The 288,358-nt window shown below is 39.5% G+C and overlaps 2 protein-coding genes across 13 annotated transcripts in view; one reads left to right on the forward strand and one right to left on the reverse strand.

Annotated features, from left to right (window-relative positions):
• The first annotated feature begins 11,360 nt into the window (after positions 1-11,360).
• Positions 11,361-170,166, forward strand: NTNG1 (netrin G1). 12 transcript variants are annotated; one of them, XM_063344175.1, is made up of 10 exons: positions 11,557-12,676; positions 17,658-18,366; positions 78,311-78,951; positions 108,571-108,743; positions 119,232-119,258; positions 129,315-129,380; positions 131,304-131,363; positions 136,518-136,685; positions 142,224-142,361; positions 168,577-170,166. In XM_063344175.1, exons 2-10 carry the CDS (start codon positions 18,121-18,123, stop codon positions 168,801-168,803), a joined length of 1,746 nt encoding a protein of 581 aa, XP_063200245.1. In that variant the 5' UTR covers positions 11,557-12,676; positions 17,658-18,120; the 3' UTR covers positions 168,804-170,166. The 12 variants fall into 12 exon arrangements, with proteins under 12 accessions (XP_063200234.1, XP_063200245.1, XP_063200241.1 ...); XM_063344166.1 differs by lacking the exon at positions 136,518-136,685 and having other exon boundaries at positions 11,559-12,676; positions 168,577-170,165; XM_063344164.1 differs by lacking the exons at positions 11,557-12,676; positions 129,315-129,380; positions 131,304-131,363 and adding an exon at positions 11,361-11,497 and having other exon boundaries at positions 168,577-170,164.
• A 28,810-nt stretch (positions 170,167-198,976) lies between these two features.
• The window catches only part of VAV3 (vav guanine nucleotide exchange factor 3), a 171,638-nt gene continuing 82,256 nt past the window's right edge, over positions 198,977-288,358 (reverse strand). The window contains exons 12-27 of the mRNA XM_063344034.1: positions 287,817-287,903; positions 287,319-287,404; positions 286,818-286,950; positions 286,372-286,481; positions 269,240-269,341; positions 266,573-266,673; positions 257,326-257,348; positions 254,296-254,341; positions 230,777-230,913; positions 225,394-225,459; positions 219,768-219,802; positions 218,213-218,329; positions 217,418-217,505; positions 214,639-214,768; positions 203,750-203,901; positions 198,977-202,001 (exon numbers count right to left, since the gene is read on the reverse strand). Coding sequence (XP_063200104.1) covers positions 201,960-202,001; positions 203,750-203,901; positions 214,639-214,768; positions 217,418-217,505; positions 218,213-218,329; positions 219,768-219,802; positions 225,394-225,459; positions 230,777-230,913; positions 254,296-254,341; positions 257,326-257,348; positions 266,573-266,673; positions 269,240-269,341; positions 286,372-286,481; positions 286,818-286,950; positions 287,319-287,404; positions 287,817-287,903 — 1,455 coding nt within the window. The 3' untranslated portion in view covers positions 198,977-201,959. The remainder of the gene's footprint in view (positions 202,002-203,749; positions 203,902-214,638; positions 214,769-217,417; positions 217,506-218,212; positions 218,330-219,767; positions 219,803-225,393; positions 225,460-230,776; positions 230,914-254,295; positions 254,342-257,325; positions 257,349-266,572; positions 266,674-269,239; positions 269,342-286,371; positions 286,482-286,817; positions 286,951-287,318; positions 287,405-287,816; positions 287,904-288,358) is intronic.

Below are 288,358 nucleotides of genomic sequence, written 5' to 3' on the forward strand. Positions count from 1 at the left end.
TCTCAGGATCACAGCCATCAAGGAAGAAAAAGAACTCCTCAGCAAACTTTCCAATTTATATTCAATATGACGTTCATGGTATGAAATAATCCTGTTGGCCATCTGGGGTCAAGTGCCCAGATCTCGCTCCTCCTCATCCCTGCACCTGGCAAGGCTTGAAAACACCGAGACCTTGAAAGCTGCATTGCATAGCTCGCCATGAAGTAAATACTTTCACAAATTCAGACACTAGAGTCTTCTAAAAGTGCAGTTTTCCCAAGCATTAGAAGAGACTTTACTGAAAAATAAAATTACTGAAAGACAAATTAGCCCTGTGTTGCTCAAACCAGGACATTGGTATAATTTCACCTGGGGGAAACATTTTCCCTCCTGCTCTTTTTTATTTTTAGATGGAAGCCCTACCAATGTGTGGAAAGCAGAGCTCCTCAAGGTATCTGAGCAACTGCAGTGTCTCAGGTAAGCAGTGTACAGGCAGAAGGGCCAGGGGCCTAGTCGGGTAACCTAGCATACTTGTAATACAAGAGAATACAATAATAATGATGTATATGAGAATAAATTTGTAAATATTACTGATCAAAGTTCAGATCAATAGATATTTTACATATCAGAGTAAACATAAAAACTTCAGTGTCAGCTTAAGCTTTTAATAATTCAATTCATTTGTTGATGCATTTGTCTTTTCTGTAATCTGATCTATTGGTCTGGTTCTCCAACATAAAAACCATTATTGCAGCAAATGTCGCCATTTTAATTTGTAACCAGTGTCCTAGACGCATCCCATAAAATATTATTTTAATCCCTTAAAAGGAGAAGAGGAATTTTTCATTAATTAATTGGATGGTCTTGGATATTAAATATAGTAATAAATGTCTTGCAATGCAGGTGAAATTTAAAATATAAATAAATGTTGTTGACTATTGGAATGTGAAAATTCTGATATTTATGTTTAGTTAGTACACAAGTCTGCTAGAGAAAGAAAACAACTCAAGTCATCTTGGCCCTGAAAACCTCCCTCCACTACGGCAAGGCTGAAGGAACCGCATGTCTGTATGAAGGAGAGGAAATAAAACCAGCACCTCTCCCAAAAGCGGTTTGTCAGAGCCGTCCCCAGGCTGCAAAGATGGTGCCCAGGGGATCGCTCACCTAGAGCCTACTCATAAGCCTTAAGGCTCCCAGTTGGGTCCTCTCTGTAATTAATCCTCCCTAATTTAGTTCTCTTACATGGCAGGAATCCTTGCCTATCTCATCCCCTCGCACTATGGAGTCAAGGTAACTCGCTTAGACCAAATGTCTACTTTTCTGTGCCTGAAGTGCCATGGATGCCATTTCTACTCTGTTCTCCACCACTTGGACCTTTTTTGGCAGGAAGTCCAGCTGTATGCCAGAAAGACTTCTGTAAAGGCATCTTTAAAAAAAAACAACAACCAAACTAAAGCATTCACATCATGCAGGGCATCAGAAGGCTGGAGCACCTCTCCCATGAAGAGAGGCTGAGAGAGCTGGGGTTCAGCCTCCAGAAGAGAAGGCTCTGAGGAGACCTTGTAGTGGCCTTCCATTACCTGAAGGGGACCTACAGGAAGGACGGGGAGGGGCTGTTTGCAAGGGCACGTAGCAATAGGACAAGGGGCAATGGTTTTAAACTAGAGCAGGGTAGGGTTAGATGAGACATTAGGATGAAGTTCTTTACAATGAGGGTGGTGAGACACTGGAACAGGTTGCCCGGAGAGGTGATGGAGGCCCCATCCCTGGAGACATTCAAGGCCAGGCTGGATGAGGCTCTGAGCAACCTGATCCCATTGAAGATGTCCCTGCTTACTGCAGGGGGGTTGGACTAGATGGCCTTTAAAGGTCCCTTCCAACCCAACACATTCTATGATTCTATGCAAAACATTGCAAGTACACAGCGAGCAGCACGATCTGAATTCACATTAGCACTTCAAATATTCAGATAAAACAACAACAAAAATAATTCCAGATAAAGCAAGAAGTCCTGTTAACTCCAGCAACTGTTTAAAATTTTCCTCACAAACTTGCTTTTTGCTCACAGTGGAGGCACGCGCAAGGATTACTCATAGATGTATAACACACCAAAACTTCTGAGGTTGAAGTAGTCACTTTTGGATTAACAGACCAGGGCTTGCCTGACCGCTGGGCTTTACGCTAATCTTTATCATGTGTCTAAAAAGCTGATCGGCAGCACACTGCCCAAAGGGTCAGCGGGAGTCACTCTACTCAGAAGCGCTCCTGGAGACCTCAGACAGGTTTCTCCATCTCTCTTCAGCCCTGGGGACCCCACGGCAGGCCAGCTGGGTGGCCAGAGGCTACGGCAGGCGGCAAGGATGTGGAGGAGACAGTAAGGCCGAACGCGCGCACCCTTGCATTTATGAGCTGAGTCAAGACTTTAGCGCTCTCATACTTCTAGTATTAGAGTAATTATTTTCTCTGTGAAAAGGAACAATGCTGCAAAATTAGTATTGTCGGGAGCTATTTGGATATACATGGAGAGACCTTTCTCTGCTATAAAACCACAGTGAAGATCTTTATTTACAGGGTATTTGGTTAATCATCTAACAGGACTGATTCATCCGTTTTTCACAGCCATGACAAATCCTTCAAATTCAGAACGATTTATAGCTTTGTTTTTACAAGTAAATAGATGACTATTGTTTGCATTAACTTAAACTATACTATAGTTTCCTATGAAAAGTCAAGATATTACTTTTTTTGGGGAAAAAAAAAATTATTAAAGTAATTTTTAAATGTGCACAGAGGCATAGGACATTTAAAGTGAGACTAAGTAGTAGAGCACCTTTTAATTTATTCCCTCCCAAACACCATAGTAAGAAAGATAGTATGTTGAAAGAGTCTGTACAAGTTTACAGCTAAATTTTCAGACATGAGTTAAAAAATAAAATTGCCAATGAAAGTTCTTTCGAATATCCTGTTATATTGAATATAAATATGAGTTTATCAGACATACAAATCATTATTCCCTACTAAAAAAGCTGAAGGAAACTTTGGAAATAAATGAACTAATCTCATCTACCAATATCTGTAGAAAAGCATACCTCCAGTGTTTTAAACTGCAAAAATATCTATATTATTGTTTATGTATTTCTGATATGAATCGTAATTCAATCCGCTAAAAATCTGTTTTGGTGATCCTACCCTATAACCTAATAAAGTAATTGAGCTGACCATACTCTTAGCAAGAGATTCAGCTTTTCAATAAATGAAATGTCCTTTCCTAAAATCCATTACAAGTGAGCTGTTAATTTGTAGCTGCAGAATTCCGCTGACGATGACGGAATGCTCTTGAAGTTACTGTTTTGCAGTAATACAGCAATGCAACCAATTTCATAGCAAATCCAGTCAAACAATTAACGTTTACATCATTTTAAACTTGAAAACATAATTAGTGATCTTTCTAGTTACCTAAAACAGTTGGTTAGTGCTGCCCTTCACTGGTTTGTAATGGTATACCACAAATCAAAACTAATGGTTACCTGACAAAGTGTGGCTCAGCCATATGAAAACCGACTGAGTTTTCCCTGCTTCCCTCTCCGGGAGTTCCACACCCCTATCAAATGAACACCCAAAAATGCCTCTTCATAATCCAGGTTTTCAAGTATTAAATGCTTTTATTCACTTATTTCTCCTTTTCATTGGGAAGGATAAGATAATTTCAAAAACTATCTTCTGCCCATTGTTCTTGTGTTTTTATCCCATGTCAGAGCACTACTGTAATTCACTTCTGAATGTTAAAATATGCTTTTCCCCCATGAAAGAAATTCATCAGCAATAGAACAATGAAAATAATCCCTGGAGTGTTTCTATTCAATATTAAAATATTGGGCTGATTAAAATTGGTACTGAGTAATGTCCGTATTTGTGTAGGAACGCATGTGGGATTGGGTAAATAACTGGTAGTTCTCAATGCATGCCTTTTGCCCTGCTGAGGGAACAGAATACAGCTGGTTCTTTAGCACAGCAAATGTAATCATCCTTGTACCCCAACATTAAGCCCCATTTAGGAACCGAATTCAGGGTGGCTGGTTGTCCCAGCTAGCTACCACATATATACTATGAGAGCTGCATGTCTTTAAAGAGCTATTTTTGACAAGGAAAGATGTTTAGTATAGTATTAACAGCTAGAAGATGTCTGGCGACAGATGATTAATTACTGTTAATTACTGTAGGTATTATATATAGCAAGTCCAACCTTAGATGCATAACTCAGATGAGAGCAGCATTAGGTTCTATACACAAACGTAAGAAGCAGTCCCTGACTCCAAGAGTTGACAAGTCTATCTGCTAAAAAAAGACAAGCACATGAAATATTTTCAAAATATAGAATTAAAAGATGGAACCTCCATTTCAAAAACAGGTTCAATGTTTTTGGACAAATAATCTATTCCTTTTTATAATACATTATGCTTACTGTTATGTTTGAAAAATGGCTGAAGCTTGCATTGGTGCTGGCCATTTCTGTAGAACATTTCATTCTTAAAAGCCTTTTTGCAAATGCAAAAAAAAAAGCCCTTTGCTATGCACATTTTTGATCAATTGTATTGACAGCTGTACCCTACTGTTACCCATGTGGGTGAGCAGGCTCCCCCAGGACTCGGCTCAGTTACAGAGACATGAGCCTCTGTGAAGCTCTACGAGCCTGTGGGTTTCCAGCAGAAAGGGCACCCAAGCAGAAGGTGAACTGAGCAGAGAGGAATTCAGAAAATGGGGACTTTTGAAAATTTTCCTCCAAAGCACCTTGGTAAATACCATTCAGGGAGTTCGTCACTATAGAAATGGCTGACTGAGCCCAGCCCAGTTACTCTGAACCCATCCTTATTATGGCACCCTATTTTCATTTGATTAATAAGTGCTGGCCCACAAGTAGCAATTGGACCTTTATGATCTTTGTCTTCTACAGAATGCATAATGATAGCAGGAAAATGCTTCAGATAAATCTCTTTCAGCTCCTCTCATATTTCATGCCAGAATATTAAGGTTTACCTTTTCTGCAAGGTTTGACCAATTTCTGAGGACCCTCAGGTCACCCACACTGCTAACCACAGCCAATGAACTGAATAGTTAAACCATCAGCAAAGATGAGAATTATCTAAATTTTTCATCAGTTGGTTGGAATAGTATAAATAAAAGCAGAACAAATATAGAAACTATGAAGTCTTTACAAAACAGACTCATAAAACATCTCATGTTTTGTTACTTTCCCCAAAAGCCAGCCCAGACTCCTCTGGAAAGACAGCTCTTTCCAGTTCAGTTTAGCGACCCACAGTTACATGTGGTTTCACTGAGGATGAGACAAACTACATTCCACCTTGTACCAGAAATCAGCGTTAAAATATGATCCCGTTTGTTCCGCGGGGTTGACGAGCACAGCTACAGCTCTCAGCCCGGTGGCTGGTGCCGAAGGCAGTGAGGACGAGCAGTCATGCCATAACCGAGAGCAGCCGCGCTGCCGGCCACCAGCTGGGACAGCCATTAAGAGCAACACAACCCAAAGGCTTTGTCAGGAGGTTTCTCAGCTACTGCTGGTTTCTAGGAAATGATGAAACCTAAAAATACCGGGCTCTGAAGGGAGGAATCAATAGGTGAGAGAAGAGTGTACCTACATCTGCTACCCTGCACCACTCCGGTATCTTGTTCTGCACCATGCGGAGTCATTCCCTGCCCAACCACAGGAGCCAGTTTGACCCCCAAGGAGGTCATTTCCTTCTTTCCACTGCAGAGACGAGGCCTGATGCTCTCATATCTCATGTTCCCTTCCCTCTCTTGCTGGGATTTTCCACATTCCTGTCTATCTTTTTGCTTCGGATACAGCTGCAAAGATTTTGATATTAGCCACTTCCCCTTTTTTTGTAATTACCAACTGTTTTTCTTCTGAGAAAAAAAATGTGTGAAGTATTTGTTATTTTCAAAGGAAAAATTTAGTTTAATGACATATCCGTTCACAAAACAAATCACCAGTGATTGAAAATAGAATGTGTGCTACCACTTTGTGAAAGTCATTTACAGCACAGAAAGACCACTTTGGCAGACACATTTATGTCTATACAAGATTAGATTCTGCATTTATTATGGGCATGTGGCATATTATTAATTATTAACACCAAAAATAAATGTTTATGTTTGCAGAAAAACAAGCTGCTAAATTCTGAAAAAATATTGTCAAGGATTTACACATTGTGTCATGTGTGTTATGTAAATGGAAACAGCAGAGATTCAGTATTTATTATTAGAACAAAACATTTTTCATCCTGCGAGCAGAAATCCAGGCTGTAATTTATGTGCATCTCTGAATCAACAAGTCCGATACTTAAGAATAAGCCTTTGTATAGCAAATAGCTGACTTTGCCTTCTCACCAAGGGCGCACCTCATGGAACTCCTTTGCCCACATTCCCTGGGGAACTGCATGGGAATTACAAAAATGCTTCTCCCAGGAGACCTGAAATGGTTCATTTTCTGCCCAAGACCCGAGGAATGAGTAATGGGGTTCCACGCCCTGCCAGCGGGAAACAATCCCAGTCCAATGAAAAACCCTGCTGATGAGGTAGTCTCTCTCCCGGATTTCATACATTCACAATTTCAAGATTTCAGACCAAGATGTCCTGCCCAGAGAAGCTCTCAGCCCTGAAACATGATTGGGAAAGATCTCCTTACCCTCTAAGGAGAAAAAGTCATTATCAAGCCATACGGAAACGGAGGCAGGAGTAGGATGTCAGACTCGCGTATCTCTTTATGTGGTGCGCATCAGTGCAACACCATACTCCCAGCTGGCCGCCCGGATTACCTTACTCGGGGGCTGGAGGGCTTTTGAGAGGACTGTGTGCCTCCACCGGCCTTTTCCATTAAAACTCCCCAGCGCTGCTAGCCGTGTCCGCTCTGGGAAGAGCACTATGATGGAAGCTCTGGTCTAGACAAGGCACTTGTAGCTGCCAGCATTTTTCTGTTCTGCCATCCATCCCGCTCAGAGAAAACCTCTTGCAAACTGTACTGTGATAGAGGTTTCAGAGCAAGGGGTGACATTTTTTTTTTCAGCAGCCTCCCTGTCCCCTGCCCTTGAGCTGTGCTGAAGCTCAGGCAGTGGCAGAACACTGCTAGGAATGTCTGCGGTTTTGCCGCTCCGCTGAACAGAGTCAGGATTTGTCCCCCTGCCTGCACCCATGCAGAAGCCTTTTGATTTTGTCATTTATCTCAATACAGTTTTCCAATCATTCTGCTGGAAATGACGCTGCTGGAGGCACTAAAGGTGCGAGCCCAGACCAACATTCAAATCCTCGCCAACCAATTGACTTTACAGGAGGTTAAACTACTGTGGGCAAAGCAGCAATAAAGTGGACAGACGAGCTCTGCCTCTGGGAGAGTTCGCCGTTTCTTGGCTATTTCTACCCCTGTCTCAGCTCAGCTGAGGTAAGCAGGGGCAAGCTAGCACTCCTCCTGCTCTCGCCTCCCGCACCTTTTGCCTGCTGCTTGGCAAAACCTCCTTCAGCTGCCGGCAGAAGAGGTCAGGAGGGTGTACGCAGCGTGCCAGGGGAGCAGGGCAGCACATGGAGCAGGCAGCCTCTCCGCGGCGCAGAGACGCACCGTGGCACCGAGCCGCTCTCTGCACAGCGGGACCTTCCCCGACGCCGCTCAGCCCCCAGTGGCTGCGGCCGCTGCCTGCTCCCCGCTGCCCTGCCACCATCGGCCGCTTCGGTTTGAGGTCAGGCCTCGGCTGCTGCGTCACGTCACATCTGCATATTTCACTTCAGGCCTCAGATACCCATACGCTGCGTTTCAGGCAGGGAAGCTCCCCATGTCGCTGGACACATTTCCAGGGACACCCGGCGCTTCAGGCAACGGCAACACGGCGGTCCTCTGCTGTGGGGACATGCATTAATAAAATAATTCTGCTGTATCATTAGAGGTCAACTCGGACTAGAGCAGGTAATAAAAGATTCATAACAGCACATGAGGGGATGCACTAAATATCCAAACTGCAGCTGGAAATCATGCAGAGCTCGATTAGGTTTAGGACTTGGTTAAAAACTCGCAGTTCAGCTGGTGTTGCACAGAAAAGTTTGCACTACCATTCTGTGCCAGCAATTTATGCTGCTTCCAGGAGAAATTATGCCTCGTAGCAAGGAGTATCCTAACAGGCATGGGTGCTCCCATGCTCAGGCCAGTCATCAAAAATTAATCCCTTTCCCTGATTCCGTTAGGGGCCAATACCAGCTATTACTGAGAAGACATAAGAAATACTGCTGGAAGCACTTTCAACATAACAGGTTCCCAGTGTTGTGACTTTCCATCCTTTGGTATTTAACAACTGGCTAAATCTTCATTTCAGCCAATTTCTAACACAGTAAGGCAGGTAGAGGGACCTTCAGTAGTCTGCATGCTTTTAAATATTCCATTCAAACTTTGGTTAATCTTATTTTCTGTCTAAATATCAAATCTGCTTTAGTAATCCTGCTAAAGTCCAGTCTCAAGGTGCTGTGGCAGCGAGTTCCCCAGTCCATTTACATGTGAACAATTGTTTCTCACTACTAAAGGGGCTATTAGAAATTCAATACAGGCATTTGCACAATATTTTCCGTTTGATTACAAAGGCATCGTCCTTTCCCCATTTGACTCCAGCTTATGACTCTAACAAGGAAAAAAACAACACAGGCAAGTCTCCTCTAGCTGCCGAATTCCATCTGCTTTTTCATCCTTGCAACAGCCTTGTGACAAAGAATTTAAATCGGATCCCTTTTTTCTGATGAGCTTAAAATTTGGCTGTGAAGTTTGGCCACATTCTCAGACTGAATTTGATTTTTGGCCATCATTTTTACCAGTACAGCACATCTAATCTCACACTTGGTGACACTGCACTCAAACCAGCTGCTCCAGCTTTGATACAGAGGAGGCTAATATCATTAGCAGAAGAACTTAATGAGGTTTGACATATCAAATGACTTGGTCCTGCCTTTAATCTTTGTGGCCAGCCAGTCCCACCAGCCAAGCGATGGTCGTAGCAGACAGGCCAAAGGCTCTGCATGGAGGATGGAAAACTTCCAACGCGTCCCCGTGGGTGAGGTTTAGGGCAGGCTACCTGAGCAGCACAAGGAGCAGAGCAGGCGCGTGCAGCACGCTCGGCTCGGCTCTCCACCAACCACACCACTGGTATTATCATAACGTGAAGAGCTGTGCTCTCTGCACACAGAAAGAAGTCTTCCTCTCCCAACTCAAGTTTGAAGCAAGAGAGCCCTCCTCGAGCCTTCCCAAAACAGTCACCTTCCAGCATCTGCAAACAGCTGTCCCGGACTGGCCCACAGCCAGCCAAAGCCACCATGCCTGGAGCACCTCCGAGGCAGAGGTCCCCAAGAGCTGTCATGGGCAGCGGGGCTGGTCCATCCGCACGTGCCACTGCAGGGACTTGGCTCAGTGCATACAGGGTTTTGCACTTCACTGTAAAGCTGGCCATCTGTCTTGTAACTCTGGAAACAACCCATTTCTTCCAGCTGCAGTGAAACTCTGCCCCTCTCCTTTACAAAAGGCCCTATGGAGCCTCGATGCCTGACACACTTCCAGTTCAAGTGGAAAGAGAAAATTACTCATTTTCATCTTATATCCTTTTGCACCATCTCAGGGACAATCTCCCTGCACCAGGAGGCTGCAAACAGAGCAAGAACTGCTTTGGGGGCTGAAAAACCCCGAAGCTTAATTTTCCCACTCCTTTGATCATTCCTGGCTTTCCCACACAAATGGCTTTTCCATGTATGTGGTACCTGCACTAACAGCCACAGAGATGCCAGGGAAGGAATGGAAAGAGCGAAGTTACACCACTACCCACACAGGGAATTTTGTTTCCCCATGGAAAGGAAAGGAGGAACTAGAAGGCATCTTTTTTACTTTGCTGGTTTAGCTGGCCGTAAGGGAAAGAAGTATAATGTCCTTCTTAATGGCTCCTGCCAGTTATTCACACAACCTACAAAGTTCCATGGCCCAAATGGAGAACAAGTCTCTTACTCTACCAGAAATCCATTGCCTCACTTCATCTGGTTACATCCTTCATCTGGTTACGTCCTGGCATTGCAAAATGCCAAATCTTGTCAACCGAATACGACGACACTGCTGCCTACATAAACACATTTAACACCTCTTAACATGCAAAACACACAAACAAACGACAAACACAGCTCCTCAGTGTTCTCAATGCAGCCAGTGTCTGACTGCCCGGAGCTGGCACCTGGAGTCGGTCAAACTCAGTGATCGGGTAGTTGCCAGGAGTAAGGGCAACTACGGGACTCACTCATCATTATTAGTTTTAGATACTGTTTTAAAGCCTGCAGAATTCTGAAGGGGAGAACCGTGTTCATCTCTCATTGAAACGACAGGAGCGGAGCGGGTGCGGGAGGGGACCGGGCAGGCAGGGCAGAACGCGGGGCCGGAGCTGTCGCATCTTTCCAGAGCTCAGAAGGACGGGTGCGAGGAGGGCGGTCACAGCCGCACCACAAGAGAACAAATATCGCTTTCTCTGCGCTTCGGCGGCACTTCGGTGCTGCGGGCGGCGGAAGGACCGGCGCTTTCCAGGCACGTCCAGCCCTGCGGAGGGACCCTCCAGCGAGGCGGGCGGGACACTGCCCCGTCCCCGCGGCCCGAGCGCCGCTGCGGCGGGGCGCTGGGCTCAGCCCGCGGGGGCTCGCACGGCAGAAGCCCTTTCGGCGATGCCCGTGTGCGCGTTACCGGGCTGACGCCGAAATAAGCAAGGAAAAATAAAGCCGCTCCAGCTGGGAGCGAGCACCCGCAGCCCCGCCACTGCCGGGTCCCCCCCTCCGTGGGGCAGGCGGTGCCGGCCGTGCCTCCCCCCGCCAGCTCCGGTCCGCTCGGCGGGGGCGGCGGGGCGGGGAGCGCGGCGGCGGGGGGGCGGGCGCGGCGGCGGCGCTAGGGCCGCGCGCGGCGCGGGCCCGGAGGTGGGGTAGCTGCCGCCGCCCCGCTCGCCGGCAGTCGCGGGGAGGTCGCTCCGAAGTGAGGAGCCGCCGCCGCCACCCGAAGTTTGGCAGCGCCGCCCGAAGACCTCCGCGCCTGCGGCCGCGCTCCGCCCGCCCCGCGCCTCATGCCGCCGCCCCGCATGGGGACGCCCCCGCCCTGAGCGGCGGTGGCGGGCGGGGAGCCCCGGCGGGCAGCACCCGCCTCCGCGGCGATGATCTGCGCGCCCGCGCACCGCCCGCCGCCCCGCCGAGCGCCGGAGGAGAGCGGCCGCCCGCCCGCCCGCCCCGCCGCCGCGCACTGCCCGCCGCCCGCGCACCGCCAAACTTCGACGCCGACAAGTGCCTAGGGCCGGCGGCGGCCCCCGCCGAGCCCCCCGCGCCCCGCCGGCAACTTTCCCGGGGGGAAGCACCCCCCGCCCGCCCCGCGGCCCCTCATGCCGCCGCCGAGGGAGCCCCAGCGCGTCCCGGCGCCGCGCCGGCTCCGCGCCGCCCCGCGGTGAGGCGAGGGCGAGCCCGAGCGGTGAGTACCGCCCGCCCGCAACCCCGCGCACCCCGGGGCGGGAGGGGGCGGGGGCTGGGCTGCGCGGCGGGGGTCTGTGCTGTGCAGGTGTGTGTGCGGTGTCCCCCCGCCGTGCCTCCCCCCAGCCCCCGGGGAGGCTCGGGCCGCGCACCCAGGGCGGATCTGCGCGGGCCGCGCGCCCCCTGCCGCCCGCGCGGAGCGGAGCGCGGCCGGGGCCGGACCAGGGCGGGGCGGTACCTGCGCGGCGCTGCCTCCTCCGCGGAACTCCCTCCTCCGCGGAACTCCGGCCGGCCCCGCCGGGCGCCTCGCCGGGCTTTGAAGGGGCGCGTCCGCGGGGCGCGGGCGAAGGGAGAAGCCCTGAGGGGAAGCCCCGAGGGAGGGGCCCGCGCCCGACCCTCCCGCCCCTCAGCGCGGATCTTCCCGCGCGGGGGAAGGGGTGGAGGGGCGGGAAGATCCAAAGTCCCGTTTGACAGAAGGCGGGGGCGGAGGGACAGAGGGCCCCGGCCGAGGAGCAGCGGCCAGGTCGCTGGTACCCAACCTGGAAACACTTCCCTCCCTCGCGTCGGAAATTGCAGGCGGCTTTTCTGAGCGTTCCCGCACACACGCTAAAGCCCTAAAGAACCCCCCACCCCCCCCAGGGCGGTGAGCGGCGCGGATCGGCTCAGCTCGGTAAAACAGATGCTTTTGTACTCGCAAAGTTGGTGCATGTGCATTTTCGGCCTCTGCTGAATATACTTTTATCGTTCTGCAATCAACTTTTCGATATTCCGGATCTGATGTGCCGCGAGCCAGCCGTACTTCTGCGGGGATGTTGGCGGAGACAGTGAGTGAAACAAACGGTGGAGATGCTTTTAAAGAGGGAATAAATCACTGTCTTGCCTAAGGACAATGCGGTTGAGGATGAGACGCTGTGGCCTGGGCAGCCAGTCGAAGGGAAGACAAACACAGTAGAACTTTCCCCGACTTGTTTTTTGGTGTGTGGGGGGGCTGTTTTGGTTTGTTTTTTTAATCTGGAAAAAAAAAATAAAGGCTGATTTCTGGCATATTTTTGGAGTTTTAAAGGATGTTTACCAGAGCGTTTCCGGCAGCTAGCAGCAATATTCTCACGGAGTCCTGGACTTTGCCACCAACCCTCAACCCTGTGAGAGTGATAAGAAGCGGCACCAACTTTATAGCTACGTATGTAAAATCTGGCAATAGCATGGAACAAATTCAGGATTCATTAGGCTTTCATTTTCATTCAGTTTTGAGGCTAAGAACTTGCAGTTAGAAAGTCAAGAGCTCACACCACGACTTAAACGCTTGGTAGCCCTGTACCCCGGATACGCTGCCCGAGGAGCATGCCTTATTGAGGCTTATAACCTTATTGAGGGTGAAAAATAACGACCAAAAAAACTGCAACCGCCCCAAATACTGACTTAAATTGAGAGGAAAAACTTACAGAACAGATTAATGCTAGGCACAGAGATATTTAAGGCAGTAAGCCACAATTATAAAGATTCTAGAGGAAAAACTTAAAGCTGCTACGTACAAAGCTTCTAAAATTTAAATAGCTGAAGTGCTTTTACTGCATATGCTGACAGCTGATGATACCCGGCAAGCAATGGCAGCAGTAGTGTGAGGTGTCACTCAGCAAAGAATGATGTGGGAAAACCAGAAATATTATAGTGCCAAATCTCAGTTTTTTCGTAGCAGAATGCTGTATTTTATTTTCCTCAGCCAATAGGTATTGACATTTTAAATTCCTCCTGAGGCAAAGAAATCTTTTTCTGCTAAACAGTTAAATAAGCTGGATAAAAATAGAACCTAAACTTTGTTTGGAACAGCATTTGAGTCCAAAGGCACCACAGCAATTGTTTGGAATATACAGTATTTCATGCAAGTATGATAGAAAGTGTGTATTAAATCGTTCAATACAGGGTTCCTTCTTGTTTGCATAGATGAATAATTTTGCATTTATAAAAGAGGTTGGGTTGGGATTTTTTATAAATATCGGAGCTTTATATGTACCAGGTTCTCAAGTTGTCTGGATGTAGCAAGGAATAAAACACTTGGGTTCTATTAAATGTAAGTTGCAGGTGCGAGGCTTAGTTCTGTTTTGTAATACACATTATTTCATAGGTTCTAAACCGTCTGTAAATAATTAATAACTGGAGTGGACACAAGGATCTTTTCACCTGGGCTTGATTAGATACATTCATCTGCTGCAGCTGTTAGGGATACAAACTTAAAACACGTTTCCTTTGGAAAAAGCTGTTGTTTAAGTGCCATGCTGGGAGGAGAGCCCAGCGCTCCTTCCCTCGCTCCGTGATTTTAGCCGGTTCTCCTCAGGCTGACGAGCATTATAATAGCCGGGTTTGGCTCTCGTTCTTACTCGTGCTTGGTGGCAGCGTGCGCTTTATCGACTGCACGGTCTGTGTGAGAGGCGATCGCTCGTTATTCTATTACCTCGTTCGTGTACCTGCTGTTTGCCAAAGAGGGAGGCCAGTAGCCCACCCGTGTGGTTTGCACAGCCACTTCCAGGCAGGGAGCTGGTGTGGGGCGTCCAGCCGACGCCGTTTGTACGGGGGGAGTTATTGGGGAAGGGGGTGGATTTTCACGGTGATGGAAGGAGGCAGAGGAGGAGTGTTTGCTAACAACCCCCGAGGAGATCTGAAGTTCTTTCCCGGCATTGATTCTGCTGAGATGCATTTTAGCTGGTTTGCGAGGGGGGCGTCTGCTCCGGCTGCAGAATTGAGATGCCGTGTGAGGTGTGAGTTACCCACCTGGAAAGGGACGCCTGTGCTCAGAGACGCCTTCACAGACCGTTTGGGTCCGGGGGTCAGCTGCGTGCTGTTCTTCCCAAACGGCTGTAACATCCTCGCTGTGGCCTGAACGTCCAGCCCTTTGCAGGTGGAGCGGGGCTCTGGGGGAAGGCAGAAGCAGCAGAAGTGGCCTTCAGCCACTGCTGCCTCTCGGGTGCCTCCCAGTGTTTTCCATATTGCAGAGGTTGTGGCACATGGGAACGTTCAAGGCCCAAAACATCCCACAGTTCGGCGGTTCATACCGCCATTTGCCCCACAGAGGAGATCTCCAGGAGGCTTTGCATTCATTAGCTAATGTCCTTCCAGCAGCTCACCGTTCCCTCACCCCCGGTCAGGAAGGACGTCGCTCCCTTTTTGCCACCCCCAGCACCCAGGGCGTGCGACGGGCAGAGCACCGTGGGGTGCAGGGGATCGGGGCACCAGACATTAGTTATTCCTGATTTGTTTGATTGCTTTTCTGTAAGGTCAGATGGCACAGGCGTTACTGGGGACAAAACCCCGTTGCTTTACGTTGCCCTCAGCGAGAGGCTTAGCGCTACGCAGCTCGTACAACTGTAAACTTCAGAAATGTTATTCTAAACGGGTTTTTTACAGAATAATTCAACTAGGTATGTCCTTAGCAATAGAGCAGTGAAATGCAGAATGCATATCATGAGTGACTCTGCAGGAATAAATATAAGCAAGACAAATCGTATAAGCTCCATCAGAAAAACCCCAGCAGCGCTCAGCGCATGATCCTTAATGTGCTTTGGTCAATATCTTTCTCTGTATCAATGGAAGCTCATTAAAAGAAGATATTGCAGACTAACTGAGCCATGCCATATTAGTTCTTGCCAAAGCTTGACATTTTTAATACATTAATAATATGTCTGTAATGTAACGGAAAACTATTAATCAGAACTGGTTATATGCCAGAAATTTAAGCTATAATTGGCTGCTTCTTGTCAGGAATGTCTGTCGTACACTGCTACAGCTGCCTAATGCTCAGATGTCTTGCACTCCTCTGCACTTTTTCCTTGTCAGTGCACTAAATTCGATCAATGTTATAGTCTATAATTCTGTGTAACGACCATCATTATGACTCTGGCTTACTTTAATGAGAATTCGTTATATGGGAAGTATTTTAGCGCAGTGTGTTAAGGTAGTGGCTTGCTTCCCATTATTTTAGACCTATCCAGTTCTGTTTATTAGTTGATCTGAGTCTCAGCAGTTATGAAAGGTTACAGGTAACTGAAGAGCTAGCAAGGAAAATATTAAACAAATCTATTTTTGCCCTAATAGACAGGCTTGTAGTCTAAGGATAATTAAACTCAGTAACTTCTTATTTCTACACAGAAACATGGTATTCATCTACTGTTTATTCCAACTGTGACCAAGCCTTCTGGAATACAGTGCATGTTTTGATTTGTCCCAAATTTAAAATAATTTGGCTCCTTTTTTAGCAGAGCAGTTGTTTCCCTTTTGTATAATGACTGTTCTAAACTGTGGGGTTTGGGAAGTGTTTTTTTCCCCCCTGCAAAATAACAAAATACATTGAAAAGGACTAGAGGGAAAGAGAATGAGATGTCTTTAGAATGACATGAAAAGTGTTCTTTGAATTACTGAATTCCAGGATAATAAGTAAACATTCCCACTGAACACAAAAAAGGAAGTAAGGTCGCTACAAAAACAGTGGTACTACACAGTGTGCTTCTTAAAAAGATTTAATTTAAATTTGGTCTTAGATATTTCTGCTTTTGTGTCAAATTCAGATTTGAAGCTTAAATATATTTGAACTGGTTGAGAATTGTTATTGCATGAAAATTCAGATATTCTCTGCATATTCTGATAAAATATATGAGCGTTGTGTGGTAACACTTGATAAAATGAATATAATGGAAAATTGCATTTACGTCCATACGGCAATTATTGTAAATTACTTTGCTATGGAAACACAATTCAACCATCTGTTGGCATTTCATAGTGTCTGTAGTTTAGCTCAGTTTAAGATGAAGCATTATTTAAATATAGGGAGGCCATTTGCGAAGAGCTTTGAAGATAAGTTTTGGAAGTGCGTGTTACCACAGTGACATGCTGAGGAGCTCACCGGGTCACATACCACTTCCCGTGCTTTTGGGGTGTAGGAGGCTTAGTGACACTGGGCATAATTTAAAACTGGGAACATGCAGAGCAGGCTGCAGAAAGGGGTGACTTAACGGTTGTTTCTTAACATCTGTCTGATGGGTTTGCTTAGATTTTAGCATCCAGACGAAACGAGTGCAGAGGTGCTGCAGCAGCTGGCTGAAATCCTCCTCCTGCAGAGCGCCCAGCGCCCAGGCTCCCTGTCCGCAGCTGGCACAGGCTGATGCCAGGCACAGGCTGAGAGAAATCAGTTGGAGTTCCTAGCCCTGGTTTTCCTTGGCCATGTTTAGGGTACTTACTCTGTCTTTGTATTTTTCCCTCGTACGTAATTTGTATTTTTACCTGTGGTTTTTAGCAAATGTATATTTTAAGTCATTGTAACAACATCCTAGGATTTTATAGCTGTAATAATATGATTGTGATAGAAAGAGAGGGAATTTCTAGTTGCTTTCTCAAGAGAGGAAAGAGGATATATCTGCTATGAAATAAACACTGAGTAAGCAGGTACCCCCCCGCACACACACCCCCCCCCAAACCTTGGAAAAAAAGACTGCCGTAACAGAGGGGGAAAGCATCCTTATAGTAAGCTGCAAGTCAACCATTATCTTTATCGGTAGTTTATGATCAGTAAACCACAGTTCAAAGAAAGGAAAAAAAAAAAAGAGGAAAGCTCTTCCAATGCTAATGAAAAATTTCAAGGAAATGGAAGTGTGCTTGCAATACTTCTTACTCTTAAAAAAAAAAATAATCTGAGAAATGCCTGAGGCTTTTGGAGCTCACTGAGGTCCTCTTGCCACGAGACTATCAGCACCTGGTAGCCCTGATACCCATCCTCTGTGTTGCTGAAATAAAAGAGCCTTCCTGCTGCTGCCCCGCGGTGACGGGCTGCCTGCTCCCCTGCCTGCACGATCTGGGCAACGGTTGGGTTCGGTAGTTTGCTCTCTGGTTTTGCTAGGGTAAAAATACAGTTTTTGGAAGCAGAAACCTGTAACTCACCTGGAATGTTATAAATCTGTCTTTGTTAGCGAAAAGTTAAATCCTTCATGTCAAAATACTTTTCACTGTGAATGATTTTGGTAGTTTGTTCATTCTAGCACAGCACCCACAGTAAAGGTTATCCATATTATACCAATTTGCTTTATATTGCATCAAACCTCCAAAATGTCAACATATCATATATTTTTGTAATGCATTGATTCTTGGACAATAACTCTAACTCTTATTGTTTCTAAAAGGGTGCTGGTGCCAGAAGAAAAGGATGATTGATGGGAAACAGACACCAGCCTGTAGACACTCATCCTTTTGCTTCGGATACTGATTTATCAGTGCGTCTGGGCATCCTCTGTGAGCCCTGAAGACGGAGGATCACTCAGGGTTATCGACAGTGTAGCTGAAGACCTGCAACTTCACAAATTATTATCTGCTATTGGACATCTTTTACAAGAAGCCCTGACAGATAAGTTATAAGACAAAGGACAAGCGCTGCGTTGCTGTGAAAGGCTGTCATCGGGGTCTGGGTGGCTTCTACCAAAGTCTTCAACTTAGTGAAACAAACACCCTATCCTAATGCTTCACGTTTGAGTTGGAACCTATTTTATAAAATATATACATGTATATGTATGTATATGCATAATCTATAGACTGCACGTACGCCAGTACTGAGCATCCTTACAAAGGTGACATAACAAGGATTTAGAAATGTATTTGTCAAGATTCCTGTCACTTCATGCCCTCTGGGTTACCGTGTCCTCTGTGATGCAGCACTACCCTTCCGTGTGGGGACACTATGATGTGTGTAAGACTCAGATTTACACAGAAGAAGGAAAAGTATGGGATTACATGGCCTGCCAGCCGGAAGCCAGAGACATGATCAAATACGTAAAAGTGACTCTGGATCCCCCAGACATAACATGTGGAGATCCTCCTGAGACTTTCTGTGCAATGGTAAGGCAAGCTTTTAATTTTGCATAATTAGTGGGTATATTTGTGATAGACGGCTTCAAAATGGAAGCCCTAGAGCACAAGAAAATCTGCGTCATATTCCGAACGTGAAAGGTTCTGCTGAACAAAATGCTGAGCAGTACATTAAGCTGGGAAATGAGCTGTTCTGCTTATGGGGACCTAACTTGACTTTGTCTGAATTTGGTGTCTCTCTAGATCAGCTTTTAGCAACTTAAAAGCAAGCAGTGTAGAACTCCTAGTGCACTAACCTGTAACTGGGGCGCATTTACCCGGATCATGAAAGATGAGCGAATTGGTTCTGATTTGATCACCTGGAAAGTATCATAGTGTGGTATAATTTGGCGTCATTACCAAACGTGAGACCGTTGTTAGGAACTCAAAGTGCAGAAGCTTAGAAAGTGGTGGTGAGAGCTGGGCTGGTGGAGTTTCTCTGTCAAGCCCACGCAGCCACGGGCAGCGTTACTGGAGCCTCGCGGCCAGGAGGTGCATCCCAGCAGGTCCATGCCTGCCCGTATGAACAGTGCCGCAAGAAATGCCTTCAGGCAGGGGCCAGCTCTACCAGCTACTGACAGCTTGCTACTTCTACTCAAACTGTAGGCATTGAAACCAACTAAAAGAGAGGAAAAGTCAAGCTGCTTTATTTAGATGCTCCTAAAATTACAGGCTGGTTTTGGAAATGTTTGGCTTGGTAAATAATTGTACTGATATGAGAAACCAGGTAGACACTACGTATATCAAGCTTTTGCAGCTGTGCTGCTCCCAAGTGTTCGATAGATCGTGCTGTAAGAGGTCATTCGAGTTAAAGGAAATCTTCAACTCCTTACAAACATGGAGAATTCATTTTCTTTGCCACTGAGTATTTCTGCTAAAAATTGAGTGGAAAATACAGTACTCCTTGACTAGAAAATGTGAGTTTGAGATGCAAAACATTTGTACTTACATCTATTAACGAAGCACTGGAAAAGTACATCATGTTACCTACATAATTTAGATTTGAAAAAACAATGAGCGAGGTTATCATAACCAAGAAAAGTCTGCAAGATATTTATTTGCCTGTGTACGAATCATTGTTGCTGCGTGACAGCATCCCCACAGGAAGGAAATTTGCCTTTAAATGCCTTATGGTATCATTTTCAACCACTGCTGTTCTGTAAGGAGTTCAGGTCCAACCACACATACATTTAGGGCATTATGTGCACGCGTGCAGCTGCTTCCCGCGTACATTATGGTAATAGCCACGTGATAAATTGCAGAGCTACGTGAATAAATTACATTCACTGTAAACCTTTGGCTGCACCACTTGCTCTCTGCCCGCTAATCCATCTCTGCTGACATGGCTTTGACACTCTAAACCTCTGAGCAGCTTCAAGCAGCCACTGTTTAAAAAGAAGTAAAAGCAACATGCCCCACGGAATACGGTCTTTTTCTTTATTTTGAAGTGTATTTTCTGCCTCAGAATGGTAATAGCTGTGATTTAGCCCTCAATCAGTGACCTTTAGTAACTCATCATGTAGTGAATAAGAAAAGTTGTTTTTTTAATGCAAAAGAAACTGCCCAGCAAAACTTGTTTCTTCCTTTTAGTGCAGATAAACATTGCAGCAGCAGTTCCTGTCTTAAGTAATTTTTTAAGTTTCTGATTATCTTGGTTACTCTTCTAGTTAGAATAACGTTTTTAAACAACAACAACAAAAAAAAACACAACAGAAAAAAGACATCTTGATTAAATCGAATTTTTAAAAATGGAGCCAGAATTCCACCTGAAAATGTTTGACCCAGCAAGGTCCTTGATGCTGTGATGGGGGATGAAAGTTTGCTTGGGAACAACCTGAGGTAGCAGCTGCAGCTCACTTGCTGCTTAAGCCCTTGAGATGCAGAAGGCCGCCAGAATCCTGACATGAGAAGTGGAGAAAAAAGAAGAACTGGGGAGAGGAAGACAGAGCACGCGCAGTGAGGGTGCGCATTTGGTGATGTGAGTGTAGACTGACTGACTCCTACACAATAAACCGTTGTATTTGCTTTCAGTATACGTTTATATTGTACATATACACTATATTCAGCCAAGCAGTGGTGATGGCTTGACTTATTTGAAACATTAGGAAAATGACAGAAATATTTGCTGTTCCTGTGGTACTGCACAGCAGCAGAGCATTCTCATCCCTAAAAATGCTTCATGGCTACCTGTACTATAGCTACATATAGAAATTACGTATTTCCTTCAAAATGAGGTTTTACATATTTGTAGGGCTGAGCCTTTGGCATTTCCCAATGAGGAGATCTTTTATTTTTGCATTCATTTTTAGTTTTAGAAAATGAGTTAAGAAGCTAGCACTGACATACGTGGAGAAGGTGGGCAGTGGAAAAGAGTGCATTCCTGTTAGGCGTGTTCCTGCACTAAAAAATCCCGAATCTGAGATGACAGAGATCCAAAGGTTTCTTTTCAGCATGGTGAAGTGCCCAGCTGACTTAGACAAATGCTTGGGTTTATTGTTGCCAGTATTGGATATTTGCCTGCTAAACCTGCTGTGCCAATGTTTTGTTATTGAAATCAGGTTAAGGATGCCTTGGAGGAGATGAGGGTCCTTTCAGATATCTGAACAATAAGCGTGGGTACCAAAATGCAGAGCCTGCTTCTGCAGGATGAGGAGGAGGATGAAGCAGCCTCCTCTTCTGTTTCTGTATCAGTTCTCCAATCAGGCTTAGCGATTTTTTGTTCACCACAGACTATATGGACTAAGGTACTAGCTGTTGAGTCTGTGTCAGCTATCAGTGTAGCATAGATTATATCCTTGAAACAACCAGACTGAGAGGTTCATCCAAGTCCTGCTGGGAGATTATGGTAAACTCTACGGCAGTCTGCAATAACGCACAACGCAGTCGTGCATTGCAATGCATGCAAGCATACGCAGATGAGCAGTTCATGGTAAAATTTGCCTCTTAATTCCATGGGGAATACACAGAAACAAGTTAAGTGTTTTACGAGTCCATTATTCATTTTTACTCAGGGAGCTAGTTTAGTTGACAGACCGAATAACCAGATTTTGCAGATTTGTTGCAGAATGCAGCACTCCTCCAGCTGGTAGCTGAACCCAGCACGTGGCACCTCACTGCTTGCGAGTACCTTTGGGTCGTATCTCCAGCACAGCGTCCGTAGGTATTACAGGGAGCAACACAGCAGGAAAACTATCCCACAGTTGCATTTACGCAATCTGTTTGAGAATAACATTATAGTTTCTGGTGACATTCAGTGTTGAAAACTCTTGAGATTACTCTGAAACCTCAAACCCCTGGAGTCCTATGATTACGTGCGATTCTCAGCTTTCATTTAAAACATCATCGTTATTTTCTTAGTCCTTCTGTTTGCAGATAAAAGTTTGAAAATGAAACCAAGAAGCTCAAAAAGCAGAAGCCAAATAAGTAGTCCTCCAAATTATTATTTGTTTAAAATCTCATAGTTTTTAAAGACGCTCAGGATTTTTAGGGCGTGGGAGAGGATTTTGCTTGAGAGGAGAGGTGCATGAAAGAAACATATAAACAAATGAATGGCTTAGAGCAGTGAACGCTCATGGTGTCTGGCCATGGAGTTGTGTGTGTCTGCAGGGCAGAGGTGACAGCACCCTTCCCCAACAGGGAGCGCTCCTGCCTGTGGGATAACCAGTCCCCTGCGGAGGGGCTTGACTGGTCGCCTCTGGCTTCCCTGTCCGTTTTAAAGCAATCTGTAGCTGCTTAGAGTGAGACGCACATGCTGGCACACAATCCACGTCTGCTTTTTGTGGCATTCCTTCAAGGAAATTTGGCTGTCCTTTGTCAATCACAGCGTCTCAGAGTTGGTTGCAGTGTCTGAGCCAGCGTGACCATTCTTGTGGGTCTGTAATTCATGAACTTTGAGCAATTTGGCTTTGGTGAGAGTGCGTTGTCTGGCACCATATGCTTACGCTTGGTTGGCCTGGGAGGAGAGGGAAGGGGAAGGAGAAGAGAAAGAAGCTACTTCATGTTTTCAGAACTGCAGGATTCACTTTGCAGAGATACTGTAAGCTAATTTTTAACTACCTGGGGATGCTAGTTCTTGTGACCTGCTTTAAATCCCCAGCAGTGACTAACAGAAATCTTCTACTTCCCCTTTTTTAAGCACTTGTTACAATTTCACAAACTCTGTCCAGTTATAAGAGAGAAACAAATCTGACTTTTCACAACCGTCACCATCTTTTGACCCACAATAACACAGTGCGTAGGTGGCTTCCGATTTCTTTATTTCTGAAGCGTTTGCGGGCTGTGCCCCCACTATGGGCATAGTGGGCCCCTGTGGTGCTGCTCACGGGTCCCTTGGTCCCCCGAAGGGCTGGCCCCTCTGCTGGAGTCCAGCCTTTAGCATGGGGTTTGCATTCAAACCCTCACCAGCATCAGTGTGTAAATTCATCACGAACTTAACCAGGAGACTCCTAGTGGCTATTGCTGCAATTTGCAAACTAGAGACAAATTTATGTTGTTAACCTGTGTGCGCAGCTGAAATCGCCACATTAAAATACAATTTTCTGCTTATGTTTAGACCTAGCCATCATAACTAGCTATCATAACACTATCCAACATCCCAGTGGCTAAAAAGTGATGAAATTATCAGCAATTATCATTGCCTGCAGCTAATTTTCTTCGTAGGTTAAACGGAAACTTGAAAAGAAGCCTACAGACGGGAGTCCTCTGCATCTGTACAATTTATAGAGCAGAAATGCTGATGACAGTAGAAATTTGAGCCCTTGAGTGCTACTCTGTATTTCATAGCCAATCAAAACTAAATTAAGAAACAAAGATTATTAAAAAGTCTTCTGTGCATGTAATTTTGGCATAATATTATGAGGTGGATGTTAGATTTTTCCCTCTGAGACTTTCAGCATCATTAATATAGCATTCCTTTAATTACAAGTAGGTGCATATTCCTTAAAAAAGGGAAAATACTCTGTAGTGTAGTTAATGATACTATTATTATGTTTACTGAAATAATTAAATGAACAGATATTCTTCTGAGTAACGTATACATCAAAAAGTGAAATAAAAATGTGTTTTTTGGAAGCATTTTGGCATGCATACATGCATTCTGGGGTAAGATATTTTAAACCAGTGTTGAGCGATACCATTAAGAGATGCTGATAAGAAGAAAGCTTTTTTCTTTTATGGGCTGAATAAGGACATACAATCCTTCATTTTAATTCCAGGTGTACAATCTTACTAGGTGGCATGGAGTAGAATGGGAACAGGGAGTTAAAGATGGGGCTATTGTTACCGTCTCGTTTAATGTGGGTTTTCATAGTTGTATACTTTAAAAGTATGTACAGCTCAAAGTTATTGCAGACTTTATTTACAATACCTGCATTAATCTGTTTTGAATGCTTTTGAGCACATTAATCTAAGTGTCATTGTTGGAAATAACCTTATCCTTCAGGGAACGGAGTTTTTGTTTTGGCGTTTCCTCTTAAGTTACTTGATATTTCATTCCATTTCTAATACCACAAGACCTATACGATGAGCTACAGTCCCTGTCCCTTCTCCCCTCCCCTGTGTAGGGCAGGACACCTCCACCACCCCACTGATGTGGCTCTTCCCATAAAAGCACCACTTTGGTCCTCATGTTCCAGCCTCAGACCAGGGCAGCCAGCAGGACAAGAGGAAAGCGAGAACCACACAATGTGCCCTTTGCTCTTTCTGCGTCCCCCCCCAGCTCCCTCCCGCTGGTCAGCGTGGAGGCGACAGCCTACCTCTGCCTTTGGTAGCAGCCAGCCTGCAGGTGCTTCAAAGGTGCCTTGTTCCTCTGACCTCTTGGGAAAGGAGTTCTTGGTTTCATGAAAGAGAAAAAAATGGATATACTTAATGATAGCAGGAATAAAAAAACCCCAAGGTTTGGTAAAATCTCTTTTTTCTTCCAACTGGAAGCAATCTAAAAATTAATAATTTCTCATAAATCAAAACTGAGGACTGCCAGTAAAACAGATTTGCATTATATTCATTATCACACATCAGGAGTCCCCACATTAACAAAATTCTATTCAGTTGCCCCTTTTTTTTTTTTTTTTCTCCTCAGTTACACTTTGAGTACTGGAATGTTTTCAAACCTTAAACAAAGCAAAAACACGCCCACAAAGTACTTAAGTTGTTAAAAATATTTGAGGGTAAGGCAGGGTTCCTAAACAAAGTCAAGGGCTTCTACTTATTTTCAGTTGCAGAGTTTTAAGGCACATATCACTACTATGTGTAAAAGCGCATCCTTTTAACAAAATGTATATTTTATAAATACACTTCATAGAGGCTGCTTAACTGCTGCTTTTAACGCTGCCAAGTGCCATTTGGTACTTGCTCTCCTATTTTGTTTCTTCCCCTTAAGTTAGCTGGAAATATTAGACATTTGTTGCTAACGCAGTGATCAATTTATTGCAATAATAATTGATCTTAGAAAGCAAGGGATTGCTGGGGGCGATTGTGGCTCTGCGGATGAAGTTCATGCGAATACCTGAGCTGGTGTCCTCCCTCCTGCCCTCGGCACCCTGGGACCCCCGAAGCACCTTCCCCCACTGGCCAAGGCGGGCATCTGGTGGGAGCTGCCCAAATGCTCTGTGGGAACTTGGGCTTTTGGTCTTGATTGGGTGCGGAAACAGCAACAGAAAATTTATAAAGAAATAAACAGCTTCCACTGTGAAATGGATGCCCTGACATCCATGGGGAAATCTGAATGGCTAGCTGTCAGGGCGGCTGGACCAGAAATGTCCCCTCAGCAGCACCTTTAGTGCCATCTTCTGCAATAAAACAATGCTACTTTATAAATAAAATCTTTACTAGCAACATGTTGTAATGTGAACCCCTTCTGGGGAGGCAGAGGTGATGTCGAGCCTGTGGCTCGCTGCAGGGAGGCTCTCCTGACAAGATTTACTGGGGTACAGAGAGACAATGCAGTAAAGCAGCATCCTGAATGGCATGCCTCGCCCGGGCTGGGACAGCGCATCCCCCCGGCCCTCTGGGCTGGGAGTGACCCCACTCCTTCCCTGCTAGGAACCCTCAACTAAGATTTATTTTTTTTTTTTTCCTCAGGGTGGGTAAATCCACCTTCCAGCAGAGTGACCTTTCCTGTCCAGCCCTCCCTGGGGGAGCGGTGCCGCAGGATCGGCCCCTCACAGGGAGCAGCCGTTTGGCTTCCGCACGTTTCGGTCACAGGCGCGGTGCCCCGTGGCCCTGAGTGAGCTGTGGAGCGTGAGGCTTTCCAGGCTGCCCTCTCGTTTTGAGGACAGGGTACGAGGACTGTGATATTATATTTCCTCCCGCTGTGATGGACAAGTCTCACAGTGCGAATTTTGGATTTACTTGGCAGGACTGAGCAGAACTAGTTCTGTGCTGCTCGGGTTTGCCCAAATTATCTGGACAAACAAGTATTTCCTTCTTCATTTAGTACCTGTATGTCTCTAAACCCCAGAGTTTTGTGTTTCTTTCTTGCAAGGCTTGTACTTTGTAACAGCTAAGAATCACTGGAAACCAAATGCAGGTTCCTCAGGCACTTCCATATATTAAAATTTCCATTTGTAAGCGTCTTAGTTGAAACAAAGCCAAGTGAACTTGGCCAAGAGTTCTACAAGCCCTGGTACGTCAGGACAACCGTTCTGGTTAGCGGGCTCCCCTGGAGTCCTTTAAGAAGGCAGAAGTGGATAAGTTGACTCCCAAATAATGATTTTAACATGTAGACATTTACGTTACTTATAAAGCAACCAGTCCTATACATAGCCCAAATCGCCCCATGCAAACATTTAAGCCCACAGTATTCTGCCAGAGCATTCAAGAAAAAAAAAATATTAGAAAAAATGTAGAGACTGAGACGATAACCAGGCTCTCTCATCCCTTCTGCTCTGTGCTGTGGAGCAGAGGGAGAGAAAACCAGACAAGCACTAGCAGTCCCTGTTGACAAAGTATGGAAATTACCCATCTACTTACGCAAGGATGAAAACCTGTCACTTGTTTTTATCCACAGAGTTTAGAAAGGGCTGAATTTGTGGGAGGTGCTGAGTTTTAGTACGAGTACCACTGCTGCTTTTTTTTTTTCTTCTTTTTTTAAATAATACTGATACTGTTTTGCCAAAGCTGAAATTTCCAATAAATAAAAAACCCGCATACCTATTTAAGAGTAGCTAAAACCAGGTAAGAGATTGGTTAAATATTTCTTGACTTGTTTTCAAGGCCTGTAACTACTAGCTGGATCTGAGAAGTCAAAAATAATCCCAATACTATTAAGGTAATTGACTGACGAGATGCACATCCCTGTGTACGCTGGGGTGCCAATCTCACTAGCTGAAAAGTAGAAATTAGTTCTGTACCCGATTTACTTGTAGAGACAATGGCTGTTGAAACACGTTTTAGGTCTGGAAGTTTATGTTTTCACAGGTCACTTGCAGTGACACCATCTTGATCTACAAGTACAAATATAGCTAGGGACATGAAAATCCTTGGCATTGAGCTGGCTTGGCAACGTGCATAAGTGATTTCACGTAGCTTTGATGTTTGCTGTATCGTATTTTCTGTAAAATGGTTTTATTTCTTCTCTTCTAGTTCTTTAGGCAGATTGTTTATATGGCATTTAGGAATAAAAAAGGAGAGGAAAGAAAAGGGTGCAAATTAAAATTAATTATATTTATTACAAGCAAGAAATTGTGTTATACCAGAGATACTTTATGTCAGGCTTCAGCCCAGAGAGAATTTTTATAGCTAAGTAGTTGTAAAACCTTGAAAAGAGGACACCATTATGATGAGAGGAGCATTTTCTTACATGTACATACTGTGTCTTTCCAGCATCCTAGTGCATTTTAGATTTTTATCCGTGAAACTGTCAGGAGCCATCATTTTAACTCATCAATTTGATTTTTACCATCTACACCTGCTCGTAAGGCGCTTTCCTCCAGTGAAAACTAGAAACAGAGCTGCTTGTGAGTGACATTTACAAATGACTGGGGGGGAAAAGGTGGTTAAAAAAAAAAGAAGCAATAGCAAACAACTACACAAAAGCCCTCATCTTTTAAAAACAGTGTTCATACCTATAGAAAGAAGTGCAGAATATAGTTTTCTGCCTGCTAAAACAACTGTTTCTAGATGTGCTGTTTCCCCCATCTATTTTTATCGCAGCCATCCAGACTCTGACATGCCTCTTGGCTTCCTTGACCATATGGATCTGCCAAGCAGTAGGAATGCTGTAGGGATAGCCTGCAGAAATATCCTAGCAAGGTGCCTCACTTTGCAGGTTCACTCAGACTTACAGAAACATTAAGTAATAGGGTTAACGGGTTTAAGGGGTTCAAGCATTGTAGCTTTCCTCACTAAAATTTTGGGGTAAATTTTTGCCAACAGTTTGCACCTGGAGTCCCCTTTTTCCTGGAATAGAAGTGAGAGAAGCTTTTGAAAATAAAAGGTTAAGAACATACGAGCTTTTTGTTATCCAAAGCACTGGCTTTGATTTTTAAAAAAAGGTATTCTTCAATAACTAAAAATCAGGTAGAGGTGAATCATGATGTATATTTCATGCCTAAGAGTCAGTGTTTGACTTTCTCTAAACCGGACTTAAAGTGTGATCTTCCATTGAAATTAATGCGCCCTGCGTAAGTCAACAGAAGGACTTGTACTCACAGCAACGGGTTGTGCCCAAATACCGCTTCCTCAGAAGTACACGTTATCCTCTGTACTGTACCAGTTTGAAACTCTCAACTGGAAACTTTAAAACCATCTTAAATAAAAGCAAAATTAACAGTATGCCTTTATCTTTTCATCTTTTTCTTGTCAAAAGCAATTTCACTAAAGTTCATTTATTTCCAACCTTTTCCAGTTATGAAATCTTCCTTAGTCATTATAGTGGTGCTTGGTCTTGGATTACTTCACCCCTGTGAGCTTTAATGCAAGGCTGATTGTCTCTAGTGACAGGACAGAATTTGGTTAATAGGTTTAATTTTTTTTCTTGGGTACAGATTTGGCAATTTTGGGGCATGCAAGAATGCACCAAAAGCCTATTTTAGACCTTCTAGCTGGGAAGTGCCAGCTACAATACGTATAAAGAGTACATATCAGGGTTTGCATATTAAAATGTATTATTTTAGCTTTATGCATCTCATGGCTTATTTGTAAATAATTTAAAAGGACAGAAGAGTATTATTGAATAATCTTCCCATAGTTCTCCATAATAGCATGATCATCAGTTGCAGCGCTCACCATTAGCTAAGCATCATCATTTATGAACTTCAGGTTTTATAGGTTTAAAAGCAAGTCTCCAAACAAGAGGTCAACAATTCCCTTTTTTTGTTAATCAGAAAAGATGGGGTTTTCTGCACATCATTTTGTGAAATTTTAAGCCGTAATAGAGAGCATGCTGTTTTTAAATGTTAAACAATGGACAAATGGTTGATGTCTGAAATTCGCAAGGCTTTCGTTTCCCCTCCTACAAGTTGTTTCTGCCAGTCCCCAGCTGGCGTTAATTGGTGTGTGTGCATTGAATGGGATGGCACAACCACCATGGAGAAGGTGGCTCCTGTACATCTGCCACTTGTGGTGTCCCCGCACCCCTTCCCAGGGCCAGCCCCACTGAAAAGGAGGCCCTTCAAACTGGTGGAGAAAAGGAAGACAGAAGAGAGAAACAGAGAGTTGCTCCAAAGAACACAAGAGCCTGCCGTCCTCCTGGCTGCATCTCTGTCTCATTACACCTCAAGTGCTCCACGGCTTGAGAAGGAACGGTCTTTTTTAAAATGGTATAGACCCATACAGACCTCAGCTGTGGACCTTAAGAAGGGTACAGGTGAAATGTTTTCAAAATCCTTTTGAAGTCTTAAGGTTAAGAAGTTCAGCAGTAGGATGGGAGAAGCATGTGCTGAAACATGGATTGGCTTCTGAGGACCCTCTCATTGTGCTACTTTTCCCAGGTGCAGTCTCCAGGAGAGTAAATACCTTCTGGGAGTGCAGAGAAAGCAGGCACAGCCTTTTTACACATGGTGTTCGGCTCTCCCGATCAATAATAATCTGACTAAGAATTTGGCGTAAATGTCATTCTGGTGATTGTATCTCATCAAGGGCCTTGTACTGGTTAAGTGATGGCTTTGCAATGATAAAATTGCACGTAAGATCAGAAACAAAAATCAGAGAGCAGAAGGGCCCTGCTGAATTTAAAAGAAAACCTGAGGCTAAGATTGAGTTCCCATCCTCAAGGTCCTTGCACCTACACTAACGCAACTGTCAGCATCCTCCTCCTACCAGGCCAGTTACTTTTGATACCCCAAAAGATTTACAGGAGCTGACCAAGAAAAAATAATGCTTTTCACAAATTAATTACAGAGATGAATGGCACCTATGATGACCTGTTTTAACATGTATCTTTTTTTTTTTTTTTATTGACACCACCCTACATGAGCTTCTCTAAACTCCTGTCCCATAAGCCAGTCACAGTTGGGTGGTTTTGGCTGTCATCCTAGCCAATGTCCAAAGCCTCAGAAAGCAGATGTAAAGGCAATGCTGAGCAAGCCTTTGCTGTCACTTCCTTTACTCTGGATTAGTAATTGGTTTGTTTATAATTATGAGTAGTACAAAGCCTTGCAGGAAGAGCAGAACATGTTTACTTTTACAATGATGAAAAAAGTCATAAACTGTAACCACCTTTGGAATTCAGAAATGTCCCTCTTAACCAGGGATCATCAGATCCACAGTATTTTCCTGGGAAGTAGGTGTGAAGATGGGCGGTGCGGCTACAGCAAAGGGCTGCTGCTGAAGGACAGGGCGATAAACCTCCTCGCTTGAGCTAGTAACAGCAATCTACAAGGTAATGCTGGTCTTGGTGGCAGACCCTGCCCAGTGATCCTACACGCACCCAGGGTGTCCCAGGAGGTGTTGCAGTCCCTAAGCAACCCGTGCACATGGAGCAAAAACATGTGGCAACACTGCATCTCAGAAGACGACAGAGGTCCCTTGTATTTCTGTGCAGATCTTGGAATATTCCTGGATAATTTGTTTGTAGGAGAAATCAGCTTTTCTCCATGTAGGAAATGCTCGTGAGATTCCAACACTATTGTCACGCGGACTTTGTTAAAAGATGTTTTCTGTCTCATAAACGCATGAAGCAGAGAAACTTATAGTTGAGCCCATAATACTGCCGTATCTGACCATATGTATGTCTACTTCAGCCTTGCACTTCATAGATCTCCACATGCCAGGTAGTTGGGTTCAGTTATTGTTGGTTTTAATAGTTTATAGTTTTCTGACCTGGGGTTCTTAATGCTTTATGCAGAAAAGCAATACAGAAAGTAAACACATAAGACAAAAAATGCGTATGCTTCACAGGTAATTTACAGAGCCTTAAAGCTGAAGAGAAACAAGAGTCTGTTTTTACTGTATCTGTGGCTCAACATCTTATTCTGCAATCAGTGAACCTCAGGCACTGAGCAGGTCTGTAGCCATAGAAAAGGGCTGTTTTCCAATTTGGTTTGGTTTCTAGCTTTTCTCGGTTCAAGTCGGGTTCTAACTATTTTTCTTATAATTTTCTTTTTGTTAATTGTATGTGTAAAGGTCATGGAACTAAAGTTGTAAAAAAATCTAATTTTAACCTGCAGTTGATTTATGAAATGATACTCAATTCCTCGAGTTTGTGAAAGTAACATATACCACTAATAATCTCTTGGAACTGATTTAACACCATATTCTATTGCAGTGCTAGGAAGAAGCCAAGGACTTGTAACAATCCGTCATTCGCAGTGACATTTTTATTACTCTTTCAGAAATGCTGTGCTTTAATTGTCTCCCTGCTTCAAATCAACTGCTTCGTTGGCTTTAACAGTAGGTTTTTTAGCTCTATCGTTATCATTGCCCTTGCTATAGGAAACCTAAACTCTCTGTGTATTCCTGGCATGGTAACTGCTAACAGGAAGAGGAGCAGAGAGCCTATCCATGTCCCTCTAATTTAAGAGGGTGAAAATGCTATATTGATTGCAAGTCGCGTTTTATGGAGTTCATGCCAAATTCCTTATAGACCCGCATCCCAGGCAATTCCCCCTTAATTCACTAGGACTGAGATGAGAGAAAATCCATCCAAAATAATACATTTTTTTTTTCTCTGTTATGAAGTTTGCAACAAACTGTCCAATAGAGAAATGGCTTTGCTTTCAACTGTTAAAAAGAAACTGTAAGCTCTTAATTTAGTAGCAATGTCACTGGTGCTTTAGCATCTTCTGCAGCGTGCCTCCAACTGATGAACTGAAGCACAACTATAAATAGCAATGATGTCTTTGTCAGCTTGTGAGAAAAAGGGGTTGGGTTGGGGGTTTTTTACCCCCCCACATTTCCTGAAAGGACATGTAGTAAGACATCTCTAATCTCTTCTTTTGCTTAGTACATAGATTTGTCTGTTTGATGTGTTGCTGAATGAAAACACTGATTTGTTGCCTGCTGGTTCACAACGTAGCTCAGTGAACAGCAGGAACACAGCCCTGAGTTTGTGTCATGTATGATTGGCATCCTAAAGTTCTGTGATTGCATTGAGTTCTCAGCATTACAGGTCAGGATTTTGAGGTGCCTTTGCCTTTTGAAGTGAGCGGTGATTTCCCTCCACCCCAAAATGTGCTTGCCTGAACCACCGCCTGGCCAAATCGCACAGTCGGACCTCTAGTCCCTGCATATCCCCTGTGCATCCCAATGAGGAGGGATCCCCTCCCCACGCCAAATCCTTGGGAGATCCTTTTCACGGTTGGGCTGCTCCTTCACCGCTCTGTATCTGATAACTAAGAAGTTGTCTGAGGAGCAAACGGCTTGTTGGATTGTGTCTACCTGCTCTGTATTTTAAGAGAGTAGCTGTCAGAAAAGCTTTAAGTTTCACAAATCCCCGGTTTGGGGACCCGATGCAATGACAAAGAGGAGGGACTCGACGATGGCTCTGGCAGCGCGTCTGGTCCGCATGCTAAGAGGTTTTGATGGAGCAGATGGAATCTGTCCTGGATTCTGAATCACAAATGCATTCAGGCAGAATAAAGGTCGGGGTCGGGGCGGGGGGGTGGGTAAAGAGTTAATTTTCAGGGCTTGCATGCCTTCAGGTTTGTTTGCTTGAGAATATTTTTGAGGGTAATGTTAGATGCTAAGGGAAAGTTACAGCGAGGCTTGTGGATAATGGATAAAATGCAGTGTGCTCTGTGGCGCTGCGAGAAAAATGCTGATGCATTTAACTGATACCAGAGATAAAATAGCACCAAGTTAAAAAAAAAAACCAAACCACCAACCAAAAGAATTTGTAAAGTTTTTGAGATCCCACCTTGGCATCATTTTAGAGGATGTTTCTAACTAGTAGCCATACAAATAATTGCAGATTACAATGTCATACAACTCCATTAACTAGGTGAAGGAAAAATAGCAACATCTTCATTTTAATGAGATGTCTGCTCTCTCCTCCTCTGTACCGTGCATCTTAATGTACCTTGCTGTCTGCACTGACTTGGGGCTCCGAGGCTTTGTCATTTCTCGGCAATTCCATTCTCTAATTTCTTCTGACACATGGTGCTTAAATCCACAAGAAATGTGAGGTGAGGCAGAGAGGATTCCTGCAGACTGCCGTGCCGTAAGAGGAGCACTCATTTGCATTATTCATTAGATAAAGGCACTGATTTGCATCTCATTTTGGTCGTCTCCATTTCCAGGCAGAGGATGTAGAGAATTCACAGAATTGCTGAATTTTTATGGTATTAATAGTGTTCATTTGGGATTAAGTCTCCATTGTCTGCTGCCCTGTATTTTGTCCCACACTTATCTTAAATACCTACAGAAATTATATTCTTTTGTTGTTTTTATAATGAACTGTAGCTATTTGCTGCCTAGTAGAAGTGTGCTAATTTGTTTATCATTGCAATTTTAAAAGTAATTCTTATCAAAGCCAGAATTCTATACTTGGTCATTATTTGTAATTAGATTATGATCTTTTTCCCTGTTCTGAGGTTATGGTTCAAAAGCAAAAGCTTGTAAAGCAGCTGCGATGATTATGTGGGATCTGACGGTATCTACGAAATTTTTTTTATGCCGTTCAGTATTCTTAAGCAGTAAGCTTTTAAGAACTGTATGCCTTCTGTTAAGTAACATGTTAACACAGTAAACTTGAGAAATAGAATAGCCCTAAATAACTTTTGACACTCTTTTGTTCTTTTCTAAGCTTTTTGAACTAATTTGCATTACGCTTAGAGTTATTATTTGATTCAGAAATCTATACTGTAAAAAGAATGGGATATCACTGTTCTTTCCGCAGTGCATGGAGCGGATGCTTGGCTTTAATGTGGGGGGATTGTCACTATTGAGCTATTTCATCCTGTTATTAAACACACAAAACTGTCTGGTGAAATGAGGAATTCTAGAAGACATAAACAGGTATCATTAATTCATAGATGCTTTTTGAGAAAATATACATTATAAACACCTTAGAAATGCTGCTGAAACCCAGAGCTGTTTCCTGACCCATCATTTACCTCCTAGGACAGCACATGGCTAAAACAAATGGTGGCTTATTCTGCCTCTCAAAGCCCTCAGTTGAGCTTGGTGCTTCACTGCGCTGAACCTTGTGCAAAAATAAGGGAAGGCATTGTCTCCGTTTTAAATAGCTTACAGTATCATTGAAACACAAATGTAAAAAGTAATAAAAAACTGGGGATCTGAAGGCTAACTTTAGCAAGATGAGGTATGAGGCTGACGATTGTGCATTATTTCTATTTTATATTGTAATTACGGCATGGCTCTATGGCTGATGCTGTAGTTGCCTGATTTCTTGGGGGTGCCACACTAGACAAATCCATGTTAGGCTTGGATTAGAAGGTGGGAAAGGCAACAGCCCTGAAAAGCAGTTGGTCAGGACACTTCATCTGTAAGCGGCATTATGGCAGAAAATACAATGCAAAGGGCATATGAAAATGAAACCAGCTTGTACTAGGACTCTGCCTAATAATGCAACTTAATTATAATTGAGTTTGCCACAAGTTAGTGACACAGCTGAATCTAAACAAATCACCTAGGTAATGCGCTGATTGCACTAACAGCAGTTGTTGTCAGAGGCGGAAGATGCCATATGGCTCCTCTTCTCTACCCAGGTCAAAACGTTGTTAGGAAGAAGCTTAAATACTTCGACACAAATGAGGAATTAGTCGATCTGGCTTCCCTCCAGCCCACGGTGTGCATGCGCATCCCAGGGTCTGGCCATTCCCGGGCACAGTCAGGGGCTACCCAGATTTTTCCAGAACGTACCGAGTGCGGAATTGTCATTGTACTTGAGGACAAACAAAGGCAGCTGGCGCTCGGCCACATTGCTCAGACACATCTTAGCTCTCCAGGACGTGCCCGGATCATGCTCGGGCAGTTTGTGAAAGGAAAAGACACTGAATGCAAACTGGGGGGGAATGTAAGGGATGAATGAAGCAGGAGCCAGTCCCGCACAAGGCAGGGTCAGGTTCAGCCCTAGGGAGGGCCTTTCACATGGATGGGGACACGAGTCAAACTCTCTCTAATTGCAGTGAATTTGGTACAAGTCTTCTAAAGTTTGTACAGCCTTTTTATTTTCCTGTTTTGGGAATGGACAAAACTATGGTATAAGTTTTGCAGTGCCATGACCAAGATGTTACCTCTCACATTCCCTTACAATTTCAGAATCCCGTCCATTCACAGTAAATATCAGATGCCAAGAACAGTCTCTAACAAGATCGCAGCAGCTACTGCTCCTGTAAGAGCAGCAGAGCCTGGTAGTACCACTGCTTTTAAAAGGTCTTTTAGCATTTCTAGTCTAGACTGTGTGTGATGCTTTTCTAGTTTGCATCAGGCTGAAGCACAGCAGAAGTGGAGTTTATGCTATGTTAAATTGTTATTAACTACAAAATGTCATCCAAAGTACGGTGTTCTGCCAGTTTGAATTATATACTTTTGTTACGCTTTTTGCTTTGAAAAAATACACATTCAAAATTTTTAAGCGTGCCAAGTGGGCCAGATGCTGCCCCTCGGAAATAAAAATTGCCTCAACTGATTCTGTGATGATTTGGGTTGTAGAAGAGCCGTAAGATTTCTGCCAGACTTAAAATATCTTTCCTTGAACGCTGGTCCCGCTGTGCTGATCTTGCTGTCAGCAAGGGTTTGCAGATCCTCGGTTATGAAACACCTTGTCACCACTCACCCAGCAGCTTGCTCCCGCTCCACTGTGAAGTTTGTTAAGTACTTGGTTCAGATTTTGAACCTAACGAGTGGGTTTCCTAACGATTTTCTTAGGAGATGGGTTGCGGACAGTCCTTTGATACAACTCAGGGTAGCTATTCTGAAGCATGTTACAGAAGCAGTAGATAATCCAAAGGCTTCTGCACAATGGATTATCCTAAACAATATTTACCCTTAAAAACGTCCTTGTCTAGTGCAAAGTGAGGAGAGCAGCTGTTCAACATTTATTTTTATCTTCACTCCTCAACGGATATTAGACCTCTGCCTCTTTTGGGGCTTGCCACAGTATCCCTGACGAATTTGCTGCACAGCTCTGCCTCATTCATTACAAACCACCTATTGTGTCTGCCCCGGGCTTCTCTGCACCCTCAGCCGCACCTGGGAGACTTTGGAGCAAGTCCACTGGAGTCACTGTGGAAGTGCCTAGATCCTGGTTTGGATGCTCTGTGCTGCCTTGGCCATGCAAAGTAGCCAAAAAGCAGGCTTGAGGATAGAGCAGAGGATTTTTACTGGCACAGAAAAACTCCTCCAGTGGCAGAGGACCGGCAAAACCAGCTCAGTGCCATCTGCTCTTTGATCCTCTCCCTATTTCAGAAGCACATTCAGGAGACGAACCGTGCCAGCGGCTGGATGATGTGGAGCAGACCTGAGAAAAACCCTTCCAGACAGTCAGTGCAGCTGGGACTTGTGTAACCAACACGAGCTGGAGCAGCCTTTAGGATGCTCTGAATTATGCCTAGAGTTGTTCCAAGTCTTAATCAGGATGAAATGCTTTTTACGACTACTGTTCTCCCTCTTCATTTGTGATGAGCGTGAACTGGAAAACAATACATGTGAATTTGCTCCACACAGTGGGTAACAATTTCTACAATATATTCATAAATTAAAAATGTGAAGCTGTTTTGTATGAGCTTCAAGAATGACAACTGAAATAAAACCATCGGTCTAGTGGGTCATGCCAAGAGCAGATCTTAGGTGCTTCTTGGCACTGCAAGAACACAGTCGTTCGCTGCACAGATGACTCTACAGGATCCAGCCCTTCTAACACGCCTCACTAATTACAGAAAGCTGATCCTCATGTGTTCATCCCTCGTGTGAAATTCTGAAAGCTGAATCAAATAAAGTTCCAAATGTATTTTCAGTTTGTGTTGAGATATGCCACTATTTCAGCGAGTCCGAGAGAAAAGGAATATTGCTTTCCTTCAAACACTATGAACAACACCGCAAGGAGATTACATCTGTTTCAACAGGAAAATGCTATCTTTATGCCTTTTTGTAAAGCAGCCAATGGACAGGAAGTCTTTCAGAAAGTTTTGCAAATCCACATAATGTTCCCGGGTACTGGAGGATGCATTCGAATCGCAGATTTAACCGAGAGAAGAAAAGTGGGGGGATTCATGCAGCCAGATAGCTCACTGTGGACTGTGTATCTGAGAAGGATCAAAACCACAGTCTTACCACCTAAGAATAGCATTATCTTAAGTTTAAAATACTCCCTTCTGATGTTGCTTTTCAGTTCATAGCATGTAAATCAGTGCCGCTTCCTGCCCTTGCAGACCAGAGCATTCGTAGGTGTTTTGCTGTGGTAGATGTGGAGATCTGCAAGTGTGTGGAGTCAGTCCCTTCTCCAGAGCAATGACTCACGCGTAACTGGGGAGGCTGACAGAAATCCTATAGATGCACGGACTAATCTAAATTACAAGGGACAGAAATTAAGATGCACAGTGCAAAGTTGGAATTCTGCTCCTGAGAAACGCATATGTGCAGTCTCTGATGACTTTCATTGCACTTAATATTTGTGTAGTGGATTAAACGCATGATGGGGTACTCTCTAAAACCTGAAGACCTCTGACTCAAATAATGTGGTTTATACTGTGATCTTTCAGTTCATCTGAAGTGTCTGTGACAACCCCTGTAGTTTCAGGAACGTGCAGTGAACAGGAGCGAATGCCTGCACCCCGTCTCACACCAGTTCCCACAGTACCACATTGCCTCTAAACGCTTTAGTGTGCAAGCTCGTGATGAGCACTGTGATTAAGGATTCTCCCAGAGGAAAATCAGTGTAAGAAAACTGTGGGAAGCCATGATTCATATTTCCTTTACTGTCTCACTGTTCACTTTAGGTACTTTCAAAATAATTGAGTGTATTTTTTAGAGCTTTAGAGGCTACACTCAATATCTCAGCGCATGAGAGTTCCTGCTTTTGTATAGAATTCTCAAAATGCAGTCACTGTGGTAGCTTTCGAGGAATAGCTCATGTTTGCCATGCCAGCTAAATTTAAAAGATTACTGTTACAATGTGGGCATTCCAATAAGTTAAAAAAAAAAAAAGTTGATGGTGCTGTTACGACAGCTTAATATACTTCCTGAGTGTCTTCATGTTTCTTATCATTTCTCACACGTCTGCTTGTTCAGCTGAGCAGTCCACCCTTGTCAGATTCTCTTTGTCTAAAAATCTTTCCATGCCTCTTATCCTTTTTTTGTCACAAGGGAATCGGAGTTCTCTGAACATCAAAATAGCGCAATAATCACCAGCAGTAACAACGCCTAAGAAGTTGTAGGAGTCTGCAGGGGAAGTCAGGCAGAGGGTAATATTATACTCGGCATTGGCACTTAACCATACATCATTTCCATAAACTTAGTAAAGACGGGGGTTTAACTGGTTGATTCCCAAGTGAACAGTTTCTATAGCGCTGCTATAAAAATTATTTATACAACCGTATTATTTAGGAGCACTTGTATTTATGAGCCCTTCTTGTGCTAGCTTGGGGCCGTCCAAACAGCTGGATGATCCCTTACCCAAACGCAAGCTCTCACTTTAAGGAGACAACGGACAGGTATGGACAAGTTTCAGAGTACAAAGTAGTAAGGGGTCAACACAAGTCAGCGTGACAGACAGTAGTCACAATACAGCACACAATTAATATTTAGTATCGCATTTCCACTAGTCATCACTGCAAAAGAGAGGCTTCTAAGGATATCAACTTCAGGAGATTCATGGTCTCATTACACTGATGTTTAGGGAGGACTCCTCCCAAGTGCGAAAAGCAGCATGGGAGAACATACAAGGGTTCCTATGTAATAAATAAGTAAACTAAAAAAAAAACAAAAAAAAAAATCAGACAGCTAAGGAGTGAAGGCTCTTATCACCAGGCAGTGATAGGAGGGAAGAGTTGGCTTCCTGATACCAAACTGGAGATGAGCGGGGCGGGAATAGGCTGTGGCAGGTTTTGAAAGTGAGGGCAAACAGCTGATGGTTGACGAGATTGAGAAGGGGGAGCTGGTGCTGGAGTGCAATGGGAGCACACAGTGGCCGAAGCAATGAGCTAGAAAAATGATCTTTGCAGCAGCGTTCCAGATGCTTATCAACAGGGCAAGACTGCATTTGTCAAGGCCTGAAAAAAGGTTGTTGCTGTAATCAAGACATGGTATGGTGAAAGCCTGAATGAGAGTTTAACTGGGAAGATGGATAGGAAAGACCATATCATAGAGATACAATAGTGATGTAGCGTGAAAGCCATAAATCACCTGGCAGAGCCCCTGCACTCTCAGCAAGGTCAATTAGCCCATGATGAGCGCCGCACTGCCAAAGCTAGGCTGCTGCTGCTGCTACCCAAGCTATTGGGTTCGTAACTATTGCTGGAGCATCTAAACAACAGATTTATAACTAGCTCAGGTCTCTGCTCTGCGCAACTAAACACAGTGTAAACATATTTAGCCTAAGTGTGACTTCCCAAATTAATCCACCTGACAGGCAGGAAGTACAGCAGATCCTGCTGGCTTTAAGTCACTCTTTGCAGAATGTTGCCTGCAATCCCGGTGTTCCCCTCTTTGCTTACAGTCCTGCTTTTGGCTCACAGTTCTCAATTTCTGTCACTTACAGCCTCCTTCCTATTGCTGACCGACTGCCCTACAGCAACCCTTTTCCCTCACCCAGCGTCTTGCGTTTAAAACTGAGGGTCAAGTTCTACTTTGTCTTACACCTCGTTGGGGAACAGTGTTTCGTCATGATAGAAAATGGCTGGTCAGCGATGACACATAGTGGGAGGAGTCACATACTCAAAGGAATAGTCGCAGTTTTTGGATGCGTTGTTTTACTGTATTTCTGATAAGAAGCATATTGTGGTTTCTCTTGCCTCAGCGTGGCAGATTTTCCATGGCTTTATTCAAGGCAATTAAACATATGAGGGTTTTAGATGCCTGCTTTCCAAAGTATATACTAGTCATTCCAAGACGTGCCTGTCTTGGAGTCGTTTGGTGGTCCCAGGCTGCACTGCTACAGGTTCCTCATTTTCCACCGTAAGCCTAAACCATTCAGTATATTTATGATAAATAATTTTATATGCATGAGAATGTTTAAGAGCTTTCCAGTTATGCTAATTAATAAACACGGGGAATCTGGATAGGGAAAAACACGGAATCCAAAGAGTTCCTAAAAATGGTGACAAAAACCTTGCAAATACTTGCTGTGGTACTTTGCATCTGACTACCATCATTTTATTGATTTTTTTTTTCCTGAATGGCCAGGTTACAATATTATCTTTAAAAATATTTTATATACTTGGAATGACATTTTCAGTGTTGCTAATTCTGTGACTTCCAGATGTTAGGCCTTTGAAGCAAAAAATTAAAACAAGTGTAATGCGTTTGATTGCATAAAATAAGACCAATCTAAATGCCTGTATAAACTCGCTAAACATTAACAGTCAATGAGTTTATGAGAGACTAGAGCTACATTTACTGCGCAGTATCTGTCCACAGAATGAGAGATTTAATGACTGAGAACAAAGTAAAATTTAGTAGCTAGCTTCAAACCATTCCTCACCCACTCGGAAGGTTTGTGTTTTTATGGCTGGGGCCCATGGAAGATGTTCTGGTCAGCATCAGCCAAGCCAGAGGCCTGCACTGTATCCATCAGCAATGCTGTGGAACAGAGCTGGTGCCTGGGTGCTGGTCATACAGCAGCCCAAACTCCCAAGCTATGGAGCTTGAGGGTTGATAGAAGTGTGGATACCACGTTGCTGTGACTGTACTATAAATATTTATTTTGGACTCTGCTTCCCCCAATATTTATCCTGCTTCCTTCATTTCTCTCAATTTCATCCACAGGGATTTCAACCCCAAAAGCGTTTGCATTCTTTACAGGATACACAACAGCTTCACAGACTAATATAAGGAGTGAAAGAGATTTCAGCTGCAGAAGGGTTACACCTAGTGATTGACTATTGCAAGTGTTAGAGAACATTAGATTTCTATCTAAAATTTGTATTTAGAGTTTTATCTCCATTTTATCTGCTTTAGACCTGCACGAGCATGACCCTTCTCTAGAAGAATGTGGAAGAGGGAAGAGGTACCTTTTTCTTAAGCCTTGGCACAAACTCAGGCTGTGTTTGACAAGACAGCGTCCCCAAAGAATACAGGCAACCCTGTTTCCCTTCCTCCTCCAAAAAAAAAAAAAAAACACCACCAAAGAGGTGAGAAAGGCCTCTGCTCCCTTTGTTTTTCTGCAGAGCTGGCACTTTAGGATGCTGGACAATTAGTGGTGTGTTTATAAACGTCATTATAAAAAGTGTTGTTTTCAGCAGAATAAATTCAAGGGTCTCGCTCATCAATTTTAAGTGAGAGTTGCAGGACTGCAAGGTCAAAGGTATGAGCTTATGCTGTTGCTGCTTTGAATATGCCAAGAGAGGGATTTTCACCATAGCTGCAGTTTGCCCTGGGGAAAAGCCTGCTCCATTATCTTTTTAAATTAAAATGGACACTGAAAAACTGTGTTATAGGAATTAAGAGAAGGGAGTTTACACTGTGGCTTGATTTGGAATAATTATAATTGTAGGGAAGTATTTTTTCCAAGTACACTCTCTCTCCCTAATTAAACCCATGGAAATGCCTCATTTTCTGGTTATTGCCAAAGCATGTTTCGAACTCCGGTAGAAATGCTTGATTGTAATTTCATTAGAATTCCATTTCTCCAGGCTATACAGGTGCAATGAAAGAAGAGGTAAAATTAATTAAAACTGTGGACATGTTTATACCCGCCAGGTGTCATAAAAGGTAGTGTCTGAGACATTTTTCAAGTAATTAAGCAGACAGTTCTGCTTTTTCTGATGAGTTATTGCCCTTCCCTCTTTAATCTGTGTAAGAGATTTCATCACGGAGCTATTGTCAGGTGATGGGATTGCTCTTTATGATCAGCATCCCCCTCGCACCGCCACACGCTAATCGAAATCACATCATCGCTGCAAGGAGGCAGTGACATGCGGTCGGCACGTTTCCAAAGTCAGGCTTCCTATGCCAAGGTCTGTCCATAATTTAGTCTAAAAAGGGTATAATGCAATTTTCAGTTTAACCATACGTGGGTTAAATAGCTTGAGTGTTTATTCAAGGCATGGCACAGCTTCTGCACGTAAAGCTCAGTTCTCCTCAGCGAGAGAAGCATTTAATCAGATTCCTATGTGTTGGTGGTGTTTATGTTATGGGTTTTTTTTCATTCTGTTTCTATTTTGTCAAGAGTTTGTCTTCTGGACATGTTGAAATAATCACCAGTTTTCCTGAGGATGTGCAAATTGCCACGGTCGCATCCTCAGGCAATGTTGTACATAAGGCTGTAATGATGGCATTTTCTGAATTTTCAGTGCAAGCTAGAAGCCAGAATTTGGCACGTTTTGCTTCTCTGCATTGGCAGTGGATATAAATATGTCTCTTCGCTCTTCTCTTTGGGCTTCCAGTTCCAACCTCCACATATCTGCTGTGTATCCTACATATACAACCCTATGGCTACGGAAAGAACAGGCAGGCAGCTGTAGCATCCATGGGGCTTTCTGGGCTCGGACGCGACAGTGCACATCTTTGGTACTGAGGGCAGGGCCAACCTGCTTATATCAGCTCGTGAGGAGGTGACAATAAGCCTGTTGTGCTCCTGGGACAAAGCAGCGATGCCGTTGCCCCTCACACAGAGCTCATGGAAGAGAAGGGCTCCATCCCACATCCAAGAGAATGGGCAAGAGCCTGCATTGTATACAGTTGTTGTATGAAGTTGTACCTTTTCTGCATTTTAGTGCTTTATGTGTGTCTTGCAGTCCTGTATTACTGATGTGAATAGATAATCAAGTCCACCGTGCTTTTTTTAGTTAGGAAAAGTAATTAGTCATGTCTTACTTTATTTTCCCATTTCAGTTGTTTTGTATTTTGCAATCGCTATTGATTAAATACTTCCTAGCAGATAATTTTATGTTATTTTTTTAATATTGCAATAAAAAAAGTCAGTATAAAATAGATTGGTCTGTATTTGACAAAATGGAACATGCTAACTGTATTTGGTTGCAAATGCCCTTAGCAATGGACATACTTGCAGCAAAAATAATTCAGAATGTTTGTGTCAGAATGACAATATTCACTGCATGCTTCCATTTAGAGTTAGCGCCCTCCCTAAGCATATGTTTTTCTTGGTTTTTACTTAATGCTCCATCTTTATTAACTTTATATCATTTTAATGAGATTTCCTTTCATAATATTGTAATATTCTCCTACTTTCAAAGTTACCCCTTACAAGGTCATCTCTGATACATGACTAATGCATTTGACTAAAATGCACAAATAAAATATGATAGTCACATTAAAGCATATGGGACTGTGCTGAGAATAACAACTCAGTCCAAGCTTTTAAAAAAAAAAATCAGTAAAACCTTGGAGATGAAAGATAAAGTCATACACTTCTAGAACCAAATTCAGCTTGTGTGTACTTTGTACCTGCTGTTCTGGGGCTGAATTTGACCTTTTAAGAGTTGAAAAGGTTTTTTTTTTTTTGAAACAGAGCTGTTACCTTCTTTTTTCTTTTCAAGTTTTAAATAGCTGTTTTATACTCTTTCAGTACTAAATTCTGCCTCCTGCAACAACCAACATAAATCCAGAATCTGCCTTGACCTAAATGGTGCTCCCTTCCATTTCTACTTCACATTTGTCTTTTTTTTTTTTTTTGCAATGCCCAGGCATTCAGTTAAACATCATAGGAGTAAGATCCATCAGTAATACATTTTAAATATGTTACCTTTCTGTTTCACTGGTTAATCTCGTTTCATTATGTAAAAGAGCAAGTAGAGCGCTTTATTTACTGCATTTGTGGCAGTCACACTGTGCTGCTGTATTTCTCCACAAACAACACCAAGCTCTCATTTCTTCTTCCTGTAGGAGTCAGCCCAGATATCTAATCATTTCCATCACCTGATTTTGAGTCTTTTCTATTTCTGCTGTGTCCTATGGCAGGTGAAATAAGCAAAAGTATATTTTAAGAGAGGGTACAGCAATGATTTATGGAGTGGCATCTCAATATTTCCCGTGTTTCTAGCCTATTCTTTTTGCATCCTAATATTGTATCTTTTTTCCTCTGTTAAAGTTTCTTTTCCATATGCATCGTCCTGTCTCTGTGGTTCTTTTTTTAACTTGAAAGGGCCTTGGTTTACCACACTATTTCAAAAATGGTTTAGTAGGCACTGAACTCCTCAAAGCTTAAGCAGAGATACTTAGAAATTAGTTTTAAGTGAAATACAATATGGTCATTCTCAAATTTATCTATAAAGAAGATTTTCTGAGAAAGTTTTAGCAATTGATGTTTTACGTCGCTTACTGGAAGAGATGCATACCTTTAACATCTTGGAACACAGTTGGTGTGGCAACCAGGTGCTTTTAGAGCATCTAATGTCAAGTGCAGTCTCTTATTATTCTTCTAGGGAGTAGGGTAACTTTTGATTAATACAGAGTCCTTTATTACTTAAACTTATTTTTAAACATCTCATTACCAATTATTAAAACACACATTGTTAGAAGCTCTTTTTCTTCCACAGTACTTCTCAAATTTTAGATCAGAAGAAGAGAAATGCTGACTGCAAGTACTCTAGCTCTTTGGGCACGGTGCTGCTGCAGCTGCCCTGCACACCAGGCTTGCTCTTTGACTTGGTGTCTCACATTGCACCAGAGCCTTCCCTGGTGAGCTAAGGGGACACAGCACTCAACCTCACAATTCTTCAGCTTTGAGAGCTTGAGAACCAGCACTACTGCATAACTCAGCCATAGCAATTCCACCAAGGGCATCCCAAACAGACCCATAGTGTTAATACCAGCTCCAGCAACAACAGGGCATCAAACAAGCAACTTCTCCCCTACCAACTTACTCCTCTGGCCTCCCACATCACCACTTGCTGAGAGCACTTCTAGCAGGAACATACAACAACACACAGAGCAGAGGCTAGCATACAACACTTTCTACAGGTAGCTACAAGGCTAGAAATAAACATACTGGCTACTCATAAAACACCATCCGTAAATTAATGCTCACAAAATCCTAAGAAAGTAAAAAACTACCCAAGTCGTACTCAAGTCATTTGAAACTTACCCTGCTCAGAAGCAACCAGAAGCCATCACAGTCTTCCAATCCCTAAGCAACACCCACAGACCAGCCTTGACACGCTCACTTATGCTCTTGGTTAACAATCACCATCACTGACCTTAATTGGGTAAATTTGTGGAGAGTCTCAAACAGAAGAATCATCCACACCTGATTATCACCTCATTCCTGAAAGCTGGGTCCATAGTGAGAAGCTTGCCTCATGGTTCTCAAAAGAAGCAAACCTAAAAAATTGAGCTGAAAAAAGAAATGCATGTTACGATATTCACAATTTAGTTATTCAGAAACGGATCATTCCATCAGTATTGTGTTTTTATATGATGAAAAATATATTTGTGCACTGCATTTTTAGACTTACGTTTTTAGAAGTAACAGTCTAGTGTTGAGATTACATAGGATTTGAAGAATGCATCTTTTAAAAGGATAGTACTCCCTTAAAAACATGAAACTAGGGGCAGAATGGTAGCACCTGGGAAAGATGTAGGTGGATAAAACTTCAAGAAATAAATCAACCAGTGCAAATCCACTGTCGTCCTTGGATATCTGGAGTGGGATTTTTGATGCTCTCTCAGTAGAGGATACTTTAATTTTATTAAAAAAGTATGTATTTTTTAATGTCAAGAATCTGAACCCATAAATATATAGGTATCTTAGAATAACATACTGAAGCTTAACATTCAGACAAGCTAACTAAATCATGCTATTCGTACCTGTCCTCAGCCCACTCTTTCCCTAGCCCACATACATGTGTTTTTCTAGGTGTGGGATCGCTGAATTTTTATATAGCATGTAGGCAGTTATGTATGTAATTACCAGTGTGGCAGAAACAAGTTAATTCCGATTAACTGAAGTTTTCCACTGTAATTCACTCTAGTGAGAATAAAAGAAAACAGAAAATAATTGTAACCTGCCTATGGCTAAATGTGACAAAGCTGAGCTATGCCAGCAGGGACTGGAAAACAAGCAGGAGTCTGCATTTCTGTAGATGTCCTGTCTTCTCTTCTCTTGGGACCACAGGCCTCCTTTGTTGCTGATGAAGGTGAGATAGACTCCATCACTTCCAGGAATGGAGGCTGAAGCTAGACAAACATTACAATAAAGTGGAAGTTAATCTAGTGAAGCATCTGGAAGAGAGGTGGTAAACTGAGAGTGTTTGTTGCTGTTGTCCTTTCTACTGGCCACCATCTCTGGAGTTTTTCTGGTTCTCCACAACCTCTCTCTCTCCACACCCTGAGTGTCTTTAAAACCTCGATGTTTTCGCCACGTGGTTCAAGATAGTATGTCTCCTCCTCCCCATCCTCCCTGTGGTTATTGCCCATTTCTCCTCAGCAGGGGCCACAGAAGGGACTCCCCCGCTGCTTCAGCCTGAGGTCTCCTGGTTTAGCTTAAACGGCAGCCGCCAGGGCGGTCAACTAAGCTGATGAACTTTGCACTGAAGTGAGCAGCAGGTGCTGCCAGCTCTGCTGTGGGTCACTGACCTCCAGGGAAGGACGGGGAATTACACCCCTCCAGCCAGAGTCACTGGGGAGTAGATGTCAAAGCCCTTCATGAGCTGAAAGTGTCGTTGTGTCTGGCTCCAGCAGCATTTCATGTCTGTTGGTTTTGGATGGGTGCATTTAGCTAAACAAAGCTCCTTCTGTGGCTTTTTTTTTTTTGTCTGTTTGTTTGCTTGTTGTTTTGGCATTTATAGAAAGAGGAGTCAAATTCCTTCAGCATCAGGTCTCTGTATCCAGTACTAGTTATAAACAGACTAACCATCGAATAGTAAACTTGTGTTTTCTCATACCAAGTTCTCACCCTCACTCGTTGCTTCACCCCAGCCTTGTGGGAACATCCCAGCAGGACCTCTCAGATACGCCCACGTGGAGCCATGGGATCTTTTTGTTTCCTTTTCCTGGCTCCTTCAGCATCGGTGCTGATTTAAGTCCACCCGCAGCCTTAAATTGCCACAAGCCGTAGCCCTGCCTGTCCCACCCACGGCAGAATATAGTGTCTCACTAACTGCAGAAACAACTCCCCATCTTTCTTCTGGACATCTCGCTAACCACTGTCAAAATTGTTTTGTGGCCCAGTCTCCTGCCAAGTCTCTTTCACATGCGGGCAGTGACTTATCTTGTTTATTCTTCAGGAGGACCAAAGGCTATGCATAAGTCCTTGTTTTCTGCAGCACCGTAAGCTTCCAGGGGCAGCTTGGGATGCCCCTTCTGTGCACTTGCAACTTTGCTTTTTTTCCTGGATCGTCGGTATCAGCAGTAACGCTTGTGTGTGGCTGTGTACCCTCCACCACAGGTCATGTCAGGCGGGGTCTGAGATGCATGGTGCCTGTCGGAGAGCTTCCGAAGAACATGTTTCTATTGGCCCGGGAGCGCCGGCGCCCGGGCAATTTCCAGTGGTACAGCCAGCGCTGCAGCCATATCGTTCTGCGCTTTCAGTAAAGCACAAACTTGCGTTTTTAAGGAATACAGTAAAAAACGCTTACACATTAAGACAAAATTATCACGTTTTCTGTACCTGCTTGGTCTTGTCTTGCTTTTCCTCCAAAGATGGAGGTTTGTAATGGAGGCGGTAGCAGTCTGCGCTCCCGGGGAGGCCCCGTCTCACTCCCTTGGGGAGGCCGAGCTGGGATTGTGCCTGGCCTCTCTGTGCTGTTATTTATTTGAAATGAGCAACATAAGGATATGTTTCCTTCCTCATTTTCACTACTTTTACCTAAAACGGATCTTTGCAGTAAAAGATTCCTGGATTTTTTGAGGTACGGTGTAACTGATGCAGCTATTTTAGGTTTTCATTCTTAGCTGTTTCAGAAATTACTCTTTAGTCCGGGAGCTTCTGATGAAGTTCATTAGCTAACAGGCTAGAAATCTGACCTAAGGAACTTGTATATTCAATTTTATTAAAGCCATCAGCATTTGGGCAACTCAGGATTACTGTGATTGGCAGTTCAAAAATACAATGATCTTTTGTGTCTAGCGCATGTTATGCTGGAGAATATTTAAATCAATAATAATGCTATCAGAGCTGGAAATCAAATGCAAAATAATTCCCTGGGCTTCCCATGTATAATGACATTTGCTCTTTTGATGAATTGCTAATGTATTTTTGGACAGAAGGGCTGGCAGCCCAGCCAGCTCCGCTATATAAATGGCAAAGTGGGGAGAGCGGGATTGTATTTACCACTATTTACCGCTAACAAACCGTGCACCTTTCAACACATTATCTCTCTGCTGTGAATTATTCCAATTCTGAAAAACCAACATCTAAATGAACTTTGAGACTAGTCTTTTAAGAAATCACTGTTTTATTCAAGAAAATGTTAGCCTGCTTTGCTTGTTTTGAAGTGACAGTATCAAATTGAAACATAGTATTTTTTAAAAGACAAAAGTAGTTTCAGCTATGGAGTGTGCCTAATCCTCCCAGCAATTTCCATGACTCTAACTGTAAAGAGGTTTTTTTCTCTGTACTCATGTCCTTCATGTTCGTTTCTGCCGCCCTGCACGAGAGGAACAGCCTGACTAACGGGCGGGCAGACCTGCGCTGGCAGCAGTGAAATGAACTATATCCAAAGTGCTGCCCTATGTAGAGATGGTGAAGGGGGGAAAAAACAGAGAAAAAAAATCCTCTAATCTTTTCATTTTATACAGGGAGCAATGTGGGGTTTTTATCCTTAGCGGTAATTGGCTAAAACTGACTCAAATAACCAAGCACAGGTAAATCTGAGATGTGTATTACATTATTTGTTTAATTATCTAACCATAAGGACCAAAAAAAAAGTGCACTGAATTTGAGTTTTATTACCGCGAATTGTAAATTTTGTCAGTAATTAAAAAGAATACTAGTTCCAATATTTTTTTCTAAGCATACTGCTGTGCTGTCATTTCTTTTCATAGTGGATTCATAAAGATTTTAAAAGCATGAAGTATTTCTGATTCCCAAAGGACATCCCAAGATGACAGCTATAAGACAGTACAGAAAACTTTATATTAGTGTGGGCTCTAGTAACGTTTAGCAGATGCATCTTTTTATCTTGAAATTGGAAAATAATATTAATTCTTTATTATGTTAACCATCTTAATTAAAATAATCAAAGGCTCTACATTGTGTTTGATACATGTAGGCATATAGCTATATTTAGTAGGCGTGGTATGGAAAGATTTGAAACTTTACTAGCCCTTTTCCAAAATCAAATACTCTTCCCCATATTTACATATTGGTTCTCCTTGAGCTTTCCATTTACACTTACCTGTCTACCAGATATTACAGTAATATCACACTGCAGTTGCTTAGAGAAATTGAGAGAAAAAATTAAATACATGCATTTCAGAAACAGAAACATACTTTCTGGCTTTGTGCATTTTCTAATTAATATGCATATTTTCTAATTAATATGTTTTATTCCTTATGAATGATTGAATGTCTGTGACGAAAAAAAAAAAGAAAAAAACCCAAACAGAAACCTCAGCAGGTAGAATATAATGCTTACAGAGAGGAGTCAGCAGTTCACAAGATGATAGGTTCAGGTAATACCTTGCTTTTCATTAGTTAAGATTTCCTGAGACTTCTGATTTCAATCTCACGACTGAATTGCAGCATCATTAGGTGTCTGGAATTTTTTTTTTCCCCAGCTCTTGCTAGATTGCAAACTGCTTTCATCAAACTGCACAGTATTTCCCCATCTTCCCATTACAAGTGCCTTTGGTGGGTTTCTCATGGTTGTTTTACGGCTCTGTGTCTGCAGTGCTGAATGGATCTCTACGAGGTCTGACATAATAGCACTGCACTCTTAACAGATTTCCCAGCAGAAAATCAGAAATTGTCAATAAGAGTAGCCATGATTAGTTGTATGGAAATTGTATCCATTCGAGAAAAAAATGGTGATCTGGGCTACAGTGAAATGAAAGGCAAAGTTCCCGGGGGACTGGGGATCTCTTTTCGCATATGGTGAAACATTAAGTAGGATACTTGCAACTGCATTCATCTGTAGATTAAGATGGTAAGTCACACCAGGTGTGGGACAAAGGGCTTTAATCGGATCCTTTGATACATGATGCACCTATATCTTACTAAAACTTCTTTCCCAAATTATCTCAGCACCAAAAGGGTGATAGGAATAGGCCCTTTATGCTGCAAGGATAACAGGGATGTCAAACCTGGTGGTGGGGTTGCAGCTGCTTTGGTGGGTGAAGACGGGCTCTGGTGGTGTCTTCTCCTGAGCTCAGGAAAGAAAGACAGAGCAATGGTTTTGGAGTTGATGCTCCACCGAGATCCGTGTTTGCTACATCCCTCTTGTTGAGGTTTAGGCTGTTCCACCACTCAAATAACGTTTTCACTTTTGCTGTTGATGCTTTGTGCCTGTAATATTTAGGTATTTTACAAGCTTAACTCTTAAGGGTTTAGTGCAATTGTATGACTAATATCTGCAGTCCAAGACACTCTACGTTAATCCAGCTCTAGTCACCTTTGGTGTTTCTGTTAGCTGCCACCAAATTCCACAAACCATGCTTAAAAATCCTCAATTGCGTGATACGCACTTTCCAAAACATCTCTCAAAAGCTGTGTTAGACTGTCAGAGAGGAACAAGCAGCACAGAGTTTCTTCACAACGGGTGCAGGTTTTCTTCTTCACGACCCTCAGAGTCTCTAACCTGAGCAGCGAGCAGCAAAGCCGGGTGGCAGTGCCGCGGCGAGCCCGCCATGCCAGCCACCTGGCCAGCGGCACCCACAGCCAGTTTAGCTTCCACCCATTTCTTTTCCATGCAGGGGCCGTGGGGACACGTGGAAGTTAGGCGATTCCTTCTTTTGCTTACCTGCTTCCTCCGTTTCTCTGGAGCCCCGCATGCACAGCATTGGGCTCGTCGCTTATGTAAATCGCGGAGCTCAAAAATATCCCGAGTTGTGCATCCCCGTTAAAGACTGCAGAAGGCACTACTGCTGCTCTCCTACCACAGCACGGCAGCCAACTTCTTCCCTAACACAGCGAGCACAAATCTTATCCGGGTGATGGATTAAGTAAGAGAATTTTTCACTGACTAAGTTCTGTTTCCGTTCCCCGCATTGATTCATTGTTTCAAAGGACCCATTATCTCTCCCATTTTCTGTACCATTCCCCAAAAAGGTCATATTACTGTTTCTGGAACTATGTGAGGAAAAAAATAAAGCTGTGGTTCTTTTTTTTCAGATTTGAAAAAAAAAGAATATTTTCACAGCTGTTGGTGAGAAGGTTAAGAGTGTGCCAGCAACTCCAGTGATTAGCACAGGCTGCTTCTGTGCGCTGGTTTGTGGAGAGCTTGTACACCCTCCTGCACGTTTCTCCAGTTCTCGTTGCAGAGCCTGGCAGAATCCGTGAAAATTCTATCTGTGAGGAAAGCAGCTGGGTGTCAAAGCAGTTTTGCAGATAAGATTCAGCCTGTTTCACCGCTGGTGCTGATAGAGCTTTAGGTGGCTGGTAAATAATAGATATATTTGTACTGCATGTGTTAGCTGCTGTTACGCAATCTTCCTGGCTTTTGGCTTTTTGTAATGAATCGTTTATCAAAAACAACTTCTCTAACAGAAAAGCTTTGCTGGTCTCCATTCCAGGTGCCTAACCATTATGTGTGCTATTTGTTTAAAAGGATACCTACATACCTGAGGGTTTCAGATTACCAGCAGATCTGTGATAAACACTTGCATTCACATGTTCAGAGCATTAAGCCCACTTCGATATAGCTGTATCTCCGAACAGAGGTGCTTGCTAAGAAAGGGAGGGCGGCCCCGCTCCCTGCACCCCCCACCTCGTGCTCTGGTGCTGGTGCTGGGGACGGGCTCCTGCTGCCCTGCCAGCCTGCGCAAGTGCGCGTACTGCTCCCCAAGCCCCACCGAACCCACGGGTGACCACACCACAAGGGTTTTAACCTATTTCCAAGCAGTCACTTAAACCGCACAGGCAACACTTCTTTCTCAGCGCGTCTGATGTGGGTGCCTTTGCTGAACGTCTCTTCCCCGACCGTCAGTGTCATTCTCCATGGCAGGTTCTGTGTGAGATTTCGACATGAAACCAAACCCTGGTGTAAAGCGGGTGCTCTCCTGAGAGGGAGATGAAGAAGCTGCCAACTGTTCAGTGCCAACTGCTGTGGGCATCAAGCAGCTCGCTGTGTCTTCCCCAGAAACACAGGCACGCACTTAAAATATCCAACCACTCTCACTGGAGACAATATCAGTCATACGTTAGATATTCATCTTTCATGCCTGGCTATTACTAATTGATAGCTGAGGTCTTTAGCATGCATCGTATCTCATTGCACATCATAGCTGTAACTGAATTGAAAATACGAAGATTCCTTAGAGCTAAAGATTTCAATGAAGAGACTTTATAGATCTTAGTTTTACACGACCTTTTGTACAGTAATGACTGTTCTCCGGCTGTTGAGGTCCATGCTCTGCTCTGATCTGCACAAGTTAAATCCAGACTAACATCAGTGGCTGTAGCAGAATTAGTACAGGTTTGCGCTTGTTTTCTCTATCAACATCAGTATTTTTCAGAAACTGCTAATAGTCCCAGTGATCCAGGCCCCACCATGGTAAGCGTTACTGAAGCATTTAGACAAAATTTGAGCTTCAGGAAGGGCGGAGAGATGGGAGAGCAGGGGGTGGGAGCTTTGTGCTTCCTCTCCTTCCTTCTGCACGATGCACCTGGCCCAGGACTGTTACTGGAGCTCTGCCTTTATGCCAAGTCTAAGGAAAGCAAGCTGTTCTTCAGAGGGGAAGACTATTAGTTAGTGGGGTTTCTCACTGATTGCCCTTAATTAATAAACCATTTCTAAATGAGAAAGTTGCAGAAAGAAAAACTCTAGACTATTTGAATATCTCTTCCAGCTAAGCTGAGCTGCAGAGCAGACTGCATGCCCAAAGGAAGCTTGAAAGCTTTCTTCCAGATTTACTGCCTTCTTTCTTACCTTTCTCTCTAAAAACCCTGCAGAAAATTCACTTGAAATGTTGATCCATCTGAACTCTACGTTGACATCTGCATGAACTTCTTACCTGAAGTTTTGGGTCAGCTTCCTGCCTGCTGAATATACTTTAGCATTTTTAATCTTCTGTTTTTCTAGCCTTTTTGGTCTGCCAGATTTCAGCAGCTTTGCAATAGCACATGGGGCAAAAAAAAAAGAAAACACCAATTTTTTCTGTTATGAGATAAATCAAAGGAGAAGGAAAGGAAATGAGAAGAAAAAAAAAAGAGAAAAAGAAACTTGAGCAAAAGTGCAAGCGCTATTATTTTTAGAACTAGCAGCTGCTTCTGACGGTTCACCTAAGGTAGTTTTCTATTTCTCCTATTTCTCTGTAGGACTCGTATTCATTCCTCTCAAGACTTCTGTATTGATCCTCATTCTTTTCAGAGTTCCTGACCTTCCTCCTTTCCTGTCCCAGCCCAGCTGGTATGCTTTCATACTGCTTAGCTAGCTTCTCAGCCCTTGCATTTTGCATTTCAGCAGGGATACCCTTAACATACTTAATCTCCTCATTTATACCATAGCAACTGAACTGGTTAGAGATAGTCTGTAGACCTGTTTGGTTGGTGTTTTTTTTTTTAATAGAATATGTTATCTATCAAAATAAAAAGTCAGGTTGATTTTGCCACAACTATGAAAATCTCACAAACAAAAGTTGTGGTCTGTCGAGTGCTGCCATTCCTTGCTTCTGTATCCCAGTTGGATTTTTTCTTTTTTTTTCTTTTTTTATCTCTCCCCCCCCCAAAAAAAAAAAATCAAAGTGTTTTGTGTCAACATTTTTAACAACTTCTATGCTAGATACAGAAATTACTATTAGTGGAAATTTTCTTTCAAGTACAATTTCAAAAATTTCAGTTTGATGTCCAGCTCAGAGCTCAGACTTTGAAATCCCAAACTCCTTCACAAGCTACAATTCCTGTCCTCTTCACGGCACGGCTGGAAGCTGCCTGACCCCCCTTTCACAGTCTGTTCCCGTTCACTCTCTACGAGGGACGCTTCTGCACATCCTGTGCCTCGCTGTCCCTGTCACCATCTGAGAGCCCATCTGCCTGCCGTATGCCTCCGAGCGTGGAGGAGAAGATCCCGGAGGCTGTCTGAGGACAGTGCGGCTGCCGGCCTCCCTGGGGCAGTGGTACCTGGTACTAACTGATAAGAGCAGCCACAAAGAAATCCAAAGGCAATGGCCAGGCATTGTGAGACGGGGTGGACAGAGGGAAGGAGGCGGATGGCTTTCAAGGCATCGTATTTTCTGTGGAATGCAGGACAAAAAAAAAAAAAAGAAATGGAAATTGGAAGTTGCTGATTCCTCCTTTGGCAAATGGAAATGACAACAGGTGCTCTTTCAGTGGCTGAGAAACTAGGAAAATAATTTTTTTACTCTCACACTGTATATATGAAGAAGAAAATCATAGGTGTGTTTTGAAGCACGGTAGGGGAAGTGAAAACAAGAGCTGTCTGGAGACACTGCAGAGAAGAGCAGAATATAATTATTGAAGAGGAAAAGTCTTCAATAAAATGTATGTTATGTTTTATTAGTTGTGCTAGGATGTTTCTTGAACCACCGTTAGCACATTCCTGTTCTTGTATTCCACTCCTCCCTCTAGCCCTATTCATTTTAAGATATTTTTTTTTCCTTCTTTTTCCATTGCTCCTCATCCTCTTTCTTTGTGAGTAAGTGAGGTTATTATTAACAATCGATTTTCTTCTTGACATGGAACTGTTCAGCAGTTACCTGTCAGACTTCCCATCCTTTGGCCAGCCCTACCTTTTCATGTACCTGGTATAATGTGCATAATGCGTACTTAAATTTAAGTGATGGATCTAATGACTCACAAGACAATTTCAGTGTCATTTTAGAAAAATGTCATGACGAGCATTGCTTGACAGTCCCTAGGGAGCATCCACCCAATCTCAACTAGTTTGAGCTACCACCAGGGAAAAGACAAGGAATTCCTTTTTTTTTTCCCCATCATTTTGAAGTAACAGCCAAGCTAAATAAATTAACAGTATGAAGTAAATCCCATCCTTAAATATATCTGATGCTGAAAGTCAGTAAGAGTTGCCTGTGGTTGTTGAAGGAGGAGCTTATTTTCGGCCACATTTCTTTAGGCATTCCTAACATTAATTTTAGTAGTTAGGATTTGTAAAAAGAAAAGCTGTGTAAAAGAAAAGATTGTTAAATGTGTCTGGAAGATAGGTGCATTATTTTAATCCTTAGGGACAACACTTTTGCTCCTATTTAAAAACCCCTCTGCAGTGCCGCCATATAAACATGACTGTGCAGAGCTGCCTCCAGCCTCCCCGCTGGGGAATGAAACCTTCCTGCCTGCTTTTATTAACAATGTGAAGCGAATGAGACTTTCGAAATTCACTCACTTTGTAAAATTTTTAAGTGTTACTTACTATTTCAGAGAAGAGATGTATTCTCTCAAAAAAAATTGCATTACCTATCTTCAGCGGGACTGAGGAAAATGGCAGTAGGCTGATTTATACTGGATCAGCCTGTGGTTTTCAAAATGACATGTCTCCTAATTAATAAAGGAGAGCTAAGTTTACACTGCCTAAGTTGAACCTGAGCCCAAACACATCGCTTTCTCCGCCACTTTACATTCACAGACCGCGATCGCTTGTCTGAGGCTTTGTGGTTAGATGACTGGCTTCGATGGGTCTTTTGTGTTAGGTTTGGTGGCTTGGGTTTTGTTTTTTTTTTAGTTTCTGAGTGTATATACCCTTTTTGTTCTGCTTTGACATTGATATTGTACTTTGCCTTACTCTGAACACAGAGGAACGACCAACCAGATCTGCATAAAACATTTGTGTTGCCTTTCCTCCCAAAATCAGTATTCTTCAAAACAAACCAATGTGTTTGTGTTGTATATAACATCCTAACTGTGACAGCTAAAAATTGAGTACAGTAGGCACACCATTTGAAGCTGATTATATTAATTGCTATTCAGGTCATAGCTTAGATTAATTATTGTGTTTGTGTAGGGTGTTCGCTAAGAGGTTTCCTGATTGCTGTTCAGAAGATTGATTACTTGTTACGTTTACCTTGTGGTTTCTGTGGGGAAAACATCTTTTAGGCTTCAACATTTGCAAACATACTGAGGCCAGGCAGGGCCACAGAGAAGCGAGGATACCTCCACCTGCCACATGAAGAAGCCACGGCATACGTCTGCATTAATACCGAGCTAGGAAATAGAAGACGCATAAAACAGACATTTATTTTAAAGTGCCTGAGTCTAGAGATAGTAATGTAGCCTGAGGCACTGATGTACCTCTCGTAATTACAGTAAGGGAAAAGAAATAAGCATACAGAAAAATGCCGGTTGGCAGATTTATGTAGATGAGGCAATGATTTACAAAAGAGCCCACCTGAATCCTTGCCATAGCCTTCACATGATTTGCAAGAATCCAGATTTCCATGCCTTGAATCTCGTCATTTGACAACAGAGTGACCCAGGCTTTGCAGGCAAACACAATGAGTTCCTTGATGTTTCTCGTAGAAATTGATTGGTTCAAGGCAGAAGTGGGAACATGACGCTTCCTGTGGAAAAAAGCACACAAAATACCAGTTAATATCTGGAAGATTTTACAGGTATTTTTGGGCACATTAGCTTTCAAGGAATTCAAGAATGAAGTCAAGTATAATTCAGATTAGGGGACATCCTTGGATCTGGTGAAGAATGAAGGCAAATGTGAACCGTTAGATTTTCTTTTATCTCCTGTAGCACTCTTGAAATATGTTAATTAGCCAGATGGACTCTCAGTCCCTACTTTCTGACCTGTTCTTCATCTTTTTTGTCCAAACAATAAACACATGATCATAAACAGCTGTTTACAACACCAAAAGTATGAGGTACTGGAAAGACAACAAAAAAAGGTAAAACAAATCATAGCAATCATGGTTGCTCTAAATATTTTTTAAAGATTGCCTTACAATATAGTGCTTAAATAATAATAGGAATAAGATGTAAGACTACGTATAGTCTTAATGTATAAGACTAGGTATAAGACTACTTTGAAACAGACATGAGGTTTGTCTTCATTCATTCATATAATTCATTTTCCTTTCTTTACTTCTATTGGGAGGTTAATAAAGCAGAAAAAAAAAATGAAATGTTTACTTTAAAATTCAAAATAATCGCTAGAGCCTGATAAAACATCTTAGCAAGCATTCCAGCTGGCAGTATCACCAACAGGAACTTGGTTTCCTACAGGTTTTCCTAGTGGAGCCAGTAGCAACTCCGGTCAGAAAAGGTTTAGAGGTCATGAATATATGAGGATCCTTTTTATCACGTAGTCTGAGACAAACTATCAAGTAGAAGGTACCGGATGTGGTGATGATGGATATGACACAATAGCTCCAAACAGATAGTTAACATAAATTAGTTGTGACCTGCCACTAAATCTTCGCATCCAGCAAACAAAATTCTGTGCAGTGATATCTGTCTTAATGCAGTGATTTGTGCATGCCCACACACTGGTCCGTCCATTAAGTAAATTAGTATTAAACTACTGTGAGATCTTTCCCTCATTTGAAAAAAATATTTTAGAGGCACCAGGTAAACTTATTTGTCAAAGCCTGTGGGAGAGTTACCAGCTAGGGTTGCCTAATGCTGGAGAAATACAGTATCAGTGAACCGGACCACCAGTTTATTTTTCAGTGGAAATGTATAAATCTCCCTTAGTGAATTCGCTGTTTCTCACACTTTTCCTTCTCCATATTCTCATACATTTAGTTTTTAAAATGGCATGATAATTAAAACTACTTAACATTGCAAGCCATAAAAATAAATTACGGTCAAGTTCTGTTAAGAGCTTGCCTCTGGTTCACAAACATATACTCTTTATAAGAGCATCTTTAGACTTTTGGGGAGAAGGGAGAAAAAAGAGGATTTACAAAGCTGCGCTTCTGGCTGTTCTGCATGAGAAGTTCTTGTCCTGGTCTTTACCACTTGTTTTGTCATTTAGCATAATGTTCACTAAGATGGAGGAATGAGAGGAAATTAGGCGGTAGGGAAGGATGACCTAATGGTAATTCACGTTTTTGTAATCTAGCACTTTTCCATCCCATTTTCTTTACCCATCTTAAGACAGTGACCTTTTATTTTCTTACACTTTTCCTCTTGTGTGCGAAATTCCCCATTGTAGATCGGCTGCTGCCTTCAGACCGGACACTCAAATTCTTTGCCTCATACACAGCAAAATGAAGGTGTGATTTTATGTGCACGAATGTAGTTACGCTATTTGGATTGCGTTAGCACATATTAAAAAAAAAATAGTAAGACTGAGGAGACAAGGCCTCTGGGAACTGCAAGTAATGTGTGATCCTACACTCTCAGTGCTGATGTTACTAACACGGGATAGAGCGTCACTGGTATAGATGGGCATTTTTGTGTTGTAGTTATCCCCTGATTTTCCCATATCCACTGTGCTAGGATGAAGGATGGGTGAAATGCTGTGCATTTTATTGCTGATTATAATGTTTGCCCCGCTGAGGGCTTTATCCCCTGGAATAAAGAAATTGGGACCATGACTAAAATAGCGGCTGTGGGTGTGTTCTGTCAGGACTAAAGTAGTGGCCACGGGCGTGTTTTGTCAGGGTCAGAGTTATGAGAAGAGATTGGTACAAGTAGTTTTTGCTATAATACCATGTCCTAGGAAAAGGAAAGGAACTGTAGCCAATTATCTGAGAAAACAAGGAAGAGGGCTGAAAGGGAGAAGGGGGAAAAGGTACTTTTTAGCCAGAACCTTGCCTGGGAAGATGCCAGTCCCAGTGAATAAGTAATCTGCCTCTAGGTGGTTCGCTCATGCTGCCTGGTAAGTGGGACCTTCTGCATACTCATAGCAAATAAGTAGGACTGCATTAACAGCATACCTTCCCCATCGTCCGCTTTCAAAAGGAACCAGCAGGACTCCCAGTATCGCCTTACCATTTAGGAAAGAAAGACCTGTCTGTGGCTTCCTGCCTTTTATATCCGGAGAAATGACCTGAAATAATTGAGCATAAAGGAGGAGGAAAGCAGTAACAAAAAGAAGTTGTCTTTTTTAAACGTCAGTTGTTTTTTTGCCTTTTTCTTCTGATGACCTGAGGTCTTCGCACTCCTCCTTTCCTGTTTCATACCATTATCACCTCTCTATTTCAGTTTTATCCGGTGTTGCCGACAGTTATCACTAACTTGTTTCAAAATTTAGTTGTACTCTTTTTTTTCTTTTCTTTCCCCCACAGTGACTTTCTTTTCAGACTAGTTTCTCGGCCAGGCATCCCCCCCAAGGCCTACCTGGACAAGTGCAGGAGTAAGGACTGCCGAGCTTAGAGCTGGATTCCTGTAGGCAGGCACTCCCACCGTGCTCCAGTCACTCATCCCATTTATTTGGCATCACGTGTGGTTCACACAGTCAGGTCTCGGATATGGTTGCGGTGACTTCAGGGAGGCTACTCTGGGGAGTGAAGACTCTCAGCTGTGAATAAAGAATTCACATTTTATTCTCTGGCCAGAAGGTTTGCAGCAGCATGTGTCAGTCAATGCTTCCCGTGAAAAGTGTTCCCTGAGCACTGCTCCTCTGTCCCTGAAACTTTCCACTTCTGAAGCGGTTAACCATTCCACGGCACCTTGACAAGCAAAAAAATCCCAATAACGGTACCAGCATCAGTTATGATTGGTCAGAAAACCAAAACGTAATTTAGTTCACACATATTTGAGTATCAGAATCTTCAGCTTCTGAAGTCTTAATGCATTTTTCAGAGAAAATTGATTTTAATTAAAGACACTGCAAGAAAACCTAATACATGTTTGAGGATTTAATTTCCTAATGTTTTGGTCTACTGTAGCTTTAATGAAGCCGCAGAAATTATCCCTGCTTTGTCCTGATTTACACAGGTTTACCATAACATTTCATTAAAGATGAGAATGTAAGCAACATAGTCCAGATTTTAACTAGATTTTCACAGCACTAAAGAGTAAATGTATATTTTCCAGAGGTTTTATTCAGCCACTGTTGATACCATCCAGGAGGCGAAGGATGATCTCCCCTCAGCTCTGGAGTAGTTTAGGGATGTAGCACAGAATCTGCTTTGTATGTAACTTCTTCTGTATTATGTCGTGTAAGACTAGAAAAGACATGAGTTTCCTCTAAAACTGAAAAAGCAACTGTACTAAAAGACAGGAATTGTATTGTCCTTAAAAGTATGTGATTTGTCTTGGATCATTGCAAAAATTAAGTAAGCCTTCCCCAGCCCTTCTTACTCATCTGCTCTACTAAAGAGTCAAAACCAAAATTAAGTCCTCCATGCAGCCTTCTCACCATTGACTTGACTTACACTGCTGCTGCCCTTTAAAGAAGTATTTTAAGAATACAAAGCACGAAACCACTAAGGAGTCCGGGATGCTGCTTTTATGGGTGCATGGTATATTTTCTTACAAGATCCGTCTCACATTTAATTATTATTCTTGGTATTTCACCAGTTCAGAAAAGTTTCGTTTGCAAAGTCTAGCGTACACACGCATCATTACTGCCCGTTCTGCTAACGCCGTGCAGGCAGCCTGCTCTCAAAGCAGCAGTTCTATTTGCAGAACATTCTGTCTATTCGTAATTTAATTAAACTCACTTGGTGAATTATTTTAAATGTCATACTTCATAATTGGTGGGTTTTTAAAAAAATGCAGATATAATAAGGAATAATTAATTTTACATGAAGTTAAGTCCAGTAATAAAATAATTCCAAACAATAAAACACAGCGGGAGAGAAGTCCTCATCTGAGATGACTGGAGGGGTACATTGCTTATCGCAATAATGGCATTCTTTTAACCTTTACAATTACTCACCATTAAGAGATTGATTTTACTCACAGTATCACCCATTGAACACACTGTGACCCTTCATTATTTTCTTTCTACTATTTCTTGTGGGAGAATTTCATCTTACAGACTCTTGCTGCTGTTTATGTAATTCAGCGTCTTGGAGAAAATCTGCTTCAATTTAAATCTGTGCAAAGATTCCCACAAAGATTCTTTAGCGGGAGGCAAGAGAGACACATGAAGGACCTTTCTGTCCCAAATGTGAGAGTAATAGCACAAAATACATATAAGGCCTAACCTTGTTATTCCTTGCACTGCTTCCTGAAGCTTTCCTACTCCCAGTTTACTCAGGAGTGTAGGATGTGGGTGTTCCGCATCCCCTTCTCCAAGGTACATACAATCATAGAATGGTTCGGGTTGGAAGGGACTTTAAAGATCATCTAGTTCCAACCCCCCTGCCATGGGCAGGGACACACAGCAACAAGAGAACCGCCTGAGCTTTGCTAAGACCAGTGCGTGACAGCATGTTGTCATGATGGTGACAGAAGAGCAGCTGGCCATCAACAAAATAATAAAACTGACAATCAGCTGTATCAAAACGCTGTCAAGATGGGGAATGCCTCACGGCAGAGGTTGTCTTCGTCCCTGTTTGGGCAATGCCCCTCAGCAGGCTGCAGGCTCAGACCTCTCAGTGACACGCTACTGCAATACCAACGTGTAAACAAATAGGAGTAACTACTACATTCAACAGCCCAGCAGAAAGTTGTTTTTTTTTTTTCCTTTCTCTGTTTAGCTTAGACCATTGTATTAATCTTGTTAATGTAACTGAACTATAAACATTTGACACAGACCCAAGTTATTCAACAAGGTTGGGTCTTTTGGACCCCAAAGTAAGCTGAAAATGGGCTAGTGGTCTCCTCAGCTGCAAAGAGGAATGAATAGCAGGATGAGAAATACTGAGTTTAGAATCCGTCTTTAGCATATAATACGTTTTTTAATGGCAAACATGGGGTATCCAGTACAAAATCTGAATTTGAGCACCATTACTACATAACTTAACCTAAACTCTTCTGTAGGATGATGAGCTTCGTTATTGTAGAAAGGCTAATCAGGACCTCCACAAATCTGCCTTTTCAGTCGGTTTATCTCTTGTAGTTGCATCAGCCCATGCCTGACTTTGCCCTGCTAGCCCTGACTCAGCTGATAAAGCCGTGCATTTGTAGGTGAAAGTGAAAAAAACAAATCCCATTCATGATGGTGACCAACAAACATCAAGCATCTTAACTGAAGGTGCCCTGAAGGACTTATAGCCTGCGGCGTAATTTAATTAAGATATCAAAGTGATAGCAATTATATCATCTATGACAGCTGTCCTATTATAACACATTTCTTTAATTAACAAAAGGTGATACCTGAGAAGGCAAGCACCGCTATTAAACACGCTTGCCTTACTCTTGGAGAAACGCAATTACTCTTCAGATTTACTTGAGTCACGCATTTGTTTTACTGCCTTTTTATCTGCCTTCAGGTGGGGCTGTGGCCACTGCTCCCTGGTCCCATGGGCTCCCCACAGCCCCAGGGTGCCACAGGGACCTTGTCCTCAGCCCTGTCCCATCTCCAAGCTCCAGGAGCAGAGTGGTGACTTTCAGTTTTTCTTGCTCAAAAATAGCGCAAATCACTTTCCTCCACTGACATGGGGGGAGAGCAGCTGATGGCAAAGGAGGCCAGCTTCTGAGAAGCGTGATGTACGTGGAGCTAAAAGCTGCTGGGAAGTGACAGGATGATCTGGGACCTCATAAGTACTGGGATACCTCCTGGAGCTTTTATTCAATTGCTATTCAGGTTTTTATTCAGTAAGAACATCTGTTGGTTTCAGTGAATTCTTGCCTTGGAATTAAATTAATTGAATCTCAGGATAGGATGTGCCTCATTGAAAGGAACTTCAGAGAATTTAAATAAAACCATAAAGTCCTAATAAAATATTTTCTGTGGCATAAGGTTATTATATAACATAATAAATATTTAAATATCTCTTCATATATTCAACATGCAGTTTAAAATGTTTTTTTCTTACGTGTTTGCAGATACAAAAGAAAAAAAAATCAGAAGTTCCTATTTTCGAGCATCATGCCAAAATTTTGGTATCAGCCAGATTTCCAGTCATCCGCATGTATACAGGCAGTTTCTTCAGGTTTGGGGAGTACAGGACCCTACAAGAAACTGCTAAGGCAGAGTTAAAGGTGTTTGCAAACTTAAATGTTTATTATTTTAACACTAAGTTTCCAACTCTTACATCTGCAAAATAATTTTTACAAAATTAAGTCTAGAAAAGCAGTCTAAGAAATATTGGAGCTTTAGACAGGAACTTCACCAGGCATAATGTCAGATGGATGAAATGATTTTATAATCTAAAGCTAGTCAGTACTGTTTTCCAAAATACATACGGATATGTGTAGAGATATAGGTGGTGATAGTCACAAATGTTTGCTAGGAGATAACCAGATTTTATTTTTTTAAATAGCTTCTATGACAAAGACAAATACCTCTCAGCTTGCTCCTTGAATAGATTACACTAATAAATCATTTTAAATAACCTTAGTACATCACTATGAGTTACTAAAAATCAAAGATAACAGGTTTGCTTTCTTCTTACATACATTTTAATTGTTAGCCAACTTTTTGAATTGGTAAGTGCTCACGTAAGGTATTATTTATTTAAATAATGTATATAAATGCTATATAACAAAATTCACAAAAATAATCTCAAATCCATTTAGAATTAATCTCCGTTGACTTCAGATATCAGCTAAAATTTAGAGGTTTTTTTCCATTGATTTCACTGCAGCACTTACAGTACATGTCCAATCAAAAATGAGGAGAAAGGACATCTAAGGGCATACATCTTTTGAAGCTGATTTCTCTTTTCTTTTTTATTTTTGCATTAACATCTCACAGATGACCATGCTGAACAGGGTGATTTTGTATGCTGTCTAAAGACATTGTTAAAAGCTGAGCTATGCCACTTCTTATCCTTAAAAACACTTTATTAGGGCCTGAAAAAACTCTGATTATATACGCAAAGTGTTTTTATATAAAAAACATAAATGCCGTGTATCTTTAAAGAGAGAGGCATATGGCTTTGGTTTGTAGCACAGTGCAGCCCTAAATTCAGTGTGGGAGGAAAGAATACTTCACCTTCTCTGAGGGCCTTTATTTTTGCACCCTTACAAATAGTGACTCATTTTATAGACGGCTAGTTTTTCATTCTAATAAGTGCACTTCATATAGCTCCTTTAGTACAAACTGGGACCTAAAACGCCCTTTAAAGATAAATACTGAACAGCACTGTATTGTTTAAGTGACAGAGTGACTGTAGGAATATCTGTCACTAATGGAGGCACATCTATCACTGCGGCCAGGCAACTTCATGCCTCTCTGGCTTTGGGTGCTGCCTTATCCAGCCAAAAGAGCACCTTACATTGGAGACATGTCCAAGCATTAGGGAGCTGCTGTCGCGCCCCTCACCAAGGCATCTGCAGGAGATGGAGCTGGGCTGCCCCGGTACCTCCCCTGGGCATTCCTGACCTCTGGCAGCTGGTCCAAGGTTTTGACCTTTCCTATACTGCAGCAAGAAGCAAAGTCTGTTGGACAGTAGTCCTGCAGTCTATTGGCAAGTCGTTAAATAGCATTTTTACTCAAAAAATGCTGGGATAAGCAAATGTAATTTTTCAGATTTCAAATGGCAGCAGTTAATTGCATTACTTTATCCAAGGTGTTTCTCGTTATCACATCTTCTGTAAGACAAGCCTACGATGGGTAGAACCGATAGGGAACATAATATGCTGTAATTTATTTCTTCCCGGGGTGGTGCAGTGGAAAGGAGCGTACTTAGATCTTCTCTTATCAACTTACACTGTGATAGATTGAAATGTATTAGGATAAAAGGAATCCCTGTCGTTAAACTTTACCTTCAGGCATCCCAGCAGGCAATTGTAGAAAGTCTATGTTTTCCCCATTATAGAAAAATTGCATTCAGTCTCTCCTTGTGAGAAACCTTGCCACCTAATGCTTTCCAGAAGTCAAATATATTTTAGGGTGTATTAATTCTGTGATGTTCATCAGTTACAATTGCCTCATCCGGGCATATGCACCCAGGCTTAATCTAGGTAGAGAGTTAACAGCACAGGTAAAGGATTGGCAGCACAATGTTCATGTAGGCAAACAGCATCGAAAGCTAAGCACCACTACATGGCCCAGGCTGCCCTCTTCTTACTAACGGGGTTTCCTGAGCTAGCCCAATTAATGCGCCGACGACGACTCCTTGTTACAGTGGAGGCATGCAGAGGTTCGCATTGCAGCAGTCTTACCACAGCTCTGTGCTGAAAGCAGCCTCCGCATCTCCAGATTTGAATTAACTTTGCAATCAACTCGGTAAGCAAGTTTGGCTCAGCTCATGGATTTGCTTGCACGCTACACATCTAATGCATTAACTGAAAGTATCATTACGTGTTATCATAAGCCTTTCTTGCACTTAGAGATGCTCTTGTTTTATTTCACGTAGAAGAGTCATTCAGACTTGGGAGGTACTCCGTGTCATTTGGGACAGTAACTGAGGCCATGAAATATTTTTCAGGACTGATTTTTTCCTGGATTCCCATTACTCTGAGCCTCCCGCCTGAGGCGGCAGAGCCCAAGAGGCAGGGTCAGCTTTCATGCAGGCATTATGCCCCTGCCCTCTGCATGGGACAGAGGAGCAGCTGCTTTCCTTCCCCCTGCCCTGCCATCCAGCCGCCTGGGATTCTCCAAATTTCAACATGCTGTGATGAAATAAGTTTTGAAAATGGCAGGTTTTTAGGCGTCAGTGCAATCTCATATCAAACCTGAACCGTAAATTTGCAGATAACAGTCTTGGTACAAATTATTTAAGGAAATTATTGTATATTTTTCAAATAACTGTGCAGTTCTTTTTTTATTACGGGTATATGTAATAAAGGAAATGACATGACCATCTCCAGCACAGAACTGAGCAAATTACCAGTTTATCACAAAGTTTGCAACCCTTCCTCAAAAGATACTATATGGGGTTTTGATTGAATTACTTATATTGTTGCAGTATCCTAATGTGGATTTGATGAGTGTCTTCATTCTCTTTCAAAGCACCGTGCGCTATAATCTGAATGTGCAGAGACATCACACAATTCATTGTGAATACTAATAAGACATCCCTTCACTGTATAATAAAACTAAACATTTAAATTTGTTTCTATAACAATTCCACATTATGTGGGTATGCACCATGATTCATTAAAAATATTTATTTTGTCATCCTGACAAACACAAATGAAGGGAAAACAATGTAGCCCACCTTTTAAGAGAAATGAGGTAAAATTGGATTTCACTTACAATTGTCATTTTTGTTTATGTTCCTTTTCATTCTTCCTTTAAGTGGTTCACATACATGGAAGGGTCCTCTGAGCCTGGGAGTTCTGTAACAAAAAATGATCAAATACAACAGAAATGAGTGCAGATTCTGTGGCAATAGAAAGACAGATTTTTTTATATATTAAAAGCAGTGTTTCTGCATAATATCAGCAATTCTAATTGTGGTGTTTGACATTCAGTGTTAATCCACCAGCTCTAAAGCTTATTAAAAATGGCAGTAGACACATCAGTAATACAGGAGCAGGTCAGAAATTGTCAAAAACAATACTGACACTAAAAATCAGAAATAAAATTATCGTTATTGTAGAAATACAATTTTGCATGAAATCCACAGGGACTGAATCAATAACACCCTGGAGTGGGATGAACAGTGCCTACAGATGCAGAAGTCCCAGAAGCACAGCTCAGACATCCCCAACAAGAAAAGAATTTATTCCGTCTCTTTAGTCCCTTTTATTTGTTGTCTGGCTCTGCAGTTTCTTTTCTCTATGGCATTAGCCATAGAATTAATACAAAGACAAAAAAGAAATTCTATTTGAAAAAAAAAAAAAAAGAGGGCCTGTGGGGCAAAGGAGAAGGGTCTGTTCCTGGCTTAGCCACCACTTGTCTGAGCACTAATTACTTCACCTCTCTGTCTGATCTCCCCCGGCTGAACATACCTGCTTGTAAGTCATTTGGGGATTTACAGCTAAAAAGTAATATGCAAAACATCACATAAACACGCAATATTACATAAACGTGGATTGATAGTTTTCTTATAGCTCTAAGTGACACAGTTTTGCTATCCTTATTCATAGTGAGTACACTACATCCTATTAGAGATGCAGAGCCTATTGAAACTGGTGTGACAGTATGCGAAATAAGGGACTAATGCAGTTGGGAAAGACAACCTGCCTTGGTTTAGCAAAGCTGTCTAATTTCAATGATAACAAAGTAAAATATCATTCAGAGTTGCGGACTTAACTGTTTGTTGAATTGCACTCAGTGTTTGTCTTATTGTGACGATTAGTAAAACATCAACTTATTATTTTGGTAATGCTCTTATGAATATACACATTGCTTGGTGTAGCCTGTGCAGGTATTTGATTAGCCCGTCTCTTCTAAGAAGATTTTTCTTTTGGAAGAAATAAAGCGAAATTTGAGATACTTTTTTTTCTAACTAGGTTTTGTGTCACATTTGACAGAAGTTATTTACCTATTGCTACTACTTAGGAATGCTCTCCAGCGGTCTTAAGTCTCCCACAGAGGAAGCAGGAATCACCCCAGGAAAACTATTAGAGCCGACAGTGGTTTGTCACAGGCAACCATTAATGAATACCGTGGAGGATTTGGTATCCTTCTGCTCATTGTCTTGCCATAATTCATACTCGATATCCCACAGATTATGCAGAATGACTCTGTTGTAGCTGCACATTTAGGGAAGCAGATAGCATCTTTTAACTTGGTGGAAATTATAAGTGGGAAATAAATGATAAGATCTGTTTCCCGAGGGTGAAGACTTAAACAAGGACTCTGTCTTTAGAAAGCCAGTTAGGTTTGGGTTAGGGTTTGTTATTTCCCCTTTTAACTTCCTAATACAGGAGTTGCGTGTTTCAGTGCATGAAAATAGTTTTGTACAAACTGTGTGTCAATCAGAATAGCTTGATAGAGTGCGTTTTGGTATCTCAATCTTCATCATGACAGTTTGCCAGTATTCAGAGTAAAATGTAAAACCTACAATCACAATGAGATAACAAAATGTACTTCCCATCAAACTCAGCTGTACCTCCCAGCTGTAGTGTATTCTACAGTTCCAGTTTTAGGAAAGAATAACATTTTCAGATAAAGCAAAGAAAAAATCTGAAGTGCGCTCATACATATGTGTACATATAGAGAAAAAAGTACTGCCTGTAGAAAAAACTGAATTCTTCATACCTGAATTTAGATTGTAGATATTGCTGCAGAAATACCCTCTGTGCAGGCCCCAGTAGCATTTGCAAGTGCTGTGTGTACGTCTGTAGGAAAGGAAATAATTTGAATTTGTTGTCCTAAATCCTGCTGCCCTTTGTAAGAATAAAACCATAATGATGCCAGGGCGTAAGTGAAAGCCATTTTGTTGGGACAGAACTGGGTGTGCCCAAGTCCAATATACACTTACACCCCCAGAATAGTCTTTTATAGCCTAAATAACACTTAGCACATACAAGTAGCTATTTGTACATGTAAATGACCTTTTAACAGATAAGCAGGAGTATGACAGCACAGGCATAATTTAGCTGTTGGTCCACAATTTAGGGTGCACTTTCATATTGCCCTTAAGCCAGTCAATCTATCTGTGCCACTTCCCTTCCGTCCCCAGCCGTTGCTTCCCTTCTGGCAGTATCAGCACTCGACTGGCCAAGCAGTACATCAGATCACAGACTTCATTCAGTGGAAAACTAAAACTGCGAAGAAAAAAGTACTTGCTTTCCAGACCCACCAACCCCCTCTCATCCAGCTCACCACCCAGCAGCATAATTGTTAGGCACAAAGGTGGGGTCTTTTTAAATTTTTTTTCCCCAATTTTTTCAAGGCCCCCCTCCAAACCCAGAAGAGATGTTTGTGCTATTTTGAAGAGTAGCCTTATTCTAATTTTGTGTAAAATTAGCATTAGTGACTGGAAGCCCTTGGTCTGTTCTGCTGTGCCATGAGGAAGAGGTGGGGCTGCCGACAAGCCAGCAGCTGCAGGGCCCCGGCAGCGTGGGACCCCTCTGCGCACATCTGCAGCCTTACACCCACCCTTACAAATGGGGCCTTCTAACCACACATTGGAAAAACTACGTAATGCTGCTCTGCAACCATAATTTGAGCTTTTCTGCATCTGAAAATTGCCAGATTGTTAAACCCTAATTATCAAGCATACCACCTATCACATTGCTCAGTCAGCCGAGCCAGACAGGTAACTTGAGCTGTTGTGTGAACAACATGTATAAGTGTGGAAGCTGTTTTTATATACTCCTAGTGGGACACCAGCATTTCAGACTTCCACTACCTAGTTTGATCCTGCGCAGAAAACAATAATATGGAGGTTAAGCGCATGTCATTTTAAAAAGTTTTTTCTTCATGTTATTAGCTTTATAGTAACTGCCTGTACTAGTGTGGACTTTTCTTGTTACTCTATATTTAGATGCCTCGCGAATAGACAAAAAAGGCTTTATTGTTTAGGAATTATTTGTTGTTTCGCACTATACATTTTTGTATTTTGCTTATGTAAAATACTTTTCAAGTTTAAATCAAATACAGCAGTCTTCAGTTCCACTCTAAATAGTTGGACACTGTAGAGCAGCTGTGTGCTATTGAAAAGCTACGACAGTCTGCTTTGGTGGACAGTGCAGTAATTCTTGAAGCTATGTTAATGAGTTACATTGTGTTTTAGAAACCTTCCAGGTTGAACAATACCATGGGAAAGAGAAGAGAAGAAAAATAGGGGGGTTGTGCATGTTTCTCAATAAGTAAATAATACATGAAACATTATCATTAAACTATTTAATTGGCAATTTGATGATGGAAAGTTTTAGTCCAGATGTATTAAGGACAGAAGATTTTTAAGCTGCAGTGTAAGCCCATCCTACTATATCCAAAATGTTACCATAATAAGATATAACTACCCAGTAAGAGCTCAGTGAAAAACATTTTTCACTGCAACAGCCTTTAAGATATAAACACAAAAAGTCATGATAATTCTCTCCTTTAGCAGAGTTCAAGATCCGTCTAGTTTTCATTTAACTCTTTACGAAACTGTGTGTTCATTTTTCAATAACTTAAGAATTTTTAATTGTTCTTATACTGCTCGTTTCTGACCTCACGTGGGAGTTGGTGTGTGCACGGCTGTGACTGTTCCTTTAGGTCTGCACTGAATGGCCTACATGAAGAGCTGTCTGGGTAACTGAAGGTAGCACAGGATGGGGTTGCACTGAACACTATTGTGGCTCATCAGTTAAACACCACATCAGCAATCTCTTCTGCTCACTTCAGTTGATTTACACAGGAACCAAATTGAAATTCATGCCCTGTATCTGAAGGTATTCAACTGCCAGGACTTAACGTTATCAATACCTTGCATGAGCCTCCATAGATGTTGCTCAAGAGCTGTCCTCTAGGAGGACCAGGAAACCCTTACCACAGGAAGGGGGGCCACAGGGGCAGAAGATAGAGCCTCCTCGGGAACCAGTTTGAAAGCTCAGAGCAACCTTCTGCAGAAACCATGACCATCACATCCCACTGGCCTCCACCACTGTTACAAGGCACATTTCTTCAGTCTGTCTGTGTGAAATAGAAGCATAGGACTAGTTACACATACTTATTTATGCAAATATGTTATCTACTAGTAGAGAACTCATACACATCTCACCCACGGAGGAGAAGCGCCAGACAAGCACAGCTCATGGAGATCACCCAGTCCTGCATGGGAGGGTTTGGTGGTCCACCCTCCGCAGCACGGTGTAGGAGCCCATCCAGACTGCGATGTTCTGGTTTCCCCACACCATGAGTCTTCACAAAATTTTTCCCAACAAAATTTCCATGCTCCCATGATTTGATATCCCATTATATGATTTCATACTCAGCTAATACAAATCTGCTCTGCCATTGCCTAGGGCAAGCTGTGGAGCTTTGCATTTCCATTATGTCCATGTCCTCACTCATTGCCTATCCCTCAGCAAGGGCAGAGCCACCCAACACAGGTGGGAGCAGAAGACCACCCCAGCACCAGCTGTGCCCTCACCAATGACAATCGTCCCACACGGCCTCAGCACAGCCAGGAGACGCAGGTGGTCCTTCAACGGCCACAGTTGGGGATGGAACAGGGTCACCAGAGAAGCCCCACCAAAAGCAGCAGGAGTCAGGGCCCACCAAGGAGAAAAGACCAGGTGTAGGGCCCAGCCTGAGCTTAAATAGGGCCCAGGCCAGGGCCCAGGCCAGGGCCCAGGTGGGGCTGGTCAGGGTTGTTAAGGCTTCAGACCTTTTGCTATCTCACAGATTTCTTTTGTGGACCGAAAATCTGAACGCAGTAATTTATAACCACAACCAAAAAAAAGAAATAAGAAAAAAAATATTTTTTTTTTTTAGTGTTTCCAGCACCCCGATTCCATCTGTCGCCACCAAGGTGATTTGATTTCTCAGTTTTTTGATGCTCGTATTCCCTCCGTGATCACTGTGATAACTGAGACCGTCTGTCCATGATAACAGACCAGCCTGCCTTTGCGCTGGCTTTCCCTTGCCCAGGGATGACACCTTTCAATTGCAGTGTTTGAGACATCTCCTTTTTTTCTACCTCCACAGTGGCTCCCCTTCTTAATCCGCAGATAGTCCAAAATAGTCAGAAAGTGAGCAAGATGAAGTCTGTGTCAAAATGTAAGGCAGAGCCACCCAAGGTTGTTACTGACAGTAGAAGCTATTCCCAGTTGAGGAGACCCCCTGCATCTCCCACATGACTTCCTCGACGGAGCTCCTGCAGGACAGCTGGAAAAATGTCTTGGACGAAAATGCACTGATGTGAGCTGAGCACGATGCTGGAGACGGACACCCTCTGCTGCCTCACCCATGGAGCGCTCTCATGGATGGGCTGGCTTCCCCAGGACAAGTGCCAGTGCACTGAGAGAAAGGGATGCTGCGTCCCCCAGGATTGCCGTTTCTCAAACCCAAATATGCATCCGGTGTATAATGAAACCCTGGGTTTCTTGGAACATTTGCCGTATCGTTCAGTCAGAGCTCAGCACGATGGGCTCCCAGCGTTGTGCACCTCATGACATTGCAAAAGCTATAAATAGGAAAGTGATAATATTGCCAGATACCTGCTGGTACAAGAGGAAAACACCAATACTGAGCTGAGAAAACAAAACCGCACTTGGGTCAGTGCCAGTAGATCTGCCTTAAGGTACTGTAGATGCCAGAATGATGAAGTGGCCAAAATAACATCATCAAGGTTGCCAAGTCAAAGTAGCCTCAGAAGCGTAAAATTGCCAACTGGGAATAAATAGGCTTTTCCCCCCCAAAAAAGAGGGTAGGCGTATTTCAGAGGAAACAAAATTCCATTTGCCTCATAAAGTAAATTGAAAAGCATTTCCAAAAAGTAACTAAATAACTAAAAAGAGAGAGTGTTTTGCTAGGAATTAAGTGCCTTTGCCAAATGCACCAATGCGTGTGGTGATGCCAATATTAAAATATTTTCCTATGATACATTTCAGTTCATAGTATTGGAGACAGGCATGATCTAATAATCTGAGAGCTACTCTGAGTGCCAAGAATGCCTTCATGTGATCTACCAAAAGGCTTTGGAAGAACAAGTACAATATAATCAGAGATTACAGAGTTCATCATGCAAAAGCATTTCTCTCTCATTCTGCGTCTATATGTAAATTTGGGATAGGATCCTATACCTCATGGAGGTGTTGTCAGGAAGATTAATTAGCTGGGTCTGTGTTCCACGAGGCAAAGTGCCAGATCTTTAGAGGCTTAAATACCTTTTTAAAATCTGAATTTTAAGGACCTGCTTGCACCAAGTTTGTTGCAGGATCAGGGACATAATCTACAATGTCCTTTCAAGCTTAAAAGTGCACAAAGTTGTTAAGCATTATTATTTATTTTTGGCTGGTCAGATCCTCCCTGAATTAATCTTTTTAAGTTTCCCCAGGAGTTATTGATTTAAACATGCTTTTATTTTATTCTTGCTGGTTTTGGAGAATGTGTATCGTTCAGCCTGCAGCTCAGAGTTCAAAGTGCTTGTCTGGCCATGCAGGTGCCTCTCATTTGAGAGCTCTGTGAAAGACGGTCAAATCTTCCACCAAGATTTTAGCACTTTTTCTATCTTAACTTAAATCACTTTAACTTAAAATGCTGTCACTGCAGTGATGAAAGGCTATTGATGGTAAAATGTTCTTGTCTACAGCCACCCCTGTCTTCATCACAAGAATAATTCTGCAGACATTGACCGACATGCTCTCAAACCAGCTAATGGATGGAGTGAGTTTGATAACATCAATTACCAGGCGAGAGATTCTGTGACTTGACAATCCTCCACCACACCGACGGCTTCCCCTTAGTAGGACAATGCCTAATGAGTTGTATCTCCCAACTAATTGTTTCATAATCTGGCTCTGTTGTGGTAAACAAGTAATTCCTGGTTAGAAACCACATGCAAAATTTAAGCATTAGGGCAATTATTGCTATTAGCTATTACTGTCTAATTAGTCATCTACAATGTACAGCACAGTAACCGAGCAAACTACTTGTAATGATCTCTTGGAAAGGAAAACAGAAATACTCTATTATTTCCAAAAGTGTTGAATGCAGTAATTTCCTGCACAACCTCACTCCAGACGTGGGTCAGGCTGTATTTATTTCTTGTCTTGTGAATCTGAGCTGACTACCCTGAGGCAACGCTATAGAAATGGGTTGCTGTGACTTACTTCTTGAAAATTTATTTTGCTCCTTCTTAAAATCTTGGCCTGCTTGACCTCAGCAGCCTTCACCAGTTTGAAAATGCAAGTTATAATCCTCTGTAGGGATTTAGCCAGGTGTCTATTACAGCATGTAATCTGTGATACAGCTTCCAATATTCACGCTGCAGAAAGGTTAAGCCCCTCTGTCTTTGTTCCTGAGTAAAAAGAGTCCATGAGGTGTTAGTGTGGACAGGAAGCAGATTGAAAGAAGCAACATCTTCAATCAAGCCCTAAGCCTGTGCGGGTGCCACTGAGGAGGATCTGGATGCCACTGAGGAGCAGCGTCCTGATGAGAGACAGGGTGGCTTCGCCTGAGCGGCAGCGCTCGAACTTTAACCCTTGAACGGCACCATTGCTGGCTCCCCTGCTGACATTCAAAGGTCATACTACTGCTAGACCTCTGGTTTTAACCAAAATCCTCACTCTATGGTCACTGTCCCATCCGTCACTGAGTTGCTCCTGAAGATGTACGTGGTGAGACACGCTCCTGGCCAGCGGGAGCAAGGGCAGCCCCGGCGCCCTGTCCCAGGCAGGGACACTTGCAGAGCACCTCAGACACCACGATAAAAGTTCAGGCTGGCTGGCACAAACAGACATCACTGTGCGCTCAAACAAACTAAATCCAGCTAATTGAGGGGAAACCCTACTGGGACCAGTCAGCCCTAGCCAGCAGCTTCTCAGGTAACTCTGCTTTTTCCAGCTGGGGCTGAGCGTGATCAATCCGTGTGATACAGCCACCTGCCCTCACTGGGCCTGCAAAACGGGTACCTCTTCCTAAAGCCAAAACTTTTAGACTCTGCCAGTAGTTTTGGTAACATTTTGAATACTGAAATTTGAATTTTGAGCAGCCTAAAATGAAATAAATAGCAGCTTAATTTGCCTGCCTGCAAGGAGCTATTTAATATCAATTTCCAATTACTGTACAGGAAAACAGTGGGTTTCTTTTAGATGGTCATGGCGTTGGGAAAGCCTCAGCTACCTTTTACACTAATCGGTAGTAAAGTGTTTAGAAGTATTTAATAGTGTTTAATTATTTATAAATCTCCTAATGGCTTAAATATCATTTTGAAAAGTTACAAATATTTTCCGCCTTGTCCAGCTGAAGAGCTGCTGCTTGGAAGGCTTAAATGAAGATTTATTTACAGCTGCCTGCCGGTCACAAAATTACTTACAGCTGCTAATGCTCTGGTCCTTTAGCTGTCCCCAACATAGATTTGGCTTAGTTTTCACAAACTAGGGGAAGTTTCTCTTCGTTGTATTCATTTTACTGAGACAGAGGTCTTAAAGAGGGTTATCACAGAGATCAAGACATTAAAATATGTAACTAATACCAGTTGAATTAATTGTTTTCTTACTGACGTGTACAAAGAGACGTTCACGTAGGGTAAGACCCTTTTACACTGTTTTGGTAATCTAAGTCTGTCTTCACATGCAAATTACGTTTAAGATTAATTAGAAGCAGTTTAAAGCCAAATTGCTGGTAGAGAAAATGGGAATCTGACTCCAAGCCTCCGAAGGAATAATCACGTTAAATATTTCAAAATTACATCAGTGACTGCCATGTCAGTAGGCAGAGGGGAACTTACCTAAACTCATCATTTCTCTCCTTCCTCACTGTGTTAGAATTCAGGACATTTATTTTATCGGCTTATATCGGCTTAGATTTTTTTTCTCCTAATTTCCTCTCTAGAATACCGAACTCCATACAGGTTATTTTGGTATCGTCAAATCATTCGCCTCTTAAAAGAGAATTGTGCGCTATAAAATTAAAATAATAATTCAATTTATTGGGGAGAATATGCTTGAAGCTTTTTATTAGGATTCTCATTTGCAGCAATGTCCTCACCTGGGGTTTCAGGGGCAGGTTGTGCCACTGCCGTTACTGCTGGTGAGAGTTTCAGGCGCAGGACAGCACTGTGATTCTGACCCATTTCTCGCTATACCCTGCCATTAATTGGAATAACTTCATCTTCCCCAAAAAGCTTTGTTCCCACAGAGGTTAGACTATCATTCAGTAGCAAGCTAGGGCTGATTTTTAGCATTCGCTGCACCATTCTTTTAGGCACCTTATTGCTACCAGCTTTCATGGTCTTACTGCTAGTTCCCACTAGCTTGGTGTTTTGTTAGAGCCCCATCTCCCAGCGTTCTCTGATTGTACTGGCACCTCAGCTTTTGCTAAAAAGGAAAAGGTGAAAGAAAAAGGGAGCAAAAGAAAGCAGCTCTTATATAAAGAAAGAAACAATACGTCCCACGCAAGCTGGGTTACCCGCTGGAAGTCATAAAACATGCCTCCTCCAGCAGCCAGGGACTAGCGGATCAGAGCGGCTTTAGTTTTTAACATGAAGAATCGCAACAGAGCCAGTGGTTGCTTGTGGAGCAGGAAACCAAAGCCATCCCTCAGCAGCGCTTAATGCTCCTGTCTGGCTACCCAGGAGCATTTATTCGTTGTGTTTCGATACCCATGACCTCCCAGTGAAGTTGTTTTTACCAAAGCGGTGACAGAAGCATAGACATTATAGGTATGCAGGCAGCTTTGTGGTGACAGGTACAGAAGTGACCAGGTTTTTCTGGTAAACCTCGGAAAGCTGTGATTTATGCAACTCTGAGTATTTTCTGCAAAATTGATATTTACATCTAGTCAAAGGGTCTGGAATCTTACAGATTTCACAATATGTGTATTTTCCCTAAGGAAAAGAAAAGGCCTAAGTTAGCAAATCCTGGCAATTGTGACTGATTTATTAAATGGAGCTTAAATAATAAAAAATCTGGTGTTTTCTTTATTCTGCTTGAAACTTATTTTTGATTTTCACTGTTTTATTCAAAAGGAAGGCATGGAAATAGCAACCGTGAGCTTGAAATCAGAGCTGTAACAGGGACTTATTATAGACACGTTTTACAGAGTTTTTTTATTGCAGCTGCATACTTTGAAGCTGTCAGCGTAACAAGCAGCGGGCTGCTTTTCAAATAACCCTTTTTGTTGTCTTGTAGTTTTATTTCCTAGCTTCAAGTCCCAGTCAATCGTTGTCAGTTTTAGCATTCAGCCGTATTAATGGGAAGGAGAAATAAAATAGTATTTCCCTGCTCAGGTAAGAGGAAGTTGCCAGTGGGGAGGTCAGAGTGAGTGCAGAATTCCTTCTGCCTGTGTTTCCTGGGAGCGTGTCAAGGAGCAGAGCAGTGGCCGAGGTGGAAACTCACGTTTGAAACCCATTTCCCACACTGGATGGCATTGAACCGCTTCATTGCCCTGAGGCTTTGAGACAGTGAGAAGCATAACTGTAATTGTAAGAAAAGAAAAGGTTGATTATCATACCAGGGCTCGTTCTGTTTTCAGGGTGGGTGAGGGGAGCTCTGATTAATGACAATAACGGCTACACTTGCGCCCCTATCGAGCACTGCTAGGTCTAGGCTCATGCATCTTTTTCCCCAGCAGGGCTGACCATCAGTGAAAAGAGGAATGGGTTCTTCCACGCTCCGTGTGGAAGGTGGAGGGAAGGATACAGAGCAGCAGTTGCTCTCTGGAGCAAACGCAGAAGAACAAGTAGCAAAATATTAATGTACTGTTGAAAGCCAAAATTAGATAGACGTGATTCAGTGCAGCCTACGGGGTCTGATATCTTGGTAACTGCTGCAAGATATCCCCAATCTGCAGACAAAATAGCCTTTGTGAAGAAGCAGAAGATTGTAGCGTGCAAGTTAATGCATCAAAAGGCCAGGAAGAGAATAATTCACTTTCACCTTGCTACAGAGGACAAGCAGCAGTAAAAGCTGTGCACTACTGGCAAGCTTTTTTTGTTGCTGTTTTTAACTCAACCCCCAGTTCAGACCTCCAGCCACCTCGGCAGCGTTCCAGCTGGAGCTGCTGACATCTCCCACCTAATCAAGTGCTGGATTATCTTGCCCTGATAAATTGGAGCCGGTGCCTTGTGAAAAGTCTTTCCTGAAGTACTTCGCTAGCCGGTAATAAGATGGCAGACGTCTGGATCAAGCCCCAGAGCTGGCAGAGCACTGTTTTTCTAATGACTTTTGGTGGTGAGTGTAAATGTTTTAAGGCAAGCCGGTGCTAAGATGGGAGCACAGTTAAGCATGATAAATTTCATGCCAGAATGAAAGGAAACTTGAAGGTGTACTGGGTACTGGTTCGTACGGAGTATGTGTGGGCTGCACTGCTGACCTCAAAACACCTGCCCTAAACATTATTTCTTTCGTGAACGGAACTCTTGAGGAACATACTTGTTTTAAAAATAAATTCTCTTTGGCTGCTGCGTCTTTCTAGGAAGAATTGGAGTTGCTGAGCTATTAGGGACTTGCTTACTGTTCTTGGTCTTTTGTGACTCAATCGCTGGTCCAAGTCATTCAGGGTAAATAAACTCTTTCTCTAAAACATACTAAGAAAAATGTGTGTTACAGAAGCGAGGGTGCTGTATATGTGTGTGTTTGTACATTTATTTCGACAGGTAAAATAGCCAGGATAAATCTCATTAAGATAAAGGTATTCCTTGCAAGCATTTGTGTTTTCTTTCTTGGTTCCACTCCTGAAGAAAAAGCAGCAGTTCTCATGTGCCAGACAACAAACATCTTTATGTGTCATAATCACCTGTGCCGTGCCTCTTGTAATTCTGCTTTGCTCTTTTCCAGGGGAATCCCTACATGTGCAATAATGAGTGTGATGCGAGTACCCAAGAACTGGCTCATCCTCCAGAATTGATGTTTGATCTCGAAGGAAGACATCCCTCCACATTTTGGCAGTCCACGACTTGGAAGGATTATCCAAAGCCTCTTCATGTTAATATCACGCTCTCCTGGAACAAAACCATTGAGCTGACAGATAACATAGTTATCACTTTTGAATCTGGACGTCCAGACCAAATGATCCTGGAGAAATCGCTCGACTATGGACGAACATGGCAGCCCTACCAATACTATGCCACGGACTGCTTAGATGCTTTCCATATGGATCCAAAATCAGTGAGGGATTTATCGCAGCACACAGTCCTAGAAATCATTTGCACAGAGGAATACTCTACTGGGTACATGACGAATAGTAAAATAATCCACTTTGAAATCAAAGATAGATTTGCTTTTTTTGCTGGACCTCGGCTTCACAACATGGCTTCTCTTTATGGCCAGCTTGACACAACCAAGAAGTTAAGAGATTTCTTTACCATCACGGATCTGAGGATAAGGCTGCTTAGGCCAGCAACCGGAGAAATATATGTAGATGAGCAACACCTGGCACGCTACTTTTATGCAATTTCAGACATAAGGGTATACGGAAGGTAAGAAAATGTATATACCTTTAGAAACAGGCATGTATGTTCGGTTTTAGAGGTTATTCAAAACCGTTTGTGTCCCCAGATATGACGACATTTTCTGCTGGGTCACGTTCATTGGAAATCTGGCTCAGTTGAAATCTCTTTCAGGTCACACTAGAAGTTTCTGACTCAGCGGCACAAAGTTCTGGGTGTTCGCTGTCACTGGCCTGGGATCTTAAGCCCTAGATCTCATGAGCAGGATAATGTTGGCTCAGGAATTCACCCTGGCATTAAGGCATTTTCTGCTTTTTTACAGTTGGAGCCTCATCTGATGGCAGTTAACTAAAAAGAGGGATTCAGTTTTATCATTTGACTTTTTCAGGCCTTTAACGCAAGCTGTGATTGATGCAGCAGCCCTTGCGCAGACCCTTCCCACTAGGTCCAGCTATGAACTGCCTGTGAACAAGGAAGGCGGCGGAGATTAGAATCTATTCCTTGTACTTTAATTAGCTCTGAAATGCAGTGAAGCTGAAGTAAAATGGAGAAAAAAAAAAAACCAAACAGTGTTTTGGAGAGACTGATTTGAATATAACAAAGATGAATACTCAGCTGGGTTCCAGACAAATAGTCCCTCTGGGGCAAGCAGTGGCTGGTATCAGGTGCCATAGTCCCAAAAATAATAACTGTGCGATGACATTCCTATCGGGAAATTTTCTTCCCAACTCAAACTAGCAATTGACTGATGACCTCAGGCAGGAGGGTGATACTCCTTACATGTGTCTTGGATGCCAATTCATTCAGAAGAAATAAATGGGACTTTCTCTATTAGCAATTCACTCACCTTTGTAATGTACCTTTTCCTTCTCTTCTGTTTCTTCTGTAGAGAGTTCAAATCCTCCTTTTTTAAAGATTTTTTTTTTTTTTTTTTAAGGGAAGCTAAGTATCAAAACGAACAGAAAAGCTAATGTATCTTGGAAGGCCAGGGCATTTTTTGCAGACACAAGACTGAGTGAAAAAAAAACCAGACAGTGATCGTATAAAACAGTGGTGACTGCGTTTTTATTACTCCTGTAGCAAGTTTGCCATTTTCTACCTCTTTTATACAAGCCTTTCATGTTCATAAGCATTTCCATATTGCAAAAATTGATACATAAAGTCAATGTAGAATCAAATTACTGTGATGTAATCTATTGAAAAATATTCCTCTAACTTTATATTAAGGAAGAATTGATGCCACATACAGATTTGAATGTATAAGCGCTTTTGCAGTGCCGATACATTTTTATATGATCAAAATACATCTGTTAGGACTGTAGATTTAGCATGTAGTTACAGGACTGTAGATTTAGCACACAGTTACAATCTTCTGTGTCCACACCAAATACATAACGCATACATACACAGAATCACTAATTGAATGTGTGAAAGTGTAAGATAAATGTTGCTGTTTAAGAATTCTTATTGTAACTCTCATTAGTTACATTGTAAATTATTTTTCAGCAGTCTCTTGAGAGGGCTAAGTGGATCAGGGGCAGCTTAAGATACTGTTTGAAATAGTGTAGTAACATTAGCCTCAGTATACAAAAATAACACATATGTTGTACTTAACGTGTATCCTTTCTCCGTTGGACCTCCCATAGGTTAGCTCTACAGAGGATAATATCAAAGCTCAGGATTTGAAGGTCCTTACACTTTAAGGAAAAGCTGCTCCCCATCTGAAAACCCATTTGGAGCTTAGTCTGACTTCAGTTAAACTATCAGTACTTTATCAAAGAAAGCATCTGAAGGATTAAAAAAGAGTGCATTGCATGCAAATTAGAAACAGAAAGATTCTCAGCACATCTGGGGCACGACAATCTTGTGAAAAATTATCTATAAAAATGAAGCGTGACTGTACAGGGAATTTATCTGATGCTGATGCTTGTTGTCTAAATGCTGCAGTAATTGGACACATGCTTTAAAAGAAATATCTGATGTGTAATAGTATCTCACTGGATTAGATTCATGTGAATTCTTATCACTCTTTTGCTAATGAGAAGAACAGCTCTTTGGGGACTTGGTGGCCTTTCCTTCAATATGTACTGAGCTCCTTGTTAAAGAATTGATGGGCTTGCTTACTGCTAAGTAGCTGTGGGGCTGCAGTGTGCAGCCCCTGATTATTCAGTCGCACCAAAGGTAACTTGCAATAGGCCCACTGTCACCCGGTTTTAGGTAGTTTTGGTCTCCTACCAGAAACTTTACAGACCCCCCCCCGCAAAGACTCTCCAAATCAGCGTTTATGATGATGTGCCCTGGCATACCCGGAGTAAGGGTTACCAGGGGGGTTGTGCCACTCTTTATGATTCAACTGAGCATTCCAGCCCTTGCGGGTTAATTTAGGATGTTAACTGGAAATTACGTTACAATTTTATTTATTTTTTTTTTGCTACAGTGTTTCATATTCTGGGTTTTGGGACCTAGATATTTTTATACATTTAGTAAAGCTGGACTAGACTGTTCCATGAGGATGGGATACAAAAGGACTTTACGAAGGAGCTTGACATGTGGTGAATGAGTGATGCTAGCACACAGACCTTAAGGCTAGTCATTTTACTGAAAAAAAAAGTAACCTGTAGGTTAAATATAGTTAAAATCACCAAAGCTCATAATAGCTCATATTTCTAAAGACAGTATAAAATGTAATTTTTTTCACATCATATTTTAGGGATCTATGACAGTGAAAAGCATCTACCTTAAAGCTGCTATATTTAATATACAAGATGCTGGAGTGGTTAATACTTAACAAAAAATTATAGATAGGAGATTTGCCCACTTATTACAGGGTTTGTTGGGTCATTGCTTTGCATTGTGGTGTGAAATAAGCCCGATGTACATTGCATTAGAGGTGAAAGCCTGTGTACTCTCGATGAACGGCTTACCTCCTCTATTACCACCTGTTTATTCATCTTCAATTTACCACTTCCATTGTGTATGTCTTAAGATGATAAAAAAAAGGAAACATGGCTGTTAGCAATTTCAGAAGCCCCATTGTGCTCACATTATTCAAGAAACCTAATAGTCCACATGAACTAATTCTGACTTACTGATGGTCTGCTTCACTAAATCAGGGTGATTTTTTTCTAGTGAATAATGGACGATGTAGTGTGCCAGTACCTTAATTAAAGAGAGCCTCTCTTAGTCTTGATCTCATTTTAATTTACAGGGTAATACTACAATAATATCACTAATGGAAGGTACATTAAAGGGCATCAAGTAGCATTAACTGTATTAAATTATGGCACTTGTGTTAATTAACTGCTGAAGCAAGATGGTCCTAACGGCTAGAAAGGTCGACTAATGCATAAATAAAAGTCTTCTGGGATGGGAAGCTAAGAAAGAGCAGACATTTTTCCCCTCATCTGGCCTTGCTGCAGAGAATTGGAGGGTGTCCTGTGTGGTAACCTCAGGAAGGTTTGTTTCTCTCACTTCACTGCCTGCAGAGGTGGCCTGGGCTGTCTGCGAGCTCTGCCTGTCTGCCATTCCCTGTGAAGGACAGTCCTGGCAGTAAGCTCTGAGGCACAGCTCCCTTTTTTAACACTTTTTTTTTTTTTTTTTTTGTGGCAGTTCACTAAAATGCTGATAATAATTCCTTTGAAGTCGAGCAAAAGGTTCCTAGCAGATTTTGGCTCAGGCTGCTAAAGGTTTAGCTGCATTCATTCCAAAGTATTTTTTTGCTTTAACTGTTATATTGTCAGTGACGTGGACATTTATACACCGTAAATTAACTCTAATTCAGGATGCTAGTAAAAAAACATTGCCCCAGTGGGCGACAGAATGACTAGCTGGCTGAAACAAATGATCTTAATGCTTTTGGGTGATTAGGTTTTGATCTAAGAGCCACCAGTTTCCTTCTGACACCAGAATATCCAGCCTCTGTACAATGTTATTAAGCCCTTTGGAATTTATTTTTATGCTCTTCTCGCCTTGAAGCGTCTATATTTAAGCCGCAGGGTTTTCTGACCCTGTCTCAGCTACGGTTGCAGTTCTAACAGCAATAGGAACCTCAAACTCACAGTTCGCAAGTGAAAAGTATCCTCAGTTTTAACAGTTTCTTGCTCGCACATTAACTCTTCTAAATTTAAATCCAGCTCAGGGTCTGAATAAATTACTCTGAAGGAAAGCATATTTGCGATTAGGGGCTTGGGGCTTTTTTGTCTTTTCAGCGAGGCTGCCCCTCCTGCCAGCTGTGCCCCCGAACCCCCCAGGATGGCTGGGGTGGGTGTGGGGTAGGTGAGGACCCTTCCTCTTGAAAAAGAGCTGATCTGCCCCCCTGAGTCGGGAGTCTGCACTGCAGCCTCCCCCGGCAGGGTGGCTGGTCCCAGGTGCCATCCTCTGCCTTATTCTGCAGATCCATTCTATGGATGGATTAATTGGATTAAATCTGTTTGTTACCCTGGCATACATTTGACAACGCTGTAATGATATCCCTCTTTAATTTACCCAAAAGCAGAACTTTGCCCTAGGGAAGTGGTAATATATAGAAGTGCTTTAGTTTTATTTATAATAGAAAATGTTTTCATTAATGTTCAGCTCAGAACCAGACCATCAATATGAAGATATGTAGGCTTCAAGCTCTTAAGGAGACAACTGAATACCACTCTTGTTTCTAGTATTTATTTACCGTACTTGAATACTCTTTGTTTTATGAGAACACTTGCATAAGCAGCTTGTTCTCCTTTGAGATTTGCACTAGTATTCAGAGGGAGTCTAGCAGTTTCTCCAATTAAATTATGAACTCATTAGAGAACAGGAAAGAAAAAGAAATGTATGTATTTAAGAGCGTGTCAATTTATCTTTAATTCCCAAGTGCAATTAGCTTTTTTAATATATCTACTGTAGTACGTCACTAAGGAAAATAGTCCTTCATTTTCTGTAAACAAATCTAGGATCATCAGGAATTGAAATAATTAAACGGTCACTGTGTTTATTCACACATGAGCAGTCTCCAGTGTTTTACTCAGTGCAGGTGTCCTGGGTGGGTTTTACTCCTGCCCATGTTCAGCTAGTACTGGTTTCCACCCTCCATCCTGGTGACACAGGTCACAGCTCGTGGTGGTCTCAGTCTTGTGGTGACGGGAAGGGGAGCAGAGCATCAGAGTCTCTAATTCTGCTACACGCTTTTGAAACTAGTGGGTTTAAATCACCAGGTTTCACTCACCACCTTTGCTCATTAGCATTTGATCATCTTTTCTTGGCTCGTTTTGCAAGATGTCAAGTATTTTCCATACTGATCTCCCCCAGCCATCTTTCAAGGAAGCTCAGTGTTGTGCAGGATCAGGGTGTTTGAGGAGAGGCACCAAGTCTTTTTGTGGCATAATTCATTTTGCCATTGAACATTAAAGGAGTAGAGATGAAACTCCTGATGAAAGAAATGAGAATTTTTCTTTCAGTATTACTTTGTATGCTGAAAAGCTATCCAAAGAGCCGTTCTGAATAAATTCAGTGATTCCAATATCTTGCAGAAACTTTCTTTCCTTTAAGCTTTTCATTTCAAAAGAGTTCAATTTAATGCAAACACTGAAATAAGCTTAAGGATCTCCTGGATCACATGTACAAATGCTTCCTGGCACAGGGTTGTCCTTCAGGTTGAAGTTAAAGCTGGAGTGATACAACATATTATCATCTTAAAGTTTTAAAAATTCCAACTATTTCAGTAGTAACAGGAACTACCAACTTTTAGGGCTTTTTTTTTGTCTTTTGTTTTTTAATTTAACGTTATGATCCCTTCCATGGGTACCAGCGAGGTGAGATTGCCTGCTGTTAGTTTTGTCTGTCTCAGTACTTAATTACATATGCTTGGGAGCTGATTTTTTGTGGCTACTTCTCACCTGTGAAGTGCCTCAGAAGGTAGTAGTTGAACCCAGAATATCCACGTGCTTCTCTTGATACAGGTGATCTCTCTCTCTCTCTCTGTTAATCTTTTTTGTCAATTGTAATAAATGAGCCATCATTCAGCTGTGATGTAGGGAACTATTTGAAACTAAGAGAGGTAACTTCGCTGCCTTTCCAGTGCTGTAGTAAATGCTGTGTATCACTCCCTATATGATATGAGAAGTATTGAAACAAGAGACCAGATGTGATACTAGTTTTAGATGCCATCCTGTATATTGGGATTAACTTCAGTGAAGTTACCCATATTAAACCAATGAGTTTCCAATGCGTTCACGTAGGAGAAGTGAGGGAAAACAAGTGATGGAGAGGAAGGGAGGACAGAAGGAAGGAAAGAGAGAAAGGAGGGAGGACAGAAGTAAGGAGGGTGTCCCAGCTTCTGTTTAAAAGAAGTGAGAGGAAAACACACCTCTCCCTTTTCATCTTCTCTCATCTTCATTTAATAAGGCTGATGTAAAGCAGGACGGTTCTGCTAAGTCCAGTCACATGGAGACACCTATTCAGAAAACTGCAAAGTGAATTAGTAAAGGCCAAGGTCTAACAGTCTCATTACGTGGGGTCTGTGAGAACCCTTCCTCTCCTTCTCTCCTGAGTCCATCTCTGGCATTAATGGGTCTCAGCAGAACTACTGCACAAAGGGAATCATCATGGTTCTTACTCTGTCGCAGTGGGCTGTAGTGCAAATGAGCCGGCACCAAAGATCCTCAGTAAAACACAGGTAAAACATCTTGTTGACTGGGCTGAACAACAGTTTTCAACACTGCTGTAATTCTGTTTTCATAGAATACAGTCCTGTTCATGGAAAAGTAAGAGAAGAGCTACAGAAGAAAATGGCAATGCTGTGAATTTAGCAGGCACTAATACGGTCAGGGAAAAGGAGGTGAGGGGTTATGCTGCAGGTGCCATTCCCAAGAGAAAGTCTGGCTGCTGACACAATTCAGGAAGGCATAATGGTAGCAGCAGCCCTTTGCAGGACAATGGGCTGTGTCCTGGTTAGGTTCGTGGGACATGGGAGAAACGAAAGGACGCTGAATGGCAAGAGGCATTCTGACAACATTAGGAGGGAGCAGGAACTGGAGAACTTACTGGTATACTAACGCTCCTGTATGAGACGGCCTGGAATTGTTGCAGCACACCGAGTCCTTGGAGCCTTAGAGTCTGCCTGTGGACAGCATCTGGTTGCTTACACAACAGTTCATCCAGACTTCTAAGCCAGTTGCAATTAATAAAAAGGAATGATTGGTATGACTTTTATGCTGGAAATGCTGCTGTACTCCGGGGTAACATAGCTGTACTTCACTGATGATTATTTTGACATTTCAGGGGTGATGACCACTGTTTTAAAATAAGCCTAAAAACAAACAAAAACATTTCAGGATGAGGCTAATAATCCTTAGCTTTATACTGTGGGTTAAAGCCTTGAGACATATGGATAATGCAATACATAAGGTACATACGCATGCCCATATCGCAGTGCTGGAGGGCAGTTTTCTAAAGTTATGCTCTTTCTTTGAACACTTGAGTCTATCCTCTGACTTTGATGTTTGCACAAATGTCAATAGTTGTCTGCTTCTTCCTTGTAAACTCCCTGGAAGACCTTGTTATTCTTTTCATTTTCACCCTTAAATCCATTTGTGTCTTTATGGGAGCTATGCAGAGTCTCTTTCCTCTGTGCTGTGCCATATCCCCGCTTCCACCCTCTCTAGATGTGTGTTGGCCTGTAATGTGAGCCAGTACCTGATATATTAAGATTTATAAAGTACTTTGAAATACACTTAAGAAAGATTGGTAGAGAAGCACAATGGATTGTTATAATTTGTCCTCCCTGCACCATCACTCATAAACAGGCATGTAATGGGAGTACTGGTACAAATGTTAATGGTGGCAATGCTGTCCCGATGACAGAGGGACTCAGTGGGTCATGTTTAACTGCCGGCAGTATTCCTGTTACGCTGCACATTAAACCTATTAGCAACCAAAAAAATAAAATTTGATTACAATAAGGATACATACATTGAGATATGCGTCTTCACACTCAGCTAATTAGTTGCCATCGACTGTTTTCACTTTGCTCAGTGACATGTGGTATATAAATCATTTCAATATGTTAAATGCAAATGGTTGGTAATAGGGTAACCATCTGCTCGCTGTTGGAAAGTTAGCAGAGGAATATAGTAAGCTGTACTTCTAATAACGATGCTAAACTCACATCCCTGAAATACCAAATATCTAAAAACAGCTGCCTCCACTAATGCCAACATTACTAATACGTCTCTTACCCTTTTCATTTTCAGAAGTAAACCACATATTGTAAGAGGTAATTTTGTTCTTCCGCATGAACTTGACTTCAAGGCTAGCGTCTGTAACAGCAATGTGAACCACCGTGTCTCTAGCCTGATCTTTTTCTTAGATTGTGTTGAGTGCATTTGAACTGCCAATAAATAATCAGGCTGCCCACTCTTCTCGGGACATCTTTTTGTCCACAAATATAATTAAACTCTCTTCCTCCCCTAACCCCTGCTGCCAGGCCCTTTTTCAGGGATGACATTATTTTGTAAGTGATAGATAGTTGGCACATTGCTGTCTGGTAACGTATTACGCTGGAGACCGTCAAAGGGTGCCTTCCATCTAATAACCTCCCATGCCCTATGAGCGTTAAAGATCACCACTGCAAAGAGGGATCAATTATTTTGCCACAGACATGTATTATCAGGGGCTGTCACATACCTTCGTAATGAGCATTTCTGGGTACCCAAGTGACAAAGTAATGCATTGGAAAATTAGTAGTGGGACAAGAGTGAAGAACTGCCTGCCAAAGTTGAGGCTGTGCCTTCAAGCTAGAGCAGCTCCTTCTCTCCTTACCCATTCAGTCATCTGCTGGTCAGGGTCACTATCACAGCGCTGATGTGCTGGCTCCCCTGTCAGTAATATTGCCTATCAGAGAGATAAATACGTTCCCATACTGAATTCCCAAGACGTGGCTCTCAGCATTAAAGAAGCTGAGGAATTAATTTGGCTCTCAGTGTCTGAATGGAAAAGAAGTTTGCGATTTCATCGGTCAGATGCCGGTGTTGCTGTGGCTTTCTTCAGCCATGTTGGGAGGGAGGGGTTGGTGTTTGTTTGGGGGGTTACATCTGGCATGGCAGTGTCTGATTCAAGATTGTGTTTCCAGGGAAGCACCTGCAGGGGAGGAGGCTGCAGGAGAGCTCATTAGCCTGGCGGTTTCTCAGCCCCGGGATGAATTACAGAATAAGATGCTTGCTCTACAGGGTCTCAGAAACCTGCGGCTTTGTGTAGGTGAGCTGTCCTGCAAAGCCTTCCAAGTTTAAAAAAACATTACAGGGAGACGTTTTTGTGCTAACACATTTTCCTTTGTTGCCTTGCAAGAAAAGAAGTGCTGGCTGAAGGCTGCACACATTTGGTGACTCCATTTTGATTCACAGTGAACGCTTGCCTGTTTCAAAATGGGGTGTCTGCACTTTAAAGTTATCTGGAGCATTTATAGACAGAGCTGGTGTGATGAGCAGCACTTTATAATACCTCAAAGGCATGGTGCCAGAGCTGGGAATTCGATAAGCCGGGGTCCTGAATTGGATTCCAGCAATGGTCACAAGTTTTAGGAAGCTCTCATTTGAAATTGCAAGCAGGGGAAAAACAGGATTCTTTCTCTTTAATTGCATTAGTTTTATTGAACTGAAGCATTGCTGCAGTTCCCAGAACACTTTATATATATTTTAATGCAAGTTACCAGAGACAGAACGGTTGCAGGACCGTTTATTGTTTCTGACTTTTATATTTGGTAAAATTGATTTTACTCATTTTCTCATTTAACTCTCTCGTGCATTAAGAATCTTTAGACTTTGGGATGGTGTTTACTGAAGTCATTATAAACATAGTAATTTTTTGGTAATGCTTCTGCAGCGCTTTTGTTCAGACCTGTTCAGAAAAGCCAGGCCAAGCCACATGAATGTGAACTGGAGTCCAGGAACCTCCAGTAGCCTTTTGTGCAGGAAAGGGAACGTGAAATTAATTCCCTCAGTAGCTCATCCTTTAGTTTGTTTGATGTACGCTGCTGGAGCTCACTGCGACATGAATGTCCTGGTCATCAGATGTTTCCCATCTGTTGTTTTTGGGGAAGAGGGAGGGTCATTTGAGAGATTTGGGGTTTTTTAACCTTGCTTACCTTGGCTGTGTTTTTATAGCCTCACCACATTTTGATTTACTCTAGATCTTCTCATTGTAATTATTGAGCAGTGGGCCGCTTCTTCCCTTACTTAGAGCTAGGGGTGTTGATTTTGCCATGTAAGCACAACCAGGAAACAAAAACATTGACTTGAAAAAAAAAATTTGAAAAAATTACCATTCCTGCCCCCGAGTTGGAGCACAGCAGGTCCAGCGACCTTCTGCGCCACCGGGGGAGCAGAGCTGGCGGGAACAGGGTGCAGCAATGGCAATTGGGACAGGGGACAGAGCTGCACTGTGAGAAGGCATCTGTTTTGTCAGTGACCCACTTTGGGAAATCCTCCTTCCATCGTCCCAGCCCCTGCATACCTCCGGCTGCTCATTTCTCACTGTCTTCGCTTCTCTTTTTGGTGATCATCACTCCTTCCGTTGTATCGCATGGGGAGTTGCTGCCCGTGTGGCTCAAAGAAAGCATGGAAGCCTTCGGCCGGAACATCTCGATTTACAATGAAAAAGTAAACCTATTATACTTTGTCAATGCAGAAAATTGCTTATCATTTAACAAGCTTCATTAAAGATACTGTGCTTGTGGAACTGTGCCTCTCTTCCTTTGAATGCCCCTGAAATAATTCTTCCAGCAGGACGGCAGAACAGCAAGGAGCCAGTTACATTTTTAATCACTTGAGTCCCGTAGGAATTGCAGTCTGCCAGCAAGGGCAGCTCCTTCCCCTCTGTAACACAGGAGAAGAATTAAAAGATGGGAAGCTGTGTTTCCCGAATGGTGTGTTACAGTTATTAATGAGCTAAAGATCAAACAATCTGAGCGTCATTAACTGCTAATATTCTGCTAGTGAAAATGTTTAACCCAATCCACAAGCTAGATCTGGAAGAAAAAAACGGGGGGGTTTCATCCCCCTTTTCCATTTGTTTTTTTCCTTAATGGTTAATGGAGAGTGGAGAAACAGCTGGATGCAAGGAATAGGGAAAAGTAAAATAACATTTAATTTCTCCTCTACTGTACCTATCTTGAAAGAAAGTTTCAACAGTGTAGAATCCTTACACACCCAAACCAGTTTGCATCATTTTACCTTCTCATCAGGTTGATCAGTTAGTCACTGCAGAAGTAACCCTCAACGTGGGGATTCTTTCCGAGATTTGTCCTTTCAGGTGGATGACAGCAACAGCCTTAGTCCTGACATGTACATATATCCATGTTTTAGCCTTGATGTCTTAAAATATACATCTGGACTTTTGTTTTTTACAGATACAGAGTCACTATATTGAGAGATCAGATTCTGAAATCTCTCTTCATTCCAATGGCTGCTTTTGGAGACTAATGCAGACTTTGGATTTTGTGGTCTGTACATTTGTTTGTTTGTCTGTTAATGCTTCATAAAATATACATGCTTTAAATAGGAGAGATGCAAGAGAGCGATACCGCCAGAATGACAAAGGGTTCTGTGTCTTGATTCCGAAAGCCAGTGAAGTATATACTTTTACAATAGGTCGTTGGTTTCCTCACTGTACAGTCATACCCAGGTTACCCAGGTTTTGCCAGACAAGGGCACAATTAGCGTGTGGCTGACATTCAGCTTGCCCGTGAGTTGTGGAGGGGAGGTGCATATCCTCTAAAGGCTTCATACAGACAGCATCACGTTAGATTTTTAGAGGCATTTGGCATTTAAAATGAAACCACCTAAAGGTGGTTTAGTGCTGGCACTTGGAAAAAAATTGGGGATTTTGTAAATTTTGACTGTGTTTTATTGTACCAGGACTTTTGAAAAATCTCTTGCACGTACTATGACCACCAAAAAAAGGGCTTACTCCTAGAGAAAAGGTTCTGCAATTTAAAATGGGATGAGTGTAGGCTGTAACAGGAGAGGCCTTTTGGAGTGTTGTCCAAATATTGCTGCAATGCACACACCATTAATGGAACATAAAGTCCGGTCTCAATGCCCTGTATACAGGAGCTTCTCTCCCCTTAAGTCCTAACACGTAAAGTGTGTACTTTTCTTATATCCTCATATGAAACCAGATTTGAAAATTCAGCTGCTATAACTACATTAGGCAAACAGGACAGGGAAAGAATTGCCATGAGGCGTAGGGGAGACTTCATCCCAAGAGAGTGGCAGGCAGCAGCCCAGGACACTTGTCCTGCCTCCCAGCTGCAGGAGCGGGTGCCAGTAACACTGAGAGGGGGGCAGCTGTTTTGTCACGGGTGTTACTGGAGTTCGCAGCCTGCAGTACATCCATCTCAAGAGAAGCCTCTTACGGACCTTTTTTTTTTCCTTATTTTTTCAAGTTCTTTATCTTCAGAGGTATGTCAGCACCTGAAAACCCAGAGATTATAATGAAGGGGTAAAACTGAGATGAAACACAGGACTGATTTGCATAGGAAAAAAAAAAAGGAATAAAAATGTTGTATTTTGAAAGCTACATTCAACTTTTGTTACAAGAAGCTTGGACAGGTGCCAGCAGCTTGTTCCCTTTGTGATATGATTATATGGCCACTAAGTCATTTAGTTCAGTCAATTTGCTGTATATCATGATAAATCTGTATCTAGCAGAAAATCCACAAAGTTCTGCCCTTTTCCTCTCCTGAGGCTTTCTGCCCAATGTGAAAGCAGAGACCAGCTTTAACAAGATCTGGGGACACCTCTGAGTCCTTGTGTAATGCTCCCTTCCTGGCTTGCATAGGTCGACAGGAGGAGATGCTGAGCAGGCATGAGAATAGAAGAGGAAAGACAATGAGCAGTAATGGCGAGGTCAGAAGGTCATGACTGCTGTGGGCACCATCCTAAATCCCAGTGGAGCTGTCTCCGTCCTTCTTCTCTGCAGCTCTCCCGGTGTCCGAGAGAGAACAGCACTAAAACAAGACACAAACACTAACTCCTTCATCCCCAGAAGTATTACTTACAAAAATACTTCCTAATAAAGTGGCTGCTAACCTTTTCTTCTTGTTTTTTTATTTGCATAATTCAGGAGGCTTCTGATAATTAGGCCCAAGTTCATTAAGGATAAAGCTCTGTGTCATGCAAGAGGTCTTGTTAGATTCTCTTGGGGCACCTTGTCTCTTCCTACTCATCAGGTCTTCAGGAGAGATCCCTCCTTTTCAGTGGATGGCAACTCTGTCAGTGTGCAAACACACGAGATCCATGCCCTGAAGAATGCTTTAATTCAAGGGAGTGGTTGTTCACCATCTGACTGTCTATGCCCTGAACAGGATCCTGTCCAGCCTTGCTAGATCTCTTCCTTGTAATAAGCTGCTGCTTGAGAAATAGATGCCGCTAGACATCCCGGTATTAACGACCTCTTTTCTTTGTTATTCCAAATGTAGGGTCTTTCTTTACCTGCATCTGTTAGTTCTCTAGTATTGTTCATAGAGCTATGTATTATATTTATTTTTTATATATATATGCATACATTTTACTTCCAGATTAGCTCAAACATCAATTGAGAACAGAAACAGCCTGTACATTTTCCATTGGAGTTTGAGGCTGAGGAAGCCTGCTTGACATTTCAAGGAAAACTGAGAAGTTTGTATAGGATTTTAAAAGCTATATTATGCAAGATGGAATTGCAAAAGTTTGTTCTTCAGTATAAACATGTACTGATTGTTTTTGTCAGCAGTATTTCACAATTTGCTTTCCCCTATGACATCCTTACATTATTCATAACTTGCAATCTATTCCTTAAATTTTCCGTTATAAGAGTTTCCTGGTGGGGGTCACAGAATATGAAGGGAAGTATTGATTTGAAACATTTGAAATATAAATGAAGTTGTTTAGTTCTTCTGGTACATAGAATATTATAGTCACTGGATCAAATTTGACCTCCCAGCATGTCTGTTTTCATAGACAACAAAAACATGTTCCCGACCCCTCGGTGGACAGTGCAGCTCAGCTCTAGCCTCTGTCTGAGCATCCTTTGATTTACCCAGTACTTGTTAAAAACAAACATGAAAAATACATGTTTCAGTGCACTCAAAGGCCAAAAGCAATCACTATTTTATTCTAGCCTGACCCTAGGTCAGAATCTTAAGACTTTGCTTTGAAACTACCAGTCCATTGTCAGTTAAACTTACGGAACAATATCAAAGCAGTATCGTCAACCCCATTTCACAAAGACGTACACAAAGTCTCCTGTCCCATGTCACGAGAGTTTGGGGCTAGGGCAAGTACTAAACCCAGTGGCAGACCTGTTTCGGCACTGGGGGAAAACCAGTGAGTGTTGGTGGTACTGCGACGGGCAGGCGTACGTGCATGTCTATATGTGTCTCCTGCTCGCTGCTCCAAGGCCAATGCCAGAAGCCAGGTCTCCTCGCCCTTTCCCCATCGGAGGTCTAAGAGCTCCTTTCCCGCTGCATCTGACAAGTGAGTAGGACTGCCAAGCTCTGGTCACCCACCTCGGAGAGGACCGGGTCATCCATTAGGAGCCATACCCGCAGACCATCTATTAATTTACTACATTCAGATTTTTCTTCGGTAAAAGGCCAGTAAATTTGACCCGTGATATCATCTATATCTCAAGCTTTCTAATACTAAAGAGCATTTGTAATTTTCCCATCTTTGTGTAATTCCACTGACCTTAATAAAACATAAGGCAGAATCTAGTCAATATAATGGCTTCAAGATAACAATAAGTAGTATCTATAATTAAACAGTAGTTATATGGTATTTTTCAAAAAAGAAGACAAGCTTTCTCTATATGAAGTCACCAACTGAAATACAGGAGGTGAAAGAAAAATTGTTTTCCCAAGTTAAAAAGAAAAAATACAGTTAGAACTTTATTTCCTGAACCATTAAAAATTATCCCCAGCAAATGCTTCCATTGGGCTGTGTTATTATACCAGCAGGGCTAGCGATAAGATGACGCAATAGCCCTTTTTCAGTTTCTAAGTTAGCTGAAGGATGCTAAGTTGCTTTTGGCATACTTCAAACACTGTGCACAGACACAAACCACTCACTTTCCATCTAGTTTTCTTCAGGAGAAAGGATTAGTATTTTTGAAGTATAAATTATTCACAGAATAAACTTCTATCAGGGATGGCTGAAAGTGTCTTCAGAATTCAACCCACATTAATAAATACCTTTGACTAATATTTTTGAAAATTCAAAAAAGGCACTAGTTTTCCTTTGGAAATATTTTTGTTCAAAAAATTGTCAAAAATAATTTCTAAAAAGGGATTTAAAACCTGAAAATAAAACTACACATTTCATTTGACACAAAAGATTTTTCCCCCCAGTTTTTTTCAGTTCAGCCAGCGAACTGAAAAATCAATTATTCGCACGGCTCTACTGGCAAATAATTCTTATCAGAATAATTCCAGAGGGGATTATTCTGTGACAAGCAGCTTATATTGTATGGAATTTAAAAGTTAAAAAATTGAGGCTAGCATGATAAACAATGAGAAACGATCTGTTCAGTTTTCTCAGTTTTCTCTTTCAAATTATGACCTCCAATCGGGATGAAAAACTGAAAGAGAAAAAGGAAAAAAGAGAAACAAAAAAAGATCTATATATTTTAAAGTGGATTTGCAGTATCTGTTTTGATAAGAAGAAGCCAGTTCCCAATTATTTTAGACGGAGGCTTAGATGGAGGCCTAAGCATTTTGAAAATCAACCCTAATGAAACACAAGAAAACACCAGAACAAAACCACTTTGGAAATATTTAGTCAGCGTCATTCACTCTGAATGGCTCTTTATGCACCCTCAACTTTGATAGCTTATTCATTAATACTTTGGAGCACACTCCAGAAAAGAACATAGCTGCCTTTTACCTTATAATTATCCCTAAAGTTCAAGTTCAGCAAGATGATTTTTCAAAAAGAGACCAATTAACCTGCCCTCGTAGTAAGTACGTGCTTCTCCTCAGCCTTTATGAGAAGCACCAAACGGAGGTGCCGTCGGGACCCGGCAGAGAACGATGGCAACCCGCAACCTCCCAGTGCTTCTCTCTTTTCTGGTAACGACAGCAGCGCTGCAGAGGGAGAGACGTGATTCCAAGTCCTTAAAACTCAGGCAACACCTAGAAGTAATACCAGCGATACCCAGCAGAACGGCAACACCCTGGGAGGAACAGCAGGAAAAAGGTGCCCTTCAGAGTGGTTGCAGCGATGATTCTTGGGCAGCAGCTTCAGTGCAGACAAGGAGCAAGGTATAAACCTGGAAAGAGGAATATTAAGCTAGTTCTCAGAATCTAGTGTTAGTGTTTTGGGCTAGGCTGTGTATTCACAATTCAAAAATATTTTACATATTTATCATTTAAAAATAACTGCCAAGAGGACAGGCCAGTAAATCCTACGCCAAAGGTTTTCATGTCCGGATTCTCAACAGAGAGCAACCTGAATTACATTTCTGTTACGCCCTCGCTTATCCCAATGGTTTTCCTAAATGTCCAGTGAATGCCTAGGCATCTCATGGTGATATTGGTGTGTGAAATTAGAGTGTGCTTTTATCAACAGTTCTTTACCTTTTCCCCCCCACGTCTCCTATAAAAGGATAAGATAAAAGGAAATCTATTTTGAAGTACGTGTCTTTTTAAAGTACTTAAGACCTGGGCTTTTCAGGGACCATGAGGTTGTGTGTAACTGTATTAACAGAACTTAACTTCAAGAGAACTCAGCCTTTGTTCTATATGTGTGTTTTATTGCTGGTTGTGCATATTTGGTGGTACACCTAGAGCAAAAAGTATCCAAAATATGTAGCAAAAAACCCCAAGGATATGTTCGATATTCCTTTGCTCTTTGAAGAAAAGTCTGCCTTCTTTCTGGCGGTTTTCAAAGGGAGGTAAAAAGTGGGGTCTCCTGATCAACTTGCCCAAAGCTTTCCTGCTGTCTCCTACCATTGCTCCGACTCCACTTCCCTGGCATGTCCCGCATGGCTCCAGCCACTGTTTTGGAGGAGCCACCATGAGTTGGGTTGAACCAGCCACTCCGACAGGGTTAGAGAACCTCCGTAAATTATTCTGCTCTGCATTTGCTTTTCTCTGAATGATGACTCAATTTCTTCTTGGAAACAAACCTTTCCCTGGCGTCTGTGTTTGGAAGGGAGGTGGAAGTCTCCTCAAGGCTTTGTTTGATGTGTAAAATCCTCTCACCCACAGACATAAACTTAACAAGAGGGCTTAAAAGCAGAGCTGATCGAAGCAGATACCTACCGGAGGATGAGCAGGGGAGAAGGTTCCTCACTAAATCCTGATGCTCGGACTTGTTACTGACTGCAGGAGGAGCAGGACCGAGCTAGTCATTGCGTTAAAGCTATCAGAGGTCTCACTTTCTCAAGGGAAAGCTGGTGTCCAAGAGCAGAGGTGTGTGGGGTGGGCTGTTCTGTACCTCTCCTGTGCCTCTGTGGACGGCTCCTGCCCAAAGGGCTGCTGTGGTTGCACGGGGCCTGGTCCTCGCCAACTGCAAAGGGACGCCCAGTGAGGACAGCAGCGGTGGCATGCTCCTGCACTGACCTGGGGCTTACATCGACTGCTCCTCCCAGGAGTACTGCTCAGGGTAGCACAAGGCATGTTTTCTCTCCCTTGGAGGCAACCCATTATACCCAGCTCTTCGGTATACACCGTCCCTGCAGCAGGAACTACTAGGGGCACATTCGAGCCTTTAAATAAGTCCATAGGAGGTCTCTTAAACAGAAATGCTTTAAAATCTTTTGAAAAAGAGCAGCAGATGCACTGCTTCACAGAACTGGTTTCCCTGGTGTCGAATTCTGCGCGCACCACGGATTATTTTTATGCTGCTTTTCTCTATTATAGTCCTCAAAAAGTTACTGTAATCAGTATGAAATTAACCTTGCTTGTTTCTCACATTGCAGAAATGCTGCTCCCCTGACAATGGCTCATGAAAATACTTTAATCCCTACTGTGACACAATAGGTGCTACATCCTGAGTCTTTCTCTAAGCTTAAAGTAAAGATATTTCTTCTTCGGCCAGGTCTGTCCAACATTAATCGTGGACACAAATTTGTAACAGCTCACTTGGGCTATCTCCACATGCAAGAATAAAATTTTTCCCATTGCAGAGAGTTAAGTAACGTTTTTGAATGGTATTGTAAGCATGTCCACTTGGATGGTAATTTAATGACCACAATTTTAGACCTCCCACACAACAAATTGTTCCTTTTCAGTGTTGTGCTGGGAAAAAGAATTCAGGGTACCAGCTGGCAGCTGATACTGTGAAATACTACTTACAAATAAAGACAGGAAGTTTGGTGTAATCGCTAGCATCTCAGAGCAGCTTTCTCGGGATTGCTGCTGAGCAGATGTAAGACTGGTATTAATTAAATTAAACCCAGAAAAATCGGTCTCTCAATAAACTTAAAAGTGGTGATGCACATTAACACAATGCCAGGAATTTCAAACCTAATGTGCAGATTTGTATTGGGAGATAAGAGAAAAGAGAAGAAACGGTGACTCCTAAAGGCTTTTTAAATTTCCTTTTTAAATTTGTAAGTTATGAACCTTTGCAGTGATGTATTGCTGGCCCTCTCCTCTGAGCTTTGCATGTCACGTTCTTAACGATGTAGCAGGTTGTGGTACAGACTTTTACAATTGCTGTGATGTGGTGGTTAAGTTCTGCCTGGTGGTGTTATAGTGATTAAAATAGAAGGTGTGTCTGGGGTATCTGCTGATATGTATTGACTTGCTGATAATGACTTCTGCCCGAAGGATGGATAGCAAACTAAGGCTGGCTAAGCAGGATGTTGGGCAGCAGCAAAAAAAATATTTAAATTTTTTTTTGTTTTTACACATTTAAATTTAAAACAAATTTAAAATTTTGTTTAAAAACAAAAACTCTGCTTCCTTAACATCCTGATGTCAATGAGCAGTAGCCAGATCTCAGCCAGCATGCTCCTTAACTTTTTTGCACCATCAGACAGACAGTGACAGGGTACTGCCAAACAGATTGCGTTAGTCCAGCTGGTGGAGGGAGAACTGCATTCTTGTCCCAGCAGCCCTTCTCTCTCTGGCGTAGAACAGCCTAAGCAGCTGAGGAGATGTTTGGGGTTTTACCCTCTCCTGGTTTTCTTGATATTTAGAACAAACCAATTAAAACACATGTGATATGTCATGGCAGCTCAGAACACCTAAACTCTGTAGCAGCTCTGCAACAGATGTGCATCCCATCTCCCATCCCATCAACGTGTGCAAGAGACTGATCGTTGCGTGAAGTACAGCAAATTAGTAGGTGACACCAAGTGATTCCAGTGAGAAATAAGGGAAATTTCCGGTGGGAGAGAAGGGAAAAGAGGGACTAATTGTAACAATGACATACTTAGAGTTTACATCTGCTTTTTCTCCATTCTTCAGTGGTAGTCTGGGAACCTACCGAAATAATCACTAGTGTTAAATGATCAGTTGGTAGCACTGGAAAAAAAGGTCATTGTTCATCTTCACCTTAGCAAGAGATTTGGCTTCCTCTTTGGGAGAGACACGACTGCCATGGTCCCCAGTTTTGGCATCCTTCAAGTAGATAATAAAAGCTTCCTAAAGTTAAAGATTAGAGCAAAACAGACGCATGTGAACAAGGTAAAATACCAGCATCCTACCTTCTCAGCAGTCATGTCCCTAAAAGCACATCACGCCTGGGCTCCTTATCCTCCACTGATGCCCAATTTCCATCTCATGCTTGTTCAAGGTCTCGGGCCTGCCATTTAAAATGATAAAAAGATTATCTGCCATTATCTCAAAATACAGCCACCGAGCCTAGGATAATATGAATGAAAGCTGGAAATAAATTAGGCCACATTTCAGACAGTGTGAACTAACATAATTTCATTGATTCTAGTGGAGCCAGATGGATTTACATCAGCTAAGAATCTGGCAAACTGTGTTCACGGGTGAAATTATTTGCGGAACATGCTGCTGGCAAACTCTAGCAGATTTTATAGCCACTCTCTTTATTGACACATTTCCATGAAAACTAATATCTCTGAAGAAAAAGCAAAAATGAATATTTGAGAAGGGGATGGAAGTTAGTTCTCCACAGCAGCTAACAGCAGCTCTATTTTCAGACGTTTATTTCAGCTTTAACACTTAAAGAATGTGAAATAAAAATTAGAAAAAGCATTTGGCCATTGCACTTGGCTAGATGTATCTAAGTATTTCGTATTAAGAATAGGTATTTTTTAACGAGGTAAACTGAAATAACTCAGACTCAGAATTAGCCGTTCTGTTCTACTAGGTATAAGCATCGTTGGATTATTCTTGGACTTTGGACCTCAGAGACCGAAGTAAGTCTGAAAATTTTCAGATCTGTTGGTCTGCAACATTTTTTATCTAGCCAAGAAATCAGAACAGTTTCAAATGCTTAACTACTGAGGTTTTTGTAAGAGGTTTAATGGGTTACTGCCTCCTCCTTTCCATGTTGGAGTTCTGAGTGTTGCTGATCTAGCCTGTAAACATTTTGAGTTGCCTCTGTTTGTTTGGAAGGATGTCATCTAGTAAACTACTGCATTTTGGAAACATTTACAGTTTATTTGGCAAAGTAAGGTCGCTTGTGGCCCTCTGTCTGAAAGGGGGAAGGGAGCGGGGAAGCTCAAAGGAGCTGCCCAACTACCATTTGCCTTCAAAAGGAAGGCAGTGTGCATCTGTCAGATGATGTACTAATCAGGAACGGGTTGAGATAGAAATCGATCAGTAGCGATCCTGTAGTTCTTGTTCGTATTGACCAGCATTTAACTTGGCAGTAGTTCCATTTAAATAATCAGAATATACAGAAATGTTTACTAGCATGTGAAGGCAATAAATCTTATGTTAATTTAGCGCTTGTGTACTCTGGTTGGGCTGGCTTAGCGCAAACAACGCGCAATTCCATGCCCTGCATGCTTTCTGGCAGTCTTGGAAAGTCCTCACTCCTGTGGGAAAGGGAATTATGCTGCCCTTTTGGACTTTGTTTTCTTTTTTAATTTCAAGGTCTCCAGACTGCTTGGAAGTAGGCCACTGAGAAAGCAAAGCAAACATGCTCTCTGTGCCTGGGTTTTGCTGTTCCCCACTAGATATGCTATATTCAGCTGAGGGAGAGTAAGAAGCTATTTTCCCCAATTTTCCATACCGCCTGTGGGAATCTAATTCAATTTCCTCCCAAATTTAGCAGCGAAAACTAAACAGTAAAGAATAAGGTTGAAGAGGCTTCTGTAAATCTCTGGATTCTAAGGTACTAAGGTGCAGCAGGATTACTCAGCGCAGGTTAAACTTCTTTTCTAGCCACAAAGCTACTTACAGATTTAAGAAGCTTAAAAGCCTGATCCAACATTAGTCCTTGCTTTGCAAATGAAAGAATAGTATAACTACCTATACAAAGTTATATTTGTTATTATTGAATTTTTTTATCCTTCATTATTGATGTAGCCCCACTCCACAAAGGAATCTTTTTTTTTTTTTCAGTGGGAGATTATGATGTATTAGATAAATTCAGGGAAAGGGACAGGGAAAAGGGCTGGTGACCAAATGCATTTCCAGAAATAAGCAAATGAAAGAAAGCACTCACATTTCATTACTCTCACTACAGTGGCTACATTTCACCAGCAGACCACAGGGGTCTTATTCGTACCTTCCAGAAAAATATGTAGCGCCTTTTTTGGACCTGGATTCTGTACAGCAGCGTGGACCCGAGGTAGTCAAATGGCTCAAAAAATACTGAATAAAAACCACAGTTGACTTTTCTGCTTCATGTGAGCTGGAGCATTTGTTCAGCAGACCTACTTGCAGCCAGCAACCCATGCCATTTTCTGATTGCCAACTGTCCTTAGTTTTTCTGACTCTTTTAGCTCAGAACTTCCTCAGATGGGTAGTGCCTGCAGTGAGCACTGGTAGCCTAGATTGCAGTAATTATCTTGTTACCTCTTTTATGTGTGTGTTCTCACTGTCTGTTCCGTCCTCGCAGAAATAAATTGGCCAGCAATCATTTTATTTCTTCACAATAGTGTCCTTTATACTTGTTTTCATCCCCACAAAATCGGCTTCAATAGTGAAGCTGTGTAGACATCTATTAAGCTTTGGAAATTAGGCTAAGGACCAGCATACTTTGGTTTTTTGACATGACATGGAAAAGTCCTATGATATAATGAATAATAATATTCAGCAGACATGTGGTGTTTCTGGGGCTGGAGCCTCTGTGAAAAGATGTTCCACTTGTTAGAGAGATTTAAAGGAAAAACAGACTTACCTAAGTATTTTCATGATGTTTATCTTGTACACTCAATGGTACAAGAGTTTTGTCACTTACCTGTACAGACAGTTTCTCAAGTTATGATGAATTTGTCTCATGAAGTGCCAAAAAAAATTAAAAATAAAATAAAATATTAAGATGCAAAACCTGAGAAATTAATTATTCAAATGCAAAGCTGGTTTTATCCCAAAGATTTCATGGTATATTTTAAAGGTGCTTGTATTTTAACTTTCGCTTTCTCAACCTACATCTCTTCCTCCTTCATGGTTGAGATATCACTTTAAATGTATTTGCAACGTGGGATTTTCATCTTCGTCTACATTATATTAGAAAACTAAATCTCAGTGGTGAAGCTGCCTCAAGGTCATTAGAAAGCTTGAGAGGCATAATGTAGATGACAGCCTTAACATGTTTGATGTCATGCTAAACACAGCCAAGTCCTTTAGGACAACTGTAACAAGGTGCTGGAGGTAGTTGCTAGCACTGGGGAGCTGACTAAGGCTCCTAACATTGCTAACAGTGATTTAAAATGCCTAATTAAATCTGCGAGGATGGTATTTTACATTGTGTGTGCACCACGTTGTGTGGGCAGTAATGTGAAGCGCAAACACGCCAACTCCTCTGCAAGCTTGGGCTTTGCTTACCTGGGAGCAGAGTGCTGACACGTGGCATGTGAGAGCAAAGAGTCCATGCACAGGGCTTACGAGTTGGTTTTAAGTTGATTTTCTAAACTTTCACGATGACCTAGAATGATCCAAAGAGAGGAACATATGGCTAGTTGTTAAAAATATATCAAAGAGCTTCTCTTGCCTTTCTTTCTCATGAATGATCTCTTCAACAGAAACGATCCCCTCATGTAACCCCCAGTCTGTTGGTTGGCACTCACATGCAAGAGCACCAGCACGCTATTAGCAATTACCTTCCTGGTATTTACAGCATTTTAATGTCACTTGTCTGTATGTAAATCGAGTCTGAGAGGAACGCAGCCGGCTGGGGGCTCCTGCTCCCACTACAACAGCCCTGCTCCTTCAGCACACCAGAGTGCTTCCTGCGCCTCACCTAACTGCCAAAAATATCACTTCAATTGCTTTATGACAAAATAATGAGTCTGTCAAAGATGAGCGGTCAGAAAAACAAATTTGTTCTCCCACACAATTAGAGTTTATAACGTTGGACAGCAGTATCAATCTCCCGTGATTCAAAATTGAATTTGCACGTTGGAGGGAAATGTGTTCTTGCGTGTGCTGTAACCAGGCTGCTTAGCGGGACGAGTCCTTGCAGGTTGAACTGGAAAGATGGATATCAGCTGAGCTGTGGGAACATCAGGATGGAAGTTTCCAAATGCAGACAAGTGTTGTGGGGACATGGCGTTCGCTTTCACAAGCTCAGCACTGACAGCACCGCTCCCACAGTCATCAACAAAAAAAAGGTCTGGAAAAACTGTCACCAGATATATAACAGGCAGACAACCGTTCCCTTCAGGTAGAAAGCTGTTTCGAGACCTGCAGCTCCCCGTATGTAACCTAATTCCTCATGGAGTTGTTGATGGCAATCCCAGGCACAAATACAGGCTGGGCGGAGCATGTCTTGAGAGCAGCCCTGAGGAGAAGGACTTGGGGGCAGCTGGTGGACGAGAAGCTCAACATGAGCAGGCAATGCGCACTTGCAGCTCAGAAAGCCAACCGCATCCTGGGCTGCATCAAAAGAAGCATGGCCAGCAGGTCGAGGGAGGTGATTCTGCCCCTCTGCTCTGCTCTGGTGAGAGCCCACCTGGAGCACTGCATCCAGCTCTGGAGTCCTCAGCACAAGAAGGACACGGACCTGTTGGAATGGGTCCAGCAGAGGGCCACAAAGATGATCTGAGGGCTGGAGCATCTATGCTATGAGGACAGGCTGAGAGAGTTGGGGTTGTTCAGCCTGGAGAAGAGAAGGCTCCAGGGAGACCTTATAGCGGCCTCCCAGTACCTGAAGGTGCTGCCTACAGGAAGGATGGGGAGGGACTCTTTATCAGGGAGTGTAATGATAGGACACAGGGTAACGGCCTCAAGTTGAGAGAGGGTAGATTTAGATCAGATATTAGGAAGAAATTCTTTACTGTGCGGGTTGTGAGGCACTGGAACAGGTTGCCCAGGGAAGCTGTGGATGCCCTGTCCCTGGAAGTGTTCAAGGCCAGGCTGGATGAGGCTTTCAGCCACCTGGTCTAGTGGGAGGTGTCCCTGCCTATGGCAGGGGTTGGGAACTAGATGATCTCTAAGGTCCCTTCCAACCCGAACCATTCTGTGATTCTATATTTATAATCATGGTCTTCAGACATTCTTTGTAAAGATGTACAAATCATTAGACCTCAGCCATGCCATTTATGGTGAGCATATACTCTGTCTCAGAACTGCACTTTGCCCTTAACATTTGCTTTATCCTTACACGGGATTTTCCCCTTCGGCTGTTTGCCCGTGCAGTGCAAAGGCTGCAGCACACATCCCCTTCCATTTGCCATACCTTACCCCGTGTTCTCAAACCTGCCCTACTTATTACGGCTCCCTCAATCATCCCTTCTCAGTACACATGCAAACCCACTCGATGTGCCAGGCAGCTGCTCCCCACCCACTGCTGCCTAGTAATTGCATTTCTGGGCGTGTGTACGTAATACCTCCTGAAGCACTTTGACTTTTTTCTTTGGATTTCAGGAAACTATATAGGCATGAAATATTGTAATCTGAAACTCAGTACACGGGATGCAGAAGCAGTTTTTTAGGTTTTCAGAACTTCTCCATTCTTATACATGCAGCCAAAGTGGCTACGTTCTTCTCATGTGGTTTTGTGTTTAATGTGCTTTGTATGTAAATCTAATTAAGCCTTTTGTTACTATCTCAGATATAAAGCACTAACAGGAACAGACTTTCAAAACAAGTGTTTAAAGAAATTACAAATGGTACCTAAGATTTTCAGTAATAATTTAACATCATGCATATTCACATAAGGAAACAAAATATTTCCTTACCTCTGGAGCAGAAAAGAAAGGTAATCTTCCTTGAAGAGACGAGGCAGATGAAGGACTTTCAACTTGGGCAGGTTTCCATAGGAAGCTGATGTCCACATCCTGACAGTGATCCGATAGGAGCCCAAGTCAGCTCCCAGCTCAGGGGTGCTCACCTGATTCACAGTTATCTGAAATGCCTAAGGCCCAGGCTCTGCTGCTTTGCTTTCACACTGCTCACAGTCCAGTATATCTCATCACAAGAGTGGTTCTTTCGTGGTCTGTCTGGATGGTGCTTTTACCTAAATAGTCTTCTTTCTGTAACCTTAAATATTTCCATTTTCCTTACTGCTTATCCCGCAAGTAGAAGTAGCTTTTTATTGTACTCTAGTCATCTCTCAGCCTCGCTACGCACATTTACCTCTTTCATTCAGCCAGAGAAGTCTGTCCCTCAAGCACAACAGGCATTTCTCTTCTGTGCGGAAGTCTCTGAGGTTGTCCATACATACACTCTGATGAGGTCCCTGGGACCAATTCCCCAGTTCCTAGTGCAGCCTTCCTAAAAAATCAGAAGTAGACAAAGTGTTATTTCCCTGTTTCAGTAAAAATGTCTCTCCACATACAGCATAGAATTTGGTATGTTTTTCCCCAGACACGGTACCCTCCAAACATGCATTTTACACTCATTCAGTATTCAGCTACGTCCTTGATTTGCTGTGGAAATCATGATTAATCTCTCTGAGATCTGTGAAGTGACCTCAGCAAAAAATTGGTGCAAGTGAGAGGAGAATCAGAGCCTCTGTGATTCAGTCTTCTGAATGTCTTTTGCTGCCTCTGCTTCTGCTCTGTTGCTCCCTACGTATAGTTACTGACACCAAGAACTCCAGTTTAATCTCTTCAGATTTCATTAATCTACACATTTTTTTTGTGCTCGTGTAACACTAATAATCATAAACCAAACCGAACTTTTATGTTGCCTGTACACTAAGAAGGCAAAGGTAATGCTTTTTGGCACACATTGTCTGACCTTTTGTGGTTTGGGTGTTGGTTGTTGGGGTTTTTTTAAACATTTCTTTTTGTGCCCACTTTAACTAGCTCTCATGCACTCCACATTTGACTTTTTAATGTAGATGTATTTTTTTAACTTGATCTTTGATCTTTAGCTAGTCTTGTAGAAAACCACAGTGACCACATTTGTTCCTTCCTTTCTTCTCCTTGTAAATTGTACACAGCTAAATTTGCATTATTCTGAGGGGTTTTAGGATTATTCATCATTGTCGGCTCTTTTTTTTGCTCAGTTGTAAATGTTAGGTTTTGACCGTCTATTCGCTGCCCACAAAGGTTTTAGGTCAGTCCTTTATTTTTTTCAGTGATCAAATTTGTTGCTTTCTCTCATTCACTTTAAATGATACTCCTAGAAGGCTACACCTCTCTCCCTTCCCCATTGCTGTTTTTTTGGTGGGAGGTGGTTGGTTTGGGGTTTTGTTGTTTTTTTGTTTTTAATTGGAAATAATAATAGAAAGTTTGCTCTCCTTTCTCTTAAACATAGTATTATTTGGAATTTTCTTTTAAGGGAGAAGGCAGCATTCTGAGGGATTCTGCTGGGAAGGTTTTCAAAAATACATATAAAACATCCAAATAAGTTAATTTGCAGAGAGGCATTGATTGAATGTATCTGTGATTATTCTACCGGTTTAGGGCAGGAAGAGCCATTTAGCAATTCCTTCATTTAGGAAGCTAAGTGGCTAAGATGTCCCTAAATTGTCTGTTTTGTGTGTGTTTGTTCTGAATGCCCATATGAGGGCTGATTGTTTTAAATCTCAGTTAATAGGGTTTTAAAATTTGACAGAAGGTCCCCAGCTACTTCCACAAGAAAATGCATTTTACTGTTTTTGTGAAAACCTGCCCGTATTTGGTACAAACACAGACCTCCAAAATCTGTAGTTTTCCTTTGTCTGCCGGAGCTCGGTGGCTGGAATGGCAGAAGATGCCTTCTGCAGAAACCCTGCCCACTGCTGCCCGGCGTGGGCCCTGCCGTGCGGGCCACAGAACAGCTGCCGTGGCATGATGCCACAGCTCTGGGCTGAGCAGCACTTCCTCCACAGCAATCTTGCCCCAAGAAATTAAAAAACCAGGCACCAGAACAGGCTAATCCATGCTGTCCGTGCTCTCTCGCCTGGGAAATAAGGAAAAGGAGGAGGCAACGTTATGAAGAGGTGGATCACAGTGGAGCCAGGGAATGTGGCAAATAAAAGGAAATCAATATGCATGAGAATGTATGGGAATTGTTCATGTATGCATATGCACATCCATACATATATGCATATGTTTAGTATATATACGAAGAGGGATGGGACAGGAGTGGGTAGAAGCAGAGGGAGATGGAGAAGGCCAGAGTCCGCCCAAGGCTTTTAACCATGCAAGCAAAATTGAGGAAGGATCAGTCTATCTCTTCAGGAACACTGATAAATATAGCATCTAAGAAGTGCAAACAGACTTTGCACAAAGTTTTCTGACACAACCGTTCTTTACTTTCAGGTGCTTATTAAAAGAGCTGTGCACATTTACACCAATTAGCAGATGTACCTGCATCTATTTTCCCCCACCAGTCTGCAGCACCCTTTCAGAGCCCCAGGAACTACAGCTTTTCCTCGGAATCAGCTGGCTTTTTCTTCCTGCCCAGATCAGTTTGCTGCCACTGACACTGATGAGTCCCTCCAATAAAACAGAAATCTCCCCTTGAAAGAAACCCAGTCGGTTCCCCTCTCACTTATTCTAGTGACTCCACAGTCTCTCCTGCTTCTTTCTCCTGTGACTCTCTCTGTTTTTCAGTCTTGTCATTATTGTGTCTCTCTCCTGTTTGGGAGTCTTACATTTTCATATTCCTGTGGAAAGTAAAACCACCCGTTACTTTTCTTAATAGCAGTGCCATTTACCAAAATCCTCAGTCTCTCCGTAAGTTGGCATACCTCATCCACTGACACCCAGACAGGCATCTTTCGTTCTGCAGTGGCTAGTCGTTGAAAATGTACTTTACAGTTGGTGTAGTCCTTTAGCATCAATACTCTGGAAATGATATAAAAATGAATCACGCTTTCTTTTTTCTAGCATATTCAATACATTTTGGTAAACGCCATTTAAAAGGTGCTGAACCCGTTTTTCTTTAGAATGAGCATTGCCCAAGTAACAGCAGTTTCATCGGCCTCATTTCTAGCCTTGAGGAGAGAGCTCCACTATCTACTGCATTACAGATTCTGGTGGGTTTTCTCCATCAGCCACTTATGACAACTGCAAGCTTGTTTTACCCTGGGGATATATATGTATGTGGCCAGTTGCTTCAGGTCATATTCCTTCCAAATGGAAGTCAGCTTGACAGCTGTTAATTTGCACTGGGCCCTTCCATGTGTTGTTTTGCTCTAATTATTGGTCACTGTATGGAACAGGTGACAAATGCCCACATGAGAACCCTTTAAATCACTAGATGTACAATCATTAGGAAAACAAACAGAGAGGGTCGTTAAATACTGGTTTTCTCTCCAGCCCCAAACAGAAACAGATTTTAGGCAGTTTTGACATCTATTGGAAAGGGATGGAAAGAGGTGACAATACTTTACTGTTTACGAAATCAGCTTCCCATTCTGTGTCCTAGTTTCAGGGAAAGAAGGGAATTTAAGTAAAATACAATCTTTCTAAGACCAGATGCAGAATCTGGTTTAGCTAATGATTTTGTCGCAAGGTTCAATTAGGTGTTCTTTCCTAAGTAAAACTAAATATGCTTACCAAAATATCTCCTCTGAGCTTCAGCTACAACAACTATATCAAATTAAAGCAGGCAAAAAATTTTCCTTTCTGAGCAAGACAGGACTTGCTGAACAAGAATGGCAAAAACACCATTACAATGAGCTTCCCTTCTACTGAAGTGTAGCATCGCAGAGGATATTTAATTGAAGTCTGTTTTTTCAGACTCCCAGGGCCTAATTTGGATCTTAATTTGGGCCAGATTCTCTAAGGACGTAAGCAGAGGACTTTTTTTTGTTCCTGTGAGTAGTGAGTAACTCTTGAATTTTTGCAAGATTATAGACCTGTCTGTAGTGAAAATTATGAATAATTTAGTTGATCTCAGTGGAGCTGCGTTAGTGAAAACAAGAAAAGATTCAGCATCTTGGAGTCTTGGTGAAATTACTGCTTTTAGACCTGTGTGAGCTGAAGATATTACAAGATGCTACTTGAGGGATGTCTTGTAAAACAGGCTAAAACAGTAATACAGGCACAACACACAGAAATAGAGCGATTGCCATAGAACATGCTTTACTAAGACTTAATCTGAACTTAAACTCACTACTAAATAATATCTCACTTTTTTTTATTTTTGCCTTTTAAAAATAGGTGTAAGTGCAACCTTCACGCTACTGGCTGTAAAGAAGAAAACAAAAGACTACTTTGTGAATGTGAGCATAACACAACTGGCCCAGACTGTGGAAAATGCAAGAAGAATTACCAGGGCCGACCGTGGAGCCCTGGTTCTTATCTGCCTATACCTAAGGGCACTGCTAATATCTGTAAGTAGTTCTGTATAATAAGGATATTTCATTATTACAATTCTGCCCCGTATCGTGACTCTGAAGGAAGGTTAACGCTGGCAAAAGTTTGTTATTTCCTTATGACCCGGTGCGTGTAATTTGACAAGGTGTCAAATTGTGTTAATTGTAAGTACACATATCCGTGCTCTCACATGGTTGTAAATAACTTGCATGAGAACTGCATGTTTGTATCCAGACACAAATCCCTGGACACTGCACAGGAAGGGCTAGGGAATGAAAAAAAATGAGGATCCTTCACATAAAAAGTACCCGCGGAGGAGAGAAAGCAGTGGGAATATCTACAGTACTGCTCCAGCCGCAACGCCCTCAGCTCTCCAGTCAGACATCCTTATTACCTCCAGATTCAAAACCTCCGCTCAACACGTGAGATGAGGTCCTTGCTCATTTTTTGTCCATTTAAGGAAATTAAAACAATCTCAGGCAAATTTTTGCAATTAGTAAGTAAAAATCTAAAGGTTGATAAAGGAAGTTTGTGCCTGATGTTGCCCTGCAGTCCAGATTCACATGCGCTCTTTTAGCTCACTGTAAGTGTTGTGAGGGGAGAGCAAGGGTAAAACCCGAGTTTTTACATGTGCTTGTTTCCAGCTAACAGCCATTCAACAACACACATACTCGCTATTCCAGCACCCTTTCATATGATCCACAGGAAGTTAGTGACAGCTGCGTGTCCTGGTGCTGGGCAGGATTGGGCCAAAAAGAACATGGTGCTGAAAGAGAGGGCGCGGAGACAAGTACGAGCAGCAGTTCTTCCTTTCGTGCGTGTTTGAAATACACGGTGATTCAGACTCCTCCTGAACTGAGTAACAGACTTAAAACTCTTTGAAGAAAGGATTGAAGAAGATGAGGATAAATCACCAAACCTTCTGACAGAAGTTACGAGCTTCTTTTAAAAAAAGAGTCCACAGTTTTGCCCTGATTAAAAGCAAAACATTCATTTTAGAATATTAGAATATAACAATTTACTGAAAAGTTATTTGGGAGAAATAGAGCTACGTGCTGCAGTTGAATTGAATGAAAAGTTTAAAACCAGAAGCAATGTGCGCTGCTCAGAATGTTATCTAAGACTTCAAAGCAGCAGCTGTGAAGAATCAAAACTCAAAAATGAATATCATAGGAAGCAGGACCTTATCAAGTTAAATGTGAGAGTAATAGACCAACTAACAAACCGTGAAGTGTGGGGGCATAAAATTATGATAAAATCCTTACGGAGCAGAAAAAAATGAACTTCCAAAAGGTGGGGGAAAAACATTTTGTAAGAGTATTCACTTTTTCGCATGTTATAAAAAGTGAGTGTGGCTCACAGAATTAATACTTAAAAGCTATGCTCAGAAAAAATGGTGAGATTTATCAGGTTGGTTTTATTTATATATTTTACATATATATACATATACACACATACATACATATGTATGCACGTATATACATTTTAAAATTTTATATATATATATAAAAAATGCAGTTGCTACCCCAGCAATCATCAAAACTAGGGACAAGATACATCTGAACATGATGAAAACCGGGATCTTTCTAAATGCAGCTTGCTATGTCAGTTACATCATTTCCAATCAGTTGAGCACACACCAGACGGAACAGCGGAATTAGCACCCACCGAAAGGATGCCTGAAGCTTGTTAAAACAACTTTCAACATTATTAAATTCCATCAGATATACAGTTCCATCAAAAATCAAAACCTTTTGCAAATAATAGGCAGTCTTTTCTGATTTTTCTATTATTATTATTATTACTATTATTATGATAGCATCACGAAACCGTAACTTTGTTTGAGCTGACAAATGCCCCACTTACCCTCAAATCCTGACTTCAGCAGTGATCAGCAGCAGGAATTCATGGCAAACAGGAAGAAGTATGGCGAATGTAGAAGGATTTCTTCTTTGCCTTCCCGATTGCTGGCAATAAACTGGGTTTCTGAGCTGGCCCCTCCATCACACCTGCAGTGGTTCCTAGCTGCTGAGAGGAAAGAGAGAGACTCAGTTGTCATAAGCCTGATCTCAGTGACATCTTATGGCAATACATTTTACATTTTAAAGATACAATAAGCAAAAGGTATTTCCTTTTGTTTGCTTTAAATGTTTTTATTTGGTTAAGTCTGTACCTCCTAAGATACGAAGAAAGAGAATATAATGCATCCCTATTTACATCCGTTATACCATTTATGATTATACAGACTTGACATGTCCACTCCTCCAATCCATTTTCTAAAAGGTGAATCCTAATCTATTTAATCTTACCATACATAAAACCGTGCCACATCGCTGGTCATCTGTGCTTTCTTGCTTTCTTCAGGTTCTATGATGTCATTTTTTTTATTTGGTGAGGCTAAAACTACTTGTGATATTCTAGACATGAGAAGAACACGGATCTTTTACAGTGGCACAAAAATGTGTCTGCTTTATATTTTGTTATCAGCCCTTGAGTCCTTTTTTAAAGACTGTTACAACATTTCTTCTGGCATCAAGGCTGACATAAGTGACGGGTTAAATGTTACAGTACTTCAGAAATGTCATATTTGAGTTCCTTTAAAACACTGTTTGGGTGATCACTTTGTGGCAATTCTTATTGTTTGATATTACTTATGTCTTCTAAAACACGTTCAGATGATGATAGACATTAAGAAAGTTCCTCAGACTGTGAGAATCTCTCTAACCTTCTTTGTTGGGAACATCAGTGAAAACCATTAATTTAGTATTCAGTCCTTTTTACCTTGATTGCCTATCTACCCAATCATCTCTCTGGGAGGCCTTCTGCTTTTAGTGTGGTTATTTTAACAAAAAAGAATTATTAACTTTTATGTCTGTAGCCAGTTGATTCTCAAAATACTGTGGTTTATATTTAACTTGACCGATTTTGTGCTTTTTTTTCCCCTCTCTTCTCTATTGAGATGACTTGTTCAAGGCCAGGCCGGATGGGGCTTTGAGCAGCCTGGTCTAGTGGGAGGTGTCCCTGCCCAGGGCAGGGGGTGGGAACTAGATGATCTTTAAGGTCCCTTCCAACCCGAACCATTCTATGATTCTATGACTTACATTTTTGAAGCGTGCCTTTCCAAAATCTTCCTCATTCTGCTGTTTTGGGTTGGATGTTGGTTTCATGTATTTATAACATAGTTGATTTTTATATTTATTTTTTTTTAATTGATGGGTTATATATGATTATTCTGAGTGTCTCATACACTTTCTCTCTAGCCTGGGTCCACACTATGTGCATTAAATCTTTTTAGCTGCTCTTTTCATTTTTCTTTTAACTAACTTTCTTGGTTTTATCTGCTCACTCTCTGAAAGATAAATATTACTGCAGTGGAATATTTTTTTTTCTTTTCCTTCTCAACAAGTAAGTTGACTTTCAGTTCAGAAGTGGTTCTCTGGTAACTACTTTTTGAATCGGGTCCTATGTACTACTTACAACTAAATCAGCTTCTCATTTTGTGGGTTGTCTGATTACTTGCTAGAAGCAGCAATCATTTATGGTATGTAAAAGCTTCGTTTCTTTTGTCACTTCCTGATTTAATGCCACGCGTGCTGCAGAATATGAAATTTTGCATTATTGTGTAAACTGTCTGCACAGCCAGTGTAATTCCACTTAGACTGTGTTGCATTTATGTCACCATCACCATTGTGTGGTCAGCAACGCAGCCCTAGCATTATACTCTCCTTTTCAGGCGTGAATTCTGTAAATAGTCGCTGGAACATCTTAATAAAATTAACTTACCTGGTTTGACCCTAAACTTCCCTTGTATTACTTTAATTCCCTGGTGACACTTTTTATAATCCCGTAATACAATGTCCCTTTGATACTCTTCCTTCTTCCAATTTTCGGAGTCTAACCTTTCCATCTAAGACCAAAATATTTAAAATTTTAAATGGATTTGAAGGAGTTTCTTATATGAGTGTGCTTAAATAAGATATAGCTTAAAATAGTTGTATAAATGAAACACAAAATAAAAAGATCCTTTTTCTTGAGATTGTCTGAATTGGGGAAGTTTGCTCAGATTCAACAAGAAGTCTAACTTCCATTTTCAGATCCTTCCCAGCTGGAACTTCTGATGTTTCCACTGTTCTACTTCTGCCATTTTTTTTGTGGCCAGTAAGACCTTATACCTTTTCAAGCTACAGCTCATGAAAGACAAGACCATGCTAGGTTATATTCCAGCCGTAGCCTAAACCTTGATGTAAAGCTATTTTCTGTATCCTTCTCATTTTAAGTCAACATGAGTTTTTCAGGAGACCGCAAAACATTTTTTCCCTGCTTTGCTTGTGAAAGACACGGAGTACTCTGTTGTTTACTGGCACTAACAATATTTCCGCATTTGTCTCCCGCATAGCATTTATTTTATATTTTCCCTCTATCTTATTGACTATTTTGTGATTACATTTATTCCCTTGTGCTGCCACATTCTATGGATAGTTTGTTCTGCAATACGTTTTGACACTCAGAGTGAACTTATTGCATTTCTCTATACTTGATATTACAAGATAGCTTTTCTCCTCACTGGTCGTGTGTGTCTGACAGCACTAGCCCTTTTCTTCCTCTGTTGTTTAGATCATCTTTGGCACTTATGTTCTTTGCTCCATCGGAGCGAGCTGTCTAAGACTGTGCTGGGCTGCCATCCATCAAAACCTACTCGCTTTTTGTCAGTCCCCCCACAACCAATAACCTGTACCAGAAGTGCTTGACACTCGGCGAAAACCGCCTCCCAGCTGTTACACGACTCTCCTAATTCGCAGTTCAACGTGAAACAAAGGATCGACCCGAACACGGGGAACTTTGGTGGTTCTTTTCAGTCAACAGTTAGGCAGATAGTCTCAATCACTTTACTGAATTTCTCCTGCAGTGTGTCCCCCTCTGACAGTACAGCTTCTGTCTCAGCAGCACGGCCTTAATCCTCCCTGAATGGGGAAAGACTTATGAGGCATCACTGCGGCACAGCTGCCACAGAAACGGTTTCTGGCAAAAAATATGGCACTTGAAGTATTGCACTGATTACCCTCATCTGTGTTTGTAGTTTTCCGCATGAATATTTGCTGACACAAAGCCGTCTTGAAGGACCGGTGTAAATGAAGTTGGCCAAGAGGCTGTGTGATGGCAGGCTTTCTATTCAGGAATCCGAGTAGCATGTGTCCCTGTAACTCAAAAGATCACACATCCTGCTGTCCTGTCAAAGAAGAGTCCTAAAGTAGACAGTGTCCATTTCCCCAAACAACTGGAAGGCGCTTTCCAGTGCCCACTTCATGACTGAGGTAGAGGAGATGATCGCACATGATCTTGGCGTGAAGGAATGGGACACCCCTGCTTAAGACGTAAAATACTCTTCAATGATTTTGATAACATCTTTCATAGCAAAAAGGGAAGACACAAATGCAATAATAAGTTACAAAACAGCTAAGCTTCTTATTGTTCCTATTTACACATTAATTTTGGCTCATGAAGCTTTCAGAAAATGTAAAGCCACAGGAAGATGTCACACAAAAGCTGTGTCAGGCTGGGAAACTTGGTGGTGGGGGAAAAACTGTAGTGTATCAAGAGCATTCAGGAAGACAGAAGTGTCAGGAAAAGCTGCAAATGATTAACTTCCCTCCAACTAGGTATTCAGTAGAATGGCCAGCAAAACATTGCAGGTGCATACCTAAAAGCCCATGCACTATAAATAACATGAGCTGTATTTTTTTAAAATGGGGCTTGAAAAATTATTCTTCAAGCACTCTACCTTCTTTTGTGACCCTGCTGAGTTGGTTGTTTGTGCTGGTTATGGTGGCATCTGCTGCTGGGAAATTAATTGCTTCCATCCATCACTGGTTTCCAACAACTCTGTTTCTGCTGTACGCATTGAAGAGGAGCAATGAAAGAGGGTTCCACTCCTTACGCAGCAGTACGGGAAGGCAAAGTGTCTGTTATAAGATACACAAAGTTCTAAAAATAGTCTGAGTTTTGGGCTTTTTGAACTTTCTAATATCTAATATTCTATCAATAAATTATGATTACTTGAAAAAAATCTGTTGATCTCACTGGGAGTTTCCTAGACAGAGTTTTCAATACTGGTTTGGAGTCACTAAAACATCATGAGAAGAAGTCCGAATTTTAAAAGACATTACCCCATAAATGAATAACTATATATTTTCTCTGTACCATGTATTTGTGGCAGTGTTGCTTGGGAAAGCAGAGGTGGAGGATAACAAACTTCGCCTAAGTAGTTCTTTTTCTGGGAATTGAAACATTTTCAATCTCTACAGAGCGAGCAACTGCAAAATTAACAGTAGCAGGAATTCTAGGGCTCTTGGCAATGAAACACATATGAAATTTCCTGAGAATTGTGTCTTTCACTGTGTATGGTCCTTTGGCTGAATACACGAAAAGTTTACTCCTATGATCATAACAATCACTGCCTTTGAGGGATTACAAGGTGCTAGGTTCCTCCAGCTTCTCAGGGCTTTAAATTACTAGAGAATTTAGAACTTCTGAAATGGAGGCCGAGGATCTGACACTGCAGTCATGCCTCAGTGCAGGAGTTGCAAAAGGCAAAAAGACTGACTGCAGGGAGTGCCGTCATGCTGCAGCACAGATATTCTAGCAAGAATCAGATCAGATGTGGCATTAACAGCCCTGCTCTGACTCCTTGCTGTGGAATACAGCTCTGTATTTTATTCCCGTTGAAGAGTTAAAATGTGCGGTGTATAGTGCAATTACAAGGACATCTCTTTTGTCAGAAAAGCGCTCACACAGCTTTGATCAGCAATTAATATGAATCCAAACTTGCACTGCATTATTTACTATCATACCTTGCCATGGCTTCCTTGGAGGCAGTCTTAATTCTCAGTCTCTGGGCTGTATGCACCTCACCTGGATAATTCACTGAGCTCTTGGTGACACTTTCCCTGAACGTCAGTGAGCTGTAAGTGGGGTGTAGTGTTCTGATAGCAGCAGGAGCCTGTCCCTGGCTCCCCGTCGTACGGCAGGTACATGTTCACCTTGTGATGGAGAAGAGGCAGAGAAGCCCATGGAAAAGACGGTAGCCAAGACTGAGTTGACACAATAATTCCTTCATCCCACATGTACTCCCTGCCCGGGAAGAGATGCAGCCTGGCTGCATTAATGGCGCTGCTGGTGGGACGTGCACACAGGCATTGAGGATGGAGGTGATAAGGGGGACCGCAGGGTACGACCCACAGCATGAGCTCAGGGTATGGCCTGAGACTGGAAGCAGCAATGTGGCCCATCTCACCGAAAGCTTGATGCTCTTCCTTTGTGGTATGGATTTCACACTGACACAAACTACAGAAGAAATCAAAAACTTGCTTTGTTTGCTAGCATCTGATTTGCTTTTTTCTCCACTCAATAGTCAGCTCCCTGGTAGCTTATAGCTAAACCAACCCGTTTCTGGAAAAAGGGGAAATGAGAAAATTACAGGGCAGATGCAGAATATCGTATGAAAGGAAATCACCAGATTTTTTCTCTCAAGTAATGCATGTATATTTAGATGCACTTACAGTGAATATGTAATATACCAAACCACTACCCTCAAGTTAAGTGAAAAATAATAAACAGTATTAGGGACTTTCTTCTGCAATGTCTGCCATTTCGGGGGCAGTAGCTACCCTGAACTTTCATTGCATGCTTTACTCCCTGTTTCCTCACTATAAAACTATTATAAAACCATTAATAACCATCCCAGTGATTTCAACTGGAACACAATTTAGGCTGAACATTGCTTTGGTTTAACAAATGCAGTCACTTGGTTTAATTTACTCTGTATGTCTAGCTGAATAGAGTTGTGCATCATGACTCTTCATCTCTCTCTCTAACCTGTTCACACCATTTCACTGCTGCAGAGTACTCACAGATTTCAATACAGGGCTGACTGGAAATGATCCACATCCCATAACGTACCGGTTTCCATCCAAAGGGCCGGCAGCGGTGGGATGAGTCCCCGCAGCCTGTTGGTGTCCCCAGCAGTGGTGCCACGGCAGGAGCCATGCTGTTGGGCCCCCACATACCTCCAGGTTGGCAGGGAGGGAGAGGCAGAATCCCACCTCCTGGGCCGCATTACTCAGGGCCTTGCACCAAATACAGCTCAGCTGAATTCAAGAGCGAGCCTCAATATGTAACTCCAGATCTCATGCAAACGCTCCAACTAAGAATAACTTCCCCATCATATGTGCGGTTTTCACAGAGTGTTAATGGATCCGCTTTGTGGCCCTACATAACCAGCTCTTTTCCAGACAAACTTAGGTGTGCCATTCTCACTCTCTTTAGCAGAAAGGGCATAAAGTAGTGCACTATCAAGGCCAGTCACCACACGCGGGGATACCTGCTATTACAAAAATCAAGCTGGTTACAGAAGTTCACCCCAACCCAGAAACTCTGTACGGCAGGAGAAAAAGAGCTTTTCAAAGAGAACCTGAAGACAACTTCGCAAGGTCAAGACAGAGCCCTTCAGGCTAGCAGGCATCTTGTTTTCATTATTCTCTGCCCAGGAAGCATTTATCACTATGAATTCATTGAAAATTTTGAAATACAGTAAAAATGAGAAGAGCGGACTTGCAGGAAAACCTCTCCCTTTGCTACAATCTGTTCAGGAGGGAGCCGAAGGAATATTTGTATGTGCGTGTGGGAGTGCGAGCGGTGCCAGGCGGGGGAGTACACCCAGAAGAAATACAAATACCATTTCACAGTGGAAGTGTGAGTGCGAGAACGCAGGATCTGTATTTTATCTAATATTTGTGCAGGTTCCATCAGTTTATAAAGGAAGACGAACGCTGCTAATTTAAAACAGCTACAATGACTTGCAAAAATGTAAACAAGCTGCTATGGAAACTTCGGGGAAAATTATTTGAAAATTGATTGCCTTTTTGACATTTAAGACAAAGGGATAGAAGTTCTCTTACATTATCTTAACTGAAAAAAAAGCACTTTTTGGTACTTTTAGAACTATAACAGCATTTTTCTATTATGATGATATTTTTATGTAGCTTTTAAAACCTCATGATTCTAAAATTTGGGAAAATACACATTAATCTCGGCAGAAGTAGAAACAATTAAGTTTGCAAACAACATCTGAGCGTGGGGCTCAGTTCGCGGCAGGTGCTGTCTCCAGCGCGGTGCCCAGCACCCTGCCAGACCGCAGGTTCCAAAGGAAATGAAACCCGAGAGCTGCAACTCTGACAGGCGCCCCAGGACTGATGTGGTGAAACACAAATGATCTGTTTATGGTCGCTATTCTGTGAATGTAATTACTTTGGCGTTGTCTGAGCCATGCCACGTGTTAGAAATGTTCCCAGCTTGACTCCGCAACCTCGCTTACAGTGGATGTTGTTTATCCCCAAGACATTCCTTCGCGCTCCAGTTTGCTTAATTGCAGAATGAGGTCCATGCCATCTCTGAGTAAGACACAACCTCAAGATAGATGTTGAAAGAAGTATAGCAGATGTTTAATGGAGAAACAGACAGATTTCTGCAGTGAAATGCATGCCATCAAAAGTCAATAAAACTTAGAAAAGACAAACTGTATTTAACTGAGAGGATGCAAATATCCAGGATTTAAATACTGATGTGTAATTTGTGACTTTAACCCAAGAGACTAGCAATAGTGCCGTTAGCAATGCCATTTATTCTAAAGAAAATGGCATTTCAGAAAAGGTTTCATGTCCGTATTTTTGTGGTACAGACCTTTCAGGGCAGACCTGACAACAGGCGGCGTGTTGGGACTGCGTCATGCAGCAGGAGATCCTGCACTGCTAATCCGGCAGAGGAGTTTTACTCCTCAGCAGCCCCACCTCTTCTGATAGATCTCACCTGCCTCTGGAACGGTTTCCTTGCATTAATTCAGCTTAGGAATTGAAATGAAAGCAGGAGGGAAAAAAAAAAAGAAAAAAAAAAATCAATGAGAGGCTTAGTCGATATGACCAACCTAATGCATTAGATTGTTTCGGTCAATTACATTTCTTTTCCATAGCTTAATTTAGATAACCATCAGGTAAAAGAGGAAAAAAATAGCTATATACAGTTAATGCAACAGAAGGTATCAACTGATTTAAGCAGCTGGCCAAAGCAGTTAGCAATGCATCTATCCCTTGCTTAAATTATTCTCCTAGATCTGCATAATACATGCATGACTGATATTTTTATCTAGAGCATTAAACCTAATGGCTGGTTAGTTGAAATACAAAATTGTTCTGAACAAATTCATGAAGTTCAGAGAGCTGGTGTAGGTCCCAGAAATACCCATCTGTCAATACATTTTAGTGGTCCCTGCAGCCTTGTACGGAAAAATCTAGACTCTGCATTTATAAAGGGCTGGGTACATATTGGCAATCGCTTGGGTGTAACTATGTATTGAAATAATATTCTGAAAATTGTTTTAAGAATCTTAGATGTAATAGCTCAGGCAACTACAGCAAACAGCTAACTATACTTTTTTGTGTTTTATTTCCCTGCAGGTATACCCAGTATTTCCAGTATTGGTAGTAAGTAATAAAACCAGTATTGTTTTGCATTGTCATTGAGCTTCTTGGATCTAATTTCCCAACATCCCTTTCTGTTGTAGATAGTGTTTCTCTGAAAATGTGCTCCATAGTGCAGAGGCTCCGTATTGGCCTTTGCTCTGTTGCATTAACGTGGTCAGGGAGAAGGTCACTCCTGACAACACACCTGCCTTCAGCCACAGGTTTTCTGATGAGTTCTGATCAGCGGATGAAAACTGAGTGTTGGAAAACTGAGTATTATACAGAGGATTAACACACTGTTCCGCAGAAAATACTCGTGGAGTATCTTTTCAAAAAAAAAAAAAAATGTTTGCTAATAACAGAGAAGTGTATTAATTTTCATGAGGGTATGTGTGTGCGTAAATTTGAAGAGCAAATGGAACAGTTCATAAATGGAAGAGTTTTCATTTTTATGAAGTAGCTAAGCAAATGCCAGATATCTGCTGGAATCTTTGCATTAACTCCAGCGGCCTTTGAAGTGGGCTTTACTCCAAACAGAATTGTGTTCCTTCACAAAAACCTGCTTTCCTCTAGGCAATTAAAGCACCAAAATATTAACACTTAAACTATACCAAAACCATAACACTGCTGTGTAAAGAACTAGTGTATCAATGAAATAGATGATTAATTCAATAAAACCCGTGAAGGGACTAAGTGCCCAGTAGCTCAGCTGTGCATCCCTAGCTGAGTTCCGCGGCGGCGAAGTGCACACAGGCACGACACGTTAGCCGGTTACAAATAAAGCAGGCAGGTAGAGGTGGGAGCCTGCTGGGGCTGACTGAAAGATATTCCCCACAGCCTCAGCCTGGCAGAGGCTTTAGGCACAACTTGTGCGACGCAGGACTATCACAACGATAAAATATCGCAGCAGTGAAATGCCATTTGCCATACCTGATATCCAACTGAAAAAAAACTGCCCCGCTTCTTATGATGCAGGGTCAGGCCTGACAATTTATAAATCGGCTCCGTTTGCTTAAGCTCATGAATGGCGCTGATTTGTTAAGCTCTAGACGGCAAGTTAAATGCCAGCAAAAGTAGCCTCCTTGCAAATGAGAGCAGCGTTTACAGCTGAGTGCCATGGCATCTGTTTTGCAGCTCTAAATAGTGAAACAGCATCAATGACAATAGCGTGTGAATGAACGCCTTAATCTTAATAATATAATTTTCCCGCTGCAGTATCTCCTTTGGCATTTGCATGACTGCAAATGTGTAGTGCTACGCTATTTTCAAAACCTTGTGTTTATGCATGTATTTTATAACCAAAAAAATGAACTAAATGAAAGAGAAGTTTATGTTGCCGTTCTCAGGAATATTCCCGCCATTAATAACAGAAATGGGATGAATGGGAAAATAGCTCTTTGGAGTTTGGTTGTGCTATAGTTTCTTAATACTGTGTTGCATGGACTATATGGTTGTGTTTTCACTTCACACTCCATACAGCCTTCGTCACCACATCTACCATTTCTGAGCATCAGCAGATGTTGGCCTTCAAAAACTTAATAGGGAAACTCAAATACCTTTTAAACAATGGTGACCTGAAAGGATGCATTGTTGACCTCTTTGTATTTTACACTGGGGTGATTAGTACAGTTTATCTATTACAAATGGAGAAAATTCTGTTTAGCATTCCATAGGAAATACAAGAGTTTCTGCAAGTCTATGCTTTATCTTTAATCTGCTGTAAATGTCTTGGAGTCATATGTGGTAGAATTGAACAAATTTCTTTGCCTACCTGGAAAGGATGAAGCATGAGCATCTCTTCATGACCACAAGTAAATACTGATACTCTGCTTGGTTTTTTCGTGTGTTTTTTCTTAAATAGCTCAGGGGGAAAGTAGTTCCACTTGCACAATGTTCTCAACATCTTTCCTGTAAAATAGAAATAGCAGAATTAATCGTTAAACAAGGATAGAACCCATAAATTTATGCTGCTCTGTAAGAGAATTTAACAGAAGTACAATTAACACATAAAACCAAACAAGATTAATTAGTTGTGGCTGCTTTAATGGATTCTGCATGATTTCTTCTTTTGTCTATGCTAATACAATGTTTGTGTTAATATCAGCAGAGTTTTTCCCCATCTGGGGACAGGAAGTTACTTTCAGGAGACAGAGTTTGGGTTTCATTTTGCCTGGCAGCAAACTCTGACGGGGGGGCATTGGCTTTTGTGTGCTTCAGGATTTTCCTAGTATATCAGGAGGATGGGGTTGGGGCGGGGAGTTATGAGGAGTGAACTGCCAATATACAAAGAAGATGCCACTGCAAGTCATGTTCATTTAACACTTTTAAGACTGGGATGAAAGCAAAGAAAAAGATTTACCCGTGTGCACATATATGTATCATTCTCTATTCCTTTTCTGCCTCAAAGGATCTTGTATTAAAGCAGCTCATTGTTAAAGTTTGAACACAAAGAAAGAGTGGTCATTAAGTAAACATCCTTTCTGATCATCTAGAAGAAAAAAAGTTACAAAACAAAAATCAGAGCTTTCCCATTAAGGTCATGTGTACCTGCTGTTGTCTATCAGTCAAATAATAGGTTCTCTGGTCATTTCCAGCATTCTTGATTCCAATGCTGGCCCTTTCAGCATTTTTCAGCCATGTCTGGAAAAATACTGGTGAAAGTGTTAGCAATTAATGAGTCCCAAAACCATTTCATAATTTTAAGCAATGCTTATATACAGTATGTAATTATTCTGAAAACTACTTTATTTTACTTGCTAAAATAATAATTGTACAATTTTACACAGACCAATGCATCAAAATGTTCATTATTGTGACCAAATACCAAAGTTACTAATCTACGTGTATGCCTTCAAAAAGTTGAATCTTCTAAACTATAGCTTTTATCTTTATTCCTGTAAAACCTAACTCCACTAATTATGCTAAACAGTTTGTTATAAAGGGTATAATTAGATACAGGATAGGATAGACACGATGTGCAAATAGCTATGTGTGGGTGATTATCACCTTCGAGCCTGCTGGTGGCAGATGAGTCAGAGTTTAGAGACAGACCGTGCACCCAAGTGCAAGATGCAATCACAATAATCAAATGGTATTTTCTGCTTTGTTCTCTATGGTTTTGTTTTTCTTTATAGCCAATTTCAAATTAAGAGAACTTTCTTTTTTTTTTAATGATAACAAATGCAAGACACAAAAGTTTAAAAAAAAAGACTGAATGGGCACTCTTTTATTTTATTGTTTTCTTAACCTTGAAAGTTCTAGTACATATTTTTCTGGAACTAAAATAGTGCCAGGATGAGCGTAGCTTTATTTGGTTTACATATTTGTTATGAAAATTTAATGCGGTAAATATATATCTTAAAAGGTTGTGAGAGCAAATACTAGTGGATTTTTTTTTCTTTTTTATAACAACGCAAAGTGTTTTGGACCTGATTTTGCCCCTTGCTCTAACTGAGAAGTTCTCTCATTAAATTTACAGCCCTGGGATCAAAGCCATTACACCATGCCAGGCTCTGGACTAGACAATATACACAACACCCACATGTGTCAGTAGGAGATAAACATACATAACTAGGTTGCACGTTACTTTTCTATTATTATTTGAGGTCAAGTTTTACAGAGAGCGCTTGTTGAGAGACCATTAAGATGTTTATCTCCTTACAACATTTAAATATTGTCTTCAGACTATATATATTATTTTGGACATAGTGGCCAAATGTTCTCATTTCAATTCAATTTCATCCTAATCTGACTTTTTAATAAATAATAGAGTTAATCAGGCTCCTAGTCTGAGGCAATCACCTTATCTAAATAACTGATTATAATAATAAGCCAGTAACAGTATTTGTTTTCCCTCCTTTAATACTTTGAAGCACTCAGAATTTTTCACTTTAACAACTAGATTTTCCATTCTATTAAAACATTACCGGGCTGAAAGAAAAAACTGATAGCCTCTGTGGTACAATGCACTCAATTGAACACTGACTCTGAAAGAAATGTAACATTCCAAATAAAAGACATTGTGAGTAGTTTATTTACCTGGTAGGGTTCTTACGGAAGCCAGTTTTCTTGTGAATAACTAGGATTTCCCCCTTGAAGTTCAGTAAGCAGAGCGCCGAGCAGAAACCCTCTCTTTGCGGGGTGGGTTCTCGTGCAGGGTCAGAAGCCCCCAGTGCTGCTGGGGTGGGATTTGGGGGAGCCTTTCTTTCAGTTTTCGTTTTGCCAGATCCACCAATTTTAACAGATAAGAAGAGCCATTCTCACCAGCCTAGTAGACATGGCCACTTACACTTTAGTAGTTTCTCATTCTTCATCCCAGTTTACCTTCATCATCTTGGCTTAGTTAAAATCAGCGTATCAGTCAAATTGTCTTTTCAGTGGCTTTTTGTTTGTTTTTTTTTTATTTGCTGTAATAGATGGGAAATTACTTAGGTCACAGTTATTTTTGTTTTAACCGTTAATAAATAATCAAGTGATAGGACACTACAGAAAATAAGTTATCAACGTTTCCATGTGTACCATGGTACCCGTGCAACACACATTGCCCTTGCAATATGCAGGTTTAGCTACAGTTACTCAGGGAAGTTTATAGAGAGCAGACATGATCCACAAAGACGTTTAAAAATCTAATCTTTATAGATTTAAAAATCTATAAAGCTTGGGGAGAAATTGCTAGGAAAAAATGCACTTCTATATTTTACCCTCTCCTGTTTGTCCTTCTGTCCCTTAGACGTGTAATCAGTTTATTTCATACAGTATAAGGGAAGGATGAGGTTTCCAAATCAGAATTATGATTTTTAAAAAAAGATCTTGATTTACTGTTCTTCATCAGTTGTGAATTACTGTACAATAATCCTAGTCAACCAGCCAATTTCAGCTTCTTTGTAGGAAAAAGCAGACTCAATCAAAATAAAAAGGAACAAACCCTGCAAACTATCAACAGAACAATTTACTTTTTTTTGTCATGAAAAAGTATCTAAATATTTCCTTCCAAAGATACTTGAATTCATTGTGCACTTTTGCTAATATTTTAGTTGAAATACTCACAATTGAAGAATACTCCCTCAGACCTCATTAGTTTGAGAATTAGCCAACATGTTTGTTAAAATCAGTGGATTTTTTTCTGGTATCTAAAAGTTTCCAGAGCTGGATCATTGGATTATTTTTTTTAAAACCTCTAAAAAGATCACTTTCTTTTACTCTAAGACAACAAGTGGACACATAAAGGACTAATTGCATTTAAATTCTTCCAACAGTTATAAAAGCTGTTATGGCTGAGGAGCTGCCATAAAACAACCACATCTTCCCATTTATGCAGAATTCTCCTTTCTTCAAAGGAACAGGTATGAAACTTCCTACATTGCTCCAAAAAAGATTGCCTGACATTGCCCGAGTATTTATAAATTAATAAAATAAAGGGGTGATTTTTTTTTCAGAACTTTTTTCAGCATTTCTTCCCTTTTGATGACTTAGATTTCGCAGTGTTATGAAAGTGCTGAAAGGCAAATTTTACGTGAGGAAGGTTATTATGACTTCAAACAGACCTAATGAGATAGAAATGCTGTAATAATGATAGTGTCATCTTTTCAATAAGTGATGGAACCTGATCTGATCTAAGCATAGCCAATTACTCCAGCAGTTACTGAATCTGCCATTGATTTCAGTGAGTATTATTTTTTATCATTCCTAATTTTTTGTCTAGTTAGCAACTAAACCCACTGTCATGCATATAACTCCACTCCGCTCGTCAGACATCTATATTTTAGAATAGATATTTACTCCTAACTACTCATGGTTTAAAACAGGCAGTGGCAAGGCCAGTTGTCTATGACTGGAAACACAGACTTCTACTAGAATCATTAAGCTTACATTGGCAATTTTTAAAATTTTTTTTGTGTTTTAAATAGCAGTTGAAGGAAAGTTAAAATACGTCTTAGAGTCTCTCACTAGGGTTCCTTATTGTTACTATAAATTAAATAAGTAATGATCGTTGTCAACACAAGTGCTCCCTGTCTGTCATTAGAGCGAGCATTATTTAAGACTTACTGATTTATCGGTAGTAATTTTCAGCAAATGCGTTGTTCGTGGAACAGGTCAGCAGAAACAGTTTAGGAGATGAAAATACACCAGTCCGCTGTAGAGCGCGGATGCCCAGGCAGCAACGTAGTCTTCTTGCGCGCCATCACTCGCACTCTTCATCCCTGAGGAAGGCTAGCCCCTCCCAGTGGGAATGCATTCTCATTTTACTGCCAGCTCTGTACTTCGTTGGAGTGAGAAACCAACAAAGTGCTGATTAATTTCTGCCAACACGGTAACAGGTTTTGTTCACGTGCAGCTGTCTGCTTGGAGTCAGGCTGGAACTGCCCCTTCATTTCCACTGGTTCCCCAATCCGAAACCACAGTGTAGCCCCCAAGGTGCAGACTGCAGTTCCTGCCAATATTTGAGACAGATTTTCTTCATTTAATATCATAGGTAATTCCAATACTGTATATCCAAAAAAGGAAATGATCATACACCTAATAAAGATCATGCAATCAGTTTCGCCTTACTTCGTGAAAGTAAGATTTTTCTTTCCCAATAGTTATTTTGCATATAATTGGCTTTGGAACAATAGTAACTAAAAATGCAGACATTTCCAATGCAAATTTAAAATGTCGTATCTGATTTTCTGCTCAGTCATATCGCTCACATACCTCTACTCTTAAAGATGCCTACAATAGCATCACTTTTAAATAATAACACTAAAATGTACTTTTAGAAACTCTTTTTCACATTTCTCTAGGCTTGTTTGCCCAGAATAACTGTCATAGAATATATTACAGTAAATTTATATATCTTCTAGAATACCTACAGCAAAATTCATTAATTATTCTGGCAAATAATGATTTGAATTACAGAATACACTGTCCATACATGGAACTGTGCTGGAAAAGCTTGGTTTACCTAGTCGACTTCTTTATAAATAAAACCCTTAGTGGTAATCACTGAGGACTAGCAATATTTTCACAAGTTGCTATAAAAGAATAACTAGCTGCTAAATGAATCTTCTCAGTGCCAGTTCAAAGGATGACTCATCTGCTCCAATATACTTCTGGGAATGACAGTCAACATTCTTTGACTTGGACGTCTCACATACTTTTTTAGATAGAGCATTTAAAGTTGTCTTCATTAAAAAAAAAAAAAAAAAAAAAGCCACACAAACCAAACCCAGAAAATTTCAAAGATAAGAAGAAAGGCCTTTATCAAGAAACCTGTAATCTCGGTGATAATACATTCCATGAATAAGGGTATAAGAAAAAAAAATATTCTCTTTACCAAAGATTTAAAAAAAAAAATAAAAGGAACATAATAGAAGCATGAAGTCCCCAGGAGCATTAACCACATTACCAAGCAGCCCAGGGGCTCTGAAGACAACGGCTGGTCTCAGCTGGATGTAACCCTGAACAACCTCATCTAACTTTGCAGTTGACCCTGCTGTGAGCAAAGGGTGGAAACAAATGACCTCCGGAAGTGCCTTCTAAGATGGTTTTAATTATCACTAATAACTCGCTAGTAATAATACTTAATTTGTAATCTTCAGGCACTGTAAATATGCTCTTTATCGTTTTGGGTGTCCATTAAAAAGCTCAGCTCAATGTAATCTCATTCAAAGGGTCACGGAATTTTTAATTATTTTGCAGTAAGTCACAACTTCCGTTTTAATACGTTTGCTAAAATGAGCACAGACCTATAGTATTTATAGGATTACTAAGAAATCTGTAACACTGATTTTTTCTATCATACAAGTAATGATTTTATTTGCACAAGACAAGAGGTTACTTGGGGAAATCATCACCAGAATAAGATCATATACAAATATTATTGATTATATGGATCAGATTATATAAAATATCTAATTTCCTATATAGGACTTCCAGTCTATTAAATGACAGATATTCCAAAAGGTTAGTCTTAAGACATTACAAAGCTTTTACACTATTACTTTTACTTCATAACTAGGCCATTTCAATTAAAGACCATTATATATGTGAATTTTTGGAGTAGATGTGCTACACAATATTCAACAGTGGAAGTAGGATATTGGAAGCTCCAGTCTGAAGTGTTACAGGTTTTCTGCAACAACCCTGATGTTGCACAATAGCTAAAAGAGAAAAAGGCTCAGGGGACAGCAGGACAACGTAGTCAATTAATATTGCTTTTCCTTTTTTGGCTACAGATTTTTACATGTATTCTCTGATGTCCAGTCCCTTTAAAACCTTCAGGTCAAGCCTAAGTGTTCCTAAAATTACCAAAACTTTAACAGTGAATTAACTGCATAAGTAATTTGTATGTGCTTGAAACTTCTTTAACATAACCAGTCAGTCAGTGTTTCAGGAGGAGGAGAAGGAAGGTGGTGTCTCAGGTGCATGGAATTACAGTCTTTCAGTGGGCTAGGGTTATCATGCCACCTCAGTAAGTATGGCTTCTAGGTACCTTTTGTCATACGCTCTGACGACTGTGTTTGCACTTCCTATGTGTGTGAATTGGTGGATCTGACCAGTAGAGGCAGGTTATTTTCAATCAACACATAGACTGTTTGAGAATCTACAAAACTGACTCAGGTTTTCTTTCTTCCATATTCTTGACTGATAAGGAAAAAGCACAAAAATGCAAGAATATGATGTAACGATGTGATCATATCACAACTTGACTGATACAATTGCAGAAGACTACCTACCAGTAAATGGCACAGTGCAGGTCATCATCCTTTCCTTGAATTGTTCTCCATGTGGGAGGACCTTCGGTACAGCCATCCCCACCCAGCCGATTTCTCTTCACCCTTGACAAATGGGTCGGAAGATACTGCAGAAAAAAAATCATGTCCTCCTTTCACATCAGATGTTTGAAGCCCCAGTCTTTTTGTCATAGCATCCCTACAGGTCTTCCGTTAAGGTGGACATAACAGTGAGACACACCTTCTTCCAAAAGACCTATAAACCTAGAGCCTTAATGCCAACCAAGTTGTGACAACTGCAATCTACTCACTACCCAGCTGAGTTCCTTGTAGGTAGAAATGAAGAAGTAGCTCTCTCCCCACTAATATCACTGCTCTGTAGGCTGATGTGACCATTAAGGCCAATTCTGTTCAGCTCAGAAAGGACACAAACACTGCAGTACTCACAGAAGATGATAAAAACATGGTCCAAATCTGATGTTCAAATCTAGGCAGATGAAAACAGAGGAAAGATTATAACAGAAAAATAAGGAGAGTACAAATACCATTTCCCACATCAAGGGCCAAAGAAAAGCTTTCTTTCCTCCTCCCACAACCCCAACCCCCCTTATTTAGTCTCAGCTCCAACGCCGGGCACCATTCTGCTACGGATTGTCACTCCCCACAGCCCCAGCCCCAAAGCACATTGACCAAGGGAGATGAAGCTCTAAAGAGACATAGCTAATTCTTTTGCTGAGAGACAAAGTGCTTCTACATGTAGGTTACGCATTATGTAGGGTGTTTAAAAAATGTAGACATTTCATGTTCTTACAAAAAAAAATCAAGCTGTAAAAAATATCAGTAGAGGTGATAGGAAATAGATTCAACACACAAAAGTCTGAGAGCAAAAGAAAAGGCCCACTCGACTAGTAAATATATTTCTTCTGGTAACAGAAATATAATTCACTCATAAGGCCCTAAAACGGGACGTTACGGTAAGATACGTGTCTTTGGTAAGAAATCCATATTTGTCTGATATTGTCATTTTATCTCCACAGTGCAGATTTAACGGAATATGTTCCTTTTTTGTTCCTGGTGTTAAAATCACATATATTGGTCTACGATATCTTGCCATCAAGAAAAATTATATTTTAAACCACGGAAGAGAAATTGTTATGCACAGTATTTTATGTCCATTTGGTGTTTTGGGAATCATCAATTGCTTGTTTTCTTGTTCACTGTGAAGTCACGTACTGTTGAAGTGCAACCTAGACTATTCCAGTACTGGATGTTTGTAATCTATGTCTTTTGTCCATATGCTTGCCTGTTTAGAACAATATCACAGATGTAAATAACAAAACCTGATTTTTCCTGATGCATGCAGATCCTCCAAAGTTTGATAGGATATGGCCGAATATTTCTTCCCTTGAGGTTTCTAAACCAAACCAAGGTAGGATGCCGTAAAATTCCTAGTGGTCTAAAATTACTGAAATTGCTTTCAAGGAGTCCCACATGGTGGCAAAAGTAGTAACAATGATAATCCAACTCATTTTTCTTCTCATGCTAAGTAACACTATTCTATGAGACAACAGACATAAAACAAACCTTACCTGAAAAGCCTTCCAACACTCAGATTACACACATCGTTACTGCAAACAGTCTGGAAAAGTAGACGCAGATGTTATAAGTACTGAGGTACAGAAAGCCCTAGATAGTGTTGGACTTGTTTAGGCAGCAGTCTGTCTTTTGAGTAAGTCTCAAGATTCTTGAGTGAGAAAGATTGTCATTGTCTACATCAAACCCATTTTTAATGTCTCGTTTCCACTTTGTTTTCCCAAGTGAGCTGAGAGGCTTTCTCGGCTTGCGGGCCATCCGCAATACAAGCAAGTTCTCTGGAGGATAGACTTATAGTTTTCTGCAATTGGAGTGCCACACAAAAAATCGCTCACAGACCGTGGCATGATGATTAGCATTGAAAGAGACAGAATGACTTTTTAAGATGGCTAATAAAATAAAAGTAAGATTCTTTGTTATTTGAAGTTGCGTTCAGCTATACTTCACATTTAAAAATTATTGTTCATTATAAAAAATATAATCCTTTATTCTCTTTATTTACTGCCCTTCACTCCCCCAAAAAAATCCTTGCAGAAATCTAGCCTGTGGCTTGCTTCGCCTGTTCAAAGGCTGTCCTTTCTGTGCTATAACATACACAGATGGAGAATAAAATTAACGAAAAGGTGATCTAGAAAATAGCTACTAAATTGAACAAGATGTGTTGGGAATCTGTTGGGGAATTACAATGGAAGGGCTGTAGTTGAATCCATTGGTCACAATGACCAAATCAAAACATATGCACATACACATAGAAAATCTATTGTGTTATATGTACAACTTTCTATGTGCTAAGTAAAATAGAAAATAATAATTGATCTGTGCTCTCTATAAGGATTAGCAATGTACTTTAGTTTGCATTATTCAAATAGATTTTAAATTAAATATCCCTGATGATACGTAGCATTCCAATAACTTCATTTAGCCCATGTTATATTTTCCAAGCTTTTGCATGTGTTCCTTACGCAAACAAAAAAATGCCCAGCTTGATCTCTGCTCCTCTGCTCTCTGTAAGGATTAGCCTACATTATTCACAGGAATTTTAAATCAAAACATTCCCAATGAAATGACACTTAGCATTTCTAATGGATTTCATAGCTTAATTATACTGCTTGTGATCTAAGGCTTAACTTCATTGCAAAATACATCTTGAACAGCATAAAATTATTCAGCATTTCTTCCCCAAAAATAAGAGTTTTAGCAAATGTAGTTTTGACGTTTTGTTAGGGAGCACAAAATACAAAAACTTAAGAGCATTTCTGTTCAGATTATGTGTTTGCAGCGTATTGTTACAGCGTTTAACGTTTATTGTAGATTAAATACTTCAGTCAAGGACAGTGTATGAAGAGAATAATTATAGAAATCTGCCTATACCTAATATTATTTCATTGTGTTCTCTTTGTTTATGCTATTAGGCCAGAATAAATATGCATGTAAATTTAATACATCCCTTTGCAGACCACTCTGGCTACCATATAGTCATTGGTCTTGGATTGGGAGAAATCATCAAGTAACTTCTAGCATAAAACTGCTAAAATGCGTAGATGTGAATTACATTCTCTTTATCTTGGATATTACAGCTCAGATGATTCGATAGTTGATAGTATATAACTCATTTTCCCTAACTTTCACCCTTTCCTTACAAAACAATCACCATTATTAAAGTTAATTGAGAAGTTAGAAAATAAAGACCTTTATGTTAATCTTTTTATTTGTTCCTGTAATCTTTTCTAATTTACTGTTCGTTTTATTACCTATCCAGTTGCTCCCAAATTAGCTATGTCAACTGTTTCTTCTGTTCAAGTTGCAAACCACAAGAGAGGTAGGAATTCTTGGATTCATACAGTGATCCCATAGTGCTCTGTGTTGTGAAAACATTGCACTGTATGAATCTGGAATATCTGTGAAGTGAAGTGTACCCATCAGCTTACTGGTGAGGCATCTTCATTGACAGCAACAGAAGCATTAAGTCACATAAGTCATACAAAGGAAATAATAAGTACGCTTCTTAGTTACTGCTGGGATATAAAATGACATGGCATTTGTTCTTAGATGAATTAAATATATGAATACGGCCATTCAGGTTGTCGCCTAGAAAGCAGAAGTTTGCTAAAGTCTTGTTTTCCTCACTGATACGCTTGTAAAAGAGGATACAGAAGGAGATTAGTCGAGGGCAAACACTACAGAAAACATCAATTGTCCATATCCTCAAGAAGTATCTGTAAATGCCACGGGGTGTAATGCATAGTTATGTCTTTTAATGCATTGTAAGTGTGCCTTACATCTTCATTTTATTGTAACAGTGTGCAAATTCAAGAGTATAGGCATTACATTTTGAACCGATGTTTCAGTGTTTTATCAAAATAATGGAATTATGTGGGCATAATGAAGGATGCCAATATTCTCTCTGACTTACAGGCAGCCTGTTTCATTTGCATATCTACCATTCACAGTCTGAACCCTGAGATCTTCTCATTGTTTTTCCTCATCAATTTATCTGTAAAGAGTATGTATAAAGATGTTTTGTCTTTCTGTAGCTATTGTGAATATCTCATTATTCATGAAATACATATTAACGAGGAATAGGGTTATTAATAAATGTTTGAACTTAGTTTGACCCATTTGATGAGATCATGGTAATGAGCCGTAATGTTTGGTACGAAGCAGGTCATTTCTAAGGTTACAATGAAACCCCCTTTGTTTGCCTTTGGTTAGTGTATAGATGGAGGAGCACAGAGTTACTGGAAAATGAAAAAGAAAAAAATATTTTAATGTTTTCTGAATGCACTTTTCTTGAAATACTCTTTACGCTTTTAATCAGAGAATGACACTGATAGCTGTCTCATGCATTACCTGTCTTAGTTTAAAAATTATGCTTCCCTTCCCTGTGTGTTTACCATTGTTTCATGTGATGACGTTTCATGTGTGATTGGTCGCAGCTGAAGCTTCAGCTGAACCTCGTCCCCACAGCACAATAGTATGTCAGCTCAAAGATGCAAATGCATAGCATTATAATGGGGGAAAAAAGTATTCAATTTATAGAAACAAAACAATTAAATGATAACCTCACAATAAGCCTCCTTCAATAGGTAATTTTATCGTGCTTTCTACAATAGGATCAAGATTGTTGCAATAGAATGATTGTGTTGGAAATAGTCTTTAAAGACTCATACCGTCAATCCTTCTGTGGGTTGGCAAGGGATTTGACAATTCCTGAATCATCCGAAGACAATTATCAAATCTAACATGGCTGTCTTTTCTCCCTTTTCCCTTCACTTTAAACCAATCTAGCTATCTTTACCTTTCCTCTGAGGTTTTATTTTCCAAACCGTTTACTCCTTGATGTTATTCAGCTGTACACTCTCTCCAGGTTATCTGTGTCTTTTCTTACTCAGAACTGAAGCAGCAGTTTCTAGTGCCGTAAGCTGGTGTCGTTTCATTGTTAGTAAACCATTTGCAGCCTGATTCCGATACTTTTCCCCCATCTCCTTCAGTGATTGCATGGCTTTGCCAGTGCCTGAAAGTGGTTGGGCTGCTAGCCGGAGACATGTGCCTAAGAAGCTTAAGCTGCCCTTCTGACAGCTCTAATAAGCAGGCTACTTTTGGTCTTGGTGCGCTGGTTAAGCTGAACCACGCGATAAGCTAGAAGGGCCGTACAGCATCGACAGATTTTAGCTTCCCAGATGGCATGATGCTGAATGCAATTCTACGCGTTACGTTTGACTGGTTCAGGGCAGCACCTCATGAGGCCAGTGGAGAAAATAATTCCATTTCAATCATATCGGGACCCCTTACATAGCTTTTTTTATAAACACAGAGGGATGTAAAAATGATTCACTGATCAGGCCGACAGCAGTAAGCAAAAGCATTTCATATTACCGCACTAGCAAAATGTGAGGGGGGAAGCAAAAATAAGGAAAAAAATAATTTAATCATTACTTGCCATGTTGTTTTTTTTTCCTTTGTGCCATTGCAAAGGCATTTGATCAGGTGTTAGACTGTTTATAAGTTAACTGGGGGGTTTTCTATACCATATAGCATTTACCAGTCTGATGATCAAGATTCCTAGAGCTTTCCTGTACCTTAGTACAAGTTAACTTTGAGACAAAGGCTTTCTTCCACACGGCACAGTTGTTCCAAAAGAGCTGTAACCCATAGGAATGCAACCAAGCGTAGGAATTGGTCTCATTGTTTAACTTTAATACTGATGAGCCACAACTGAACTTGGGTAGTCCTTCTGCATATGTTTAGGAGCATGTGTGTACATCAGATTAAGTCCTTCATAATTATTAGATGTTTCTTCAGTCCAAATCATGAATTGGAGCAAGCCTTGTTACAGAGTGAATTACTTTATGCGCAGCTTTGTTTCATGTGTTTTTGTAATGGCTAATTACGTGTAGTAGTAATCTTCCTGGAGGTCATACCACAATTTCACAGTGGAAGTAGCGCAGTCACTCATTCACAGGATATTCTCAATTTCTTCCTGCTACTTCAAACACAAAAGACGATGTAGCATAGTCTGAATTACTGTCACTTCTTTATAGTCCGTGCATTTTTGAAACGTAAAAATGTAGTATTGTGCTGCCGGTTACTGATTCGAAAAAAGGGAAATTACTTCCTCTAAATTCACCTACGGTATGATTATGTTTAGCCACACGTCTGACAAACATACCAGTACAGTATCATCTCACCAAAACAAATTATCTAATGCCAGCAGAAGACGGGTCCTTTGTCAGACAGAGCCTAAGACGGCATTGCTTCTGAATCTGAGATTCAGAAGGATCCGATTGCTGGTCACTAACCAGTCTTTCTTATTTTAAAAATCAAACACACAAAAACTTAAAATCATAACAATTTATCCCGTGACTCTTGTTTGCTAGTGGTAGTTTCCACTTTTAGATCTGTGGCCTCTGCCCCACACAGACAGTTTTTACTCGAGCAAGATGGATATACTGGGGGAGAAAAGCTGCTGGGTGTCTGGCTGAGATGCTGAATCCCACTGACCAGCTGCAAAGGACAACAAATATTAACACTTCTTTTCCTCCCCCCTCAGTGATGTCAAATGGCGACATACTGAGACTGATACACCAAATGTTTTACTGTACTCCAGCAGTTATAGGCCTCAAAATTACCAGACTGGTGTGAACCACGAAACATCGGTTTAGCAGTATAACATTGAAGAGCGCAAGAATGCGTATATGTTAAACAAATGTGTATACGTAAATCAAATTAATGTGTCCTGGCAGCAGAAAGGCAGCTCTCAACACAGAAACATGTGTTGTGCTAAGCGTTGTACAGTATAAGAAAAGATACTATCTATTTACAGCCCACTACATCAGGCGACAGCCAAAGAAATATATACATTAGGTGTGCATAACATACTCATAAACATGTACCGGTATTGCTATTTCTTTATAAAAATACAGACAGGCACAAATACTGTCTCTGACACCCTACGCCAACAATCAGCAGCACACCATAGGAAAGGCAGCACAGGGGACTTGGCCCCTGTCGTGTATGGAAACATTTTACACCCTCTCCTACAGCGTTATCTAATTACAGGCTAAGTTCACTTCAAGACCTTGAAGCCCTTCCAAGTCACTGCATCCAGCACTCCATTACTGCGGGAAACACACCGTAATCTCTTTCACCAGTTAATAAACTATATCTCTAAAGCATCAGGTTTTTGCTACAAATTGGAAGTGTTCAAGAACCTCAGTGCCCTAATGGCTAGATAGTATCTCCGAATTTCCAATTGAAATTTCTCAATGGCCAGTTAACACCCATTTGTTCCTGTGCCAGTGTTGTCCATTAGCACAGATATTCACTTAGGATGGCAGAAGGCTATATCCTTGATGTATTTATAGTCCAGTGATATCCCATCTTCAGTTTCCTGGGCTAAACAAGCCAAATTATCCTAGTTTTCACTTTTTAAATAGGCTCTCTACTTCTCTGATCTTCCTAATAACGTTTCCTGCATTCATTCTGGGCTCATAATCTCAGAGTTGAGCGATCAGACTTACACGAGCTTTCTACACAAAGCATAGCTGTACCTTCTATAATGATATTGATACGTTTCTAATTTCTGCTTCTTTCTGCGTAAAACCAAGCATCACTTGTGATTAAAGACTAAAAGGCGGTAGCATTCTACGTTTAACGAAAGGGTTTTTAAAAGGTGGCTGTCATGCCAGCTGCGTTTCAGATGGCTGCAGTAAGCATGCTTTCTGTTCAGTACACCTTTCACAACTTTCATGATGTTTTCTGGCCCAATTGTTTCTCATCTCAGAATACAAAAATGGGTTAATGTTTACCTCAGAAGTGCAGTAGAAGTAGGTCTTAAATAACACCTCTCTTCTTTCCTTTTCTTCTCTGTTAATTATTTTAGGAGGTGCTGGCCAAAATTGTCAAACTAGAGATTTGTTTGGTCTCGAAATAAGAGAGTCTGGTTCCCAAGGTGCCTACCAGTTATCGTACCCTGAGTTCAGTAGTATTTTTGAATACTCACCATTTATGTCAGAAGAAAGCTTTTATTTTACCTACAGTCATGGATTTAAGCACGATGAAGTTTGACAATTTTGTCCACTGGATTTAATATTTTTAACATGAGGAGGTTTTTCCCATGTCTTGATTTATACTCATCTCAAACATGCAAAAAAGATGTGCATTTCTATCAGCGGAAACTGAGCCTCCAGTACCCCTGAAAGGTTTACAACTGCAAATGCTTCAGTTCCATCAGGTCTGCCAACAACAGCCAAGCTTCAACGTCATGCCATGGTCCTCGGGTCACGCTAACCTGCCTGAAACAAACGTCACTTTCATTGCAGATAAACATCTGCTGTTGTCCATGTTACATTGATTAACATGTGTGTGCCATCCATTCATACTTCTGTTCATGGTTCATTTTTACTAAGCATGTAATGTGCTATTACTCTGCTGCTGTATACATTTTGTATACATTTCTGTTCTTCCTTGAAAGACTGTGAATGCTTCGGGCACTCCAACCGGTGCAGTTACATCGAGCTGCTCAATACGGTCATTTGCGTGAGCTGTAAGCACAACACTAGAGGTCAGCACTGTGAGTTGTGCAGGCTGGGCTACTTCAGAAATGCTTCTGCAGAGCTGGACGATGAAAATGTGTGCATAGGTCAGTCCCGGGATAACTGCGGCTTTTCTTCTGTGCCTTTTCAGCTATACTGGCAGCTGCTAGGGCCCACTGCTGCTTACTTCCAGTTGAGCCAGAATGAGCTTTTTCAATGGATAAGAACATCTGTGTAGACTTTTCACCTCAGTTCCGTTGCCCCTATAGCCCCATGGAGGTATTTTAAATCTGTACGTGACGATGAACCTCCCTGGCTAAGGGTCCTGGGAAGACTTTCCCCAGAAGCCCCTGAGAAACGGCTTGTGCTGTCCTTCTACAGGAGGGAGCCACGCTGGAGTTGCGCACATGAAAACCCATCATGAATACCCGTTCCCAGTCTAACCTTCAGAATTATTAGTACAGGCTCTTGAATACTTGCTTGGAGACCTACAAAAGTTGCCAGCTGCATCAACAGGACATGGGGAGTGGTGTTTATCGACCCCGTTTATTCACTTAAATTTCATAAAAACATGTTGCAGCTAATTCTGCTCCCAGACAGAGGGCTGTAAATGCCGTGTCAGCTCCTCTCTCCTTAGGGGAGAAACTGAAATGATGCCCATGTGGTTAGGAGCAGCATTTTGTCAAATCAGTTTGACATGATGTCAATTTAGAAAAGGGATTCCTAGGGAAAACAGTGCTTTTAGACCTAGCATCTGCTATAAGTATCCAAAATACAGAATTAAAGAAAATGCCAAAACATAATAAAAAAAGATCTTCATCGCAGTAGAAGAATACGGATTGTTCCTCGTGTCACCACAGACAGTACATAGCAAAAGTTAGGACACTTTAGGTGAAGACTGAGCATAGTCGAAAAAGGAAGCCTCATACAATGGCCAGTAGTTAACAGGTAGCCACAAAAGGCACTGTTCTAATAACAAACAGAGGTGAAGAATTTCATTACATATGTTTCTTATAGACATAAGCATCAGTAGAACCTGTTCTGGATTTTTATTTTGATTTTTTTTTCCTTCATATTCTCCAGGAAGCAAAAAGAAAAGAGCAGAAAGATTTTGTTTTGTGCCGAAATTGATGAGTGGATAAATTATATTTTAATATTCTTTATAATTCATTGCTGAGATTCAAGCCAGAAACTATTTAGGTTGCCATTATTTGTTTCAGTCTGCAGCTTGACAGATTTACATTTTATTTCGTGATAAACACCCAGATCCATCCACGCACTGCATTTCAGGTGTCCTTCTTTTAACTTTGCTTGGCAACACATTCAGAAAATGCATGATCTCCTTTGACATTAATTAGTCTAAGCTAATAAGAACTTTAGTAGGCAAGCCATGATTTTGTATGATTGTGCTGAGGAGCTTAACCCAATCAAATGTTCTTGGAAAAAAAACACTGTCCTTCATATTTGTTTGATGCAGATGATGGACATTATCGGTATGACATCAGGGCTGTATAATTTTAGCTGCCTAAATAGGCTTAATGAATATGACACTAAATTACTCTATTTGGGATTTTTCATCAGCTCATTCAGTAAATTGTTTTCCCGTGTACGCTGAAATGCTAAAACAGCAGCTGTAGCTACGTAAGACAAGGAAGTTAATAAACCAGGAGTCAAAAATAAGTAAATTTTAAATTAATTTGCAAGTGATGTATTTAGAATGTCTTAGCAAAACAACTGTGCACTTCAAAATTGCCCAGACTCTGCAGAAATAACATTTAGAAACCTTTCATTTAATAAAAGCCTTAAAAAAAAATAAAAAAAGACAATATGTGATGCATTTGCTGACTTTCCCACCTTAATGCAAGCAGAATTCTCTTGGGATCCCATGAGAATTGTACAATGTGAGATGACTATAGGATCAAACCCTGGCTTGCTACATATTAGGTAATTTGTTTTAAATAAGTAATATTCCTGTTGGACTAAGACAGTTTTCAGGATCATAGTGATCATACTGCATACGAAATGTATGTATCCTAGCTGATTTGCCAACTTAAGAAGACTTTCATACTATTTCTTATCTGAAGTCAGTGAAGTGAAGCTGATACCTAAGTGACTTTTAGAAAACAAAGAAGTTTGTGCTTCAAGTGCTTTCCTGAACTGGGGCTCCTAAGATTTGTTCCTATAAAACATAGAGTATTTTCACCTCTGAGAGAGCTGATGGATTCACCATCCTTCTAGGTCAAGCACAAAGAGTCTTGCTCTATTGGAAACGCTCATTTTTCTTTTCTCTGAGTTTCAAAGCAGTGTTGTGGGGTTTGAGTACGAATGGAATGTTGGCATGAACATTTTAATAAGCAGATATCCAGTGACATGTACAAATCTTATTCCCATATGAAAGTCATTTTTCCAGGCTAATTCTTTCCTCTTCAGTCATATATGTAGAAAAATAAAAAATGTTTGGATAAGCTAGTTTAATGGTAGCTAACAGGGCTTTGGCTCTGATTTATCAAAACTACTTGTTTGATATATAGTTTTCATAAATATATATGGTAAGTACATGGGTAACAAATCTGTGGATCTTAGTCGATACTAACTAAATGGAGAAAATGTAAAATGTTTCCTTTTGAAAACTGACAAGTTACAAAGAGTTGAAATATTGAGAAGGTTTTTACCAGTGAACCAAATGCCACGCATTATACAGTGGGCTAAAATCTAATTTCATTATGCCCTTAATTTCTTTAGAAGCAAAATAAATTTTCTTTCCTAAAATGAAATACCAAAAATTTGTGGATTTGTCAGCTAACTGCAAATTTACCTCATATGGGCAATTGCAGTTTCTAAATAAATCAAGGTATTTTAAAGTTAACAATCATTCACTTGACATGCTTACAGTGAAAAAGAATTTAACAACTTGAAGAGCTTTTTATTTTTACAAGTCCTAAAAACTCTTTATTTCACTAAATACTCACACTGGCAAGCATGGATAGCATGGAAACCACCAAGTAGACCCAGAGTAATGAAAGATTTCTTTTGCCTTACAACATAAATACTGAAATGACAATTATTGTCACACCTATAAGAAAACCAGCCTTCCAGTCACTTAGGCTTAAGCTTCAATTGATATCTGTGAGATCATTAGAAACCCTAACGATATATGGTTAAGTGAACCTTGAGGGCTGTCCTGTAGCCACTGTCAACCCAGACTGATAAAAGCAGCAACCCTGCAAGCTTCAGCCCATTTTCCTAACCTTTTTTACTTATTTTCATTGTGTTTTGTTGGCAGCATCACGTTGATATAGTGAATCTCAGTGAACAGATGACTTCTGCTGTCATTCCCATCCTTCAGTCACCAGATGGAGGTTAGGAGGAAAATTCCTTCCCAGTTCAGATCTGCAGGGCTTTTTTCCCCACTCTGGAACCTGGTGTGTGGTCTGCTTATTAGGATGACCTGGGAATGTTAATTTAATGTTATTTAATGCCCTGTTGTAAGGGCATTGGAGATACTGACTGCCTCCTTGTGGCACACTGGAATTGTGGCTTTTGAGTTTTTTAATGTCTTAAGTATTTGGCAGGTCTTGGGAAGTGTTCCACAGCCTGTGATATTGTGTTGGACAACAAGCTTGGATGTTTGGTGGACCTCTGTAGGTTCTATATCTATGGTATCAATTGTGTATTGCAAAGGATGGAGGCTAGAGTCAGTTACTAAAGGTTGCTGGGTCTGTTTGATGTTCTGATTTCATCTACTACTTTTGTCAAGGGGCCTGGCTTAAAGTTTTGTTCCCACTACCTACTTTCCCTTAAACAGCACAATATGGGCCTGGTACTTCTTACATATTTGTATCACAGAGTTCAGCAGGAAAGCTTTCACTGCTTCAGGGTCAGGCTCTTGTTCTCTGGAAAATATAACATTATGTACCTATAAGCATTTATTATCACAGGCCGTAGATTTGTTTCACAAACTCTTGTTTAAATCAGTGTAACTCTGTTATGTCCAACTAAGCTATTCTTCTGTACAAGTATCGGGCCCTCTGTTTCTAATGTAATTCCAAGCTTTTTGTCTTTCAAGGTTCTCTATAAACACTTTTCAAGCAAATTTTACTTCCTGCATTTAATATGTATCTCAGTTCTGTGCCTGTTTACGTAAACATTTCATACATCTAATTCACATCAGAATTGCCAGCTTTTCAAATGGCACTCACTGCGCTGCCATTCTGCTCAGCCTTGCACAGTATTTTTGGCGTGTCAGTTTTCAACTTCATTAATGAATGTTGCTAGCTAATTGACTCTATTATTATTGTGGAACTCTGTTTGCCAAAGGTAACTATTCTTCAGCATGCCAAATGCTCAAAGTGCCATCTGTAATTTATAGTTAATAAACACTGAGACAACAGATGACAAATGTCTTCCTGGTAATTTTTTTCCTGTTACAGTTTTTCCATTGGATTTTTTTTTATATATATTTTACTTCCCAGTTCAACTCCATTTTGTCATTTACAGTATCGCTGAGGTTTAACCTAATGCTAGGGAACAACTGCCAAAGGCAGTCATCAAAGTAGCAGTGATTCACAGACATACAAAGCCAGACGCCCAGCAGGTTGCCCAAATTCAGGAATCGATTTGTGTGTCTTTTGCCTTCAGCAGCAGCAGAGATCAGCTGCTGCCAAAACAGGTCTGTGGTCTCAGTTGACAGTGGAGTTACTCTGGGTCTACATGGGTCTACATACAAATAAGATACAGCCCTTCATTTAAAAGAGTAATAATAATAAACTGAAGAACAGGAATGCCAAACATGAGCTCTGCTAGCTAATGTCTTCGCTTCAGATATTGTAATCGCGTTAAAGAAAAGGGCTGTGAACGAACAACACATTAAGTGTTGTGGGAGGAAATGGGTTACCCTAGCCCTTCTTCAATTAGGTGAACACACCTGGGAAAGAGGCAGTGGGGAATGAGCCTCATTGCTTCTTCCATCTGCCCACTGGGAGGTGAGAGAAATGGAAACGGCAGCGTAAAGCCAGTTCTGCTAAGTTTTCCATTACATTACTGCTCACCTCAAGCTTTTCACTGTGGACTATCTAAAAGGTTTATTAACGTCACTGATAAATACAGTCTCATCAATTTAATGGCAAATATCCACATAAAGTATTACACTGCTCAAAACTATAAAGGAAGACTATCTTGGAAATAAGTAAAGTGCATTTATATAGCCCTGTAATGACATTCAGAACTTCTGAAAATATTGAGTAACATAGATAAGCCTATTTTAATAACGCAAAACATTTTACCCTGGTGGCACATTGATATATCCATACTATACAAAGCTTTTCTAATGTTCATTAAATTGTCAACAACATCCTTACCAAAAGAGAATCTGTTACAATCACTTATCCTCAAAGAACATGGTATCTTCTGCCTTTATACCTTTTCTGTTTACTTTTTCTCTTCACATCATAAAGTGCTTCTTCCTGAAATGACACAGGCAAACAAATAAATGGACCTATAGTAGTTATATTCACTACTCTAGATATCCTTAATAGACAGTCTTCCTTTACCTTTAGCACTGGAAATGCACCCTCTATTGGTATTGCATGAATTATCACCATACGTAGACCTGAATCCAGTGTGTATGTGTTGTCTTGTTTCTGCAGACTGTTATTGTAACCCTTTTGGTTCAGTCCATGATCGCTGTAATGACAGAGGATTTTGTGAGTGTAAGGAGGGAACATCAGGGCCTAAATGTGATAAATGTCTGCCGGGATATATCTGGCACAGCTTGGGCTGTCAACGTAAGTAACTCTGAGAGTCGCCCCTCTCCTGCAGCTTTGCTGCCTCTGCGTCTGTGTGCTATCACGTGCAGCTACTTCAGAGCAGAACATGAGCGAAGCGCGCTACGAGCTGTAAGAATGCCATAGTGCCTGAACCTTGTCGGAGACTCCCAGATGAGGACAGTAAATTGCCTGTGCCATCCATTTATTTCAGTGTGCTTTCAGTGTCCTCTCTCTCTTGCTAATGCCTGGAGGAGCTCCCACTGAAATATGTAAATATGCGTGTCTTGCCAACTGCAAAATAACTGTTGTACACTAAAACATCAGTGTATTTACTCCAAATTTAAAATTCTTACTAAAAGACAAAAGGTGATTCTCTGCATGTTCACTTTTTTCTATACTAAACTTCAGCTTCTTGAGTAACTTAACCATGCTTTCATACCTTAAAACTATGTCCCTGGACAATAAACCTGCAAAACACTGGCTCATTACCTGTTATAATTAGTGAAAACTAGACAAGAGCTCAAGAGTTTAAAAAAAAAAAAAAATGGAGGTATACTTAACATCCTTAAAAATAAGAGCTGAAATTTTGTGTAAATACTGCTAGAGCAGATGATGTTTCAAGGCTTAGTTGTATATTTGGCTTCTCTTCTGATTAACAGGTTCTGTAAACAAGTGAGCGGAAATACCACATGTGTATATACAGGATTAGGCTCTTATTGTGAATTTCTTTTGTAGTAAATTCTTAAGGTTTACTCTTTATAACTGTTTTGATCATCTGCTTCCAGAAACTGTGGAGAGTCCTCTCATGTTTTTCTTTCACTTTTTCTCCCTGCCTCTCTGCATTCTTCCACACACATATTAAAGAGATTTCTACAAGAGCTTGATTTTGGCTTCTAAGAGTGAGAAACACAGGAGAGAATGTAATTACTGACACCGATTAGCCAAATATTAGGAAATTGGCCATACAGACACACAAATGCTCCTAAACAAATGCAAATCTTATATCATAATTTTTTTACAAAAAAACCCCCAAACAATAAAGCTAGAGATTACCACTGCCTCGCTAAGTGATGAGTACCACTGAAGTAGAAGATCTGGGCTTGTGACAATTTAGCAAATATATCTGGAAAGAAAACCAATAAATAAGGAATTTCAGGAGAGATTGCGATAATTAACCAGTTAGCATTAAAGCTAGCACATGAAGAGAAAGCAAGTTTGCAGGGGCAACGCAGTTAAATGTCACCCGAGAAAACTGGACTTTCTCAGCTCCTGCCAGAAAGCTCCTGTTTGTATTTGGCAGGTTATTTAAACCATACTTTTCACATGTGCTTGTTAACTGTATTCTCATTTTCTGGATGCTTGCACTTCAGTTTTAATTTACAAAATTATTGAGCACTTACTGTTGCAGCAGAAAGCAGGCAAAGTAGTGTTTCAAATCTGAGATTTCTCTATTATTAATATTTTGAAAAGTCACATCCTAGGTGTCTCGAAGCACTCGGAAATCATAGGATGTCCCTCTGCCTCGCACCCCTTATGTAGAAGGGGGTTGTCGCCACCCCTGTGCCTTACGCTAGGTACTGGCAAAATAAGCATTAGAATTTGTGAAGTATTGAGATATTGTAGTGACAGGAACCACAGGGGGGGAAAAATGAGAAAGGAAATCAATATGATTCTCTGCAGTAGAATTTGAATAAAGTACAGTGAACACCACGTCCACACAGTGGGTCTAAAAAAGGTACTAAGTAGCTGAGATATTGAACAGGTCTGGAGGTCTGCGAAGCAAATTTACAGTCATATAATTAATATAATAACATATATATCAGCTTGTCAAACCAATGGCTTATTAAATGCAGTATTTCCTAGCTTTTCAGGTTTGGACATTATAACCTCAATAATGTTCTTTTAATGAGGATTTTTTTAAGCCCAATATATAATTAGCCTGATTTTAGCTGAATCAGAGTATCTGTAAAAGCTTTAGACAGTTTCTGGAAATGCAAGCTAGTGCCTTTATATATGCTGACAAAACTAATTAAGTTTCCCTCACTGTGTTGTAATTTTCTGAACAAATCTCAGTCTGATTGTGAAACTGTTAGATATTTGCCAAGTTTGACCGAATTATCTGATCAAATTCAGAAGAAAAACAACTAGATGCAGTTGTCAGTTTCACAGAACAGACATCAAATTGCCATGTTTTACCAAGCACACACTGATTTAAATCTCATTTCAAGTCTTTTCATGGAGGAACAGAATTCCAATTCATTTAATTTTGTAGTGTGGCAGTTTTAGCTGTGTTTGTTATTTTCCCATTGAAATATGAACAAATGACCGGGCAAGCATGCAGACCCCAATATACAAGAAAAATAAGAACTCATTCTGCTGCCTTAGCGAAGCTCAAAAAGATTATTTGTCTGGACGTGTAGCGTGCGGGTTTGATCTGTTTCCCTGAGCTTGTGCTGTGCAGAAACGTACGTATGCAAAGACAGATACACACACACTCAACAGACCAATATGTGTTTGGGTACTTCTTGTTACACATAGCCTATTGGCATTATTAAGAAAATCTATTCTTATGGAGCTTTGCTGCTAAAAATCATTGACCTAGGGCAACCGGAAGCTTGACCTATAAATAAATACGTTAGATCTATACCATAGCTAGTTTAATTACTTGTATGATTGTATTAGTAAATGGAGGGGCTTCGTTTTATGTGTTAGTAATCGTATTTGGGAAAAACCAACACTAAAGTCCTGTTGTGTTTTCTAAGGCTCACAATATATCATTTGATAAATTACTGTTCATAGTCCTACCTTATACCACGTACGGGCAAAAGACACAGAAGCTGTTATCCTCAGAGGTATCCATTTAGGTACCTCACTCTTACTGATTTCATCTAAAACCTTTGAGGATCTAGGCAGAGCGCTCATCACTTGCATCTCTGTGCATACAGAGGTCAGATGCAATTTTAGACTTTGCCTCCCAGATAAAAAGCACCGTGATAGCAGCTGTTATCTTATTGAATTTGGGGTTTATGCTGCATAGACACAGCGGTCAGCAGGGTCTGGTTGGTACAGGAAGGTTTGTTGCCCTCAGAAAAAGAGGCACAAAAGATGCAACTGTGCCTTGCGCGACTTCTAAGCCCTCCCCCAGAACCGTTCCTGCCGCCGGCGTTGTGCGTGTGGGGAAGCTGCTGGGGTTTAGCTCCCGCCGCCTTCCCGGACACCGACAATGGTTTTCTCACCCACATGCATCTATATCAAAGCGCAAGGAATGAATTAAGAACGGAACAGTCTGGTCCTGAAACCCTTTTAGAATTCCAGAAACATGACAAAATGCATAGCTATATTTCATTTTTCTATTTAGAAATTAAATGATTTCCTTTAAAAATGAACACAAAAACATAAGAAAAAGCTCCAAGCCTGGCAAGAAATTTAACTAGCAACTACAGCTATTTTGGGCCAGCCTTAGACTGAACATAGTGCTTTGTGATAAGGGGAACCTGTAACAAAGGGCAGAAACATTTACACGCAGAAGAACTGTCTGAGTTTAAAAAAAAAGCGGATGAAGGCAGACTATTAAGCAGGAGCATCCATTTGATTTTCTAAGCGTACTGCTCATAGTCTTGCATCTTTTGTATTTCTTGGCCATGACATTTCGGGTGACTAAACTCTGTTGCATACGTACAGGAGCATTTAAAAATAACACCTTTTAATTTCACGCACTCAAGAATTGATTCCAAAACCAGCTGCATATTTATCCAATCGGGCAAAGAAAAAGTGACTCTCTTGCCATCTCAGTTTAGCAGCACAGCTCCAATTTTCATTCCCCCCGCTCCCCCACAGGGGCAAGGGGGAGGGGAGGTCCAGTGGCTAACATTATTCACTATCTCCCTTCATACAGTCAGTGAGCGATTAAAGACGTTGAACCTGCAGCCCCGCAAAGGCCCAGACTGGCTACAGGCGTTACCAATGGCAGCTTGTACCTGAGTTAAATTCAGGGCATTACTTATTGTGAATCACTGTTTTAAATCATCTTGGTTCAATGGCGTAAATCTTAAACAATTAGCAAATGAGTTTTCAGCCAGATGTCTTATGTCAAGCTCTGAATGGCTTCTTTTATTTTTCCCTTTTTCGTTCATTTTAAATAGTTTTTATTGAAGTAGGCAGAGGATTACACTCTTATCTTCAATGCTCAAACTGTGCTCAGTGCTTGTATCTGTCTTCCAGACTGAACTTGTATTACTCTGCAGCCTGTTAGATAATTCATATTCTGTCACAGTGTGCATTCAACTTATTATATGATTATTTAAATATAGCTTCTTTGTCTACATTTCATCGTGTGTTACAAATGTTAGAAGCCAAGGCATTTGATCAAAATCATCATGCAGATTGAACTGCCAAAGAAAATCAAACCCTGGAACTTATATTAACATTTGCTTTTGGAAGTTTGTGTTTACAATTCAGCCAGAAAAAGATATGTTGCCATCCATTTCTTTAAAAAAAGAAAAAAAAAATTCTTGAAAAATACATCATGCGCTTCTTTATAGATGGATTAAATACATAAATGTAACTATCTCCCCTCTTGAAGGTCAGTGATCTTCTATACAAGTTTGTACCCAGATGAATCCCGTGAGTCCCTCAATACCTACACATTGAACATGTGCCTGGGGAGCTACGCGCTGGAAAAAGAAATAGAAATTCAGAACTGGGATGCCCTGCTTTCCAGTTCAGTTTTGCAACTGCCTGTGTGGGGAGCCGTAGACAATCCATCTATATCTTTTTATATCTTTTTACAACTTTTTACCAGTAGTAGTTTTAATGCTTTTAGCTGGTGAGGATGCAGCGGGATTTCCCCTCTGCACAGGTGCTCTCTGGACTTTCAGTTCGAGTGTGTTTTGGTGCCAGGACTGGTGCTAGTAAGTGCTCTGCCACACTTGGAGCTGGAGGGGAATAAAACATAGAAAGAATTTATTGAAAAGGATAAAGTTCTGATGGGGCTAAACATTGCTGTCCCCGAGAACCAATCCGCCCGTGGTCTTTATACGTGAAATACCAATTTCATAATACTTATCTTACGTGATTGTTATACAGACTAAACTGTGTGCCTATAGGGGTTTGGATGTAAAAGGAACAGACTCTGCTTCAAATGGCTCCAAATTTAAATCCAGAATAATTCTCCTTAAGTCAATGCAGAATCCCACTGCTGCAACTCACGGCAAAGCGTGGCTTACAGATGTGAGACAAGCAAGGCAAGATTTCAGTCAAAATTACAGCGTTATCAGGCCTGATTCTCAGATGATGCAAAACACTGATTCCACTCACCTCGAGGGAAGCATGCTGACAGCTGACACGTGTAACGCCATACTGATATCCTGGGTCTTTTAAACCTGAAAAAGACAACACGAATGTGTGTATGAACACATTCATTCCAAAATACATGACCGATACAGGAATACATAGGAAGTTGTTCACCAAAGTATGAATATCATGGAATGGTATTATTTTTTAATGAGATACTGGATTTGAAGGAGAAAAAGAAGGTTGATATCTCTCGGGGGAGGGGATATTTTAGTCAGAATAAACATGTTGGAACACAAACACTGTATTTAACAAACATTATTAAGCAAAGCATCTTTCTTCTATGAAGAGCACAGAGAAGATGAAAACATAGGATGCTTTCTCTATGTAGTTGTAGAGATCTACACAATTACTGTAGCATGCCCTGGCCGGGCATCGGCTCAAGCTGCTTTTAATACTGCTGCCTACAAAGTGTGTGGAATATTGTGGACATGGAAGAACATGCAGGAGGAATAAACTAGAGAGGCCTTGGTGAGAGCTCAAGGACGTTATCTCAGCGTCTCTGTGCTGGAAGGAAGGCTTCTGTGAGCAGGATGGGGATTGTGAATTAGGTAACACCTGTGTGTGGGGAAGCCGACCCCAAATAACAAGTCGTAAATCAGCCAGAGAATGAGGCATAGAAAAGGGGGCTAGTTAGCATAGTTAACATCTTATTAAGAAGCACCACGATCTTAACAGACTGCAGCTCTTCACTTCAGGAGATTTACTCTGATAACCTGTGATCAGACTTGCTTTCTCCAAAGTGAAAAGAAATGGTTCAGTGGCAACATTTATACACCTGACCTTTAATAGAACAATTTTTCCCCAGCAAGGTGAAGGATTGGATTGGAGCAAAGAGGTTGTTCTCCTCTTGATCTTGCCCAGGTGTCAGCTTCAAAGCTGCTATTCCAAGGCTGTCTAAACCGCTTTAATTGCAAGTGCTGCAATCCCTCTTCTCCCAATTCCCAGCTATTTAGTCCCACACCCCTAGCAATCTCTCGGGCCCTCTCAGCTTGACCTTTCATTGAACCGTTTCAGATCTAACTCAGCAGGACACTCACCAAAAAAAGAATAGTTTTCTGCTGTGTTAGTTCTGTGATGTGAATCAGCAGCAGGTTGAGCGACCCGGAGTGTCCCAGGAGAGCTGGGAGTGATGTAACCCTGGCAGCCAGCACTGAGGCCGGACTGGGCTGCCATGCGACTGTCGCACATCTGTGGGACCGATATTCTCCTCTTTCCATCACTAGATCATTCGTGTTACAGTCTAGCAAGTTGCTAGACTGTTGTTGCTAGACTGTTAGTTGTTTTTATCAGATAAAGCCACGTAATTTCAAATGGATGAGCAGGTGGATAATTAGGGAAACTTCCTAAAAAAAAAAAAAATTCTATACTTTCCCCAAAGTAGTTAAAAAATCCACTAACCTACCAAAAAAAACCCCAAACAACTCTCTAAGATTCTTTTGTACTGAAGTAGAATCGTAACTTTTTACAGATGGCAAAACTTGGATTCTGCATACAGAGCCAAAATGAACAGTGGGGACGGACATGAGCAGAGTGCATTTCAAAACAGCCCAATTTAAAAAGAGGGATTGCAATTTCTAGGGTCTTCAGTATTTTTGGTGGTGTATCATGGGAGAGTTCTGAACAGCCAAATATTAGGAAATTCATGAAAAGTTAAACATTATTTGTTTTCTTTAGTCAGATGATTTAAAAATGGTTAATATTTGATAGCACAATGATAAATATTTTAATATAGTATATTGCAGTCAGTTAGGAATAGATCAAAAAGATACAAAGTAAGCTCCACTAGATAAACTTTTATTAGGTACATGAAATAGAACATAAAGCTTCATAGCAATTACCATTTAATCTATTCACGTTTGGAAACGTATTGAAGGGGAAACTTATAATGCAGTTAGTTGTTATGAATTATTAAATGTTCATTTGAACAGTGATGAGCAGGACTGCTTTTCCTCTGAAAGAGCTGTCACGCTTTCCTTTTAAGCCTTCTCTGTGGCCATAACTTCTGTGTAATTGCCTGCTCGCTGCCTTTTTATGAGGACAGAAATGAAGAGATCGATAGCACCACAGACACGCCCAGGTGGGACGTTTTTATGAAGGGGCCTGAAAAGGATCATTTAGGAGCAAGTAAAGTCTTGCTCCTAAATCTCCATGCTACTTAACCGCAGGTAAAAACTACTGACCTGAGGCAATTAAAGACAGCCAAGGCTTCCTATCTTGACACTGGAGCAACTGATGGCATTGCTGACACCAGCACATGCTGACCATTAAGACTCAAGTAGTTATTGGTTTCGCTTCCTTTACACATGTGCAAATACGACTCTCCCAAGAGATCTTTCTGTTTACAATGATGGCAATATGAAAACCAAAGTTCAGTTTAGAAGGAAGTGTTTAACTGAAACACGTAACAGAAGTGCCTCTCTACATTTCCCAGTTCCCACTTCACCATATTGATTTCTGACCATCTCACCTAGCCTGTTTGAGAGCTGGTCTGCAAAACCTTACAGTCTTGTGAGTCGTGTTTATCTTCATTCTTGCATGCTTATAGACAGTAGAACATCTTACGATAGAAAATTAGAAAGCCTGTACCGAGTTAAACCAGGGATCAATTTACCTTAGTGTCCTCTCTTTGCCAGTAGTGAGCTTAAGTGGCATTTCACTCAGCATAGGCATCCAAACCCCAGGAAGCTACAGCTTACCAATTTTCTTAGCCAAAGAGTTCATCACTATCTTCACATTTAGTTGGTCTCAATGAGCCTTTCATCCACTAATTTGCCTAATCACTTCTTGAGACATTCATACTTTTGTTATCCAAACATCCTAGGCACGCAATTATGCACAATGTAATAGTAATAATTTCTTTGCTTTAACTGGCTGGCTGACAATTTCATTTGGTACTTCCTAGTTCTTTGGGGGAAGACGTAATAAAAGTAAATTAATAATCATTTCCAATTCACCTTTTCCATAACATTTGTGATTTTTCAGATGTCTATTTTATTTTCCTTCCATCTATCTTCCCTTTCTTATGCTGAAGAAACGTAATTATTTAATCTTTCCTTTTACAGGAACTGACTATACCTATGATTGCTCTTCATTCTACCTTTTTTAGTAGTACTATATACCTTCTCAATATGCAGGACTTAATGCAGCCTTCAAGAGATGGGCACGTCATGAAGTTATATGGTGACATTGTGGTGTTTTCCATTTCATTCTTTTTTTCCTGTCCTAAAAAATCCGAAAATCTATTTGCCATTTTGACCGATGAAGAACATTAATTCAACATTTTCAATAAAATACCCTGAGCTACTCTTAAGGTCCCTTTCCTAAATGGTAAAAGCCAAGTATCTATAGGGGTGCGTTACTCTTGAACACTGAATTTCATCTACCATTTTGTTGTGCTGTCACCCAGCACCTTAGAAATTCTTCTGAAGGTCTTTACAGCTGCAGTACTTTTTGTAATAAGAGCAAACTTTATTACATTACACTTCACTCACTTTTCTAGCATAATTCTGCATGTGTAAGTCCTGACACAGTTCTTACAGGACTGAGTAGTAGTCTCTGACATTTATTCTTACCCTGTTTTCTATTATTCAATCCATTATTATTCCATGAAAAAAAAACAAACAAACAAAAAAAAAAACACAAAACAACTCTTACTGGTTTCTTTGAAAAACACTGCTGAGGGATCTTGTGAAATACTTTCTGGAGATTCAGATACGTAATCAACTCGATCATTTGCATCCATATGCTTATTGATTCCTTAAAAAATCATCTCCTAGGTTTGTACATGTTTATTTCCCTCTACAAAAAGTTCACTCTTCCATGCTCATCATGCTCATTCGTCTATCTGCTAATTCTATTCTTCATTACAATTTCCATCAACGTGCTTGCTGCTGAAGTTTTACTTGCTAGTCTTTAGTTCCTCTCAATCTCCTTGGAGCTCTTTATAAAAACCACATCTGCCATAGTCCCTTCTTATAGTTAATCAAGCCCCTCTTGGCAATTAAATTAGTAAAATCACAGGTAACAGTCAGAAGTTTGTTTCTGCATTTTTTCAAAATTCTTGGATCAATATTATTTGCTTCTGGTGATCTGATGCAACAGACTATCTTCCATTTTTTAAGAATGGTTTGTATAAGCTTTGAAACACACCTCCAGAGCGTGTCCCCATCAACATAGGCAGTAGCCTGGTAACCTCCTAAAGCTTTTCCATAGTTAATACTTCTTAGATTTTTCCCTTCCCTACCTTATATGCCATTCGTTTGCCCTAGAGACTTCCTAGAAAGTTTCTGCTTCTGATGTGTTTAGAAAAAAAAAAATTACTAATTTTTATTACTTTAGTACATCGCTCAATCATTTCTGGCCTTCCCTGGTACTTTAGCATGTTCTTATAGCTAAATTCTGAGAGTCTGTACTCTTTTCTTTTTTCCTTCATTTCATCATCATTTCAACATTTTTCTTTACTGTTTGTAAATGTATTTCTTTATAAAGCTTTTTTTTTTACTCTGCTGCTAACAATGCAATTTTTCTAAAAATCCTTTTAAATAGTGGTCTTTTTTTTTTTGATATGCCCTTAACTCTGCATCCATAACGTGACCAGCTCACCGACCCATCTACAAGCATTCTGCCCCTTTACCTTCTCCTTGTATTTCTTTCAAATACGTGCCTCCATGATCATCTCCTCTTCCCCTAGATCCATACCCCTGAGACATGCACTAACCCTTCCAGTAACTTCAAATTCATCTTCAAGTTAAGCATGCCAGTAAATATTTTGACAAGGAACACGGGTATGATAAAATCAGGAACAAAAGCTTGATCTTATAAATGTCAGTCCAGCTTTTTGTCAGATCTTTGACTACTACCCTTTACGGCACAAATTTTATTCAAGCTATTCATACGAATCACAACTATGAAAGTGAATACAGCGTTAGAGGATTCAGCAAATATATATTTAGAGGAGACTGATAGCCCATACAAAAGTACCATGATGTTCTGTAAAATATTAAGGGTATTGTTCTTCCAATTTCTTTCATCTCTGCACAATTTTGAGATGTGATTTTGTTGATTATGAACTCTTCTTCTCTCACATTGGACTACAGTCAATGGCAAAGTCATTAAAAGAGACTTTTAATGGAAGCCAAGTCAAGCCTGTTACAATTATTTTGGCTTCTAAAGAGAATAATTAAACTGTTAATAAAATTTTTACCTATAATCATCAGGTGAGAAGCAAAAGATGTGACAGTGCTGGAAGTTTAAATATTTTTACAGAGAAGGGGAAAGGGTCTGATCGTAATTCAGTTGTTGGTAATTAATGTCTATAGAAGATTACTAATGACTGAAATCAACTTGAAATAATTATATTAAAGAGACTGTGTTCATTATCACTGATTTTGATATACAGCTGGGGTCCAAAATGATTAAAGCAGTATGCCCAAAGCTATTTTGTCTTTTTATAATGACAGCTTGGACGAGTACTTCTATATATGCTATTTTTTTCTTCCCGATGACTATCTGTCTTTTGGTTCAGATGGAAGTGGAAAACCATGTAATAACGAATGCACTGATGCCACTAGCTGACTCTAGAAACAATATTTTGATTTGTACTCCTGTTTGCAGATCAGTTTACCCACTTTATTCCCTTTCTAGTGACTGAGTGGAGTAACTTTCCAAATCTTTCATGTTTCAGACATTTACCAAACCCTGTGTATTTCCAGATGTATGAAGAATAAAGCATAACAAAAATCTTCCTGTGGATAAACCAAAACATTGCTCCAGTTTATGGAGTCAGTGGCCAAGCTGTAGATTGAGCACCTCTGAACCACCAAAGACACCTTTAACTTTCTGCAACCCCTATGTGCTAGCTCCTCTTCTTACTCCATTTCCTGCTTAAATTGGAAGACTTTTCGAATGGACCCAAAAATTCTATTCTTGTACTTCAAAACTGCTAGGTTATAAGGAGCTCAGCCATAATCTCTTTGGAAGAGGAATTCTCCCCTGAGTAGTTATTTAGGTTTGACTTAAGAAATAGCATTAAGCAGCTATAGGTTGGGGTACACAAGGGCTACAATCAAAAGAGCTACCAGCTTTGTTACTCACAAACAGTAACCAGTCCCCATGAACACTGACAGGTGCAGGAGGAACAAACACCTCCAGTATCCTCCATATAGAAATAGCTGTCCATGGGAGACCAATCAGCAGGGTGTTCTGTTAATGAGATGCTGCATCACTAAGCTCTGAATGTTACACATACTTTAAATGGGAAATGAACTTCCCTTTTAAGCCAGAAGATCCTTGAAATAGGACTCTTACTTTGAAGAGTTTAGAATTTCATTTCCAAGGAGAGTAAAGAGAGTTTCACCACATGTAGCTCTTTAAAGAGCTGAAGCTGCATTTTGATCGTGAGGCAATAAGCACTGACTAGCGTCCAAGGAGAACGAGTTACTCTCACAAGGTTCAAAAACCTGCCTTACTTCCTACTGTTTTCAAGAACAGGAGAATCCCACAATGAGATTTAAACTGGGGCTGTTAGTGCAAGGAAATTCATATTGAGGGCAAACGTAGCACCCTTAAATCAGCCCCATTACGTTGACATTATGCAGCAAAGTGCAGCTCTCTGCAAGGAGACTTCAGTTCTCAGAAAAAACATCCTATTCCGCATATCTTTACAGACAGGTTACAATAGTGTATTATAACACAAACGTCTCAAAAATTGAGCCAGATGTTTTGTAATGCCTCAAATTACATATGCACACATGCCATTTGGTACGCAACTGGGGAGAAACATGAAAGGCTGCATGTACATAGCATAATTTCTGCAAAGGTTTGAAAATTTGGGTCAAGATTTACACCACCTATCAAAATAAAACCATATACTGCTATATTTTCCTGCAATGACCTGAGAGCTTTGCTAGTTCATTGCTAAACCATTACTGATTTAAAACACAACTGAAAAGACGCCTAGGGAAGTGCACTCCACTTACATCTTCTCTTTTATTCAGTGGCAACATGACAACTTAGCAGTGATGCTGCAGCCCACGCTGCTCTGCATCATTAGAAGACCTTGACTGTTTTGCAGATACCAAACATTGAGCCAGCCAAGATGTGTCGAGCACCTCCCTCACCTCCTCCCACCCATCCTGGCTTTGGCCCAAACCCCTCCGTTCCAGTTCCAACCACTTCCCTTTAGCACTCATCTTTCTCTTTCAGCCCAGCAGCTACTCATTCTGTAGCTTTCTCGCGGTCTTCAGAAAACCATCATCCCACTCAGATCTGCCATGTTACCACTGAAGAAATGCTGTCTCGCAAAGGCAGCATTAAGCCTTTGCATTTCACACTCCTCTCACGCTCTCATTTCACTGGGCTTGTGTTTCAAACCCGAGCGTGGACCACACTGGAGTCTCTGCTGCCCAAGATGACACGTCTGGGCAGAGATTGGCCTTACGTGCTGGCTAGCCGTGCTCGCCACGTGGCTTCATGGAGCAGGAGGAGGCTTGGTGTTTAGTCTCAGCGTTTGACCCCTCACGATGGTCCAGGCATAGACCGGTCCTACAAAAAGTCATCCTACCTGGAATTACAGCCTTTTCTCGCTCTCCAATATCACGGGCACCCATCAGCCAGCACTGTACACAGGCATGCAGCAAACGCCGGCTCCCACCATAGGAGGCAATGCGAAGGGATACACACAGTTCTGGAGGAGCTGTGATCGGATTCCCATTGCCGTGGCTGCCAAGGCTGCTGAAAGAGAAGGACAAGCATGTGATAGCACCTGTGGGGGTTCAGGTTTTGTAAGGTACGGGTATGCCAGGGGAGTGGCAGAGGACAGGACTGGACCCAGAGAGAGAAACTTGTCAGGAAATACGGCTTCATCATCCAAATTCTATTAACCAGAAATCGGTTTCCATTTTCTCTGAGAGTTCTACAAAGAAATACACTCAGATACTAGGCTTTAAAATACAGTCAGACATTATGTTTTAAAAGAATATATAACATTCTAGAACTACATTTTCATAGAAGTGGAGCATTTTTGTGTGACCCTTCCTTCTCTAAACCAAAGGTGAGTGTAAGAGTTTGTAACATTGTTATATGCACAGCTTCTCAGGAGCATGAGAAAATGACCCAGGTCTTGGCTTTTCAGTCCTAAGTGCGAGTGGAAGACTTTGAGTAACACAATTATTTCTTTTCATCATGAAGTTTAAGGGTATTGATACAATATATCTTTAGAAATATATAACACATTGATTATAGAGGAATTTCTTTTGTCTAGATTAATGGGGATATCTTTGTTATTTTTAAACTCTGACATGACTTGACAATCTAAAAGTTGGAGAAAATCATTTAAAATAAAATAAAGCAAGTACTTTGAAATGAAGTGATATTTTGCAGTGATCTGTTCCTTGAGGATTTCAGGTTATTTCAGTCTTCGCTAATAATTGAATTTTAACACGCCTTTGTGCATCAGGATGATAAACAGAAATACAAATATGTTGATCAGCATGCCAAAGTAGTGCAAGAACCATATAAAGCACAGAGGGAAACAGTGTTTACTCACGAGAGTCGTTTAACCCTGCACTTTTTAATCTCCTGAATTATCTTGACGTTTTGTCATAGGGAGCAATATCAGCATCCACGTTTAGAGGCATTATCTTTAGTTCATATGTGTGTAGAAAGAACTTTTCAGACATTAACCCAAAGAAACACATTGAGTGCGCTCTTTCTAAGTCTAAGTCAGGTCTATTGCTATTCAGATGTTTTCTACATTATAGCAGAACTGTAGAGTTGATAAAATGAGATTAGTGCAATCCTGTTCCTATTGCAACAACTTCTTAGTAGTAGCCTGCATAATAATATTGTGAAAAACGTGTAGGTTGCCTGTATGCAGTCTTCATCTGTTTTGGTCAATGTGTAATACTGAATTATGAATTCTAACTGCCTACTTATCAAAACATCACTTTTGAAGAGACAAATAAATCTTCAGAGCCTTTGAAATTTTGTCAAGAGGCAATATCATTAGATAAAGACAGGTCTTTTGTGTTCTGGTGTGAGCATCTTTTGGTCATTTTTGCTGACTGGTGTGATATTATAAGTCAGTTCAAAAGGCGTTTTCAGCTAAAACACTGGCGAAGCCTCTCACATTGGTGACACCTGCATAGCACATCGTGGAAAAACTAGTGTGCCTGATGAGGTTTGTGTTGGAAAGCAAGCATCTATTATCTATGTTTTCCCATCTAATGGCCGCTCTGTCATAAAGATAAATGCACAACGATACCTAGAGAAAGTCTGTGTGTAGCAATAAATATTGTTGATGAAAACTTATCGTGAAGCAGCTAATAGCTTTAATTATTTGATACATTAATTTATTAGATCTCATTTTTGCTGAGTGCTACATGCCAGCTGTTCGAGTCATCTTATTGATATCCTGATGAAGAGAGCAGGAAAGGCAAGCATGACACCAATTAAAACCCCACTCACAGGAGAGCATATTATCATCCACTACATCTCAGGAAGGAATTATGATATAAGAATCTGCCTGTTGAGTGTCATTTTTTAATTTTACTCTAATAATTGAAAATAGAAAATAACAGATAATATTTTTAAAGGCCAAGGTAAAGCAGAGGGGATAAAAAAAAACATTTGAGAATATTGACCGTGTTTCTGACAGATGAATACGAAGCTGCTAAAGTTCTGACTGGAGAGAAGAGAAGGTACATACATGACATCGGTATTTCTAATTGTCAGAATGTTTAAACATCTTATGCAATTGAATATGACATTTAAGTGGACAAGATTGCATGTTCCTTTTTTAAACTTCATTGTTTACAAGTCTTTTTATAGCTGAGAGTCTCTAAACTCCCTTGGAAACAGTCATCAACCCTGCTGTTGCATTTATCTAAAAAACAGTGCAATCTAGTAAATAGAACTGGAATTCACAAGACCCGTGTTTGTTCCATTCTTCCGTTAGCATAGGCAAATCATTTGACTTTCCTTGGCGTCAGCATCTCCATTGTTCACTGGCAATAACAACTCTTACTCCGAAGAGCTTGGAGAGACCTACAGGGCCAGCGGTTTTCTCCCCGTTCTCCAGCTAGCTCAGCAAAACCACTCTGGGGCATTTCATCCACATTCAAAACAATAAGTCAATGTCGACTGAGAAGATCTCCTGATTCCCAGCACTGATGCTTTATCCAACAAACAAAAAAATATCTTTCACATTTCATGTGTTTTGTAGGAACTACATGAATGTTTTATCTTTACCTTTGCCTTGTAACTAATGTTCACATAAACTCTGAATGTTCATCTCCTGAGAGTTTCCGTGCCATTTACTTTACACATTAGTGTATTGGTCTCCTATAGTAGAGCATTATCCTGGTATCTTAAATCTCTCTGTTTTGAAAAACGCACGCAAGAGGAATGCATAACGACACAGAAAGACAAGCCTGGCTTTACCTTTACTTGTGGTCACTGTAACATCGCTGCTTGTAAGTCACGATGAAGTGTGACTCCCTTTTCTTAGTTACCTACCCGTTCCATTGTAATATCTTTGATATTTTTGATAGTGTAATCAAGATTGCTGATGTTTCCATTGCAAATGCTATTTTATGTAGAAGTTGATCGTAACATATATTTCCAGTACATTTTGTTACTAATTATTCAAAATGTCCCATGCAATTGGCTTGAAGCCAAAGTAGCGAGAAGAAGGTTTGCAACATTCAAATTATTTTAGATCACATGTAACTTTAGAATAGCAGTGTTCAAAATTTAACTTAACATGAATAGAACACCTTCTGTGTAAAAAATAAGTAAATACAACTCAGTCTGCTTTAAAAAAATAGCCCTTACAATACAAAATCATTACTTTGAAATCAAAGGGGTTTTTCTACATAAGATTTGGTATACTCAGCAAGTATTGTAAAATAAATTTTGTAGAACCAACCTTACTCCATCTGACTGAATACTAAACTGATTATTAAAAATTTATCCCTTCCTTAACACCAAAACCAGGACATATGTTATTAACATACAACAACTATGCTGCTCTCAGCAATACAAACTGTACATAACTCATTAGTCTCCTCTTCTTTATCAAACACATCATGGACACACATGTGCACAAACATATCATATATTTGGGGGAGCAAAAAATTAGGAGAGAATTTTTTTTTTAAATACTGCCATTAAATAGCATAAGATCACAATTTAATCTTAAAGTTCTCACTCAGCAGCTCTCTGAAATAATTTTAAGTTTTGTCCACTTCGGGATCCAGGGCCACGCAGATGTTTTGAGGAATAGCAATACATCCAATATTTGTCCTTAGATTAGTACTATTTTGGAATTAATGTCATTATTAATAGAAGCCACCAACACATTCTCTCACTCTCTCTCCCTTTCCCTAAAAAATTTTAGTAAAATAATTACTAGAATAATTCTAATCCCCTAAATCGTTAGGAAATCTTTTCAGTTATGATTTTCTCTGGTTTTGCTGCCAAATAAAGTAATAAGCGTGTGGGACTGTGTCATGGGTTTTGAAAGGCTTCAGTGCAGCTTTCGTTGGGAGGAATGGCAGGAAGAGAAAGTTTTGTCTTTGTAAAGAAAAAGAAATTATTTGTGTTCTTTTGTGTCCAAAACATTATTGCAAGTCTAACACCCTAGCGGCTAAGTATGTAGGAACATTCAGCCGTTTGTAAAATTCATGAGCATGTATTTGAATTGCTGACCTTTGCACGCTCCGGCTTTGGTTTGCTCTCCAGGCTTTCTTCTGCCTTTCTGTGCTCTGTAAAAGCAATACCTGTTGCAGCTCTGCCTAATAGTTCCCAGGAACCTTTAAGAAAAAACACTGTTGTCAGACATGAAGCTGAAAATGCTGCCGTTCCGGCAAAGCCATCCTGCTGGATTTTTTGATGGGACTGAAGTGCCTGACCATAGGTGTCTAGTGCCACTGCAAAGGAGCAATGGCTGTCGGTGGTTCCACAAGGAGACGGCAAGCCAGGACCAGGAGGGGACTGCTCAAGCAGGCGGGGGTGCGGCAGGCAGGGAGGTCCCCGGCACAGGGTCCCTCCCACAGCACCCAAGCCAGGCGAGCGGAGCTGAGCAGCTCCAATGGCAGTGGCAGGGTCAGTCACCACCTGCAGACCACCAGGCAAGGCTCTAGTGGCGAGGCAGGTCTGGGGTGACACCAGGACGTCAAATGTGCAAGGCCAGGATGGGCCGAGGCCACCAGGTCACTCGGGCAAGGAGCAAGGGCAGGGCCTGAGCTCAGAGGCAGCACCGGGCTGGTGGGCAGAGGGGGCTGGAGTGGAGGCATCAGCTGAGGCTTCTCACCGCTCTTGCTGACAACTGCGGGCTTTCCACAGGAGCCGCGTCCAGTGTAGCACAGCAGCACTGGATCGGAGCAGAGGTCGAATGCCAGCAGGGAAGCCGGGCGGGGGCCCGGAGGCAAGATGGCCACAGGCTGCCCGCAGCAGGGGAGCCTGCCAGCACGCCATGGGGCACAGCAGCTGCCCGAGACAGGCAGGTGTCCCCCTGGCAGGCGTCCTGCCACAACCCCCAGAAGCCTACATCTCTCATAGAACTTAGGACATACCTGCCAGCTCCATGTAAATGTTGGAAATGCCCTCTGGCACCTCTAACGGCAGCAGCTGCTGGTATTTAGGGAACTAAATACCACCCTGCAACTCTTCACAGGGCCTTTGATGACCACTTCATTTTCTGCATCTGAGGAGTTTTTGTGCTTAGCCAGTTTTTATTGGTAGTGGTTACATCCAAACCCTGACCTTGCTGTTGGCACTAGACAAAAAAAAACCCCGTAGTTTCAATTGCCTCACTTCCTAGTTAAGGAAAGAGAAGACAGATCGTGTAAGAATGTTCATTTATCTCCAGGAAGATAGAAATAATGGCACTGCAGCTTACAGCTTTGTAAGTGGAATATGAATGATGGCCGTATGTAGTCCCTTTTGAGCAACTAAAACTATGATGTAGCTTATTGCTCTCCTGAGATTATCCTAAAATGTGATGAGGGTCATACCAATTCAGTGGTGCTCCTCCATAAGCAAAGCAATAAAAAGAATGGGGATCTTTTTCCCCCCGCACTTTGGGAATCACCCTCTTCTGGAGAAGTATAAAATTGGGTCCATCAAAATCAGAAAACTGAAAGGTTAATCAATCATTTCCTGAAACCAGGGAAGATTGGAAGGTATTATCTCAACCATAATTCTTATATAACTAAATCTGGATTTGTTTTCATCCATTTTAACAAGCAGTCTTGTGTTGTTTCTGCCAAAGCTACTATGGCTTCTCTATCACGCAGCAGAATCAGTTCCAAAATTCAGTTCTCCCCCTTGTCCTTTTGACAGATTTGATGTATTTCTTCTCATTATCTTTTACTAATTAAATCTAAGGATTTTAGATTGAGAATAGAATGGCAAATGAGAAAGCATAGACACAACCTCTGAAATAGAGTCACTTTCTACCTGTATCCTTATACCACGGTAAAAATAAAATTTGTTCTGTAGAGGATTTTGTATTTTCAGTAGTGAAATGTAATCAGCTAAGCTTACCCATGTGGATGCTAGGATAAATCGGTACCTATTTACAGGAGAGAGGAATCACCATCCATTCTGTGGCTGTGTGCCGGGGAGAGCTCTGAATAGCAGCTGCATCTTCTTGTAGAAGTTCTGAAGAGTTTTCCTGCAATTTGATTAGAACTGGCTTAGCTTTGAAGTGAGAATTGTGCAGAAAGAACAGAAATTGCATGCAGGCAAACAATCTAAAAATTATACCAGAAATTTTCAGCAAAAACTCTACCTCCATTACGCACCTATTCATTTACTCCCTGACAACTTAACAAAACCAATTTGATTTTAAAAAAAAAAAAAAAATCAAGTGTCATTTCAATTGTGCCTCTAACGGGCATTTCTAAGACAAGTCAAGATGGAGATGTCTGCCTTCAGAAACTGCTCCCACTTGGTCAGTGTCTATTACCTTGTATTGTTGGCAATATAATTAATCACAACATTGGTTCAACTTTGCACAGGAGATCTTCGTATTAATGTTTGTCATTTTATGACCGTAATTTGGACACAGTAAGATATGCTTTAGGCTTGTACTTGTCTACACTGATTTATTTTGTCTTAACTTCACAATGTGCCTTGGTAGATAAGCACAAACCAGTTTTCTTTTCGTGCTATCAGAGCATCTACCTCGTCTTGATTAGACAGTATTCTAAGATAGTTTTACTGGTCCTACTACAGCAAATGATGAATTAGTGTCACTTCAAAAAAACCAATCATTATGAATATCTCATTTAAAAGAGTAATAGCTGTTTTTCGTATCAAGCATGTCTGCGGTTTAAAACCCCTGAAGAAGTCTGATCAACACTGACAGGTGTATTCATGGCAGCAAAACATTTAAAATGCATTTGGCAGTAACTGTAACTGGTAACAAATTAAATTCTAATAATAATAATCTAACACTAGATCTAATCGGAAGACAGGCCAGGGGAGAAATCTAAGTGACAAAACATCCAGGTCAGTTATTAGCCACTGGTTCTTCAAATGAGTAAGATACTTAAGTTATAAAAATTTGAGGTTTTGTCGCGTGCTGTGCAACACTAATTGTAACAGCAATAGCTGTGACCTTTCAGAAGCAGCCCAACTACTTACAAGTTTTCCCCATGCCCTTATATCCTCATTTCCTAATATTTACTTTGCATGGGTAAAATCTCATGATTCAGTGGAGCTCCACACAGAGATCTTTAACTCATAACAAGTATATATTGTATTTTTAGGATAGTTTCCAAATAATGGAAATAATTTGTTGCTGCTAGCTCTGGTAATTTGAAAATATTTTGATTGCGGTCACTTATGTTCTGATAGAATTGGAAACAATTGTAAACCTTTGCATTTGAATGAAACTAGGTGTTTTGCATTCCCCAATTCCATTAATGTCTATTTGACAAATTGTGGGGAAAATACTACTAATACCTTCACGACTGCAGAGGTTTTCTTGTGCATGTATGTGCAGATGTCTGTATTCTTACTAGGCATACACACCAGCTTCCTCATTTGTTGCAATTTCTTTTATATTCTATGATTGTTTTTACCATTTATTGATTAAATGATCACATTTGTAGAGAATAATGCATGTTAATTACAGAATCTTTCTAGTATTCATAGGAACTAATTCTGCATCTGACAAGAATCGCTTGTACTTGGCCTCAATTTACTGAGCTTATTTATGTAGTGAGATGAAACCTCCTAATTTTTTCATGGCATTTCAATGTGCTATTCACAGCTCTCTATATATAGACAACCGCTGCATATATTGAAGCTACCTATGAACATCGTTACTGAAAACATGGGTTTCACTATGCTTGGGTTTTTACTCACTTATTATGCCGAGACAGAATATTCTGTTCGCATGTGTGCTGAAAACTTCCTCATAAATGAATTCAAGTAACATTCTTTACTAGATAAGAAGTACCAAGGAAACAGATGCATTACAGAAAAAAACAGCCAAGAATCATTTCCTCAGCCACTAGACCTCTATGCTTTCGAAGTTATGAACAATGGGTGGAATCCAAGGTCAAAAAATTCTCATGATTTCAGTAGTGCCATTCACACAAGCTACTGACGAACACTACGGAAAATTCACTGCAGCAGAAGTAGGGTCAAAGCTTGCATCAGGGCTTTAGAATAGACTAAAACGTTGTGTAATATATTCAGAGCTGTCAACCCACCAACCTGTCCGGGAACTATAATACTCATGGCCTGGGAGACAAAAAGGAGAAAAGCGAAGAGATGGTTTGAAAAAGAGCGAGAGGGAGAGAAAAGTCTGTAACAAATGCTACCACAAAAAGAGCACGCTGAAGAAAAATTGTGATGGGAGAGATCATACAAAACATTGCTTGAAATGAAAGACCAGAATTCAAGAAAGGAAGCAAGGACCTCCAATAAAAAGTTTTCTTTCTGTGACTTTATCATTCATGATCTTTATGCTGTTCCTACAAACAATGAACATTTCATAATAAATCCAGAATTTGATGCAGAAAGTGAATACCACCTATCCTAGATTAAAAAAAAAAAAAAAAAGTGTTCTTTTGAATACGTTCATTTTTTATTTTAAGTCAATAGCCTGTCCTTGCTCATACTCATGTGGCCGACCCACCTGAATAAGATGCTACTGTAGGCAAGGTGTACAAAAATTAAGGTAGCACAAAGAAAGGTACAAAATGTATTTTCTCCCCTCTTGGATGGCCTCCAGGAAAGACAAGAGGCTAAAAGAAATTGTGTTTAAGTCCAATAGTGTATTGGGTTTTTGTCTGAGCCATAGGCAGACCAAAAACCCTGTGCCTGTGCTCTGAAGCTGCCCAGACACAGCAACCAGCAAGAACATAAGCCAAGAGCACAACGCTGTGCCTGAGGTGGCCTCCAGATCGAAGAGAGCAAGACATGCGTTTGTGGTACCATGTCTATATTGCTGCTTCAGAACTAAAATCAGCCACAGTTGCCTAACTCTCTTCTTTCAAGAAGCCGCAAAGGTATTAAGGTTGAGTTTTGGACAGACTCAGAAATTGTCAGGTATTATTCAGATTTGATCATGTAAGAGGAAAGTAGACATTTGTCAAACAACCATGCTAGTCTCAACACCTTTCATTAAATACCCAGTATAAATTCTATGAAATGCTAGCACATGACTTAACCCCTGAAACTGCTTAAGCTGGTTCAAAGACTCGATATTTTCCCCTTGTTTTCCTTTTTATTCCATTTCCAAGTGTAGTAACATTGGAATTACAAATCAAGAATATTCTGTGGCTTGTGGTAAGGCATCTTTCAACATTATTCATAGAGGTCTTATCCTAAAAATGAGGCTTCGATATTTTGTTAACTATTACTTTGGAAAAGATCTTTACATTTTAATTAAAAAGGAATCATATCTCTTTCTAATTGCAGGGGTTTGTTGGTTTGCAGAGGGGAGGGGGGATTGCCTCAAGAATAGAGAAGCTTCAGATAGCTATCCATTTTTACATGTGTCTTTTTTCTGTCTCCTTTGTGTAGTGTTTTAAGGATCCCAAGCTTAGATTGCAAATTGATGAATTTGGAAAATAATATTTTAAAAATTCCTTTATTTTACTTTAAATATTTCACTTCCCACAGTAGCACAGACTAGAGACGGTGCTCAGAAATATCCCCCAAAAAGGCCCGCAAAGCTCTCCGGAGCGAATCGGCTATCTCTGTTTTGTTTCTTAAATAATCTATTTGATGTCCTGTCTTCTAATTAACGAGGGTCTGCCAGCAAACCCACCGCTAGTTCAACCCCACAAGTCTCAATAGTCATGTGCAGATTTAGTTGTTTTACTTGCATCACTTCTCCATGTTTCATTCTTTGATCAGAACTTGATATCTCATGCCTTTCAGATTAATTCCGACTAATTTTTCATTATTATCACTTTTAATGATAAGGCAGAGCTGGTTCAACAGCTCTCAGCAGTGGAGGCAGCATTTTACTGCTTGGAGTACAGGGGGCCAGGGCCGGAGAAGGCAGGAGGGGTGCAGCAGGCAGGAAAGCCCGTATTGCCCGGCTCCCGGCCTCCGCTGCTCAGGGAAACGAAAAGGCCCAGGGCCAGGCAATGCTGGGGCTCCCCCAGCCCCACCTGCACCCCCCAGCACCCGCTGCAGCAGCTCTCCTTGGGCTTCAGCACAGATCCAGGCGTCTGCCCCTCCTGCCTTGCTCCGCAGCTCCCAGGTCACCGCCTTCTCCGAGTAAAGCCTGGAGCCACATCGGAAATAAAATGGGTTATAACATGTATCCTAGCACACCCCTCTGTTAACATTAGAGACTTTGTTAACTTTCATAACAACAATTAATATACTTGCCTTGCTTTCATCTCAACTACTTTTGTTTAAGGCATAAATTTTGTTTTAGATTCCAGTGAAAGTGCTCCACTGAAAGTGCTTTTCTTTATGCTGTTGACGTGCTACACTCATTAGCTGTAGCTAATCCAATTCCTAAACTGAATGAACATAATTAGTTAATATTAAGGTTTTAAAAGTAATCCTGACCATGTTTTTGGGAAGGTAGAAATGGTATTAGAGTTGGTCAGAATAAAATTAAAACAAAATTGGCAAAAAGTAAATAATGGGATTTCCTATTTTCATAATTGTTTCATTTAACTTCCAAATCACCACAGTTGCTACCTACATGATACATATATGTGTGTACGTGTGTGTGTGCAGGAGAAAGAGATACAAGGACGAAACTAAGGAAAAGAAAGCTGTGACAATACAAGATGAACAATTCAAGAATTGTCGGCTACATAGTAGTTTGCTGAGAACATTAAGATCTGCCTGGTTTTACTTCAGTGCGTTTCTGTGGGCAAACTTAAAAGCACGCAAGAATAACGAAGGGGAAGCTTTTGATCCACCCCTTCTTTAAGCACATTTTAAAAACTTCTAATGAGAAGTAATTGGTGCTGATTTAAAAATCAGCGTCTATAATGTTGTATCCCGCATTTTGTAGACAGCAATGATTAGAGGCGTTTGACAGCGTCAGCGTGTCAGACAGAACAGCCAGCATGAAGCAAAGCGCCACTTCAGCCACCCATCTCCAGCAATCTGTAACTACAGAGCAGAATCGGGGCTGGTGGCCTCTTGAAATAACAGGCTAGAGTTGTCAAAAGTTTAAAAATAGGAAAGTTATGAGGAAATAAATTTATTTTCCAAATACTTGGGAAAATTTGGATAATATATTCCGGGCCAAACACAAAATGAAATATCTCATCTGCTGTTTAAGAAGTGGTATCTAATTAACTATTGAATTCCACTCAATTATTCAAGGCAAACAATGGTCAGTATTGATGAGACAGATATTTCACCATTTTCATTGCCTGAGCTGTAGGAAGCATCTCAGCAGTAAGCAGTCTAGCACAAGCAGATGCTGTAGATAATACCAGATAAAGTATTTTGAGTTTGTGTATTGATACGGATAAATATATACTATATGAATAATAAAGTCAGCTTTAAAGATACATAGCTTCGGTTATAAGAGATGTAACTCCAATATTGACTTTAAAATACAGTTTATTTTTTCGGCCCGTTATCATTATATTTTTCTGGGTTATTAATCTCATCACATTTATTTGGTGGTGATTTACTGTTCCTTGTGTGTATATATATATAGTATAAATAGTATAAACACTATTTTTGCTCATGTATATATAGAACATTAAAATTCAGACATACGGCTGTCATCAATAATATGTGCTGTTTGTTGTACTTTACTATTCAAATTTTGACACTACAATTCCAAAATTGGACAACAAAGTTAAATCCATAGTTCTTAGTAAAAGCCTTTGATTGCTGAAGGAATCACTGAAAAAATTTAACTGTTCTCTCTCAATTGCACCTATGAGTTTCTAACACGCTGTGTTATTATTGGGCCCATTGGGATGCAGAACGTTAGAAAGCAGTTGTCAGAGAGTCCTTCTAGAGCAAGAAAAATATTTTTCTGAAAGCAACAAGGACAGACAAGATTACCAGTAAGGCCGCTGGTGCACAGAATTGCACAGATTTATGGAGAATTGCGTCACTTAAGAACTTGGACTGTTTCAGTTTTAGTTCTCATAATATTTGGGTTGCGTTTAAAAATAAGTATATTAGCATTTATAAAACCATACCTTTTTGTAGCAATAAATAGCAGTGTTTAAAGTAAGATTAACAATATTTTCCCTATTCTGAATTCTTTAGGGTATTTCCAGGCTAAGGTATGCATAAACAGCATGTAATGTTGAGTCTGCTTCTAAACACACTAATCTTTTCCCTAATTCTCTGAGCAAAAATTCACGCTGTTGTGTTCTGCCTAGATAGTAGGTGCAAGATGTTTACTAAAATTGCCTTTCCTATGGAAGACAGAGCTGTAATCTAGCCCATATTCTACTAGTGATATCACCTGGAGTAAAACACAGTTTGACACGTTTAAGTACTATGTTCCTCATATCTCTACATATTTACCTAGTGAAATATTTCAATTGATATTAAGTAATACAAAATAAAGCTGTCAGTTTTTCAAATACGATGCTATTATGCAGCTCTAAAACTTCTGCCTGTATTATTTCTTCTTAACTCTTGTCAAATCTGACTTCTGAAGTTGTTATATCAGGCTACAATATCTAAGATAGTTTTAAGACACCAGTTACCCTTCTACCAAAGTAGCAAATCTAATTAAGAAGAAATATTTGATCTGTAATGGAAATAACAACATTATCTTTTATTTCCATATGTATATACCACATAATCCCCATCAAACAGCATGCTGAATTTCCTGCCTCTGCTTGCCTTATCTTTTTTGTGTAATTTTTTCAGATCATTAATACATGCAATTCTTGATTATAAAACCCTGCCTTCTCATACAGATCTTTTTACTTCAGCAAAGCCACGTTGCATAAAAATGCAAAAAAAACACTGTTCCTGCTTTACAAAACCCCTGTATACGTTGCCCCTTTCAAATAATAACGGACCCACCTACAGCTCCAGTTCAGTAGTAACTATGAAAATGCAGACACGGGCACAAGGCAGGTATTAATATTCATAATATTTCATTATTGATCATTATTCATATTATTTCATTAATTGATATTATCGTAGTCAATGGTCTGAAGTGAAATGGTTCTCCAAGACTACAGCCTTAAAAAAAAAAAAAAAAAGGATAAAAGGATGAGAATATATCAAATAAAATAAAAAATTCAAACTTGATTAAAAAAAAAAAAACACATTCCCTGTTTACATGTCTCGGGAAGAGGAGGGAGGTAGTGTTTTAATCCTGGGTTGAGTGCAGAGTTTCTCCTGTAGATGAATTTATATTTATTCTGCTTTTCTTTCTGCTATCTTGCAGCAAACGTATGTGACAATGAACTCCTGCATTGCCAGAACGGAGGAACATGCATCAACAATGTGCGGTGCCAGTGCCCTCCGGCTTACACTGGCATTTTGTGTGAGAAGTTGAAGTGTGAAAGGGATCCAGGAGGCTGCGGCCAGAACTCCGCGCAGGGGGCGATGTCACTCGGGCCCCTGGTGCTGCTGACGGCGCTGCTGGGAGCCACCGGACTTTGCCTTTGCTAGACTCCCTGCTGCTGACGGCAGCCCGTTCGGACTGCTCCCGGTGAACGTGCCACACCACCACAAGACAAAATCCAAGCGTTTGCTACTGAAATTCAAAAAGGAAAAAAAAATATAAAGAGAGAAGAAATAACCACGTACAAACTGAGAAGGCCTAACTGAACTAAGCCATATCGATCAGTTACGGACAGGGCTCTGAGTCAAGACTGGTCACCTCTGACTCCAGACAAGTTGGCAGCTGCCTGTTCTGTCGAATCAGTGCTAGCTGCAAAGCTCACACAGGACTGAAACGGCTTTGACAGCCCCCAGAATGGGAAGAGAATTTAAAAAAAAAAATTAAAAAAAACCTTTGCTACTCCTATATGGTGCGCTACTGTACCTCCGCCCGGTGTGTGGACCGACCAAATAAAGGCATTCTTTGCTGTCAGTGCATTGTGGGTATAAGGAAATCTGTAAAAGCTGCCATATTGGCCTGCTTCAGTCCCCGAATCCTTTCCGACCTGTGCTTTAGTGAACGTTGCTCTGTAACCCTTGTTGGTTGAAAGATTTCTTTGTCTGATGTTAGTGATGCACATGTGTAACAGCCCCCTCAATAAAACTCAAGCCAGTCATATCCTTGTATACCTTAGCAGCACTGCATCAGTAAGATGCTGTGTTCACCTACTGTACAAGAGTGGCTATAGGACAAAAAGTGTATTTATCCTTTTGTATTCAAATGAAGTTATTTTTCTTGAAATAATGTACAATGTAGATTTTTTGTATTATTGCCTATTTGTGTTACCAGACAATTTGTTAATGTATTTAATTCTGATCAGATAAGAGAAAAATATTACTTTTTATTTAGTCCTTTTCTTTTTCCTTTCATTTAATTGTGCAGAGATTTCTCTGTATGGGCAACGTGCTGGCATCAAAGAATATCAGTTTACATATATAACGAGTGTAATAAGATTCCACCAAAGGACATTCTAAATGTTTTCTTGTTGCTTTAACACTGGAAGATTTCAAAGAATAAAAATTCCTGCATAAACAGTTCCAGGATGACGTATTGCTATTTCTTAAGGCCTTTTTTCGAAAACAAAAAAAAAATTGATCATTTTATCATGTAGTATGTGGAAGAAAAACAGGTTCAACAGTGGAAATTACATCATAACAATCTAACCTGGGTTTTTTTTTTTACTACTCTCATTATTTTTGCAAACAATTTTAAACGTAAAGCTTATAATTTGTTTGAGGAAAATTTCATCAAATCCCAAACTTGGAAAAGGTATGAAGTTGAAGAGTTCTCATCTTTGTTGTCTCAATTCATCACAGAAATTATTCCAAGACTAATTTGCAAGGTATTACAGAAGTTAGTCTTTAATTCATACCATTTTTGTGGATTTTGACAGTAATGAAGTAGATATAGCCACAGCTTATATTGTTTCTCCAAAAGCTTCATTAAAATATGTTTATATATGTACTAGTCTGCCTAAGAAACTGCAAAAACAGCAGCAATCACCAAAAAAAAAAAAGCGCCAAGATTTAACTTTTAATAAAGTCAAATTTAATATTTAGAAGGAGTGTCAAAATATACAGCAGCGAGTAGATAAAAAGTGCTGCTCCAGCAAATAAAGTTTGTTTCAAGTATTGCCCAAGGTGTAATAAATTCTTGTTTCTGCCTTTTATTAGGCCAATTACTGAGTGTGACAGAAAAGTATAGCAAGAATAGAGAGGCAAGCCAAAACCACAGCAGTGTTTCAAAGTCCTGGGAAGGAAAACGAAAAAAAAAAAAAAAAAAAGAAAAAATCAAATCAAAAGGTAGCAAGACTGTGTGAATTCATTTCCTGGCAATTTTCATCATAATGGCTGTAAATATTTTACCAACATAATAGCCTAGTAGAGAAAACAATTAATCAGCAAAAGAAAAATTCCTGGGAGAAATAAATTCTACCTGGCTGCCTCTTCCAAATGGTGAGCAGAGCAGAATTTAGGGCACTGCCTTCTTGGATAAGCTCTTTCCGCTGAGGAAGCAAGTTTTGTAGGCCAGTACCCAGCCTCCAGAAACGGGTGAGTAAATCAGGTCTTCCTTTCTAAAAGGATCCTATGAGGATGAGGATGGTGAAGACCAGAAGCTGGTGCTTGTTCAGGCTGTCACCTTGGCCCTTCACGTGGAATGTTTGCTGTTCACACTGGCACTCTCTTTCGGTGGGCTAAATAAGATAAGGCAAAGATAAATTAAGGGCTTGGCTGGTTGCCAGCCACAGCCTACGTGTGATTTCGGGTATATATCAGAAGGATGTTCACGAGAATAAATAGAAAATTATATTGCAGACAATGAGAAATATAAATGCTAATACAGGTGACATGCAGAGCTGGAGATTACCTATAATTAAGTGGATTTCTGATATTAAAATGTGGAATTTAAGTTTTCTTAAAGCTTATTAGCACAGACCAAATTCAAATTGTGTAATTATTGGAAAAGATGCACTTTAATTGTCATTATAAACTCAAGGCTTTGTGAAAGTGCTAAGAAAGCACGTTATGCACGTTTGGTTAGAAGGGATTCTGCCAGCTGTGCTGAAGTATAATGAATATCAGATCGCAATCAATTCAGCTGCATTCCAATTTCATATACTTACGATCTTCTAAACCAGGGCAGAGTATATGGCTTTCCACGTATTTAGCTACCATTTCGTGCATTTTATTCTCCCTCACCTATTAATAAAATTACAATTTTATACAGGAGTACATTCAGCGTTTGGTTTTCTTATCAATCATCCTTTTCTTCAGCTTCATTATTTTTTCCTCTGAACTCCAGAGAACTTCACTAATGGAAAATTTTGAATATAAGTTTCTGCTACTGTATTCCAAGTATATTTGTAAAATTATGTGTGCATCTTTTGAGAGAAGAGATTTACATCACTCAGCATTACTTTACCTGCTTTTTTATTTAATTCAGTGGAAAATGAAGGCAGAAGCTGTTCCCCATTTCAGAAGCCATGAAGAACAACAGATTCCTTTTCCTGAAGATACAGTAGGATCTTTCCATGAGAACATGTAGTCACGGTATCTGCTTTATTTTTCACATGAAAATACATACCCCTTCTATATTCTAGGCTTCTTGAGCGGGTATCCTGTCCCTGTGAATGCTGTAGAATAGCAAACACACACAGGATACCAAAAAAATAACAAGAGCAGCACAATCACTAACCTAGGAATTTGGTTCTGTGTCAGAATGCAGCAAAAGGAACCTACTACGGAATTGTTCTTTCCTGTATGATATTTCTTTCCTAGAAGGTTTAGCATCTAAGAACTGCCCAGGCTTCGCATTGCTTAGTTGTCCAGATTATAGTTCAGAGTCCAATGACCTTAGAGCCCAGTGACAGGACAAGAGGTAACGGGCACAAACTTGAACACAGGAAGTTCCACCTAAACATGAGGAAAAACCAGAGAGGTGGTGGAGTCTCCGTCTCTGGAGACATTCACAACCCGCCTGGACGCGTTCCTGTGCAACCTGCTCTAGGTGACCCTGCTCTGGCAGGAGGCTGGACTAGATGATCTCCAGAGGTCCCTTCCAACCCCTACCATTCTGTGATTCATAATCAAATTTATGCAGTTATATTTGTTCCAGTTGTTTTGCTAAATCAGTCAGTCCTAGTCAGCTTACAGTTCCTGTGTTTCTAACTAGATAGTTGGTTCTGATCCAGGATCCACATGCGTTTAACATCTGAAAATGGGGCAGCTTATGAGAAGGTGCTGCTGCCTGACAAGGGGAGCTGCAGAAGTTTCCACGTCAAGCTAGCCGTGTTTATCAAAGGGACATTAACAGAGAGACATCTGTCTTAGTGCTGCATAACTGTTTCAAAAACAAACTATCCAAAGGGGGGGAAAAAAAAAAAATCTATTCAGACACAAATTGACCCCAGATATTGCCCTCAAATGATAATTGATCTAATACTTTATCATGACTGAGCCACAGATAACAAGTTATTTCATGTAGTGAACAGAACAAAAAAATAATGTGCAAAAGACTCCTCAAATTTAGAAAGAGATCTTCTGCTTGCATTTAATTTTATACATCTTTCTCATAACTCCAAGATGCCAGGGGGATTTGTTATAGCCTCATTGGGATTCGAGGTTTATTAAACCATTGAATTAACTAGATTCATCCATGCATGCCATTTATTCACCTGTGAGAAATTTGAGTAATATTTTTTGTAGAATATGCAAGACAAGATTGTCAGGCAACCTCCAGCCCAGCCTTCGTGTTTGTCCTTGCAAATGTTACAGATGTAAATATTAAGACATAGTCAATCAATTCATTCCTAAGAAAAACTGTAAGTTTAATTATTTATGGATGCAAACATTTATCCACCGCAATGCAGATCTGGCATTATAAATCATAAATTTTATATTAACCAACTTAATACCTTTCCTACCATCATACAGTATCAGGAAGAAGAGGATGTAAGCAGCGTATGCAAAACAAGCAAGCACAACAGCAGCATTTCGCACCATATGGTGCATTTCATTTAATGAAATGAAAGTTCATCACCAGTACAGTATGTTCACCAAGACACCATTTTTGCCACAATATGCAACAGATAAAATTCCAGTACAAAGCGTATGTTTCCGTTCATTGTTTTTCTGGCCATCATTATCTATACAGACCCAAACATACACATGATGAAATACCGCTCAAGAAATTTTACAGCCTCCAAGAGCAGAGAGAAGACTAACCTTATGCAACCTGTAGACCTAAACAGATTGTAAAGGCTTTGGGGCTGAATTCCTGCATGCATTGCTAGCTGATACTCATTTCTGAGAAGGACCAGAATAAAGATTCACATTATGGAAGTGCACCGAATCAGGGTTTCGTGGCAGTCAGTAGAACCAAAGTGACAGCCTAGTTACAGAAAGCACAACAGAACGGTGTTAGTCCCGCATCCGTCAGTGGGAGCAACCACATCTCACCCTGGGACATGCCCAGGCATCACTCTCCCGTCAAAACTTGCGCGTGTGCATTTACGGATGTGCACATTCTAGCTACAGTTGCTAAGACACCTGCCACTTACACGATGCTGCTCAGTGGAGTTGCTGTACACATGTTGAAGTGCACTGTTGTCACTGGAAATAAATATTTTTTAGAAATTGAAGTAATAATAGCGTATTCTGGCAAAAGAAGGTCAGAAGTGGGTTTTGAGGCTATTGCTTGTTTGTTTGGGGAAAATGAGACTCGTTTTGGATGAGTATTTTCTATTTCTCACATAGTGTAATTTTCACTTAAGTACCCTGTGCAGGTCTTTGTAACATCTGAGAAACAAATTACTAATAAGTTAACTCTGACAGTCGTATGTCTGAACAAGACCTCTCAAGAATAATGACATGAGTTCAATCCTATATACTGGCAGTCTTTACAGTTCAAGAGTACTCTTCTTCAAAGAGAAGAAATATTAGAGGCACTGACAGGAGTGAAAGGGACATGAGAATTCCTACATATACATGTAAAAAGTTACGTACATATGTATATACACATCCCAACACGGAAGCCCAAATCTCTCTAACTTGGGTGCCTTTGCATTCTAAATAGAAACTGCCTGATTTTCACAAGTACTCCATGTTCAAAACTCCCAGAGTTTGTCCCTTACTATTATTACAACAAAAATACAGTGAAGTGGACTATCCCTGTTTTGGTGGAAGAGGAAATTAAAGTCTTTCTACATCATACTGTAATTTGCAAGGCAACATATATAATCTATGAAATCAGTGCAATTTTTAATATATAGAAGAGTTATGCAAAGTTTATGGTAGAACTTTCAAGTCTAATATTCTTCAAACACTAAGTTATAAAAAAAAGTCACGTTCTATTATTTTGGAAAACTCCAAATATAATTAAAAATCAGGTTTTATTCATTACTAACCTAATCCAAGTGATGGAACTTACAGAGCCCACTGCCGCAACCTGAAGACAGAACTCAGAAAGGAGTTGAGGCTAAAATGTCTTCTCCAGAAGAAATATTGCAGGTCAAAAGTCACATCTAATAGAGCAGAACCGAATTCCAGCACTGTCACTGCAGCCTAGGATCTGGAAGTACCATCATCACTCCTGATCTCACAGGCATGCTTAACTGTTAAGTTTGTAAGTATCTCTAGAAATTCAACAAGCTTTGAGAATTTGTATTATTGGCCATGGCCAATAATTTGAGTTTTCAAATTCTGTCAAGTTGTCTTTAGTTCTCTAGTCACATGTGTTCCAAAATACCATTTATGGGATGACTCATCACTCCAAAAACCGTTTTATAACCTTAAAATGGAGTCACCAATTTTACTTAATCGGTAATCAGACACTTATGACAATGCCATAGTAGTTCTCTATTTTTAGATTGTAATATTAATTAGATAATGGAGGGCGAAAGTTAACTTTGTCCTGTACATAGAATCATAAAGTCATTTACGTTGGAAAAGACCCTTAGGATCATCGAGTCCAACCATTAACGCTGTCAAGTCCACCATTAAAATATGCCCCTAAGTGCCATGTCTACATCTTATATATTTTTGTTCTTCCTTAATGCACAGGAAAATCACAAATCAAGTCATAACACCAGTGATATTTTCTTTCTCTCATCCCCTCCATTGTCAGTGGTATCCAAATGTAGTTAGAATCATAGAATGGTTCGGGTTGGAAGGGACCTTAAAGATCATCTTGTTCCAACCTCCCTGCCATGGGCAGGGACACCTCCCACTAGATCAGGTCCCTCATTTATTCTACAGAAATTAGTATCTTCCAGTTATTCAATGTATTGTGCAAAACTAAATCTTGGTAGCTATGTTGCAGAAAGCACAAAATTTAAAAAAATAAATTTTTTACATTAATCTCTTCAAAACAAAGTTGACAAAAATTAGTATAAAATCCCTTCAAACTATTTTGCTGCATACCACTATTCAAAATATATTAGCAAGTATTTTCTATTTAGCAAATGAAAAGGGGTTATTTACCCACTTGTGATACTACAAACCACTTTACATACAGTCAATTGACAAGCCATGTAAGTCAGATTCCTGTGTGATCCCAACAGAAGAACAATGTTCATACATTGTTCATAAAAGTGGTTCATAGCTACTATGCTATTAACGTAGTGCAGCAGGATACATCTGGAGGGCAAATTGTCTGTAAAGATCAGTACAAATCTGAAAAAAAAAATATGGAATAATCCTGCAAGTTGTACAATTTCTGATTCAGCTCCATAGCATAAACAGATTTTTTTAGAATTTTTTGTTCTGGTTGGGCTATCAGTTGGTTTGAGATTAATGCATTCTCTACATTCCGAAGTGCAACACCACTCCTCCACAAAACTAGCAAAATCACATTATGAGAAGTACTCAGGCCCTTAGGCTGCCAGTTTCTGCAAGCCATATTTTAAGTTCCCCGATTTTAAGAGTCCTTGATCTAGCTGATGCTTTCACACCTCTCAATGACTGTTTTCAGTGTTACCTGAACATGTTAACGAAAACATTTCAATCCTTGTACATCTACTGTGAACATGGTTCACTTTGCACCTGCAAATAATTGTGGATGCAAAATTAGCGGCTGCTGTCTGTAATTGTTGCTTATAATCGACAGTACTGAGATCTCCTTCAAAGGCTTGGGCTCTCTTGGACTAAATTCTGTTAGCATGTTGAATGAAAAGATGTATTTGCTTACTGTAACTAAATAAAACACAAGGCAAAATCATTCTTACAAGATTCTTATGATACTCAAAATGTCAAAGCACTTCCATGTATCACAATTGGGATACTTCAAAAACTCTCAAGGAAGAGACAATAGGCCAGATTGTTATTCTCCACAACCTATAAATTCTCAGATACTTTGAACAGAAATTCTGTATCATTTATCTTTTAATAGAAATGAGGCAACTGTGATCCAGAGAGGTAAATGGAGTTGCCTGAAACAACCCAAAATGCAACTGGCAAAGGCAGGGAACAAGTTCAACACACTCAAGCTCCACATCACATCGACTATGAATAAAGTATATTTTACAAGAGTATTGAAAACTTCTTAGTAGCTTTGGTTATAGTTACCACTATAATTAGTGGTATTAGTATATATATGACATGTAATATTATTATGCATAACGTGTATAACTATTTACAAAATATGACCTCACACCCCCTCATTTTAGCACGGGACTTGAACCAACATGTGCTCTCACAAGGGATGTGCAGGACAAATGGATGTATCCCAAATGCTGTGAAATTATTCCTTGCCTGAACAGGTAACTATGACACTTCATTAAGGGTTATAAACACTGAGGACATTAAGAAATTAGTTTTTCTATTCTGTTTTTTAATGAGAATTACTAACATATACTGGATGTTAAATTACAGTTAGCAATCATGTTTTTAACTATCACGATATCTCATAAATGATTTCCTAAAGCTTAATAGAAGTCATTTAATGACAGGATAATTTAATGTATTTACAAAAAAAATGCACTAGTAAATTTGGACCTCAAGCACTAAAATAGCTTAGTTTACTATTTACTTTTTGCTAGTTTTACTGACCTTATGGATAATAAGTCTATTAAATTCTTCCTGCAAAACAGGCCTGACAAATACATGCCCAGCTCAAAGCTGGCACAAATGCCAAAAAAAAAAAAAAAACCCAGTAAGCTAAAACATAATACCAATCACATTTATAAGCTGAGATTTTCTCAGCTAATAGAGCTAAAAAGCATTCACAGGAAATGGGATTCAAATACTAAAACAAAGTCTTCAGCTTCACAGTGTAGAAACTTAAGAGGCTGAACACAGAAATGAAGGTTGGTGCCTACGCTGCAGGAGCAGAGGTTACTGAAAACGAAATGTAGACCAGCAAGAACAAGACGAAGTAGAATTACCAATTCTGTTCTCACTACCAGTCACACACAAATTTTACCTCAGTTCCAAACAGAAGCATATGTGAAAGGCATTGGAATCCAAAGGGAAACAAAGCAAAAAAACCACTTTTCTCAAGAGTTATGGTATTTGGGAGAAACCCAACACTGGGAGACTGGAAAGAAAAAGATGCCCCAAGATTAAAAATATACTAGGATCTCAGGGAAAAAGCCAATGTAGATTCTACACACATATCATAAACTCATAGACACAGCATTTGGCATTGTAATCTCTGACTTGCAAACTGCAGGACTTGAGCCTCGCACAGAGAGGACACTCTCCGCTTGAGGACTTCCCCTCCTGTCTAGGCGAACACTGTTCACTGACCTGCTGGAAGAGCCTAGGCCCGTCAGCGCCACCTCGGCTTTGTCTTTGGCTCCTGACGTGAAATTAGCAGCGCTACTCTGGCCATCTACTCCAGATGTTCATGAAGAAGCTGCTTTTCAACACCTTCTGAGAAAACACGTCACAGGCCTCTCTCAGGCCAAAGAGCAGCAAGCTCAGTGCAGGAAGAACCCTACCGCCAAGATCTGTGTAAGGCCAGTGGTTACATCTGCTCTTTGCCATGCACCTCCTAAATCATTAAATGTAATTCTTATAAGGAGATAGAAAATGAAATGCATTCAGAAGAGAACATTTTCCCTCCAGGCCTTCTATTGGCATCTGCTGTCACCATGTTCAACACGGGACTGAACTAGGCTCTGAATGGCTACACTGACTCATTCAACGCGTCTCTTCTTAACATCTCTTACCTCTAATTACTGTTGCTTGGTAGGATGGGAGAACCAGCATGTAGAGCACTCCAGTAGTTACATTTATTATACTGTTTTCTTTTGCAATCCTACAGCTTTCTTTTGCCATCCTACAGCTTGCTTTCTTCCCTCATGTCAGAGTTTTTTTCTATGCCCTCATAAAATATATTTATTGCTTCGCTCTAGAGATCTCCCACAGGCAAAAAGTAGGTGGATTGGTACTTATGAATTAGTCTTGGCAGTGCTCTTTTGCCTCCCTAGATCTGGTAGAGAGTCATAACCACTTTTACAATTCTCTCATTGAGTAGGATGTAAGGAACGATGACTAAACTATGTAGATTTAGTGGTGAACAATTTTTTGACAGGTTTCTCATTTACTGACAATATCTAGCATCTGAGTATCTCCCAAACTTTACTGAGGTTAGACTCGTGAGACTACTGCAAAGCAGGGAGGCATGCTATTTCCATTTTATTCATGGGGACTGAAGCTTGAAGATGTTGAGAGACTTACAAAGTCAATTACAGAAAGGGAGATTAATTCTGACACCTCGTCCACCACATTAAGTACTGGGACCTACAGTTCCCTACTCCATCGAAATTACACAAATCTGAAGTTAAATACTCTTCCATCTGCATGAATTTGCCACCCACTTACTTCAAATTAACTTATCCAAGTCTATTTTACATTACACCTCCCAAAACATTGTCTTAGCCTACCATGCTTAGAGTTTCAATGTTGTGATGTGTAACTCACGCATTTGATTTTGCTGTTCGGGGTTTTTTCTCTTTTGCACTTCAGTCTAAGGCTAGAGGGAAACCACAACTACTGTTTTTTGAAGGGATGTTATATATGCGTCACAGTAATTGGAAGCATCTTAACAGCCTGAGAAATTAAAAGACACGCATATAGAAAGAACAGTAAAACACTAAAATCCTCTTCCAAAAGAAAGACGGCTATGAGGTTTTTCCCCTCCTTATCTGATTTCGTTCTTTATTGGATGTATTAAAGCTCATATAATAATAATATTATGACTTTATAAATGAATATATAATATCTTTTATAGCTTGAAATACCTATATCTTAGGCATTTAATTTCTTCCATAAATGTCTAGATACTGACACAATTAGGTTTTGATACATAGATATTTCTGCTTACTGGAAATCTGGTAGCAAAGAGACTCTACATTTTGAATGGGCTCATAAATATATATTGAATTTAATTTTTTAATACACAAAATCCATTTTCCTATTGTTTGGTTGGTTTGGTGACTGCTTGAGAGAAATATTTTCTATAAATATTTTTGTTTTGTACAACTAATTAGTCCATAAATCAGTACATTGTAATATGGCAGAGATTACCCTCAAGCCAATAAAGAGCAACTGATTGAATGTACTTACCTTCTTCATAATTCATCTATCTCTAACGTCTCTGGATTTTCCTCTGCTGCTTTCAAACATTGTCCTGCCACTTTTTTCTCTCTTCCCATTCTTCAAATATATATACCAGTTTAACCATCAAGTGTACTTTCTATTAAACACCAGATTTTTCCTGTGTTTTGAATCAAGTGCAGTGGGTTGATGAAGTACATAAATAAACAGTAACCAGATAATCATAGATTAAACAGTTTGATTCCGTAGAAGGAATTTTTACATGCTTTCCATTTTCACATTTTTATCGGGGCCATTTAGTGATATTAAAAACGTGCCAAGTCCCAAGCAAAAACATGCCTCTAAAAGAGGGGAGAGGAAAACTACAAAATCCTGTAACAGATGTCAAAGACTAATTTAGAAGTCAGTTCAGGATGGCAATCATATTTTTAAAAAAACAAGCGTAAACACATGCTAAACTTGGTGCGTGTACTTGAATAATACTGAAGCCCCCTTTAGTGTTTTTTTTTTCTTCCCGCTCTATAATGCCTACTTTATTTTCCTCTAAATGACTGGCAATGGCTAAGAAGAGGTAGGATTGTTCTGAGGCAGTATCACTTGTGAGCTGCATGCTATTAGTCATCTAGCCCTCTACAACTTTAAAAAACAAAACAACAACAAAAAACCCTAAAAAACCCAACCAAATAAAGACGGGCATGGCTTTGTCATTATTTCTGATGACTTAAAATTCCTGAGTGGTAATCCTTGTGTGGCAATTAGTTGGCAGTCTTAGTACAGCTGCTAATGGAGAGGCACACGCTGATTAACAAAAGCCATTGGTGTTTTTTTCCCTAGCTGTCAGTCTCAGCAAAGGAAGCCACGTGGAAGTGGAATGAAGAGGAACTAGCCTTGCATCTCTCAAAACCAGGCCTCAGAGAAGGAGGACGCAGTTTGACAAAACAGTATTAGAAAACATAGAACTTCAGTGTACACGATGCATCTATTCTGTGGGACAATTAGGATTCATTCTGCAAGGACTGACCAGTTTGCATTCGTTAATGACCTGCTCCAGAATCCACTAAATGCAAAGGAAAGCCTCACCTTGATTTCAACAAAACAGAATTAGGTTTTAAATTCAATTGAAAAATAATTTCAGGAAAGGAAAAAGTAATCCCTTAGGCATTATCTCTTTGATCCTTCTATAATCTGCAACATTTGTACAGTTCCATATACTATTTATTGTGCATTATCCTATTGCAGCACTTAAATTATTCTCATTTGAATGTTTCCACAGACCCAACAGTTCTGGTGACAAATGTCTTAATTTTAAAAGCTGGTCTGCATGGCAGGCACCATTTCTATCCAACAGAGAAAGGAACTCCCTAGCTGAAGCTGTTTTCACCAACAATTTGTTTGCCAGCAGCATGTTTTCCTGTTTAATCCGTGTTAACATTTTGTTCAGAGTTATCCTAACTGGCATGTATTCTTTCTGATAAACATCTCCTCTTTTCCCTCACGGAAACATTATTTATTTATGACATTATTGTTACAGACAACTAAACAGCCAAGAGGGAAACACATTTGCTTTTCTACAAATACCTGCACATGCTGTTAAACCTGCATCATTTTTCTTAGAGAAACATCTAAAACTTGGTAAAAGGCTTCCTAGCATGTCTTTGGTATCCACTGAGAACAAGGAAGAAGGACAGACATGTGCAGCAGTACAAAATCAGCAAGGGTTCAGGAGAACAGGAGGAAAATAATGACATTTCAGGTTGTTAGGCTGATATATGAAACTTTCTCCTTTCCAGCCCAATTTGTCATGACTCCATGACTAAATGAACTAAACGGACCTGATATAAAATGACTCAAATGAAGAGCTGCTTTCATTCATGTTCTCTGTATCTTTGCCAACATAGGAACCAGCTACTGTATTATCAGGAAACCAGTACCTAAACATACACACAGTGAGCCGACTCCAAATAATCTGCGTTGGAGGTCACAGTGTCCCCCAGGTTGCTTCATGACTGAGGCTGCATTAAGGAGGAAATAGTATAAACCAAAGTGCCTGAGAAGCAAATTGCCTCAAACTCCCTGTTACTTCACCAGTTAGTATCACATTTGGATCCCCGGTGACAGAAAAACATATCCATTTACAAAAGGACTCGAAGACCTACCATCTGTTTCATGACTGACACTGAAAGTTGTAACTGGTCATGAATTAAGTCACTACTGTGCAACAGATTGGGACTGGCAATCTCCCACATCTTTGAAGATCCTCTTCCATCCAGGGTCTGTACTTTTATCAACACGTAAAGATTTTAGTGTGTCTACCTGTAGGTTTCCCACCGCTCTTTCTGTGTGATCTTTGTCTCAAAGTGCAAGTTTCTTTAGCACATACGTGTCTTCGAACTATGTGACACAGCTCAAGACATAGCACATAGCCTCAACTATTATTAACTGACATATTCTTGAATCTTCTCACACTGGGCTCAGAATTTTTCAGGTACAAAAAGGATAGGCTCTGCAAAAAGGCTCAAGTCAAAGAAGCAAAAAGACAAAAACTGGAAGAAATGGAATGCATTGACTTTTGACAGCAGGACAAAGGCAACGCTTAATGATGCACTCAACCGTAGGTGTATTTAAATAAAACATACTTACATGCCTTGGAATTATGTAGGTGGATATACATACATGCTCATGGGCTTACAGTATTTGCTAACCAAAGATTTTATAAGGCTTTCCAAATATTTCAATTCTGTTACATAGGAAAGTATTTGCATATTATGCGAACATACCCAGGTAATAGCTGTGTTTGACTATCTACCCACCTGCTCATTTGCAAATTTCTTTCTAAGTTAAATCAACCTTATCTTCTGTACTTTTTCTCAGCTAAAGGACGTTTTTCTGCTCATTATCTGCTTCTTAGTATAGAAGATTTAGAGACCTTCTGGAGTCCCTCGTCAACAGAATCTGTGTTTCGTCAATACAGCCCTTTGCAGCAAAAAACCAGTGTACCCGGGAATATTAAATACAAGAGTCACCAAATATTCTTTTCCACCCAAAATGATAGCCGCAGCATATCAAGACACGATGGCCACAAGTCTTAGATGAAATTCTGTGCAAAACCCAAGCACATACCCATGGTCTGTGACAGTGTGAACTGATGTCTCTGTCACTCTGAGCCTGTGCCTTGACTATAGTTACCCACATCGATTAAAACAAAGAAAGAAATAATCTGTGCAATCAAAGCTGCGCTCCTCAGCTGCTGAGCCCACGTAGTGCAGAGGAGCCACTGCATCACCTCTCAGCCAGGGACCGCAGGGATCACCACCGGCAGGGATGGGCAGGGCGGCAGGGAGAGCAAACACACGCACAGAGGGCAGGTGAGAGGGTCAGTAACGTGGACAGCAGAAATAATGGTTATTGGCAGGTCAAGGGGGGAGAGGGGTATATTTTCCAATAACATCACAAGCATCATTGACTAACGTAGAAAATTTTTAGTTTAGCCACTAATTAAAATTTTTTGGTGCACACCACTACTCCTAAGAGCAGGTGAGGTTGCTGATTAATAAGTTCTGCCTGCTTCATGTTTCTCTGGTAAATTAGGAGAGTCACGGAGCACTTCTTACAAAAACTCAAAAAAAAAAAACCAAAACCCACAAAAGAACTGCCCTCCCTCCCCATACAATCTTGAAAAACACATTGTGTTTCTCATACACCTTAGAACTTTCTATGTGTCTTACAACAACCCTGAGGAAGTGGGAGGTGAATGGCAAGGGGTGGTGTTTATAAAGCCTTCTTAGAACCACATGCTGGTTGCATTTTCAGACTCATTATTCACATATCTCCACTCCCAACTTAAGTCACTGGGACCACTGACTCAAGAGACAGCAGGCCAAACTCAAAATCCTTGCATTCAGTGCACAGAACTCGCTTTCTACCAAATTATGCCTTTGCACAAAACAGGAAGGGCTGAGAGTTTTAAAGGAAAGTGAGTATCAAAGTCTTTGGGATTTGGAAAGAACTCATTGTCTGGCTTCTTTAGATGCCTTTAAAAAAACAAGACTTAATCATTAGCTTCATCAACATTTTTACTTATACACACACACACATATAAAAACCTATATGCACACACAGACCACAGACACAGCACTCCCACCTCTGCTTATTGCTCCTTACTCAGCCTGACATCTTGTGGCTGTACGGAACATAACACTGCGTTTAACCAAACACCTGAACTCCCTCCGGATGCACTTAAGCATACTAATGCCTGGATAATTTAGGCAAATACAAAACAGCTCTTGAGCAACGCAAGACAATTATTTCACTCAATTAGATGTGACGTGGTGTCAGCATCGTGTTCCGATAAGACAAGCTGGCACACAATTGTAAAGGCAAACCACAGCTACGAATAACGCAGAGCTTTGGTTAACTGGACTACAGCAGATAATATTTTGCTCAAACCTATGTACCTATCTAATCCAAAATAAGAATTGCCAGGATATCTGCAGTTGTTGTTCTGATATCGCCATGTTAAATATTACTTTGATTTTTGTCACAGGAACCAAAGCACTCCTGCTGCAAGAGGAGAACCTTAGTGCAGCAGATTACATGGGGAAAAAATGTCTTCTCAGAGAGGAAGACAAATGACTAACAAAGAGTGGTTTTGCCTATATACACAGGCATAGCACCAGGTACGCGTGTGGCTGGGGGTAAAGGGGAAACGCATCCTATGAAGAGTAGCTGCTTTTTCTTTTCCTAAAAAACTTGGTCTATTGATTCATTTTCAAGAAAAATAACTTTAATCTCATGGGAAGAAAAAGATTCTTTCTTTTAGGAGGATTTTCTGCGCTGTGTGAAGAGGTTTGACACTCACCTCCTGTTCTCCTTTTTGGCATAGAGAAGAACAATCAAGCAATAACACAGAGAAAATAATTTGTGCAGTTTGATTAGTTTCCACACCAGATGTTCCCACATATATTCACATCTCCTCAACTCTCTTTCTCCAGCCGAGAGCGTGCGCAGCTGGCACTTCTGTAGTCAACACCAAAGCTATTTAAACAGAGCTATTAGCAGGGGGGGTTACATTATGGATCCCACCACTCTTCTCTGGGGGCCTGCTCCTGTTCCCATTGAAGTGAAGCCATCATCACGTTCATTGTCTTCAGAGACAGCCAGAAAACGTTGCTGGAAAAATTTTTACTACCCTGTTATATACCTGCACTTTCACCTCTTCCAGCCTATGATTTCCATTTCATTTTTTTGCTGGTACCATAAGGCACTGCAGCTGTTCACTGACCAGCTCTGGGTTTTCATTCTTTGTGAAGCAGATTCCAATGGCAAACAATTTTTAAAAGAATCGCAACAGATAAAAACTGTTGCTTGTTCGTTAATTAAGTTTTAATAACCATAGATTTCAAGAAATGGCAATTACAAAGTTTCATCTCATTAATGTACCAGTGACTGAATAAACCTCAAAGATGGACATGAGTATTCCCAGATGAAAACAAGTCATAGTTTCAGGCAAACTCCCCCAGGACAAGGTCTTTCTGGAAAGCCAGCCCCCAGCTTTCAAACGGCCACGTTAGAAGAAATTCTAAATTCCTAAATAAGCTCCTGTTCATTTTTTAAAAAATGTTCTTAAGATTGACAGAAATGCTGCCACCACCTTGGAGCTTTGAGGTTTGTTCTAATTGCTCTAGTTGCAAGCAAAAGGTTTACTGTAAGATGCATAAAAGAAAAATTTACTACCCCTTCATTTCTTATTAAGAAGGAAATTACAAGGTTCTGTACATCTGCATTTCTAGGAACTCAGTATCCGTGCAAATTTTGCAGCTAGTTTGTCTTCACAACTTCTGTGTCTTGTTACAGAACACAACATATGTGGCATTCTTTCGTGAGGGATTTGTGCTTTCTTGATACAAATTAAAGGTGATCTGAGGTGGAAACACGCTGGTGGAAGCATTGCAATAACAGCTGGGAAGAAATCATCCCATATACCCACAGTGGTGTCCATGGGGATCTTTTGCCACTAGGTTCTCAGTGCGTGCATCTGAGGACCAGTCTTTTCTGTGTGGATGATGACTTGGAAAATAATGTTAAAGACGACTGAAGGGCTTTGGTTACCTGCTGAAAGCTGCTACTTTCCAAAAGGGACATTTTAAATGTTTAGGTGCCAGGTTAGCTAGATTACCTTAGATAACTACAAGCATAAGTAAGGCACGCTGCTTTTAGAAGGCAAGGGATTGCAGGAAGTGGTCAGTAAGAATGCGATTTGAGAAGAAGGAATGGTCTGTACCTAGCCCTGAAGTCCCTGTAAAGAGACAAGATGCAGTACTGCACTGTAACAGCACACTAAGACTGGGTGAGTGCTGACAACAGACTGCCAAAGGACAGCATGGCCTGGGCAAGTACTACCGGGAAGTAGGAAGGTATATAAAATAGGACACACTGAAATGTAGTCAGAGGGGTCTGGGATATGCTTCCCTCCAGCAGCACAGGGAGATGCAGAAAGGAAGATTAGCAAACCCAGCCCCCTCACACTGAAAGGGACAAGCTGATAAGCAGAGGATCTCTTCAGAGCAAAGAGGGTGGTGGGCATCATATGGGTCTCCTAAAGCCTTAAAGGGAAGTTATAAGTACCACTTGCACAGATAATTGGATATAAATGATCATACTGTTCATTGCTGGTTTGGACCTGAAATGTCACAATGTTTAAACACCCTCCTGTAGCGACTGCTACTCCAGTACAGAAATCTTGTGTAAAACCAGGCAGAAAAAGAAAAGGACCCACAAAGTAAAGTAAAATAGTCCATTGTTTTCCTCCTCCTTGTTGAATGAGGTGAAGAAGGGCAAAGCAGCACAGAATTAAAGGCAAAGTAGACTATGGCTAACAATGTCCGTATACTAATCATTGAAAGTAGAATTAACAAATACAGGCATCTGTATTTAGTATGTGAAATCCTGTTTCCTGAGTTCTGCCACTGACTTCAATGTAGTCATAATTTTATCCAGAAAATGTATCAAGTAAAACTCCATGAGAAAATGGAGGCTTGCCAGTGTGTTAAGATGTGAGGAACACTGCATACCTCAGTCTTAAAATAAAGAAATAAAAAAAACTTTGCCATGAGAATTTTTCTCTTCATAGGGAAATAAAATATATTTGCATCATACCAGCAAAGTAGCTTATTCCCCTCCCTCATGCACAGCTGATGCAAAATCACACTCTTCTTGTTATAACAGAGAAAACAGTTGGGCCTGTTTCAGCTGTATTAGTGGAACCTGATTTTTTAAAGCCCCAAAGATGCAGGTATGACATGGGATTCCCAAATGCATCTGAATACTCTAAAATCTGGCTCCCAGGTTCCCTGGCAATAAAACAAGACACAGGATGTTTTATCATGTTCCCAAACATTCTTGAGAGGTAACAAGTGACATCAAACATAACACGAGCAGGACACTAGGGTCTAGCAAAGCAGAGGATATCTTGCACAAGCTGAAACAGTGCAAGAAAATATCATTTGGTCTCTTCCTCCCAGTAATCAGAAACCTTTGTCATCACAAATACTTAGAGAGACTACGTGGCAACCAAATGTTCCCCCTCGCACCCCGTTCAGCAAGCTCATTTCAGTTGCAGTTATTAAACATGAACATAAAAAGACTTCAATGAACCCAGGAGAGAGCAGATGTTCATTATAGCAAAATGGTACCAAAGCCAAACTGAAATTTGGTTTGGTTTTGCATGATCAGTTCGGCAGCGCTCCCAAACACTGTAAACTACGGGGCATGCAAACCCTGACCACTTGACAAAGATATATGTAGACTTGCCCATCCTACGTAACCGAATGTCACCTGGGTAGTTATTAGCAATTGCCCTTAAGCTAATGCATCATATGTCTTTTTGACAAGAGTAATGGCTGGGTTCTAACAAAGAATAATTGCCATTTCAATTGAAAATGTTAAAATATAACTGAAATCAAACATGAAATTATTAGTGAAAAATGTAGGAGAGATGACAGAAGTGTATAACTTCACTGGAATTACCAGTAGCCTGATGACCTTAATTTAGTTCTAATAAGCATTCAATGCAGCACAAGCCACAAAAGCAAATGGAAATGGCAGTTCCAGCACTTTGAGACCACGTGCCTTCAGTGCCCAAGGAGCTTCAATGCTAACCAGAGAACAGCAGTGCTCCTCGGCAGTTTCCGTTCCCAGCAAATCTAGGGCTAAATGGCCTAATTCTTCAGTTTTAAACTAATTTTAAACTGTCAAGCTATTGAAAATCTGAAGCAATATGGTGAACCGAAATGAGGAATAGGGCCATGTCCTCCATGCCAGCTGCTGTGCTCCTCCAGCACAACCTTTCCGGGAAGTAATGAAGAGGGCTGAACGGCAAGTACTGCAAGTGTCTCCTTCCAAACCTCAGACTTTTGCCGCGTGCCACTGTCTCACTTTCAGCAATTGAAATTAAGCTCTCTAAATATTCCAATCAATTACTTTTTGATTTACTGCCTCCCATGGCATTTTCCTCTTTCATTTATTGGTGCACTTGACGTGCATTTCCTACGGGGACATTGTGTGCTAGAATTATATGTCATTCTTTCAAAATGTCTCTTTCCTTCCAGCACAGGTTTAGGCTGTACTCTGTGGGGTGCCCCTGAACCAATCTCGTCTCTCCCCAGTCCTAACAGAGATCTCTGCCTCTCAGGCTAGCAGTTTTTCTCACCACAGCAATGATTAGAATATTGATCAAAAGCTTCCCCTGAATTCTGTCGCTATAGAACTGCACTAAGCATAACAAGTTAACACCCTTAAACATCTTCCAACGTGCATTTATAACATAGTAGTGACTGATTTCCTACATTCAAATGCACTGGTTGTAGTCCTTGTCTCCCTCTGAGGAATAACGGATACAAATTGCGAGTGGACTTTGCCCACGCATCTGTAGTACTGGGCAATCCAGACTTCATGATGATTCTTTTTATGCTGGCCAGTAATCATTGCCAAACAAGTCAGAAGATACTTGTGCCAGCTGTGGGGCAAATGGGTGATGGAAATATCATTAGAGCAGCTCTTCACAACCCGCTGAGTTACGCATCACCTTACCGGTCAACTGTTACTTGTTTTGCACTAGCTGGAAACTTAGGTGTTTTCCTAAAAGTGAACTTAAAATATCCCTTTGCATTTTATCCAGCCTTCAAAATGCTCTGTCATTCAGGCCCATTGCTTAGTCATTGTTACTTACATAGATAATTTTTATTGCGCACACACAGCCCTCATTCCACCCCTCACAAATACTGCGCTTTTCTTCAGCAATAGAATTCTCAAATTCTCTGATTCAATCCATTTCCAACATTATTAAGAGGGAGACCTTAAAAAAGCAAAAGCCTTTGGGATAGTAACCTTTTCACTACAAGTATCTATTTTCCCATGTATAAACATTGCAGAATATATCCTTAAGCCTAAGTATGATGTTACACGTTCTTAACGTACCAGAAACTCATAAGGAAACCATGCCAACACTGTATTGATAATTCACAAGGCCAAAGAAAGAGACAGGGTGGGGATTTTCTGAAATTTTAATTAAACCTAAGAGAATCAATAAAACCATTTGTTTTGTCCTAGCACCTGGTTTTAGGCAAAAATACTTTCATGCTGCTGCTTGTTTAGTTATATTAGAAATTACATGATCCGCTCAGCTGCAAAAAGACTATTGATTTGTATGTAAAACCAGGCAAAAGTACTGGCTGTTTACAAGGGCTTCACAGTTACTGTGAATAGTGGCTGTAAACAGTCACCTGACTCCAGTGCAACATATCAACATGCCTCAAAGGAAGCAAGCTACACAAATTAGCAGTTCACACAGCGCATAGGAACCGCTAAGCCACTTTCTTTGTCAGGTAAGAACCTTTCCAAGCCTGACAATATAAATAACACAAAAGAACACATGTGTTTCAACAGCTCCTAAGAGGAAGATTAGGGAAGGGGAAATAAGAGAAGAGGAAAATAAAAGAAATTTGATAAACATGATCACTTCCCATTCAGGCAGCTTTCTGCTATATTGTCCTTTCTGTATACCTATCAAGAATTCTTAGGTTCATGCACAATTCTAAAAATATGAAAACAATTATCTAGCTAGTAGTGACTAACTACTAACCAGGGAGCACTCACTGGTCCAAGGCACACCAGGGAGCAGCACTCACTGGTCAAAAGTTTTTTTGCCACTGAAAGAATAATAGTCTGCCCTGAATCATTTCTGCCTCTACTAGAGGAAGGAAACACAGCCAGTGCAAGTGGAATCTTCGTCACAGCCATTACCCTGGAGAGTTTACAACTTCTTCTCTATGGGATTTAAACAGAGAGTCTTAGAAGCCTTGTTGACTATTTCTGCAATACTCATAAATTACTATTTCCCATCCATATTTATTATTTCTTTAAAAGTGAACATCATCTTGTCCAAGACTACAGTAACTGCAGTATCATAAAGAAATCCTGGATCCATTCAAGTCAGCAAATTGCCTGAGCACTTGCAGATTCAATTGTCAAATTTCATACTTCTGTTCACCTGGTTACTGCATAACATTTCTACGAATAGACCGACAGCTCTTTAGTACTAGTGACTGCATGTTTTTTCCTTTTAGTAAGCTTGCTTTGAGGCACAAGCTTAATTTGAACTTCCTGACTTTCTTACATGTAGGGCTGTTGTTGGTAATCTTTTATTATTAATAAAGTAGATAGATGGAGGGTTACTTTTTAAATTTATAACACTAACATGTTTAGTAAGGATGACATAGTTTCTCAGTCTCAAGAATTCAAGAATAGAGAGACAGAACAGTCTCTTTTCAGCTAATAGGGCTTTGTTGCCCTTTCGGTAAATTCTAACGGAATCCAACAAATGTGAATCCAACCCAAATACTTGGATTTCTTCTGCATTTACTATTGGAATTAGAAACCCCAAGCAAATAATACTAAACAGAGAGGAGACAGTCACAAGTAATGCTGCTCAAAGTTTTTTCAGCAGATTCTTCATCCTAGAGAGTTTTGTTCAAAAAACATCAGGCATCCAAATTCCAAAAAGCTGTTCTCAAAGCACTTCCTTTCATGGACGACAGAGCTGGGTAAAAGCAATAGATCTTGATTTTTAGACTACTTTATTTCTGACACTTTAGGATTACTGTAGCTTTTAGGCTCAGCCTTAGGAATGCTTAGCTCCCGCTGCAATAACTGAAGTTGAGGCCTCTGTGGAACTTTGGGGTTATGTCTTTAACCTCAGCTTTCATGCATGCGATACAAGGATGCTGACGTGTTCCTCCCCATGCACTGAAGATCAGTTTGCTTGAGATGCAGCTGGAATATAATTTCCTGGAGAGTTATTTTATGTGATTGCCAGAGAACTATGACTTAGTCTGAGACGTGTCCTGAGGCACCATCACTGCTAAAACTCATGCAGCTGAATAGTTCTCAAGAGCACACATCTTAAGCAATCCATATGGCTTCAGTTTGCACTAGTCTGTGTCCTTTTGACAATGAAAGGTCCAGTTACAACTGATCAGTTCTGGTCAAGCTTGAGCTGCTTGAGATTGGTGGCTGTATTCTACGCGCTCCATGGTCTGTGCTTCAGATATTTTTTTCGTGTTAGAAGCTTAAAAGAAAATATCATTTTAGTGTTATGCTAGAAAGTGTAAGTGAATTATGATCTTGAAAGTAACCCAATACATTTAAAGGACATTTCAGTTTAGAGTTTTCCCCCTCCTTATAACAAGCTAGTTTGTTGCACAATCACAGTTGATCACTTAAATAGAAGAACTGTATAAAATATTTTGGAATAACATAAAATCTCCAGAAACTTGCATTACGTGGCGGAATGTTTTTAAAATGAGTGTTCGGTTCCTTCTTACAACAAATTTCCTCACAGCCTCGCAAGAAGCCAATCCCAGTGTCTCCTATAAACTCTTAGGTAAGAAAATGCCACCACTAAGTGGGTGATATGATGATTCTATTCTGGCCTCTGTTCTTATCAAAACATTCAATATAGAATGTTAATATTTTTCCAAAGAAATAAATGAAAAATACAATATCTACAAGAAATGCTCACTTCCAAAAAAACAGAGGAAATGTTGATTATACTTGATTAAGTGTGTGTTTTGCCACTGAATTTGCTACTAAGTGTATTCGATAGGTTTTTATATTCTATAAATACGCACCATGCTGTGTCACCGTGCTGAGAAGTGTTCCAAGCTGCTTTAATATGTATACTTCAACAAGTTGAAGTTAATGCTCTACTAAGCATTTTTCACACAGATTGTATGAAAAAAACCAAAACATTAAATGCTTCTTGCACTGGTAAGTATAATAAGAAACCACTGCCAAAGGCAAGGTACTCCTTGTGAAAACTTCACACAGGCTGGCAAAAGGCCTCTCTGGGTATTGCTTCCTAAAACAGGGATGAGGGGTTGAATGAAGTGGTCTTTTGTTCGTGTCCTTAGAGGAGAGGGAGAGAAAGAAAGGAAACAAAAAAGCGTAAGAAACCAGGGAAGCGATATATAGAGGAAAAAAAAGCCACAAATGAGATTTAAAGGGGGGGGTGGGTTTAACAAAGTATTCACCCGAAACCTAGATCTCTGGAAAGAAAACTGATTCTTGGTCTGGAAAATGGAAAAATTTATATAATCTTTGTAAGCGTACTGGCTGCGCCAATGAAATACATTGTTTTTTCCACCCACTTTGTTCTCCTAAAAGCAGGAAGATTCTAAATAGCGGCTAACCACACAGACCACAGGGAATATTCTGTATGCGCATCTGAATGCATACTATGTAACGCAATCTTATCATACAATCAGAGCTATAACGTCAGTGTCTAGATACTATAGTTTTTAGAATTTATTAAAAAAATTAATATACCAGTAGAGCAAACCCTGACATTTTGCCAACTCTTTGAAGGCAGGGGTGGAGCTACACAAGGATACATTAATACCGGCTCCAAAATAAGCAGCCACAATGACAAGAGGTTCAACCGCCCTGTCAGAGCTCAGGCTGATATGCAGTGAACCATGCTCCAAACACCAGCCACATCAACAGGTCCTGGATTTTGAACCCCGTTGCATTTTGTGAGTGGAGACAGGCCAAACTCCAATGACACAGGGAAGAACGAACAGTGTCACATCGCATGCCAGTTGCTCTCCAGGCACATTCTGTTATGTCACAGGTTAATCATTGTCACTTCATTCCGCCACACGTCACATGGTCTATTAATTATTACTTAATGTCACTACACTACTAAATGGTTTGATGACTTCTATTAGTAATTAGAACTGCTCACGCAGTGACATTCAAATAAAACTCTTCTTTTCACAGTACATTCCTGAAGAGCCAGAAAGAGAAAATACCTAGGTTTATTAGTCTTACTGACGAGATGCATTTTATTTGAACTACAGCTCTTTTCTGTGCTTGTTGATTTCTTTCACTGATAACTACAAAATACTCCTGACAACCCAAAAATAGAGACTAAAAAGTCAGCTGCGTGTTAGACAAACCACTGCACCTCTTTACATACACTTAGTACTGAAAGAACGCCATACCAGAAACTAACACTGTTATTTGTTATTAATCTAGAAAATGTGAAACAAGATGCATTCAGACACAAGGTAGAATTAATCTTAGCACTCATATTCAATCATTTGACATTAAAAAAGATTGCAGTCAAGCTGATAGCTTGTTTGCCACTCTCTTTTACGGACAAATTCTAGTATTACGGTACTTTTGCAAATTCTGCACGAGAACTAAATGAACTGGTTTTGTTTCACAAAAAAGTAGTTTCTGATTATTTGAGGGACAGATGCTTGAAGCAAAGCCATCTCTTTCTCAGATCTTTCATTTTCCATCTGTTTGGAACCCAGTATAAAGACACAGTACCTGAGCTGCCTTCCTCGTTAACCTTCCCTGAATCAAGGCATATTTAAGAAAAGTTCTGATTTTGACAACACTGCATAAGTTGCAGCAACAGTATGTTCTATCTTATAAACTGTAATAATGCTGTTTAGCTCATGCTTCAAACTGTGAGCCAACTCTCAAGAGTGTGGTTTTACACCATTTTTACACTACGGTGAGCTAAATATGAGCCAATTGCATCCCCTGAAGAAACTGTTTTAATTTGTAAACATTCAAACTCTTTGCATATTTAGTAACCTGCTAGCTCTGTGTTGGATGTGCACCTTACTACCTTTTGTATATCTTTTCCTCTCTACATTGGTATAACAGTTCTACGGCATTTTGGCAAACATCAGCAGTTGACTGAAGCACTGCACAGCTGAAAGGCAATTACAGCAAGGTAGTACAGCAGGAGCTCCAAAAGAACATGTGGGATGTATCTTGGGCATCTGTAACTGTATATAAAGTATCCCTGACATATATTTAGCTAACCTTATCTTTAAAACCTCCAGTGTTGGAGATTCCACAATTTCCCCAGACAATTTTGCGTTTAGGTAGCTTGATATTCAGAAAACTTCCCTAAAGACTAAATCTCCTTGCTCCAGGTCAAGTTATTTTGGTTTTTTTTCCTGGTACTATTCACACTGACTACGGAGAACAGTTGTCTTTTAAGTTGCATTAAACCTTTCACTTCTTTGGACACTGTTACCGCCACCCCCCCTTAGCCTGTTCTTCTATAATTCGGTTCAAACAACTCCAGTTTCTTCCCACTTCTTTGTTAGTCTCTTCAGGAATATTTTCAATGAGACTATATCTTATACAAAATTTAGTGCCCTAAGTTGGACAAAGTACTCCAGCAGCCTTACCGGAAATGAATGATTACGTCACATTTTATGGAGAATGTTCCCCATTACCATACACCAAGAGAGTATTTACCTTCTTCACAGTAAAATCCCATTAACTTTTGTTCTGCCCATGATTCGCTTTTACTTTTCTCCCTCAGTCCTTTAATACAGTCCTTTAATACAGTCCTTTAATACAGCTTAGCCAGAAGTTGCCCAGTCTTAACTGGTGTAGACAATTCTTTCCACCTGTAAACGTAACTTCATAGAAATTCTTATTTAATTGTATCCTCTTTTCTAAATTACCAATTTATCAGTATCTGGGTGAGTTAAATCCTACCCTCCAGCCCACTCACAGTCCATACTTGCATTACATCACCTAAAAATATTTTAAACATATTTTCTAGACAAGAAAAAGTAGTGTTTGTGAAGAATTTGTTTGCTGAGGGAAAGTCATGTTTGAAACGGACATCCCCGAGCACGGTATAAAACTTAACCCTCTATAGACAGACTGAGACCCTCAGAGATTTGCAACTGAAGAACACGCAAGCAGGGAATCATTGCTTATGAAGCTTGTTTTTTCTAAAACCATGTGTCTCTTTGGGGTAGTAGGCAAAAGAAATCCTGTGATCAGAAATATTTTCTGTAGAAATCTTTTGTATACTTATTGAGTGTTTACTAGCATGCCCCAGAAGGTGTAAAATAAAAAGGGGATTGTGCATCTGGTCACATTGTATGAATCTGAGGAGTTGTAATCAGACCCTGGTGACAGGAAGACTAAGCCTGCATTCCCACGTTCAGAAGAATGCAGACAAAAAGGTATGTTCCCCCGAAGTGGGAAATAAAGTTGCAAAGACTGAAAAGCTGTATGTAGATTTTGTTTAGATTGCTGGGGCTTAATTTTCCACAACTTACTATCTGGAAAAAGTTAGTGGCATACAGACTTGGAGAGCGATCTGCCTTTTAATCTTTTAATTCCTGTCTTTACTCAGTCCAACTGGATATGCTTACATTGCTACACCATTGTAAAAACAATAAATCTCTCTTTTTAAAATAAAATATGAAGAGAAGCGCTGCTATTGCATCCTCTACTTGAAATTGTTCTTGGGAATAGAGCAGTTGATATAACAGGTAATGAAAGTCCCATCCCGCCCTTCCCTCAACAATAAAAATTAATATTACCAAAACAAAAATCAGGCAATGAGTGCTTTTATCATCTGCATGTATTTTTCTTCTCTCCTTGTTAATATTCCTGATGACTTATATTCTTATGGGGGGCGGGAGGAGGAAGAGAGGGAGAGAATGAATGAAAACAAGCCTCCCTTACAGTGTCTAGTATATTCAGGTGTTCTTTCCGTCAAAACACTCAGATGGCACCAAAGAGTCACACCCAAAACATTACAGAACACACAGTTCCAGGGAATTTAATCTTTCATCCATCACAAACACAGAGCAGCCCAAGTTTAATGAAGCTATATTCAGAGATACATCAAATCTAGAGGATAAAACTGGCCTACAAATTCTTCTGAGGTAAGTGTTCCCCTCTCTCACATTAAGCCAAAAAGTTTTCTATACCATCCTTACAGCCATTCTGAGTCTATCTTAAGCAGTAGGGAAGCAAAGAAGAAAAAGTTCCCAAGGCAGTGTGTTCACACTGTATTTAATTAACTGGCCTTTCTGAGATATCAACTTTAAATAGTACTTGACAAGAAGGCGAAGGCAAAACAAACTCAGGATTTAAAAAAGAAAATATCTGGGAGAAGAGGTAGGAAAGGTGTTTGTACGTCACCCGGTAACTTAGTAGGGTGGGCACCTCCTGGCACATTCCACATTATTAACAGCTTACAAGCTACAGGGACACTGTAAAACTAGCAGAGAAAAAAGTTCCTTCAATTATACATATTTCTGTTAGCCTTATGCATGAGTAAGAATTATAAATCTAGGAACAATATTGCATCTCCTTGAGGAAACCTTTTAAGTGCTTTGGGAAAAAAAATACAACTAATTGAAGACAGATTTATAGAGTTATCTGGTAAGACTGGGACCGAGTCCAAGGGTCCTTCATCCCTCTACCTCATTAGCAAAGTTTTCCCATACAGAAGCATTAGAGAATTTCTGTTTCCAGTCCAATGCTATCAATAGACATTTAATATTTTGGGCAATCATTTAGAAAAGTTATCACACACCAGGCTGTTTCTAACACATATGGTATGGTATCAAGTTTTTACTTTGTGTTCTCTGATCTTCTCTATTTCTGTTCTTCCTAAAGCCACATAATATTACTCTATTAATATAAAAAAAAAAAAGTTCTGAAAGAAGCAAACCAGTCTCATGCCCCTTGGCAAACAGCCACCTCCGAACCTGCCATTTGCTGTAACTAAGAGTTTATTTAAGGTCAGACTGCAACATTTTAAAATGAACTCACATATTTTCTGAGAAGCACGTTACCAGGTAAAAAATCATAACCCAGAAAAAAGTCACCAATAACTCAAACATTTCAGGAGGCTTATTAAATAAAATCTAGCTTTACAGTCATGTAAACAGCAGAGATCCTTATAATGAATGGGCAGAATACACTACAGCAGATCAGGAATTAGAAAACTAAATTAGAAACCCAAATCTCATTTGCTATAAAAGCAAACGGCTCTTTGTTCTTGAAAAGGAAGTTGCTAAGATAATGCAATGAATCACCCTTCTGCAGTCAATTTCTGATGCTTAACCCTTTCTATATTTCTATTACCTAATTATACAGGCATCAATTCAGCATTTTGTGAAAAAGTGGGTATCATTAACGTCTCATCTCACAGCTTTATGAAATTAAAATTACTCAAAACTACCTTTTCTCCATATAGCGGACTTCTAGGTCAGAGATAAAATTCCATGGCACGTTTCAAGAAAGGCTAAGGAATGTATTCACTTCTTTCTCGTAAATTAATACATTCCAAGATTCAAAGTTGTATGCCAGTGATGACCCTACCTGAATTTGATGAGAACCAGTACTACTGTGGCTAGCTAAAGCACTGTGTGTTACATACACACGCGGCACCTCTGCCTGTCGTTTTACCTTTATGCCTGCTGTACGGGGTCTGGCTGAGATGGCATTAATTTTCTTCATACCAGCTCTTACAGTGCTGCGTATTAGATCTACGACAAAAACAGCGCTGACTACACACTGATGTTTCAGCTATTGCTAAACAGCGTTTTATATCATCTGTTTTTCACTCTGTGCCTTCCCCCTAGTGAATAGATTTTGGGAGGGGAGACACAACCAGGTAGGTGACCCAAACTAACCAAAGAGATACTCCATGTCATATGATGTCATGCTCAGTAATAAAATGGAGAGGAGGGAGTGCTTCCTCTGTCGCTCAAATGGAATAACCAGTGCTCTCTGAACAGAAAAACTTGAATTTCAGATGAAATAGTGATGTATGCCTCTCAGCAGCCCAGTGTGTAGCAAAGAGACAAGTTAATGTACTGTAGTGCCAATACAGTTGGTGAAACTCTATGACAGTGCCAGTGCATAAATTATATCTGCTGTTGCAGCTCTTTTTCCAAAGTGTTGGCAATATTGATCATGAAATAAACCCAAAGATTTTTCCACTGAACATCAAAGTCAACAGAACAAAACCCGAGTCTGAGGCTGGGTATTTTGTATAAAGCAGTCCCACTTTTTTCTAGACAGTACCTCTTTCTCACCTTTATGAACTGTTAAAGCCTTAAGAATCGACCTTTTCTCCTCCTTCATAGAGCTCAGAGAGTCTGCCTGTGAGGCAGAGGAGAAACGTACCCTGTTTGGCATAATTTTCATCGTTCAAACTAGATATTTTTTCAAGCTGAGATTTTCAAATAAGCTTCCAAGCCTTACAACTGAAAAAAATACTCAGAATACAGTCACAAGTGGTTCTCATGCCCTAATTACAGTGCTTTCTCAATTTCTCACCCATCAGAGGACACGCATCTCTTCTTGCATATAAGGGGAAGAATGTCTGTAACTGAGTGTGATATTGTTAACAAGAGAATTTAATTGAGAAACATTTTTGCATTGTGCGTTAGGTGTGACTCTTCGTTATGTGATATGTTCATGGGTGACAGGCAAATTATGCCTTACATCTGTAGAGATGTGTAAATGCCTCATTAAGTTTAATAATTATCTGTTAGAAGGGCAGTTCCACAAGAAAATATCTGCTACTGAAAAATAGAAGGGACACAACGAATCAACACTGCAATTGTATCATCGCTGACCTTGCTAAATAAATTCACCTGCCCAGAAATATTTTTATAAACATATTAATAATGAATGTTATATTGTAAAAAATGTATGAATGGGTTACACCATGAAAAGGTTATCAAGTAGCCCATGAAATTAGACACAGACTATATTTTCAGATTTGAGCTCAATTCAGCCTGAATTTGTATGTTAATTCACATATGACAGAGGGAGAAAGCAGAAGATGGAAGAGAAAGGACATTACTATGAAACATGACACGTAAAAGGAAACTTTTTAAGAACACCTTCTTTTCAATCAAAAAACAGCAAGTATCATCTTTGACAGACAAAGATCAGTAGTATATGACTGAAACATAACGAACAAAAAAACCCATCACCTTCCTGGATGTGGCAGAAGACAAGGTATCCCAACAATAAGAAGCTCTCAAGGAAAGCTATACTATCCCATTTACATGGACAACTCAGTTTTACAGCTAAACCAGGATTATACAAACCTGGGAAACCAAAACAGAACACTATCAACTTCTGTTCACAATGAGGAGGTGGTTAGGCAAACGAAGTACAAACTTCATAATAGCCAACTATGCATTTTGACACATACCATTAAACAAAAAATTAACCATTTTATTATATTTAACATATTTACAAAATAGTACAAATTAAAGTACTGTAACTCCATTATTGCATGACAACAAAACCTCCATACAGGCAAAAGTAGCACATGAAAGAGACACTCCAGAATATTTAGGAAGTCTTTGGTACTCAAAATATAGTTTAAGATGCAGCATTAACTCAATCAATACAGGGCATTAAACACACAATGACATGTAGATTTATACCACAAAAGTAAGTTTAGCTATGGCTTTCATTCTTCTCAAAAGCTGATTACTGGACTCAGGAATCGCTTAAAAGCTTTACGGCAACTTTAAGATCGAGAGACTACTCAAAATTATTCTAAAACCAAGCTGTTGAAAATGACTGATGTATTTCTCAACTTGTATTGAATTAAACTGCCTCTTCTCAGGAGAACTATATGACAGCAAAGCACTAAACACTTCACAGGCCTAGAGCTTATTCTTCTACCCCTTGAGCAGGCAAAACTGTGAAAGAATCAACTTTGTCTACTTAAGGAATATAGGATCAAGCTCCCAATAAACAATAGAACTGCATGGCAAAACATGATCAAAGACAGTATACTCCCTAGTCTACACTGCTGTACACATAATTTACAAATTATGTTTTATGCATAATCTACATATTTACAAATGCTCTCAATTGTTCCATCAAGTAATGCACTCAACACAATCACAGTTTACATAATTTTGAGGTAAATCCTTGAAAAGTTAGAGCATCAGCAGAGTTTCATCTGCAAGGCTGAATCTCCCAAGTAGAGGATTTCTAATTAGACGATCCCCTCTTTCACTTGGTCACACAGCAGTGTATGCTAGGTGTAGCAGATGGGCAAGATGGCTGCAGAGACAATGGGGATTATTGTGAATCCTCTGTGCTGTGCTTGGTTCTTCCTGATGGCCAGAAGGAGGCCAGAAAGAAGCGAAGAACACTGGGGACAGGCAAAAAGAATCTGAAATACGTACTAGCAGATTCTGGTCTGTGGATGAACAGTGGGTATTATGTTGCTTGTAGAGTGGTAAAAACTGCGGTGCTAACTCGTGCAGCGTGTATGCACACTAATTGCAAGATGCCTATGAGCAAAGAGGACAGGGAAAAACAAGAGAGAGGATGTGGGACAGGATGAATTAACTTTCTTGATTGGTCAATATTACCCTAGAAAGAAAATGCATTTTTATTTTCTTAGAAGTTTTCAAGCCAGATTAGACATTATCTAAGTATTCGAAACTGCACATCTGAAGACATCACCCACATTTATTTTAGCTTGTAACTACAGCACCTCTCACCCTCCATAAATACATTAAAACACTGCCTCACCACGCAGCGGACACCACTTCACAACGCCTGATGTTTCAAGCTAGCTAACCTAGACACAATTTCCTTTGGGATGTTCATAACACTGCAACAAGCTCACTCCCTCATTGAACTGCCACTAACATCCCAGGGAACAAGAGAGGAAAGGGCACAAAGAAGTCTGCAAGTTCCCTTTGCATTACCTTACAAGAGTATAAAAGGAGATAGAAACTCCTAACTAGGAAAAGACATCTTAGAGTTGGAAGCATCAAAGCTCATCTGAATCAATCAAGAGGTTAAGATAAACAGTTCTGTTCTTGAGGGGTGACATCATCTTGCATTAGTATATGCTCCTTCAGAATAGACCTAGAAGATTTATTTAATATTAATGCTGAAAATTTTAAAACTGGTCTTGTCACGACTATCCTCAGTTGCACTTTTATGGTCAGCTGCTGAAATGAAAAAGCCTCACACAAAGACTTGGGATGACAAAGAAAGGATCCCACAATTCCACTTTGTGGACACTTTTTCAAGCGATACCACATCACTACACCTTTTTAAAATGTTGTCTTCAAACACATTGTTAGAAGTTTAGGCAGGACCTCAAAGTAGTCAGTTAACTAATTACATATGCATGAATGCTACTCATGTTTACTACATTCATATTTCCTTCAGAAGGTTTTTGTGAGTGTAGAACTGTTTGTCAGGTGATAAGTAGTAGTTTGATGTTTCAAGACAAGTCTACTAACTATACTTTATGCCCATTGGAATGACTGAACTCTGTTTTCTGCATGCAGTGATAAGGAATAATAAGCCTTCATCTCCTTGTACCATCACAGATGTTAGCTAGAAGAAAAGAGACTTATTAAATATTCAGCCATAGCTAGTATTCATGGTGTAGTACAGGGTGAAATGACAAGGAGCATAAAGAAAATTGTTTTCCAGAGATCTTCGGGGAAGGTGAGGGTTGGACTTTGTACTGATCCCCAGTGACTGCAAACCAGCAGGTTGTTTCTTGCACAGCTCTGGGCAAGGTAATAATCTGTCAGCACAAACTTCTGTATAAATCCCAACATTAAGACTGGAAGGTTCAGACAGACAAAAATGCTGCTGTTTAAATACTTAACAAGACCAATAACACTTTGAAGATATTAAATTTTTAAAATCCCTGAAACTGCTGGTCAGCAGAGGAAAGTTTTTAATTCATTCGTCCTCTTCAACGTAAGTTGATGGAAACCAGCCCACCTAAAAATGGAAAAAGCAGAACAAAATAATACATGAGATGCACAGGGTTGTTTTGAACAGCTGAACTAGCCAAAACAAGGATGGATCTGTTTAGTAAATATAAGATTACAAAGATAAACTTGACTGACCTGCCACAGTTAGGGTAAGTACCCCAAATAAAACAATAACTTGCAGATATGATGATTTGGAGACTAAATCTTCTTCCCCCCCAAAAAACCCCACCCTTTTTCCCAAATTGGAAGTCTAAGCATTCAGAAAAAAAGTCTAGAAATGCCAAGAGCAGAAGTAGTTTTACTACAGGCAGGATGCTGCTATTTTTTGAATGAGTAGTTAAATATTTAACAGGTTTCAGTCAGGTCCAGCGAATACTCTTCCAAAGGAAATAGCGACTGATTTGATTGTACTAAATGGAGTTGAATTCCATTGCCACCAACAGGAGTGTTAAATAAGACAGAACTGGAAGGCAGAGTCCAGAGTTTTACACTTCATAAGTTATAATGCTATCTCCATTCTGAAATTAATGATGTGTCAAAGAAGGATTGTGTAAGATACAGGGAAGCAATGTCCTGTATTTCTTATTGTCTTATCTATTTGCTTTAAGCTTTTCACTCAGACTTCTTTATACCTAAGTCAATTTAATACCTGTGAAAGACCTCAAAACCAAACCCAAGAGCATGATTGGAAGGAGTAACTGCATAAATTTTGTTTTAGACTACCTGGCCAAAATACGTCCAGAGGTGAGCTTATGATCTGAAGTCCAGGCTGTGAAAGCCATCAGAAAGAACGCTAGTATATAACAGGACATCCCTTAGGATGGGGGTAGCTGCATTAGAATGAGATGCTCAGTTTTATTCACAGGTAAAATGTATACAGGATAACCGTTATTTCTTCTGCTTCCCTACTTCTTGTATAATTGACCATTCCACTTTAAGATCATAACCAGGCTCATGTACATTAAAAAAGGTTCTCAACATTGCATAAAGCAGTAAATCTGGACATCTACTTCAACCGGACTTGCAACTTGCATTTCCAGCTTCCAGCCAATCTACTTTCTTTCACCTCGCATTCCTTGACCCTGCATCTCAGCCCTTTAGACGTGGCAACAGCAGCCTCAAACACTTCTGACTAATCTGCATTAAAAAGCAGTATACTAGGATTGAAACAAATATTGCCTTTACAGATCAAAACCAAAACTTTACTTCCATGCAAGTCTAAGAATGCAGTGTAAAGTGACTTTATAGAAATCCCTGCTAAATATGCCACTTCATATGAGCCACCTTTTCAGAGCTGAAAGAAACAGCCTCCTATAAAAAAGGAGGCTGATTCCATTATATTACAGTCTGGCAGAAAGGTGTGGAAATCATTCTGTGTTAAACTGCTGAACAGACTTTCACGGCACCAGGAACCTGAGCTTTTGACCCCAAATACATGTGTGTGACAGAGTTCAAGAAACTTCAGCTGTAGCTGTACTATTAATCCTGGTTATTTTCTAACCATATAAACTTGCCCAAATATTCAGCCTGGTAGGTCACATTAAATAACTGATTAATTTACATGCTGGGAAAGCTGCCTGGCAAGACTCCTGCCTGGCTCCTACAAAACAGAGATGAGAACATGTTGTATCTTGTGAATTTAAACATACAAAGAAGGTTTATGATGTAGGAACACACCTTATTTTTTTTACAAAATCACCGTCAGTGAAGGCAGAAATAAAACAAAGAAAAAAAAAGCCAAACAAACAACCTTACCCTTCCATTTACTTCACCTCTCCACCAGCCATTCGCACTCATCTTTGTATAAATTTTGACAACATCCCCTTTCAATAAGGACAGTTCTCTCATGTCTCTTGCACAGAAGTCATACCTGGCTATGGCAATGCCTATCACCTTCGGACTTAGCACTGAAATGAAACAGACATTGATATTATTACGGTTTGTTAATTGAAGGCTACTGAAAGTAATGTAAATAGCAGTACTCTATATATAAAACAATGATTTCACTACATACACTGGCATTAATTTTATGCAAATGTGAAAGCGTCTGCACTATACAGATCAAGAAGGTGAATTGTGTAAAAGTTGAAGGGATTTTATGTGATTTCTTTAAAGTTCTTTTTATTTTTAGAAAAAAGTCAAGCTAGATGAACCTTATAAAGTGTCTCACACCCAAAAATTGCTAAATACATTTGCAATTATTGTATTTTTGTGCTTCATAATAAAACTTGCTGCCAGTTACGTGCATCAACATATTTTACAGGTCACTAGTTTCTTTCCAAAAGAATTATTAGCATTTACAGTTGATTTAACTTTAAACCTCTAATGAAGCAAAACAAACAGAATAAGGTGCTGTTCTTTCAAAAACAACCTCCAAGTTAAATATTAATGCGCTTAAAATTGAAAGCTAACATCAGCATGAACAAAAAAGTAAAGAGTTTCCACAGGAAATCTGTACGGATCATTTGTTACAATCCACATGAACACTGGCTGATGTAAATATATTCTTTTTAGGAGCTTATTCTGTAAGTCACCAGTGAATTTATTCTACAAAACTTTTCATGAAGAAAAAAATCCTGTTTCAGTGAAATTAGTACTTAAAAATTGTAAGCTACATCAATATGTAAGCATTTTGCCCATGTAAAGTCCAGATGTTTTAAGCAGTAACAAATTGTGAAATATTTTTAAAAAGCAAATGTGGAAAAAAAACCTCATTTCAAAACCCAGCACCCCTCTCCCAAATAGTTTTATAGGAAATTATGCTTTTTAACCCTGATGTAGAATGTCCGAACTTGCAAAAGAAACCCTCAACTGTTCCAATTAGAGGAAAGGGGGCATAGCACCTATGAGATAAAGGCCTTTGACCTGAGCAGTTTGGAAAAAAAAAACACCTACTACTCCACTGCATTTTTTAGTTGGATTATTTGGCCAAAGCATTCATTTTTTATTTTTTTTCCATTAATGTCATTTTCCCTTGCAGTTGTTTTCCTATGTAAGTCACCATGGATAGGAATTTACCAGCACGAGCAAGCTTCCTACTGAAAAGATTTCAGAAGAATTCATCATATGATCACAATGGATGACTTCATATAATGTATGTATAATTATCTTCTTTTCTCAGAACCCTTTCCAATTTCTCAGAAATTCCCAATCGTCTTTAGGAAATACCATTAAGATTCAAGTTTTAGCAGCACCTTCAACAATGTAATACTAAAAGTTCATAGCTAGTTGCCTTTAACTTAAATCAGGAACACAAAACATGGCAAATGAGCTAGAAAAATGTGACGGTATCAGCTCTGCTTGTATTTAAGATGTCTTCTAACCCCACTGGGGACATTTCATAGAAACAGAGGCTTTTGCATAACAGTATTAAATACATAAAACTCATTATATATTCAAATATTTTTAGCTTACAGAGACAATACAAACAATTTATTTTAAAATAACAACAAATACCGTGTTTAAATTATTATTTACTATAAAAATGGAATGTCTAAAAACCTGTTTTGGCAACAGATTATGCCCTTTTTATATCATGCCACTAAAGTTTAGTCCAACATTTCAGACTGCTTATGTAGAGTATGCTTATCAGATACTTGATACAGGATGTATAGGATGCCATACAAAAGAGAATCAGCATCTCAATGTATTGCTTATATTTACACTGTGAAGATGATGTTAAAATCTAGGTGATATATTAAGTATATTAAAGTTCAAGCATACTTTTTCCCCCCTCTAAGTCAGATGTGGGTGCTACCTGTTTAGATTCTGACATGAATGTTATGTCCTATACCTTATCAGGATTTCAGTAATCAATTTTACAAGGAAAGAAGACATCATGGGCAGCAATTGTTTTGGAGAAAGAAAAGACAAAGAGAGCCATTATTGATTGTAAGGTCAGTAACCATTCATAGGCGTGCAGCAATATCACTGGCAGATTTGGGGAAGCATCACAGGATGAAAGGGGAGCAGGGTATCATTTCAGATTCTAGAAAGGAGATAAATGGGGCAAGGAAGAAATTTACACAAGGTAAAGATGAACAAATTTGGTAAAACATGGAAGAAAAGAACTAAGGAGGGAAGAAATGCATGGAAGAATAATAAAGAGGGAAAATACTGAGGAAACTTAGAATAGGAAAAGAAGGAGGGGCAGATGGTGGGGAAAGGAGGACTTCTGTTTTTCAAGTTGTGAAGCCAGGGAGGAAAAGCAGAAAGAAGCGAGAGAAATCAAAACCATCTATCTCCAAAAGTCTTCAGGCAGAAAGTAGCAGAATTTAGATTAATTTAGAATCCAACATCCATATTTTCAAATAAAAGTGATGCTCATGATAGGAACTATATAAAAGGAAGCCAGATGAATGATGGAATACAGGAAAATGACAGTGCTAATTTTGGAAAAAAATATTAGCCATATCTCTCTGGTGACATAGTCCCAAAACCAACTTGAGTAGAGACTATCAACCCTGAATTCCCAATCAGAGCTGTCCCGGGATAAATGAAAGTTAAGGGAAGACAGTCAGCATCTGGAAAGGGCATCCGTACAGATGGGAGTGAGAAGAAACACTGAGTGAAGGAGAGAAAGAGGATATCTACAGGGAGAATGAGGAAGGAGAGAGAGAATGGGATTAACAACAGAGACTGACAGAAAGAAAGCGCCCAACAGGAGAATGTGAAAGTGAAATTAAAGAGGGGAAAAAAGAAAAAGCAAGAAAGAGAAAAAGAAGCTATTGAGAAAGCAGTAATAAATAAACCTGGTGTATTAGGAGGGAGATACTCAAAGGATTAACAGAAAATAGAGTGAGAAATCTGAGGGAGGTGAATAGAAGGTACATGTGTGAATGAGAAAAATACACTTTTGCTTAACCTAGTCTTTCCTTCTGCAAACAGAAGAAAAGACAGGGAACTGTCGTCAGCTTTGATTCCCATTAGAGTACATTGGAAAAGCTTCTCATTGACAGTGAGACAGATATGCTACAAATGCATTTTAATACTAGTTTGGGCCACTGATGAAGGAACTGGGGTGCCAACAAAAGAGTCTCCATATGATCACAGCAGGCTGCTCTAGCTTACATTTTTGCCTGCACTTAAATTCCACAAGGGTCAATGTATCATTATAGAAGTTGTGAGTAGATGTTTCTCTCTCCTTGTGGTACAGCCTCCTCATAATTCTGCAGCCATAGCCCCTAAGGGTTGCTCTTGTGTATTATTTTCCATGCTCCTTGAAGCAATGCACATTTATTTGCACTGTTTAACCAAAGCTCAGTTCTATTATACAAGCATGGGCAGCACCTCCAGTAGTGCTCAGCAGACAGTTTAACCCTTCGGGAGATGGGTTACCAACTTCCATATCAGCAGAGCTAAGCCAGCTCTGAAGATCCTTTAAAAAAAAAATACTTGTAACATCCATTAAATAAGTATTCCTTTATTTAATGTAAGCAAATTCTTTGGCTATTTTAAAAAAGATGGTTTTGCTAAGAACATGCCACATAATCTATCCAGCAGAACATGAAATCCCATTCAAACAGGTAGATAAGCTTAAATTAAGAATTACTCATCAATATTTTTCTTTAATGTTTTGTACTTGTATGAAGAAGTACTTTACACAGCATATTGCAATATGCAAGATACTGAATCCTTACTGTTACAGTTATTTAAGAATTTTCTGATAAAGCGGTTTTTCATAGGAAAAAAGGAATATAATTATAATTTGTTGAAACCATATATGGGAACATGTGATAGGCTTAAAGTAACCCTGAATCTTGATTGCTGTTCTATCACTGTAGGCCACTTCACAATTTTGTTTTCATGGAACCGATACCAGTTTCAGTAAGAACCGACTTTATGATCAAGTACTGTGCAGTTGAATGAAAGAGGTCGTCCTCTATCCTCACCCAAAATGATAGAACCTTACAGTATTCACCTATGATAAAGTGCCAAAACTTAACTCCTTTGTGTTCTCCAATTCAAATGAGATGAGTGCTTCAGACATTCCAGTTAAATGTCATGACCACCAGGTGAACAGCTATACCAGAATGGCTTTCTATTAATCTTTTCTACAATGTGTACTTTATATAAGTAAATGTCAACTGGAAGAGTGCCTTAAAGCTTGGATTCCGAGTCACTGTTGTGGCTACTGAAAGGAAGTAGAAGTATCTGCCTCCAAAAAAATCTATATGTAAGGAGACAGAAATAGAAAAAACAGAATCCAAAACAGTGAACAACTGAGAGGCAAAACAATCAAGAGCAGTATAGGACATTGAGACTGAAATCCCTGGCATGAATCAGAGAGACGCTCAGCACAAGTAAGCACACTAGCAATTCTACTACTGAGCTGCTCCCTACGTCCTTTTCCCCTCTAGAAACTGCGGAAAGCCTTAAGAATCCATCTCTGGGCACTGAACAGCTTGGATGGCCTCTGTGGGGCAGACATAAAACATACTGCCTACTTGGATGTCCTAGTCAGATCTTGATTACGACTACATCCATGTTCGTGCATGCTAGACACCTCCCTTCCCCTAGTGCAAAAGCCAACCCCACTCACGATTTCCACAACTCAGGCCAAGTCCTCCACCCCCTGTACACAAAGGTGTGCCAGTGTAATGTGAGTGAATGCTGCGTTAGCAGCAATAGCTCCTTCCACATGCTCCTCAAAGGCATTTACCTTCCTACTAGCAAAATTCTTCTTGAATCGTCCAGCGGTGCAGTTCACCTCTTTGAAGACCAGGTCTTAGAGACCAGAGCAAGTCACAGCCATACTGAAGCACTAATCGAGACTACCACTGCTACTACTTCAAGCATTTTTATGCAGTCTCTAAGTTTAAAATGTTTGCATTTACTAAAGCCAGGGATGGTTAAATGAGAATAAAGAAAACAATATTTAGAAAACAGATGGGTAAAATTAATAACAATGTTAATGCAGAATTTAAAGAAAGCATTTTCTACAAAATAACTACTGTATTCTAGGATGCTGCTGCAGTATGGTTTGCTGCAGGGATGGGACGAATATATCATTTATCTATAAGCAGTGAAATTTTCAGGTTTGTGCATTTGAACAAATACATTAAAATATATATAGCTCATAGATGACAACTACACAGCAAATTAACAGATAAGTGATCATTGATTGAATCTACTGCAACCATTGAGCTTTGAAACGCCTATTCAAACTTATGCTTGTATACACTTTTTCAAAAGTTTGAGAGTTTGATTTTTGTTACACTCCAAGAATAACGTGTAATAACTCAGTTTTTGGAGTCAGATAAGAACGGAAGTATTAGATTCGTCCCTTCCCTTGCTTGCTGCACATAGAAACAACAGAAGCAAATTTAGAAGAAATATAAAAGCAGTAAAGCAGTACCTGACCAGAAAGGAGTGGAGGAAGGGGGAACAAAGCTGTAGTCTGGAGGAGTTACAAAAGAAAACCCACAGAACAAAGAAGGGGCTTAGAGAAAGAAAGAGAAAAAGAGAAAAGCAAAAGAACATTGAAATATTGTCACAAGATTTAAATAATAGTTTTTTAACTATATAATTCATTGATAATAAGGAAACTAAGGTTCCCTACTAAGGATGTCTGGAAGGAAATTGACTATAATAACTAGAAAATTTGGATCTATTATTTCATTTTTAACAATTGCATTTTTCAAAAAGTAAAGTAGAAAGACACCCATTCAGGGTTTCAGAGAAGCAAATGAAAACTGCAGACTCTTGCAAATATTTTCAGATTTAACAGAATATTTGTTTCTTCTTTAATTTTGTATGGACCCCACTTCCTAACAGAACAAAAAGCAGGAACTCATGCATATGTAAGAATTCCTCTTGAGCCCAGGAAGATTAGTCACACACCCTTAATTAGAAATATAGTCTAAGTACCAGTTGCACCAGGGTCTCATAATACGCATGGGAAAAAGTATGCATTTTGTCCTGATAATCATTAACATTGATAGAAATTCCACAGCTAAACTGCATCCTCTAAGGCCCAAGCAGTATTCCTCGTCTTTGTAGTTTTCCCTGACTTGAGAAAACACCCTTGAGCAAGCAAAAAAGCGTTAAGTTTGGCCTAGGCAGAACCAGCACATCATCCTAGTCCCTGTAACAGCTTCCTCAGATGAAAAGTTAGAGGGGCACTTGCTCTATTGCCAACAAACCTAGGGTCAATATGTTTTTAAATACAAAGTTAGATGAAGTGAAATAAAATTCCTTCAAATGGAACTACAGTTTGTTGACATGTTCTCCCATTTTGTCCCTTTTTTGAAGAGACAATGAAGATATATAGTGTACGAAGTCTAATAAAATTGGGAAATTTGCTCCCAGCTGTGATTTGGAAAGGGAAGTCCATCTTCAACTGTATAAATGATAACGTAGCTTCTAAATTATACCCAATAATATCTATAATTACTGACCAGGAGTGTTCCTTAAAATTGTAGCAGGATTATATTCATCACATACAGCTGTTACACTGAACATATTCTTGTGACTACATATGAAACAAAATCATTTTGGTTCACAATGGTTATTTGCAGGAATGACGACTAGAACTATTTTATGCAAGGAATTAACAAAGAATCCATGGTGGAGGTAATGATACAGTTTTGTGCCTCTCACCTGGATGAGTATAGATATATTTGTGACAATGAAACTACCAGCACAATTAAACTAAACAGGGCCAATACTGTATTTTAACATTGACAAGCTATGGCTTACTTGTTAAAAAAACCTCACAACATAAACCAACAGCAGTATCTCAAAGTAATACAAAAGAACTATACTCCAGGGCCTCACACGCACTAGGAACTCACTTCTGATCCTTCACAGCGACGATCCTTTCTCTGCCTCTAATACTAAATGGATTATCTGAAAATGCATGAGGTTACCCGAGGAACTCCTTTATACTGGAGCTAGTAACCCCACATGACAGCTTGGTGTGGAAATATGTTACACAAATCAAAAGGGCACCTTGACTGAAGCAGCGTGCCCATTCTTAGAGACAAACAACTGCCTTTATTTCTACAAAAGGACAATTATAGTGTGCAGAAGTAGCGTGCAGGAGTGAAGATAGGTCAGGTGCTACATAGGGGGTGGGGGGTGGCTGGTCCTTTCCTGGCCATACATTATCTTAATTTTTCAGAATTTTTCTGGTTGATATAACTGAAGATTTGTTTTTACTTGTGAAATTCTGGACAACTAAACCTATGTGGGCAAGGAAATCCTACTAGATTTCTACAGATAACTAGTCTATTTTTAAAGGTCGGCGGTAAGGGTTTTGGTGTTGGCTTTTAAGGAGAAAGGCTGAGTTCTTTCGTTTCCTTAAGGGTTGAGATGACATTTGTTTTATTTTACTTTATTAACAGATACTTTTACACAGTGAATGGACTAAGTAGTAGAATGATATGATATAACCAATGTACCTACTCCTAGTCTACAGCTGATGAAAAACAGTCAAATAGTATTTAGGCTTTGTGATTTAGGTTATATTAAAATCAAGGAGACTCAGATTTCTCAGTATGATTGTGCCCTGCATCAGCAGATTGGAATAAAAACTACTCTGCAGAAGAATGTAAACTTTTCTTCCATTTTTGCCTTTATTTCATTAAATGGTCAATCATCTCTCTAATCTAATATAAAAATTAATATTTTTCTTTGTAGCAAAACAAGATTTGATCATATTACATCTAGAAAAGACTAGGACTGGAAAATTAAGAAGAAAGAATGTACCATTTCCCCAAAAATCTTCTTAATTAACTTGAATTTCTATATTGAGAAAAGTAAATGTCTGACAGCTTTTACAACAACATTAAAAGTGTACAATAAATATCGGAACAGTGGGTGACTTCTGCAAGACTAGGAGACTAAAAATCTAAGTTCTAATTAAAGTGGGATGGCAAATTAACTAGCTCCATAAAATGAAAATTTTTGTTCTAAAATTCTAATAGATGCCGAAGGGAGAAATAATTCTCTAAAAATTTAAGAAGTTACAAGGTGATTTATTATGATTCATATCAGAAATTACAAGTAAACTGAAATGCCACTTGATTTTCTTTCCTTCAATGGGTAACTGAAAATATGACAATTACAAAAAATTAATATAATCACATTGTTCCAGAAAGTGAAATTAATTTGGTATTGCCATTCAATTTCACAGCAGCTCAAAGACTTCAGCAGTAGAAAATAATACAACTCTGACAAAGTCTACAGTAGTTCAACTCATGGTCTTTCGAAATACTTTTCCCACTTACTCTGTCAATTATATATGCTAAAGGCCAGCTGTTTTGAATAAGAAGCTGATGCCTTTTCAAAAGATGGCCTCATTAAAAATCCAGATACAGTCATGTGAATAATGTTGTGCAAAATACTGAGTTGAAACCCAAAACCTCCTTAAAATCAGCTTCAGACTGCCAAAGTCCATTGCATTCACTGGCTTCAGGCCCGTGCTTGTTAAAATAGGGTTAATGTGACATTGAATAGTTGAACAACTGAAAAAAAAAAAAAAAAAGAAAAGAAAGGAAAAGTACCCCTCTCTCTCTCTTCAGCTAACTTGTCTGGCTTCCTTTTAACAACTGTTTTCTTGCACTCACATTAAGTGGGAAAAGGTCAAAAAACCAGCTATGTTGTTTTTCTCACTGAGGGCTGGACATGGGGCATGTCCAACCGCTGCCCCATGACTTATTTGCTTCCTCTACTAAACAGAACTGCAGCCTAAAGTTTACCAACTTGTTTCCAAATTCAGCCCAGCAGTGTTCACACAGCCTAGATATATAGTTATCCTAACATCAACTTGGTAAAAACTAAAAGGACAGCTTTAAAACTGAGCAGCGTGACTCACAGATGGGCTGTTAATCATGGAAATTTTGCTTAAAAAAAAAAAAAAAACAACCCAAAAAAAACCCCAAAGAAACAAACCAACACCACACATGCTAAGACTTTAAAAGAAAACTGTCAAATCCATTAATGGAAATGTCATTCAGGGTCAATCTAGGTAGGACAGCAGAATTGTGGAAATTGAGAGGGGTTTTTGATCAGTATGGCCCAAGACAAAACCTGCCATTTCCCACCAGCTGAGTTTATAACATTAAAGGGCTGATATTTACTGTGGCAGAGATGCACTTCCTCATCCCCTTGACTTAAATGAGAGCATCCCACACTCATTTCTCTTGTTCTTCCATATATTACCTAAAAGGTCTTGTAAAAGGAGACGTAGACAGAAGGTAATGAGGATGTAACATAAATCTTGTGTCCTGTAAAGTTTGAAATGATTTAGCTAATATTCCTGCAGACTAGTAAGTTGGTGGATAGTATAGATACATTCTAGCTGGCCTAAGAAAGGCAAGAAAAGAAATTGGCTCTGGTCACAGTCAACAATAACCAAAACAAATGCAAAGTAAAGCAAGCAGGGCATATCCTCTCAACAATTAAAGCCTCAGTGCTGTGAGGAGGCAAGGGATGAGGAAAGCACAAGAGACAGCAAGAGGAAGAGAGATGCAAAGGGAGGTGGGAAGCTAAAGGGAGAAGAAAGGATGGGACAGAAATTCACCAAGAGTGGAGAGGTACTGAGATACAGCATGGCAGGGAGACAACTGACAGAAGTCCTGGGAAGCAGAGAAAGATAAAGAGAAATGGAAGGAATAAAGAGGAACTGGGAGATAGAGACAGTGAATGAAATGCACGGAGACACACTGGTTTCTTACAATCATCTGTCCTAACTTATTTTCACTTTAATTAGGAGAGGAAAAAAGTTATAGAAATGTTATGGAACAGAGGCAAGCAAGGAAACAAAAGCTCACAAACAGCAAATGAAGGTAACACAGCCAGCTTCGTCATCACAAAGACTAGACGGGACCCTACGGTCTTTCACAGCAGTCTTCGTATTGTTAAAATCCCCATTAATTTTTATTTTCCTCTTATTATCTGTTGCAGTACAAAGATACAGCCATCATCTGCAGAATTGCAAATCTAATATTTGCTCTCAGAAACATCATATACTTTCCAGAGGCCAGCCATGTGGTAGTTTTTATCATTAACATTGAACCTGTACGTGTCCTAAAAATCATGCTAACTTCTATTTAAGTTGTAATAGGCTAAATAAAGGATACCACGTGCATTGTAGATCTTCTCAGTTCATTCCTAAAGTTCAAAACTTTTTAACTACTATTTATATCATACAGTAGTTCATTAATTTTCAGAAGCCTACAGGCCTGTAATAAATATTAAGGTTAAAAGGCAGGCATAAAAATGATTATGATATAGTAAATCTCATGGGGTTTTTTTGAGACGTTTATGTGGTATTACTGAGCTGCTACTTCATGTGGCTACAAGATAGAAATTGTCACAGATATTATTAACACTTGTAGCTGCGTGTATGCAAATGCCTGAAAAAACTAGGCAGGACGCAGTTTAATCTCTCACCAGCACGCCTAATAGATTTTTGAATATCAGGGAGATTTTAAGTTTGGCAGCAAGACAAACTTGCTAGACATGTTTATAAACCTCCTGGCAGATCTGAATCTGCTTAGCTTCAAAAAATCCTAGCTAAAAGCATTACCATATTAATTGGTTATATGTCAAAAATGGGAAATGAAGATGTTCAAAGTACCTTGTCCTTTTAATATTTATATGACAGAAAATAATATTAAAAAAATTATAATACTCACAGTTGCCACCTGTTCTGTTACTCCTTTGTCCCACTGAGTTTTCAGATTCTTTGTATGGAAATTGAAGAGTAGTATCCAAACTTCGAAAGCCTTCTTTGAGAGAGTGGTGCTTATAGTATTCTACGAGTTCCTTTCAGAAAGGAAAAATACTATGTCATTAGAAATTGAAATCACATCCTTTTCAACATTCTGGTGTACAGTCAATGAGAGTTTTATCATACAAGTGACCTTATTTTATAATGCAACATCCCACAGTACGTGTTTGTTTTTATAAAATCAAGTATCCTAAATATTGACTGCTTTTACGCTGCCACTTAACTGGGTATTGTTTTTTTGCTTTTTGTTGGTGGTTTTTAGGGGACTTGGGTTTTTTTTGGTTTTGGTTGGTTGGTTTTTATTGTTGTTGGGTTTTTGGGGTTTTTTGTTTGTGGTTTTTTTTTTTTTTTAAGTAAAACCTTATTGTCGGAGTCAACACTTATTGCTCCTTTGAGCCAGGCTGAGCTGTTGACAAACAGCTGGCCTCTAAAACATTCATTGCACAAATCACGGTAGCAAGCTCACAAACAGGTAAGTAGCCCCTGTCAGTGTGGATGGGGCTCCTCAGGAGCCTGTCACATCACCGTGATTCACATCAACAGCAGAGTTGACCTTTCACTGCACCTTGGCCTGCTTTACATGCTCAGCACATTTTAATTACTCTTGTGAAAGTTTTTCAAATGTGCTATGAAAACTATGTACAAGAGCTGTTCTACTTTTGTTACTTCCAAAGTAGCAGAGAACACCATGTCACTGCAGATCACTACTTTAGGTTTCCATGGCTGCTGGCTTTGTCTCTCTTCTGCTCCCAGTTGTACTTACGCTACTTTTTGTCTTCTTCCAGACACTGTTACTTTTTCTCTTCCGTCTACCCAGAACAAAGCAGTTGTTCCACAGCGTATGCAAAGAGTACTTACACTATCTCTTGTCTACGTAACTCTCAAGGGCAGACTTCATCATACCCTAAAACTGCGTTATGAAATTACTTTTCCCTCATTGATTGTTAGCAAGGCTAAATTGGTAGCAGTGAGGCCTTTATACCAGAAATTTCTTTTGTCCTCTCAATTCTTTGACACAACGCATATCCTTTTTATTTCTTTTTTTATCCAAGTTTGTGTCCTGTACTTACATCTCTGATCATCCAGCCCTATTTTGAAACCTGCATCAGTGCGTTAAACCGCATCATTGCCATAAGATATCTGTCAGCCTGGGACTCCAGCTCCCATGCTTTGTCAAGATCCTGAGAGCGCTCTGATGTTCTCATCAGCTTCCAGTGAACCACTTGTAGCACTTGCAGACTAAGCAGCCACCTCCTTTGTGCATTTGGGGAACACCATGATTTCTGTTACTGCCAATCGTAAGATCTCAGGGTCCCCAGCCCTAACGCTAAACACTTCACTGGTTTTTAAGTTGTCAAATGAAGACAGAGTGTGGAAACAGCTTGGTGCATTCTTCATCAGGAAACTGACGTTCTTCCCATTATAATAGCCACTTATTTCAATAGGATCAGGCAAAGCATAGATTTCTGCTTGATTTTTTACCACTTGTAGGATGCTCTTGTTTTACAGAGTATCAGTGGTTAAATTAAAACAATTTCTAAGGCTTCCTGGTTTTAAAGCTTCTCTCCCTAATCTTGTTTTGCATTGTCCTTCATTTTTATTTATTGTTTTAGAGTACTTGGATATGCATGCAGGAAGGCTGCAGCATAAGTTTTAATCCAATTGATTGCAGTAAATATAACATATTGAACAAGCTTCGTTTAACAATGCATCAGAAAACGCTTAAGCAGTAAAATTTTACAAATGCACTACAGTAATTTATTCAGACATCTTGTATTTATGAGTCTTGTCCGAGAAAAATGAGCTATTATGAAATTCTTTCAAATTAGAGTTCAAAAAAAAGGAATTTACTCCCAGTACAAGATGACTCCGACATAACATTGAAAATTCACTGATCTGGGCAGTTATAACATGACACTCTTACTTCAGGGAATGAACTATGGCTATAGTTGGAGTGAAGTTAATGACAGAGCCTACGTTTTGTGTGTTATTACTATAGATTGCTAGTGAGTGGTTTGCTGACACAGAGTATAAGTTCAAAGTAGCCACACAGTTGCTTTAATTTAAACTAGTTGATATTGACTCCAGATTACTATTATTCCAACAAGAATTTCTGAGCTATTAGCAGTTTAGACAGTCCCATTCTCTCGCCACACTTTGCCTGTTGCACCAGGACCAGGAAGACCAGCCTGTCACAATTTTTTCTGGGCTCTCTGACACAGCTGCACCTTATATCCTTCTCCTCTGAATTTACATGTCAATAGGCATCATTATGTTCAGAAGTACAGGTGTACATGTGCTAGGCTGGGAAGGAACCTTCACTTAGCTACTTTTAGGGATCGTTACTATATAGAGAAAGATTTCCAAAGACACCAGATTCTCCTTTCAAGATTCAGCCTAACTCCACAGTGGGCTGACGCATGGGATTCAAATTCCTCCTCTCTTCTACATCACTGCAAGGGACACAGACCAGTCCTAAATATAAATATGTAATTTTAAGCACGTGCTACCATTGCTTAGAGCATAAACCATAAATATAAAAAATTATCCTATTAGTAGGTATGGACACAATCAAACCTCTTACTCTCACAGGCTTCTGTAATTTCACAAACCAAGGTAGCTCTCACTAACAGCAACAGCTACATAGAAAATCGCACATTGTTAAAAACTTAATCAATACTTACCATTAAATTTTTAAATTTTCTGTTTTCTGCAATGTGGAAAAAGCCATCTCTTGTTAAAATCTTGATGTGTTTCACTTCGTTATTGTACCTGTGGGCAATGAGTAACTTATGAATATAAATGTGTTTTTAATCAGATGCAATCAATAATTTCCTGAGGCCATGCCCCAATAACACCACATGAATAAATTCTTAAGACAAAATGTATATTTGTGCTAAAACAAAGCTGACATCTAATTAACCAAATATACTTATTAAAGTAAAGCTGAAGAGTTAATCTGGATTCAGAAAAAAAGTCACAACTAACTGCTTGTTCTAACTGGGAATTCCCATGTATTTCTTACTTTTATATTAATTTTGATAAACAACATGAAAGCAAACAAGACCCTCATAATAATTTGGATGCACAGAATTTATGAACCCACATTTTACTGAAATGTCTGAGATGAAAAGGGCTTCAACAAGTTCTCACTGAAGTCAATGAAACATTCTTATTCACTTCAGAGAAGGAGATGACATTACACACCAAACAATTGCCTACTCTTACCCAATATACTAGACCATCATTTTTGTAGACACATTTGCTACATTAGCATTATAAAGCCATTGTTATCTTCCTACTATAAGTTCTGGGTATTTTTGTCAGCAACTTCAACTTCAGTTTTCCTATATTGACCCCCTTAAAGGCTGTGTACGATTATATAAATTGAAACAGGTTTTTATTTTCCTAATTTCAACTATTACCTAGACACAAATGAGAACAGGAAAACTTTCTGTAGGAGATCTTATTCCACTTACTTAATACTAATTGCATATTCTCCTGACTCTTTGGTCCTGTGCCGCACCAGGTAAGTGCTATTTATTCTGTTAATAAGTTCACTCTCTGCTTGCAATCTTTCCATTGCTCCTGCAAACCTGTAACAGAAAACAGTAACAATTGCCTATGATTTTTTCAAAGCTACAAATATAGGTCTATCAAATATGTAATGCAGAGTCTCAGTATTCTGCATATGAAGGGGATCTAAAAATATATCAGTTGCAACTGAATACCACTTCTGGATTTTTGAATGAAGAATAATGCATGAAAAAAATTCTGCACCGGGGGGTAGAAATTCTTAATTAGAGAAGTACATGTGCACATGTTGATTACAACACCTGTTAAGGAAAGTACTCAAGCCTGAACATTAGCTGAATGACTACTGGCTTGAAGACCTCAAAAAAACAAATGTTTTTCTGAATTGTGTGTTGCAAGTGAAACAATAAAACGAGGTCCAGAACCTTTGAACCTCCTTGACTTCTAGTGGGATTTATCTTAACAGAGTGAAGAATCAGCCATCAGTAGTATACTAGGTCAAAAAAAAGACCTACACAGAAATTTGGTATTTATACAAACACACTATTTTATTTGGTTTCATAATTAATCATCATGTCTAAATGATAAACTTTAATGGGTAGACTAAACACCCACAAGCAAAAAAAAAAACAAACCCCACCACCAGCCTAATACATCCAAATTTGAAAGAGCTAACGCTAAGAGTTGAAAGCTAAGAAAGCTAAGACAAATAAGTCACTGGTTCTGCAACCTGACTGCATAAGCAGATTTGTGCCCTTGCTCTGCCTTGCTGGTTTGGGTGGGACTTCATGAGAGGCGGTCAGCAGACATTTATTTGCAAAGCTATATTAAACATTCTATTTGGCTTGTTATGAAAAATCAATATTTGTTTAGATCCAATTCTGATTTCACTTTTGGCAAACTAGAGGAAATCAGAATTCTCATCTAAATGACAAAGCATAAAAGCAGTGAAAGAACACAAGTGGTGCTTGTTCTGTTCTCTCAGAATTACCACATCTTTTTGGGAAGCAAGTTGAATTCTGGTAAAGAGTTCACACACTACATAAGCTTCAGACCAGCAGTGGTTGTAGTTTTGATACACCATCCTTCCATCCTTTTATATCTCTACAATCTTTTTTTTTTCTTTTTTTTAATGAAACAAAGGATTATTCATGAGACAAGATTTATTTAATGTTATTCCTTCTCTTTTTTCACTTAACATGTAAGATCTACTTGCACGCTTCATATTACACTCATCTCTTATTATTCTATTTCAGACCTCTGGGACTAACGCTGCACGGCTACAGAGTTGTAAACAAAATGTCAAAATCACTAAACACTTTATTACATCAGAAATGCTTTTAGGCAATGCATGGTGTTGCTTTCCTAAACCATTACACGATGCCTTCTTCAGAAGCCTAGAAAGGTTAAACCAACATAAATTAAATTGCAGTAAACACAGTTGTCTTTCTATGACTGCTTCTTTCAAAGAGATTCTTGTGAGACTAGACAGGGACTCACCACGGTTGTGAAGAGTAGTCTACTGGTTTAGGAACCTAAGACAGGAAAAGACACAGGGGAATGAGGATCAAGATTTTTTTTCTAATCAACACAAATTAGATAGCATTTATCTGTCAATATCCAGATGAAACAAGTTACAAGAAACAGATGATCTAATTGGTTCGCAAGTTTGTTTTCTTTTGAAGGAATTTATAATAAAGGACAAAATCATTCCACAAGTTTTACAAAATATTTTAACTCTTTGCTGCTGCGATAGACTTTTTTTTACTTAATAGAACTGTTAGAAGTTTTTCTGACAGTGCCTACATTCAAATTTCATACATAAAATAGCCCAATGCTACGTACTGTTGAAAAGTATCATTAAAATGTGTGCCAAATTTACAGTAACATTTATAAAATTCACTTCATGTATGGCATTAGAAAGACTGTCTACTAGGAAATATAGTATATAACCTTCTGAGCGAGTTGAAGATAATGCACAGATTGCATTGTATGACATCATTCATGCCTTTGTATTTGACTTGGTTAACTCTTGTACTGGATTTTAATAAGCATGGAATTTGATTCTCAAATTCAATTTAAAAAAATAAAGCAAATGACAATCAGTTTGCAAAATGGACATTCTACATATACATAAACATATGCATAGATAATGTTTATACATGCGCAAGATGCACAGTATAGCGATTCCCATGAAAATCAGCATTTCATGTGGACCACCTCCCACCGGTGTACAAAACTGCTATTACCCTACACTTCTAAAACAATGTGTTAAACTTGCAAAGTGCTGAAAAATTTATTTTAGTGGAAGCTTAGCATACATTTTGCATACTTATGACCTAATGTCATATATTCTTAGATAAGCAAATTATTTCCTTTTTTCTTCCAGTAAAACCACGTAACATTTTATTTTCTGGAATCTAATAGGGAAAAAATTACAGTCACATTCTTCTCAGATTTTTTTATTTATGATATATAGAATGTCTTCAACAGAGACTTTGAAACACAGGTCAACTGAGGAAAATATTATTATACAGGCCCACAAACTTAAATTAATTTAAATCAAAATCAATTACAACTCCCACTAACTTGACCTCTGATATCAACTGAGATCTTTATCAAGTCTCTAGACCTGATCTTGAAATAAAACTCCAGTGATGGCACAAAAAAAGCCTCCCCCTTGCCCTCCCCAAAAACACACCACACATGCCAAAAAAAACCCAACACCACCACAAAACCCCCATCTCCCTGCATATTATATCATAGTATCATATATATTATATCATAGTATCATATATCATAGTATTCTGCAGTTAAAGTTGCGCGAGTCAAGTAATGCAAAATTTTTGTGTTAACCTCTCCAAAATGCTATCGTATATTCTAGCAGTATTGCTAAAGTAGTAACAGGCACCTTTTGAATGGAAAAAAACAGAATAGAAAGCTATGAAGTGATTATTGAACCAGGATATTGTAAACTAAATGACAGCAGACAGTCTGAGCTGAGGGAACGTACAGAGGAATATGATATTTACAGCCACTTGTGTTGGTAACCTTATCTTGCAACTTCCTCAAAAAAGCACAGTTACTGGAATGCATAATTACTAAATTATTGAAACAAGTAAGAATAGTTACAATGTCACCATTTTAAGGCTCTCATCTTCACGCGAAGAAGCCTCAGCACTAGAGTTATATAATGCACTTACTCCAAAGGCTCCGCTTAAACCACTGGCCAAGTATTTTCTTGCATAACTTCAGGACATTTTCCAGTTGAGAAAGTTTTCAAAAAAGTTTAGATTAGGAATTAAATTAGTATCTCTCCTATCTTCTTTTTCTCCACAGAAGTAAACAAAACTGCTCAGGTTTTTGTGATGGATAGGTTTTTGGCTAACTTTAAATTTACTTAAGATGTAACTTCCATCCCTGCACTGTCGTGATTCATTTCCATGAACCAAAATTTGCAGAGCGCACAAAGCTCTGCTTACTGCCTTTGATATAATGGTCACTCAAACTAAATATATAAATACTTGCTCAAATGACTCTCAATCAAAGATTTTCATGATAAAATACTGAATTTTACAGGAGAGACCAAAACTTACTTTTTTTTCTAAATAACAAAGCAGACACTGGTGTGGAACAAATTAAAGTTCTCTGTAATAAAACCAGGGTCACATGTTCAGCTTGCACAACAGTAAATCTATCCAGCTGTTAAAACAGTCATTAAGTTAGTCTAGCTCTTGAGAAAGAAAAAGGAAATATGCATAACTCCCAAATACTGTAGACAACGGGCTCTCAAACAGCAGCATTTATAGTGCTGGTGGGCTACAAACTCCTTTGAAGCGTAGGGGGCCTTACACAGCCAGGTACTACCACTGGTAGCAGCAGCGGCACTTCATATCCCTACAGCTACTGATGGTGTTACCTGGGGACCTCTGCTTCTAGTGGTGAGACTTGGAAAAAAGTCAACAGATTATGAATATGCTGACAATTAATTCCTAAGAGAAATGTTTTAGCAAAGCGACCAAATGAGACGTTTCAAAGCCAACTAGGCACTTATAAAGTCTTTGCATGCTGCAAGATATTTCAATAATATGTTTCATCTACAGAAGAATTTCACCTTTAATGATTTGTATTATCCCCATAGGACCAATTAAATAACATGCATTCTATCAGCAGCAGGAATCACGGAATTTTTCAGAGCTGGAAGGGACCTCTAGAGATCATCTAGTCCAACTCCCCTGCTAAAGCAGGATTGCCCAGAGCACGTTACTCGGGACTGCATCCAGCCGAGTCTTGAAAGCCTCCAGAGAAGGGGACTCCACAACCTCCCTGGGCAGCCTGTTCCAGTGCTCTGTTACCCTCACCGTAAAGAAGTTTTTTCTCATATTTGATCGTAACTTCCTATGTTCCACCTTGTGCCCGTTACCCCTCGTCCTGTTACTGGGAACCACTGAAAAGGGTCTGGCTCCATCCTCCTTAAACCCACCCTTTACATACTCGTAAGCATTAATAAGGTCTCCCCTCAGCCTGCTCTTCTCCAATAAAGAAAATAAAGGAAAGGAAATACGGAAAATAAAGAATAGGTAGGAAAAAAAAATATTCTTAATTTGTCAAGTATCCTAATATGTTGGAAAGGATATATAAATTCAAAGATGGTTTAAGTCCATCCTTCAGAGCAGTTAAACAATAGAGAGTAGTCCTTTTAATTAATTTTGAATGGGCAGATATATAGATATATAACAAGCATCGTTCATTGTCATGAAAAACAGTAAAATCAAATGTTATTCCAGAAGCTCTTGGCTCATACCGTGCTATGTATCCAATGCCTCTATAGAAATGAAAAAACTGGAAGCTAGAAAGAACCAGATATTAGTCATATGGTGCAGAAAATGTCTGCTGACATATACTACTTATTGCAAAGAGAAAAAAATTGTTTATAGGTACATCTGTGAGAAGTCTGGAATATAGATATTCTGGAGCTCAGCAGTTTTTCTTTCAATATTCATTCCTAAAGTCTTTTAGATGTATGTATTTTATGCTGTTTCTGGGCATTTTTATATCAGCTGGTTGTAAAGACTGTTAGACTTAATAATAACAGTAAAAGTTATAGCATGTTTAAAACCTGATTGATGTTTCAGTATCTTTAACTGCATCATTTATCATAATAAGATGTTTATATTTCATCCTTCCAAGTTAACAGTGGTGAAGCATCAATTTATCTTTTTGTTCTGATCATGACACCGCTTGGTAACATTTCATGAATAATATTTATTCATTCTGTAAAGCTGTATTATTTTCAATACTCCTCTAAATAGTATATTTCTAAATTTAGCAGAAAGCTTTATCGCTAGAAAGTAATCTTCACAACACCCCAGTAGTATTTTTCTTAACTTTGGATATCCCACTTCGTCTGCTTTAAAGTATAGTGGTAGTTCCTAAAACATCGTTAGAGTTGCTGTCAATGATACTATGCAATGACTGACTGGGTGGTTCCAAGAACCTAACGCCAATACCGAACAGGCACTGCCTGTGTGCAGGACAGAGACACCATGGCATGGGAAATCCACAACTTTTACAATAAGCAGGGGGTGGAGGGAAGAAAGTTAAATTCACATGAAGACAGGCTAAGTTCCTAAGAAGACGGGCTGAGAGAGTTGGGGTTGTTCAGCCTGCAGAAGAGAAGGCTCCAGGGAGATGTTCTACCAGCCTTCCAGCACTTAAAGTACAGGAGAGATGGGGAGGGACTCTTTGTCAGGGAGTGTAGCAATAGGACAAGAGGTAGTGGTTGTAAACTGGAAGAGGGTAGATTTAGATTAGATATTAGGAAGAAATTCTTCCTAATATTCTTCCTTGGAATTCTTCCTTGAGGGTGGTGAGACACTGGAACAGGTTGCCCAGAGAAGTTGTGGATGCCCCATCCCTGGAAGTGTTCAAGGCCAGGCTGGATGGGGCTTTGAGCAGCCTGGTCTAATGGGAGGTGTCCCTGCCCATGGCAGGGGGGTTGGAAGTAGATGATCTTTAAGGTCCCTTCTAACCTGAACATTCTGTGAGTCTATGATTCATATAACATTTTCATCTTTATTCCAGATCTGTTCTCTCACTCAATCTAACATATCTTGTATCTACAAATATTCTGTGCACCCCTCTTCAAGCAAAATTCTGAAAATACAGGGCCCTAAGGATGTCTCAGAATATACTAATGTGTTTATATTCTTTAGGATCACATGTATATTTGTTTTAGAAACTAAGGCACAATATAAGCCTCAAAGGGATATCGAAATGCAGCCACTCACAGCTGATTCCACCTACTTGGAAGCCATTTAAGTGGCATATCTTGATTGCTGTAATGAAAGCAATTCTATTAATAAGTCGAACTTGTGAATCAAGTTAAAAGAAGTTAAAGCTGTCTTAAAGCAAAGTAAGAAATATGATTCACCCCTGGTTTTATGGGTTTACATCAATTAATCTCAACAAAGGGACATATAGTAATCCGATGCACAGTGTTACAGAGGGCAGAGAATGAAGGAGCAAGCATACAGTGTATTAATGCATCATCACACCTGTATACAAAACTCTTCAGTACATATTATAAAATAATTTTTCTTATTGTTATCCTGAACTTTTCTAGATTGAAAACATCCTTATTTGAAATAAAGGCAGGTAAGAACCTACAGAGAGGAGAAAATTTATCAAGCGGTTCAAAGTTTTATATTAGTTTTACACATTTTTAAACTCACCGCTTATGGTGTAATCCCTCTCTCTAACCCAAAATGACTGGGGAATAGATTAGAATCAAAGCATTCTGACCTTACTGCTGGGGAACGGAAGAAAGTGCATTTTCATATACAATGTGTTTGTTCTATATTCTGGAAACTCTGTAGACAGTTCAATTTATTAATATTCCCAAAAGTTAAATCTGCTTCTCAAACATGTTTTCTTGACATGTCCTATTTACAGCCGATAACCAAAACTGTTAGAATGCTATACTTTAAGCAATATTGAACATACCATGAAAACACAAAGGAACTAGAAACAACATGATTTTTCTAAGGTAATATTAATGAAGTGATGGTATGAACCAGGCAGTTTTTCTGTAAAATGACAAACAGAATTAAACAATTGTACTTACACATGGGCTAGGCTTTACTGCATCACTGGGGAAGAATCCAAGCTCTCCTGTTGTTAGATTTCTGCCCTAGAAAAAAAACCAACAAAATTTTCCATTTTTGAGACATAACAGGATTAATAGTAAATAATAATACAGGCACAGGGATTTAGGACAATAAGAGTATATCAAAGAAGCTAAAATAAAATGCTGCTCTAATAAAGCATCACTCAATAGTTGTGTGGGTTTTGTCTTGTTTTGGTTTTTTTTAGTTCATATAATTAAGTAGTAATTATAGCTGATACACCTGAGCTCTGAGAGATGAGATGCAAGAAGGTGACTCGGAGCCTGAGAGCTGTGATTCCCAGTTCTGTCCATGTCTGCCAGTGTCTGATATCTTCATTAATGTTGTCTCCTTAAAGTTACTTCCTCCTCAGTTGGCATCACTCTAGTGAAAGCTACCACACTGCAACATTACAGACTCCCAAAATGACTACACCACCGTGCAGCGGCAGTTGCAGCACATGAGAAATCACACTAACTCCAATGGGAACTTGGGGCTAATAATCCATCAGCCAATTCAGATACAAAGTTCTATGTTAAGGATTTCCATAAGTGATGCAAAGCCTTAGAAATCAGGTGGGCACGAGAATACTAGCAGAATTAGATTAACTCTCTGTCTATGATATATTCACAACATGTTGTAGATGCGCCCACACAACTGGGAGACCAGCTGCAGAAATGTATCCAGCACAGCCTAAACTGAGCCTTTTATGCAACCCAACTGCTGCCCCAAAGTTGCAGGACCAGCAATTTATTCTGGGCTTCTTAAGGCCAAAAGTGACCTGATCAGCACAGAGCCATGCCTCAGGAGCTCACAATTCACCATAAAGCTCTCCTGAAGAATGTCTCCTCAGCTAGATATAAAAGCAAAATAAGAACACCTCTCTAGAGCTTGTAAACATTTAGCTGTGACCATGCTGACCACATTTTTCAGAGCAGAACAGAGCACATAGCTAAAATTTCTAAGCACAGATACATATAAGGAAGGCATCAAAATGTGTATTTTGGCAAACAAGTGTTTTGATTTGACAGATTTTTTAAAAGCACATAAATGCCTAACCTCCATTAAATCTAACACACTGTAAACATAATATACTATCAACATTTGGCAACGAGAGTAAGAATGAGTACTTTAAAAGCATTGCAATCTTGAAAATTACATTTATTTTTTATTTTTGATGGCATACCTGCAACATAAAAAATTAAAAGGGGAAAAAACGCTTCAGAAAAAGACATGGAATTTCTTTGGGGTTTTAGTTTATTTTGTTTCTGTAACACTAAATGCGTAATTGTACCCTAATACCCCCACACAAAACAGAAATCAGCAATTTCAAACAGGGTGGAGCTGTCCCAGCCGTCCCAGTAACCATAACTCTGCCCCAGCTGAAACCAGGACAGTCACGAATGTAACAAGCAGTGAGACAACCCAAGAAAGGCCTTGTGTCCTGAAGACAAGCTTCACATGAAATAACTGTAGACGGCTTTCTTAGTTAAGTAAAAGCAAATCCTTATGCAGAACAGGGCTTCATTTATTACACACTGATGAAAGAACAGGTCAATTTAAAATCCTCTATCGACAATGAGCTCATTGAAATAGTTTGATAATGTCCTTAGGAGACTAGGTGAATTTGTTTACCTTTAGAAATCCTAGCTAAATTCATCAAGGCTTGGTGTCACTATACACAGAACCATGACCTGTTGTCAGATGATGATTTTAAAATTTAAGATCTATCCATCAACTCATTAACAATAGCAAAATTATTATGCCACCATACTTCACTTCTACTAATCATTTCTTTCTACTTTATGTTTCCTAATTGCTTCTTGTTTGACGAGTAAGCACTTCCCTTGAATGCTGCCTATAATGGCTTATGGTCGTTATAAAATCAGAAGCAAAGGACTGGACAGAACTAGTTTTAAAATGTTTCTTATGTATATACTATTACATTGTTTTTCTAAATTATTATATTCTATATTAAAATATATATTACATGTATGTGTCCATACATATTCATATACATAAGGGCCAATGAAGCCCTTCGGTTCATTTCTTTCAATGACAGTCTCAGCAAAACTAGAGGCTGATTCATGACTCTTGTACCTGTTTTAATGAGGGAGACTTTCTGAAGCCATTTGACGCTTTTGCTCTGTATTTCCACATTGCTGCCTCCTACTTAGCTATGCAATTAGCTTCATTGGACATGCACAGAACTAGAACTCCAGAATAGCTAAAATTTATAAATTATCGTGTCCTTCTCCCATTTTCATTTTGTTTACTGCAGTGTGGTGAAGAGAGGAAGGAAAGAGATGAAAAATTACAAAACAAATTGCAAACCAAAAGGAAAAAAAAAAGGGACTTTCAAAAGGCGCTTTTACCCTGCTGCCTCCCCAATGTTTCAATTTTATATCATAAGTGTACTTACATATACTTAATGCCTTTTGGCTGTTTGCAGCAGGACCGCTAACTACCAAAGCATTAGAAAGTACATCTGTTTTAGCTATTACTTGATATGGGTTTAATCTGCATCAAAGAAAAGCTGGGTTTGAAAAAGGAAAGAAGAATCAGTCCAGGAAATATCTGTATTCTTTTGGCGTACTTGAGAAACATGATTGCCTGAGGATGGCGGGTAATTGCAGTGCAAACCTGTAGAACTCGAATCACATTATATGATATGGTAGGCATCGCGGCACCCCTGAAAGCCTACCCTCAGGTTAAGCAGGTACCAATTTACTCAAACCAAACTCAGAAGAGGAGAGAAATATTCACATCTATAATAAAAATCTGACTACTTCAAAGCTGCACTACTACAGCTGAAACACTTAGTAGTGCTCGGAGAAGGAGCCTGAAATTTCCATTTAAAATACCACGTTTTCTCCTCTCTCCTCCCCTGCCCCCAGAGCCTCTTCCTTTTCTTATTTCATTCCACAAGTGACCTTAGCTGAGCACGAGCCAGGCAGGCAGCACGGCTCTTCTGGTCTCGCACCTGGGCTGAGCAAAGCAAAGCAGTCATGCATAAAGGGACGCATTAGTAGCAGCACAAGACCACCCTTCTCTTCATATGCGGCCAGGTGCTTACTGAGAGAGTAAATAACTTGTGACAGTATCAACCCCCTTATATTACACGTTCTCTTTGAAGAAAGCCTAGGTTTGGGATGATACCAGCAAAGAGGCAGAAAGCAAATTCCTGGAATTCAGAAATGCTTATCCCAGCTATCTTCTTGTCTGTGATTGCTCAGTTTGCCTCTCAGAAAAGTGTTTACTGTTTCATAAAGAAAAAAACCCCATACTTCTCCTGTCTTCCAGACTGCATAACAGGTAGATTCATGTGTACACAGTCTTGAATTACTACACAACTTACCGCAATAATTGCTATACAATCATTCAAACATTAACTTAGCAGAACTCTAATGTCTCTCAAAACACATTTGATCGCATTTAAGCTATAATTTAAGCATTACTTAGTAACTTGTGCTGTTTATTTGATGGACTGTAAAGAACAAAAAGTTATACTTAAGCCACACATACTTATCTATTACAAGCACTTGAATTTCTACACTGAGCAACTGCTGACTTAAAAATCCATTCTAATATTAGTCTTGCAGGTCAGTTGTAAATTACTCTAAAACGCCTCTTGAATAAAACTTACAGATTTTAATACAAACTGTGCTTTGCAGGTTTTTTTCCTTAATATGTATTTTAAAACGCAGATGTCATTACAAGACAGCTTGTGAGAAAAAAAAAAAAAAGTCCTGAATGATGCTAATGGAGATGACAATTTCCATTAAGATTCAAATCTATTATTAAGGCTTCTGGGGAAAAAGGCTCATGCACTTCCCCATTTCTGCTAGTTAAACACAGGGAGATTCTAGCTAAATTCATTAGCATGATAGGTACAAATAACATCTAAGACAAATTCCAGTAGATTGAGTTGACAGATGTATATGAACACAGCAATAGCATCAGTCCCACAAGGTGCCAATAACTCTGGCTTGTACTAAGTGTATTAGTCAGATGATTACCTTCATGCCAGTCCCAAATCAGGAGTGCGCTTAAATGCTTCTCTGGATCAGAACTCAAGGCCTTGCAGAACCAAGCCCTACACATAAAACCACCTAGGCAAAAATCTGCCAAGCAGTGTTTGAAAAAAATTATTTTTAGTGATGTGAAATATCTATTGTTTGCTAAATAACAGGTTTGGAGGGTTGGGGGGAGGGGTGTTTGTTTGTTGGGGTTTTGTTGGGTTTTAGGAAGGGGGGTGTTACAGCTATTTACATGTTTTCAAATAGATTAAACAATTCTCTTGTTTATTACTTCCCCCAGTTAAATGTTGTTCAGGATGATGCAGTGGCATAGGAACAGAATTTACTGATTCAGTCCCGAAGAGTTTGGAGAAGATTCAATCCTAACTGAAGCCAGCAAAAAAAAAAAAAAAAAAAAAAAAAAATATGACCCAACTCATGTTACAGACCAAGCAGATTTTATAATTATATTCATTAACTTATTATGGCCTCACAGAAAAAAGAAAATCACAAAGGCAAACACAGGAACAACAATTCAAGACAACGACAGATGCTTCCCAGTTGTTGTTCTATTAATATCCTGAAAGTTCTTCTATTTAGCTCTATTTCCATTTATCCAATAATATCAGTTTTACACAGGATTCTAGTATGAACAATTAAAAAAACAATAAAGAAAAATGAGACATGTTTTAATGCATTTATCTTTAAAGAGAATGCCAGATGGCATTTTGAATCTGTTTATAGTTCTCAAGTAAAAAGAAATTGCAGTAACACGAGTAGTGATGTGAATCATGTGACACCGAATTTTGCTGTCAATAGAATATGCTCTTCCCATGTACATAAGAAACTGTCCTTAACGGACTTGAAAGGTCATCAAGAAGTTTAGGTGTGGTTCTGTTTTGCAGAGCTATTTCTCTCCTCTATAAAACTAATATTCGTAACTGGGTTTCGCCAATATAGCTTGTAGTTCTGCTATGTTAGAGAAGCAGCGACTGAAAATTCACAGGACTTTGCTGTTTATGTTCCAAACATTTTCCTTAACTCCTATAATTTCACTAGAAGGATTGATAGCTACCAATGCCATATTCCTGCAGATTTATTCACTGGGACTTTTGCTCTAAGGCAGCAAGAACAAAGCTTTACACAATATAGGAACTACTGGTTCTTCAAAAGTCAAAATAGTTGTATTAGACATTTATTTTGGGTAAAACACAAAGATATTATTTTGTGGTTCAAAAAGAAAAAAGTTACAAGAGTGGTATATCAATAAGAATTTAATATGTGTGACTAATGGAATATAGCCATTTGCTAAATGATACAATACCTGCCAAAATAAGCTATGTGCATCTCCTCTAATTAGTTCAATAGTGTCTCCAATCTGGATATGCAATGGTGGACCATCTTGTGTTGCTGGCTGTGGTATTCCATTGTAGTTTCGAATTACTTGCATTTTTGGTAAACCTGAACAAACAAACAAAAAAAGAAACAAAGCAAACATAAGTCAGCATATATTTTTAGTTAATGACAACTTGTAAAATCTGAAGGCCACAAAAGCAATCAATCAACAAAGAGACACTGTGTCTTTACTAGGTACCTGACTACGGCACTAAGGCAATGCCTTAGTACGATACTACATACAACCTAATAGAAAAAAACTACTTTGAAGAAACATCTTTGTCCTCCCTTCTTCCTGGGTTAAAGCTGATTTCATGTCTGTGGAGGCTCTTTATTCTAAATGTGCACCCCTAGCTCGGCATAAGGTTCAAATATTAAGATTATCTTTGTAGTTCAAGGCAAAAATTGTGATGAATTAATATTAAAGACACCAATATGGATAATCTCATCAGCTTTAGATCAGTATTACCAAAAAGCCTACTGCTGATGTGAACGTGTCCAAGAGCGTAAGGATGACAACCCTTCTAGGCTTCTCATAATACCTTTTTTTTTTTTTTTAAATTTCCAGGTTTTGACAGTATTTTGGGGTACACATAGCAGAGCCTGGATCAATTTCAGCTTTCATTTTCAAGACAAGAATTCTAGTTGCACACTAGTCCTTCCACATCAATACTGGTGCATCTAGACAGCTGATCTAGATTCTAATCTTTTTTACTTCTTTTTTTTTTTTTTTTTTTTTAAAAGAGAGAAATCCACACAATACATTTTCCACAAAGATTAGTCTCTGCCTGTGCAAAGAACTAAATCACTGTTTATAATGACAGTTCCAGAGCCCTACACAAACATGTATCAAATGGTGGGGGCAGGATTTCAGCTAGAAGAGAAAACTGTGGGTAATGTAACTGCACATTCTTATAACTATCACGGCATTTAAAAAAAAAAAAAAAAACACACACACTTAAAGCATTATGGACAGCACTAAAAGAGTGTGCTGTGATATTATAAGAATACTCAAATCAAGTGAAGTACCACCCACTCCATAGTAAACAAACATAGTAAAGACTTAAAAGCTTTTACAAAAGCATTTTTTTTCCACGCTTTATACTGCCAAGGAAAGCATCATTTTAACAGAACAGATCTATTTTTAATTACTCTCCCTCTATCTTTAAATAAAACTTTACATAATAATTGCCCTGGGTTTAACTGCACATGGGATGTTAAAAAAAAATGCTCCAGTTAAATGGGCATATCCATTTATAATCTTAACCAGGAAGGTTTTGGTTAAGGAAGATGTTATAAGAATGTATATTAATAAATAAAAATAAGAGTGAAAGCATGCAAAGTCAAGGCAGCTGGACTGCTATATTTAACCAGTTTCTTGCTGGAGAGTCATTATTAACTTAATTCTAATAACAAAGGATCAGCAGGCCTACAAAAGACCTATTTCTGTTGCAAGATCACTACTGTAATTTCGGTGGTAAGAAATACAAATATTCTCTAAATTTTATGAAACACGAAAGAGACAACCTTCAATAATTACTACTCTCTGTATTTAAGAATAAATACTAATCCAAAGTGCTGACAAAACATTAAGCAAATAATTCCAGTTCTTACGTTACTCAACCCAAATGACACCATAACTTTTACTATTTTTTCAAGTTAAATGGCATACTTAAAATGAGCACCTTAATTATTAGTTAACCATTATTCCACTTAGGTAAATACTAGACTTTGCTTTATTTCTCAATTGAAGGCTGTCACGCTCTCAAATACTGATTCAGCACCAACAAATGTTGCACCTGTGTGGCAAACAGAAGCACTGCTGCATACAAGCATCTACTCAAAGCTGTCAACTTTGTCCTAATGCAAGGAAAGCCCCTCATCACAATACAAATGGTAGCTCTGCAGATGCGATAAACTGCCATCATGCACTCATCTCAGAGACATACTTCGAAGTCAAAACAAATGCGCAGGAAGTTATTCACGTTATGAAACCTTGTATCAGGTGATTTAGTTTATCACATTTTTCGTGTGCAGATACAGTATCCTTAAAACACCACCTTTGTATTGATCTCATCAGAAGATAATCAAGAAATACTTTCATGCATTTTTCAGTGCAAATCCTGGGGTTTTTTTAAAGATACTATACTGCTGAAATTATTAATCACAAACACATGTAAAATGACTTATTTCTATTCCACTGATAATTACGATTACTGGCATCTCTGAAAATCAGGCCAAGAGAATGTGGGGGAAAAAAATCGTGCTGCATCAACTAGCAGAATTATTCAAAAGGTAACACAGAACTAATCATATTAAAACATATCATGTCTAGAATAGTTGTGTATAATTCAATATGCTTAATTCTGTAAAATCCTCCAGCAATGTTGATTATAAAATTCCCTTGGCAGATACAATGTTTAAAGATTTGATCTAACACCTCTTGACATCACTAGAAATAATCCTGTTCACTTAAATAGGCTTTCGGGTTAGGGTCTTAGTCTTAACAGAGTTCATTATCTTGCTTCAGATCCCTTCTTAAAACTTCTTTGCCATAATGTCTACAGAAACTGTGACAACTACCGCGTTGATGTGCTACAGCTGCTCTCTACTATGGTGACCAATAAATGTTATTCTTCTGCTGTAATTTTGCTACCTACTTATCCAGTTATCCTTTTATCCAATTGTCATCTTTGGTCTACTTAGGAGTCACTTGTGCTCAGTGGTGTCTCTGTTATGAATACACACTGCCTAGCACAATGTATATGGTCTATCACCAGACCTACATAAACCAGCACCTGGAATAACAGGGATACGTGGCAAGGATTCCCATACATTGCATCATTGTGATGTCATTAATTACTGTGTTACTTTCATTCGCCCACTTTAGTAACGATACTGTGTGCTAACGTCAAGGCCACTGATCGAAGATGCACATATAAGCAAGGGAAATTATTATTTCCCTTGTGCTAATGTGGGCTAATTATTTAAGCACACATTAGATTTAACTCAGATTCTGAAAAGTACTTTGTACCTCAAAGTACAACAACCGAAGGTAAATTCACTCTCCAACAACAGGAGTGTCTGAGTCACAGAGAATACATTCATTTCAATATCAGCAATACCAGACATGCGTAGACAGCCTGTATTGATCAAAGATATAAAAGCAGTGAATGTGCAACGAATGTGTTTTACTCATTGTACGAAAATATCATCAAAAGGACCTCTCCCTGCTACATGATTTTAAATATTTTTTTAAAAATCAGTTTTTCCAGGAACAAAAGACTTAATAAAATCTTTGAATTAATCAGTCAGAAAGAAGCACATACTATTCTGGAACAGCTATTTTTCCATGTATAAACAGAACTTCCCTTATATCACCATTAAGCATGGAAGAAAGGTTAATAAACTGAGGTAGTGTCAAAGAGCTCCAAACAGAATATTCAACTTTATTTTCACCATACAATTACAGATTTCATAGCAGTAGCTCAGAAACAGTTTAGCAGATTAACATTGAGACAGTGTACATTTAATTGGACAGAATCTGGTCATCCCTTCACCTCCTGACCTATACAAAGTAGACCGGCCTGTGATGGACCAAGTCACACCCATCGTTATCACAGGAAACAGGTTATACAATCTTTCAGCTGTTTAGCAAGTTTATCCTAAAACTAATTTGTTTGTTCCTACTGTTCATTATAGAACTTTATTCTCTGAACATTGAGAATCTTCTACATTCCAGTGTAAATTAGTTCGTGGCCAACTTACATCCATCTAGAGGCAGCAGTCTGAATAGTTCTTTTCCTTGTCTGCATTTATTTTCATAATGTAGTTATAGAGAGCAATCACACCCCTTTTAACCTTAATTTCCCTAAGTTAAACGAGCCAAGTTCTTTTAGCCTCCCCCCATAACATATCAATTCCTCTGAGGCAGTACACCAACTGCTTTATTGAAGTTCAGACAGACAAGGCCTAGAATACTGTCATTCTTTATCTTGAAATTTCATTCTTAATTGGCACATGGATTCATCACAAATACACTCATTAAGAATCCTGAGTACTTGTTGGAATATAATAAAACAAACAAGAAAAAGCGGTATGTTACAGAAACCTGAAGTGTAACCATGGATTACTTGTGATAGAAACAGTATAGAAACATTACGCATTAATGACTAAAATGTGAAATATGATAAGCATTAGAGATACTGCCATTGCGATGTACACAGCTGCAGTACTGAGAGTATCTGACAACTACAGAAAACTTCAGGAAACATATCTAGCACAAAAACGTTATTCGTTAATATCTTTAAAAGCAGATAAAATTCCAACACAAAGGACAAGGTCAGGATTTCAGCCATGCGTTATTATAATTAATATTAAAAATCCCATTGGATTCCTTGAGGTCAGATTTCCACATGACTGAAAGCTTTTGTCAGGGAACTTCCTAATTTAAAGATGCAAAACCAGCCTGGCAGCTTCCAACCTTGAAATCAAAAAAGCTAACTGGTTCAGTTATTCCACTAATAAGTAGCTGAAATTTACTTCACTTGAAAACCAGGAAAACCCCCAGATTCCTAGAAAAGTCTTCATAGCCCAGCTCTGGGTCCCAGACATAATACAAACTGATGATGTAACGGTAGCTCATGAGAAAAGCAGAAAGCATGCCGGAGTCAGGGTTTACAAAGTACCATATTTGGCTACATTATAGAAAAAAAAAACATTTCATAAATCATACCACGCATTTGAGTATCTAATCTCATAGTTATGAGTCAAGGAAGAAGGTTACATTTTAGAATTAACACAGTACATAATAAGTTGTAATACCCATTATATACGAAATTCTGAGAACATATAAACCACTTGTATTCCTTACAGCAGCTCTGCATTTATGAACGGCACTGAACGACCCTCAGAGTTCCACGCAGAGATTCAAAAATGCTATTTTTTGCTAACAACATGCATAATGCATGCCCTGTGATGACCTCTATCTGTCAAAATTGATTCCAGCATCTGTTATTTCCAAGCAACACAGAACATGGTTTACGCTTTGGACAGGGATCGTTTCAACATACAGAATAATGACATAGAGTACAGAAGACCACGGTTCAAAGGTGAATTTGTGGATGTACTATATACTATTAGCACAAAGATATAAAATAGCTTTTTCTGCATTAAAGATCCATTCCTAGTTAATATGAGTCTTGAGGGCAGACTTCTTTTTTCTCTAGGGAAAATATAACCCAGTCACCAAATATTTATAACCTGATCCAAAAATTATTAATGTAATAGAAGAAATCCTCCTGACTTCATGAGGCTTTGAATCTAAAACAGAATTTTAGACTATCTGACAAGGCCACATGTTTCCAGAATCTCAACACAATGACATCTGCCTTTCCTATAGGAAATGACATGAAGTCTCATTAATTCTGTCCTTTCTTTCACCAAAAGAGTGGTTTGGGTGTCTGTTTGGACACTCTGAACTTGCTTTAAACTTTTTTGGTTTATATTTTTGCAGCAACAAAAATAGGGAATGCAGCTCTGCTGAGGGACAGATTGACATTTAGTAACTGATAAGCCTTCCATAGCATACACCAGAAGAAATACACCATCCCAAATCTCAGAGTAGGTGCATCTCCAGCCATCTTCACCTTCCAACCAGGAAACAAGGGCCAAGTAACCCAGAGCAGCATCTCATTGTCTCACTGGATTAAATGTTTGAACAGTGACCCACAGTGTCACAAATCATGTTCACAGCACAAACTAAAGACACACTGGCAAAGAAGACCTTGCATTTAAATAAAAGTGAAGAAATCCAAAATTAGTATTTACACTACACTAAGTTAGATTGTGAAGGTTTCAGATCAATGAGCATAACTGCAGATAATAAAGTAACAAGGAGTTATGATAAAAAAGAAATAGGAAAACAGACAGGTTGACAAGGGCAGGAGTGTGAAGAGCAGGTAAACAGTTATACTCACAATCCAAGCATCCACGACACAAAAAACCGTTAGTTTTGCCACCTTTTTTGGCAATATCTTGGTCCAATATTAACATTATTAAAAGGTAGTTAAAGGGAAGCTCTATTCTGAGCATGGACTACATGAAAACAAAGTCCTTTGGCATTCTCTGTACATTCTTCAAATCAGATCTATTTAAAATTCCTGTTCTTAATGATTTTGTTTCAGAATTAACAGTAAACTGGAATCTCCTCTCGCATTTATCAATAGAGCTGCTTCTTAACTCCTAATCAGTGTCAGCTGTCTCCACAACCAGTAGAAGTTGATAGCTTTGTATGGTTACTGCCAAAGGCAAAACTTGTCTAGAAGGACTTCTCAGCTAGTGAGGAGACATGAGAAAAGCAACACTACATAATCACTTACAAAAAACCACTTAGGTTCCATTTCTGGGGCTGTCTACTAATGAAATGAAAGAAAAGAGTTGGGTTGGTCTTGTTTGTTTTGGTTTTTTTACTTTTAGACCAAGTATTTATAACACAAATTATAGAACTCACATACATGGAACATGCCAGCACAGTCTTTTTCAAGTGCACTCTTCAGAGTGGCAATGATTTAAATAATTACTATTGGAAAAAATTAATACAATGAATAAGTACATAGACATACCTCAATGAAGATATTTTAATTGAACTTTTAATTCTCCCAGTCTTAAGTCATTATTTTTCTATGTCATCATAATTAGAAGTTCTAAATTTAGATATTGCTTGTAAGTCTTACATTCAAGCAAGATGACTGAAATGCCAACAGTGCTTACAAAGCAGCTTTGAATATTTCACTTGTTTGCCTTCTCTTTATCTGTTTTGTCTGAGTTACTTTTCAATAGTCTAATATTTTTCATATGACTAACCACAACCCCTGAGTTTGCTGCTTGACTCAATTTTAAGTCAAAAAACTTCAGAAGGCTGATTATTAAAACATTTAACAATTACCATGAGTCTTACTCAACTAACTGTTTAAGCTTCTGCTTATAAAGGTACGCAAGTAGAGCAGCCCTGACAGGGCTTGCTTTCATAAACAGAGAACTCATAAGCAACTGGGGGTGGGGGGCAGCAAAAATCTTCACTATCTCGTAATTCAGATGACAAATTTGTAATGCAGTCCAAACCACATCTGCTAAATATTCATATTTCTCTTCCAGTTCCACAGAAACAGGAGATTTTAAAACTGTCATCCTACAGGACAACTACAAAGGAAATTTTTTTTTTTTTTTTTTTTTTTTTACAGTCCTAGCCCTGCTTTCTGCAATTGTCCTCCCTCAATTGTTCCTACCATTGTACCTCCTTAAAACCCTTCTTGAACCAGCATTCAGGGTTCCCTCCAGTCCTTTACTACCTGTCAAATGTTCTATAATTATTCAAAGACTCAATTTTTCCACCATTTCTCTTTAATACTGCATATATAAGCTGTATTCTTGGCAGAGACCTCTGCAAAAATGGTCAACCATCAACCAAAATGAAGATGTGGGGGAGGAAAAAAATCTGTCTGCTAACAGTCTGATCAACAACTTGTTATCAGAAACAGAAAAACACCACAACTCAGGAAGTCCTTTTGCTTCTTGGGGTTTTCTAGACCTGATCATTAGCAAAAAGCCTCCTGATAAGTAGATGAATCCCCATTTTCCAGATAAGATCCACACAAAACTTGGAACTACATTGTAGATCATAGCAGGAGTTCACTACAAGGGAAATAAACAAGTCTGGCTATGTTATTCAATTTACATGTTTACATTTTTGAAATTGTGTGATTTCTGAAATATTTCTACACAGATTTTTTTTTTTTTACATTAGTTTCTTTTGCTTAAAGAATGATGCAAAGATAAACAGACATCTTCCCCTGCTCTGAACATCAGGATTTGACTTAGCTCATATGTTTTTTTCAGCAAAGACATCTGAAGATAACTCTCTCTTTATGCTTAGTGACAATATGAGCAGCATTAGTAAAATCAGCAGGACAGGAACATGGGCACTGGCTGAGGTGGACTGTCCCCTCTCAGTAGCAGCTTTAAGTTTTCAGGTCTTCCAAGTCAAGGCCAAACTTAACGCATAACTTAGTGCTCCTAGAAATACAGTTAGCATTTATTTTGATTAGAAATAAGCAACTTAGTTAAGAAAATTCAAAATCCAAACTGAAGTTTCAGAATTGAATTTTTTATTTAGAAAAATAACTCCAACAGAAGGCATTTTCTTACTTAACTCCTAAGCAGGGACATTTGGCACATCATGACATTCATTTTAAGGAATCTGGAAGCTTGCCTCTGTGCAAGAAAAAACAGGCGCTGCAGAAATGCTTCTGAACAGCCATGTTTTTGAAACTAAGAAGAGAAAGCCAGAAGAGCTGCCTTTTGGGAAAGGAATGAACCTATCATTATTTAGATGGCTGACGACCATTTGTCTCTCATGCCCTTAAGGGTGGTTCTGCTCACAACTCTCACAGATTCACTCCTCAGGTTTAAATTTCTTTTTTGTTTCTCAAAACAGAACAGAAGGAAAAGGAACTGTGAAGGTTTTAGGAAGTCAGGGACAAAATGTTACAACAGAGCAAAAGCAATCTGAAAATTACTTACCCTGCAGAAATAATCTACTGACATGCAAACGCCAACCCATTCCTGTTTGCACAACAAACATTTTCAGAAGCTGTCCTAGGCATCATTCAAACACTGTCTTCTCTTAAAAATACATACATTTGGTTTTGTACATCCATATCTAACTGCAGCAATAAAGGAACGCATTTTCAGAAAGCCAAGTACCAAGTACTAGAAAGACCAAATACCACTAGCTCCAGCTGCACTTGTCAAATCTTTTTTAAATTTTTTTTTTTTAAGCTTGACACAGGAACTTTAGTGCATTAATTTAGAAAACCTGGACATGCCCTACATGCATAACTGTGGATTGCAAATGCAAGAAAGGATGTTTAAAATGATAGAAATCTCATGTGCAATTCCAACACCATGTCTTATTATTTATACTCAAAACCAGGTACTTGGCATTTAAAACTTTGATGTCTGCAGCTTGTCCTCTCTCAAAAAAGAGGGCTGCACTGAAAGAAAGTGGAAGAGAGCTAGGAAGGCCACAGACTTTATAATGGTCATAGCCACACATGTTTTGTGATAAATCAGAGTAAGAATTATTTTTCTTTCGCTTACAGACCTTGGTTTCCCTTTCATAGCACATCTTCCTCCAAACAAGTGTTAACAACAAGCTCTCGCTTTGTACAATTTTAACTTCAAATACTTATTCAGGCAACTAGTCCTTACTTGCAGTGACACAAGCAGCTATCTTTGTGAGAGTAAGGGATTTTGGAATCGTCTAGATTGAGAAGAATCTCAGCACTTTGAACAAATGTTACAAATGGCTGAGTGCTAAATGTCTGATTATGTGAATAAACAATAAAGAATAATCAGGTTTCAAAAATACAGTTTTCATTTGTTTTGACAAAGTAATGAAACTTCATCATTTCAATGCAGTCTAGTAGGTGAATTGGGGATATAAATTTTAAAAATACTGTTGCCTCAAAACTACGAAGCTTCGTTATTTTCTTTAAAATTGAGCAAATTAGAGTTTTGGCATATGAATTAAGAAGTATGGTACACAAGGTGCTGCTTTTTATAAAAGCACAAAGTATGAAAATTAACCAGTGTTAATGATCACATCTTTTAATGTGGTGCCATAGACAGACATGGCATTCTAAAATGTGTATTTGTTCAAACAAGTACCTGCCCTGAGGAGCTAACAACTTATATTGGGCAGATACTATAGATGAGCTATGAAGGTGTGACCAGACAGTAGTAGATCATATGCAGCAAAAGGCTCTGAAAAACAGGGACAAATCTTGGAAGATAAAAATCCAATATTCCACAGAAGTAATTACTTTGAGCTATATTTTTAATACTTAATACTTCATACCTTCTGCCTGCCCTGGGATGATTCTGCAGCAAGCAGCCAGAGGAAAAAGGCTTGAGAACAAGAGCCCCACTTTGGAAACTGAATTTAATACTGTGAAATGTCATGAATGTTCTACAGGACCTAGGCATTTTTCTCTTGTTGAGTGTTCACAGACTGAATAATTTTGAAAACAGCTTGGTAAATTAAACAAACATAAACTTTGTCCTTTCTAAAAAATAAATATACTGCAGTAAGAATATGATAGTCAAAGCTCACCTGCAGCGTGCCTGAAAGCACAGAGGCAGACCTACCTTTCAACAAGTCTGTTCAGCACAAACAGAATTAGTCATCCTGCTGACTACACTGCACACTGCAGTGTGCAGATATTGTACACCCAAATAATAATCATGGACAGCAAGACGGTAACTGTGCACAATACAACCCATGAAAATGCACACCTACGCCACCTAGAATCTTTCACAGGTCTCAAACAAAATTTAAAAGCATAACATGCTTTAATCAACAAACACTGCAAAAAATGAAAAATAATTAATCTTTCATGCAATTTTTTTTGTATTCAGTATTGACTGATAGCATCTGCATCTATGATAAAAGACCTTGCTCTCCATTTCTGCTACTTAAATAAATTCTCTGGCAAGAGAGGTATTTTAAATTATTACATAACACGACGGGGAAGTGGCTGATGGCTGGCAAAGTGGGCAGGTTCCAGCATATTACAGAATAATCTTGCCTGCACGCACCCTCTTCGTAATGCTACATAATCCTTCAGCTTTTTAAGTTAAACACGCTTGTGATCTTCGAGCAATTTTTCTTTCCCATGGCCTCTACCCCGATTATGGCAGATACCTCTTTTACTTCTTAAGTGACATTTCTTAACCTACATACAAGAAAATTTCAGGCTGATATAGACCTTCTTTGCCTGGAAGCATCTGTAGATGAACGTTGCCAAGAATTACGGCAGTATATTAAGCAATGAGAAGACACTGTTGCTTCGGCTGAAACAAGCCTGCTTTCAAGAAGTATGCCTACTGATTTCTGGTTTGTATAGGTTACAGCAAATAACTTATTTTCTTTGGTAAAAGAGAACAAAACTCGCCTTTATTACAGAATATTTGCGTTATAAAAGTAAAAAAGGATGAGTATGTATTTCACTGTTACTGCAACGTAGTTAAAATCGTTTATGCCTACATAATGTATACGTGTGATTCTGCTTTTATGCTGCATATTTTGCACATTTGAAGCACTGGCAATCTGAAAATAACTTCCGGGAAATCCAAAAGGCATAGTATTTTGTGATACCTCCAGCTTTTCCATGAATTCGTAGTATCCATTCAGACCACATTTTAAGTATTTACTGAGTATAAAAACATATATATCTTACATATCTGATCTGTCTTCATTTAGAAGTTACCCCTTCTTTTCTAGCAGGACTGGCATATCAAAAATTATGTATGACTGACACACTAAAGTTTCTTTAGTGCATCAAAGAAAAATACTTTAAATTTTTAGTACAAATTTTAAAAAAATTTACAAAATTAAACAGCTTAATTTTCTATGTTTATATATAAGTCCTTAGCGTGAAGATGGATCACGACATGAATAAATCACAAGCAGTAAAATGGTGTTGTTTTAAAGATAAAAGTGAAAACATACAATAGAATCTTCCATGGTCACTTGATCCTTCTTGCAAAATCAGGAGGTTATTGGTAAATTATCATAGGCAATAAAGATGGGAATCAAGTCTAGTCCCCTGTCAAGATGTCAGTCCCACCACAATAATCAGGCTCCATCATAAAACCTTTTTGTTTCTTTCTCTTCCCCCAAGAAAAGCCTCATATATTCACCTTCCCAATAGTGAAGGTTCTCCTTCTATATTTTGTTTCCAGTCTGAATGTGGATTATATATGCCAGCAAAGGGTGGGTAATTTGTTAGGACACAAACCATACCTGAAAGCAATACAGGATATGGGTTGATGTTCCGTCTAAGCCAGCAGGAGCGTATTCTGCCTCAGCCCCACTATAACCGTGCAGCCTCAGGACTGAGCTGGTTCAGCAACCCAATCTGAAAGAAAATCACTTATTTCCCCATTGCTGCTGCCACCACCACCGCCTCCCATGACCGGTTTTCCATTACCTCATTGAAGTGACTTAGCCCTGTGACCGGATGATCATTAGATTCAAAAGAAAGGGCAGTTCGTGAACACCTGGGTGGGAAAAATCACCAGACCTTGTGGCAACAGCATGTAGTTACATCAAAGACTCACCAGAGATTAAACTGACACCAGCAGAACACTCAGAGTTGGTTCTTTCTCCCAGAAATACTGCCCTGACAAAGAATACCCTTTACGCATTTAAATCCCAGCATCACCTCTTTTAGCTTAGTTGATCATTTGATGTTTCTCAGACACCTGACCCATGTGCAGAGCAATGTATAATTACAGGTTTTAAATCAATACCATCAGAAATGGAAAAAAACCAAAACCAGCACACAATACACAAGAACAGTCACAGATTTAAGTCTCCATCATTAAGTGTCATACTTTTTTCCTTTTGAGTCTTTCTCCTTATTTATCCTCTCCTCTACCCACAATCAAGCAAAAAAGGGTGAGGGGGAAAACTACAGGGTAACCTTCTAGGGTCTCACAGGAGAAAAAAAACCCAAAACATTGAAACTGCAGAAGATGTAGTGGCATTAAGTGAATTCCACTGTACTAAAATGATCACCACAAGTTGCAAGACGACCGCTACTGCAAGGGGTGAGATGTTATTATGGAAGGAAAGCTATAATCCATACATGCAGCTTTTGTTGTTGTATCCTATTTCATGTGATTTGTTGCTGTCAAATCCAATTAAGGAAAAAGCATCCAAGAACAGTAAACGTGCTGCTTTATCATCTAAACTAAAAGACATAGTGCCTCGTGCTCTTCTCCTCTCCCTGCGTCTCCTGGTTAGAGGGTTAAAGAATAACCTCTAAGGTTAGTGGAACTAAGGCACATTTTCAAGGTATCAGATAATGAAGTTACTATTTAATTCCCTGTTACGCGCTAAAGCTTAAGAAATGCGAGTTATAAAAAATACAAGACTGAACATGTCTTCTATTTACCTGCAGGTCAGCAAAAGCAGCAATGAGGGCTGAACTCAAGTGCTTTCTCTGAATCCCTTCTAAAGGTACCTCACCTTTTTTCCTGGATAAACCATGTCAAAGGGTTAAAACAACTGGGTTGAATTAATTGATTCTACTGAAAAATCAACCAGATCAATTTTTATACTGTCACTACCTGGAAAGACTAAATACTTAGTAAATTGAAATATGAAATTGATGAGTTGTTGAATTGTGATCTGCAAAGTATTTCTTAAAACAGCCTCAGTACCAGAGAAATAGGAAGTTAACTGTGAAAGCCATGTTTTAAAGCAACTCATTTGAAATAAGTAGATCTCCCAACACAGATATCTGATATTTGTATGAGGCAGATGGGTAAAGCCTACTATAAAAACAGAGCTTACCAATATATGGATTAATATAAAGACTAAAAATACTTTTTAAAGGAAAATTGGGGACATTAGAGTCCTTTGAAGTAGACAATGAACACGAGGATCAAAATTATATATTAATAAGGATGAGAAAAATAACTATAAATGAGAAAAATAACCTCACAATGAGGTTCGCATCCAGTTTTCACAATATGAGAGGCAAAGCTCCCCCATGATAAAGCAGCAGCAAAAGAACAGGAAGTGAAAGACTAAAATAGTAATATTTTTTTCAAATAGAGGTGGTTTCTAAAAGGGTCAGAGGAATCCAGAATTCCAATCAGAATTCCAGGGGAATCCACACTTATACTTCAGTTGTTCAAAAAAATTAATAAGCACTATTGAAATGAGAGTAAAAGCGAATTAAGTCTTGTAGAAGGTGCAAAATTGTTTCTTTAAAAAGAACATTACTTGCAAAGAACTGAAGGAAGATTTCATGATCTGAAGTGCCTGTACAATAGGATTACTTATCACAGAGTAACTCGGACTGGAGGAACCCTTGGAGGTCATTTGGTCATAACTTTATGTAAGATGTAACTTAATAAATACAAAGAAACACGTGGGTTGAATATTCATACATGATTATGGACTCTAAAAGAGATACAATCATGCAGACAATAGATTTCAGAGTAATTACTAAGTACTTTTTAAAATCAGTTCTTTAAGATCGTAACCTAATTCTGCTGTGTACCGATGCTAAGAAATGTCTTGCAGCAGACCACAGAACTAGAAACATAACTACGCTTGGACCTAGAACTATGCAGACAAGCAAACAGGATGGTCAGGCGTACAGAAAAGCTTCTGTATCAGAATTAAGCAGACAATGGCTCTTGAGGCTAGAAGAGAGATAACTGGAGGGCATGTGCACACAACGAATTATGAAAGTAACAGTTAAAGGATGTTGTGAACACCAAGACTTCAGATTGGCTCAAAAAGTGGTAAAGAAAATATGTGGAAGAAAAATTAAGAGCTAAGAAACAAAAACACATGGTATTGGGGGAAGTACCACAACATCTCACCCCATATTCTATCCTTAAGCATGCATTTAATTGACTACTGTTGAAGACGGGATCCTGGGCTAGATTGGCCTGCAGCCTAACTCAGCCTCATTGTTCTCGTCTCTGGGAAGCTCAAAGAGGTGAGCAGATTAAAAACTCTCCTGAAAAGCAGCATCAGTTTCTCAGGCTCTTGCCTCTGGCCCCTTCCACCAAGCTGTAAGACCTTCCTCAGGCAGAAGGCAGAGGCAGTTCTGGGAGCTTCTCTTCTGTGAATTTTCAGCAGTCTTTTTTCTCCCATGGGATGGTTACATTCAGTTTTACAACGTTTCCCAAATTCTTTGTGTGAGAATTACTTTGAAGTAGTGATCAAATACTGATTTAGTTAAATGAGTGCGCCACAAAAAAAGAAACCATATGCTTTAGAGCACTGTTAAAATTCAGTAACTTTTGACTATTTTTAATCATTCATTGCCTTATTATCTTTGTTTTGCCTTCTGAGAATGACAGTACCCTGAAGATTAAAATCAGATATGAAAATAGATGAGTAAATGTAATACTCCTTTTGAAGATGAATAAGAGATTTTTAAGTCCCAATAAAATTTAGCAAAATATTATGCAGTTCCCTTATACTTGCCACGGTAACTAAAGGCAACTTTGGGCTGTATGATTTCTGCACATGCTTTTTTTTTTTTTAAATAGTGCTGTACTATTTTTTTGTGTGTAAAATGCAAAACTTTTTTTTTGTTTTATTGTATGCCCATTTTACCCACTTTTACCTTAATCTTTTCCTTCTTTGTGCCTGCCAACTCCCTTGTAGTTACCTGTAAACACTGATGTTTTGCTTAGAATAGTCCATGTCGAGAGTTTTTATGCAGAAAAAGAGAAAGATACTGTAGGATTTTTAACCCACCTCACCTTAAAAGTTATTCTAATACATGCTGAGCATGTATTAAAACACCACTATTTCTCTAAGAGAAAAATAAAATGTTAGTTGCTCAAGATATAGAGACAGTCCCAAAAACATATCCAATAAGACAAAAGAGCCTAAATTACTCAACTACAAACTAATCTTGCAATCCAACCAGACAAGGATGAAAGAGTTTGACAAAATAAATATATTTCACCCTTTGGCATCTGGGTCTTCTGATGTTTAATTAAAAGAAAAGGCTAAAGGCTACGTTCCTCTCTGAATGTTAGCTCACTGCTGAGATGCCAAAGGGACAGGCACCTTTCAAAATACCTCTCCCCAACAGGAATGTAAAAATAATTTTAATTTAAAATATAACAACCCAAATAAAAATCATTAAACTGCATTTGAAATGCTTCATTGGAAGACAAAACTCTGCTTTGCCTTCCAGAAATGCATTAGTGGAAAATTTCTTGGTGCAAAACATTAGACATGTTCTTTCTTGTATCACAACAAAGATGAATTCGTTATTTTGGAAAGCAACAATAGCTCAGCACACAGCATTAGCGCTACAGTGAAAAACAGCAAAGATCTTGAATGTAATATGTATTTTTAATAAATATGTGAGATCAAATCAATTTGATCTCACATATTATCACACAATTCAGTGTATCTGAATTCACTGTTGCTGAGGTCCACTTGGACGAAGCTGTTTCACTAACTGCTCCTAAGAACGTGGTGATCACAAAGAAATTCTCTGACTCTGGTCTCAAACCCCAACACCGCCCCAGACACATGATGTAAAACATGTCAAAACACATCTATCAATACTAAGAGCTGGTCAGTTTACAGCTGCAATCTGAGTCCTTGAAGGACTCCAGAACATTCAGAATTATTATATGGCACATCAGTAAGCAGTACTGCCTCTGTCCTGCTTCCTTCTGAGCAAGCGTGCCCCTAGCTGTCTGGTTAAACCAGTTCTTCCCCACGATTCACCTGGTTCACACAGATTCCTAGAGACATGTGCTGCATACTTCATATGCAACTTGATCAAAGCATTTAGATGCTGTGTGGGGAAAGAAAAAGCATCCATAACCCAATAAAACCCCCCAAAATTTAAGCATATATGTTACATGTATAATCAAAGCTCATTTTTGGTTCTGTAGCTTAATACATCACCATGTAGAGAAGTCTTTAGCTACTTAGAAAATATAACGCTCCACAAACACTACAAAACTATCTCTAGGGAAAACACACAAAACTATATATACTTTGTTATGACTGTTAATTATTAGACACACTTTACTTCCAAGAGAAGTAGACGTTTGAGTTCCTTCAAGTCTCTAAAATAATAATTTCTCTCTTTTTTCTTTTTTTTTTTTAAGACATATAGGCTGCATTTTTTTAAGCCATGGGTTGCTTTTTTAATCTCTGATAGGAAACTGCAAAAACTAAATCAAAAGGACATAAACAAGCAAGTCATTCTGCTTAGCCTGCATGCAGCACATCTCCAAGTCTCTAGGCTCCTACTCAGTTCCAGGATGCAAGGGATGTTTTACTACTATGAACCTTATTAGATTATCCCATACCAGTAAGCAGTGGGAAAGACCTCATGCTTGTCAAACAACGAACTCTTTGCTAGTCCTGTGAAACATTTCTCTTTCCTCCAGTGTTCCTTCAGGCTTTCCCCAATTTAATTTAGAGCCCGCTGCTCCTTCATGTATACTTTCATTTTGACCAGCCATTAAAAACCATGGTTATGCTCAATGTAAACAGTATCTAAAGCTGAAAAGAATGTCTGATGGATACTCTAATACTTCAGTCCATGCTGTCACATCAACTTCTCCATCAGCTTTTCACAGATATTTAACCAAGAAAGAAATAATCCTGTGGGACTCTGAGCAAGGTCCCAAGGGAAGACGCAGAAACAGAAATGGCCTGTAATGGTATGCTCTACTCAGTCTGAAAGGAAAGACAGGAACTATTAAAAAGGGATCGCTATTCACTCCTACATTTTATTGACAGGAAAAATAATTAAGTAACATTACTGAATGTCTCAGAAAAACACCTATCAATGTATTTCTTGATCCTATACACAGAAACTCCTTTACTAACGGAAAAAAATGCTACTTTGGTCTAATCCGTCTTGATGAAGACAGTCATAGTGAGGAGATACTATTAGGGACGTCAGTCAGCTCCTGACTTCCCATGAGAAAACTAAAGACTGGGGGCTTGCTTACTGTCTTTTAATTTTTGGTAGACCTTCTTCTGTGGCTTAAACCCAAGATAAATTCTTATTTTCAACAATGATATCGACAGCCAGTTAGTACTGGACCACCAGAAATTCAGCCAGAATCACAGGTAGCTGCGCCCATTGCTGAAATAGAGAAATGAATTTCTGAATACCAGTTTTTCAGCACTGGGCTTCATGTTGTAGAAGGTTATCTTTTTTTATCCAGGAAAATAGGTATTTTCTATACTGGGCTGAATGAGAAAGAAAACTGTCAATCGGGACTACCAAGGACTTGCTCGGATAGCTCGTAAGACAAAAAGAATGATAGACATGCTTCAAATTCTCACTCAAACAGAGTAGTGTTATGTATAACAACTACATGTTTGGCAAAGAATTATCTGCAGGTTAGGATATCCCAGTATTTGAATTTGAGCCAGATTTTGCTTTTGGCTGGGCATATGGTTGGAGTGGCACTGAAATGGAAATCGGAGTTAGAATTGCATATCATAGAGTACACTGTGTCAGAATTTTTTTTAAATATCTCACAGTCTAATATACCTCACTCTTAACTGCTAATATTATGCTATCCCCTAACTTTTACTGTGAATATGAGACGCAATCATTACCACTATACACAAATATCTGAATATTGTTTCACTGCTTAGTAATCAAACCCATATAACAATGACACAACCTAGTTAAGACTCCACAATCCAATTTTAACAAAATATAAAGCACACAGTAGCTCATTTCCCACAATGTCTAATTAAATAAATATATCTCAAATACTGTACTTCTCTCTGCACTTTTTTTTTTTTAAACATGTATACTTCAGGCCATAAACCCAGTTATCCTCTTCAGACCCTTTTCTTTATAATCTGTTTATAATCCTATATTACAGGATTGCTTCACAAAGCAAGTATGGACCGGGCACCAGCCAGAAATACAAGTATCTCTTTTTAAAATTACTGCTTGAACTTTGAACTCCCAGGCTGAAAAATAGCTTTGCCCAAGCTACTGCATTGCATACATTACCTGTTAATATTGTGTGTCCCTCAAAAAAACACCAGTCAATGTTTTACTTTCTTTGAAGGGAAAGAACTGTTGGTTCTGTGTCTCAGTTTAGAACTAAGGTTTTCTAAGATTTAATCCATGTTTATAAAGAAATCAGCTATTTAAGAAGTCAGAATATGCTCAGTGACATTCTTTGACAGATCAGATTTTGAGTTTAATCTGCAATGAATCTTGAATATAGGGTTTCTCGTGTTCTATTTTTACCAAGTTTATCCTTTTGATATGAAATATACTTTCACACTTTTAGAGATTAAAGTTCCAATGTTTATATTAGCAGAAGTATTTAGGGTAAAACTAGTTTTAAAAACATCAGGCTGTGAATCTACCACATTTAGACTCTTTATGACGTTAAAAAAAAAAATTTAGCAAACATATACTGTATTATTCCAATAGGTGTGAAAGAGAAGGAAAATAATTTTTATTCTTATTAAAATACATACAAAATTATTTCTATTTAAAAAAATCAATCAGATTATATCTGATATATATATCTTATATATTCTCAAGAAAACAGACAAAGCCTTAATTTATGCTTACAAATATACATATGAATGGTCCATTTGTCATTTAAGTCTGTAGTGTATATCACATGCTTAAAATTAAACACATGCACAAAAGTTTGCATGACATTCCTTACACAAGGAAAAAATGTTATATAATTACAACTTCTGGGCAAAAACTGACACCAATCTAATCACTTCTCAAATACATTTAAGCAGAATCATGTTGTTTTACAATAAAATGCAAACTGACCAAGTTTTTCCCGGCTCTTTAGGCGCAGGTGCTTTTACACGTTCATTCTCTCCATAGCTTTTATTATCTGCTGATTAATCCAAAGAAAGGTTATCTAAAACCTGTCTCCCCTAAAACTTAGTAGATGGACCAATTCAGGAGACTATCTGCAACTAGCCCACAAGCTGAAGTCCCAGTGCACATCATAAAGAAAAGGCAAAGTCATATTTTATTTTGTTTTCCAATTTGTTCTTCACTTGTACAGGTTATGCACACATTTCTTTTCTCATGACTATTTCCCAGGAATTTCTCCGTCTCATCATCCATTAATCACTTTTACTTCTCTTTCCTTCTTCTTTAGCACAAAGCAAAGAGCAAGGAGAAAACTGTCGCTGTAAAAACTTTTCACCACATTTCAAAGAAAAACAAGAAAAACAGCCATGAACAACTTATTGCTTTTAGGGTACTTCAGCTAGATAGGTTCCTCCATCAATGAGCTTTACCACCAGCAGGCAAGAGATATTTTAGTCTAGTGTTTTGGTTTTTTTATACCTCACACTGTTTTGTTTAGGCCATCCTCCTAGAACCATAGAATGGTTCGGGTTGGGAGGGACCTCAAAGATCATCTAGTTCCAACCCCCCTGCCATGGGCAGGGACACCTCCCACTAGACCAGGCTGCTCAAAGCCTCATCCAGCCTGGCCTTGAACACTTCCAGGGATGGGGCATCCACAGCTTCTCTGGGCAACCTGTTCCAGTGCCTCACAACCCGCACAGTAAATTTCTTTCTGATATCCAATCTAAATCTACCCTCTTTCAGTTTAAAACTGTTACCCCTCGTCCTATCATTACACTCCCTGATAAAGAGTCCCTCCCCATCTTTCCTGTAGGCCCCCTTTAGGTACTGGGAGGCTGCTATAAGGTCTCCCCAGAGCCTTCTCTTCTCCAGGCTGAACAACCCCAACTCTCTCAGCCTGTCCTCATAGTATAGATGGCCCCAGCCCTCGGATCATCTTTGTGGCCCTCTGCTGGACCCGTTCCAACAGGTCCATGTCCTTCTTACTTTGGAGGCCCCAGAGCTGTATGCAGTACTCAAGGTGGGGTCCAACCAGAGTGGAACAGAGGGGCAGAATCACCTCCCTCGACCTGCTGGCCATGCGTCTTTTGATGCGGCCTGGGATATGGTTGGCTTTCTGGGCTGCGAGCACACATTGCCGGCTCATGCTGAGCTTCTCATCAACGAACACCCCAAGTCCACCTCAGGGCTGGTCTCAAAAAATAACCTTTTTTTTTTTTTCTTCTGTGTCCCACCCCCACAGTGTCACCAGCCCACGGGGCAGGCAAAAACACTTTATTGGAAGATGACCACCTCTCTCTCTCTCTCTTTACTCACAGTACTTCTCATCAAACTTAAATGATTTTTTTCATTCAGGGCTAAGCTGTGTCAGTAAAAGTTGAATTTTGCTCTAACAAGCATAAAAAGAGAAGCACAATGTATCAACTTGACTATGCTATGCCTCCTGCATTCATTATTCTTTACTATGATAGCCAAAGAGAAAACAGAAAGAGACAAGACAGAACACGACGTTGAAAAGTTTGCGCTAAAATACTTGCAGCCCAAAATAACTGTATTTACTGCTGATATCGAACTCCATCAATAATTAGAAACTTTGAGTACTGTTATTGATTCACAACAAATGCCTGCTTTCCTAAACCCGTGCTTCAGCACCGTAACGTGCAACACAGGTAGCGGCAGCATATTAAACCTCATAAAGACAAACCAGTCTGGGCAGCAAACTTTTTTTTATTTAAAAAAAAGAGAGACAGCACATTAAGATTTATATGTTATCTCTGACTTTGACTACCTCTCTCAGGAAAAAGAGCACCATGTTTCTAGGATTTCCAGAGACTTATATGCCAGCCTTCTTGAAAAGCTCTTAGGATCAATGCCTGAAATAACTGATCTCTTAAAAGTGCTGCTATGTGGATAGCATCTTCTGTCTCTCAAGGCAATGCACAATCTGATGAGAAATACTACTTAGAATATGCAAAAGAGATGCCAAGAGTTTACCAAAGACATTAATGTCTTAAAAGTTATCTCCACCACATTACAGCAGGACTCTGAATGCGTACGTTGACAAAATGCAAATAGAAAAGCTCACTTCATTTGAAAACTGACAAAGTATACCTATGGAGCCTGTTTACATACAGAGCCTCTTAGTATGCAATATCTTTTTTATTATTATTTATTTAAAAAATTTATGATGTCAGACGCAATTCTGTAAGATAGTCTTCTGCAACAATATCTCTAATAAAGGGACCTAAACATAATGCAGATGTTCTGCATTTCTACTGCCTTTCAAAAATATAATGGAGACCAAGAACTTTACTCAATAAGACTACCCAACAACTCTAACTCAACTACCCAAGAACTTCTGTGTAGGTAAACTCTGGGGGGAAGGGGGGAGAAGCATGCAGAACTATATTTTAGGCATTGGTTTCAAACAGCTTTTAAACATGTATTAAATTCAATGACTCCAGTGATTTGAATGGTACTTAGTCTCAATAAAAACTAATTTTAAAGTATCCTTGTATATAAAGATCATGTAAATACTTCTATCGGACTTCAACAGCAAGTAAAACCACTGATACACTCAAAGGGATCTCAAAGCTAAATTAGTTCACCTTTTAGGAGTCCACATGAGATAGCTATGCTTAAAGATCTGGACTTATAAGAACTATTCTGCAAGAACACTTCACTGCAACATATACCTACATAATACTGAACAGAAAGAACTCAAACAGTCCCGCTTGGAAGAAGTATTCTCATCCTCTTCTGCCATATTTAATTAAAATTCTTCATGTTTCACTCTCCAACTGTATTAATTTTCAGAGTTACAGGGTGTTCATTTTATACTTTTTGCTTTAATGACTTCAGTCAACAACACACAGAACAATTTAGGAGTATCATGAAGCAATTTTTTTTTGCTAGAGGGAACGAAGTGACGATACGTGTTCCAAAACATGTCAAAGGTACGTGAGTAAGAAAGGTGTGGTCTGTATTCAGCTAGTTACAACATTTAGACTTTCAGAGCCAAGGCAGCTGCAATTCTAGTGGCACAACCAGCATTCCTACTTTTTGAAAAGCGCTTAGCTCTGCCAGGCTGTAATGTGGTGTACGGAGTTGCCATCGTGTTTAATGTTTGACTCCAACTATTCTCAGGTGTCCACATCTAGAAATATTTAATAATCCACGGCTTAGTTTTATTCCAAATAATATCTGCATAACAAATCTCCAGTAATTAAACTATACAAGAAACATAAAGGACAAAAATGTAATTACTGTAAAAAATGGCGCTAAAAATATCACACAGTTACACTGAAAACCACTGAGAGTTTTCTACAGACACATAATGGGTCTCCAGAGGAAATGTTCACCCACTTGAGTATATAGTCTATAAGCAAGGATTTAATTTTCTTAAGGGCTGCTGCTGCCATGATTCCAAAAAAGTATCTACTATAAACTAACAGGAAGAATAGAATCACTTTGAAATTCTACCTAAAACTGCAATCGGTTTATGACTTTTAGAAGAGCAACTCATATTCAATACAGCTAAGCACTGAGCACCACTACAGTTCGGAGTTGAGAATACCCACAACTTTGCAGATCAGAACCTGAGCTTTATAAGCAACTGTCTGCTTTTCGTCACTCAGTTATTTCTTTTAAAACTACAGAGTACAGTAGGGTGGGTCATGTTAACCAAAAGCCCAGAGGCATTTTGTTGTTCAGGTAGAACCAAAGCACTGCTTAAAAAAAAAAAAAAAAAAAAAAAAAAAAAAAAAAAACAAGGAAAAAAAAGAACAGAGTTCAATCATCTGACCTTATCTTCAGAATCACAAACAGAGCAATCACTTTAGACCTTCGGGACTTTAGCCATAAAGAAAGTTCGCAACATTGCACGCATCATAGTGGTATTCATAATGCAACTTGATAAAGCGAGTTACAGCTTTCTCACTCTTTTTATTTAATGTTTAACTATTAAAAAGTCATGGCAAACCTGGGTCCACGTGTCTAGAGTTTCTTCTAATTCCATTCGTTCGTTTCTGCATAGCAAAAACACAAATCAAGGATATGAGTAAACATGTTTTCATGTAGGCACATTGCACTCCTTTCATTCCCACAAGCTACTATGCAAAGCTGGTTTTCTTAAGTTATTTCTCCCAAAGTAGACAGTTTTTTCATACATCCCATGTTTTCTGACACTAGGCTCAAAAGATTCCTAGTCCACAGAAGGTTTATTCACACATCAGCATGTTTTGATACCAAGAGCAAATTTATTTTCCAATTATATATGAATAGGATAGTGGAAAAATACACATTTTTGGCATTATCTGCCCCAGATAATGTCTACAAACACAAAAGTATCAAGCTGCTTGCATTGCTTTAATAACATAGACACTTTCACTATTCCTACTTTGCACTTAAGGTAGATAGAATTTCCTATGCAATTCTTAATTTCCTTATTTTATGGGCAAGTACTTAAATATATTGAGTAACTCACCCCCCTTTCTTTTAAATGTGGATGAACCAGAGCTGCGTGAAATCAGAAATTCTCTGACCTCCAACACGACAGACTTTTTTTTTTTTTTAATTTTTTAATGTATTTTATACTCCAAGACACTTAATACGGATCCCTGAAAATTACAATGTGAAATAAGGCATATCTGTGAACTACTGATCTGCTTTTGCAAACTTGTTTTAACTGGTAGCTTGCATGAAGGCTCATGCATTTATTTATTTTTTTAATCAAACCAAGCAGAGAAACGCATGTTGCATAACAAAGGGAACAATTAGGTTGCTCCGATTTACTTGCAGTTGATAAAAGCTGATGCAGGACACACACCGAGGCAAGCCAGAAAGCAGTACCCTGAGGCACAACCAAATTACTAAACCCTCTAGCAAGCTGGCAAAATGGAATGCTTGGTTTAAAAACAGCCTCCAAACCCTTGAGTCTTCGAACATACTCTCTCTGTACCCCACAATTCTAATTACAGAAAGGATGCAAGTTTTGTTTCATCTGCAGTGTAAAGAAGAAAAATTTAAAACTGCTGCTACAATGGAGGTAATATTACTGAATAAGAACAAAAGGCTCAATTATATCGTAGTTGTTTTTTTAAATGGAGGCTGTATTGCTGATAAGGATTGATGCAGAGTGGTGAGTAACCACAGAGTTGCACAAAAGAGGGAAAGGGGCAGGAGTGGGAAAAGCAAGCATGAAGGAAAATACAGAAATGTTTAACTGAAATGAAAAAAAAAAAACCTAAAAATTATGTGACAACTTTAAGTCATATACACCAAAGGACAGGATGGGAAACAATTTTAAGGAAACAACTCTTGAGCTGTATGAAAACATGCTCAATACCACTAAATATATATTGCAGTACCAGTAGATTTTATTACATTACTGGTATGAAATCTAAATCCATGTTTTCCACAGTGACAGATCCTCAGCTATGCTCAAGTTTTCTTCTGCTCAGAGAGAAATAAGGCAGGCACTTAAACAAGAGTCTTGGTAAAAATGAAAGCAATCTTCACATTTTTGATCAACTCAGTAGTCAATAGCAAATCAATAGCTCCAGTGAGGAAGCCATTTTTTCCCCACAAAAAAGATTTATGAATCAAGCTAGGGGGTGAGAAGCTGAGCCACAAGGCACAGTGAGTGACCTGTTGCTGGCTGCCCCGTGCTGCCTGTCAGCCTGAGAGTGCCAAGCAAACTGCCCATGCTGTAGTTTCCATGTTTTAGAGTGCCCTTACTTAGCGGGTATTTCTAGGCAGAGACATGAAACGCCAGGCAGCACACGGCAGGAGGCACGGTTGAGGGAGCAGCGAGGAGAGCAGGCAGGAGCGTTTCAGGCACAGGCATGGACTTTGGCAGTGCAGCCCCCTCTCTCCTCACCCAGAGCTCCTCCCGGGCCACCTCACCCTTCCCCGGCCAGGCCCCTAGGAAGCCGGTGCCCGCTGCGGCCCACAGCCCCTTAGGAGCTGGCCAGAGGGTGCCAGGGCTCCCTGCACCCGGCCACCGCTGCTGGCTGGGTCACAGTGACACTGAAAGAGCTCAAATGTCAGCAAGCACAGACGTGGTCAGCCCTGCACCTGACTACCCCCTGCACCAGCCATAACCAGCAATGACAGCCTTCTGATTCCATCACCCGTTTTAGGGACTGCATCAAACACAGATGTGCTTATGGATAAAAGTAATTTACACGCTCCTATGTTGTTCATAACCAGCGTGTCATTTAAGCAGTTAAATTACCATAAACTTCTGATCTAAAATAGATACTGGAAACAGTTACACTGTACATTTAAAGTGCCGCCCCTCCTTTATCAGAGCTGGCAGAGAAAGCCCTTCTGCCCTTCAGGTGAAAGGCACCAGGAGCTAGCAACAAAATAACCCCAGGCAGCTTGCAGCCACCTTGGGCTGCAGCAAGGTACGCTATGTGCACCAGGGTAGCTCCTCTGCACAGGGCCCATTTTACCACTCTCTCCAGAGTACATAAATTCCATAGCCATTGGATAACTCTGCAACTAAAGTCTTTTTACATGAAGCAGCAAACACTGCCCTGGCGATCTTTCATCGCCCCGCAGTCTGGCATGGCAGAGATTGGTACACTAGCATGTTAGTCCAGCAGGGCTCACTAGCAATTAAATAAAAAAAAAATAAAAATAATAAAAAAAAAGAGATTACTTTTAACTCTACTGCTAGGAACAGTTAGCATTTACACATCAGTTGTGAGGCAATGTATGTTTTTACCTGCAACTTAAAAACACATCTCCACCCCTTCCAGTGTTCTCAGCATTAAGCCATATCAACTGAAAATTGACTCACACGTTGAACAGAATACACTTATATTTAATTATGAATACCTGGTTTCTTAGACAACTTCTTTTTTCCACTAGTCTAAAGAAATCTGTTGTTAAACGCAGCAGAAAAACATACCTGCTCCAACAGCACACGCACAAAGTAAATAAGGAGTTCTTATGTCACCGACAAAACAAACATCACATGCAAAGGAAAACGAATCCTTACCTCATGTTTCAGGTTCCCGTGTTCTGAAACATAAGTAAAAATTGGCATTATTGGCGACCGTAAATTGCACGCTTTTTACAAATCAATCTCAGCCTGTGCTGCGCTGCATTACAGAACCCCCTGCTGCCTTCTTTCGCTACCTGATACCCGCGGCCGCCCCGGCAGCCCGGGGCTGCGCCAGGTCCTGTTGTGCAAACCCTGCTGCGCTCTGCTCCCGCCCACGGGAACGGCTCCCTCCTGCCACCTGTGCCGCACTTCCCAGCAGGGGCAGGGATATCTGGTCCTCTGAAATTTATAGGCTTTTTAGAACTTTTCAAAAATGCCTTACAAATATTGACTCGTTGGGAATTCAAAAGCGACGGTTCCTCATTGCAAGTCAAGTCTACACCTTTTCTCGTCTCTGTCTTTTCGTAGCATGCCAAGATAAGATGTATACCTTTAGCTTCAAAATATTCTATATTTCGTGCCTTTAGAGTTCAATTCAGCATTGCATTAGTATACCACCGACTTTGAAGCCATCGGTGTTTTATTCACCTCTTTTGCTATGAGTTTTCTTGTATTACTTAAAAATAAGGAAAAAAAAATAAAGTCCTGTGGGTGATCAGAAGGACTGCATTAGGACAATAACACTTTTGCATGCACACACCCCCACAAATCACAGAAGACACAAAAAGGGGTATTTTTTTACATTTTTCTTTGAATGTCTCATCTGGTAACAGGTATTTGGGTGTACTCTAGATTTTGGTTCACTGCCTTATCAAAGCTCATGCAGCTGTATTTACCTGCGTGCATGCTCTAGGACTGCACAAACTGCACATGCCCTGTCTGTACCTCATCACCTTTGAAAACTTTTACTGTAGTATCTTGTAAACAGTAAGCCATATCCACAGTAAATGGACTAAAAAGCTTTAACTGCAAGTAGATTGCGCTCTGCTAAAAAAAAATTATATTAAATAGTAAAGTGTGGGAAAAAAAATAATCTTTGGCTTTCTCGCATTTTATGCAAAGCCGATAAGGCATGCCGAGACCAAGCACGCCAGCTGAGGGCTCGGGGCTGGGCCGGGGAGGCACAGCCTGTTTACCACTGGCAGAGCTCTCTTCTCACGTACGCTCTCGGTCACCATTCCCTCTCTCATACCGTGTGCCAAAGACGCATCGTCTTGTCATCCACAGAAAACACTTTTATGATTATAACCTTTCCAAATGTATTAATTTGCATTTGTATAGTGAGCAAAGAGAAGAAAAATAAGCCCGCCCAAAGAGGGAGATGCAGGTAGACTACTGAGGTTTTCTAAGGAGCCCAAGGAAATTAGTTGCCCAAGTGCTGCTGAAATTCAATATAATTTTGGTATTTACTTTCACAATTTGATACACCTTTCAGAATTTTTGCCAAAATCTGAATAAAATCACTTTTTTAGAGTGTTTCATCTCAACATTATAGATGACTTCAAATGAAGGGAAGTCATTTAGGGAAGTACTGGCAGGGAGGGACAAAACTTCAAATTCAGACTTAGGGTTTGGGTTTGATTTTTTTTTTTTTTAGATGGCCTTTTAAGTTCTGAAGATCTCTTATCAAAAGAATTAAATGGAAATGTCATTCTATCCTCCAATGGGAATTAATGAATCTTATTTTTAATGGTTGCTGTTGAACATTATTTTTACCTCTAAGAAATATCCCAAACCCAACTAGATGAATGAGCTCCATTTGGTGATTGCAGTATCACAACACTTTTCAAAATAAATAATTAAAAGAAACTCGCTGATTAACTCTCAATAATTGGATTCAAGTAATCACTACGCAGGAAGGTAATAAATGCTCCTGATAATTCGCATAAAATAAATTTAATTAAAAGGGAGGTGGGGGGATTAGATTAAAAAGAAGGCCCAAAACTTTGCCAACACTGATGGACTAAAGTGCCATTTGTGACTTCACTATTAATGCTTCAGGAATAGAAAAATATCCAGTACCTGTATTTCTACATAAAAGCCTATTCAAAAAATAAGACTTATGCTTGTCTTATTATTTCATTACAGTTTAAATATTCCTGTATTTCAGAATATTCTGTATTGAATTATGTGAATTGCTTCCTCATGAGATCTTTTTTCTAAATGTTACACAAGAGCAAAAAACCCTCATTTCTATTTATTTCTACTTTTAGAAAAAAAGAATGTCTGAGGATATCCACCAGCAGATATTTTACACATGACAATTTAAATTCAAGCTCCTACTCATCAGCAACATGCCAATGAAATTATCAAGTGACTAAGTTCTCAGTTCTGACAGCAGGCTACTTTTACTGGCATAGTTCAGCAAAATTTTCAGGTTTTTTTGTTTATTTCCTAAGGCCATGATACCATTGGGTCACATTTTGATAATTATATTTTACTACAAAAGCAACAGGAGCAGCAGCTGGCCTGAATAAATGAGGGAGCACAGATCGGAAAATGGGAATAAGCTGCTCCCCAGGGATGCAACAGTGTGGCTGGATTTACATGCTAACTAAATAGAGAGTAAATAAAAAGGTTATATAGTAAACTACTCACCTTCCTATTTTAAAAGAAAATTTAAAATATTTAAAATGCAGGAAGTATACAGTAAGCTACTTTGAAGGAGCTGTGGGACTACCTGCTCCTTTCCGGTCATTTAGCTAGTCACTGCATAATCGGAAGAAAAGCACGTCATGACCTAGTCGTACCACAGTGTAGGACTCTGCACAAAATATCAATCAAGCCCCTTAAGTGACTTCTGTTCAGATTGAGCAAGGATGGTTAGTTAAACAATACAGCTCAACCTTTGTTGCAGTTAAACAAAAGGTGGTGTAAGTCCAATGGAAATTCTGGGATTTGAACATTTACTTGTCAATTCTGTTGGCATGGTAGGTTTGGAGGAGAGCTGGCAATTTTGCAACTATTGATCAAGTCAGCAAAAAGGTAAACAGTGAAAGCTGCTGTTTTCTTTTCAGATGTCAAAAACACATGCTTTTTATGAATAATGTCTAATGAGCTGTAGCAAGCAATTATTACATTAACAGCATGGACTATATTATTGAGTATACACATTACCATATGAAAGCAACTCTAAACTTAACCCATTCATATGGTTACATTTTCTTTCAAGTTCATCACACAGTTGAAGAAACTTCTTTTCCAACTAGGGAAATGTAGTACTTTTTCAAATGGAATTATCTGAGGGAGAAAGGAATCATGCATAAGCTAACTAAAAATTACTATAAAAATGCCCACTTAATGTTTTTCTAATATATTTAGGCCCTGACGAGAGATGCTCCCAACATTCCCTGGGAACAGTGATATAAAGAAGAAAATTTTGTGGGTTTGGCACCGTATTTAAAATATTCAAAACATTTTCAGATTCTAGAACCATTATTGGAGGTTCATCTAATTGAAATATTCAATAGTCTGTTGAACCAGCAACCATTTGCCTGAGAATGTGTAATTCAATATAATTGGACAGACTTGGAAAAATTCCAGTCTGGCAATAGAAATGGATTGTTAATTCTGCTGGTTTAGACTAGGAAACAGACTGGAGTTCTGGAGTATGTTCTGGGCAGAGTGATACTGTTTTATCAGTCCTGAAGGCCTCTGCAGAAATTGCAAGGGCCACAGAACAACCTGCACAATGCAAGTGGGCATAAGGAGGGAGACAGTTTCTCCCTTTGTCTGCTAAAGGTGTGTCTTACTCACGCTTGCTTACCAAAGGTCCCAGTCTTAACCATTCCCAAATAGAAACTCTTCCGACTAGTGGGAGAGCATCACCAGATAAGTAAAATTGTCCCTGCCTTGAAATAAGGCATAGGAGCACAGCTGAGAAGCCAGAGGAGTAGAAACGGAAGGGGAGACCTCCACATCAGCCACCAGAGGAAAGAACACCACATACATCCTTATATGGCCCCGTCAGGGAAATATGCGCATCCATTTTGTAATCCTTGTGTTTAAGGATTTCATAAGGCTTTGTCTTTAAGACTGCACAATCAGACTTGAAGTTCATCCGAACGTTAGCAAAAAAGAGGGGGCACGAAGGATTTCAAGTCACAGACAAAATTAAGCGATGGGACATAAAGGTAAAATATATGAAAATGCAGAGGACTAGTTGAGCTTGTATAGGGCAGCACTTCAGGGGAAAAACATTAAACCAATAATGACAGAAATGAGCACAGAAGACTGGGGGGTTGGACTAGGTGATCTCTGAAGGTAAAACCCTTCCAACCCCTACAATTCTGTGTGATTCGACCAGCACTGCTGACTTACGGCAACAAGGGCAGGAACAATAACACAAAAAACCAAGGCCTAAATGCAGACCTTTTGTTTTATTTATTAATTCAGCTGATTAACTCTGCATCGTTCATTGCTGTGACTGCTACAATCTGTTGAACTGGCCTTCTCTGAAGCAAAACATCTGAAGAGCTGGCATATGTTTGTGTATAAGGCGTAGCGTGACAACACAGCAATTTATCTTCAGATTTTGTGAATGTTTCTCAGAAGTGCATCATCTAAATCTGACACTTATTAAATTTGTCATTCTAAAGGTTTCTTTGGATGTCTTTTTGGATGTTTTGAATTTTCACAAACTGTGACTTGGAATGAAATACAAAAAGATTTCATCCACTCAGGGAGGTTCTAAGCATCATTTCAGAAAGGCTAGCAAAAACTTCTGCTTACTAGTCTAAAAAGAAAACAAAATCTTAAACTGTACAAAACTAGAAAACGCTGAAAAAAATTCAAATGCCTTTAAAAAACCTAATGGTATATTCTTATAGCAGCATTTTGAATTCTGACCACCTCTTTTAAAATAGACCTCTAGAAATAGAAGAATTCTACAGAATGGGAATGGAAATTGAGGCATAGAAAAAGTTCCACTTGTGAAGAGATAATAAAAAAAATTTAAGACTATTCAGTTCAGAGAGTATATTAATAAGAGGTCATGAGAAGTTACAAAATGATTTATCATATAGAAGCAGTCAGTCAAGGCTTCCATTGACTTTTCTCACAAAAACCCACAAAGTCTCATGTTAAATTAAAAAGGTCAAACATAACCAGGATAAGATATGCAACCTACAAAAAACAACAATAAAACCTAAAAGCCAAACAAGAACTTTACAAAACTCACTGCTCGCTCCAAAACTTCTGAAATGCAGTTAGATATTTCTATCAAGAAAAATAGGGAAGGTATGCAAAAGCATTAACAAGATATAAAAACTCTTAGAACACCAAAAAGATAAAAAGAAAATTTCACAGGATTAAGAAAGTAGCCTCATTCCTGGGCATTGTCTTCCACACAGAGGATTTGCACTTTCCTGTGAAGCATCTCAAATCAACCATTGGCAGAATGACAGAACACCAGATTAAACAGACCACATGTATATCATGGGATATATATGTACATATTCCATGTCTGTGGCCATAACTAATACCACATGACTGGGGAATAATAATGTCCAGTTTCCTAAAAAGATGATTGTGTTTCATGTCCATTATACCCTGTGAAAAAGGCTCTACTAGTTCCCTAGAAACAAAAGAAATATATAGTGGCACAATAAACGTTCCAGGCATTTTGCTACTATTGAAGCATTCCGGCTACGCTCCACAATTTCTTATCTAACAGCACTCTCAGGCCACCTTTGCTAATTTCCCATAGGAGCAGCAAATGTTACTACTAGAAAAATTAAATTTATTGTAAATTAATTTCTCTAAAGATTAAAAAAAAAAAAAACAAATCAGCTTCAAAATTCAAACTATGTTAGAATTTTGCGCATGTAGAGCATACTGTTTCCACAAAATGGAAATGTTGACTTTTACATGGTATCTTTGTGTCTGCATTCTTTTAATAACATTTCATAACTTAGCAGGCATGGCAGATAACTTATGGGAGACTTAATTTCTCAGTATAGCTCTGGAAAATCATTCCTACTTAAGCTGCACAAACCAGTATTTAAAACAGTCTGAATTGTCCCATCCCTTTATGGACCATATAGGAAAGCAGGAACTGGTAAAGCTCCTCCTTAAACCTTTCCTTTCTCTGTGCACATTATGAATAGACAGCACTGCTCAATCAACACTTCTTGCTTTAAAAAGGCAAATAAAGAGTAAAAAAGGAAAACAGTAGAGAAAAATCTCAATATTTCCCTTCCTATTCATTGGCTAAAGTCCCTCATCAGGTGGAGAGCAGACACATTTTCAGCAAAGTGGGCAAAACCATTTGCCCTTTCTATACTTATTCATTCATAGAGCAAGAGAGAGCACGGCAAGAACTGTAATTTCGAGTTTGCTTTTGCTGCTACAATCTACTCTCAGAGCAGAGTGTAAGGAAGCCACAGCCCAGCACCTCCCGTCATTCTGCCTCTTGAACAGGTGGAAGAGGCACAACCCTTCTAGCTTGTACTAGAGCTACAGAAATCTGGGAGCCTTTGCATAGGAAAAAAAATAGACTGAAAAGAGAAAAAGAAGTTTGAAGAAAGGACAGAGAGCAGAACACCTGGATATAAGCAAAACATGTAACGTAAAACAGTATCTTAACAATACAGTTGCTTCCAGCTTCACTAAAGAAAGACTCAGTACAGCATCATTTTACAAAAATCAGGGCAATGATCTAAAGTGAAATCCAAAATAACATTCTGCTCCTTTGAAGTTGCAAAATGATAATTTATTCCACTTACAAAGGAGCAGAAATGTGATTTATTTTTTTTTCTTCATTTTGTTCCCTCTAGCAAGTGCACAGCATTACTTAAGTATATATACAGAAAAACTGCAAGAAATCAGACCTTGTGTTATCTAGGAATTTATGGCCATTCTTACTGATACACATTGCACCATATGTGTCCACAGATCTTTACAGAGGAATAGAAAGACAAGCTCCTGCCTCCTGGGGTGCCAGCTATCCAATTAAAATAAAAACTACAAAAGCGATTAAAACAGAAGGTGCAAAGGAAAGAAAAAGTAGAAGTAGGCGGGGTTTATACCACAGAAGATAGCTCTCTTGTGAAGAACAGTATGTGTTTGTTTTTCCACTCTATTAATTTAAATTTAATTGCTTTAAAATATTCAATTTTTAACATAATTTTAAATATTTATTTTCTTTAGAATATCCATAGGAGGTTCTATGAAAAAAATCTGTGTTACAAAAAGCATTTCAGTGAAAAATACCATGGTTGCTTTTATGGTTTTCAGATCTACAAAAGGTTATTTTTTAAAAATCCAGACTTGGACAACAGCATGGAAGATCTACAATGCAGGAAAGCAACTGAGAAAGCAAAGTTTATTGACTGCAGGAGAACTCAGCACCTGCTAAGCCCTCAGCACAGGAAAGACGTGGACCTGTTGGAGCAAGGCCAGAGGATGGCCATGAAGATGATCAGAGGGCTGGAGCACTTCTCCTATGAGGACAGGCTGAGAGAGTTGGGGTTGTTCAGCCTGGAGAAGAGAAGGCTCCCTTCTCTTTTTGTGGCCTTTCAATACTTAAAGAGACCTTATTGCGGTCTTTCAGTACTTAAAGGGGGCCTACAGGAAAGATGGGGACAAAATTTTTAGCAGGGCCTGTTGCGATAGGACAAGGGGTAATGGCTTTAAACTAAAAGAGGGAAGATTTAGATTAGATATAAGGAGGAATTTTTTTTACAATGAGGGTGGTGAAACACTGGCACAGGCTGCCCAGAGAGGCTGTAGATGTCCCATCCCTGGCAACATTCATGGTCAGGTTGGACGGGGCTCTGAGCAACCTGATCTGGTTGAAGATGTCCCTGCTCATTTCATGGGGATTGGACTAGATGGCCTTTAAAGGTCCCTTCCAACCCAAACTATTCTATGATTCTTTGATTCTGATGATTTTATGAAAGAATGAAGGCAGGCAAATAGCACAGTGAGCCAAAACCCAAGTAGAACTCAGAAACAAGCTTATACAATTTTGAAAGGAAGAAAAAGCCAGAACAAAAATCTTGAAGCAGCAGCTTAGTGAAGAGCAGTGGATGGAATCATGATGTAATTCAAGCAGTGGGAGAGCAACTATCTCTACAACAGCATTTTGCAAAGATTTTCAACAGTAAAGTCAAAAAGAAAATAACCCCATGGAGGAGGTTGCGGTAGCTTATGTGAGATATGTGAGACATGAGAAACTTCACAAACTGTACTGAAATAATTCTGGAAAGGAATGTGCAGGTTTTAGAGAATTGAGAAGGACAATTAACTAGAAACTTCCCCAACATATACAACTATACTTTCCAGAAATCATCATGTGTTCCAATGGCTTTTGTCTTTCAAACACATTCAAACAACAGGAATTCAAACATATTAATCGGGAGGGAGATTTGGGGGTGGTGAGGTGTGTGTTTGTCAGGTGTCCCCCCCACCAACACCAAATAATCTCCAGAAAGAAGAAAGAATAGTGAAGACCTGGACAGAGGGAAGAGTCAAAAACAGCACTATGGTTATGTGACTGGCTGGAGCGTAATGAAATCACTGCCACCGATTGAATAGCTACAGGGAAGGAAAGGGGCAAATGATGAGAGCTAACATTTGGCATTAGCAGTGGGAGATCCGGAGGATGTCAGAATTATGGATACAATACTAAGCAGAAACGAAAGAGGTCAAATTTGAGTCGTCAGAGGGAGACCAAACGGTAGCTGAAGTCAAAACAGTCTTTGAGGTCCCAAAGAGCAGAAGAATAGGGGACATGCAAAGTGACAATGCCCAGGGAAGAAAACTCACAGAGTACCGCAATCGATTAAAAGAAGAGGAAAAAAACGGTCCTTAGATGTGGGAAGTGGAGAGAGCCATCAATCACCTTTTTGTGAATATTGTGAGTGGACAGAAACCATGGAAACCAAAGAGATGAAAGAGGCAACACAAACAAACAGCTATAGGAGCAGAGAGGAAAATATGGAAATTGATATAGACATAAAGGGAGAACCACAAGGATGATAGATGATATGCCGTACAGTATGTGTTACATATGAGCAGTCTACGATTAAAATGAGAGCAATTCTTTGTTGTATACGACATTGACGAAGAAATTGGGTTTGACCTATAACAGTTCTCTCCTGCTTTCAAACATTTCAATTTAGTAGCAATAAAAATCCCTATGAATTCTAAATGCAATTCTAATTGTGCTTATAAATGGTAGTTTCACAAGTATGTATGTTACAATAAACACAAATTAGAGTTAAATTAAACCTTAATTATATCTAGCAAGTTTTATGTCCTAATTAAAAATGGTATTCTAACAATAAAAATGACTTACCACCTGAATTAGCTCTGCCACAATTGTCTAATCTTCCTAAACACTCTTTGTGTGCTCCCGCGCCACACTTAGAACATAAATAGCCTTGATAAAATGTTCCCCTGTAAAATAAAATTCGGTAGTGATACATTAGAGGTGATAAATTCCATGCATAAAGGAAATAAGAGACATGGCAGAAGGTATTAAAAGTCATTTTCTGCTCTGCATAATGATGGTCCTTACAGGCTTAAGAAAAAGTGACAACTGACAAGCAGCTCATCCGCTTTTCGTCACTACTAGCCATTTAAAAATCACAACTAGATGGTTCTTCTGGACTATTAGTAGAAAAATAATCTCCATTTCAATTTAGCCCAAAGCAACTTTGGCACAGTACACTTGAAATTGTACCAATATGTATCTATCCTACTATAGATCTACACTTTGTTTCATCTCAATGGGAATTTGCCTACACACCATGAAGAATAAGATCCATTCCAAGAGAGTTGCATTAAGGAGTTTATAGGCTACATTGCAGCTATTCTTGACTTTAAATTTGTTCATTTACACACATATGCACGCACACAAAAAAAAGATATAGATATCCAGGTACACTTTAGTTAATGTTGAGAGCTGCTAAATAAGCAGACTTTCCTTACTCTAGATGTCCTCCAATTTCCCTTAATGAATCGGAATCTGAATTTGAATCTGAGGAAACGGATTTATTTCAGATTTTGTATGGGTTTTCTCTCAGGTATGATTCACTGAATGGCTAACAGGGGCACTGTTTTTTACATGTACCTCTAAACAATTATATGAGTTCCATCTACTGATGTATCTGCTTACTCTTCACACTAGACTTGTCTGTCTCCGACATCATCCTGACCAGTTTGGAGTGGTTATGCATCCTACTCTAACGTAACACCTTCAGCTTCAAAGGAAAATCAGGTATCTCATATGGAACACAGGACCGCACAAGTTAAACCTTAATGAAATGCACAGCAACTGCTATTTACTACAGCAATTTCTAGACTGCTAGTGATGAAATATATTTTTAATTAAATTCAGAAGCTCAGTACTTTTAAGGATTGGAATACGCAAACTTAAAGACAAATAAGTAGAAAGTATCAAGATATTTTAATGCAGTCTTCCATTTATTTTTTTTTCTTATTGCTACACAGGAATGCAAGATTCTCTAGATAAAAATATGGGATGTAACATTATCTTTCACTACAGATGCTTCTAAGACCAGGATTTTATTCCCACTTAAAGATTAGGCAGTAAGGTTCAGATTTTTTTTTTCCAAGTATTTACACATTAGCTTATGTTTGAAGCTTAAAATGACAATCCCTTTTAAAAAATGACTTAGGCACTTTATGAAGCTAAGTCCAGTAGGCTTTCAATACAACTTAGATATCCAGGGGAATACCCAAGCTATCTTCAAGCAAATTGGCATGCCTATGCAGAGCAATGCAGCATCCCGCAGGCTGTGTCCCGAAAGCAAGAGAACTGTTTCTCAGCAACAGCAGTTAGTGCAGTAACAGAGACACGACAACTCTACTATACTGCTTCAAATTCAGAAAGTAGCCCTGCCGTCTCTAAGTTCAGGACATCTGCCCCGCTCCTCGTAGTCACTTAGCCCTTATTGCATTGAGGAAAAAAAAAAAATCATCTAAAAAAAAAAAATCTCTGAAAATCCAGGTCAATCTAACTGTTCAGAAAAAAGGTTGCTAAAGGAAAAAATACATGAGAGGGAAGAATATACCTGAAGTTATTTTATTCCATGCCTGTGCTTAATAAAAGCACTACCCATACTTCAAATGACCTTTCTAAAATGCTGTAGCTATATTTTTCGAAACATCAAGAATATGCAACATGAGCACCTGAACTGGCCAAAGTTTACAAAGCTTTTGCACCTCCAACTTACACTATGAAATTTAGGTTCAATACACACCTCTATACCATTGGACATTCCATATTTACAAAAAACCAAGGTAGCTCCTAAAAGATAGCTTGAATAACGAATGAGAAACTACAGATGTGCATGCGTGTGTGTTTCAGAGGAAAGAGGCAGAAAACATGGAATTTCTTAGCTTAATTTAGCCTTACAGATCCTTGCTCTTGAAAGCATTAGCTGTTTGCTTGCATTTCTTATCTAGCTTTGTAACATCTATCTTCAATTTGTCGACATATCTCTGGTTCAGAAATGCCTGTTAATGCCTCACAGTTATTTTCTGCCTCACAAAGCAAGCTCCCCCTATCAAGCATTTATGAGCATTGTCATAATCCGATTTTCTGAAAAAAATATTCCATCTGTTCTTGCAACTGGTGGTCTACAGAAGTGGGACCTGTGGAACAGTCATGGTAGTCAAAGCTGTACAAAATGCTTGTCATTTACTCTTACATAAGAACTTCTGTATTAAATAAAGCAATTCTCATAAAGAATTGTGATAAAGTACCCTTCTGATAAATGAGAAGCATCTTGAGGTTTTGAGCTTTTAATAGCACTCCTGCTAATATTTGGAAATTTGATCGTAAAAACTTGCTAATACAACGAGAAATACTACATATGACTTCATGGCTTGTCTCTCTTGGACAAGTAACCAGCTAGCCATGTATTTCCACACACTCCTTTGATTCAGATATTTCACCTGGGGGAAAAAAAAAAAAAACCACCCTTAAAAATCTTACCTCAGAAGCATCTGGCAGACTTTGCAAGATGTCACGCGACTGAAGGTATGCATTTTGAACTCATGAAAGCTGGTATCCGCATAGTCTGGCCGTATGTTTGACCTAAAAAAAAAAAAAAAAATATTAAAAATCTGCTTTAAACTGATGAAATCTAGAACATTATGCAGCATTCACAGCAGGAAACCCTGAATCCGCGAACAACTAGTTTTATTTATACTTTAATGTTTTTCCCTGAGGTGAGCCAGAAATATGGATTTTACCACACACCTTGAAACGAAGTCTGAATTATGATACTATGCAGACCTGGTCCTTAAAATACACCCTGCAACTACCTTAACTGTCACAATAACTAGAAAGACCATACATCAAAACAAACATCATCTGGTTTTTATTCCTACTTAAGTAACTAGGATCATTTTATGGACCTAAAGAAGGCTCACTTTTTCATTCTCAAGTATTTTGTTATGTGGATGTACAAGGAAGAGCAGCTCACACCAAGAACCACAACATTGGAAAACATGAGCAGCAAATTTGTGACAGTTAGGTCACAATTATGCAGCAATACACTGGGTAACATAAGTGATTTCAAAAGCAGTTAGAAAATATCTACTGGGGTTTAGCTAGTCTTTCTTAAATGAGTTGCCCAATGCCTGCAGCTGTTGCTACGCACACTTAATTTAACAAATAAAACAGAAGATCACTATTCATACTGCTAAGATACTAACACACTATCGTCAGACTTATTTCCAAACATCAAATTTATGTACAAAGCAGTGGTCCATTATTGCACATGTGTTTTGTTTATCCTCCCTACTGATCCCTTTTAGAAGCAGGAGTATAATTTAAAAGTGACATGTTTTCTTGCAGCGGTGACTGTTTGCAGGTTTATTTAAATTTTATTAAGTAATCCATTCAATTTTTTCTGCTATCTTCCCAATTTCCAAGACTCGGGGACAACAGGAATTTTCAATTGATTTGGTTTTGGTTTTGTTTTGTTTGTTTTTTTTTGTTTTTTTTTTTTTTTTAATTCAGTAACATCCCCAAACTAGCTTAACACCATCAAAACCAGTAACACTGAAATGCTAGGTGCATAATTTAATACTAAGCTAGATTGTATCAGACAAGCAAAAAAAATATATAGTAAGGATTAATGTATTTTAAAATATTATTTATATTGGAATTCTGGTATTTTTCTAGCAAAAACATAGGAATGCACGATGCACAGGAATTTAAAATAGGAAAAAAAACCCCGAGGGTAAGAATGTAAGAATCTACAACACTCAAAGAAAAGACCAGAAGCTCTTCCAACACACAGAATTACAACTTCATGCATTAAAGTTGGAGATACTCATCATAGAAATTTCATTTTTATGTATTATAAATAACTTCTAGACTAAAACATAGACCAGCCACAAACTGCAAGGAAACATAAATATAGGTAACCATGCAAGCATCAATCTCTCCAGGACTGAATGAAAAGTCTTATGAAAAAAAAATTGAAAGAATCTGTTTAAGTACCTAGGGTCAGAAAGGTCAGTCTTCTAATCCGCCTGCTGAAAATGAATGTGCTGAAAATGAAACTATACTCAAAAAGCAAATGGGATTTTGCTTTTATGCTTGAAAATAATCTTACAGTCAGTACTGTTTTAACTAGCTCACTAGTGTCTCTCTCTCTGCTATGATATGCAAGATGTCAATACCACAGCTCCTGCCTACTAAAACGGGCATGGATACTACCCATTCACAGCAGGAAGGTACAGCTATCAGGATAGAATTAATCTCAAAAAAGTAAAGAACTTTTTAAAGCAGGAGAACAGTGTATAATTTTGGGGTGGTTAACTCCACAGAGCAAGGCCTGTATTTTACAACATGTTTACCAAGGGACTGCTAAGACCTCTTAGGCTACACAAGTTAACTATGGACAGTCCTGAAAACTCCCTAGAACAAGTTACAGTACTTACACCCCCAACAAAAGCTGCTTTTTGTTGACCATTTCATTCAGACCAGGATAGCTTGCAAAACATGTCAAAAGTATCAGCCTAATGTTCAGAGACTCATCAGATTTGAAAGCGTATCAAATTAATCCTAACAACCGGACCATTTTTCAAGAACAAACCAAAGAAAAAATTCCATTCATTTAATTAGAATAGGATCAATCTTCAAAAAATAATAAGCATAGTGGATGAAAAGAAAAAAAAAAAGACAACCTCACACAGATAGTTGTTTAACACAAGCATATCACTATATAACTTCCTTTCGTATGTAAAAATTCTCTTCCATTCTTCTCTCGGGCTATCTTCCACAAAGATTGAAATACATGAACTACTGAAAATATACCTCCTATTAACAGAACAAAGATGATACACTGTGTTCACTCTTCTTTATATTAAAAGTAATATTTGAGTTTCTTTATATTTTATAAAGCCATTCAGTTTCATTTTGCAGTCCTTAATAGAAAAAGTTACTATTGAGAGGAAAGAAAGCATAGTGCTAAAGTGGCAAAGAATAAAGCTGTTGCCGCACGGAAGAGCTGTCACAAGGCCCTCCACCTTATTTCAACATAAGTTGTTTTATTGCACCTCTAAGCTAAACTATCGGACTATAAAGTCCTAAATAAGACAGAAGATTTATCCAGATAAACAGACTTACAACTTCGGCTCTCTACTGTATGCAAAAGTTTGGATACACTTGGCCTACTTGCATAACTGAAAACATATAATACAATACAAACTGTGGAACATAATTCAAGCTCCAATTTATCTTCTCCACTATTACCTACGGGAGGACCTGGTTTGGTTCCAAGTACTACTCAGTTCTTAAAAATCATAAAAATGTACCATGAAGAGTGAATCCCTCACTTTCTTTAAACCCCAGCATGTATTAGTTTAGTAACTGTAAGACTCTAATGATTGCTTCAATAAATTCTCTATCTAAAAACCTTTTCTTTCTTGACCACCTACACATCTTTCATACTTCCTACCAATTCACTGCCATCTAACTTTATGTATTTCCTTGTTCACTAAGGCCAAGCTAGCACAAAGATCTTCTAAAACAGCTTTTTTTTTTTTTTAAAAGACATGAGCCTGAGTAGCTCTTTTAGGGGCAGATAGGAACTATTCATAAACCAAAAGGACCTTTTAAATTTTGCTAGCCCGCCCTTCCACCACTCAGAAGATACCCTTTTTCTCCCTTTTTTCACCCAAAGCCACATCGCTCAGAAGGAAAAGCCTAAAAATCGCTAACAACAAAAGTTTAGTGAATCAAAGGAGATGCCACTGAAGTACATCACCCATACATTAAAGGAATCTGGAAGGGACTAAAGCCTCAGCATAGCACAGAAGATCCTGTGCAGAAAGAGCAGGAATCAGCAAGAGACCTACCTGCTGCTAGCAACCAACAACCTAACCTGCTGCTTAGTCTTATTTTTTGTGCAGACTTAGAAGATACTTACGAGCTGTTGTCTCAAAATGAACAATGTCATTGCATTCACTGAGAACAACATTCAAGTTCTCTTTTGTCTCTTCCTTTCTATTTTCTAATCACTCATCTTTACTGTCTCGGATTTAAAGCCAGACAGGAATGGGAAAATATAATGTGTTTTATTTCACTTTACACATCAGCAAAATATATTCTCAAATTCGAGAGTTTGTCACATTTCAAAAAGATACGGATTTTACCCATTATCTCATCATTTTCTTCAAAAGGAAATAGTCTATTAAAAATATTAATATTTAGATACATTATCAGTTGATTCATGTTGGACAAGAAGGCATTTCGTCACTGCTCAAATAAAAAAAAAAACATTCACATTTATGAGAAAGCAAAAGTTTCCACCCATCAATAAAGGCATTAGAAAAGAACCACACAAAGTAAGAAATCATACGCTAACTCTAAAGACACAGTAAAGCGAAGCACAATATAGAAAGATAATTAATGATACAACAAAAACCAGAAAAAACTACAGCAAAAATAAAAAGATAATGTGCATTACCTACTGTTAACGTAGAGGTGGAATAAGGAAAGCTTTATAGGAAAATATATATTGCAGTATTAACCATAGACAGGAAAACTCTTGCACATTCTAGTACCTGATCAGTCATGCAGCAATATGGCAAACTCAGTTCTGTAGTCACATCCCAACAGACAAATCTGGGATAATCTGAGATGATGCACTGTAACAGTATATATCAAGTAGCAAGTCTTTTAATGTAAAGTCTGAAACTTAATGAATCTAGGGGTTTGATATTTTAGTTTTCAATAAATAATGCAAAAATAACCCAACTTGATACCACACAAAAGTTTCCAACTAGAGATTAAGTAAAACTCATCTGTGACTGTCCAAGGCCAAATACCACCAGGACCATAGGAAACTTCTTTCCACAAAACTTTGCACACCGAATAGCATATACTATTTTTTGATTTTTTTTAAATATAGTAAATAAAGCTGATAACTTCAGTCACAGGACAGCATACAAGTTTTCATAGTCATGTCATGTCCAACCATAAAGAAGCTCTTTCAGTTACAGCATTCAAGCCTTATGCTGAGAACACAGAACAGAGCTGCCACAACACAGTAAAGAGAACATTTCAGCCTTCTCAAATCTTCTTTTCCCTTCTAATTCCCAACCTGTGGGCATGTTCCAAGACACAGAAAAACCTGAAAATTAGGTGGGTATTAATTTTAAGCTAATATTTTCTTCTTCAGAAGGAAGATTTCGTGGCCGGGGGTGGGGGGAACACACACACGATTGTTATAAAAATTCAAACATATTGAAGTAATTTCTGTGGCTAGCCTTAGGAAAAATCTAATTTAGGACTTAAACTGGGTTCCTTCCCCATCACAGTGGAACAGTCACCAGGGAAGCACTCTCACAGGTTCCTCAGTCCTCTTTCACAATAACTTCTACTATGGGGTGCCCCAGGCTCACTGCAAATGAAATATTTTATCTGTTTCTGCTGCTGAACAATCTTGATGAGTGGACAGAGCAGGAAGTCACCCACATACCAGGAATACTTAATCTGAGGTAAATAATGACAAAGAACATGTTCCTCATTTTATGTTAAAACTCTTGTCTTTTATTTTCACAAGCAATGGGGGGAGTGAAAAGCAGTTTCCCTTCCTCTCTTCTACTTTTTCCCCAGGCTGTCTTAACTCCTACACTCTAGCAGAGACAAAATGTCAGGATACAGAAACAGTGAATCTGTAATTAGGAAAATTTTTCCAATTCTCTCCTCAATTCAGCAGCAGAGTTTTTGTAAAGGACAACCACAAGTGCCCTCTCCCGCATAGTGCTGGATCCCCATAACCAGATACACTCCAGTCACTCCACGTCCTTGGGCTGCCCCTGAGCCTTTTGAGTAAAGCTTTCTCTTTCCAAGTTACTTGCAGAATATTAGTCCCACTGGGACCAATTCACTGCTACACCACCAACCCAGAGACCTGCAGATGCCTGTCTTGCTTGTCTCCTTCGTCATTTGGACACGCAATTCTCATCTCTGCATTGGCCATCGGAGCCACTGTTCAAGGAGCAGAATGACCACCTTCTTCAGTCAATCCTGCGTCTCTGAACAGATCTTTTGTCTGTAAAGTCTGCAGAGTTCAGTGTAGAAGAAAGTTATCCAGGTATCTTATTTGATTGCTCTCAATGCCATCAGATTTTGGAGCGCAACATTTTTGATGACCTTGTGTGTATGCAATATTCCCCTTTTAAAAATAATTCTTTGCATTTAGAGTGCCACTTCTTTCTATTGACTTTTACTTCTCAGAAGAGTAAATTGATCATAGGCCAACTCTGTCTTCAGGTGCCCAGATAACACAACACCTTTATAAATAGTGTCAGAAAGTGTCACGTTATTAACAGTCCCCCACAAGCTTTTGCAGTCAGAATTCACTCCAGGAATAATGTTTGCCTAGATTAATGGCACAGCTGACCACAGTGTAATGCTACAGATAGCCCAAAATTATCTTGTCAGACGAGACATCTACGCACCTATTCCTATGCCTATAGAATAAGGAATGAGTTCTCTCTACTATCCTACCTCAAAATACCAAAATAATTGTGCACATGAATAAAATGAAACAGTTTAAGCTACAGTTTTCTAGCACTTTCCTATAGCAGTTGGGATAACAGTTCAAAAACCTAAAGTAATTCTTACACCTCAAGACACAAACGTCACAATCAAAACACTAATACTTAAATCAAAATAAAATAATGAGCCTTGGCGATCTTGACGTACCCAACAGCGTAAGTTCTATACGTCATTTTACAAAACTGATCACCTTGGGACTAAAGTGTTTTCAAGACGCATACTGCAATGAAAAGTGTACGACATCAGCATCAAGCAGCTTAGATGGGATTTGTTACTGTCATTTCCTTACTTAATCAAAACCATATTCTGATGAGAAAACATTAAGATCAGAGTGCACCTGAATAGCAATAGCATACAACGGGCACTTGGCTACCATGCAGAAACAGTTTAATTTTTTTATCAGCATTCTTACATTCATGTTTGTTTCCAACAAGAAAATGTTTCCAAGAACTACATAAAGTATCTTTCACAACAGGTTGGACTAAACAAATGCACTGTAGTTTCTTCAGTGTGCTACACGCAAATATGATTTCTTTTACTGTCAGTTTAACTTCCTCTACACAGTTAAGGCTGACAAAATAAAACACACCGGGAAAACTACTAAATTTTCAGACCCAAAACTCTGTCTTATCTCTCTATTAATTACGTAGTTACTACAGATAATGTGTTCCAAGAGAAGAAATAAAAGGTTAAGAGGTAGTTTACTATAGATCCTTCCTTCTACTTTCCCACGTGGAGAATAAGCACGTTAAAATCCCAGTATTCGTTTCCAGAAAGGCCATATTTCTAAAGATATAAACAATGAAAAAAATCCTTATTTGACAAATTTTAACATACTGAGTACATCTTCCCTTGGATGTTTTGCCCTTCAGATGTTTTGCTATTAGCCTTACAGACTTTAAGAACGATTGGCTCGAGTTTGTTTTGCATGGACATATTTCTGAAAGCCTACAGGCTGACAACAAATCTAACAAAAATATAATAAAGGGATGAAATAAAGTATTATGTTGATTAGATTAATTAAATTCTTATAGCAAGTTTAATTTTTAAATAGGAAATTAATGAAATGCAAATAACACTGCCTCTACAGTAAAAGGGCACACAAAAGAGAAGAGGTGGTGTTACAAAGACGCAGAGAGCAGAAGCAGGCAGAATCTGCAGCCTTTGGCTCCTGGCTATGGGTGCCAATCTCATCACTCAGCACCAGCAACACGCAGGTATCCAGCAGCAGAGAGCGCGGGAAGCCTACCAACCACCTTGTGGCTTCATATTCTGCAGGGAGCTAAAGGAAGGAGACTTCAGAACACAGCACAAAGAAAAATTCTCCTCTTTCTTTTATTCTAGGCCTATTTACTATTAACTTTAATGCCACCAGTTTAGAAACTGTAGTTTAAACAACCTGCCTGCAAAGTCTGATGCTGTCCGTTAGTGACCAGTTCTGCTCTCTTTCTTGCTGTATTTTGAGGGCCACTTCTTTTAATTGCTTCATTGGCAGCTTTTCAATACTACCTTGACTTCAGCAATTAAGACCTGGACAGATTCTCCCCCGTCCCTGGATCAAGACCACTGAGAAGGTGTTGCTTATATACCCATTACTAACATTTCAATTAATGTTGAAAAATTACTTCTCTGGAGTACTTAATTATCAACTCAACTTCTCCTTCCCAGACTTCAAGTATTTTTTAACTAAATTACCTGGGGGGAGGGGGTGTGAGGGGGGGTGTGGGGTGCAGGGAAGAACCTGAAAAATGTTTGATATTCCTTAAATATACACACATCATTTTACCACCACGAAAAGCACGTACATACTTCATTGTCGGAATTGCAGCACATACAGAAAAATAAAGAAGAAATACATCACACAGAGAAATGCAAAAGTAACTCTTTGCAAATGGATCAAGAAAGCTCCTTTCAAAAGTGAATTAGCTGCAAAACTAGACAGGGTTATCAACAAGAGCAGGTGCTGACCTAGACAACATTGAGTAGATCACTACTTCTGTTAAATACACAGAAAGCAAAGGCATTCTAAATACTGACTGAATCGAACTCTTCTGCTCAGGGGACTGATGATAAACCTCACAGGTACCATTTCAGACCAGGGATGTTCCTCAAGATTGTCATAACTCAGTGGGACTGTCAACCTGGATAGAAGAGGAACCTTCTCTTCCCTCAGCAGCAATCCCACCCGCATGTTTTTCTGAGTGACCTGAAACAGCAGCAGGTGCCCAGATACGGATGCTCTTGGGTTGGGAATGGGTTGGGAACAGGCTGTCCAACAGTCACAGGTTCCATCTAACAGTACAGTGAGAGAGCTGCCCTTTCTTTGAGGTTGACAATTTTCCCCCAAAAGGGAAAAGTATGCTAGGAAGTTCTAATGATACTTCTTGGTTTTGGTTTTGACTCATTTTGTAGAAATGCTATTAAGGCCAGATTTTGAATATCTTTTTCCCCGTACCAGTCTCTTTGAGAAAGGCAATTATGTCACAAGAAATTACACAGGGTTCGATTGTACGTATATGTTTGCAAAATATTCCATAATTTTAAAAGTGCATTATATTTGAAACTGAGTAGCCATTTCACTTGATTAAAACTTGGCTTTAGAGAACAGTTAATGTATGTATGCCCACCTGTGAGCCCAGAGGCGTAACAAATAAGCAGATGCATGAAGTATCAGATAAGGAGTCTGCAGTGAATTGCAACTGTTTTAAGTATTAAAAGAAGAAATACTACAGGGAGCTCAGATAAAACTCAATACCTTGAACTCTCCTCAACTCTCAACCCCAAGTTAGACCTTTGCATTTTAGAGCTGTTATTATTCTGCACTCCATGCTACGCTTATAATAATTTAAAATGCTCCATACAGAACCGTTCAAAATTATGGACACCCTGAGCACAAACTGCTGAAGAACATTTTAGAGTGTATGTGACATGAAATCTGATGCTATATTCATGCAGTATAGCCTATAAAGAAAGTGGCACAGGTTAATACCCGAGGACACCAAAAATTTTCATTCCAGTTTTACTTATTTTACTAATATTTGACATCACTATAGAAAATGCATCAATAAACCTAGCTCTGCCATAAGTATTCCTAAGTGATTAATTGGTAACACATTATTTATAAGGACATCCTAAGTTAAAATTCCTGGTTTGTGACAAAGTTACCTCCTTTCGAAATTGTAAGCACCTTAGAAGTTAGCCATGACAACTGGTACTAAGCACCTCAGAAAAATTAACTAGCCAATAAAATATAGCTACCATTTGTCACGTATTCAAATGTTTTAAGTAACAACATGGACAGAAGTTAAGAAACAGAAAACCATATGTGTTACTGTCAAACAAGACAAAAATCTTTCAGCCAAACCTCATATGAAGAATTTCATGCAGAGAGATGTTCAATCTCAGTCCCTGCTCTGATATGCAGTGAGCCTCCCTTAGAATCCTGTTCCCCACTAACAGCAGAACCAGCCTCACATTTGCACTATCCTTTCTTGACACATGAAACATTTCGGCTCTGTGCAACTATCGCCATTTCAACTATCGCTTCATACAACATGCTGTCATCTAATTGAAAGGCATTTGTGTAATAAAATGACAAAATAAGAGTGCAGAGACAAAGCCACGAGTGAATAATGCTTTTTCAATCTTTACAAGGATTTTATTATTTACTGTAAAAAGGTGAAGATAGAAAATGACATTCTTAAGGGGTATTCTCACTAGAGGTGGGCAATACCATTTCACAAAGGATGACTTTCAGCCTCTTTTCTACCTTCTTTTCTCAGGAGCAATGCTGATTACTTACAGCTAATTCATTTTCTCCATTCCAGCTAGGCTGCTATATTTCAGAATCATCTTTGAAGATGCTATTTACTGAATTAATCAATCAATCAATTCTCCATATGCTAATACTCAAACTTTCTGGTTTGTCACATCAAAGAGTCTCCATCAAGAAGACATGTTATATAATTAAATTAACCATATCACAAGTAAATTGTGCTTTTGATCAAGAACGCACAACTTCTAAGACTTTGCTAGGAAATTTGCTTATTTGATCATATGATGAGTGGCTTTTTTGAGATCAAGGAAATTATCTTGTTAGCTTTTTGGAAACATACTGCATTGTTTCAAACAAGATAATGGCTTTCCTTTTCCTTATCAGCCTACTTCACTGAAAAGCACGGAAGATGGACTGCTTTGAGCTAATCTATTCCAGTATAACATTTTTAACCACCACCTGATAGGAACAAAGCTTGTTGTACATCAGTATTTGTAAGTCAAAAGCATCAATACTTCACATACTTTAATATTCACTAGCTGAGTCTTATTTGTGCAAGTTCTAAGTCTTACAAATCCAAATTTACAAAGTAGCTTGTCTTGATAAGCTTTAAATATTTTATCATATATTTACACTTAACTGAAGACAAGAGTCTATGTTTTGGAGTAAAAAACAAAAAAATATAGGATGTATACAGCCATAAGCTTGTATATTACTGGGCAAACACCTAAATCTGCTAACAAAAAAAGGTAGCCTTGGTTTGCAGGGAGAAACTAGCACATGTGTAGGACAAACATGTAATGCAGAATTCCATGTTTAAGACTGAAAAAAAGTAACACCTTGACCAAAAAAAACCCCAGTATTTAGATGGTCGTACTTTGTTTTTATGATGTAGTGTCATTACATCTTTATTTCACTGAATTTTAAGAAATATTTATTAATTTTCATATTAATATACCTCACATGTGGCAAGGTATGTTGTAAGAACATAAGGACTGGGAAATTTTTTATTTTTGTGAACCAGAAGACAGAATATCAAAGTATATTTATCATCTCCAAGTGCTTACATACTGTTTTTGTAAATTCTGTTTGGCTTTCACATTCTACACTGTCCTTACACTGTGCTCTTAATCATATACAGAATCATCACACAGTTCTTCCTGTGTCTGGAATAACCTGAAGAAATTGCGTAACTATAAATATGTTGTGAATGGTTGCTTATAACCCTGAAAAACATTTGATCAAAAACAACTGGAGTCATAGGAAAGAACAAGCAACCGTTCCTCTTTGCAGACATGAACTGGCATTCATTTTCGCTGTATTGAAATATTTATACTGATGGAGAAGCCCAGGTAGACGTGTGTGTTTATTGCTTTGGTAACCTATGTGAGGTTGGTATAAGTGAAACACCTTTGCAAGCTATTTGAAAAATGCAGCAGATGTCTAAGGCTTTTAAAGTGCTCTGATAAGAAAGCTTTAATTTAATGTGTCAGTGTTCAATATGTCAGGAGCTCAGATATTCTCTCAGAAGAAGTCTTAATGCATATGCATTATTAATGCACTGAGGGAGCCGATCTATTTGAGCTGAATCTGACCAATGTCATTAGTCACAGAATGCAAACCAAATTTGGAAATGGGTATGGTAATAGGTAAAAGAACACTTTTCACCTACCTTGTTTCTTGTACTAGTTTTCTTTAAAATTTAGAAAATCAATGAGCTCTAGTTACAATTTATGTAGCTTGCCTAATCTAAAATGTTGCGCGCACACCTATCAGGTTTGAGAATCAATGCATCTCGGGATTATTTCCTTACAATCAGATGATAAGTTCTGCATCCCTTGAGTTACAGGGTATGAATTTATGTCTAACTGAAATGGTAATTTTTCAAAACTGTATTAGACTGTACCTGAGCTGCTGCACAAACTCTGTAGTGACCTAAAACTTAAATACAGTGTAATTAAAACTGAAACCACTAATTTTTTGAGGGATGTACAGCTTTCATGTCTGAAATCTCTTTTATTTGGATGTTTTTCATTAACTCCATGCAATTAATGCATGCCCTAATCACTGTAATGATCATGTGTTTCCCACTGATTTTTCAGGCATTACTAATTAGACATGATGTTAATATTGCAATTTCAGAAACAATGTCAAAGCAGAAACTACAATCATAATACTTCTGAAGGTGAAATTTTAACTAAGTACATTTAAAAAAAAAAGGCCTGTCCTCTGCCTGGAAGATGTTTCATGGACTTCTCAGTGAAAGAGAGATGTTGAGTAAGGCCTAATTAAAAGGCATGTTACAACACTGTTGCATGAGACGTTGCAATATTGGTTCTGTGCATCTTGAAATCCAGCAGTACTAAACTTAGGTTGATCAGGGCCTTGTCAGCTCAAGCCCAGCAGGAGAATGAAGGAGCCAATCTCCACACACTCCTTCTAACCTAAATTCTTCTGTGATTAAATTTTAAATTGCATTTCTGTGTAATATGTTCCTATCTAGGAATAAATACTGAAGCCAAGTTTGCTGATGGCCATTTTTAGAGTGGATTATAAAGCCCAATTGAGAAACCAGAGAAAGACTTAATTAAATTAGCAAACTGGACATTGTGACGACAAAAGAAATTCAGCACAAGCCAGCATAAGATATTGCATGCTGTATTACACTAATGGATTCAAATAGTAAGTCAGTGGGAAAATATAGTATGTGGCCTTTCATGGAAAAGGTCTCTGTTGTTGTGATGAAGGGAACACACACCTGCTCCATGCTCTACTGTAATGAAGAAACAAACTACACACAAAGGAAGATTTAGTGGATGGATGCAAATGTTTAGTGTCAACATAAGACAGTAATAACATATTTTCTTTCAGTATTTATTCCATCATTTTATGATGAAATAAAAGAAAATTAAATTCATCACAGCAATGATGAGAAAAGTAGTTGCCACATAATAAGAAATTAAGCCTGATAATTAGTCAGCTAAGTAGTTCCAAAGTAATAACAACGGAGGTATATACACGCTTATAATAGAGGACAACTTTAACTTTCAAGGAGTTGTTTCTTTTAATAAAGAATGATTAGCATAAATTCATTAGTCAACTATTTTTAAAAATAAGTATTTTTAAAATAAGAAAAGCATCTGTAGGAGAGCTTTCTAGGGGAAAAAAAAACAACAATCAATGCTCCTACCTTTTAGTATACGCTGAATAACAAAAATATAAAATATTTTATGTAATTTCCAGTTATATTACGAGACATTACATATTTGTTCTGATTCTTCTGGTTGTTTTTAATACAGGAGAAAAAAATTAGATAGGATATGCTACTAGAAAATCTAACAAAACTATCTTACACTCACAATTGGGTTCTGAGTTTTTTTAATGGCTTAGTTACAGCAAATAAGCCATGCACTTTATCACATTGCTGACAAACTTTCACTTGATACTTGATGCCTCTAATCTGGTTGAGTAATTTGGTGCAGTAATTTGGCTGTACGCTTCTATTAATATTACCTTGGATATCACTTGGAATGACTTTGCATTTAAACCAATGCTATTTGACATGCTAGATTAAATTTAAACATTCCACATCTTGTACAGTAAAGTCTTTGTAGCACTATGTTTTAAAAGGTCCTTATTTACTCCATACAGCTATACACTCATCCATTACTATGAGCACAGTTCCAAGAACAAAATAGTAACTGCTCAAATTAACCACTATCGCTGTTAAGCAGCACATCCCTTCTGAGGCCATAAGGGGTTACGCTCCCCCGTGCATGCAAAACTTCCATTCACATCAATGGGGGAACAGGCACACCAAGAGAGAATTCAGCCGTTTGTGATATGACGGCTCCTGTTGAAACATCCTCCACTGGTCTCTGCCTACTAGCTCTACGAAAATCTCTCAAATTCATCAGATTTATCAGTCCAACCAAAGTTTCAGCTTTAAGAGCTTGACTGCAATGTTAACTGTGCTGCCCCAGCATCCTACTTCATTTTATTGTCATCTAGAAAATCCAGCTCTCCGAAATAACCAGCAATTTTGAAGGCTGTACACAATAAACTTAAAGCAAATCAAAATTTTTTTTAAAAAAAGGGGGGGGAGGCACAGGGGAGGTGACCCAGCCTCAACTGTGGAGATTACTGTGAACAGGTCAATAGCATCCAATTCAGCGCAGCCGTGCCGCAGTATCATTGCCGCTGAGGATGTAGCGTATGAGCAGGCTTCATCAATAACCACTGTGAAATTCTTAGGAAAAATAAAAATTGTGGTGCTTTGGTATTATATATTTTGTAAATAAAGCAATAATCTCAGGAAAACAGCAAATACATACTGTAGCAACAGAAATGCCATATGAATAAAAACAATTTACTCAGGTTCTTATGACCAGTAACCCATTGTTCCCAACCTCCCTCACGACAAAACAACTCTCCATATACCACAGTAACAACAGAGCTGGCCAAGATGGAGAGTATTTTCACAGGTTTGTGAAACTAGTTTTCTAACAGAAACTTACTACTCCGAAAAGTAACACTCTGGAAATTGCACTGGGATTTCAGCCTTCCTTCCTTCAAAGATTTTCCGTATCGAGTGTGCCTAATATATTCCTGCCCTCCAAACCTAAATCAAGTCCTACCAGCAAAGCAATGTTCTCCTCTATTTCATACTTCATCAATAACATAAGCTTCTGGAGACAAATTCTCATCTCGGTAACACCACCATCTCAACAGTAGGTGCCTTTTCAGCAATGTAACTACCATCACTGTTGTTCATACACTGCTATAAACATCTAAGCTCCTAAAAAAAAAAAAAAGTTACAGCCTGGCTCATGTAGTTATGCCAAAAAACTGTTCTATTGGCAGCAAGGTTAATTCTTAATTTAAAAATAATAAGAGAGATTCTAATTTGTTCTCTTGTTACATTCTTAGATTAACACTTGCACAGCGTTCTGACTTCATACAGAATGCTATCCTGAAGGCAGCAAAACTGCATTGAAATTTCTGTCTGGAACTCTGTAAACAACATCATTTCTGATAATCAAAAAAGAATGTAATTCTTCAACTGTGCTGCTTTTGCAGTCTCAGTAAAATTTTTAAGTAATGAGAAGTATTTTGCCCATAGAAGCAGCAATTATAATTGAGTATGATGAATAACAGCATAATTTCAATCATGGCTACTTTTCAGAGTAGAATCACGCTAGAACAGGTAACCTACACAGCAGGCAGTGAGACCCCTGAAAACAACAAATCAAACCAACCAGCAATTGCTCAAAACACTTGGCTTAGTTTATTCCCAGATACAAATTCTGGTGCCTCTGCATGAATTAGAATATAATTATCACTACATACACTGAAGTATGTTTGGGGAGAGCTGCTGAGGGAAATATGCTATGAAGTCAAACCCATGTAACAGAGTTGGGGGAAAGGTATAAAAACTTCAGGAAGCATAAAAGCCCCCCATTGTTTTCAAACCTAGTGGTCATAAATATAAGGGCACAAAAGCATTGCCCAATACAAATAATGCCACTACATCATGTGACACCTCAGCCCTGACGACCTGCAGCAACCCTGCTGCTCCCGTGCCTCTGCATTATGGCCTTTAGTCACACAGGAAGAGGTTAAACTAGAGGTATGGGTTTACAAGAAGGACAAACATCCACGCAAGACAAGGCTGACATCACCACTCATTTTCAACGACCAACTCCATCTGTCCAAAAAGAAAGAGTAGCACATTATCTTGTCAACCCTTCAGGTTCCCTTTGTTCTGCTGGCACGGGACACCCGGCAGCAGTAAACCATTGTGCACAAAGGCACACTCATGAACAGCTCATGAGCACGGGCTGGTGCCTAACGCTGGGTACGGATACGCAGCTGCACTCACTCACCACACACATGGCAGGGCGCGGGGGGCTACAAAGAATGGTAAAAACGTTTGGGAAGAACGGAGGATACGCTCCTAGGAACAAACATAGCTCTCTTACTGCGCTCTTTAGCTCCTGGGCTGACTTTTGTTTTGCTTGGTTGGGGTTTTTTTGTGCACTGGACCAGGATGCCTGAAGGGCAATCAGTAGTTTCAATGCTAAAGCTGATAAATGTGCGTTCCTCATGCTTTTCATACACATTTTATCTATGTTTAAGTAAATATCAATAATGACACTACAGAAAGTGAAGCAGGGAGAGTACAGGGACAGAAAGAGACAAAGTACTCAGCTTTCTGCATACGTACAAACAAACACCTCTTGCCATCTCCCATTATGCTACCCAGAAATTTTTGCCAAAACACATGCCATTTTTGTCTTTAATAAAAATCAGCAAGATGGGAACCCTAGCAAGCAGGCCTTATATTATCTGTCCAGCCCAGGCTCTCCTCCCATATGTTTTCATTTAAATCATTAGCATGCATCATACTAAGTTCTTAAATATATATATATATAGTTTACGAGCAAGTTTCACTCCTATCAGCTCATAACAGCCTTTTTCCGAATCCACAAACCTTTACAGTCACACCTAAAACTATCTTTATTAATGCTGTGTCTCTGTTTCACTGGGAATATCTCACTCCCCCTCACAATTATTTTTTTTTTTTTTAAACCATAAAGCAAGCATCGCCCTGTCATCCAATTCCCTTGTTCACATGTTTTAAATTTAATCAGAATACCTGAGGTGTCAATAATCATGTTTGTCTTTCTGACAAGAATCAGAAATGGAAATAATGCTCATGCTGCATAACAATAATGTAATCTGCATCTCTTTTAGTTGAAAACATATAAAGGAAATCAGTCTTTTGACACTAAATTTAATAAGCCAAGCAACTTGATCCAAATACTAAACAATAAGTTAGTTACAAGTCACTAGGGAGGATGCCAGGATCCTCTCTCAAATCATCAGCATCACCTTTCAAAAAAATATATTTCAATTAATAAAAAAAAAAAGGAGGAGGGGAAAAAAGGTCACTATTATGTTAGATATTTATTGCTAGAAAAACTAATATCTCCCCCTGGTTGCTTAAGATAGTATTACTAAGACAGTCTTAACAGCAAAGTTGGAAAGTAATACACAGCCTAGAGTGCCCTCTTCCTTTTCCAAGAGGAGTTTCAGGGAAATATTCTGTTCATGAAGTTGCCAGTCAGTTGTCAGAAAGTCAATAATAAAATAGATAACTAGGCTGTATTAAAAAAATCTAAACATGAAAGCAGTTCAGCATAATTTAAGTGATATGCTTACACTGGTGATGAATGCAATTCTACCTTAATAAAAATATACTTACAGAGCCATCTGAAATTGTTCAAGCCATTTTTTCTTCAAGTCTTTGGTTTTGCAATAAACTTCTAAACCATTTTGACCTTGGATATGAATGAGGTAGAAGCCATAAGACCACTGCATAAAAAGATTGGCAATACAAAGGTCATCAGTTATAAAGGAAGGAAAAGAAACAACAACAAAAAAAAAAAAAAAGAATCATTTGTATGTTCCTTAATTCCCTGATTTTGGGAACAGCAAGATCACATTATTGCATTCGCTTAGGAACAACTTACTTAAATATTTTTATTACATAAAAATAATCAAAGTTGAAATCCCTAAATATTCACTTCAGCTTACATTTCAAACATAAAACTTTGTAAATAGATTGTATACACATTCTGAACTCCTGCAAAACATTTCAAATTGCTGCTAAAAATATACATTTTATATGAATCAGTAACAAATAATTACCTTCTTATTTTCTTTATCTGTGGTGGGGTTATTTGTAATTTTGTATTTCTGAAGATCTATTATTTCCTTCATTTCATAATTATCACCTCTCCGTTTGCAAACAATTACAGCTAGATCAAACAAGAAGATATGCCTATGAAAATACAATATAAAGATGGTTAAAAACACTCCAGAAAGCCAACATCCAAAGTATTATTTTACACACCTTTGTCTGTGGCACTTAATTTTGAAGAGGGACAACTAAACTACTGAATAATGAAATAAAACACGCTGAAAGTACTTTTGCTAGAGACATACTACTTGCAAGGGACTTAAGTGATCTTAGATGATAACGTAATAGCTAACTTCCCATGAATTACTTTGCAAATTCACTTGGTAAACGGTGGCTCTGTGAATGCACTGTGAAATGGAGTCTCAAGAACCATTGAGCTGACCTCAAATCTAAAAAGAGAGTTACTTCACAGGCTTTTTAATAGCAAACACCAGAAGTCATGCCATCACCTGTCTTGCCTCGCACGTTTGTCTAATGTAGTTATCCTTATTTCCCCATCACCTTGAGGTCTTCCGTACTGCAAGAGGGAATGATTCTGAAACAGAAGTAATACGTATGATTCAATAAAGTGTCAAGATGATGACATATTCAAATGTTAGACCACTCCTTTTACCCCAAAACAGGGCTTTTCAGGCCACTATCATCTGAACTAAATACAATAAAGAATCAGTCCATTCCATTTTTGTCTTCAAAAGGGAAAATTACTAATACACCTGAGTCACTGTACAAATACAAACCTTAACTATGCAAATATATTTACCTACAGACAGACCCTCAAAATAGAAGAGATTTCTGTACTTAAATATTCATTTCATTCTAAACCAAGGAAAGCATACTTAAATATTACCAGAATACTGTAATGTTGTATGAAATGGGGAAAAAAAGATCTACCAATATATTTGATGAAAAATTATTTTTAAATTGTATAAATGAAAAATATCACATACCAAATTCTCTATTGATAGTTGAAACTGTCTAATTTCACGGAGCGTTTCATTATCTCTCTTCACTTCATTTACGTATTGAGCCAAGTCCTAGAGCATCAACAGAAAAAGGGAAGGGAAAAAACCTTTTCCATAACAGACCACTTTAACACATTATTTTGGCAAATTTATTTCTAATTTTGTCTTTGACTCATGTGCATATTTAGTCATTTAAAAAAAAAAAAACAAATCAATCTTTAACGTTCAAGAATTACCAATATGTATGCCTAAATAAAGAAGAAAGAAAACCTCTGCATATCTTCAATCGTATCTACAGCTCTTTTCATCATACCCGTTGAAACACAAATTTAGTAGCAAGATACAGGGAAATACATAATAAATTGTAAAAAAGGGCTGATTTTTTTCCTGAATTTTGTTAATGTCTTATTTTTAAGATTAAAGATGGAAAAACGCTGCCGAAAAAGCAGTCAACACCATCCAGTATCTGAGAATAAGACAGACGGTAAACAGAGCATATAGTAGAAAACATATGTAAGGCAGCTCAA

The sequence above is a fragment of the Chroicocephalus ridibundus genome, chromosome 8 (genome assembly GCF_963924245.1).
Source record: "Chroicocephalus ridibundus chromosome 8, bChrRid1.1, whole genome shotgun sequence".
Taxonomy (NCBI): Eukaryota; Metazoa; Chordata; class Aves; order Charadriiformes; family Laridae; genus Chroicocephalus; species Chroicocephalus ridibundus.

Coding starts and splice junctions, on each gene's coding strand:
- NTNG1 (XM_063344175.1), top strand. CDS start 18,121: ATGTATTTGTCAAGATTCCTGTCACTTCATGCCCTCTGGGTTACCGTG. Junction 119,259..129,314: donor CAGTATTTCCAGTATTGGTA/GTAAGTAATAAA, acceptor TGATGCATGCAG/ATCCTCCAAAGTTTGATAGG. Junction 129,381..131,303: donor GGTTTCTAAACCAAACCAAG/GTAGGATGCCGT, acceptor TTACCTATCCAG/TTGCTCCCAAATTAGCTATG.